A 247437-nucleotide genomic window follows, 5' to 3' on the forward strand; every position below is an offset into this window, starting at 1 on the left:
GATACAAATCTTCGTAGGGGAATTTGGCGAAAACATTCACCGCAACACTTCGAACAATTTCAGATATAGCCACATGAATCGATGGCTGTAATTCAGTCCAAACGTCACTCCAATTTTCATTCAAGAATGTATTCAAATTATCTCCCAATGTTTTGTCACCATGGAATAAATTTGTAAGTTTTATTTGAACTCTGTTGAGATTAAATAATTTTAAATTAATTAATTTTCTTCCAAAGTCTCTTGATTAAAATTCAAACTTACGATTGTGGTTCAAGAAGAATTTTCAATTTATCAATGCCCAAGTAAGTCTTGTCACCTTGAGCCTTCAAGCTTGGCTTAAATTTAACCGATAATTTAGGTTTGATAATAGTTATGTCAGCATCTCCATCACCTTGAATTGGAAGGATTAATATGCGACCGTCAGCTGTGTATTTGCCGCGTAATGTCAATTTTGGAAAACTGCCATATAATTCAAATTTGCTTGTTTTTGGATCTGCTGTAAAGCCACTAGAAGGAATATATACAAAATTTAAAAAATATTTCATTTTAGAAAGACTTTTAATTATTGTACTTACACCATTTTTTCAATATTAACATTTGACAATCCACCGACTAATACATCCTTGAAGTGCAATTTAAAACTTAAAGACCCCGATCTGCCATCAGTGATATCGAACTTATTGAGTGCAAAAGGTTCGAGAACTGGGAAACCGGCTGCCGGATAGCCTACCTTTGAGAATTTCTGTATTAGATGAACTGATGATAGACGTATGCACTCTGTATCTCCAGCTTTACACTGTTCAATATCGGGGGCTAAATATTAAAAAATAAAAAATAAAGTTCAGTTTAATTTTAAGATCTAGGTCGGTTATAGGAAAAGGTTAGAACCAATAAGATATCAAATAAATATGAAAAATATCAAAATGTTTTCAGTTAATCAAATTTCAAAATTTCGGCAAACTTTCCAAAGTTGTAGAAAGAAGTGAGGCAGAGGCACTATACCTACACAGCGATCAAAAAAATATTTTAAAGGATTTTTCTTAATAACGAATTCAGGGAGATCAAAATCAAGACGATCCAACAACTAAAACAGAAGGTACATACAGTACTGGACAAAATAAAGTACGCATTTAAGGACGTACAATTAAATTTGAAATGAAAATCAAATGTAAAATGTATGCAAATTAGTTGTCTGTTCACATTTTTGGTGGATTTTTGTTGTAAAATGACTTGATTAAAAAGGAGCCGTAAATCGCCAAGTTCAAAATGAAAAGAGCCAAAATCCGATAAATCGAAAATCAAATTTAAAGGAGCGAGTTAAAAGTTCAAGAAGCCAGTTTGGCGATAAATAGCCGGCATCGGCGTATTTTTTGGAAATTCTAGATGTTTGATTTTATTGGACTTTCAAACCAAAGGGCATCGTCGCACAATGGGACCAAACGACCAAAACCATCTCAAAATTGGTTTTAACAAATGTGATCATTTAAAAAAAGTAATGATTGTTTAACATAATAGACATGTGCGCCATTATGATAGCATACATCGTTTTTAATATATTTTGGATAAAAGTACTTAAAATGAGTCTCGAACCTTACATTTCAATTTTTATTGTTTTTCGTCCAATTTTATATAACAGTTTAAACTTAGTTTTCTTAGAAGTTTGTGAAGAAACCTTATAAGTGTTGTATATCAATAAAAAGGTTAGAATCTCTACTTTCTAAATCCGTTATTTGTTTTTGAATGTACTTTAAATTGATTGCTTAGAAAAAATAACAATTAATGGGAAGTAATTTGGACAACTTTAATTTTCAATTGTAGATTTCTCCTTTGCCGACGACTGCCGATGTCGAGTTATGAATGAATTTAGAATCTCATTTTACTCAAAATTAAGGAATAGAAATAAAATTTTGCGCATATTTGCGCCATTTTGATTTACGGTCAAAAATGTATAAAATACAAATTTTCCAAAAATTGTTGCAAATCTTTTTTTTACTGTCATCTACAGGATGTCTCAAAATTAATGATTCAAATGAAATATTCTGATAGGCTATTTAAAGGGCTCTTAAAATTTGGTAACTTGTTATCCCAAATATTTACGGTTTTCGATTAAATGCACTTCTTGTGAAATTTCGAAAAATTCCTACTTTAAAACAGTATTTTGCTTCCGCTGTTCATAATTTATTTTTGTTTTTTTTTTTACAAATATGTCCCTTAATATTTTAATAATTTACAATTAAGAACAATTGACAAATAAAAAAAAAATTATTTCGCTACAAATTAGTTTAAACAAAAGCCTATGTTTTTTATTGTTTTTTTTTTTTACTCTGAAAAACCTTGTTTTGTTGAATTCAAATTAAAGTATCTTTCATCCTAACTTCAATTTCCGAATTTTGTATACTTTTTTTGAAAACTTTGATAACTAGGCAAGTTTTAAAAATGATAAACCAGTTTCAAAATGTACAATTTATTTTTTAGGGTGTTGCTTTAAAATAAAAGTAAGAAATTGAGTTTCATTAAAACTGCTAACTAATTTGTAGCGATATGGCGAACAAAATAAATAATGTTTTGATTAAATAATTGGTTCTTATTTACCAATGTTTCAGTGAACGTTTGTAAAAACAAAAATCAATTATGAACAGGGGAAGTAATATACTGTTTCAAAGTAGGAATTTTTCGAAATTTCACAAGTAGTGCATTTAATCGAAAATGGTAAGAATTTGAGATATGTATTTTAAATTATTACTTTTGGGATCCCCTATAAAGGGAATTCAAAACGAGCTTGACCATCTGAACGGATTTCAAGTCCCATTTTCTGCCGCAAATCAAAATCTGCAGATTTGATTTTATTTAATTTCATCCCATTTTTTCAAACTATTATTTTTTTACGCTATTTTAATTCTTATCTCAAGCTTTTGTTTTATTTAAAAAGCCTTCTCTATATAAAATATAAATCATTTTCATATTCTATTTCGTTTTAATACTTTTTTCCTCTTCATCCCTTTTTTTTTGTTTGAGTTTTATAAAATACACAATAATTTTGATTTTATTAAGAAAGTGGTTAATTTAGTCTCTACGTTTTTGGATACTTATCCCTTTCACATTTTTTCTTTCTTTTCTTACTTATAAAATAAATTCTACCTACAATGAATTTTATATATCATCTTTCATTCGTATGCTTTTTTGAATTAATAATTAATTTTTGCTTTCTTATCAGTAAATATTATATATAGGATAACTTCACTTATATTTAACACAAATTACAACGACTTAAAATATAATTTTGTATATGAATTAAGCCATTAATTGATGAATTTGAGCTTTTTTTCATAATTTCTGTTTTTGAAAATGTTATAATAAATACATACATAATTTTTTTAGTTCTGATTTTTATTCCATGTTGAAGCATATACATTGTAGTATATTTGTGCCAAATTTCAAACAAAAATATTAAGAAAAAAAAAAGTTATGGAATTTTGAGATGATTTACATCGTTTGGTCCCATAGTGCGTGCGTCGGTGTGTGAAATTGCTTTCTTAGCATGCTTCTTTAAGTCTTTTACAGATATTTTTGTTAGAAATGTTTAGTCTTGTATTCTCTACTACTTTTCGGATTTTTCTTAACTTTTTTGAGAATTCGACAATCTTTAAATTGATTTGTTTTTTGTTTTTTCCCAAAACCGACCTTAATTTAGCAGAAAAATGGAAAAGTGGATTAACTAAAGCAAATTAACCAATAACTAATTTGAACAGCTCCGATTTCAATAATTTTGATACCAAACAAAATTGTTACCACTAAGTTGAAAATTGTCCACTTGTTACTTTTTTTTTTTAAATTTAAAACGTTTTCTCTATTCAAACTTTTTGATATTATTTTAAAAGTGATTCAGTACAAATATTTGCAAGGTCTCAGCTACGAAAAAAATAAATTCTAAAATTTGAAGGATTCCTCTAGGATTATACGTTTTTAAAATTTTTTTTCTCAAAGATATTTTTGAAAATACCTACTTAAAAACATGAAACTTAAAAAAAATATCTTTTGAGACATAAAAACCTTAAAAAAAGCATAGAACTGAGTGACTTATGCCAGTGAAAAAAATCGATAATCCATTTATGGATATCATGCATACATGTTTTCCAAAGAAAAAGAATTTTTATAGCTTACTCAGCTCACAAATACCTTCTTAAACCTTCAATTTTATCATGCGATTTGAAATCAGTCCGAAAGGTTTTTTAAACTTTTTCAAAAATGTTCGAATTTATGAAGAAAACAAATATAAAATGCCCGACTGGGTCTCATGTAAATACTTGATCTTATTATAAAAATGCTAAGAATGTTAAAGCTGTTAATCTAAACAATCACATTCAGTTTTAATTTAATATTACTATTAGAAATGTAAGAAAAAATATACAAAATTTTGTTTTGAAATTACGATAACATTAGTATGGATATTTATTAGATTTTTGTCCACTTAAAGTCAAATATGCTCTATTTAATAAAAATAAATATCATACTATCCAAAGTTAAAACAATTTATACTTAGACATAAGTTCGACAGCTATTAGATAACTACAGAAATGGTTTTTGAACACATTTTCTAAATTTAAGCAGTTGTTTAAAGTTAAACAACGTTTATTAGTATTAGCCCAGATATTTAATTTTATTATTGTTTAAGAATTTTTTTTTCGCTAAAATCGGTTGAGTCGCTTCTGAGGAAGTGCAAATACAGATCTGTGAAAAGTACCCATAATAAAGGTTCAAAAATAAATATATTTTGTGTAACTTTAAGCTTTTAAACAACATCAATATAAAAACTCAAAATTATTTAAAAAAAACTGGATACTAATTTTTTTGAAAATTTTAGCTTAATGTGGGCTAATAAATGATTACAAATTATTCTTTGAAGAAATATTTTAGGTTGAATTTATGTTTAACTTGATTCTGTAGGCTAGATTTGATAAGAAATTTTGAATTTGTTATCAAATAATTAAAAATTTTTATATTTTGAAATTTCGATAATTTGAAACGTCTTTTTCAAGACTTCGAATTTTTTGAATTTTTGAAATATTTAAAACTATAACCAAGCAAAGAAAAACCAACCAAAGCTAGAAGTTCTTAAGATTGAATTCTTAAGATTAAAAGACAAAATATTCTGTAAGTATAGAAAATTAGATTTTTAGCATTAATCACGATTTTTTTAAATTTTCTAAATAATTAGCCCTGAAGAAGACTGTAAACACAGTCGAAACGTCGGAGTAAAAGGTAATCAAAAATTAAACAAGACCTCAAGCCCACTTAGGATTGTATTTAAATTCTATAAAAAAGGTCACGAAGATAGGAATAATACTAAAGTATCATTATAAAATATAAAAATTCAAAATTAATTTTTGAAAAAAAGAAATTAAAGGATATTTCATTGAATCTTTTGAAAAAAGTTTTGCATGCATTATTTTTCAATATAGTTCTTTAAAACAATAATTATTCAGAAATATCGTTAGAATTGTATGTGTTTAAAACACGCATAGAATATTAAACTATACCTACCTACATTTGAAATCGGTTGATTTCGGTTGAAAAAATTAACTACATTTGTTGATGTTTTTTTTTTCTTATAACTTTTGAAATATTGAAGTTATAAACAATTTAAATGTCATACAAATATTGCAAGTAATTTGAAACCAAATTTTACTTATACACTTTTAACACAATTTGAATCGTGTTTTTTTTTTAATTCACGGTCTTTATAATCTATGGTTCTAATCATTTTCCATATAGAGTGAGAACTGAACACTTTTTAGGTGAAAATAAATTTCTAATCCCGCTACTTTTCGTAAAACAGAATTCAATGTTTTCCAGACTGAGTTACTATTAACGAAAACATGCCATCATGAGAAATCCGTTAATTTTGAAATATGTTCAAATAAAAGCAGGTCTTAAAAAAGTTTTTTTTAATGTACTATGAAGAGTTATTTAGGATTTAATTTTGCTTTCATAAAAGACTTACGAAAACAGTGTGTTCCTATTGTGAGCACCAAACACAGCAATGTTGAAACAAACACATTTCGCGAAACCATTATGTTGTTTTTTTTTTTTATATTAATTTAAATAAACAGTATAGAACACAAATTTAATTATATAAAAATAAGCTCGATGTACAGGGGTGGCTTAAGAGAATTTTCCGAACTCCACTCCTAAAGTCGACTCTAAACCTTTCAAGTTCAATATACAAACTGTTGAAATCATCTTACATTACATGCGAATTTATAAAATTTCACACCATCACGCATACTCTCGCACCTAAAAGGAAAATAAATTAATTATATTCTCATATATAAAAAATATACATTCGATCTCCTAATCATATAATTATTTCCTTATGCTGGCAAATATCCAAATAATACAAACAAAAAAAAAAAAAGAAAGAAGATGACGAACAAGAACAAACAATAATATCAACAGAAAAGTGCGAAGAAAAAAAATATACAAAAAAAAAATCAAGCCGGGTTATTGCTGTTTTCTCAAGGTAGTCAAGATTCAAGAACTCACCTGGCCAAGCTATAGACACTGGCTGAAACGTGATTGCCAAAACAGTAAATAAGAAAAAAAGTTAGTTGACGTCAAAATAGCAAATGATTTAATTTTGTATTTAATTTAATGTAAAGTTGAAAGTGATTTCAGTTGGATTAGGGGGTGTTTTTTTTTTTTTTATTGTTAAGAGTTAAGGAGCTGTTGGCAGTTTTGGTATTTTGTACTGTTAAGGGGGGAAATCCCTCTGGAAGACAGCTTTTTCAATATTTTTTTTTTTGGAAAACCGAAAGCATTTGTTGAAATTTGGAAAAGTATATGATATTATTGACATTATGAAGTATTGATACAATTTTTTTGAAGTAAAAAAAAAAACAAAATGGCGGCTCTACAGCTCTTTGAAGTTGACGCCTCGCGTTTGCGCCGTGCAATGTCCTGGTCCAGAAAACTATTTATGATCAAAAACGAATTTTTTTTCCAATAAAATATATTTATACGCATTTTATGAACCTAAATTTAGTAAAAACAAATCTAAAATAAAAATTAGAGACAAAAAAAAAACGAAAATACACAATTTTTTGTATAAAGAAATTGTTAAAAAAAATATTTATTGTAATTATTTTATTGAACTTTTAGGTTCATGCAACGGCCAATTATTTAACGAGTAATTTGTCATATATTTCAAATCGATAGCTTCAATAGCTTTTGAGTTACGTTGCACGGCGCGGAAAAAAACGCGTTTCGAAAAAAATGCGTTTAAAGTTTACGTTTTCGTACTGTGGTAGGTTCGGAGCGCATGGGATTCGGGACTATCTAGGGACTTTTTAGGCTTCATTTAAGGCTAAGACCACTGAAAATAGTTTCTTCGGTTGATAAATGAATTTATTAGACAAAAAAAAAAAAAATAATTCAAATATAAAAAAATTCCAGAGGGATTTGCCCCCTTAATTTAAAGTCATCGAGCAAAAGAAATTTTCAATTTGGAAGTAAAAGATAACATTAAAAAGTCACCAATATTGTCTTTCAGTTCTTTAGAGACCTTACGGGTAAAAAAAATGTCCCTGTAGTTCAAGGTGATTTCGAAAGGAGCGTCTGCGCTTAAGACGCACACAAAGAAAACAACAAAAAATATTTCCCAAAAAATTATGATAGAATAATTCTAACTCTTCTTCCCATCGTTAGAGCAGTCTCCTTCTCCTCTCATTCCAAAAATGATAGTACAAGAAGCTGAAAGAAGAAATCATAAATTCATTTCAGTCTGAAAAAAATTAAGGTCCATGAATCTACATACGGGAAATTTAAGAACTATCGCTTTATCATTTTCTGTTTACTTTAATACATCTTGACGAAGTTATAGGAGGAAACCAATGTACCTATATTCTTTTTAAATAGCTTTACACTTTCCTGTATAGTCAGAGCGTCATTTTTAAATTTATCGTATGTATTTTCATTGACCCTTTTTATTCAACATGAACTGAATTCATGATTCTTGTATTTTGTCATTGGATCTCGCAAGCAGACGGACTTCTGTGAAACTTCTTGGACCACGGTTTTAAAATGAGGGGAGACTGTTCTAACGTAAGGAAGAAGAGGTAGACTGCTGTCAGAATTTATTGGGATATAGTTTTTTTCTTTCTTGGCAATCATATGTATGTCATGTATGTACGCTTAGCTCTATTTAATAGTTATACAAAGAAACGACACTGACTGTTTCTAGCGCCAATAGTTATAATTTTTCGGCAATCAGATTAACTAACAAATCCCCGGAGGGAATGAAGCTTGTGCTAGATAATTTTTGAAACACTTTTCTCTTCCGAAAAGTACTTAATTCTAAGAGGAATAGTGTTTTTTTTAGCGGTTACTTCTTACCCCTGTTACTTCTAATCCCGCTTACCACAAATCAAAATATATTTTTCTTTTTATTAAAAGGATGATACATTATGTATTTTTTCGTATGTGAGTGCAATCTAGTCACCTTCTCTGCGCTCTGCTCGCGAAACAGTTCATCTTACAGAAAAATGTGCTAGACATATGTTGTAGATAATTTCACCACCATTAATTTTTATACTACCTCTGATGACCTCCGATCAATAAGTCGCGAGATATTTGCGACAAAATTTTCTTGACCTTTTGACCCCTATAACTCTTAACGCGGACACGATATCAATGTCGATTTTTCACATCTTCATAACAAAGCCGTCATTAAGCTGTATACCAAAATTCAGCCCAGTAGGAATTTTTCCGCAGATTGGGCTTAAAAATGACTAAAATGACTGGGCTATTACACTCAATTAGAATCTAAAATTTAAAAATATTTCTTCATCCTCTGAAATTCAACTTATTTTCAAAATACATAATTACAAAAACAAAAAATAAACAAATACTAACTTAACACAGAACAAAACCAATACAAATAAAAAAAAAATAGTAAATATTAGGCGTGTTTTTTCTATTACTCAGTAGCTACTCACTTTTCATTTTATTCGCAAAACAATTATAGATTTTGTTACTTAGTAATCAAAAACTCCTTTTCAGGGTTCTTTTGGCTATCGAATACAGAATACTGTAAAGCGACTATAGCACCCTACTAATTCATAGCGGATTTTTTCCTGGTGTCACTTCTATATGTATAATAGTTCAATGGTGCTATACCAATTATAATTATAAGAGGGGTTTAAGTTTTTCTATAGAAAAAAAGTTACGCATACACCATAGGGACCCGTGACTCAAGGATAGGTTTTATAGAGCAAAATATTGCTAATTTGTGGCCTCTAACAGTCGCTCAGGTTATAAAAAATTATTAAATTGTGATTGCTTTGATGACCGTCGTCGGTCGTTGTGAAAAGGGTCATAAACATAAAACAAAGGTAATTTGTTTTTGGACCAAAATAATATTCGAAAAATGGATATTGGTTCCTTGAGAAACTTAAAACAATACAAATTTCGTGAGTATGTTCCGAGCCAATGGCAAATCGTGGTAATTATAATGTTTTAGAAGTCTACCAAACCCGTTATACCGAATGTTTTGAGGGAGTTTTTACCGACAAAAAGGAAAAGGTTTTCAATTCGTTTGTATTTTTTGTTTTTTACCCGAGTAAAAATAGAAATTGAATTTTTAAAGAAAAAAATCTTGAGCGCCGCACCACCGCTGCACCACCGCCATTTGCAGGAATTCTCGCCGCACCACGACTGCAGCACGTCCGCACTATTTCATTTTGTATGCAAAATTCGCCGCACCATGATACATAATTTTGGAATTTGGAAAATTAAAAAAAAAAAAAAAAAATACCGACGAGAAGGAGATTCGAACTCGAGCACTTTCAATTAGAAGTCCAACGCTTTAACCACTCGACCACCAAGTCATGTTAGCATGAACTGGCAAGTTGTTACTTAAGCCAAAATAACATTGAAGACGACTTAAACATTTGTATAAGTACCAGAATAGAATTTATTTCATACAAAATTAAATAGTGCGGACGTGCTGCAGTCGTGGTGCGGCGGTCGTGCACCGAATTTTTCATTCAAAATGAAATAGTGCGGACGTGCTGCAGTCATGGTGCGGCGGCGTTGGTACAGCGAATTTATTTCATATTTTTCATTTTTTCAAATCGAAACGGTGCGGACGTGCTGCAGCGGTGGTGCGGCGGTTTAGAAATTGTTGATCATAGTGCGGACGTGCTGCAGCGTAGGTGCGGCAGTCAAAAAGTGCTGCGGACGTGGTGCAGCGGTGGTGCGGCGGAATTCCATTTTTACTCGGGTAGTTTTTTTTTTTGTTACATCATAACTTTGGACTGAGTGAATCAATATTGATAATTCTTTTGGTATTGGAAAGCTGATGGCTGCAGTTCGTTCAGTTCTGGCCATATAAACTATTAGAAAACCAGAAGACAAAATTTCTTCAGTAGTTTTCTAAGATGTGTCTCAAGCTTTTGGCTTTAATTTTTATAGCGTATAGAAGAACTCTGTTACGGCCAGTTTTTTTTTTGTAAAAAATCAAAACATGTTTCATATAAATTAATAGTCAATAGCACCTTAACTTTGCCTTAATATAAATAAATATAAGAAGATTTCAGATGGGTGCTTCACGGAGAACTGTGACTTTTTTTGTGGTAAACAAAACTGATGGATGGAAGTTTACTCGAAATGCCTTTTTGTCATTGAAAATAATACAATTGGGACGGGATTTCTTGTGGTAGGTTCTATGGTGTGATAAACTCAAATAGGGAACAAGTTTAGTTTTTGTTTGTTAATCTTTCCATCAGTTATGTATGTGTATGTTCTGGTTTAACGATTTTCAGAATCAACTTAGAATCAACTTCTACGATCAAATTAGAATAACTTGAAAGTGGACTTCTTAATTCAGGCAGAGTGTAGATATTTATGCAAAAGTAAAATATGTTTAATTTCTTTTCTTAACTAAAATATCATTTCGAGTTTTTTTATTTGTTTTCACAAATTGTTATTTATAATATAATCTAAGTTAATTTAAATGAATTAAGAATTAAGCTTTTTTTTTTTTATTTATATTGTATTGCATTTGCATTGCAGTCTATTAGATTTAAATCATGATTGTGGTTGACGCGACACGTCGGAAACTTACGGCCTGGTACTGGAATTTTTTTTTGGAATACAAAATTACAAATTAGGGACAAGTTTAAAACTTGATTTTCTCATTATAGACTAGCCGAAAAAAACTTGTTCCGTTTGTCTGAAAGTATTTATAGGCATCTGCGATCCTTAGAACAGGGTTATTATCATCTTTTTTTTTGTGGTGAATAGACAAACTGGAATATCTAAATGAGAACGTGGTAAAAGCACAATAAGAGAAAAAATGTACGGTAGGAGTCTTAAAATTTAAAGAAAATGGCTAAGCATAAGTTTTTATATTTAGAATTGGAACTTGCATTAATTTAATAATTGAATAGATTATTTTTACTCCAGTTAAAAGGTTGGAAAAAATGCCTAACTTTGAGCGATCAGGCACTGACTGTTATTTGTTTTTCATGTATCGATAAGGGCTTATTTAAAAATCTTAAAACCACCTGATCATTCTTTCTTTTAAGCGGCATATGAGCCAGGCATTGCACTCTAAAAACTTTGTATCGGCCTATAATTAAGTCAGGTTTGGGTGCTAGTATGGGCACAGTCAGCCAAATAAATAGTCTGCTCGGTAGGAAATATTTTAGTTTGAAGGCAATTGTGTAGGAGAACACAACGCACTTTTATAAATTTTCTTTCTGATTAAGAGGTTGATTAAACTGTCGGCCGACAGAAAGCCTGTAGTGTTCGGGGATCTTAGAGCAGTCTTATCAAACAAAAGAAATTAAGTTCTACATTAACTTTATGTGACAGATTACGCAAAGAGGAAAAGTAGAGAATAAGACTTTATGTTCTATTTAACTATTCAAGTTTTGTTTTAACAAATGTCCTTTAGTTATCAACAGAATTTCGCTTTATAGAATCCCAAGTAAAATCCCGTCTTCTTTTGAAATCCCGTCTTCAAAACGATAATAACATCACCTATTGTAACTCAAAAAGGGCTGAGCCGATTTAAATGATCTATGTGTTGCTGGATTCGTCTTTCCGGCCGGTGAAAAAAAAGCCGAGATCAAAATTCGTCGTCATTTCAATTAAAGAAGGTCAAATAATGCTATGAGTTTCCACATTCGGCTTTTTTGGCATATTGAAATTTGTCAAAGTGAAATAACACCGAGTCCAAATTGAGTAATAAGGCCGAATGTTAAAAAAGTAAGAATAAAAGCAGATGTAGGGACATAATGCTCATGAAAATACATATCTGATGAGCCCAACAGTTGTACCTCGGCGAAATGCTTTTTGGCTTAAGGGCTCTAAAACTTTTAAACTGAATTTAACTTCAAACAGTCCACTAAAAATAAAAGGAGAATTATTCATTGTTTACGTTCTTACTTGCGATATAGGTACATATCAAGTTATGCATTCGTACAAAAAAAAAGTTGAGATAACATTTTTCCATGATATTACGATGGTAGAGAATGCCAAAAAAGTGGGCCCCGGAAGTCCGTCTGTCTGTATAAGGAGCCTGAACGGATGAACCGATTGACTTCAAATTTGGTATGTTGCATTTTTTGGAGACTGTCCAGACGGGTTTTTGGAATAATTTTTTTGTACCAAAAATAACGGTACTTGTCATATACCTACCGATTTATGTAAAGTTGAAATTTCCCAAAAACAGCTCAAACGATTTTGTTTAAAAAATTTAAATGGAAGATTTAAGACAAGGTCTATCTTTTAATGAAAAAAATTTTGTTTGAAAATCATTACACTGTGCAAGTTTTTTCAAACAAAAATTTTGAGACAAGTGTGCTGTTGACTGTTCCCTCATATTTCGGACCTGAGAAATCGATTGGCATCATTAGTTTTTCCATTTATCGGTACGACTTCGGACAAAATTTTTTTCGGAAGTTTTTTTCAATAATTTTAAGCATTTTGCCCGGTTAAAAGTCATTTTTCTTGTTTATATTGCTATTTAATCGATTCAAAAGTTATTTATTACCACAGCATAAAACAAATATACAATTTTATGCAATTTATTTAACAATTTAGCAAGTTTTTGTTGAAAAAATTCAAAAAATTGGATTTTTTTGCATTGTTATCGTTTTACATATTATGTTTTAGTGGAGTAACTAAAGCAAATTACAGATCCAATTTTGATAATTTCTGTTCTTAAACGTCGGCAATGAAAAATACTTTAAAATCCATGTGTTAAAAATTGCCGGTGGTGCCAGTGGCGTACGTTGAGTCGCCGGGGCCCCCGGGGTAAGACTAAATTTTGGGGTCCCTTTGATATTTGGGGGCCCCTTAGTTACAAAAAAAATTACGTATACGCCATACGTTTTTTTTTTGTATGGCCTATTTATTTTTAGGTTTATTTTAATGTTTTAATATGTTTGTAATGCACTTTGCAATACTTACTTAAAATGTCTCTCATAAAAGTAGTAAACACTTGTACTAGGGGCCCCCAAAATTAAATATTTAGAGACCCCTAAAATAAAAATTTTTTAGCTAAAAATTGATAGTTCTTGGGGCCTCTGTTCTGAAGTAATAAAAACATATTTTATTTTCCATCATCAGACATAATTTTTTTTTATTTTGGGGCCTTTGAAAAATTATTTTTAGAGCCTCAAAATTAAGTGCTTAGGGGCCCCTAAAATATAATATAATTTTTTGGAGCCAAGAATTAATAGGTATTGGGGCTTCTGTTCTGAAGTAATATTCGGAATGCCACCAATAACGTAATGTTTTTATTTTGGGCCCTGATGTATTTATGTTGGGGCCCCTGAATTTATATTTAATTTTCCATTTTTGATTGTTTTGAACTACTTTTGAGGATCCTCAAGTAATATTTTTGTATTATTTGTGGTGGCAAAGATTTTTCAAGTAATATTTTTTGGGGCCCTAAGATAAAATTATAATTTTTCTTTTAAAAAAGCAGTTTATTTTTTTGGGGCCCCTGGGGTAACCTTTTTTTAAAATCAATATACATATATTGTGTGGCTACCAATGCATTATACATTACACTGAATGACATAATTTGTCTCCCTGGTTACTTCGTAACTCAATTTATGGTAACAGTTTCCTTCTCTGCATTGTCTCCAGTGGGGACCCTGGGGTCGTTCGGGGGCCCCGGGGCACCGCCCCGCTTGCCCCAAGCAAGGGAGTGTACGCCCCTGGGTGTTGCTTTTTTGTTTTTTTTTTAAACTAAAAATAAATTTTTTTCAAAGCTTTTTTTTTTTAATTTCATAAATAAAATGATGTATAAGGATTATTTAGATTATTTATAGAAAAAAAAAATGTATGGGAGTGAAGGATAAGATTAAATCGTTTAGTAGAAGCAATTTTCTCAGAAATCGGCTTCAAATTTAAAAAAAAATGTATTAAAACACAACGGCAACACATTCGTTACTAAGATAAACATTTTCACAAATCCAGTAGTTTATGCTGGTAGTTAATAACGTTTGAGCAGAAAAAATAGCAATATAAACAAGAAAAATGACTTTAAACAGGGCAAAATTCTTTAAATTATTGAAAAAAACTTCCAAAAAAAATTTTGTTCGAAGTCGTACCGATAAATGGAAAAACTAATGATGCCAATCGATTTCTCAGGTCCGAAATAGGGGGAAAAAGTCAACAGCGCATTTGTCAAGATTTCGACTTGCACAGTGTTATTAACGGTAACTGCCATAGAACCGTTTTTTTTTTTAAATCCGATATTCTCCGAAACGGCTTATTCGATTTCAACGAAACTTTTTGTGAAGAAGCACTTATATAACTCAAATATAGGCCAAAAATAAAATTTAAAAAAAAATTATTTTGGATTACCTAAAAAAAAAAATTTAAAATTTTTTTTTGAAAAATAAAATTTTCAAAAACGGGATAATGTATTTTTTTGAAATTTTGTTTTCAGATGCTGATTAGTAATTTCTACAAAATGGCATACCAATTTTATTTTAAAACTTTTTTTCCAAAAAATTATTTATACAAAATTAGATTTTGAAATTTTTTTTTCTAAAAATGCATGGAGGGCAATTTGATTTCAGATTTTGTTTTATTTTTTTTTAAATGAATTTTATGTTACACAATATACATAGTTACCTACATTTCTCAAATTTCTATATAAAAAGAATTAAAAATTTAAGCAGCTTGAACTCTAAGAGCAAGTTCGTACGACCCAGTCGTGCATTTTATTTTTCTTCGCCAGGGAAAAAACACTAATTATTTTTAATTTTTAAAAGAGATTTAAGACCCCAATTCACTAAGGAACATAATCCGTATTAGTGGTTATAAAAAAAACTTGTAATAGGTACTGAAATAAGAAGTTTTTGATGTTAAGCGATTGACATTTTTTACATAGCTAAGTAAAAGCCTTAGTAACCGCACTGATTTAAACTAAGATATTAAATGTTCATGCAACTGTTTAAGCAAAGTCAAATAAGCCGAAAAGAAAATTTAACCTGGCAATCAATGCTAATAGGCTAAAACTTTTATGAATATCTTTGTTTGGATGTTCTATAACTAACCTACCAGTAGATTCATAAGATTAAAAGAAAAATTTTTGACATCTTTTGTTAAACATATGAATTATTCACAGATAAAGCGGTAACGGAGAAGACGCGTACAAGTCTTTTCTGTTACCGTCTTTGTCTGTTAATAACACTGGTCAACAAGGTTTTTGTTACAGACACCAAGATATACTTTTCTATAGGTTTTTTGGGTGCTGAGTTCGAATCCGAAGTCAGAACAATTTTACCACATCACGTTTTTGAGATAATCCCGTTAGAAAATCGAAAATGCCGCTTTTTACCAGTTTTCGAGATTATTTCTTAGCTTTTGGTTATTTGTTTTAAATAAATTTGTAACGGTTTCTAATAGAACTAAATCTTGTCTTTCTAAATCCGTTTAAATCTTTTGAAAATCTCTTATCTTGTGTCTAAGAAATAATCTCGAAAACTGGTAAAAAGCGGCATTTTCGATTTTTTAACGGGATTATCTCAAAAACGTGATGTGATAGAATTTTTTTGACTTCGGATTTGAGCTCAGCACACCAAAATCCTATAGAAAAGTATAGCTTGGTTTCTGTAACAAAAAAAAAGTTTAATTTTGTTGACCAGTGTAATTTTATTAACTATTTTGAATTAGTTTTTCTTGAAACTTCTAGAACTTCAACTTTATCATGAGCCCTTAAGACATACCAAGTTTCAAGAAAAAAGATTGCTTCTTCAACGAAATAAGCTAAATAATAAGCGTGAAAATGTCCTAAAAATGCAAATGGAATGGCCGATCTACAAAAAGAATAAAAACAGGACGAAACGACAACCAAAAGAAAGTTATAGCCTTTGTTAATGTATCGTCTTGTGTCTCCTGTATTAATCTGTATATATCTTCAGTTAAATTTTTAAATGAAGCATGAATATTTTATTGGTCATGGACAACAATATCTAAAATATTTCATAAAAATCTTAAAGCTAATAGGTTAAAAATGTGTTTTTTTTTATTAAGGAGTGCTTAGTGCACGAACTGCGTGCGAAAAGTTTCAAAAGCATTGGTGAACAAAATGTTACAACTGTAAAATTCGGAACAAATGCTCCTTTTTATATCAAAACAAGGATTTAAAAGATTTTATAAAAACATCTTGAGTGAAATGGTAATTTTTTCGACATATCGAGCGCGACAGATTTTTAAAGCAACCAGGCACTAAACGTCCCGAAGTACTCACTGTCAAAATTTATGATGCTCAAGTCGATGACTGAAAAAATACATCTGCATTCCCAATCAAATACGATTTTTTGTGAAAATATTATTTTATATTTTACATTAATACTAAAAATAAAATTTTAATTGCATAAGATTTTCAAATATTTAATGTCACTCCTAAATCCAAATTATTTTAAAATTCATTCCTAATTAAAATTTGATCTATTAAACGTGTTTGCTGAGTGGTTTTCTGCAGCGACGACGCTCGCACTTCACGTCAAGCATAAGAGCACGCTTTTTCCATAGCTTACCCAAGCTGGTTTTCTATCTGATAAACAGATAGCAAAACCAATGTTACCAGTTTTATGTCGTTCAAAATAGCTATTTTGATTGAAAGTGGTAATTATGCGACGTATATAAGTCCAATTAAAATTACACTAAAAACATAAATTACTTTTTGTATTGTTCATAGTTCAAGTTCCTATGAGAGATTTTTACTCAATTTAATGTAAAGCTTAAGCCGTCTTAAATGCGTACGCGTCTAAAATATTATTATGTATATTAATTAACATAAATTCCACGCGGCCAATGATGATTAAAATGTTAAGTAGCTATTTTATTTCACGTCATGGATCAGGTCTTTGATTCTATGAATTTTTTAAGTACACTCTTAAAAATTCCTTAACGTCATATTCAACTGGTTTGGATTTTGGTTGAATTTCATGTTTTGTGAACAAAAAAAAAAAAAAAAAAAAAAAACATCTTCTGGATTGATGCTATAATCTAGCTAAACTTTATTATTTGATAAGTCATTTGAATATATTATGGATGGAGTGTGAGTTGTTGTATATTGAAGAGAATCATTTTGTGTAGTTTGTCACGGTTTTTATTTTTTGTTTATTATTGATTAGCATCATTTGCGTGTAAGAAGTTGTGCGAACAATTTCTGTGAATTACGACTTACGATGAAAATATAATAATTTAATTATTCTAATTGAACTTATAAATAGGCAGTTCTCATGCATTTGCGAAATTTTAGTCCCATGCTTTTACTCTATGCATTTTGTTTTGATACTGTTTGAAAAATCAAACGTGATGTTATTACAAGAACATTTTGAAGCCTAGTACAGTAAAGTTCGAAAGATAGAAAAGCGTTCTACTAGGAACCTCTCTTTAAAACATCATACTTGCAATGTAAATGTATTGAAACATTAGTTCAAGCAATAAAAAAAAGTATAAATTTTAATTTTATTTAATTTTTTAATAAATGAACATCTTCTGTAGAAAAATCAACAAACAGTTAAATAGGCACTCGCTTCCGACTAAAATTAACATACATAGTGTTAAAATGAAAGTGCATTAACTTTTGTTTAAATATTTACTCATTACATCTGTTCCATTTTAGTAAGAACTTTATTTAAAAATTTATAAACCAACAATGTTTGATGTCATATTGAATTTATCAGATTACAAATAAATTTTGAAGTTTTTTTAAAATTTATTTTGTTTATTAAGTAACTTGTAAATAAAATTGTCTAGTCATTACATTAGTATGTAAAATACCTGTTATTTTGAGGTATATTGTTTACGCTAACTTTAGCCTTAACGCAAAAGACTGTAAAAATACAAATATGTATGTTAGGGTGGGTCAAAAAAAAAATCGTTTTTTTTTTTATTTGGTACCTCGAAAACTCGATTGCTAGACATCTCTAGAATATACTCACCAAATATGAGCTCTTAATGGGAAGGTCCTCCGCTTTTCAATTTTCCATTTTTACATCAAGCTTCTACTAAAAAAAAAATATTTTTTATATTAATTGAATTTTTAGCCAATTTTTTTTACATATTCTTGGTGAGTATATTCTAGAGGTGTCTAGCAATCGAGTTTTCGAAGTACCAAATCAAAAAAAAACGAATTTCCATATTTTTTACCCACCCTAAAGTATGTACAAAACGAACATAAACGAAATAATAATACATTTATGAATTTTGTATCTAATTTCGTGAAAATGAAAAAGAGGAAAATATTTGCAAATATTCTTCTATAGAGAATTAAAATTTGTTTAAACAACTTTTTAAGTGAATTTCCAGCTGGATTTCGAATGGGCTATTCGACAATAGATCACATTTTCACACATGGGGCATGACCCACGTGGGTCATGCCCCATGTGGGTCATGCCCCATGTGGGTCATGCCCCATGTGGGTCATGCCCCATGTGGGTCATGTCCCATGTGGGTCATGCCCCATGTGGGTCATGCCCCATATGGGTCATGTCCCATGTGGGTCATGCCCCATGTGGGTCATGCCCCATTTGGGTCATGCCCCATGTTGGTCATGCCCCATGTGGGTCATGCCCCATATGGGTCATGCCCCATATGGGTCATGCCCCATGTGGGTCATGCCCCATGTGGGTCATGCCTACGGTGACCATATTTCTGGAAGCGAAACCCGGGACATATACAAAATTCGTTGGATCGTTTTGAAAATATTGATTTTTCAAAAAAAAAAGTTTAAATTTTTTTAGATGAGTTTTCATAATTTTGCCTTATTTTGATATCAAGATTTCCTAAACGATTTTATGGGAGCGTTTTTGTTGCAATCATTTAAGTCGTTTACAAAATCAGAAATCTAGAAAATGGTTTTATAATAATGTCTGTTAATAACTTCTATAAATATATTTTTTTAATCAAAATCGGGAGACCTGTTTTTTAACATTTTAATTTTATTTTAAATTATTTTTAAATTGTATGTTCTTAAACACAATTTTTAACATTTCCTTAAAAGTTTTGAAACTTATCTGGGTTCTTTACTCTTCCATATGTTTTTCTTTATTCGAAAACATTTTACCTGGTGTAGCAACCTGACAAACAGAAGCTGAAATAATTGACGAACATTTAAAAAAAAACTCAGCCTAGTCTAGAGGCGAAACGAAAATTTTCATACAAAACCAGTACACAATTTTGCTTTTCGTTGCACAGTACGCAGCATAGGTAACGAAATTATTACCTGTGCTAGAATATATGGTGATTTTTCAATCGTTTGTCACTGAGAAAAATTTTCGTTTTTAGGCTGAATGCTTTATCCGAAAAATTAGAAACATTTTAATTTACAACCGCTGTTTTCTTGTTTTCCGTAAGTATTTAAAATATTGAACACAAAAATCAGAGAATGTCCAAATACGGGGCAATCACGGGACAAATTATAAAATACGGGACACTTATACGTCCCGGGTTTCTTAAATAAAAACCCGGGACATGCTGTAGAATAACGGAACAGTCCCGGGTAAACCGGGACGGATGGTCACCGTAGTCATGCCCCATGTGGGTCATGCCCCATATGGGTCATGCTCTATGTGGGTCATACCCCATGTGGGTCATGCCCCATATGGGTCATGCCCAATGTGGGTCATGCCCCATGTGGGTCATGCCCCATGTGGTTTCGAACCTATCACGTTTTGTAGAGCTAGTCGCACTGATTACGAAACGGTATTTAAAAAGTCCCTAACACCTCCAAAATCTGGAGTTAGGGACAACAAAATCTAGCTTCGTCAAATTTGTACCTATTTTTAATTTTCTTACAGTTTCTATATAGGAGATAAATATACCTTTTCAACAATGTATAAAACATGTGGGTCATGCCCCATGTGGGTCATGCCCCATATGGGTCATGCCCCATGTGGGTCATGCCCCAAGTGGGTCATGCCCCATGTGGGTCATGCCCCATGTGGGTCATGCCCCATGTGGGTCATGCCCCATGTGGGTCATGCCCCATGTGGGTCATGCCAGATGTGGGTCATGCCCCATGTGGATCATGCCCCATGTGGGTCATGCCCCATATGGGTCATGCCCCATGTGGGTCATGCCCCATGTGGGTCATGCCTCATGTGGGTCATGCCCCATGTGGTTCATGCTCCATGTGGGTCATGCCCCATATGGGTCATACCCCATGTGGGTCATGCCCCATGTGGGTCATGCCTCATGTGGGTCATGCCCCATGTGGTTCATGCTCCATGTGGGTCATGCCCCATATGGGTCATACCTACGGTGACCATCCGTCCCGGTTTACCCGGGACTGTCCCGTATTTCTACAGCTTGTCCCGGGTTTTTATTTAAGAAACCCGGGACGTATAAGTGTCCCGTATTTTGTAATTTGTCCCGTGATTGTCCCGTATTTGCACATTCTCTGATTTTTGTATTCAATATTTTAAATATTTTGTGTACAGAAAACAAGAAAGCAGTGGTTGGAAATTAATTTTTTTAAATAATTTTTTTTATAAAGCATTAATCCTATTACGCTGCTGAAGCAAAATGAATTTTTGAAGCAAAACGAATTTTTCTAAGTCTAAAAAGTCGAAAAACTTTTGGATCAAGAAAAATAGCCTAGACAAATAAATAGGAGTGCCAAACGATTGAGAATTCTCCAAATATTGTAGCACAAGTAAGAATTTCGTTGTCAAAGCTGTGAATTTACTGTGCAACGAAAAGCAAAATTTTCGTTTACGATTTCGTTGTGCAGGTTTTATATGAAAATTTTCGTTTCGCCTCTAGACTAGGCTTTACAATTTTTTCGTCAATTAATTAGTTCCAGCTTGTATACCTAAATAAACAATATGGAAGAGTAAAGAACCCAGATAAGTTTCAAAACTCTTAAGAATAGGTATGTTAAAAGTTGAAAAATAAAATAAAAATGTTAAAAAACGGCTCTCCCGATTTTGATAGAAGTTATTAACAGTACATAATTATCTATAAAACCGTTTTCTTGATTTCGTAAACGACTTAAATGATTTCAGCAATAATGCTCCCATAAAATAGTTTAGGAAATCTTGAATAAGGAAAAGCTATAAAAACTCATTTAAAAAAATTTAAATTTTTTTTTGGAAAAATCAATATTTTCAAAACTATCCAACGAATTTTTTTATTTGTCCCGGGTTTTGCTTCCAGAAATATGGTCACCGTAGTCATACCCCATGTGGGTCATGCCCCATGTGGGTCATGCCCCATGTGGGTCATGCCCCACGTGGGTCATGCCCCATGTTTTTCATGCCCCATGTGGGTCATGCCCCATATGGGTCATGCCCTATGTGGGTCATTCCCCATGTGGGTCATGCTCCATGTGGGTCATGCCCCACGTGGTTCATTTGAATTGCACCATAAGGGGCACGTCCCACGTGGGTCATGCCCCATGTGGGTCATGCCCCATGTGGGCCATGCCCCATGTGGGTCATGCCCCATGTGGGTCATGCCCCATGTGGGTCATTCCCCATGTGGGTCATGCCCCATGTGGGTCATGCCCCATGTGGGTCATGCCCCATGTGGGTCATGCCCCATGTGGGTCATGCCCCACGTGGGTCATGCCCCATGTTTTTCATGCCCCATGTGGGTCATGCCCCATATGGGTCATGCCCTATGTGGGTCATTCCCCATGTGGGTCATGCTCCATGTGGGTCATGCCCCACGTGGTTCATTTGAATTGCACCATAAGGGGCACGTCCCACGTGGGTCATGCCCCATGTGGGTCATGCCCCATGTGGGCCATGCCCCATGTGGGTCATGCCCCATGTGGGTCATGCCCCATGTGGGTCATTCCCCATGTGGGTCATGCCCCATGTGGGTCATGCCCCATGTGGGTCATGCCCCATGTGGGTCATGCCCCATGTGGGTCATGCCCCATGTGGGTCATGCCCCATATGGGTCATGCCCCATGTGGGTCATGCCCCACGTGGGGCATTTGAAATGCCCCATAAGGGGCATGTCCCACGTGGGTCTTGGTCCATGTGGGTCATACCCCATGTGGGTCATGCCCCATGAGGGTCATGCCCATTTGAAATGCTTCATGTGGGTCTTGCCGCATAAGGGTCATGCCCCATGTGGGTCATGCCCCATATGGGTCATGCCCCATGTGGGTCATGCCCCACGTGGGGCATTTGAAATGCCCTATAAGGGGCATGTCCCACGTGGGTCATGCCCTATGTGGGTCATGCCCCATATGGGTCATGCCCTATGTGGGTCATGCCATATGTGGGTCAGGCCAAACTTGGGGCATTTGAAATGCCCCATAAGGGGCAAGTCCCACGTGGGTCATGCCCCATGTGGGTCTTGCCCCATGTGGGTCTTGCCCCATGTGGGTCATCCCCCATATGGGTCATGCCCCATGTGGGTCATGCCCCATGTGGGTCATGCCCCACGTGGGGCACTTGAAATGCCCCATAAGGGGCATGTCCCACGTGGGTCATGCCCCATGTGGGTCATGCTCCTTGTGGGTCATGCCCCACGTGGGTCATGCCCCATGTGGGTCATGCCCCATGTATGTAATGCCCCATGTATGTAATGCCCCATGTATGTAATGCCCCATGTATGTAATGCCCACGTGGGGCATTCGAAAAGCCCCACATGGGGCATGGCCCACGTGGGTCATGCCCCATGTGGGTCATTCCCCATGTGGGCCATGCCCCATGTGGGTCATGCCCCATGTGGGTCATGCCCCATGTGGGTCATTCCCCATGTGGGTCATGCCCCATGTGGGTCATGCCCCATGTGGGTCATGCCCCATGTGGGTCATGCCCCATGTGGGTCATGCCCCATATGGGTCATGTCCCACATGGGGCATTTGAAATGCCCCATAAGGGGCATGTCCCACGTGGGTCATGGTCCATGTGGGTCATGCCCCATATGGGTCATGTCCCACATGGGGCATTTGAAATGCCCCATAAGGGGCATGTCCCACGTGGGTCATGGTCCATGTGGGTCATACCCCATGTGGGTCATGCCCCATGAGGGTCATGCCCATTTGAAATGCTTCATGTGGGTCTTGCCGCATAAGGGTCATGCCCCATGTGGGTCATGCCCCATATGGGTCATGCCCCATGTGGGTCATGTGGGTCATGCCCCACGTGGCATGGGACATGCCCCATAAGGGGCATGTCCCACGTGGGTCATGCCCCATGTGGGTCTTGCCCCATGTGGGTCTTGCCCCATGTGGGTCATGCCCCACGTGGGGCATTTGAAATGTCCCACGTGGGGCATTTGAAATGCCCTATAAGGGGCATGTCCCACGTGGGTCATGCCCCATGTGGGGCATTTGAAATGCCCCATAAGGGGTATGTCCCACGTGGGTCATGGCCCATGTGGGTCATGCCCGATAAGGGTCATGCCCCATGTGCGTCATGCGTCATGCCCCATGTGGGTCATGCCGCATGTGGGTCATGCCCCATATGGGTCATGCCCCATGTGGGTCATGTCCCATGTGGGTCATGCCCCATGTGGGTCATGCCCCATGTGGGTCATGCCCCATGTGGGTAATGCCCCATGTGGGTCATCCCCATGTGGGTCAGGCCAAGCGTGGGGCATTTGAAATGCCCTATAAGGGGCATGTCCCAAGTGGGTCATGCCCCATGTGGGTCATGCCCCATGTGGGTCATGTCCCATGTGGTTCATCCCCCATGTGGGTCATGCCCCATGTGGGTCATGCCCCATGTGGGTCATGCCCCAAGTGGGGCACTTGAAATGCCCCATAAGCTGCATGTCCCACGTGGGTCATGCCCCATGTGGTTCATCCCCCATATGGGTCATGCCCCATGTGGGTCATGCCCCATGTGGGTCATGCCCCATAAGGGGCATGTCCCACGTGGGTCATGCCCCATGTGGGTCATGCCCCATAAGGGGCATGTCCCACGTGGGTCATGCCCCATGTGGGTCATGCCCCTTGTGGGTCATGCCCCACGTGGGTCATGCCCCTTGTGGGTCATGCCCCACGTGGGTCATGCCCCATGTGGGTCATGCCCCATGTATGTAATGCCCCATGTATGTAATGCCCACGTGGGGCATTCGAAAAGCCCCATGAGGGGCATGTCCCACGTGGGTCATGCCCCATGTGGGTCATGCCCCATGTGGTTCATCCCCCATGTGGGTCATGCCCCATGTGGGTCATGCCCCATGTGGGTCATGCCCCATGTGGGTCATGCCCCATGTGGGTCATGCCCCATGTGGGTTATGCCCCATGTGGGTCATGCCCCATGTGGGTCATGCCCCATGTGGGTCATGCTCCATGTGGGTCATGCCCCATGTGGTTCATCCCCCATGTGGGGCATTTGAAATGCCCCATAAGGGGCATATCCTACGTGGGGCATGGGGCATGACCCACATGGGGCATTTGAAATGCCCCATAAAAGGCATGACCCACATGGGGCATGACCCACGTGGGGCATTTGAAATGCCCCATAAGGGGCATATCCTAAGTGGGGCATGGGGCATGACCCACGTGGGGCACTTGAAATGCCCCATAAGGGGCATGTCCCACGTGGGTCATGCCCCATGTGGTTCATGCCCCATGTGGGTCATGCCCCACGTGGGGCATTTGAAATGCCCCATAAGGGGCATATCCTAAGTGGGGCATGACCCACGTGGGACATGCCCCTTACTGGGCATTTCAAATGGGCATGACCCACATGGGGCATGACCCACTTGGTTCATGACCCACGTGGGACATGCCCCTTACTGGGCATTTCAAATGGGCATGACCCACATGGGGCATGACCCACTTGGTTCATGCCCCATGTGGTTCATGCCCCATGTGGGTCATGCCCCACGTGGGGCATTTGAAATGCCCCATAAGGGGCATATCCTAAGTGGGGCATGACCCACGTGGGACATGCCCCTTACTGGGCATTTCAAATGGGCATGACCCACATGGGGCATGACCCACTTGGTTCATGACCCACGTGGGACATGCCCCTTATGTAGGGTTGCCATGCGTCCGGGTTTTCCCGGACATGTACTCTTTTTTGGCTGTGTGGGGGACGTCCGGGATAGTTTCTATCAATTGTCCGGGATTGTACTCTTTTCTAGCCTTTAAGTATCTCACTTCTTGTATGCTACTCTTAATTCATTCAGCCCTGATTTTTCAATCGTCAGTTAGACTATCATAGGAATAAATGTCAATATAAAAAAAAACTTTTATTCCTAGGAATAAGCTCTAACTGAGGTTTATCTGACTATTGAAAAATTGGCCCTTATTATTCAAAAAACGAATCGAGTTCATTAAAAGCGAGGCGATTTTATTTTGGTTTATTATCTGCTCAATTCTGTTTTGTATTCTGTCTCATCAATATAATCAAAACTCAAAAATATAGAATATGGAAAAATTTTAAACGATAAAGGAAAATCTAAAGCCACTTAAGTAAGTTGCTAAGTCAAAAAGACCATTTCTTAACTTAGTAACTTACTAAAAATTCTATTTGCATTTAACTAAATCGTTTAAAAATTTGCGCAATTGCTTTTCAATGGAATTTAAAATTTTTTTTTAACTGAAACTGCATTGCAACTTTTGTAGTATTATAGCTCAAATTTTTATTATAATACTATACCAAGATGGCCAAACTTTGTTTCAGAGTTTTTTATTTAATTTTTTATAAAAAAAAAATAATTTAAATAAGAAAAAAGTGCTACGGGAACAAGGGTTAAAAATGTGATTTTTAGTTAAATTTTATTAGGATTGTTCGTTTTTCTTTTATAAAATTATGAATTTTTTTTGTCCTAGTTTTGTACTCTTTTTTTTGTCCTTATTTGTCCGGGAAAGTCCGGGATTTTGCATCTCGATTACTAGTTTCGTCAAAATATATCTGGCAACCCTACCCTTATGGGGCATTTCAAATGGGGCATAACCCACATGGGGCATGACCCACATGGGGCATGACCCATATGGGGCATGACCCAAATGGGGCATGACCCACATGGGGCATGACCCACATGGGGCATGACCCTCATGGGGAATGACCCACATGGGGCATGATCCCACGTGGGTTATGCCCCATGTGGGTCATGCACCATGTGGGTCATGCCCCACGTGGGGCATTTGAAATGCCCCATAAGGGGCATGTCCTATGTGGGTCATGCCCCATGTGGGTCATGCCTCATGTGGGCCATGCCCCATGTGGGTCATGCCCCATGTGGGTCATGCCCCATGTGGGTTATGCAATTTTTGTGCAATTTGTCCGAATGCTAACTCAAATCTGAAAGTGTAAGCAGAGATGTACTCTATCATGACAATGATACACTTGGAGGCTTTATCAGTTCCTCTGTAAAGACGATAAGAAAAAAATGTTTTTTTGGATAGTGTAGGTTGGGGTTCGAGCCCAGACCTCTGGTGTCATAGTCCATCGCATTTACAATAATTCTGATTGAGAGAAAAGTAAAGCAGCCCAAGTCAAATTGCCAATAATGACAATGATCAGGCAGATGAATTTGCCACATGATGAATGGTTATATTTAGTGCAAGCCAAAAAACCTTCATGTAAAACTGTTTTTAACACATTTCAAATATTATTTTTTTTAATGTTTAATAAAATTAATCAATATAAAATTCATCATAATCAAGTCCTTTTAAAACTTCACTAAACAATAGTTTTACAATATCTGAATAACCTTCATTAATACCGCTTTCCAATTCGTTCCAAACATCTCTCCAATTGTCATTAACTACTTTCATAAGTTCTTCACTTAATACTTTGTTCCCATTAAATAAGTTTTCCAATTGTATGTTCATTCTGAAATAAAATCAAAAATTTAATAAAAAAATTAAAAACTCAAATATAAATTCAACTCACGATTCGACGTCGTTTTGAACTTTCAATTTCGAAATAGTTAATCTTTGCTTTCCATCCTCCTCCTTATTTATAGCAAACTTCACTTTAATACCGCTTTTATAATTTTTCATTTTAATATCTGCAATTCCACTGCCAACAATTGGTAGCAGCAAAATACGTCCGTTTGCTTCATAATGACCATAAATTCTCAATTCCGGAGTAATCGCATAAACTTCGAATTTAGATTTTTTCGGATCCTTTTCGAATCCAACTACTTTGGTAATGTTTGTTTTTGAGAGTCCCGAGATATCGAGATCGGTGAATCTGAAATTCAAATTCAATGGATTGTTGCCATCTTTTCGAGCAATTACCATCTGATCCAGATGAACGGGTTCGATTTTTCGCAATCCAAGTTCCTCATTTCCATTTGGGTATTTGTGTAAAATTTCAGTGGTTGTTTTTGCTATGCAAACTAAATCGGCAGTACGACATTTTTTAACATCCGCAGCTGTAATATTAAATGTCTTTATTAAGGGATAGTTTAAAATTTTTGTAAGCTTACGGATTCCAGCGAAACACTCTTGAAAGGTGAACAACGTTAAAATAAAAGTTAATATGAAGAAATTCATATTTCATATAAGTATCTGGATTTCTTCCACAAAAAATATATAAGTTTAAACTATTGAATCTATAAGGCAGTTAACTCTTATTCAAAATATAGCTTTGATACTAAAGAGGCTCTTAGCAATTGTTCTTGGTTTTATATTGAAGTAATTTTGTTAAAAAAGCATAAAAAGTTTGAACTTTGCTTCTAACAATTATAAAATTTTACTTTTTTTCTTACTAACAATCGCTTAGTGTTGGTTTTTAGGAAGAAGGGTCATTAAAATATAAAAAAAGGTTTTTTGTTAACTCAGTTTTATGTATAATTTAGATTAAGTGTTTACGTCATATGTTTTTATGTGCAAACGGATGGATGACGGGAATGGTGGCAATAATAGTTACAGGAATGTCGTTTAAAACATAACTTTTGCGTACACGAGGAATTCTCTTATTGATGTCTCACTCGATGAATTAATGGCTTTGGAGAAAACTTAAAAATATTAATTTTTTGTTTCGGCAAGGGATTTCCCTTGTATTTCTTGTATAATGGAAAATTAAATTTACTGGCCCCAGAAAAACTAAATAGATTTTTAAATGCCAAATAAAAATATAAAACATTTCTAACCTTATTTTAATTGGGGATCTTCTGAGGGCCCCAAAAAATAAATAAAGTGTTTGAGACTAAGAGACATTATGTTCAGTATGCACTAGGCTGGGTCACAAATGCATGGATACATTTTTTTTTGCTGATTTTTTTTAGGTGCTAAACTGTCAATAGAACAACAATATAAAGTTTGGTTATAATCAGACTTTATCTTCTGCCTCCGGTTGCCCAGCCAAGTTCTCTATGAACTTTGGTCCTACACCCTTAGAAAACAACTCAAGCCGCTTTCTAATCATTCTAACTTTTGTTTCAATAATGTCAAACATTTCAAACTCGTTTTATTTGTTAACATAGTCCAAATCAAGCTCCTCAAAAACTTTCAGCTACGTAGGATTAGTAGTTTCTGAGAAAAAGGCTTTCAAAAATCGCAAAAAGAGTAGCTGATTTACTCACTAACATACTAACTAACAAATGATAAAAATTATGGCAAACTTCTAGTTTTCATAGAAACTTGTTATGGTCATGGATCTTGAAGTACATACAAAGAAAAAAATCGAAAAATTTAGATTTTACATTCAGGGGGCGTGGTAACCGCCCATTTTGGTAGAATTAATATCAATTATTAAAAAGTATACTTCTGAATACCCTAAAATCTTGAAACTTGGTAGAATTGTAGTTAATGCAAAGGAAACATATTCAAACTTCAGATTTTCTGCCTTGGAGGCGTGGTATCCCCTTAAAAATAATAAAAGAAACCTATAATGTTTCATAAATTAATGAACAAGTCTTAGAAAAATGTAGTTTTGGTTTTTTTTTATTTTATCAAAAATGACAAAACATTTTTGCATCCGGTTTTTTTTGTTTTTGCTTGAAAACAAATAAAAGCATTGAATTTTGAAAACTTAAATAGTACTTAATCACATAAAATTTTGAAAATAAAAATAGTTCGCAAATTTAAAATTTTTTTTTCAAAATTTTGATTTTGAAAATTAATTTTTCAAAAACTGTTTTATAAAAGAGGTTTATTTGAAAGCAAAATAAAAAAGAAATTTTGGGCTCAACAAAAAGTTATAACATGTTGTTGTAGGTATAACGGTTGATTTTTAATAATATTTTTTCCTAATTAAATCATTTTTTTTAGAAAATTGCCCCTCTTGGCTAAACGGGGGCGAATAACAGTTGTAGGTTCGATCCCCAGTGGCTGCCTGTTCTTTTTTTTTTAATTTGCGCATTCAAGAAATTAATGTGATTTGTCACCTTAATTTAAGGTGGAAGTCATCTTAGGAAAACACCATGCAAAAATCCGCTTAATTTAAGGTGGGATCCGCTTTATTTTATGTGTTTTTTTTCTACGTGTATGAGCAAAAATTTAAAATTCGTTCTTCAAATGCAAAAAACAACATCTTTAGTGAACTTGACCACAAAAAAAAAACTTTGTATGACAAAAAACTGTGTTACTATTTAAGAAATTCCCAGTCAAAATAGGATTTGTAAATAATCTCTCCTAAGAATAAGGTAAAGCAAAAGCATATAATATGCAAAGCTTTCAAGTGCATAAAATCAATTTTATTTAAACTAAAAAGAAACACATATAGGAAGGAAGAGAATAGTATTTTTTTATTACTACCTATGTTGTTTCTAAGCCGCTGATATACTTTTTTTTGCAACAAGTTTCTTCCTGAGTCGATACAATTTGTAGAGTTTAATTTTACGAATAACCTTGTCCCCCTTAATATCAAATGGATATAAATATTTGAGGGAGACACTGTGTCAAATAAATTAGCAATTGAATTTCCCCAAAGTAACCCCTTGAATTTTCGGCTTTCTAAAAATAATCTCATACAAAGTAAAGGAATCCCTGATTTAAACGCTTAAAATAAACGTGCTTTAAAACCCTTTCCAACCCAAGCTATGAAAATCAATATTAAAAAATGTTTTTTCAGTATCATCGTGTCAAAAACATCACAACTAAGAAATATGAATAGCAAAAAGCTATTTTCTAAAATAATAAATAGCAAAAATAAATGTGTTACTCTCTTGTTGCATGTAAGTAACGTGCACTGCCTACGACCACCAAAAAAAGTCGGACAACTGGGAAAATAATTTTTTATAGAACAATAATGTTTGCTACTTCTTCTAAGCCAAAAAACAAAACACTTTCTGGATTAACATTTTTTATATTTTTTTTTTCAAAATTATGATCATATATAAAAAAAAATTTTTTTGCAAAAAAAAAAGAAAAAAATGTGAATTTCAGTCCCTTTTTCGATAAACAAAAATTAAAGGTATGATATTTGATTATTGTAATAATCCAGTAACTAGGCATTATTACACTGGTTAACAAGGGTTCTGTTGCCGGAACAAAAATATACTTTTCTGAAGGTTTTTGGTGTGCTGAACTCGAATCCGAAGTCAAAAAAATTCTAGCAGCTCCCGTTTTTGAGATATTACCGTTAGAAAATGCAAAAAAAAACGTTTTTTTGAGTTTTTCGGACCTTATTCTATTGTATAAGGAAAATTGTTTGAGCATATTTAGTAACGGTTTCTATAAGAACTATTTCCCATCTTTCGATACCTGTTTAAATCTTTTCAATATCTTATGTATTGCCCGAGATATCTTAAACTGAAGTCAGTGGGTTTGGCTTCATATATCATAAAGAAGATAATGACATTATAAAATTTTTAAAAATATCAAACAACTGAGGATATCTCGGGAAGTAAAAAAGATATCGGAGAGATTTAAACAGATTTAAAAAGGTGGTAAATAGTTCTTATAAAAACCGTTACTAAATATGCTCAAACAATTTTCCTTATATAAAAGAATAAGGTCCGAAGTGCTGCACTTTCTAACGGTAATATCTCAAAAACGGGAGCTGCTAGAATTTTTTTGACTTCGGATTCAAGTTCAGCACACCGAAAACCTTCAGAAAAGTATATTTTTGTTCCGGCAACAAAAAAAAAGTTTAATTTTGTAAACCAGTGTTATCTTTCAATTAAGCCATCGAAACCTAAACAAATATTTAATGGTATATTTTTTACGAATTTTTAAAAATATGTTACATGAGAGTAACGCTGGGTCCGAAAGGGTTAAATTTCGTCAATTCATATTAATTCTGTTCCCAAAGAAATTTTTTGAACTAATAATTTTAATGAGAGATCATTTTAAAAACCCATACAAAGAATATAGGAAAAACAAAATTGGTCATCGGCAACAGATCTCCTCCGATATTTTCTGGTAATTTTGAAGATTTTTTCTGACGACGTTATCACGTAAAATCATCGTCCGTAAACCGGCTTTACAGACAACCTCTTTTTCTTTGACAGAACACTCGTTAGCATTTTTGATGTCGATTTTTGGGAACTTGGACAATTTTTCGTTTCATTTCAGCTTCTTTCATGGCTTAACCTTCAGATAACAACGTACTTTTTGGTTGTCCTAGGATTAAATTAAAAAAATATATTTTTAGGTATAATACAAATTATATTTATTTAATCACAACACTTCATGTTAATAGGGTTTAACAGAATCAGAAAATAGACAATTCATTAAAAAAAAAAATAATTGTCAAAAAAACAAAGAAAGAAAAATCAATTCTGCGGTGGTATAGCACCCCTGTTGTCATCGGAAGGTTATTAAAACAAAAAACTAAGCTCTGAAGAACCCTGTTTTGTTGAATTCAAATTTTAATATATTGCGATCTAACTGCAACTTTGGGAACTTTTATACTTTTTTGAAAACTACAATAACAGGGCAACTTTTTAAAATAATAATTCTCACACCGTACAAATTTTTTTAACGGTGTTGCTCTCAAAAAAAGTAAGAAACGGATTTTTTATAAAACTTGAAATTGTTAGTTAATTTGCAGCGAAATGGCGTATGGAATAAAAAATATTTTGATTAATTAATTGTTCCTAATTATTTGGCAATGTTTTTGAAAAAGAATTTAAAAAAACAAAAATCAATAACGGGTGCAGGAAGCAAAATACTGTTTGCAAAGTTGGGATTTTTCGAAATTTCACAAGAATTGCATTAAATCGAAAACCGTAAGGATTTGGGATGAACAAGTTACCAAATTCTGAGAGCCCTTAAAGCAGAAACACAATCACGCTTTGCCAGACGCGTCATCGCGTTATGTTGAGAAATCCTCAAAGCGCGCTTCTGTCACTTTGACTTCGAACAGCTGATTGAAACAAAAAATCTGCTGTCAAATAAAAAAAAACCAGTCACTCACAAAATTATTGGGCCAGGTCTTTATCTTGATTTAATTGTGGAAAAATTAAAAAGGAAATTAATGTGTTTAAAAAATGCATAGAAATTTGTTTATTCTTTAATCCTATAGTTATAAAAACAAAACCAATCAAAATAAATTGTTTTTAACAATAAAACTCAGTCTACAACATCATTAAATTATTTTTGTTTTTAATACGTAAATTGTTTTGATTTAAAATATCTCGATGTCGTTTTTTTTGTGCAAAATCTATATAGAGAAATTAAAAAACACACCTAGGTTTGCAATAATTTATTTTTTTACTTGCTCTATAGGGCAAGTATTGGTTTCGTGTCGAAAAAAAAAATTGAGATTTTAATCAATACCAACATTACGATGATGGAGAATTCCGAAAAAGTGGGTCCCGCAATTCCGTTCGTGCGTCTGTGCGTCCATCTGTACACATTTCCACAGCCTAAACGGGTGGATGGATTTTCTTCAAATTTGGTACAGATGATTTTTATGGAATTCTGAAAGTTGGTTTTTTTTTGTTTTTTTATATCTCGTCTAGAACGTATACCTCCCATACAAAATAATACGATATTACGAATTTCTCGAAAACGGCTCTAACGATTTTGATTAAACTTTGTATACGTAATATTTAAAGCAGTGGCAATAAAACTGCATTTTTATTTTTTCTCAAAAAAAGTCAAATAACAAAAAAAATTTTTTTTTTCATTTAACAAAATGTTGCCCTAAATGTCGGCTCTTCCCCAATATCAATTTTTTTAAATTTAGATCCAGCTTTTAAAATCTACAGGTAGACTAACATAAAAGTGCTTTGAACTGCAAGAGCAAGTACGTGCGACTCCAGTCGTGCATTTTATTTTATTCGCATTTGGCGCAATAATAATGTGGGTGACTGTAACTATGTCTGATAAATGTCTGGTTGAAAAAAGGTATTACATAGAAATTTTTATTTTTTTACATATATATACATTTTTGGAAACATAAACCATATATGGGTTAGTATGCAGCAAGGTGATTTCCAGCAAAAAATTAATAACCCATATATGGTTTAGTATGCATTCAAGGTATGTTTTGTAAAATATGTTTTTATTACAATGGACTTTTCTTATTCATGGAATTTATTCAAACTCTTTCTTTTATCATTGTAGCAGAAGAACACATTCCATATTCTACACATTGTGTACGTCTTCAGTCCGCAAATTTGACATATTGGCGTTTTTTTTGCCAGTCAGGGATATGGTCGATGTTTCCAGTTGGCACTGAATTCAACGACTTTTGCCCTTGGTGGTTGTGAGTTAATTGAAGTTTCGGGATAAGATAGGGATGGACTTCCGTGACTTGTATAATCCCCTCCCCTTTGTTTTGTTCCATCTCTGCTTTGATCACCTGTCAAAGTTGAAGGTCGTCCTCTTTTTCGTGACATTGTAGGTTTTAAAGATTTGCATATAAGTGCTCGGAGATGGCTTGTTTGATGTTAAAAAGAGCCAGAATCTGAAGCTAGATTATCATCACTTTGAAACCCATCACGAGTTATAGCATTTACACACTTATTTTTTCTATAGAAAGTCTTCGACTTCATTTTACAAAAAAAATAAAAATCGTACAAAAATCAGTAATGTATTTTGTAAACGCATGATAACCCATATATGGTGTTTTGAAAAAAATGCCAAAAAAAGACAAAAATTATTATAAAAACAAAAAACAAATTTCGTAAACATACATATAAAAGTATAATAAATACATACGAAACTTATTTTTAATTGGATGCAACTTACTTGTTTATTATAAAAAAAAACATCGGAAAAGTACATACTTTTATTCACTGATTTGCACTTTACACATGCTCTTGAAACAATGAGTTTATTTCAGAATCACGACTCTCTTACTGATAATAAAAACCAATTTATTATACAAAAATAGACGTAGTTTTATTATAGTTTCTTCTTTTTGACATTTGTTTAGTTTAGTTTATTTTCATCAATTTGAGAATATCTCTTTTAGATTACATTAAGTTAAAATAATAATAATATAGAAGATTACAGTAAAGAAATAAAAAATATATACAGATACATAATAAATAGCAAACAATTAAAATATCAAAATAAAAAAACAAAAATAAAATATAACAAATAACTAATTTAACATTAATATCGACATAAGATTCTTTTTAAACGTATCTCTAGAGCATTGCATACAAATGTCAATGAGATCAATAACAACATTGGTTTCTCTGATGCAACGATTAATTGGTTCATTTCTTCCATAATTATACCTTGAAAAGGTCTCCGTGAGGTGAAAACCTACACGAAGGCTCCTGCAAGGAAAGTAAAAGTTAATTCGCTCGAGTAAATAGGGACAGCTAATGTGGCTATTGATTAAATCTTTTACCAACATAATTGAAAAATATCTCCTTCTGATCTCAAGCGATTGCATACCAAAGAGCAGACATCTAACATTATATTGGGGCTTTACAATATTCCAATTTAATTTATAAAAACAGTATCTAGTAAAACTTTTTTGAATTCTTTCAATCCTATGCGAATGAGAATCATAGTATGGATTCCAAACCACGCAACAGTACTTCAGAGTTGACCTAACAAAGGCTATATAAAGAGATCTAAGTACAAAAGAATCCGAGAACTCTTTAGTGTTTCTTTTCAAAAATCCCAACATCTTATACGCTTTGTTTACCATATAATCAAAGTGATAAGTAAATGAGAACCGCTGATCTAAAATTATTCCCAAATCTTTTTTTTGACACACTTTTTCTAATATAATATTATTTATAGCATAGTCATATTCAAATGGAACGTTTTTTCTTGTACATATAAAGGTTTGACATTTAGAGACATTCAAAAAAAGAAGATTATTACTGCACCATAACGCTAGACTAGATAAATCATCTTGCAACAAGTAACAATCTATTGGAGATTTTATAGTTTTGAATATTTTGATATCGTCGGCATATAATAAGCAATTGGAAAACTCAAAGATGTCTGGAATATCATTAATGAAGAGGTTGAACAATAAAGGACCGATATGGCTGCCTTGAGGCACACCCGAGGTTACTTTTATAGATTTTGAAACAGATTCATTTACCCTTACAAACTGGATCCGATTAGTGAGATAGGAACACATCCAATTCAAAAATGCGGAATGGAAACCAAGCTTGGACAGTTTGTATATCAGGATTTCATGATTGACCCTATCGAATGCTTTGGCAAAATCTGTAAAAACGATATCGGTCTGAAGCCCATTTTCAAATCCCCTGAGCACTGAATCACATAAGATAATGAGATTTGTTGACGTAGATCTCCCCGACACAAAACCATGTTGATAATCACAGATGAGTTGTTTGGTGATAGAATTTAGTTTAACACATACAATTTTTTCAAATGTTTTAGGAATAATGGACAGTTTACATATCGGACGATAGTTAATAATTTTTTGTTTTGGTCCAGATTTGAAAATCGGAGTTATGTAAGATGTTTTCCACTCATCTATAAATTGACCTGTTCTTAAAGATGTATTGAAAATGAACCATAAGGGCAGCGCAAGGGATGTTGCACATTTACGAATGACCTTAGGAGATATGGAATCTGGGCCTACACCTTTATTTTCATCAATCTCATTCAACGCTTCTAATACTTCTGATAAACTTAACTGAATAATCCCTAAATCAACCACGTTAGTGGGAGAAAAATCAGGCAGCTTAATAGGAGCAGAAGCTGAATAAACCGATTCGAAATAATCAGCGAAAAGATTGCATATGGTTGGCAAATCACTAGATATCGTACCGGAAAACTCCATACAATTTGGTATTCCAGTCGATTTTCTTTTGGAGTTGATAAAATTCCAAAAACTCTTGCTATCTTTTTTGACTTTAGATTCAGCAGTTGTTACAAATTTATCATATAAAAATTTATTCAAAACATCAAACGATTTTTGAATTTTTAGATAGCTCTGACTGTGTATTAAGTTATTCGGATCTTTCTTATACCGTTTATATGCCTTATTTTTCATATTTTTAAGATTACACAGCCTATTGTTGAACCATGGTGGGTTGGAATTCTTTTTGCTAATTTTCTTAGGAATAAAAATGTCAGATGCCTGTTTCAGGTAAGATTTAAAAGTCATAAACGCTTGAGTCAGATCTTGACTCTTTAGAATAATTTCCCATGGTATAGAGCTTAAATAAGCATTCATTGCATCAAAGTTACCATGCTTGTAATCGTAAAACTTTAAATTTTCTTTACTAGTTGGTATATAAACTAAGATCTTACACTCTATTAGTAGGCAAAAATGATGCTGTGAATTTTCAACTGCAGGACAGTCAACTTTATCGATTTTTGCTTCTAATTCATTATCAACGAATACTAAATCCAATATACGATTTAATAAGTTTGGTATATTATTAAGTTGCAATAAGTTAAACTGACTATAAAAATCAATTACTAAACTTTCAATTTCAGTGTTTACATCAGAAGGAATTAAACATTTTTCATCAGCATCAAATTTCCAATTTACATTTCCAATATTGTAATCTCCTAGACAAATAAAATGATCACTAGAATTCATGGATGATAACAAAGACCGACAATTTTCCAAATGAAAGTTATATAAATCTAAGGGGCTTCCAGGTGGGATGTAGCTTGCAGAGATATATAAGTTTAGATTTTTTCTTATGTTTACTTTAACAATTATTTGATCAATATCATAAAAGTTTTCAATATTTTGATTCGATAACAACTCGATTTGATTAGATATAAAACTGGCCCGAACGGCAATAATAATCCCACCACCCCGATTACAACCAGTTTTTAATGAACAACGGTCTTTTCGATAAATGGCATATTGATTACAATCGAATAACTCTGTAGTGAGGTGACTATCATTAAGCCAGGTTTCAACTAATACTATTATTTGATAATCATGCGAAGCAAAATACAAATACAAATCATTTAATTTAGTTCTTACTCCACCAGCATTTTGATAATATATACCGAGTGATCTATTACTCTGTACATCAACATTAGCATCAACATCAACAGCAACATCAACAGCAACATCAGCAACAACAGCATAATCAGCATCAACAGCATCATCGGCATCAACAGCAATAACATCATAATTAACAAGAGAGTTGTCTTTATTGGCAACAATAATAGCATCAGCAGCAGGAACATCAGAGACAATATTATCAACATCAGAATTATTGACATTTACATCAACAGCAACAACAACATCAACAGCATCGGCAACAACAACATCAGCAGCAACATCAGCATCGGAAATATTTGTTAATTCATGAGCTAACTCTTTATATGAACTTCCGGTGGCGCATCGTTTTTTGGTCTATAATTAAACGGGCGAATGCGAATCCCCTTGGGCCAGAGCTCAGAGTTAAAAATCGACTTAGCATATTCCAATGGAGTACCAATTTTAAAATTAACGAATTTTAACTTATCCTCGTCACAATTGTCCATAACTAACTTATAACAATGGAAAAAGGATGCATCGATTTGGGTTTTCGATTGAATAAAAGATGTAATGTTTTCGGTTGTTGTTTCCTTCCTGAAACTGGATATATGAAACCATCTCATTCTACAGAAAACATTTTTTCTAAGATCATTCTCATCCATATTTAAACCAGCCTTGAAAATGTTACTCATAGCCTGAGGTACAAAAGGTGATTTAGGCTTAGGTAATTTATCATCTAGTCTACAACCATCAACAGCATTGATTTCTTCAGAGCCATCATCATCCACACACACACGCTCAGAATCAGCAGTTTCTTTATTTAAATGCTGATCCACTCCACTCTCAGTACCTGTTTCCTCACGGATTTCGTTATTTACACCCGCATCCACAGTCTTATTAGCAATAACAAAATTGACGGCTTTCGAATCAGAATTCATTACTAGATCATCTCTGTGAATTATAAGAGAGGAAGAATTAATTCCATTCAACGCAACAGAGCTTGCAGCATCGTTGTCATCGTCGTCGTCGTTTATTAGCACGATAGCTTCTTCTTTATGCTCCTCATGTGTAGAGTGAGAGGCAATTGGCGAAGAGGAATGTGCATTGAGTTGTTGTTGCATATTTTTATTTTCGGTAAGTATTATTAGAGGCTTATTGTTGTTTTTCGAGTTGGACGAAGTGGAGGCTGGGGAGGATTGGGGAGTGTTCTTTGTACTCCTAGTCGAGATCGAGAGGCGATTAGGTGTTAAAGAAGAATGAGACTTATTGGTAGTTAATGTTGATTTTGAAAGCGGCAAATTCGCTTTTGGAAGTCGTTGACCTTTCGTAGACATTCGCACATCTCTGCTTACATCTAAGTTCTTATTATCTATTTTGTTTTTCTTTGCAGTATTTACATTGCGAGAACTTATTTGTTGGGTTTTAGAACTATGTAAGAGCGCGACACAGTCATTAAGCTTATTGAACAAGGATTGTATATCAATTTTGCAACAATTAACACATTTCCAGAACATGGTTGAGCTAGATTTTAAGATTTTAATTTCATTATTTGCTAGCAGAGTGCATTTTAAGTGAAATGGGGTACCGCATATACCGCACAAAAGAGATTCACTATTGTTTAGCAAAACAGCACACTTTCCGCATACAGAACTCATTGTTGGCAAGGGTTGAGTTAAATTGTACTTTGTAAAATTACATTCATTTAAGCAAATAAAATAGGCAAGCAAATAAGATCGAGAGAGAGTCAAGGAAACACGTCCGCACAGCTCGAAGTTCGATTACGGTGCAATATAACGGAAATAAATCGATATGAAATCGATAAACCATATATGGGTTGGTATGCGGTAGAGGGTTAAGATCCCCTATCAGCATACTTCGTTTGATCCAATACTTTTGGGACACCCTGTATATTTTCAATTCAATTGCTTTACTTCATTCTGTCTTCATTAAAAAACTACATAGCAGACAGCCAATTTTTTTTCAAATGCCAAAACTTCCACCTGTCTGATATACTTTTCATCACTGCATCAAACACCCAACAAATAATCCTAATTGAATAATTATCATCCAGTCATGCTACCGGAATCTACCATCTAAAATTTACGACAGCCAATTTAATGGTTGAAAACATGAAAACTTTTGTAATTGAATAACTTTGCCTGGCTTACCTGCTTTATTATCAATCAATAAATACCATCGGAGTAGAAACTTTACCATGGCATGACGAACGATGACTCAACAAGTTAGTATAGTTATTTTTAGACCAAGTTTAAGCAGACAAAGGCACACGATTTTTGAAACTAATGAACCCATAATAAATTGGCGGCGGGCTCTTCCACAACCACATAAATAATAACAAAACTTTAACGACCCTAGGTCACGATTTTATGCTAATAAAATCATTATCAACAGGTGAATATGTCTGAAGCCAATTCACCAATTCATTGGTAAGGGCATGGTCACCACCTGTTGGTACCTTGGTAATGAACTCAATTTCAATGTCAAGGAAAATACAAAAAAAATGTTTACAAAACAGTGGTGACACACGTGACGAAAAGATAGAGTCACCGGCTTCCGTCGTCGGCGTTGTGTCACGCCAATGAAATGTTTGTTTTGATTTTTTCCATTTATTTATTTTTATTTTGATTTTGGTTGCATAGCAAAATTATGTTTTGTTTGTTGCGATTAAATAAAATTGTCTCTGATGGTGATTTTGTCATCGATAAAATATTTGTTCCGATTCTTGTCTTTCATTCGTATGAAGTCCTTTTCCGTGTACTGTACTGTGTTTTAAGGACTGTAATACTGTAAGTTGAGTTACATAAGTTTTCTTTTGGTAAGTGAAAAATTTTCAAATATCTTGAATTTTCAAGGAAATATCAGTAAAAAACTGAAGAAATAATAAAACTTATCCAAAATGGAACCTTCGACAAGTGGCGAAGGAGCTACAGGACCAGGTCCTGATGCTCGACTTGAATTCATGGGTTCTTACGTAATCAAGTCTCTGAAACTGAAACCCGAAAAATGGACAAGGGTCATCACTGTGGAAGAACACAAGGGTGTTATTAAAGAATTTCTAGATCGTCCAGTTCCAGTAGTCTTAGTTATTATTTTAACACAAGCTGCACAATTAGTTCCATCGACAACATTTCCATTATCTCAGTTAAAAAGCAAAGGTGTCTACTTTATTAAAAAACAACCATTACCAGTGCCGAAGGAAGATTGTGAGCATTTCATTATTGTTGGTGACCTAGCCACACGGACAATTGATCAATTGTCTGCATTGGTTGAAGAAGTATTGGTACCATTATTATCGAATGAAGACAATTACAAGTCGTGGCCAGATATGGTTGCGCAAGATGTTCAAAAACATGTACACAGTTTGAAAAGTACTGTACATCAAGTTAAAGGTCAGGTTAGTGGTGAAACTATACTTGCAATGCCAGTTGGTGTGGAGAAGATCGTTAAGGCAGCTAAAGAATTAATGGATACGCAAAAGTGTAGTTTTGACTTGTATTTGAAAAGTGCTATTGAAGGAGTTGTTATTAAATGGGCTACACAAATTCATGATGTTATTAAGGAGAGTCCGTCGAATGCTTTTCTGAATAATCAAAATCCAACACCACATGCTGGTAAGTATCTATAACTAACTACTTTCTTACGTCAATACTCAAGAGATACAAAAATAAATTAATTTAATTTAAGCTTATTTCTTATTATTTTTAAAGAGAAAATCTTCTTAAAATTGAGTGAAAAGTTAATTTTTCCCTCAGGCACTAGAACAAAAATAGCGATCAATATTTCGTCGGCGTAAAGACAAATTGTTCTAAATCCACTTTTTATCGAAAATGAGTTAATGATGCAGTTGATCTTTCCGAATTTGAAAACCTTTTTTGTCAAAAAAAAAAAATCATTCCGCAGATAATAAAATTTAAAGGGACATAGAACAATGAAAATGAGCCCGAGCATTCTTGATTGCTCTAAGTCCCATCATATTTTGTTCTAAGTCCACTTTTTATTTAATTAAAAAACGTACTTGTATAGGAATTGTTCTATGTCCAATTAATAATAAAAATAGTATGCAATACTAGTGAGGTAAACTTGTATAAGAACAAACTTGAGAAAAGAACAAACTTTATACAAAACATAACTTGAATGGCAAACGAGCAGAAAATTGTCACTTTAAACCAATTTGAAACTTAAAAATCGTCCCCTTTAAAATTTGCTTTTTGTGACTTAGAACAATTTTGCTTTACGGATGAAAACGGTGCAGGGAACTAAGTCCACGTGAACTAAGTCAACTGAAGGACTTCGTTCTCATTGGGAACGAAATCCACTTTAGTAAAGTGGTTTTCTTTCCCATTCAAGGTGGGATTGAATTCCACTCTCTAATGGGAACCTAGTACACACTCAAAAAAATTAAAAGAGAATTAATTTCAACAACGAATAAATAACGAAAGTAATCAAATAAGCGTGATTTTTCGTAAAAGTACTTTTTAGTACAAAAAAAAAAAAAAAAAAAAAACGCGCAGGGGCATAAGTCCCGATTTTTTTTCCGGAATTTATGTCCCACTTTACTAGAATCCAATTCGGGACTTAGGTATGTCCCTCACTACTGAGACATAAGTCCAAAAAAAAAAACAAATTCGGGACTCATTTCCCACATGTATTTTTTTTTTTTTTGAATTTTTGCTTATAAGTAGGTACCTAAAGAGACAAGTAATATGAATACTTAATGGTTATTCGAAATTGCATCGTGACAAAATAAGATCATGGAAAGTGAAAGTCTTTTCGAAAATATTTTTGATATTATGTATTCTTTTTGAGTTGATGACAGGGTGAAGCGGAAAAACTTTTGTTCACATGAGAATCTATTTAATTTGTACAAATAGATTCTCATGTGAACAAAAGTTTTTTCGTTTCCCATTTGCCAAATTATAACACTTCACTAACATACAAACATTTGAGTCTGCCTGGCGATCTAACATTATCTAAGCAGAGGAACGAACTTGCGTGAGCGGTCCACTTAAGATATTTAAAGTCGCCAATGTCGGCGTCTTTTTAACTAACCGAAACCTTGCCTGGCTCGCATCACGGGTTCTCAGTACTTTAAATCTCTTTTAGGGTCCTCTGTCCCGCTCACGTAACTTCGTTGCTCCGCTTAGGGTATGTAAAGTCGCCAGGAAGGCGCTAACAACAACACTTTTTTAACTAAACTGTGCCTTTTCCCGTGGATCTTAATTCCAAATTAAATGGAACTTACATCCACGGGAGTTAGTTCCGTGGGTGTTACACTCTTTTCAGTTTCTTGAAAAATGAATTTCGAAATGAACTGCTGATTTTCAAGATTCTGTAACACGTCAAATTAAAAACTCGCGACTCTTTTTCTTCTTATTTAACTTCTTCTTGGTGAAATGGAAATTAAGTTAACATTCAGAGGGAACGAAAACCACGCGTTTTTTCCGGAATTAGATTCCCACCTAGCATGGGAACTTACTCCACTTTAATAAAGTGGGTTTCGTTCCCACTTTGTGGGAGCTAAATACCTCAGTGGACTTAGTTCCCGTGGACTTAGTTCCCCGCACAGATGAAAACCATAGAGAAATCTTAATGTTTTTGTTCTATTTTATATGGTCTATTTTTCTCTATTTACCTTTTTATTGCAATCTAATTATGGTTTAGCAAATCTGAGAGCCATGAAAAATCTGAAAGTATATAATTTTGCCAATCAGTAAATGTAAACAAAAATTTTAAGTACTGTAATATGTACTCGTATATCTACCTAAATAAAAGGGGAAATAAGATGGTCACTGTGGCGTATGTGTAACTTTTTATATAGAAAAAAATTATCCAAAAATTAATTGACCTGATGCAGCACTTAAGGGCCACTTTCGGACGCGTTTCGGTCCGAAAACGGTATTTGAACGGTTTTGGACGTGTTTTCAATGATTAGGAACAATTAATAATAATAATAATATGATTGTAATAATAATTTCTTACTTTTACTTGGAGCAACACCTTAAAAAAATTGTATGGTTTGCCAGTGGTTTTCCTCGAAAATAGAGACTTTTGTTTGAAAAGAATTAAACGAACAACAGGTTCAATTCTTTTAAACAAAAGCCTCTATTTTTGTACCACACGAAATGAGTTGGAATGGACTTGTGCTGTTTTTCCCCTGCACCCCTTCAATTATTCTTGCTCAAGAAATAAAATTTAAGAAAATAATTTTAGTAACATATATTTCATTCCCACAGAAATCGCTTTTTGGAATAATCGCTTGAAGAATCTTTCGTTTATATTTGAACAACTTCGAAATGAAAGAATTCGTTCAATGGCTCTTATATTGGAACATTCACAAAGTGCATATTTTCCATGTTTTCAAACACTATTTAAAAATGTCGTTACAGGTTAATTAATTGAGTTTTCTAATAATATTATATGTAAATGTAATTATTTAAAATATAAATTAAGCTTTGGCTGAAGCAAAAGACATCACTTTGTATTTAACACCACTTAAAAAGCAACTTGTTCAATTGGAAGAAATTGACTTCGCAGAAGCAAAACCGTTACTTATTCCGTTAATGCACGTAGTTTGTAATTTATGGGGAAGATCCAGATACTATTGTCATTCTTCAAAAATAACTGTTCTACTTAAACAAATGTGCAATCTTATTATATATCAAGTAAGTTTGTCTTACTTTGAAGGATCTTGAAACTTCTAAATGAACAAATATAAATGTATGTCTTTTTCAGGCAAAACGTTTCTTAGATCCTTCATCAATTTTCCACACTGATATTGAAGAAGCCATGCAACGTTTAACACTATCAATTCAAATTTTAAAATTCTTTCGAGAACTATTCGATTATTATAGAGAAAATTTGGCAAGTTATTTCACCGAAGAAGATCGTGCTCCGATACTCTGGACATTTCATCCCAATTCAGTATTTAAACGATTCAATGCTTTTCTTGAACGTTTAACAACTATTCAGTGGTACGTAGCATTCAATAATTTTGATTTGTATATTTTTGAAAATCTTTTCTATTTAAGGTTTTTCTTCACGGTTATGGAATTTCTAAAATTAGAAAAAGTCGAAATTGGTGGCTTAAGAGGTCGTCAACTCAGTGCACGTATTGTAGCCGTCTATGTAGAATTCAATCAATACTTTACAGCATTTGCTTCGAAAAGCTACGATGTCCTTGATCCTGATGACCATGAGTTCGATGTGGATTTTGAAAATTTTCAAGCAAGAATTTTGGAACTCGATATGAAACTAGCAGCTATTTTATGTCAGGCTTTTGATGACTGCTATAATTTGGAAAGCATTTTTAAAGTAAAACTTGAATATTTATAACAGTTTTTTTCATAGTAAATTTTTTTTCTTGAAGCTTATTAGCATTGTTGGAAGTGTATTGGATCGTCCAAAAATAAAAGAAGAATTCACACAGAGATATGCTCAAATTGTTCGTATGCTCGATGAAGAATTGACAATTTGTGAAGGAATATTTAGCAATCAGATGGTCCTGAAAGAACAAAATATATTTCTCTATCCGGACTATAATTTTCCACCAACTTCTGCATTCATTCGTTGGTGTGGTCAACTTGCAAATAGAATTACGCCACCTGTTAATAGTTTTCAGGCATTGCAGCATCCGTAAGTTGGAATCAACTTACTCTAATGTGTGAATTTATAATAGTTATCACAGTTCATTTCTACTTGAGAAAATATTTTAGGACACTTAAGTTCTTTTAGTTTTGATGGCCCAAACTGTTATAACTGTTATGAATGGATGCGTTTTTTAACATTTATAACAGTTGTAACAGTTTATTTGAGGCTTGAACCATTGTGTGAATTTATAACAGTTATAACAGTTCATTTCTATTTGAGAAAATATTTTGGGACACTTAAGTTCTTTTAGTTTTGATGGCCCAAACTGTTGTAACTGTTATAAATGGATGCGTTTTTTAACATTTATAACAGTTGTAACAGTTTATTTGAGGCTTGAAAAGTTCAATAGGCTTCAATCGACTTGAGGAAACGAGACTTTAGGGGACTTAAGTACTTTTTGTTTTGATAAGCTCAAACTGTTATAACTCTTCTAAATGGTTATGTTTTTTTACGTTTATAACAGTTGTAACAGTTCAATGCTATTTGAAGTTTGAAAAGATCAATTGACTTCAGTTGAATTTAGAAAAGACTTTGGGAGGCTTTGTTACTCTTCAATTTGACTCCAAACTGTTATAACAGTTATAAATGGATACGTTTTTTTAAACATTTGAGTCAGTTATAACAGTTTATTGCTATTTGAAGCTTGCAAAGTTCAATGGACCTCAGTCGTCTTGAGAAAAGACTGGGAAATTTAAGTACTCTTATTTACTTAGTTTTGGTGACCGCAAAATCTTATAACTATTATAAATGGAATGTTTTTTAAACATTTATTACAGTTATAACAGTTTATTGCTATTTGAAGCTTGAGTTGTTCAATGGGATAAGATGACTTGAGAAATGAATTTGGTAGACTCTTAGTTTTGATGACCCCAAACTGTTATAACTGTTTAAATAGATATTCTTTTTTTAAACATACATTTTTCAATCTTAATTTTACAGAGTAACAACTACCGAAGAAGCTTTGGCTATAATCGAGCGATATCAGCAGCTCATGGAGAAACTAGCAACATGTAAATCATCTGTCTTTCAAGAATGGAGTGAACAAATACCAGAACAAATTGAAAAGAATTTAGAAAATTCATTAATTGCTCGAAATCCCACCAATAACATGCTTATCCTAAATTTCAGTCCAACTTTATTCTCTATCTTGCGAGAGGTGCATTACCTTAAACAAATGGAAATTGAAGGAATTCCAGAAGTTGCTACTGAATTTGCTGAAAAGAATGAAATCTATCGAACGTACACTTTGAATTTGGAAAAAACTATTGATTGGTACAATGCAATTCAATTGAATAGTTCACCGGTAGAATTGATATTGATTCAGAAGGAAGTGGAACAAATCGATGCACTTGTCATTACTGGAGTTGAGGAACTTGTATGGAATTCCGAAAATATAACAGAATACCTTCAGAGACTTCGGGAGCCAGTTGCTGCATTACAAAATCGCATGAATCACACTCAAGGTAATCTTACTCAGATTCATCACATAATGTCGGCTTGGGCTAAGGTGCCACTATTTGAACGCAAGGACTCTAAAAAGGATACAGTATTGTGTTTGGATGAACGATCGGACCGAACAACAAAGCGTTATGCAGAAATCCGGGCAGCTTCCAAGCAAATTCATGAGCTGCTTGAGGATAATATGATCCAGTTTAATATGAAAGATCGACAGGATGATCAAATGTGGATTGATTATGTGTCGTTTGTGGATAACATTGTTTATGAGAACATTTTGAAGACAGTAGGTGTAAGTGTTGGGTATTTGGCAGAAAACATTGACATTGAAAATGGCTACGCTCCATTGTTTGAATCGCGGCTTGAACTGGTCGAACCTGATTTGAAGTTCGTTCCATCGCTGGAACCCGAAGATCCACATGGTTTCAATAGCATGCTGATTGAGCTTATGCGAGATATCCTTAAGATGGCGAATCTTATACAGCGGCTTAAAAAGAGCGATAAGAAAACTTATGGGGAGCTGGTGAGCCTGAACCAGGATATCATAGACATGCGCCGGGAGATCTTAAACGGTGTTGACAAGGTTATGGAGGAAGCTTCTGAGTTTTGTCATCGTTTTGAAAGGTATTCGTATCTCTGGCTAGAAGATCGAGAAGAATGTATGTCACTATTCTTGGAATATGGACGAGTATTGGATCCCGATGAGGTTGATATGATCATGGCCAAGGACCCATCTGCACCGGAAGTTACGGCCCCAACTATCGAAGCCTTTCGTGAGCAGATTGATAATTACGAATCACTTTTTACAGAAATTGAAGCCATCTCACCGTTCCAAGTGTTCAATTCTTGGTTTCAGGTCGATGTGAGACCATTTAGACAAGCTCTGCTCAATACTGTTTGTAAATGGGGCAATATGTTCAAGGAGCATCTTGTAGATCGTGTAACAAATAATTTGATGGATTTGAGTAATTTTATTCGCAAAGCCGATGAAGGACTTTTGCAAACTGTCAAAGAAGGAGATTATAATGGATTGGTTGGTATAATGGCATACTTGATGCAGGTAAAAGAACGAGCAGAAAATACAGATGAAATGTTTGAACCTATGCAAGAAACAATTCAACTGCTGAAATACTATGATATGGATATTCCAGAAGAAGTTAATGTTTTGCTACAAGAATTACCTGAGCAATGGGCAAATACTAAAAAAATTGCTAGTACAGTTAAACAACAAGTTGCACCACTTCAAGCTACAGAAGTTGTTTGTATTCGCAATAAAATTGGTTCATTTGAAACACATATTGCATTCTTTCGAGAAGTTTTTAAGCATTATGAATTCTTTAAATTTGATTGTCATGAACCGTATTTATTGGCCGATCGAGTTAATGATGATATGTTCAGGTTGGAAACTATTATGCGTGGGATACAAGAGTCAGGGGGATTGTTTGAGGTTAACATACCAGAGTTTAAAGTGCTGAAGCAGTGTCGAAAGGAACTAAGGATGTTGAAGGTACGTACATGAGTGATTTCTTCTATAGTACCACAGGTAAAATAGTACAAAAAATCAGGAAATAAAAAAAAAATGTTTACCTTTATGAAACTTGGCAAGAAGTTTGTTTTTGGGATAAGAACCAAGGATAAAAAAGTCTATACAAAATTGGGTGAAAGGCTGTTTTTTTGCGGAAAAGAGTGAGCAGGAATAAAAAGTTTTCATAAAAAAAATTTAGGTGGAAGGGTGTTTTTTTCGAAGAGACAGTAAAATCTGTAATTGATCCCAAAAAGTCAATGATTCATTTTTTTTTTTGTTTCGATGTCAAATTGAATGTTAATATTTAAGTTCTTAGACATTATAGGTATACGAATCATTGGCTTTTTGGGACCAATTACAGATTTTACTGTCTCTTCGAAATAAACACCCTTTCATCAAAATTTTTTTTATGAAAACTCTTTATTCTTGCTTTCTATCCCAAAATCAATGTTTTTACCAAATTTCATTAGGGTGACCCATTATTTTTGTTTTCACTCAAAGAAACCTGTTAACCATGATATTTTTATAGACACTTAAGATTCTTGTTTCTTATCTTAAAAGTAATTGCTAAATTTCAATAGGGTACCACTAACATTTCACATTCACATTCACATTACACATTTTCAAATATACCCATATTTTCTTTACTTCTAAAAAAAACACCCTTTCACATAAAAAAAATGTATAGACTTACATAATTCGTAATTCCCATTGGATAGAGAATATATTTAATGAATTTCGTAAGGGTAACATTTATACCATTGATTTTATCGGACTTATCGCGGATTTTTCCCTATTTCCCAAAAAAAACACCCTTTAACCTAAAATATTTGTATAGACTGTTCGGGTTCTTGGTTTCTGTTATAAATGAAACATTTTTACCAAATTTCATTGGTGTAACAATTTTTTCCTAGTTTTTGTGGTATTAATTCCGAATTTCATCATTTAAAAAAAAAAACACCCTTTCACTCAAAATAATTTTGTACACTTTATAGATTCTTAATTCTTATACCAACCAAAACATTTACACCAAGTTTTAAAAATTAATAAAATAACCGAGATAAATTTTTTTTTCTTAAGAAATCTGACTTTTTTTTAGGTAATTTTTCCATATTATTTAAGTTTTTGTATTCTGAAAGGTTCTGAAAGAGTTCAAAACTTGAATAATATGGAAAAATTACCTCATACAAAAGTGGGATTTCTTAAGAAAAAAAAATTTATCTCGGTTATTTATGGAATATTCCCAACAATGTTATACCATTTTGAAAAGAGAATTGAACACACCAACTTTTAAGGCAACTTGCCGAAACATTGTAGTGCATTTTTTTTACACTACGGCTCATTGAATTAGAGTCATGTAAAATTTTTCAGTACTAAGTTGGGTAAAAAAGTAATATTTTCTTTAAAACTGATACAGCTGAGTTAAAATTTTTGAATGCATTTGATAGAAGGGTTATTCAAGGTTCCGTAACAAAAGAAAAAAATGAGAAAAATTAAGATTTGTAGTCACGGCACATGAAAAACCGTCACAGGGTGACCATTTTTTCGACTTTTTTCAAATGCCCATAACTCCCAAAATATATGGCTGCGATTTTTTTTTTATTATTTTTCTGATAACTGTCACCACCTACCCTATCTACCGTTTTCGTTTCGACGTTAACTTTTGGGACACCCTGTATATAATATTCCTCTATCTATTAAAGAAAAAATAAAAGAAAAGATAAAAATAAAAAACGATGAAAATCGGATAAAAACAGCAAAAAAAACATGTTTTCTAAAAACTTATTTTTCTCCGTATTCAGTCAAATCTCTTTTAACTATTCCAATTTTTATGTATGCGCATTGATTAGTCCTAAAAAGCTAAAAATCGAAAACTACCCAAAAATACCCCTAAAAAAGTAGGTATTTTTCAAAAATTCATATTTCGAAACGCAGAGTGTTGGAAAAAAATCCGTATCAGACGCCTAATTTTTTTCCTTCTTCTTTCACCTGGCACCTTTAGAATTGTCAAAAAAAAAATTCCCCTACCCATAATCAACATTTTTTCATACCCACAACACCTGATCAACGTTCAAACAAAACGTTATAGCGGAGTTCTAAAATTTTTTAAATTTTTTTCTTAAATGCAGTTATCCTTAAATCAGTCTCCTCTATCTATGGCAAAAAGAATCAACTCTCTTATCATGGGCACATATTTATGTTATATCAAAGCACCAACCGAGTAGGTAAACTTCAACCCAACATATTAATAATCTCAATTCAACTCCAAGTTCATCCAAGTTATTTTTGGTTCTTAATTTGTTTGTTCATGCGTATAGCATACCTTAACCCTAACTTGATCTTCAAAAAATTAATTCTTAAAATATCAAATCTTCATCTTAACTTCTAACGGTAAATTCGTGGAAGACCCTCTTTGCCTTTAAGATAAAAATAGACTTTCAACCTTTATGAATTAAAATATCATATTCCCTCTTTTGCGGAATTCTATATATACTCCTCTTAACACACCAAAACATATCATATTCTTCAAGATTATAAAAAAAAAAATTAAAATTCCTCCTTCCATTTCAGCAACTTTGGGACTACGTATACATCGTTCAAACTTGCATTGAAGATTGGAAAACCACACCATGGCGCAAGGTCGATGTCGAGAATATGGATATTGAATGTAAAAAATTCGCAAAAGATATCCGTCTACTGGATAAAGAAATGCGCACCTGGGATACCTTCCTCAAACTCGAATCATGCGTGAAAAATATGCTTACATCGTTGCGAGCTGTTGGTGAACTTCAGAATCCAGCGATTCGTGAAAGGCATTGGGATCAGTTAATGTCATCAACAAAGGTCATACTTTCATTTTTAATTATTCTTATTAAACTTGTGGCTATCTTATTTTGTTTCTCTCTATACAACATTTTAAATACTCTCGTATCGCTGTAAATGACATGCTGAATCCATCGCGTTTTATGCACACTTCTTGATATGAAACTAGGGTGTCTCGTTGAAGGAAATATAATTCATTTCCTGCAACTAGCGCACTCAATATCATTGTGTACAGTCACAATCAGTTTTTTGGTTTCTTTAGTTTCTTTTCCTGTTTGTTTCGTTTTTTTTTGTAAATACGTTTCATTACAGAATTTAGCAGCCTTACCGAAGGATATCACCGTAAGTAAATGTACCAAAAAAGTTAAGAGCAAATTAGTAGCGGTTCATACATATATTTTTATGTAAAGTAGATTGCACTGTGTTTTTTTTTACTTTTGGTAGAATGACAACTTATCTTAAACTCAGTCTCACAGACATGTTTGTTCTCCATGGATTTATAGGTTAAATTCATTATGGACAAGGAAACAACTTTAGCCGAACTTTTAGGCTTGAACTTGCACGAATGCGAAGAGGAAGTTAAGAATATCGTTGATAAGGCTGTCAAGGAAATGTCAATGGAAAAGGTTTTACGTGATTTGAACACAACATGGTCAGCCATGGAATTCGACCATGAACTTCATCCACGAACTGGATGTAATCTGTTAAAAGCATCCGAAGAGCTTATTGAAACTTTAGAAGATAATCAAGTTTGCCTACAAAATCTGATCACTTCAAAGTATATTGCCCATTTCTTGGAGGAAGTATCAACTTGGCAGAATAAGCTAATGATTGCTGATCAAGTTATCACTGTGTGGTTTGAGGTCCAACGAACATGGACTCATTTAGAAAGTATATTCATGAGTTCTGAAGATATTCGTAAACAATTGCCAGTCGATTCGGATCGTTTCGATCGCATAGATTCTGAATTTCGAATTTTAATGAGTGAAATGTCGATAACATCGAATGTGGTAATTTCAACTAATCGAACTGGTCTAATTGAACGTTTGGAAACTCTGCAAAGGGAGCTTACACTTTGCGAAAAAGCTTTAGCGGAATATCTGGAAACAAAACGACTAGCGTTTCCAAGGTTTTATTTTGTTTCTTCGGCAGATCTTTTGGATGTTTTAAGTAATGGAATCCAACCGGATATGGTAACCAAACATCTAACAAAGCTTTTCGACTCTATTGCAAAGCTTAGATTCAATAAGAACGAGTCAAATGAGAGCGTTTCTGCGTCAGGAATGATAGCAAAAGATGGTGAATATGTTGAATTTAGTGAAATAGCAAACGTCCGAGGTCCTGTCGAAGTCTGGTTAAATCGTATTCAAGACGCAATGCGAGCATCACTTCGTCACTATATAACCGAATCAGTTGTAGCTTATGAAGAAAAACAACGTGAACAATGGCTTTTCGATTATCCAGCACAAGTTTCGCTATGTGTGTCACAAATTTGGTGGTCAACAGAGGTAAATATTGCTTTTGGTCGGCTAGAGGAAGGGTATGACAACGCAATCAAGGACTATTACAAAAAACAAATAACACAATTAAGCCTTTTGATTACATTGCTCCTTGGTGAGCTGACCAAAGGTGATCGTCAGAAAATTATGACCATTTGTACAATTGATGTACATTCTCGCGATGTGGTGAGTAAGATGATTCAGGCGAAAGTAGATGCTGGGTCAGCATTTATGTGGCAATCACAGCTGCGACATCGTTATGATGATCAAGAGAAGTCTTGTATGGCTAATATTTGTGATGCTGAATTTCATTATTGTCATGAGTATCTTGGTAATACACCTCGATTGGTGATCACGCCGTTAACAGATCGTTGTTATATAACTTTGACACAAAGTCTTCACTTGGTTATGGGTGGGGGACCGGCTGGACCAGCTGGTACTGGAAAAACTGAAACTACTAAAGATTTGGGAAGAGCTCTTGGTATTATGGTTTATGTCTTCAATTGTTCCGAACAAATGGATTATCAATCGTGTGGAAATATTTACAAAGGTTTAGCTCAAACTGGAGCTTGGGGATGTTTTGACGAGTTCAATCGGATAACAGTCGAGGTGTTGTCAGTGGTAGCGGTTCAAGTGAAGTCGGTTCAAGATGCCATTCGTGATCAAAAAGAAAAGTTCAATTTTATGGGCGAGATAATATCGTGTGTTCCGACAGTGGGAATATTTATCACAATGAATCCGGGTTATGCAGGTCGTACTGAGCTGCCGGAAAATCTTAAGGCACTTTTTCGACCATGTGCAATGGTGGTTCCGGATTTTGAGCTGATTTGTGAAATTATGTTGGTAGCTGAGGGTTTTCAAGATGCAAGAGTATTGGCAAGAAAATTCATCACACTTTATACGCTTTGCAAGGAATTGCTCTCGAAACAAGATCATTACGATTGGGGTCTGAGAGCTATTAAATCGGTTTTAGTTGTTGCTGGTTCTCTCAAGGTAAAGTTAAGTCAATGGGATCGCTCAGGAAACATTAGGGACTTATTTTACTCATTTTACTCAAGTCAAAATCTGTGGCACTCGAGGACTACCGTGGTAAAACAATGCAATAGTTGTTTTTTATCAACTTATGAAATTATATATTTATTTATTTTTGCATTTTTTTTTTTTCTTTGATATTAAGTCAAGTTTTTTCTTTTGAGATTAATACAAGTTACAATTAATATCAAAGGAAAAAGTGGTTGTCTGTAAAATCGGTTTAGGGACGATAATTTTACGCGAAAAAGTCATAATTTATAATCTTTATAAAAAAACCGAAAAAAGTTAATTAAAATTAACTAAATTAAAAATTAGAATTTCTCATTATGTCAATTTTTTTATATACAAAATTATACAAACAAAATTATATTTATTCTTATATTCTAAAGAATTAAACCCTCACTAAAGCATATACTTATGTTTTTTTTCACATGACAACCTATAATAAATTTTATATCACCTGAAAGCTCTTTACTTCAGCTTTCCGTATTCAATTCAATCATGTTTGTACGATATCTAGAAAAAAAGTTGGAATTTTTTTTAATGCAATACATTTTCATCAAAAAAATTAAAAAAAAAACTAACTTTTTTTTCTTTCATTTCGATTTGGTCAATTTTTTTATTTGACAACTTATAATAAATTTTATATTATTGGAAAGCCTTAAACATATCTGTACGACACCTACAAAAAAAATTAAATTTTTTTTAAAGAAAACCATGTTAAAATTAACGCGCTCAAAGCCCGCCATAAAATCTATGCAATAGCTTAAAAAAGCAAGCGAGATTTTTCTTGATTTTTTTCAGTCAAGTCCAATAAAAGTGCCTATTGTACATGAATTTGAAAGATTTTATTTAACAGCTAATCAATAATAGAACTTGACTAACTTTTAAGTCCCTAACGATTCTGAACATGTCCAATATTTCTTAAAAATGCTGTTTTTGACATTTTGTACTTCTTACAGAGAGGTGATCCCGGTCGGCCTGAAGAAGAAGTTCTGATGCGAGCTCTTCGTGATTTCAATATTCCAAAAGTTATCACCGATGACATGCCGGTATTTATGGGACTCATCGGTGATCTCTTTCCTGCTCTAGATGTCCCCCGTAAACGAGATCAAGATTTTGAAAAAACAGTCAAACAAGCTGCCTCTGATTTATTACTCCAACCCGAAGATAATTTTATTCTAAAAGTCGTTCAACTAGAAGAACTTCTTGAAGTTCGTCATTCAGTATTTATTGTGGGAAATGCTGGAACGGGAAAAACTGAAGTGTGGAAGACTCTTCTTCGGACATATCAAAACATCCAAAGGAAACCAATATTTAACGACCTTAACCCGAAAGCTGTGACAAATGATGAGCTTTTTGGGATTATAAATCCAGCAACACGGGAGTGGAAAGATGGCCTTTTATCGGTGATCATGAGGGATCAAGCTAATATTACCACTGATCAGCCTAAATGGATTATTTTGGACGGTGATATCGATCCAATGTGGATTGAAAGTTTGAACACTGTTATGGACGATAATAAGGTTCTAACATTGGCTAGTAATGAACGTATAGCATTGACACCGTCAATGAGACTTTTATTTGAAATCTCGAATTTGAGGACTGCAACACCGGCTACAGTATCAAGAGCTGGAATTTTGTATATCAATCCTCAAGATTTAGGATGGAATCCGTATGTGAAATTCGAATCCCATTCAAAAAGCCCACTAAAAACTCTGTTTTTTTTTTTTAGATACGTAACAAGTTGGGTAGAGACTCGAAAAGTTCCAATCGAGAAATCAAATCTTGTAATGTTATTCGACAAGTACATACCAGCAGCATTAGAAACCATACGAACTCGTTTCAAAAAGATCACCCCAATCGCTGAGATGGCACACATACAGATGCTATGTCATCTGTTAGATTGCCTATTGACGCCCTCGAACACACCGGCCGACTGTCCAAAAGAATGGCACGAACTATATTTTGTTTTTGCTTGTATCTGGGCATTCGGTTCGGCTATGTTCCAGGATCAAGCTATCGACTATCGTGTCGAATTCAGTAAATGGTGGGTGAATGAGTTCAAAACGGTCAAGTTTCCTCAAGGTAAGTTATTATTTCAAAAGTTCCAAAACAATTTTCACAAATGGAGAACTTTTGGAGAACATTTTTTTTTTTTTTTTTTCTAACAAATCTCTTTTTTGAGCATACTTTTAGGTGGCACAGTATTTGATTACTTCTTAGATGCTGAAACAAAACAATTTCTACCATGGACCGAAAAAGTACCTAAATTCGAACTCGATTCAGATCTTCCGCTTCAGGCGGTTCTTGTTCATACATCCGAGTCGATTCGGGTGCGATTCTTTCTTGAATTGCTAATGGAGAAAAAACATCCTGTAATGTTGGTCGGTACGGCTGGTTGTGGCAAAACAGTGCTACTCAATGAAAAACTTCAAAATTTATCCGAAAACTATGCCGTGGCTAATATTCCATTCAATTTTTATACAACATCAGAAATGCTACAAAAAATACTTGAAAAACCTTTAGAAAAAAAGGCAGGACGAAACTTTGGTCCTCCTGGCAATAAGACACTAATCTATTTCATTGACGACATGAATATGCCAGAAGTTGATTGCTATGGCACTGTTCAACCTCACACAATTATTAGACAACATTTGGACTATGGCCATTGGTATGATCGTAATAAGCTTTCGCTGAAAGATATTCATAGCTGTCAGTATGTGGCTTGTATGAATCCGACTTCGGGAAGTTTTACCATCAATCCGAGATTGCAAAGACATTTTTGTGTATTCGCTATGAGTTTTCCAAATGTGGATTCGATTAGTGTGATATATTCATCGATATTGTCACAGCATTTTATTAATGCTGAACAAAAATTTAGTCCAACTGTAATGCGTTTGACGCCAAATATTGTTGCAGCTACGATCGCACTGCATAATAAATCATCGCAGATATTTCTACCGACAGCTATTAAATCGCATTATATTTTTAATCTACGTGATATAAGCAATGTGTTTCAGGTAGGTCGGGAGGTTTGAAGTTTCGTATTTGCATGTGCTGTGCCTTAGTGATCTATGCTTTATATTTTTGTTGTTTCACGTTTATCTTAAGGATTTTTGGATGTGTTAAATGTTTCTTGTCTTTAATGTTCTTATTTGATTTGATTAGTTTTTGAAAATTGTATTGTTAGTCCGCATCACTAAGAAAATGTATAAGACCCCTACTAGTGAAATCTGTCATCTTGAATTGCTTAATGATCAATGAAAATGTATGATCAAAGAAATGTGAATTCCTGGAAATTTTTTCAAGCCTTTTTCTTCAAATTCATCAGCTTCTTAATACGATACGAAATGTCATTAAACAGTGAGATCTGATTTAAGGAATTATGCTCTCGGTTTAAATTAATTCACTAGGTCAAGTTCAATGTGCAGGGACGCATCGGCAAGTTTTTTGTATGTGCATTTTTAAGAATAATTGTATTACTACATGAGGAAATTTTCCCTTGTGCTAACCTTCCACAATATTAACTACAAATAAATTTTTTTTTAAAATAAGCAAAGTAACGCGAGCACGGCTCTGCTTGCTTACTTTCTTCATTCACAGTCCAGGATGGACGAATAATAATATTTGTTGATAAGATTTTATAAATTTTCATAAAAAAAAAATCATTCATCATTGATTTAAAAACTTTTTAGAAAGAACTTTATTATGGAAAAATAACTATTTTTTGGAAAATTTTTCCATTCTGAAACTTTTGATTTTTACTTGCGATGAAGGTAATAATAATAATACTAATAGCATTAAGCAATTTCAGGATTCGTTAAAAAAATCTACCTCGAGATGACAATCAGACATAACATAACGATGATAGAGAATAACAAATAACCAAAATAAATAAAATGCACTACTGGGTCGCACGAACTTGCTCTTAGAGTTCAAGTTGCTTAAGTTTTTAAGACTTTTTATATAGAAACTTGGGAAATGTAGGTATATATAAAAAAAAAACAAATACAAAAAAATAAAATTCATTTTTCAAAAAAATAAAACAATATCTGAAATCAAATCGCCCCACAAAATAAGTACGCAGTTTTATTTGATATATTAAGGTGCATTTTTAGAAAAAAATTTTCAAAATCGTTAGAGCCGTTTTTAAAAAACTAATTTTTTATAAATAATTTTTTGAAAAAAAAGTTTTAAAATAAAATTGGTTTTGTAGAAATCACTTATCAACATCTAAAAACAAAATTTCAAAAAAATTCAATGTCCCGTTTTCGAAAATTTGATTTTTCAAAAAAAAATTTCAAAATCCAAAAATTATTTTTTTCAAAATTGTATTTTTGGTTTATTTAAAGTATACAGGGTGTCCCACAGTCACCGCCCCAAATGAAAACCATGGATTCCTGAGGTCATTTTAAGTCGAAAGACTTAAGAGGTAATTTTCTCGTTTTTGTCCCGTTTTCGAGTTACCACGGTTTTTATGATTTTTGCTCTCTTGTCCTTTAACTGGCCTTATCTTTGCCAAACTACGTTTGATTTGAAAATTTTTTTTCAACCAATCAAGAATTTATTACAGTTTAAGTTTGTCTCAAAACTTTTTTCTCTGCGGACAACCGTTTTTCCACAATTTTGCATCAAACACAATTTTCTTCGTTTTTTAAGTTGTTTTTTACACTTTCATATCATTTAAGTCAAAAAAAACACGTTAATGAGTATTAATTTTTTGTGCTTTTTATTAAAGCCCAGTTTATTTTCATAAAAAAAATAAATTTTATTTCATAAAAAAGGCTACTGAAAGTAATTAAAAAAAATAAACAAACTGAGTGAATTAAAAAAAAAATTATTTTTAAATAAAAATTAATTTAAATGAATTAAAAACTTTTTCTCAGCTGTTGTGGTTAAGAAAAGAACAAATAGATAAAGCTCAGAAAAAGTTCATTTAAATTAATTTTGTACTTAAAAATTATTTTGTTTTTTAATTCACTCAGTTTGTTTATTTTTTTTAATTACTTTCAGTAGCCTTTTTTATAAAATAAAACTTCACAGGCACCCCTTAATGCGATTCTAAACTCAATGTGATAAGATGTGTACTAAAAAGTACTAAATGAAAAAACTTTCATTTTTGAGAAAAATAGCTTATATGAACAAAAGTTTTCTTTATAAACGAATTCGAAGTAGTCTAGTGAGTAAGGCGGTTGCCTTTTACTCTACCGGCCTAGGGTCGAATCCGGGTGAAGTTTTAAGATTGTTTATTTTTTTTAATTGTGTTTTTTATTTTGTTTATTATTTTTCACAAAACTATTGGGTTGTGATAAATAATTTATCATGTGAAAAGATTTAGACATTTGTTTTATTTTTTTCACAAATCAAGAATCCAATTTATTATGAAAACGTGATAAGACTTATCACTTCACATTTTCACAGATCGGGGATTGACCCCCTGGAGAGCCTCCAAAAAAATGCTACATACCAAGTTTGAAGTCAATCGGTCCATCCGTTCAGGCTGTAGCTCCTTATACAGACAGACAGACTGACAGACAGACGGACAGATGGACTTCCGGGACCCACTTTTTTGGCATTGTCTACCATCGTAATGTCATGGAAAAATGTTATCTCAACTTTTTTTTTGTACGAATGCATAACTTGATATACAGGGTGTCCCAAAAGTAATGGATCAAACGAAATATGCTAATAGCCCAACCTTGGGGCTCTCAGAATTTGGTAGCTTGTTCATCCCAAATCCTTACGGTTTTCGATTTAATGCAGTTTTTGTGAAATTTTTACAATTTTTTCATTAAAACATTGCCTAATAATAAGAAATAAATAATTTATCAAAATATTTTTTATTTCTTACGCCATTTTGCTGCAAATTAATTAACAGTTCCATGTTTTATAAAAACTCAATTTCCTACTTTTATTTCAGAGCAACACCCTGAAAAAATTTTGTATGGTCTGACACAGGTTTATTATTTTGAAAACTTGGCGTGTTATTGCAGTTTTCAAAAACGTATAAAAATTTCCAAAGTTGAAATTAGAACGAAAGATATTACAATTTGAATGCAAAAAAACAAAGGTTTTCAGAGCAAAATAACAAATTATTCTGAGAGCCCCAAGGTTGGCCTATCAGCATATTTCGTTTGATCCATTACTTTTGGGACACCCTGTATAGTACCTATATCGCAAGTAAAAATTTAACTTTTTCAAAAACGGTTCTTACGATTTTGATTAATTTTCTGTTAGGTGTTATTTTGAAAAAAAATATTTTGTTTAACGGTTTTCAACGGCACCTGCGATAAAAACTTTTTTACATCTGATTCTCTTAAATGACGAAGCCGATTTGAATGGACCTTTTTTATACAGAAGTATTTAAAATTTTATAAAACTCAAAAACGACACACTTTAAAGTATTTAAATTTTTTGAAACTAACACATTTTTTTGAAACTTTAATCATTAAAGCAGGTACCGGCGACCCAGTCGTGAGTTTTTTTTTAAATGCATACACTGGTTACAAAATTATACTTTTTTTTTGTTGCCCATTAAAGCAGATCTGAAAAAGTGGAAAATAGTTCTTATAAAAACCGTTACTAAATATGCTCAAACAATTTTCCTTATATAAAAGAATAAGGCAAGAAGCTCTGCATTTTCTAACGGTAATATTTCTTTTGACTTCGGATTCGAGTTCAGCACACCGAAAACCTTAAGAAAAGTATATTTTTACTATTCCTTGAATCATTTTACAATACCTAAATTTTATAAATTAAAAAAAAAATGTATCCAACTTGAGTTAGTTTGATCGAGTCAAAATTTTATTCATATTTGATGTTGTGGAAGATGAACAGAAAATGAACTAAATTTTGAAAATTTTTTTCTTGACCACAAAAATTATAGAGTACCCTCATCGTTATACCAGTTAGCAGTTATATTTTCCTAAAATTAGTTTCTAGAGAAACAGTTTGCGAATGGGTTGCATAGCGACATTCTGTCAAGTCACGTTTGCAAGTCACGGGTTGCCACGTTTTAAAGTTAATTTTTTGAATTGACTACGCCACCCTATGTGGTAAGTGTTATAGGTATAAAAAAAAATATTGTGTTAGAGAAAATTAAATTTAAAAATTTGAATGTTCAGGATTTTTATAAATTTGAAATTTTAATAGGATAAACAGAGGTGAATTTAGAAAAAGATCAAAAAGCTATTTTCTTAACAAAAAGTGGTAGAAACAAGATTGATATTGGAATCGATAGATGTTATGAATATATGAAAGTCAGAGTTTACAAAAAATTACAACTCAAGATATGGACGTTTAAAAGTCAAAATAGTGAAGTTCGATGTTTGAGTAATAATTCACCAAAAATCAGCATGATAGGTATTTGAAATAATTTGTATGTTATTAGAGACCAAACATAAAATAACTTGACACGTAACTGCCAAATTTTCGATTTAACTTTTTTTTTTGGCTTCTGTATTTTTATTTTTTGTAAAATTACAGATTTTTACATTCCAATACACTGTTTAAAGAAAAACAAAAAAAAAAAACTAAATTAGAAAGTATTTTTTCTCGTGACCTATTAGGTTTTGTAGGGCATATTGAATTATATAAAAACTGCAAAATGTTTTTCAATATACCTACCCCCCAAAATCTGGGTTTAGGGGAAAACGGTTTTTAAGATATTCAAGTTCTGGAAATACTGTACAATTTTAACTCTAGGAAATCACCCAAAATTTTTAACTACTAGGTTTGAAAGAATTGGTTAAGACTGTCGGAGGAGATACATCCAAACAGAGTTGGGGAGTAATCATTACATTTGTAATTAATCACTAATTAATTACAATATAATTACTCCACTAGTAATTGCATTGTAATCGAATTACTTTCCCATTACAAAGGAAATGTAATTCGAAATGCAATTACAATTATATTACCGTGTAATTTTATTGTAATTAAAAAGATGAAATTACAAAGGTAATTACATTGTAATTAAAATTGTAATTTTAAAGTAATTATATTGTAAAAACAAAATAAAACCAAAATCTAAACCTTCAACATTTCAAAGAAAAACTATGCCACATGTAAAGGGTGGACCGACAGGGATGAGAGTTGTACCCAAATGTAGGTTAGAGTCCCCGCTACCTTAGGGCATCAAAAATTTTGTATTCATTTTTTTTTTTTTTTTTTAATTCCCAGATATAGCCGTTGGAAGTTAGGGGCGCGAAAAAGCTTCTGGGAGCTGAACGCTTTGACCTAGAGACATGGGGGGGTGCCATATGAAAGGTTATATTCTCAGCTACCCGATGGTGGTATAATCCGGTTTTTAAATTTTTTTTTCAAAATTCTGAGAAAATTGCTTTTGAAAGTTGGGGTAAAATTTTTTTTCGAAAAATCCCCGAACCTTTGAACGCTCCTCGAAACTAAGCCGCTTTAGAGCAATTTTTGGGAGTGATGCCAAATGATAGCTTGTGTCATGGGCCTACGCTTTGCACATTGTCAGATTTTTAAAAAATCATCTTCCATGTTAAACCGTCACATCATGCCTATTTTTTCAGAATCGGGCTTATTTTTTTTTTTTTACTTTTAAGTTCTCCCGGTTTGAGAACGCGTGGACCTACAGGTATGGGAGTTGTACCCAAATGTAAGTTAGAGTCCCCGCCACCTTTGGGCATCAATAAATTTTTTTTTCATTTTTTTCAAAATTCTGAGATATAGCCAAGTTGCATGTGTCAAGTTTCATGTGGCAAGTTACATGTGGCTAGTTTCATGTAGCAAGTGGCATGTAGCAAGTTGCAAAGCCATTGTTCCTGAAGTACAACACAATACTTCAATCGTCGCTCCCATTGAAAGGCTTTTTCATTTGCGGGCATAATAAATGCCCCGCGGTGAAATAAGTTATCGGACACAAACTTTGAAAAGTTTGTTTTGCTTACAGCAATAATAAATTACCAGTAATTTTATTGTAACTTTTCGTGTAATAAGATAATAGTTGTGTTTTATTATTCTTGTGATCCAGATCAAATCAAATTGTTTTCATTTCCCTTACAAAAAAAAGCAGGATATTGCTTTGTTATTGTAAAGCTAACAAATAAAATGATCTGATCTGGATCACGGGAATAATAAAACACAGCTAATATTAATTAATTTATTGCATGATTTTGTTTCGTTTGAATAAAATAAAATGTTTAATTTAATTTTGAAATTAATTTCAGAGTTTCAATTACAATATAATTACTTTCAAATTCCAAAATATTTAATTACAATGCAATTACTTTTGTAATTTCATAATGAAATTACAATAAAATTACACGGTAATTTAATTGTAATTGCATTTCGAATTACATTTCCATTGTAATGGGAAAGTAATTTGATTACAATGCAATTACCCTGTATTTACAAGTAATGTAATTAACGATTCGATTACCCAACTCTGCATCCAAACACACCAGCAGTCCAGCAAGTAAAAATATTAAACAGAGTTCAACAAACAATCTTTATTGGGGATTTACTAAACTTTTTTCATCCTTAAAAAATAAGTTGTACAACGTTCTCTCTTTGCCGTTAAGCAGCTTTGCGAAGGTAAAATGTAGCTTCCGTTTTGCCTTATAGATACAAAAATTTAGATCTAGTGTCAGGCATAAGAGTTAGTTCTTGAACCATGATTTTTTTTCCTTCGTTGTTAGATATTGACAAAGGTTGTTAAATATATTTTTCCCTATGTGTTTTATTAGAAAAATGTATAAGGACAGCTTTGTTCATCATCTGTTTTGAGAACATTTGTGATTTTCTTCAGACTCCACTTCACTTTCTTTTGTAAATATTTTATATGAAATCGCAGGATCACTAAGTGCAATCTCTTTCAAAGACCTTATACATTTTAGAAAAACACCTGCATGCTGCATGAAGTGTCACACAAAAAGGTTTCGTCGAATAAAAATAACATTCAAACATTTTGCTTATCCATGAATTAATTTTTCCTTTAACAGGGTCTTTTGTTTAGCACATCTGAATGCCTTACATGCCCGACAGATCTAATAAGACTCTGGCAACATGAAACACAACGTGTCTACGGTGACAAACTCATCGATGACAAGGACATTGATAGCTTCTCGAAAATGCAACACGATATTATTAAGAAATCCTTTGAAGAACTTGACGAAACTGTTATATTCGAGAAACCAAATATCTATTGCCACTTTGCTGGAGGAATTGGTGAACCTAAGTACATGCCCATAACAGCATGGACTGAGCTTCATAAACTCCTTCAGGAAGCTATGTCGTCATATAATGATTTAGTAGCTGCAATGAATTTGGTACTCTTTGAAGATGCAATGATGCATGTTTGCAGGTAATGAATGTGAATTATGAGGTTTTGAACTTAAAGTTTGAAAATATTTCTATAGAATAAACCGAATTCTGGAATCACCTAGAGGAAGTGCACTTCTTGTTGGTGTTGGAGGAAGTGGAAAACAATCTTTAGCAAGATTGGCTGCTTTTATATCTACTCTCGAAGTTACTCAAATTCAATTGAAGAAAGGCTATGGAGTGAATGATCTTAGGGTTTGTAGACTTTTGAACCTGTGTCCAGTCATTTTAATTATTTATTTCTTCTCATTTGTCTTTAAGACTGAATTTGCTGGACTTTATCTGAAGGCGGGGCTTAAAAACGTCGGAATAATGTTCCTCATGACCGATGCACAAATTCCAAACGAAAACTTCTTAGTTCTCATTAACGATATGTTAGCAACTGGAGAAATTCCAGAATTATTCCCCGATGACGAAATAGAAAACATTATAGCTGGAGTGCGAAACGAAGTTAAAGGAGCCGGAATGGTTGATAATCGTGATAATTGCTGGAAGTTCTTTATTGATCGCGTTCGAAAGCAGTTGAAAGTTGTTTTATGCTTTTCACCAGTTGGATCGACTTTGCGGGTTAGGGCTCGAAAATTCCCCGCAATAATTAATTCAACATTTATAAATTGGTTCCATGAATGGCCGCAAGAGGCTCTCATATCGGTAGCTATGAATTTCCTCCAGCAGACCGAAGTTTTACCAGAAAATCATAGAGATTCTGTGGCTAAGTTTATGGCATACGTTCACACTTCTGTTAACAGTATGTCCAAGTTATACCTACAGAACGAAAGACGTTTCAATTATACGACACCTAAAAGCTACCTTGAACAAATAAGTCTTTATACAAAGCTTCTCAATAACAAACACCAGGATTTGCGGGGTAAAATTTTGCGCTTGGAAAATGGTCTCGATAAGCTACGAAGTACTGCTGATCAAGTAGCTGATTTGAAAGTCAAACTTGCTGTTCAAGAAGTTGAACTTAAGGAAAAAAATGATGCTGCTGATGCTCTTATCCAGATAGTTGGTGTAGAAACCGAAAAAGTACAAACTGAAAAAGCTGTAGCCGACGAAGAAGAAATGAAGGTAGCTATGATAGCCGATGAAGTAACGAAAAAACAAAAGGATTGCGAAGAGGATTTATTGAAAGCTGAACCAGCTCTATTGGCTGCTCAAGAAGCTTTGAATACTTTGAACAAAGCTAATTTGACAGAGTTGAAATCTTTTGGATCACCACCAGGAGCTGTGACTAATGTAACAGCTGCTGTTATGGTTCTTTTAGCTCCGAATGGTAAAATTCCAAAAGATCGAACATGGAAAGCAGCTAAAATTGCAATGGCTAAAGTTGATGCATTCCTTGATGGACTTATAACATACGATAAGGAGAATATTCATCCGGAAATTATCAAGGCCATACAACCGTATTTGAAGGATGCTGAATTTGAGCCAGAGTTTGTAAGATCTAAGTCGGGTGCTGCTGCAGGATTATGCGCTTGGGTTATTAATATAATCAAGTTTTATGAAGTTTACTGTGATGTGGAGCCAAAAAGAAAGGCACTGGCAGCAGCAAATGCGGAACTTGCAGCGGCGCAAGAAAAACTTGCCGGTATTAAGAGGAAAGTTACGGTGAGTAATTTCATTGGAAATCGGTATAGCTACACTATGTGAAGTTGGCACCCCAAAATTCTAATATTTTTTTCAATCCTGCCTGGTTTGATTGCCCAAGGTTATCTCAGGATAGCATAAGATTTTTTTCGTTAGTCCACCCTAAAATTATAACGGAATTATTTTTTTTTTTTTTCATCTCAAAATTCACAAAAAAACTAATTTTTTATTCAGTGTAAAAATTGTTCGTTTGCCCAACGTTAGTCCAAGATTGCCCAACTTTTTTTCTTTATTTCACTATTTTTTCACAAGATACAACAAAAAACTTTTTTCACATCAGAAACCGAAAAAATAATGATTTTTTTTTTCCTGCAAAAAAATCGTTACTTTAAAACCGTGGTTTTTTTTTTAACCCAAAGTAAGCCCAGGATAACACAACTTTTATTTTCGCTTTCCTACGCTTAGTTTTAAAATTATAGAAGTATTAGATTTTATTCACCACAAAAAAAGTACGCATACACCACAGTGACCTTTTCAATTTATAATTTAGAAAAATTAAATCACTGGTATTTGCCTTGCTCCTCAAATGCTACCGATATTAGAGCCTTGATTGAATGCAGTCTATATAAAATTCCTGTTAAGAAGCTTACGTTGATTTGTTTCATTTCACCATAAAAACCACAACATACAAATATTTTTTCAAGTGTAAAAATCAATGATTTTTTGGTTTGCCATATAAGCATCTAGAAAAGCTACATGTTTATAGTAAAATCTATTCAAACATTTATCAAAAGTAATAATTTTCTTTTTATAGAACTTTTTAGACCTTTCTTAACTTATCTTGATAATTCCAACAAATTTTTTCGTTAGCCCACCCTTAGTTCAAAAATTATAACAAAAATCTTTAAAAATCAAATTTTTTTTTTTTTCAGTGTTAAAATTTTCCCTTTTTCAATTTTTTTCAATTAACCGTGTTAATACCAACAAATTACATCACTTTTTTTCGTTAGCCCACCCTTAGTTCAAAAATTATGACAAAAAAAAAACTTGTTTCAAATTACCTATGTCTTAAAAATCATAGCCGAGTAAATTGACTAAAACTTTTGTGTCAATTTTTGAAAAGTGGCAGTTTTTTGGGTGAATTCAGAAGCTTTTCGGAAGAAAAAGTAGTTCACTAAAGAAATTATATTTTCCTGCACCATAAGAATTTATCGTTGCGGATTTTCAGTGTTTTGCATTTACTCCAAGTAGAGTTCATATTCAAAATTCTCATTTTTCCAAAGCAACAATATTTTAGAAAACCCAGAGCTTTTGGTTTGATTGAGTATCAAGTTTGCAAGAGAATTCCATGAGAAACAAAGTACGAACTTTTATGTTCATTTTGTATAGATTTTATTATAATTATACGTTCAGAAATTGCGAAAAGCAAGTTTAATGAAGCTTTTATTTCCAACATCAATCCATGAAAAATTGAAAATAGTATTTGCTAAGAATTGTACAGAAATTAAAATAAAATCTTTAATTTACATTTATCTAAACTTATTCTTTTGTATTTAATAACATTAGTCCCTTGAGGAACAATTGGCCAAACTGACAGCCGATTTCGAGCAAGCTACAGCCGATAAGTTACGTTGTCAACAAGAAGCAGATGCCACCCAAGCAACCATTCAGCTAGCCAACCGTTTAGTTGGAGGACTTGCAAGTGAAAATGTACGCTGGGCTGAAGCTGTTAATAAGTAAAACCACAAGAACCCTAGTTAGGAATTACTATATCTAAATTAAATTTTTCCTTCCAGTTTTGTGAAACAAGGCATTACTCTACCCGGAGACATCCTACTTATAACTGCATTCATTTCCTACGTTGGCTGCTTTACCAAACAATTTCGTATAGACTTGATGACAAAAATGTGGCAACCCTATTTGAAAAATATTGATCCTCCCATTCCGACAACAGAAAATCTTGATCCTTTGAGTCTCCTTACCGATGACACAACCATTGCAATTTGGACAAATGAAGGTCTACCAAGTGATCGAATGTCAATGGAGAATGCAACAATTCTATCAAATTCTGATCGATGGCCTTTGATGATTGATCCCCAGTTGCAAGGTGTCAAATGGATTAAGCAAAAATATGGAGATTTATTAAAAGTTATTCGTATGGGACATCGTGGTTATTTGGATATTATTGAAAAGGCTATTGTTAAAGGTAGTACAGTCTTGATTGAAAATATAGATGAACAACTTGATCCGGTCTTAGATCCGTTGTTAGGAAGAGCTTTGATCAAAAAGGGAAAGTAAGGATGTTTGAATTCATGACAGCTAAATGCTTAATAAAAATTATTAATTTTCCAGAGCTATAAAGATTGGTGACAAAGAAATGGAATATAGCTCCAATTTCCGGTTAATATTGCATACTAAATTGGCCAATCCACATTACAAGCCTGAAATGCAAGCTCAATCTACGTTGATCAATTTTACTGTGACTCGAGATGGCCTTGAAGATCAATTGTTAGCCGAAGTTGTCAAAGCCGAGAGACCTGATTTGGAAGAGCTGAAAGCCGAGTTAACCAAACAACAAAATGACTTCAAAATTATGCTCAAAGAACTTGAAGATGACCTCCTTTCAAGGCTTTCATCAGCTGGAGCAAATATTTTGGGAGACACTGCTTTAGTTGAAAATTTAGAAACTACAAAGAGCACAGCTTCGGAAATTGAAAGAAAGGTACACATTTCTAGAGAAAGGTTTAAGACTTGACACGACTTAACATTTGTTATTTCAAGGTGGCTGAAGCTAAAATAACATCACAAGAAATCGACAAGGCCAGAGAGTACTATAGACCAGCTGCAGCTAGAGCTAGCCTTTTATACTTTATTTTAAATGACCTCAACACTATAAATCCTATTTATCAATTTTCATTAAAAGTAAGGTTTGGATTGGATGTGTTTTTCACAGTTAATTCAACTTTTTTATATGCAGGCCTTCAGTGTCGTTTTTCAAAAGGCTATTGCTAAAGCTGAGCCAGCTGATACAGTTGCAGGCAGAGTTACCAATCTTATTGATTGTATTTCCTATTCGGTCTTTCAATACACTTCGCGAGGATTATTCGAATGTGATAAACTAATTTTTGCATCTCAAATGACTTTCCAGGTTTGAAAGACTTAAAAGTCGAGCTATTGGAATGATTATCCTTTTTGTTTTTAGATCTTGTTGATGAGCGAAGAAGTTACCTCAACAGAACTGGATTTCCTTTTGCGATTTCCCATTAAACCTCATGTTACAAGTCCTGTTGATTTTTTGTCAAATCAATCTTGGGGAGGTATTTGTAGTCTTGCTTCAAAGGACGAATTCCGTAACTTAGATCGTGATATAGAAACATCATCAAAACGATGGAAGAAACTAGTTGAGTCTGAAATTCCAGAGAAAGAAAAGTTCCCCCAAGAATGGAAGAATAAAACAGCTCTTCAAAGACTTTGCATGATAAGAGCTTTGAGGCCAGATCGAATGACATATGCTTTGGCGTAAGTGTTCTCTCTCAAAAATTAACATTCATAATTCTCTCTTTTTTATCAGCGATTTCATTGAAGAAAAGCTTGGTTCAAAATACGTCGAAAATCGAACAGTAGAATTCTCAAAATCATATGAAGAAGCAAGTCCATCAACACCGATCTTCTTTATTTTATCGCCTGGTGTTAATCCTTTAAAAGATGTTGAAGCTCTAGGAAAGCAATTAGGCTTTACAATGGACGATGGTAATTTTCATAATGTATCACTTGGTCAAGGTCAGGAGGTTATAGCTGAAGCTGCAATGGATGAAGCAGCTAAAAATGGACATTGGGTAGTTTTGCAAAATATTCATTTAGTTCGAAAATGGCTGCCAGCGCTAGAAAAAAAATTGGAACACTATGCTGAGGGATCACATCCAAATTATAGAGTTTTTCTGAGTGCTGAGCCTGCAAGTTCGGCTGCTGCACATATTATACCACAGGTAAGTGAGAGGTGAAAGTTGAGATACTATAACGATTTCTGCAAAATTGACGAGTTCTGGACAGCAATATCTTCGAAGTCATTAGGCCCACAGAGATTATTTTAAGTTTCAGTTAAGGGCTTTTAAGTAAGAACTTCAGATCAAAGTCGCGAAGTAAGTTTTAGTTTAAGGAGTTCACAGTACACGCCTTTGCATTAAGGTACAAAAATTGCAAATCTATTTTATTTTTTATTTTCGAAAAAAAAATCAAGGTTAACCCCTTGCCGACAAAAAATTCCATTTTGAAAATTTTCATCCAAATCCATCGAGTGTTATATCAATTAAAAGGTCTTTTTAAGCTCTATTCATAACTGAAACGCAAAAGTTTTTTTGAGGTCTGGTTGCTGAGTTATGTGCAATCAAATTATTGCTTTTCTTACTTTCGGAGGAAGATATCTTCGGATCAAAGTCTCGAAATAAGTTTTGGGTTAGGAATATAAGTTCACAGTGAACAGGATTATACCTTGAGGTCCAAAAAATAAAATATTATTTTTTTTTTGGATTTTCGAAGAAAATCAAGGTTAACCCCTTGCCGAAAAAAATCTATTTTGAAAAATTTCATCCAAATGCATCGAGTGATATGTCTATTCATAACTGAAACCCAAAAGTTTTTTTGAGGTCTGGTTGCTGAGTTATGTGCAATCGAAATATTGCTTTTCTTACATTCGGAGGAAGATATCTTCGGATCAAAGTCTCGAAATAAGTTTTGGTTTAGGAATATGAGTTTACAGAGAACAGGATCATACCTTAAGGTCTAGAAAATAAAAATTTATTTTTTTTGGATTTTCGACAACAAAAATCAAGGTTAACCCCTTGCCGACAAAAAATTCCATTTTGAAAATTTTCATCCAAATCCATCGAGTGTTATATCAATTAAAAGGTCTTTTTAAGCTCTATTCATAACTGAAACGCAAAAGTTTTTTTGAGGTCTGGTTGCTGAGTTATGTGCAATCAAATTATTGCTTTTCTTACTTTCGGAGGAAGATATCTTCGGATCAAAGTCTCGAAATAAGTTTTGGTTTAGGAATATGAGTTCACAGTGTCCAGAAAATAAAAATTTATTTTTTTGGATTTTCGAAAAAAAATCAAGGTTAACCCCTTGCCGACAAAAAAATCCATTTTGAAAAATTTCATCCAAATCCATCGAGTAATATATCAATTAAAAGGTCTTTTTAAGCTCTATTCATAACTGAAACCCTAAAGTTTTTTTGAGGTCTGGTTGCTGAGTTATGTGCAATCGAAATATTGCTTTTCTTACATTCGGAGGAAGATATCTTCGGATCAAAATCTCGAAATAAGTTTTGGGTTAGGAATATGAGTTCACAGTGAACAAGCCTATACTTTAATGTCCAAAAAATAAAAATTTATTTTTTTTGGATTTTCGAAAAAAATCAAGGTTAACCAATTGCCGAAAAAATTCCATTTTAAAAAATTTCATCCAAATCCATCGAGTGATATATCAATTAATAGGTCTTTTTAAGCTCTATTCTTAACTGAAACCCAAAAGTTTTTTTGAGGTCTGGTTGCTGAGTTATGTGCAATCGAAATATTGCTTTTCTTACATTCGGAGGAAGATATCTTCGGATCAAAGTCTGGGAATAAGTTTTGGGTTAGGAATATGAGTTCACAGTGAACAAGCCTATACCTTAATGTCCAAAAAATAAAAATTTATTTTTTTTGGATTTTTGAAAAAAAATCAAGGTTAACCCCTTGCCGAAAAAAAATCAATTTCAAAAAATTTCATCCAAATCCATCGAGTGATATATTAATTAAAAGGTCTTTTTAAGCTCTATTCATAACTGAAACCCAAAAGTTTCTTTGAGGTCTGGTTGCTGAGTTATGTGCAATCGAAATATTGCTTTTCTTACATTCGGTTTAGGAATATGAGTGAACACAGTGAACAGGATTATACCTTAAGGTCCAGAAAATAAAAATTTATTTTTTTGGATTTTCGAAAAAAAATCAAGGTTAACCCCTTGTCGAAAAAAATCCATTTTAAAAAATTTCATCAAAATCCATCGAGTAATATATCAAATAAAAGGTCTTTTTAAGCTCTATTCATAACTGAAACCCAAAAGTTTTTTTGAGGTCTGGTTGCTGAGTTATGTGCAATCAAATTATTGCTTTTCTTACATTCGGAGGAAGATATCTTCGGATCAAAGTCTCGAAATAAGTTTTGGTTTAGGAATATGAGTTCACAGTGAACAGGATTATACCATAAGGTCCAGAAAATAAAAATTTATTTTTTTTGGATTTTTGAAAAAAAATCAAGGTTAACCCCTTGCCGAAAAAAAATCAATTTTAAAAAATTTCATCCAAATCCATCGAGTGATATATTAATTAAAAGGTCTTTTTAAGCTCTATTCATAACTGAAACCCAAAAGTTTCTTTGAGGTCTGGTTGCTGAGTTATGTGCAATCGAAATATTGCTTTTCTTACATTCGGAGCAAGATATCTTCGGATCAAAGTCTCGAAATAAGTTTTGGGTTAGGAATATGAGTTCACAGTGAACAGGATTATACCTTGAGGTCCAAAAAATAAAATATTATTTTTTTTTGGATTTTCGAAGAAAATCAAGGTTAACCCCTTGCCGAAAAAAATCTATTTTGAAAAATTTCATCCAAATGCATCGAGTGATATGTCTATTCATAACTGAAACCCAAAAGTTTTTTTGAGGTCTGGTTGCTGAGTTATGTGCAATCGAAATATTGCTTTTCTTACATTCGGAGGAAGATATCTTCGGATCAAAGTCTCGAAATAAGTTTTGGTTTAGGAATATGAGTTCACAGTGTCCAGAAAATAAAAATTTATTTTTTTTTGGATTTTCGAAACAAAATCAAGGTTAACCCCTTGCCGACAAAAAATTCCATTTTGAAAATTTTCATCCAAATCCATCGAGTGATATATTAATTAAAAGGTCTTTTTAAGCTCTATTCATAACTGAAACCCAAAAGTTTCTTTGAGGTCTGGTTGCTGAGTTATGTGCAATCGAAATATTGCTTTTCTTACATTCGGAGCAAGATATCTTCGGATCAAAGTCTCGAAATAAGTTTTGGTTTAGGAATATGAGTTCACAGTGTCCAGAAAATAAAAATTTATTTTTTTTTGGATTTTCGAAACAAAATCAAGGTTAACCCCTTGCCGACAAAAAAATCCATTTTGAAAAATTTCATCCAAATCCATCGAGTAATATATCAATTAAAAGGTCTTTTTAAGCTCTATTCATAACTGAAACGCAAAAGTTTTTTTGAGGTCTGGTTGCTGAGTTATGTGCAATCAAATTATTGCTTTTCTTACTTTCGGAGGAAGATATCTTCGGATCAAAGTCTCGAAATAAGTTTTGGTTTAGGAATATGAGTTCACAGTGAAGAGACCTATACCTTAAGGTCCAAAAAATAAAAATCTATTTTTTTTTGGATTTTCGAAAAAAATCAAGGTTAACCCCTTGCCGACAAAAAATTCCATTTTGAAAATTTTCATCCAAATCCATCGAGTGCTATATCAATTAAAAGGTCTTTTTAAGCTCTATTCATAACTGAAACGCAAAAGTTTTTTTGAGGTCTGGTTGCTGAGTTATGTGCAATCAAATTATTGCTTTTCTTACTTTCGGAGGAAGATATCTTCGGATCAAAGTCTCGAAATAAGTTTTGGTTTAGGAATATGAGTTCACAGTGAAGAGACCTATACCTTAAGGTCCAAAAAATAAAAATCTATTTTTTTTTGGATTTTCGAAAAAAATCAAGGTTAACCCCTTGCCGACAAAAAATTCCATTTTGAAAATTTTCATCCAAATCCATCGAGTGTTATATCAATTAAAAGGTCTTTTTAAGCTCTATTCATAACTGAAACGCAAAAGTTTTTTTTGAGGTCTGGTTGCTGAGTTATGTGCAATCGAAATATTGCTTTTCTTACATTCGGAGGAAGATATCTTCGGATCAAAGTCTCGAAATAAGTTTTGGTTTAGGAATATGAGTTTACAGAGAACAGAGGCTTATACCTTAAGGTCTAGAAAATAAAAATTTATTTTTTTTGGATTTTCGACAAAAAAAATCAAGGTTAACCCCTTGCCGACAAAAAATTCCATTTTGAAAATTTTCATCCAAATCCATCGAGTGCTATATCAATTAAAAGGTCTTTTTAAGCTCTATTCATAACTGAAACGCAAAAGTTTTTTTGAGGTCTGGTTGCTGAGTTATGTGCAATCAAATTATTGCTTTTCTTACTTTCGGAGGAAGATATCTTCGGATCAAAGTCTCGAAATAAGTTTTGGTTTAGGAATATGAGTTCACAGTGAAGAGACCTATACCTTAAGGTCCAAAAAATAAAAATCTATTTTTTTTTGGATTTTCGAAAAAAATCAAGGTTAACCCCTTGCCGACAAAAAATTCCATTTTGAAAATTTTCATCCAAATCCATCGAGTGTTATATCAATTAAAAGGTCTTTTTAAGCTCTATTCATAACTGAAACGCAAAAGTTTTTTTTGAGGTCTGGTTGCTGAGTTATGTGCAATCGAAATATTGCTTTTCTTACATTCGGAGGAAGATATCTTCGGATCAAAGTCTCGAAATAAGTTTTGGTTTAGGAATATGAGTTTACAGAGAACAGAGGCTTATACCTTAAGGTCTAGAAAATAAAAATTTATTTTTTTTGGATTTTCGACAAAAAAAATCAAGGTTAACCCCTTGCCGACAAAAAATTCCATTTTGAAAATTTTCATCCAAATCCATAGAGTGTTATATCAATTAAAAGGTCTTTTTAAGCTCTATTCATAACTGAAACGCAAAAGTTTTTTTTGAGGTCTGGTTGCTGAGTTATGTGCAATCGAAATATTGCTTTTCTTACATTCGGAGGAAGATATCTTCGGATCAAAGTCTCGAAATAAGTTTTGGTTTAGGAATATGAGTTCACAGTGTCCAGAAAATAAAAATTTATTTTTTTTTGGATTTTCGAAACAAAATCAAGGTTAACCCCTTGCCGAAAAAAAAATCCATTTTGAAAAATTTCATCCAAATCCATCGATTGATATATCAATTAAAAGATCTTTTTAAGCTCTATTCATATATGAAAACCAAAGTTTCTTGGAGGTCTGGTTTCTGGTAGCTGAGTTATGTGCAATAAATATATTTTTTTCTTTTAACTTTCGGAAGCACTTACGAGAAATAAATCTTTCTTAACAAAAATTTACATTGACAAAACTTTTTCACATTTAAAATTCCATAAAAATAACTTTTTGTCCACAGGGTATTCTTGAATCCTCAATTAAAATAACAAACGAACCTCCAACTGGAATGATGGCAAATCTACACAAAGCATTGGATAACTTTACTCAAGAAACACTCGAAATGTCCTCCAAAGAAGCTGAATTCAAAGCAATCCTATTCTCGCTTTGTTATTTCCATGCAGTTGTAGCTGAACGTCGTAAATTCGGACCACAAGGCTGGAACAAAATCTATCCATTTAACGTTGGTGATTTGAACATAAGTGTTTCCGTTCTCTATAACTATCTTGAAGGAAATGCAAAAGTTCCATGGGAAGATCTACGATATCTATTTGGAGAAATTATGTATGGCGGTCATATTACCGATGATTGGGATCGTCGTCTTTGTATAAATTATCTTGAAGAATACATGCAACCCGATTTAGTTGATGGTGAATTATTTTTGGCACCAGCTTTTCCAGCTCCACCAAATACTGATTATGCTGGATATCATGGGTATATTGATGAAAATATGCCAGCTGAATCGCCATATCTCTATGGTTTGCATCCAAATGCTGAAATTGGGTTTCTAACAATGCGAGCTGAGACTGTATTTCGAACTGTATTCGAAATGCAACCGCGTGATGCAGGATCAAGCGGTGGTGCGACTGTGACTCGTGAGGATAAAGTCAAACAGATTGTTGATGAGATTTTGGAGAAACTTCCCGAAGAATTTAATATGATGGAAATAATGAATAAAGTTGAAGAAAGGACACCTTATGTTATTGTAGCTTTTCAGGAGTGCGAACGAATGAATTATCTAACAAGCGAAATGAAACGAAGTCTTAAGGAACTTGATTTGGGGTTAAAGGTTGTCTTAAACCAGTTTTAAATTTTAGGCCTTTTTTTTCAAATATTGTTCTTAAAGGGTGAACTGACAATAACATCGGATATGGAAGAATTAGAGAATGCCTTGTTCTTAGATCAGGTTCCATCGGTCTGGACATTACGTGCTTATCCTTCTTTGCTCGGTTTGACTTCGTGGTTTGTGGATTTGTTACTAAGATTGAGAGAATTGGAAACATGGTCAACTGATTTTGTGGTAATTAAATAATAAAAATATTGATTGAAGTTAATTAATTCATTTTTTGCAAGCTCCCTTCCTGTGTTTGGTTAGCTGGTTTCTTTAATCCTCAATCTTTGCTTACGGCTATTATGCAAAGTACAGCAAGACGGAATGAATTACCGCTGGATAAAATGTGTCTTCAGTGTGATGTCACGAAGAAACAGAAGGAAGATTTCACGTAAGTTTATTGCGTCTTTAGTACTTAGTACTAAGTTAGTACCTATTTTTAGTACTTTTTTTTATTATGGGTAAGTTTCAACGGTGATTTTCTTCAAATGATCTGCATGCCCTTACAAAATCTTGAATTAATTACTCACGAACAGTATTTTTACTTATACTGACAAACATAGCTTTTACGTTTGTCCAGTTCATTAATAATTCTAATGCTCTCAATTTGTTTATGGCTCATTCATTGGATTTATTTTATTTGCATTTATTTATTTGATTTTTTTAGAACGGCACCTCGAGAAGGCGCCTACGTTCATGGATTATTTATGGAAGGCGCCAGATGGGATATTCAATCAGGCATCATTATGGAATCACGACTCAAGGAGCTCTATCCACCGTTGCCTGTAATAAATATTCGGGTAAGAATAATTCTATTAGAAATTCAGCATAAAACTTCCGAAATTAACTAACAAAAAAAAAAATTGGAATTTCAAATATTTTTTTATTTGAAATTTATTTGAATTTGGAACACGAATATAAATGTGTTTCATTTTTTGAAGTATATGTTTGTGTATTGCATATGGTTATAATATTTTTTTTATTTTCTTCTTAGGCCATAACACAAGATAAACAGGATTTGCGAAATATGTATGAGTGTCCGTTATATAAAACACGAACAAGAGGACCAACTTATGTTTGGACATTTAATTTGAAGACCAAAGACAAACCAGGCAAATGGACTTTAGCTGGTGTTGGATTACTTTTGCAAACTTAAAGCACCTTTGTTATATACTTTACTACATATTTCGAATTTAAACCTTAAGCACACATAGATTTTGATTGTGTCAGTCATGAAGTCATGTAACAAGCATTACAGTCTCAACACATTTAAATAGTTCTTAGTTCTTACCTATTTAGGACAAACATTATGTATACGTAAAAACCTTGAAAGGTTCAATTGAAATTTTTAAATTTAAAATTTTTGTAGTCGCAACAAATCTGCACTTTAAAATTCATTGTTAGGTTAACGATACAGTCATGAACCCTAAAAAGTTGCAATAAAATCCAATACAAGAAAATTTTTTAAATTCAAAATGAAATAATTTCAAAAATCAACGACTTACAGTCACACTAACTTTGGTTACAAAAATATGCGTCGAAAAATTTTATATACATATGTAGATATAACGTTGTTTTGAATAACTTTAGGTTGCTATTAAAAAATACGTCACATTGTTAAAAATCTTCTAGCCAACATTATTACCCAAACTTTTTAAACAATAAATAAACACAACATCTCTTTTTACTGTGATGATATTTTCCTATAATTATGCAGCTTTTTTGAAGAAATAACATAAAAGTTCTGCTATTTTAGGAGTAAGAAAATTTTTCTATAGGTACGTACATATTTCAAGCCAAATATTGATAGTCAAGAACAACTTACTCCTAATTAATTAATTGTAACAATCATATTGTAGAAGCAATCTAACGTCGAAGTTCACTGTGTTTTAGTCAAATGTAAGAAAAAGAGCAAGTTTCCTTCTATTGGAAAGAGCAATTGTTCATATATGGGCGACCCAGCAATTTGTACCACCCACAAATTTTCATTCGATAGAGAATTGGGTGAATATCATAACCCTGATTTTTCGCAGTCGTGAAATTCACCTTATGGTCGAAAGACAAAAAAAAGGATTAATACATTTTTTATTTATAGCGATACAAAAAAAAAAGTTGTACAGCAGAGTTGTAGAGAATTTTAAGGTGAACAATCTTTTTTCGGAAAGTTTTTTCTTAATTTTTATACCTAAAAAAGTGCTCAAAACTTAAAAATTTTATTTTCAAGTTTTTTTTTGCTTAAAACTTTTTTAATATTCAGAATATAATGGAAAAAGTGTTCTTAACATATCAAAACTTAAAATCAAATCAAACAATTAAACATAAAAAAATCAAAAAAAAATGTTTTCAATTTTTTTTTTTTCAAAATATTACAATTTTTCAATATTGATTGATCCTTTCTATATAAGATAAGGCTGAAATTTCAACAGTATGATACCAATAGGATGTAGAACCAAACAAGGGGGTGGCCTGAAGACTTTTCGAAAATTTTTTTTATCTTTTTTTTTTGTTTTATGTGTTGACTTAATGACACTGAGACTTTTCTATTCCTTTTCTTGGTCGTTTTTGAAATAGTACTTCCGAATCTAAAAGCAAATACATTCCTAGTCGTTAGTTTACATTCAAGGGAATCACCAAAAAAAACAGAGGCAAGATCCCCTTTTTCCATTACATGGTTGCGTCATGATTGTTATCTTGAGTTCGATTTTTACTTGCGATATAGGTACTATAGGGCAAGTTTAGGATTCGTAAAAAAAATCGAACTCGAGATAACAATTTTACATGACATTACGATGATGGAGAATGCCAAAAAAGTGGGTCCGGCAATTCTGTCTGTCTGTCTGTCTGTCTGTCTGTCTGTCTGTCTGTCTGTCTGTCTGTCTGTCTGTCTGTCTGTCTGTCTGTCTGTCTGTCTGTCTGTCTGTCTGTCTGTCTGTCTGTCTGTCTGTCTGTCTGTCTGTCTGTCTGTCTGTCTGTCTGTCTGTCTGTCTGTCTGTCTGTCTGTCTGTCTGTCTGTCTGTCTGTCTGTCTGTCTGTCTGTCTGTCTGTCTGTCTGTCTGTCTGTCTGTCTGTCTGTCTGTCTGTCTGTCTGTCTGTCTGTCTGTCTGTCTGTCTGTCTGTCTGTCTGTCTGTCTGTCTGTCTGTCTGTCTGTCTGTCTGTCTGTCTGTCTGTCTGTCTGTCTGTCTGTCTGTCTGTCTGTCTGTCTGTCTGTCTGTCTGTCTGTCTGTCTGTCTGTCTGTCTGTCTGTCTGTCTGTCTGTCTGTCTGTCTGTCTGTCTGTCTGTCTGTCTGTCTGTCTGTCTGTCTGTCTGTCTGTCTGTCTGTCTGTCTGTCTGTCTGTCTGTCTGTCTGTCTGTCTGTCTGTCTGTCTGTCTGTCTGTCTGTCTGTCTGTCTGTCTGTCTGTCTGTCTGTCTGTCTGTCTGTCTGTCTGTCTGTCTGTCTGTCTGTCTGTCTGTCTGTCTGTCTGTCTGTCTGTCTGTCTGTCTGTCTGTCTGTCTGTCTGTCTGTCTGTCTGTCTGTCTGTCTGTCTGTCTGTCTGTCTGTCTGTCTGTCTGTCTGTCTGTCTGTCTGTCTGTCTGTCTGTCTGTCTGTCTGTCTGTCTGTCTGTCTGTCTGTCTGTCTGTCTGTCTGTCTGTCTGTCTGTCTGTCTGTCTGTCTGTCTGTCTGTCTGTCTGTCTGTCTGTCTGTCTGTCTGTCTGTCTGTCTGTCTGTCTGTCTGTCTGTCTGTCTGTCTGTCTGTCTGTCTGTCTGTCTGTCTGTCTGTCTGTCTGTCTGTCTGTCTGTCTGTCTGTCTGTCTGTCTGTCTGTCTGTCTGTCTGTCTGTCTGTCTGTCTGTCTGTCTGTCTGTCTGTCTGTCTGTCTGTCTGTCTGTCTGTCTGTCTGTCTGTCTGTCTGTCTGTCTGTCTGTCTGTCTGTCTGTCTGTCTGTCTGTCTGTCTGTCTGTCTGTCTGTCTGTCTGTCTGTCTGTCTGTCTGTCTGTCTGTCTGTCTGTCTGTCTGTCTGTCTGTCTGTATGTACCTCGAGCTAGAGCCTAAACCAATGGAGTGATTTTGTTCAAACTTGGTAGTTAACAGTTTTCGGCGATTCCCTAGAGGACAAATTGAAATTTTTTTTTTTAGGACCAAAACAAACGGTACTTGTCATATAACGGAAATAGACAAATTAATTTTTTTCAAAAACGGCTCTAACGATTTTGATTAAAAATTTTGTGTATAGTATTGCACATAAGAGCCAACTTTTGAAATAAAAAAAATATTTTTTGTACCGTTATTTACGATACCTGTCATAGAACGGTTTTTTTGATTTATGAATATCTCGTACAAGACTTACCTGATTTCAACGAAAATTTTTATACAAAAACGTTTAGGTAAGAATAATATTAAAATTTTAGAAAATTTTCAAAAAACACATTTTTGGATTTTTAAAAAATATTTCAAATATTTTTTTTGAAAAATCAATTTTTTGAAAACGGGTGTCTGAAAAATTTTGAAATTTCGTTTTAATGTGTAAATTAGTTATTTCTTCAAAATGGCATACTAACTTTTTTTTTGAAAAATGTTAGAAAATTTTTATATATAAAAAATTATTTTTTTCAAAAACCGCTCTACCGATTTTCGAAATTTTTTTTCTAAAAATTCCTTTTCATACTAGGAATAAAATGTCATACTTGGTTTTTTGTAAAAGATCATTTAAAACTGTGTTTAGTTTATTACAAAAACAGATTTTTTTTTTATTTTTTTTTTTTAATTTCTTAAAAATATCAAATTTTAAAGTTTTCCCTAATTTTCTTGAACAAAAAGCTTTAAAATTAGAGTAACTTTGAGCATAAGAGCAAGTACGTGCGACCCCAGTCGTGTATTTTATTTTTTTACAAATCCTTAAAGTAAAAAAAAAAAAAAAAACACAAAAATCAAATATATATATCTTTAAAGGTAGGTACATATATTTTGGTGAACTCCTCAAAAGTTCCTTATAGAAAATAGTTACCGCGTCTTTATTTATTCAAGCTAAAATGAAAGTAGGTATCGATTTCTTGACTTATTGTTCAAAAGGTAAGCACTATCGAAAAGTATAACATGTTATAAAACTTGTAAATTTACTACAAAATATTTATGTAGGTAGGGCGTTCATTGTTTAGGTTTTTTCGAGAATCAATTTTCTAAGTGGTAAAACTGAATTTAAATAATAAAAAGAGGTTGTCTGTAAAGCCGGTTTACGGACGATGATTTTACGTGATAACGTCGTCAGAAAACAGGTTGTGTGCTTTTGTTTAACATGAGTCAATTGAAGCGTTTACTTTTTTCAAACAATCATAATTTACAAGAAAAAGCTAAAAAAAAAATACCTTTTTTATTTTCTCATTATTATAATTTTTTTTTATTTTAAAAGCTTACAAAAAAAAGAGTGTGTGTACACATGTACACGCGACTGAAGTTATACTTCTCATTCAGTATACATAATGTAAATGAATTTCATTTGATATTTTTAATTTCTATTATGAAGTAATTAATCCACACTTAGTTTTTTTTACATTTTTATCAAGTGAACAATAAATTAATTCTTTCATCCTCCTTGCGTCCATGTAGTTTCAATTTATTCTGTGAAATTTACTCATGTTGTGCGGTTCAGAACGTACGGTATATGGTTAACGAAAGTAAATGAATTGCGCATAAAATGTGCGATATGGTAATTTTTGAGAATTGTGTGTGCTTCAGCACTAGTAGTAGCAATATGGAACTTGCAGGGTTGCTACAAAGCTCAAAAGTTAGCTGAGCTCAGCTCACAGCTCAGCTCAAATTTTGAGCTACCTCACTTTTGAGCCATACCATAGCAAATTTTTTTTTTCGAAAAATCCCCGAATCTTTGAACCCTCCTGGAAGCTAAACCACTTGAGAGCAATTTTTGGGAGTGATGCCAAATGATAGCTTGTGTCATGGGCCTACGCTTTGCACATTATCAGATTTTTAAAAAATCGCCTTCCATGTTAAACCGCCACATCATGCCTATTTTATCAGAATCGTGCCTAATTTTTTTTTACTTTTAAGTTCTCCCGGTTTGAGAACGCGTGGACCTACAGGGATGGGAGTTGTACCCAAATGTAGGTTAGAGTCCCCGCTACCTTTTGGCATCAAACATTTTTTTTTCATTTTCTTCAAAATTCCGCGATATAGGCGTTCGAACGCTTTGACCTAGAGACAGGGGAGTGGTGCCATATGAAAGCTTATATTCTCAGCTACCCGAAGTGGCATAATCCGGTTTTTCGATTTTTTTCAAAATTCCGAGAAAATGGCGTTTGAAAGTAAGGGTAAAATTTTTTTTCGAAAAATCCCCGAATCTTTGAACGCTCCTGGAAGCTAAACCGTTTGAGAGCAATTTTTGGGAGTGATGCCAAATGATAGCTTGTGTCATGGGCCTACGCTTTGCACATTATCAGATTTTTAAAAAATCGCCTTCCATGTTAAACCGCCACATCATGCCTATTTTATCAGAATCGTGCCTAATTTTTTTTTACTTTTAAGTTCTCCCGGTTTGAGAACGCGTGGACCTACAGGGATGGGAGTTGTACCCAAATGTAGGTTAGAGTCCCCGCTACCTTTTGGCATCAAAAATTTTTTTTTCATTTTCTTCAAAATTCCGCGATATAGGCGTTGGAACGCTTTGATCTAGAGACAGGGGAGTGGTGCCATATGAAAGCTTATATTCTCAGCTACCCGATAGTGGTATAATCCGGTTTTTCGATTTTTTTCAAAATTCCGAGAAAATGGCGTTTGAAAGTAAGGGTAAAATTTTTTTTCGAAAAATCCCCGAATCTTTGAACGCTCCTGGAAGCTAAACCGTTTGAGAGCAATTTTTGGGAGTGATGCCAAATGATAGCTTGTGTCATGGGCCTACGCTTTGCAAATTATCAGATTTTTAAAAAATCGCCTTCCATGTTAAACCGCCACATCATGCCTATTTTATCAGAATCGTGATTAATTTTTTTTTACTTTTAAGTTCTCCCCGTTTGAGAACGCGTGGACCTACAGGGATGGGAGTTGTACCCAAATGTAGGTTAGAGTCCTCGCTACCTTTTGGCATCAAAATTTTTTTTTTTCATTTTCTTCAAAATTCCGAGATATAGGCGTTGGAAGTTGGGGGCGTTCACTTTCAACTCAGCTCACTTTCAGCTCAGCTAAAATGAGCTGAGCTATGGTACCTAGCTCAAAAGTGAGCTAGATCAAATTTGAGCTGAGCTGTGAGCTGAGCTGAAATGTGAGCTTTTTGCAACCCTGGCAACTTGCCACATGGAAATTACCACATGCAACTTGTCACATGCAACTTCCCACATGCAGCTTGCCACATGCAACTTGCCACACGCAACTTGCCACATACAACTTGCCACATGCAACTTGCCACATGCAACTTGCCACACTCAACTTGCCACATGCAACTTACCACACGCAACTTGCCACATGCAGCTTGCCACATACAACTTGCCACATGCAACTTGCCACACACAACTTGCCACACGCAACTTGCCACATGAAACATGTAACTTGCAACGTGTTGTGTGTTTTATGTTTGCCGTACTGCGGCGTACTGCATTTTTAAATACTAAAGTACTGCCTACTCTAAAGGTGAAACGACATCCCTGCTACCCAGGGTGATCGCGTCATAATCCCTTTGACATTCTTGTCAAAAAGTAAATTTTCATACCCACCCTCCCATAAGAAGTATAACTTCAAAAAATTATGCAATTTAAAAGCCAAGTATTTCTTCTTAAGAATAAAACCATTTTTAAATTTTTACAATGCGCAAAAAGTATAAAAATAATTTATTGAAAACAATCATTTTCATCAAAAAAAGCAAAGAAAACATGAATTTTTATCTTCTCACGTCATTAATTCCATTTTTTTCCCTAACAACCTATACAAAATTTTATACCATCTGAAAGCTTATTGTCTTAGCTCAAAATATATTTATCGATCAGGTCTATGAGACATCTACAAAAAGAGCTAGAATTTTTTTAACTCGATCAAATTTCATTAAAAAAAGCAAAAAAAAACATTTATTTTTATGTTCTCAGGCTATGGAATCAATTTTTTTGTTTGACAACCTATAAAAAATATATACCATGTGAAAGCTTATTATTTCACCTTTTATAGACGTATCAATCTCATTTCAAAGATGCCTACAAGAGCAGTTAGAATTTTTTAAAGTCAACCATGTCGAATTTCCAGACTGAGATTACGGTACTTCCCACACTGGTGGCTGTTCGGGGGGCAACAGATCTCCACTGGTGTTTTGAGGTTTTTCGCAAGTTTCTTGATTTAACATTGTGTAGCTTGTAGTTAGTCTACCGTTATGTGTGATATACCAAATGAAAGGTAATTGTATCAGGATGCTCATAAAAGTTTAATAAAATTTTTATCAGCTTTTGGTCAAAAGTTATAACCTGTTGAATTATAAAATTTTATTTTACCGTTATCTCAAAATTGTGTTTACGAAAATGATTGAAATTCGCACACATATAGTCGTAGTCATGGTCTATCATTACTCCATATATATTCCTGTATTTATTAAAGAAAAAAAGATAAAAATAAAAAACGATGAAAATCGGTTAAAAACGGTAAAAAAAAACGTGTTTTTTAAAAACTTGTTTCTTCCGTTTTTCAGTCAAAACTCACTAAACGATTCCAATTTGCACATGTATGCATAAAGCCAAAACCTATAAGTTTGAGATTTTTTGAACGCTCAAAAAAAAAGCTAAAAATCAAAAATTACCCAAAAATACCCCTAAAAAACAAGGTGTTTTTCAAAAATTCATATTTCGAAACGCAGAGTGTTGGAAAAAAATCCGTATCAGACGCCTAATTTTTTTTTCCCTCATCTTTCACCTGGCATCTTTAGAATTGCAAAAAAATTTCCTTTACCCAAAATCATCATTTTGTCATAGCCCCAACACGTATACAACGTTCAAACAAAACGTTATAGCTTAGTTTCAAATTTTTTTAGAATTTTTTCTTAAATGCAGTTATTCTTTAATTAGTCTCATCTATCTATAGCAATTCTTTACGACTTTGCGTTTAGATTTTAGCCCAAATTTCATCTTTCTGTTTTACCCCTATTAAAAGACGGAATTTTTAAAAATCCTTCATTTGGATTAAGCCTTAGGTTATTATCTTTCAAATAAGCTATAGAAGATTTTTGTATCTCTAATAGTTTATTTTTAATTTTTAATTGAAATTTTTTGCCGCACTGCGAAAGTGCGAGAGTGTAACGTTAGAAAATGGCGTCACTTTTTTGTGGTGGCTGCCATGGTTCATCGATTTATAAGACGTTATCACGTCAAAAATAAATCCCATAATTTTTTCAGATTTTTATTTTGACACTAGATGGCGCCCCAAGAGGGTTAAAGTTTTTTTCTCATTTGAAATAGGTATGTGTTGACCTAGGAGGCATGCCTTGACTAAACACCTGGTCCTAGAAAAATGATTTATACCTTTTTGAAAACCTGAACCTCATCAGAAAATTTTGATTTAAGTCTATATCTAAAAAAATGACCTCATAAGACAACACATACCTATTTCAAATGAGAAAAAATTTTAACCCTCTTGGGGCGCCATCTAGTGTCAAAATAAAAATCTGAAAAAATTAGAGGATTTTTTTTTATTATTTAGAAACACTTTGTCCACTTAGGAACTTGATTAAAAAATAACGAACGCCCTAATATACATATATTTTTTTTCTATCTCTGATTGATGATTTAGGAAAAAAAACTGTCGAAAATTTCGGTATTTATATAATGCAAAAACCGCAAATGTTACCAACAAACATTTTTATATAAAGTTTATACATCATCAAATTTTCAATAAAAAAAATATAATTTTATTCTTACACAGATAGTTATAATATATAATTTAAAAACCAAACATTTCAAAAGCTTTAAACACTTTAATATTAAAGTAATTAATATATTATTATTAGTGGTCATTAAAAATATTTTGTGGCCAGTTTTTTTTTTCAGTTATACATGATTTTGCTACTTTTAAAAACTTTAAAAAAAAAATTAAACGTTGAAAATTTAGGATTCTAAGGGTAAATTTGATTGAATGGTTTTAAACCCGTGCTAAGATTATTTGGCATTCTATATAAAATTATCTAAGATCTCACATCACCCAATAAACCAGAAGTTTTAGAATTTTTCATTTAACCGATTTTTTTTTTAATACGATAAATTTTATGCATGCATTAAATTGATCTTTCAAAAATAATTTATTAAATTATTAAAATTACTTATTTAAATGTATAAGTTTAACTTATTTCTCAAAATTTAATTATACATCTTAAATAATTATTTAATAATAATGTATACTCGTTTCCACATGACTGACACAAAAATATATTTTCTTATCTATATTATTGTTATTTATCATTAATTGTTATTTAAAACACTATTTAAAAAAAAATAAAAGCCTTATCTAGATACATAATTTGAATTTCACCGAAACCCTTTATTTTTTAATCCTCCCATTAATATTTTGCAGATAAGCCTAAGGTCAGGCGGCTCGCCGTTGATCATCATATCGCATTCCATTCAAAAAAATTCCTGGGAATAGCTATCTTCCACTCTAACAGTATGGGCAAATGTTGATCGCGTCTTTTTTTTTTTTTGTTGTCCAAAGAAGTAAAGATCTTCAAACGACTGACGCGGGCGGCAGCATTGCCGATATGTTGAACGTGTTTTCAAATAAATGTCTTAATGATCAAAATCAATGATCTCATAAAAAAAAAGAGAAACATTTTAAAATATCTAACGCAATCCGCATTTAACAGCAAAAAAGCATCTCTCAATGACGTACATAAAAATGTACAAGACCGGACGGGACAGTAGGAGTAGGTAGGTACCTATTAGTGTGGATGGCAAGATTCAATGAGAGAAAGTCGCCTGTTATTGATTTTCATTCAAAGAAAAACAAAATATAAAAATAATGTACATGGGTAATAAACGACAATAACAACAACAACAACAACAACTACTTTACAAACTACAAAAAAAAAAAATGCAACAAATACATCAACGTCATAAAGTGTTTAATTTGTCGTAAATCATTTTTTATCACCAAAGAATCTCTAACTATGGCAAAAGATACATTTTCTCCTCTTCACTGTTTATAAATAATTCATTGAGATACAATTATTATCAATTTCATATCTCATCCGATCTCTGAATACTTGGAATCGATCTTGTCGTTTTTGTACACTCTGAATCACTTGATTTGGTTCGTGTTTTTTTATTTGCTAACTTGGCCCCAAGAATTTGTTTCCAATAAATGTCAATTCAATGAATTGTTTTCGAAGAATTATTGTTTTTTGATAAATTTTCGATAAATCATTCAAAGATGTTGCATTCGATGAATTGTTATTCGAAAAATTGTTATTGGAAGAATTCTTATTCGAAGAATTGTATTTCGAAAAATTGTTATTCGAAGAAGTGTTATTCGAAAAATTGCTATTCGAAAAATTGTTACTGGTAGAATTGTTATTTGAAGAATTTTTATTCGAAGAATTGTTATTCGAAGAAGTAAATTGTTGTTTTCAATTAATTTTGTTCAAAGAATTGTAATTCGAAGAATTGTTTCGATACATTTTTGGTGACAATTTTTAACGCAGCTTCGAAAACAATTCTTCGAACTACGAATCTTTAAAGACATTTCATTAAAAAAAAAATAATTCTTCGAAAAACACTTCTTCGAATGACAATTCATCGATGGGGATACTTTAGACACCTAGTTTTTTTGAAGCCACGAGAAACTCGCAACACGCACGGTGCGGTGAACAAATGGCAAACAAAAAACTTTTCATTCGAAGAATTGTTATTTATAGAACTGTTTTCTAAGAATTGTTTTTTTTATGAATAGGCTAATTAGAAGATTTTCATTCATTGATTTTCCAGATTATTGAAGTAACTATTTTTTATTAACTACAAAATTTAATTAATTTTATGATTTCGAATATTAACTCATTCATATGACACAGAGTGTATGTATGTACAGTGTCCAAAGTATCTATAAGATATGTACATAATGTACGATCGGCCGTTGTACATCGATCGTGCTGGTGCTCGCGTTCGTTGTGACTCCTACTTTTATATTTTATTTTTGTTTTTTTTTTGTTTTATTTCTGTCTCAAATTCAAATTCAATACAACACTCATCTATCTCTCCATGTAGATACAGTCCTCTTATCTGGATGTGTAAAAACGTCAAATTACTAGTGGTCGCCGAGCATGAGACAAAAAATATCTATATAAAATTAGGTACCTATCGCTTATTGACGCTGAGATATTTTTGAGTCCAAACTAAAAGGCAGCCACCGCAGCATCTATACGGTTCACCCATCCATATCTTCTTCGCTTCTGGCCATTTATTTTCGCATACAATATTTTTTTTATTATTTTTATTTTTTTTTATAAAAGAGGACACTAAAATCAAATTTTGCGCTGAGCAAACTAAAAATCGAAGAACAAAGTAAAAAAAAAAAACTAAAAACAAAAAAAAAAATATTAAAACGATCGCGAATTTTTAGAGTCTTTTGCGGCGAAACTATCTTTTCTGTCCAGTTGAATTGAGTGAGTGCATGTTTGAGGCTTAAATATTTTTTGGACGCCGCGCCACTTTTGCCAAAAGATAATGTTGTTCTTGTGAAAACTGTTTTGGATGAGATCGGTTCGTTGGCGGTATAACACATCTCAAAGCAGGATACCTACATCATCTTCTTCTCTTTTTTTTTTTTTTTTGCATAAAATCGTTTGGATATCGGGATTCTATCGATCCGTGAGATAACTTAGTGTTTGGCAAATTTTGAAAATAAATTGATTCGTTATTCGGCGTTTAGCGAAAGTGGTTGTGGTCAGAACGATTTGCCTTATCCAAAAAAAAAAAAGAAAGAAAAAAACGTCGGAATTTTTAAGTGAAGAGTATTGTTCTATCCACGTGATCTTTGTTGGCGTATTTCCTCTAATTAAAGTGAAAATAAATAAAATTCAATTGATTGGAAAATTATAATTAATTTTTCCTGTTTTATTTGAAACACACAATTGTTGTTGACTTTTGTAGTTCATTTTCATTTTTTTTTTTTTTTTTTAATTGTTTGCTGATTTTCACGGGATTAAACCAAAATGAAGTTGATCGGCGTTTTATTTGCACGTAAGTATTAACAGATTAATATTTTTTGTATGGGTTTTGGTTTTGGCGCCATATTGCAAGCAAAAAGATATTTTTGCCATCTTTCGTTTACGATATTTCTCTTGCATTCTCAATTTTAAATTAAAAAAATATTTCAAATAAAACGCTTTGTCGATAGTAAAGGGAATGGAAATTTCTATCGGTTAATTTACATTAACTTTTATAAACTTTTTTGTATGTCTCTATTATCTGTTGAAAATTTTCGATAGCTTCTATTGCTTTGAAAATTGGATTTTATGGATAAGTTTTTGGGAAATATTTTTACAAGCCTCAATGACTATAAGCTTTCCATATCGTCCATTGTCTTTTTAGATGGTTCTGAACGCAAAAAGTAGTGAAATTTAAAAAAAAAAAACCTTAATTTTCAAAATCAGCAATTAAATTCGTTGTTAGATTAAAGTTTAACACAAAAAACACTGATTCCCAACCAAGTTCTAAGATTTCTTCTTAAAGATACTTTTTTAATTTATTCGAAACTTTCCAAATTAACAAATTAAAATTAAAAACCAAATCCTAGAACATGGTTCCCTTTAAGAAATAAGTAAGGCCTTTTGTGCCAAACTTAATTTGGCAAATCATAAAAACTTTTATAAAAGTGAGAGTTTCAAGTTCCTAAGATTGCTTTGCCACATTTTTTTTCTATTGAAATGAACTGGTAGGTACTGAGTGACGAAATTTTCTCTTGCTCATCTTTGATTCAAAATGGAGCATCAAGATCTCCCGAATTGTCGAAAAATTTCAGTCTCGACAAAATTTATTAGGACCACAAACTCCAATTATTTTAAATTTCTTATAGGTACATATGTACCACAACTTTTTGGTATTGTTTTGATGAATATACGTTCCAGTGTGCCGAACAGCAAAAAAACTTTTTTTTTTTTAAGTCACACATTTAAATGAAAAATTGTTAATAAATGAGCGTGCATCTGTTCGCTTGTGCTCCATCTGTACATTGAACTACGACCTAAACGGCTTATAGAATTGACATTAAATTTGGTGTACCTACCTTATTTTTAAGCATTTTCCGATTACAAATATATACCGGAAATATTATTTTCTCGAAAACGGTTTTATGTTTCCGAATTTTTGAAGAAAAAACAACTGTTATAAATGTCGGTTCTTTCTGTAAAGGATTTTGGATCATTTGAATTTCCAAGCTTGTATGGGAAAAATAAAATTTTCAAATAAACGTTGGGCCACCCCCTAGTTTGGTTCCACATTCTATTGGTATCATACTGTTGAATTTTCAGCCTCCTATCTTATATAGAAGGGGTGCTGATCGCTATTGAAAAATTGTATTTTTATGAAAAAAAAAGTAAAAAAAAAATATTTTTTTTTAAATTTTAAGTTAAAAATTGCTTGAAAGTTGTGGTTGTTATACTTATTCTGAAAAAAATATCGAAATAATAATTTTTGGAACCACACTTCCAAGTAAATTTCGTCAACAGGTGGTACACAGACATTTTATTTGCATTTATTAATTATTTCTCACTTTTTTCGAAACCAAATTTTATTTGTTTCATTAAAACAAGTGAAAAAAAAATGAAGATTATTTACAAAACCTAAAAATTGAACTGTTACTAGCACCCTCTTGCGGTTAAGATAGTTAATTGAAATTTCACAACGTTAATGTTGTAGATAAGTGGAACAAACTTAGGGGGTGACCCGACCAAAAATCGAAAAAAAAATATTTCTTGGGCCACACTAGCTGTACGGTGTACCTATTTTATTCATTTGAATGTGTGATTTATACAAACGACTGGAAACCATCCAGGAACACGTCATACAAAAATTGGTTCATTGGAATCTAACTCCATGAAACAATTTCATAATTTATCTAAATGTTATATTTTAGGATATTTTATCTAAAATGATGATAAACACCAAATAATAAGTCAAATAAGACTTGATTTCATTGTTCCATACTCAGAGCAAAAAATTGTTAATATCGGGATAACTATTTGATATATGTAGTTTATTTGTGACTATTTTAATAGTCGATTGAAGTATTCTCCAAAATTACTATTAAATAGTCAATTTTAACAAAATAACTGTTTTAGCCTTGATTTTTCATTAAATGTCAATATATTGAAAAATTGGCTCTTAATAGCACTGGTCTGCAAGGAAATCCTCCTTTAAATAAAACTATACTTTTGTAAAGGATTTTAATATGCTGATTCCGAATCCGAAGTCAGAATTGATCTAGCACGTCACGTTTTCCCGTTAGAAAATCTCAAAAACCCATTTTTTTTTTTGCTGTTTTCGAAGAAATATTTTGGCATAATGTAATATTTTCAACTAAAATTGTTACGGTTTATAAAAGAACTTATTTTTTTCTTTCAAATTCAGTTTCAATCTTCTCAATATCTCATTTCTTCTCCGAGATATCTTAATTTAAGTAAGTTTAGTAGGTTTGGCATATCTTATCATAAAAAAAACTGATCTCTAAAAATTAATATATCTTTCTAACTAGAACAAAAATATACTTTTCTAATGGACTTTAGTGTGCTGATTTTGAATCCGAACTCCGAACGAAATGTCGGTCAGCTCTGGTTTGTGAGATATAGTAGTTTTTATTTAGATTTTCTATAAGAAAAAACTTGATTTTGTGATACTTTAATGAGAATATCTTAAAATTCTCACGTGATAGAATTTTTTTGACTTCGGATTCTAACTCAGCACATCAAAAACTATAAGAAAAGTATACTTTTGTTTCTAGGAGAAACAAATCTGAAGCTTTACAAGGCAGTCTATCGAATGGTTTATTACAAATAAGATATTTCTAAATACATAGATAAACAGTATATAAAATTACAAAACACGTAAAAATTTTGTTTAATGTATTTTATTATGGTTTTCTTTACATATTTGACTTTTTAAATATAATGGGCGTTGATATTTTACATTTTCTATAATAAAGGTGTTTTTGTTCATGTTGGATTTACTAAAAAGTAAAGGATTTCAATATTTCAGCTTTTTTTATAAATCAGTATTTTAAAATATGAGTAAATATTAATGTAAAAGGACATATTTGGTGTCAATCGATAGGCCATATTACGAGGAATAAGTCCTCCAAATTTGAGCTCAATGCTACAAATAGTTTTAATTTTGCACGAGTTCAAATAAATCTAAAAGGTTTATTTTTTAGAAACTACCCACATTTTTAAAAAATCATTTTTACAAAAATGGTACCTGATAGAATTTTTCAGAAACCAGATTTAGATTCAGGAAAGTCTAATCTTTCATAATATCAAAAAATTATTTGAAGGAGAAAAAAGAAGTTAAATTTTGCAGACCAGTGTAGTTAAAATTGACTATCTAATAGTTTATTCAGAGAATACTTCGATTGACTTTTAAAATAGTCACAAACAACCATTTTTAACTACACGGTGTAACACTCAAAATATACGCGGGCGGAGACCTATCAGGTTTTGTAGAGCTAGTCGCACTGAATGCGAAACGGTATTTGAAAATCCCCTAACACCCCCAAAATCTGGAGTTACGGGCAAAAAACGGTTTTTTGGACCTTCACCCATTGAAAAAATTCTAGCTTCGACAATTTTTTACCCATTTTCGATTTTACAGTTTCTGATAGAAGATAAATATACCTTTTTAACAATGTATAAAACATGTAACTCGGTTAAACCACTTAGAATTTATAAGATGTCAAAGTTCAAAAATTCAATTTTTTTTGTCATTTGCCCAACTTCGGCATCAATTTAAAGTATATGTTTTCAAAACAACATGCTATTTAAAAAATATATTCTAAAACTATATCTATTTCCCAATTAATCGAGGTATTTTTTATGAAAATCACTTCAAAATTGGCTTAGAAAAAAAATTTTTCGATTTCAACCCAGATACAGAAATTCGAACTTTTAGGTATAGAACAAAAATGTTGTTTCTTCACGTAGTAGGATAAGTTGGGCGCCAAGTTTTGACGAAGGGTTTTTGTAGAGGAGCTCAATACAAACATTTTTTTCTTTGGGAGGGGGGTCTATCTCTCCCCATTTAGGTGGGAGGGGCATTTTTCTAAAAAAAAATTATCAAAATAAAAAAAAATTATTAAAAAACAACGGCAACACTTACAGTAATAAATGATACCATTTCCAAAGGGCAAAATTGTGCATTTGATTCTAATTTTTAAATCAATATAATATAACCAATAGTTTTTGAAATAATCGATTTCAAAGTTAAAAATAGGTGAAAAAAAATTTTTAAAACTCATTTTATACTATTTTTGTCCAGACTGTGAATTTTAGTAAAAAAAATTTCTCACACAGAAAACTGCCTCAATTGATTCCTTATCGAACCGTGAAAACTATATGTTTCTATGTCTTCTAGTTTTCGGGAAAATTGAAAAATTATTTTATCAGATTTTTCTTTTTTCAAAATATTTTTTGTTTTTATTTGTTTTTATTTTTCAATTTTCTCAAAAACTAGAAGACATAGAAACATATAGTTTTCACTGTTCGGTAAGGAATTAATTGAGGCAGTTTTCTGTCTAAGTAATATATTTACTAAAATTCACAGTCTGGACAAAAATAGTATAAAATGAGTTTAAAAAAAATTTTTTTCCCCTATTTTTAACTTTGAAATCGATTATTTCAAAAACTATTGGTAATATTATATTGATTTAAAAATTAGAATTAAATGCACAATTTTGCCCTTTGGAAATGGTATCGTTTATTACTGTAAGTGTTGCCGTTGTTTTTTAATAATTTTTTTTTATTTTGATAATTTTTTTTTAGAAAAATGCCCCTCCCACCTAAATGGGGGGAGATAGACCCCCCTTTCAAAGAAAAAAATGTTTGTATTGACCTCCTTTACAAAAACCTTTCATCAAAACTAGGCGCCCAACTTATCCTACTACGTGCCGAAACAACATTTTTGTTCTATTCCTAAAAGTTCGAATTTCTGTATCTGGGTTGAAATCGAAAATTTTTTTTTTCTAAGCCAATTTTGAAGTGATTTTCATAAAAAATACCTCGAATAATTGGGAAATAGATATAGTTTTAGAATATATTTTTTAAATAGCATGTTGTTTTGAAAACATATACTTTAAATTGATGCCGAAGTTGGGCAAATGACAAAAAAAATTGAATTTTTGAACTTTGACATCTTATAAATTCTAAGTGGTTTAACCGAGTTACATGTTTTATACATTGTTAAAAAGGTATATTTATCTTCTATCAGAAACTGTAAAAAAATCGAAAATGGGTAAAAAATTGTCGAAGCTAGAATTTTTTCAATGGGTGAAGGTTCAAAAAACCGTTTTTTGCCCGTAACTCCAGATTTTGGGGGTGTTAGGGGATTTTCAAATACCGTTTCGTATTCAGTGCGACTAGCTCTACAAAACCTGATAGGTCTCCGCCCGCGTATATTTTAAAACCTCATTTTTGTAACACCGTGCTATTTAAAATAGATATCCCGATTTTAACTATTTTTTCTCAGAGGTACATAGGTAGGACCAATTTCGTTAAGAAAAAATCATTTTTTGTTTACATGACAGAAACTCTAGGACATGAGTAATTTTTTTCATACAAATTCTTTGATTTTGAAAAAGCGTCATGAATCATGATATACCTATTTATTGTAATACATAAAATATTCGGACACTTTGATATAAAAATAATACTGCAAAAATCTATAATCAAAATTTATCGAAATTCGCACTCGTGTCGTGCGTGAGCAAAGCGTGATGCCAATTCAGTGCGACATGATGCGGCAAAAGATAAATCACACACGATTCATTCAATTTGTCTGTATCATAAACAAAAATATGCGACGATAAAAACATAATTCTCTCAGAGAATCCTTGTATCTGTTCATTAACATTTCTATACATCTTATACTGATCAAAAGATACATGTGTATCTATTTATTTATGTGGCCGTCTAAAAATCGCAAAAGATAAATCAATATGACATGACCAGACCATTATAACTTTTTGATGTTTCATCTTCATCGTTGTCTGTCATAGCTCATAGGACATGTCACTTTATTGAACATATCCGATAGCGATTGGCTGTCGTCCAAAACGTACACGAATTTTAGTAATTTGACGTCTGGGGCTTTTTTTTTCTTTCTTTGATTTGGGTGACGGACGGTTCAACAGCCAGTCGCTGACAGAATTATGTGATTCAATTTCGCACATTTCCAAATCATGTTAGTAAATGCGAAATTGTGAACTCTCATCCTCGTACACAATTTTGTGCTATTTTAGGCCAAATTTTCGCCAAGGAATACATAGAACTTTACGTATGGATGTTGGAATAATTTATGTGATATATTTTAGGAAACCTTTAAAAAAAGAATTAAAAATAAGGAGGATAATCGAAAAACATTTTATTCGAAAATAAAGAAATAATAATTTGTTTAGTAGAATCCAAGGATCTAATAAGTTTGAGGTTAAAAACTCAAACAAACAAAACAAAAACGAATAGTGGTTCACAGGTAGTTAAGCAATGGACACCGTTACCGTTATTCACGTTGTTTATTGATACATTTTATTTGAATGAAATCATCATTGTTTTTATAAAACCAATCAAACATGCACACAAACACGTACAATTTCTTCAAATAACAAAATCTTTGTTATCAATATTTATAGTGACGGTTTGTCTAGAGTGCTTATCAATGAAATGTGGGAATTACGTCGATCCATGAATTTTTCAACAAATGTGTGATCTCCCTTTTACACAAAATAGACAAAAAAAAAAAAAAGTCTGATAATGAATAAGTAATTATAGAAATGATGTATTGCATTAATGAGACCAAGCGTTTAATAAGATTTTCCACACTTAAGTTGTATGTCATTCACAAAGCATATTAATCGAAAATAATAACTCATCATGTAGTATCTGAGGGGGGGTAATGAAATCAACTTTGTTATCAGTTATCACTTTGTTTATTAAAACGCAACATGAATTTGCGTCCAATAGAATTATTGTTATGAGAAAAATACACATTACTCGTGCGTAATGCAAAGATTGAGAGCACGTTCACGTGTGAAATTACTTGACCTACAGCCACAAGTCAAATAGACGGTGATCCTTGAAAATTTTCCATTCATTTTTATTATTTAAGGCACAAATTGTTAACTAATAGTATTTAATACTTTTTTTAATCATTCATTGTTTATTTTTTTTTTTTTTATTTTTAAAGCATATGCTTACTACGCATTTTGTAGCTTACATACGATAGAAGTTACTCCTTTGAATAATTACATAAAGAAGTGTTACTTTATAGTTTAAATTAAATTTTCGGCAATCAGGAATATGTATCATGGCCAGATTGCATGAACAAAAATTTTCTAGCTTGACCAACCGTCTTCTTCTTCCTTACTCTTGCATATATACTGTTTAAGAAAAAGGCAATCAAAAATAGAGCACGTATACGCCACAGTCCACGTTGGAATAATGTGAATTACAATTTTGTCCTTGATAATTAGAATTCAATGAAATAAAAACGTGACTTATAAGCCAGCTTATCTTATAAATAATATGTAGTTAGAAATGTACTAGAGTTGAATTACATTAATGAGGTATATTTTTGTATTTTAGCACATATTCTATGAAAAACAAACGGAATTAGCTGATTTTTTTTTCTCAAATATAAGTATGCCGGCGAAATTTAAAAAAAAAAAAAAAAACAGAATTTTGAAAAACCAGAATTTTTAATTCAGAAATTTGACCCACTCCTTCTTGTCATCAGTGTTGAAATGAACAGAAAAACAAAATTAATTACAAAAAAAATCAAAGCTTAAAAGCCTAGTAAATTCGGCTTATTTTCAAAATATTACAAATACAAAAAATAAATCAATACAAATGCAACACTAAACAATACAAATAAACAACATCGGCGAATTTTAAAATCTTCAAAATCGGAGCTGTTCGTTCCGGTTCCCTAATAACACGGTGTAACACTCAAAATATACGCGGGCGGAGACCTATCACGTTTTGTAGAGCTAGTCGCACTGATTACGAAACGGTATTTAAAAAGTCCCTAACACCCCCAAAATCTGGAGTTAGGGGCAAAAAACGGTTTTTTTTACCTTCACCCATTGAAAAAAATCCAGCTTCATCAAATTTTTACCCATTTTCGATTTTTTTACAGTTTCTTCTAGTTTTTGAGAAAATTGAAAAATTATTTTATCAGATTTTTCTTTTTTCAAAATATTTTTTGTTTTAATTTTTCAATTTTCTCAAAAACTAGAAGGCATAGAAACATAAATAGTTTTCACTGTTCGATAAGGAATCAATTAAGGCAGTTTTCTGTGTGAGTAATTTTTTTTATTAAAATTCACAGTCTGGACAAAAATAGTATAAAATGAGTTTTTAAAAATTTAGTTTCGCCTATTTTTAACTTTGAAATCGATTTTTTCAAAAACTATTGGTTATAATATATTGATTTAAAAATTAAAATTAAATGTACAATTTTGCCTTTCGGAAATGGTATCATTTATTACTGTAAGTGTTGCCGTTGTTTTTTAATAATTTTTTTTTATTTTGATAATTTTTTTTTAGAAAACTGCCCTCCCAAAGAAAAAAATAATTGTATTGAACTCCTCTACAAAATCCTGTTATCAAATCTTGGCTACGTGCCAAAACAACATTTTTGTTCTAGGGGCAATTTCTGTATCTGGGTTGAAATCGTAAAATTTTTTTTTCTAAGATAATTTTAAACTGATTTTCATAAAAAATACCTCGTTTGATTTGGAAATAAATATTATTTTAGAATATTATTTTTCAAACAGCATGTTGTTGTGAAAATATATATGTACTTTAATTTGATGTCGAAGTTGGAAAAATGACGAAAAAAAATGGAATTTTTGAACTTTGACAGCTTATAAATTCTAGGTGGTTTAACCGAGTTACATGTTTTATACATTGTTGAAAAGGTATATTTATCTCCTATTAGAAACTGTAAATGGGTAAAAATTTGACGAAGCTAGATGTTTTTCAATGGGTGAAGGTCAAAAAAACCGTTTTTTGCCCCTAACTCCGTGTTAGGGACTTTTTAAATACCGTTTCGTTGATTTAAGATTTATTTTGTTGAAAAATATCTATATATAATATTTGGTAAGTAAAAGTTTCCTACGTATAATAACCAAGTTCTGGAGCTAGTCAAAAACCATGAAAAATCAGCAAAATTACCAGTTTTTCAAAAATTGTTTTTAATTCAGGGATAATTAATACGTAATTTTTTAATATTTATTCAAAAATTACTATTCTTAAGCTTTGAAATTCCGTTTCAAACAGAAAGATATCTGTTTGAAGGAGGAAAACAAATTTTTTTTTTGTGAATCCGGTTGGTACAAGGGTGGGTCAAAAAGTTCGCGGAATAGCAGGGAAAAGGGATGAAATTCAACACATTTTTATTATTTCCTCACAATATATTCTCTCTTAAGTCAGATGTATTCTTAGCATTGGTAGAAAAGCTAATAAATACGGTGCAAAGATTTTTTTGTGTCAAGCTCTTTTAAAAAAGTTAGAAATTCCCGACTTCAGCGGTAAGTTTTATTCTTCGGAGTTCTTTTCTCAATTTTGGGGATAAAATACAATCTGAGTTTTGAGTTGGGTAATTCAATACCGAGCCCACATGTCTGTAAGACAGCCGTCACAAAAAATGTAAAACCTTTTCTCGCAAAACCAGACACCCTTTTATCCACTTTTCTCTTCTTTTTACTTGCTCTATAGGGCAAGTATTGGTTTCGTGTCGAAAAAAAAAATTGAGGTTTTAATCAAAACCAACATTACGATGATGGAGAATTCCGAAAAAGTGGGTCTCGCAATTCCGTCCGTGCGTCTGTGCGTCTGTGCGGTTGTGCGGTTGTGCGTCCATCTGTACACATTTCCACAGCCTAAACGGGTGGACGGATTTTCTTCAAATTTGGTACAGATGATTTTTATGGAATTCTGAAAGTTGGTTTTTTTTTGTTTTTTTTCTATCTCGTATAGAACGTATACCTCCCATACAAAAAAATACGATATTGCAAATTTCTCGAAAACGGCTTTAACGATTTTGATTAAACTTTGTATACGTAATATTTAAAGCAGTGGCAATAAAACTGCATTTTTATTTTTTCTCAAAAAAGTCAAATAACAAAAAAAAATTTTTTCATTTTACAAAATTTTGCCCTAAATGTCGGCTCTTCCCCAATATCTTTTTTTTTTTTAATTTAGAGGCAGCTTTTAAAATCTACAAGTAGACTAACATAAAAGTGCTTTGAACTGCAAGAGCAAGTACGTGCGACCCCAGTCGTGCATTTTATTTTCTTTGATGGCTTCTTTTCTACTTATGCAGAAATGGTTTTGTAGTAATTACATTTACATCACTGTTTTTCCAAGGGAAGGGTCCCTTTACCTAAGCAATTTACATCCCTTCAAAATAATTGTATCCATTCACTATTTTGTCTTTTCTATTCACTTGCTAATAACGCATTTTATCAAATTTGGTATAATTTCTCAAATGAATGCCCAAACAATGTTAAATAAAAAAACTTAATGACTTCTCTAACTCCTTCATTTCGCGAAATTTTTGGAAAGTTGCTCTTTAAGGAAAGTTGACTTTTTTCTTTGTCTTTTCTCCAAATTTCAAAAACGGTAGCGTTTATTATGTAAAAAACGAACATCAACGTATGTAGATCATTATGCCTCACTAGGCCGTGAGTGAACTGGGTTAAAAATATTTAGCCGAGAATACATTTGTGACACTATTGACATTGAGGTGTAAAGATAAATTTTCAGCTGTCAAAAATTTAGCCTGCTCTATGTGAATTGGGATACATTTTTGATGTATAGCTTAATAATTTGCTGGGCTGCAAAACCAAAGTATTAATGATGTTAAAAATTTTTATAAATCTTTAAAATATACAAACTTCCATGATGCGTTGTCCTGTGAATTTTATTTTTGTGTTACCATTCACTAACAATTTTTTCATCATCAATAAAGTGAAATATATAAAAAAAAAATATTAATTTAATTTTCCCTAAAACATACTTATACATACAGGGTGTCCGGTAGAAAATGGATAAGCCTAAAATGGCTGATAGGTGCACTTTTGACTGTTCTGAAACCGAATAGAAAAAGTTTCTATCGCAACCAGTTTAGAAAATATTAGCTTTTTTTCGTTCAGTGTACTTTAAATTTCATCATCTTACGTTTTCTTTAACCACAACCACGAATGAATGAATTTTATAAATTTCTTATTTTTATAATTTTCTACAATAAACTGGCTCACTACATAAGAAGTTAAAAGTTTTTACAACTGTTGCATCTTTTCTTTAAAAAAAATTGAAATTAGTTTTTCGATGCTAAATGTAAAAAAAAATATTTTATGAAAATTTTCAAACACCTGTGGTATAAAAAAGATCCATAGGAACGTAGGTGGCCAACTTTTTTAAAAATATGCGCGTCCAAAGGGGATTGCAGAATGGGAAAAGTTTTTATCAAATCTAGAGTTACTAGCAAGTTATTGGTACCAAAGTGCAAAAAAAGCCTATTAATTTAATAAATTATTTCAACTGTAAAATCTTAAGTTTTTCACATTGCTGCCACAAATGCATGGATTCCATCAGTTTTTTTAATCAGTCATATTTGACAATAATTCTTCTTACACATAACTACTAAAAAAAGTGTTATAACCGTTGAACAATGGCTATAAAAAAATAATTTAACTTTTTTTTTAATGCAAAGTAGAACAAAAATATTTGTTTGCTAATTCGCTAATAACCAGTTTAAAAGATAAAATAAGAAGTGGCTCACAATATTAACTGTAAATTAAATTGCATCTAACAAATATTGGATGTTTTTCGTAGCCCAATAACATTGGGAATTGAAAAAAAATTCGAAAACATTGCAACATTTTCGATGAGTTTCGATGCATTGGGCCAACTGGACCAAAGATCTCAATTTTTCTTTAAAACGAGATCATTAAGAAGTCAAAACTCAAAACAAGCTGTCCCGATGCACAATTGTATGCCCATTAGGGTGGGTCAAAAAAATCGAAATTCTTTTTTTTGAATTGGTACTCCGAAAAATCGATTGCTAGACCCCTCTAGAATATACACACCAAATATGAGCTCTTTATATTAATGGGAAGGTCCTCCGCTTTGCAATTTTCCATTTTTACATCAAGCTTCTACTAAAAAAAAATAATTTTTTTATTAATTGACTTTTTAGCAAATTTCTTTTCATATTCTTGTAGGAAATTGAACGCTCTACAAAAAAGGCCTTATACACTTTTTTCGTTTATCTAACCGTTGAATAGATATTTGAGGTCCAAAAATCGAGAAAATCTTTAAAAATTCGTTTTTTGTTCTTAATTTTGTAACAAATTGAAAAATTATAATGATCAAACGCGCAAGACATATTCTTGTTGAAAATTGATTGCTCCACAAAAAAGGTCTTATTAACTTTTTTCATTAATCTAACCATTCTAAAGATATTCGAGGTCAAAGTTTAAAAAAAATATAAAAATATTTTATATTTTTAAAAAATTTCTAATTCACTGAAACCTCATTATTTTCAAATTAGCAAGATATATTCTTGAAGGGGCTTAAACGTTCTACAAAAAATTCCTTGGAATGAAATTGATTGCTTTAACCGTTTAGAAGATATTCGTATCCAAACCAATGCTCACTGATTTCAATAGTTTTCTTATGACCCGTATGCATTGCGATTTGGATACGAATATCTTCTAAACGGTTAAAGCAATCAATTTCATTCCAAGGAATTTTTTGTAGAACGTTTAAGCCCCTTCAAGAATATATCTTGCTAATTTGAAAATAATGAGGTTTCAGTGAATTAGAAATTTTTTAAAAATATAAAATATTTTTATATTTTTTTTAAACTTTGACCTCGAATATCTTTAGAATGGTTAGATTAATGAAAAAAGTTAATAAGACCTTTTTTGTGGAGCAATCAATTTTCAACAAGAATATGTCTTGCGCGTTTGATCATTATAATTTTTCAATTTGTTACAAAATTAAGAACAAAAAACGAATTTTTAAAGATTTTCTCGATTTTTGGACCTCAAATATCTATTCAACGGTTAGATAAACGAAAAAAGTGTATAAAGCCTTTTTTGTAGAGCGTTCAATTTCCTACAAGAATATGAAAAGAAATTTGCTAAAAAGTCAATTAATAAAAAAATTATTTTTTTTTATTAGAAGCTTGATGTAAAAATGGAAAATTGCAAAGCGGAGGACCTTCCCATTAATATAAAGAGCTCATATTTGGTGTGTATATTCTAGAGGGGTCTAGCAATCGATTTTTCGGAGTACCAAATCAAAAAAAAAAATTTCGATTTTTTTGACCCACCCTAATGCCCATGCTTAAACTGAGCAAACAAATACTTTTTTTTCTACTTTGCATTAAAAAAAAGTTAAATTATTTTTTTTATAGCCATTGTTTAACGGTTATAACGCTTTTTTTAGTAGTTATGTGTAAGAAAAATTATTGTAAAATTTGACTGATTACAAAAACTGATGGAATCCATGCATTTGTGGCAGCAATGTGAAAAACTTAAGATTTTACAGTTGAAATAATTTATTAAATTAATAGGCTTTTTTTGCACTTTGGTACCAATAACTTGCCAATAACTCTAGATTTGATAAAAACTTTTACCATTTTGCAATCCCCTTTGGACGCGCATATTTTTAAAAAAGTTGGCCACCTACGTTCCTATGGATCTTTTTTATACCACAGGTGTTTGAAAATTTTCATAAAATATTTTTTTTTACATTTTGCATCGAAAAACTAATTTCAATTTTTTTTAAAAGAAAAGATGCAACAGTTTTAAAAACTTTTAACTTCTTATGTAGTGATCCAATTATTGTAGAAAATTATAAAAATAAGAAATTTATAAAATTCATTCATTCGTGGTTGTGGTTAAAGAAAACGTAAGATGATGAAATTTAAAGTACACTGAACGAAAAAAAGCTAATATTTTCTAAACTGGTTGCGATAGAAACTTTTTCTATTCGGTTTCAGAACAGTCAAAAGTGCACCTATCAGCCATTTTAGGCTTATCCATTTTCTACCGGACACCCTGTATACTCTTTCAATTTTCATTCATTGTTTTCAGTTCTTGATTACTTATTTTAAAAAATGCACAAAACCTTCTGTCAAAAATTTATCCAGAACGAATTTTAAAATAATTTGATCTTCTTCGTCGTCGGCTATAGGTCTGATTTGAATATATAGTTAACCTATTTCTCTGTCGACGGACGTTCGATTGCGGTTACAATCTTCTTCAGGACTCAATACTTCTATTACACGGTGTAACACTCAAAATATACGCGGGCGGAGACCTATCAGGTTTTGTAGAGCTAGTCGCACTGAATACGAAACGGTATTTGAAAATCCCCTAACACCCCCAAAATCTGAAGTTACGGGCAAAAAACGGTTTTTTGGACCTTCACCCATTGAAAAAATTCTAGCTTCGACAATTTTTTACCCATTTTCGATTTTTTTTACAGTTTCTGATAGAAGATAAATATACCTTTTCAACAATGTATAAAACATGTAACTCGGTTAAACCACTTAGAATTTATAAGCTGTCGAAGTTCAAAAATTCCATTTTTTTCTTCATTTGCCCAACTTCGGCATCAATTTAAAGTATATGTTTTCAAAACAACATGCTATTTAAAAAATATATTCATAAACAATATCTATTTCCCAATCAATCGAGGTATTTTTTATGAAAATCACTCCAAAATTGGATGAGAAAAAAATTTTTTTCGATTTCAACCCAGATACAGAAATTCGAACTTTTAGGTATAGAACAAAAATGTTGTTTCGGCACGTAGTAGGATAACCTGGGCGCCAGGATTTGATAACGGGTTTTTGTAGAGGAGCTCAATACAAACATTTTTCTTTGAAAGGGGGGTCTATCTCCCCCCGTTTAGGTGGGAGGGGCAGTTTTCTAAAAAAAAATTACAAAAATAAAAAAAAAATTATTAAAAAACAACGGCATCGCTTACAGTAATAAATGATACCATTTCCAAAAGGCAAAATTGTACATTTAATTTTAATTTTTAAATCAATATATTATAATCAATAGTTTTTGAAATAATCGATTTCAAAGTTAAAAATAGGCGAAAAAAAATTTTTAAAAACTCATTTAATACTATTTTTGTCCAGACCGTGAATTTTAATAAAAAAAATTTTAACACACAAAACTGCCTCAATTGATTCCTTATCGAACAGTGAAAACTATATGTTTCTATGTCTTCTAGTTTTCGAGAAAATTGAAAAATAAAAACAAATAAAAACAAAAAATATTTTGAAAAGAGAAAAATCTGATAAAATACTTTTTCAATTTTCTCAAAAACTAGAAGACATAGAAACATATAGTTTTCACTGTTCGATAAGGAATCAATTGAGGCAGTTTTCTGTGTAAGTAATTTGTTTACTAAAATTCACAGTCTGGACAAAAATAGTATTAAATGAGTTTTAAAAAAAATTTTTTCGCCTATTTTTAACTTTGAAATCGATTATTTCAAAAACTATTGGTTATATTATATTGATTTAAAAATAAGAATCAAATGTACAATTTTTCCTTTCGGAAATGGTATCATTTATCACTGTAAGTGTTGCCGTTGTTTTTTAATAATTTTTTTTTATTTTGATAATTTTTTTTTAGAAAACTGCCCCTCCCACCTAAACGGGGGGAGATAGACCCCCCTTCCAAAGAAAAAAAATGTTTGTATTGAGCTCCTCTACAAAAATCCGTTATCAAATCTTGGCGCCCAGGTTATCCTACTACGTGCCGAAACAACATTTTTGTTCTATACCTAAAAGAAAATGGGTAAAAAATTGTCGAAGCTAGAATTTTTTCAATGGGTGAAGGTCCAAAAAACCGTTTTTTGCCCGTAACTTCCAGATTTTGGGTTTGTTAGGGGATTTTCAAATACCGTTTCGTAATCAGTGCAACTAGCTCTACAAAACCTGATAGGTCTCCGCATGCGTATATTTTGAAACCTCATTTTTGTAACACCGTGTTATATATAAAATTTATACTTATCTTAAGATTTGTATGCTAATGGTTTTCTTTCAACTCTTGTGTGATTTTGAGCAAACAGAAAACCAATACAAAGAAATCAAACAAGAGTTAAAAGAAAACCATTAGAATAAAAACCTTAAGATAGTATAAATTTTTAATTTAATAGCAATTTTTAGAAATATTTTTCTTAGAGTCCTGAAATAGATTGTAATCACAATCGAAACGTCGACAGAGAACTACAAAGATGAACTATATATTCAAATCAGACCTATAGCCGACAAAGTAGATCAAATTAATTTAATAAAGAAAGGTCACGAAATAAGGAAGAATTTGAACGAATTTTATCATTTCTTTTTCTATACATTACCTAAATCTGTTTTATTTGAAATCCATGGAAGGAACCGATTCTGACAAGGGCCTAGACTTGTATTCAGCCGTCGTACAATGAAAATTGAAAGCGTATGCTACGGCCAAAAAACTGATAATGCCCATTCGAAACATTGAGACAGCACAATGAAAATGTTCAAAAAAAAAACTTAGTTTTTTTTTTTATTTTTTTTTCGGTTCTAAATTATGTGTTTAAGATCATCCATATATTATAAGATTGATAGAGGAAGAAAAAGTCAAAACTATTCTTGCAAAGAAATGCAAACTACGAGTCTCTACGACTATGTGCTTTAACAGTCCGATTCCGCCCCATAGTCACAACTTGTCACAAAAAGAATAAATCCTTTTTTTAGATTGTAGTGAGTTTTGACCTGCTCTATAGGAGATCACAATTTTGAGAATTTTTGTGACTCTCACAAGTTGTGACTGTGGCGGAAAATCGGGCTTTAAATCTATTCATATCTGTTTTCTATTTTGTATATCTGAAAGATAAAATGCCCATTATTTTAATAAATTTTTGTTCTACTTTCAGTGTCGCTGCTTTCCTTAACGATGTCACATTCCCTGTCCACTGAGGAAAAATGTGTCCTGAATTGTGACATCAAATCCTATTTGCCAGTATGCGGCACGGACGATGAGGGTGAAACAAGGACCTTCAATAACCTATGTATTTTGAAAACGGAAAATTGCTTACGTAATTTAAGTAAGGGCACTTATTTACGATATTTTTTGTCAAACTGTATACTAATTTTCATCATTTAAATTACTTTTTTTAGGTTTCCAAAAAACCGCTGATGGTCCGTGCCCCTAGAATGAGGCAGAATGATTGGAATTTAAATTATAATTAATATGTATTTATATTTTGACCTAAAGATTTAATTTTAAATCTAAGCGTAGTCATGACCTAGGGCAATGTATACAACGCGTTTCATCATCATCATCACCATCATCATTCTCTTCGATTAACAGCGGTTCCAGGAGCAGACAACAAAAACTAATATAAAAATTATATATCTCAATAGTGATGCCATATATTGTTCGATTGGCAGCAATTTAAATTCAAACAAAACAACAACAAAAAATCCTTACTTGATTCGTCATCTATCTATAGTTATAGCAATGTATACAGAGCCAATTTACGTGGTATTTGTGTGATATTCTTAAGTTTGATCAATCATGAATGTAGATTTGCATAATATACGTTTTATTTTTGTATATTTAATGAATACTTATTAGAAAATATAAAGAGACAACGAAAAGAATAAAAAACAAAATAACAAATAACAAAAGAAATCAAAAATACAACAACTTGGTAAACAATTAAATTGATTTTTGTTTACTATATTATTGAGATGGTGTCAAAGGAAAATTACTTAGACATCAGATGGGTTTAATGGACTGAAGGTCAAAAGGTAAGGTCTTATGCAAGAATTTTTGTTACGTTTTTTAGAACAGAGAAAGCTGGAATAAAAATGTTGGTTGGAGATATTTTATTGGAAACATAGGAATGTGAAAAAATGAAGTCATTAGAGGGAAAGACACTTCGCCTACGGAAACAAAATTGTTTTAACGGGTAAACACGAATGTTTTTTTCGATTAAAAAAAAAAATGAATTTTCTAAGTGTTTTTTTTTTTTTAACTTCAAAGTGATTTTGGTGAAAAATTTTGATATGGACATCGATAATCAAGGTATGAATGGTATTCTTAAAAAAAAAATTAATTATATATGCAACTCTATTTTTTCATACGGAGGGATTGAAGTTCACACTAAAAAAAATTTGCACTTTTTTCGTTGTTTTTTTTTAACATTAGTGTTTTTAAAATAGCGCAACACTCCACAACATTGCCTATATATTATTGAACTGCTGGATATGTAGAACAAACTTGCATTTCAGAATTGCGGAAAATTGCACCCCGAAAATAAAGACCCCTTGAAAAAAAACTCCTCAAAAGCGACCCTTACTTATAGATTTTTATAAACATTATTAGAAAATTTCTCCAGGGATACCTTTAAAAATATGTAAAAAAAAAAATAGTGTTTCAAAAGAATCGGTGCATTAGTTTTGAAGTTATGAGGGGCACCGGCTTTGAAAACATTAGTTGTGGGGAGAGCGATTTAAAGTTAAGAACTCTGTACTAAAACTTTCGTAAGCGAAGTATTAAAATACACATAATTTGGCTCCAATAGACCTACAATTTAAACACAATATTCTTGAGATATAAAAAAAATTTAATGCAAATAAAAAAAAATGGGTTTCCCGGGGAAAAAGTATGTTTCAGTTTTTTTTTGTTATTCTTTTAGAACTTTAATATTTATTAGAATGAAGATTTAAGTATTTAACTAAAAACTACTAGGTCATTAAATAATGGTATAAATATGTCCATGATATTGCAAAATTGTATACAAAATCAATTAAAAAACGTAAACATTTTTTTTTCTAAATTTTCAGCCCTATTTATAAACTCGTCATAGAGAGTGCATAGCATTATGTACTCTTTATAATGTCTTTAAACAAAAAATTGTGATTTATAATATTTATGCAACGTTTAATAGAGGTTGTATAAGCTAAACGCGTTTTCAGGTTGTTTAGAGCCTGAATAAGAATATATTTTGCTCAAATGTCAGTTGAACATCACATCATTGTCACAAAAAAAAAACACAACAATGATTTGTATAATTTTTATTGACGAATTTAGTTTTCCTCTTTCTTTCTTTATTTCATAATCGAAGTGAACAATTTGTAATGAACTAAAATAATAAATAATAAATTGTGTTTTTTAGAGATTTTTTCCTGATATGAATTCTTTACGAGAACTTTTGCCCGCAGTAGCCAAATGTGTGTTTTCATTTTTCATCTTTCTCTTTTTAAGACTTCTGTTTTTTTTTACACAGAAATGATTAATGTATAATATTTTTTAATTGTCAACAAAAAACAAATGAGAAATCGTATTTTCATTTAGAATTTTTCTTCCTTCAATATGACGAGAACTTTTGCTCACGTTTTTGTTTTTGTTTATTTTCGAATCAGATGTAGTTATTTTATCGACAGATGGAGTTGTTTGTCGTTATAAAAAGTACTTATTTTGCTTTTTTAGTACTTATTTGGACACAAACCTAGCATAATTATAATGGCTAAGAAAATGTTTTAATAAATAGAAATATATGTAACGTCGCATAGAGGCTACGTAAAACTTTATGCATTGTATAACTATGCAGCCCTTTAGAGCTGTTTAGCGAAATCTAATAAATAAGGCTGTTTATCTTTAAAACTCAATTTCTCAAAAACTATTTAATGAAACAACTTAAGTCAAAAAATAAAATAAGGAATAGATTAGGTACCTACTAACTTCAATAAAGCACAGGATTGTACATGCATTTTATTATTTTTTATATTTTTTTTTCTCCCGGCTAATCAGGAGGTAAGTAGGTAAGCACTTAAGTGGCTTTTACTGTAACAAGAAAATGAAAATTTTTCCTTCCGAATAACTTTTTTGTCATTTGGTACCTATTTGATGTGGAAAATGTGCCAAAATATTTTTGGCCAGGTATCGCACTGTGCGTCGTTAAAATTCGCTGCTTGTCAGTCAGTCGTCATTTTATTTCTAACTGTTATTGCTGATTTTTTTTGCCAATCCGTCCCTTGTGCCCCACCCCTGATTACACAGGCTCACAAAAAGTGTTCTATAGTTTTGACCATTTTTTTGTGGGAGGGTGTTATGATTATTAGACCAGTGCCGAAGCCTTCAAAAACATTAAAAAGTAAGAAAAAAAAAAAACCATGTGTGCAATTCACACGTGGTAGAAGTGAAACCTTAAAAATTATTTTTCTTGCATAAAATAAAAATCGAAAAAAATTTACCTTTTTTTATTCTACACCTTTTAATCCATATCTTTTATATGACAACCTTATAAATTAAAAAATAATAAATTTTAAATCATCTGAAAGCTTATTATTTCACCTTTTATTTGACTTTTCAATCATGTTTCTACCATACCTACAAAAAAGTAAGAATTTTTTAAAGTCAACCATCTCGAAATTTAAAACTGAGATTACTTTACTTCCTACACTGGTGGCTGGTCATCGGCAACAGATCTCCACAGGTGTTTTGAGGTATTTTTCAATTTTTTCAATTTAAGATTGTGTAACTTGTAGAGCACGTACCGTTATGTGTGATATATGAAATAAAAGATTATTTTATCAGCATGCGCATTAAAGTTAAATCAAATTTGTATGTGCACTAGATCAAAAGATATAACGTGGGTAGGAAAAGAACATTTTTTTACCGTTATCTCAGAATTTTGAATATGAAATTAAATGAAATTTTGTACAATTATAATTTATTTAATTACCTATCTACAGTACAAATTTTATTTATCTATCTATTTAAACAAAAAAGTCATAACAAGTTGAAGTCGTGTCGCGTTTTCGTTTCATCTTGTTTCAAATCACTACGATACTAAAGAAGTTTTCACTTCAAAAATCATAGTAGGATGAAACCTATTGGAAAAGGAGGTGAATATGAAAAAAATTAAAGGAAAAATAAATTACGGGCGAGCCGAGTTCGGGAATTGGGTGGGTTGAGTTTTTAATGGTAAAAAATGGTATATCTCGATTTCCGGCAAAACTACAAGTTCTATGGAAAAAAGTTGTATGGCAAAGTTGTAGGTAATAAAAAGATCTACAACTTATGCATTAACAATTTTTTCACATAACCTCAAAATTTATATGAAAAATTCAAAAAAAAACCGAGTTTTTATTTTTATCTTTTTCAAAATGATGTTTTTTTTATTATTACAGCCCTATTCTGCTATCCATCGGGGGGAAAAATCGCTAAATATTCACCAATTACCATTCTGCTATTCATCGGGGGGAATCCAAACTCACGTCGGTAATATCGGTAATGTTGTTCAGTATTCCACTAATCACGTGAATGAACTTGCTCCATACATTTGCAATCCGCATAAAAAATGTTGCGGATCTGTCACTTTTGTTTGTAAAAATAAATTCACCATCGTTGAAATTAAGCAAAATGCCACTTTTCATAAATTTTTAATTATTTCTTAACATTTAATCGGCTGCTTTTATTTTTTCTATGCAAATAAACACAAACAAAAAAATTTTTTTTCCTTTCAATTTACTTCGTCGCCATTTTTTTTTTAATTTGACGTTCACCTGGACGTCAAATTGAGGGATGATAATGCAGTTTACCCGATGGATAGCAGGATGGCAAGGTAGAGTTAAAGTGAACCGAATGTGTGAATCGGATCTGAGATTCACGGGAACAGCAGAATAGGGCTGTTAGGCTCATAAACAATCAGATAAAAACATTGAATTTTTCAATCAAGAATAATTTATTCTACAGAATAACAAAAAAAAATTGTCAAATTCAAAAATATTTAAAATTAAACGTCATTTTTATTCATGATTGTTTTTTTTTTTTTCTTGTATTCCACTGTATTTTTTTTTTTTTTTTTTCAAAATTCTTTCAAAACAGCTTTGACAACAACTGACACAATATTTTTGTTGAGATTATTCTTTAGAATAATTTTTATTCGTCTCTGAAAGAAGCAGATAGTTTTATTCTAAGGAATAAGCTATATCTGCTTGTTGAAAAATTGATTTTTTCTCTATCCTTAGGAATAAGTACTAAATGACTATTTAACTGACTATTGAAAAATTGGCCCTTAAAATATTAATTTTTAAACCTTATTTTGACTTAGGGCCAATTTTTCAATAGTCAGTTAAAGATAGAGAAAAAATCAATTTTTCAACAGGCAGATATAGCTTATTCCTAAGAATAAATATATCTGCTTCTTTCAGAGACGAATAAAATTATTCTAAGGAATAATCTCAATAAAAATATTGTGTCAGTTGTCAAAGCTGTTTTTAAAGAATTTTGAAAAAAATACAGTGGAAAAGAAGAAAACAAAAACAATCATGAATAAAAATGACGTTTAATTTTAAATATTTTTGAATTTGACAATTTTTTTTTGTTATTCTGTAGAATAAATTATTCTTGATTGAAAAATTCAATGTTTTTATCTGATTGTTTATGAGCCTAATAACTTTATTCGTCGAACAGTTAACTGACTGTTTATTAGAAGATTGAAAAATTGGCTCTTAATATCAAAAAAAACACCCTACTTTTCAATAGAAAATGTACGTGTCAAAATATCATTTTTTTTTCAAAAAAATCGGTCTGTAATTTGTTCGTTAAAATCTCTTCTTTCTGATGGTGTAAACATAAATTTACATTAGTACATATTCCATAGTACCATAGTACATATTCTCGGAAAATGCAAACAATAAAAAAAGCTTAAGTTCGAAAAAAAAATTTTATGATTTATTAACAATTTTGGCCTATTTATTAAAATTAACAATTTAATTACTCAAAAACCATTGATAAATCTATTTCGAATTTAAGCTTTTTTCATTTTTTGCATTTTCCGAGAATATGTACTATGGTATACTAATGTAAATTTATGTTTACACCATCAGAAAGAAGAGATTTTAACGAACAAATTACCCACCGATTTTTGTAAAAAAAAAACTGATATTTTGACACGTGAATTTTCGATTGAAAATTAGGGTGTTTTTTTTTCATATTAAGTCAAAATAAGGTTAAAAAATTAATATTTTATAAATTACTGTGTATTTGAGACAAGGTAGGTTTTCATCAAATTTCGTAGAAAAAAACATCTTTTTTAAAAAGATAAAAATAAAAAAACCAAAAATAATAATAATAATTTTTATCATATTCACCTCCTTTTCCAATGGGTTTCATCCTACTATGATTTTTTTTGGTTTCAAAAATTATCGACCCTGGTCTATATGGACTAAGTCACTACTAAAAAAATAAATTGATATAGTTTTTTTCGTGAAATAATGCAAAAAGTTACCACTTTCAATATTAAGGGCACATTTAAAGGTGTGGTAAACATTTCTGGTTTTTTAGACTGAATAATTTTATATTTTTTTATTTATTTATTTATTTAATCAAGCTAGAATTCACTTTTTTATTTTCAAGAATTATATAAAAGAACTTTAGTGAATGCAAAAAATGCCCGGGAATTATGCATAACACCCAATTAATCACTTTTCCACAGCATATATAAAACGAGGAGATCAATTTTTTGTGTATACGGAGATAATTTCTAAATTCAACTTTGTTAATCCTTTCAAGAACTAAAATTCTTAAGTGAAGCTCCTTTGAATTATGAGCCCAATAACAATTTAGGTAAAGGATTTTGGTATGATATAAAATATAAACACAAAATAAAAATACATTTACATTTATGTATTATTTGTTCACAGAAATTAGTTTTGCGTTAAATACACTGTGGCGTATACGTAACATAAAAAAAGTATTTTAAATTTCTTGAAAAAATACTTATGTAAGTACTTGATTTTTAGAAAGTATTATAAAACGAAATTTTTCAATATGTTTAACGGAATATGATCTTAATCCATTTTTCTATACCTAGAAAGGTAAAAAAAAACATCTTTTTAATATCAATTTTAAATGAAAAGTACATTTCGTCGGATGAATGCAGGCAAGCCTAAGTTGCAATTTCAAAATTATTCAGGAGATCAATTCAAACTGTGTGTGCTCAACTGCACGTAGAAACACAGTCATCACACATAGGCGCAGAACGCAATTGGATTTCTTCTCTTAGAGTTAAAGTTGCTTTAATTTTTAAGAAATTTAATTTTTATAGAAATTTGGAAAAAAAAAATTCGTTTTTTTTTTTAATAAAATAAAATCTGAAATCAAATTGCCCTCCAAAACAAGTATGCAGTTTGGATTGATATGTTAAGATGCATTTTTAGAAAAAAAAATTTCAAAATCGTTAGAGCCGTTTTTTAAAAAACTAATTTTTTATAAATAATTTTTTGGAAAAAATGTTTTAAAATAAAATTGGTATGCCATTTTGTAGAAATAACTAATCAACATCTAAAAACAAAATTTAAAAAAAATTCAATGTCCCGTTTTCGAAATTTTTTTTTCAAAAAAGAATTTTCAAAATTTTTTTAAAAATCCAAAAATTATTTTTTTGGAAATTTGTTTTTGGTTTATATTTAAATTCTATTAATGCTTCCTCACAAAAAGTTTCGTTAAAATCGAATAAGCAGTTTCGGAGACAATCGGATTTGAAAAAAACGGTTTTATGGCAGGTACCGTTAATAATGATTTTCCAAAAGAAAATTTTTCATTAGAAGATAGACCATAGCTTCAAACTAACATTTGAATTTTTTAAACAAAATCGTTGGAGCCGTTTTTGAGATATTTCAATTTTACTAAAATCGGTATATGACAAGTACCGTTATTTTTGGTCCAAAAAAATTAATTATAAAAATCCCTCTGGAGAGTCGCCAAATAACGCTACATACCAAGTATGACATTAATCGGTCCATCCGTTTAGGCTGTAGCTCCTTATACAGACAGACAGACTGACAGACAGACAGACAGACAGACGGACTTCCGGGACCCACTTTTTTAGCATTCTCTACCATCGTAATGTCATGGAAAAATGTTATCTCAACTTTTTTTTTTTTACGAATGCATAACTTGATATATAGTACCTATATATCGCAAGTAAAAAGGAAATTTTTTACATAGGCTAGTTCTGTATTCATGCGACGATATATCAACAGGCCTTTAAAGGGCTTGGTGAGGAGATTTTTAATACAATAGGATCATGTACGGCTTTGAAAAAATGTTATGGCGTCGATTATTATTTTTCACTTTAGGTATATAGTTTTGAAAATTGTAGACACGCCAATTTTTACATTTTTTATTTCTCTTACTATTATTAAACCAGAAATAAATGTTATCTCTAACCAACGGCCATACAATTTTATTTAATTACAATTATAAGTTGGGTCAGAACCCAATTTTTGAAAAATCGTAAATCACATTTTTGCGATTCAAAAAATACTTTTTACCGACTTCCAAAAAGGAGGAGGTATTCGATTCGTCTGTATTTTTTTTTTATGTTTGTTACCTCATAACTTTGGACTAACTAAGTGAACCCATTTTGATAATTCTTTTTGTATTGGAAAGCTGCTGCCTGCAGTGTCCCATTTCAATTTCGTCCAGTTATGACTATAGAAACTATGAGAAAAACCATAAAACCCAGTTTTGATCCATGGAAGTCGGTTTTGTTTTTTTGATAGAAATGATTATTAAGATTCTAAAAAATCGATCAGATTTTCGATAAAGAATTTAAATCTAATTTTATTTTATAAATCATAAAACTCATCTGAAATTGGAAAAAAAACCACAAATTAAGTAAATAAAAAATGTTATAAAAACTACAAGTTCTTTACTTTTTCTAGGCTGGATGGTTCAAAAAACCATATTGCTTTGCTATTTTGCGTAATCAATAGGTAATAATTTTCACTATATGTACATTATGTATATGCTTCGATTGATATCAAAACGTATTAAATTGCATATACTTTCCAAATTGTTTGTGAGTTTTTATTTATATATTATTTAAAAAATAAATTGATGAATTGTAAGTTCTTAAAAGTGGTTTTGATGTTGTGTGTTTTTTTTTTCAGTTGTATACAGCACTGTTCTAAAAATAGGAAAATGATCATTATTTCTATAGCTTCTATCAACTAGCATTAGTTATCGTTAACTGATAAAGTTATTGAAGAGTTCAAGTTAATCTGTGCTCAGCTCCAAATTGTCATATGTACTTAAATTTTGAATTGAAATTTTTTCTTATCAGACGGTCGATTTAAGTTCAATCAACAACAACCATAAGCCTATTAAGTAAACTTGTTCGTTCAAAGATTATGTTTTATTCAATAAAACTATATTTAAACTAATTTTTGTTCTATTTTTAGCAATCATTTAAAATTTACTCAATTAAAATTTTAAAACTGATATAGAGCTCATGTCTCACTTTAAGATTATTCCCAAAATTGTGTGGTCTTTCAAGAAAGATACAGTCATTCCCAATAATATAGGAACACTCCCTATTTTAAATAGTGTTTCTATTAGTATTTTATGTATGCTTCTACAAATAAGTTAAAACACTTCTTATTTGCCAGAAATATTAAACATTTCCTTTTTTGTATCATTCCAGGTCATCCTCTTCGTTTGTTTAGTAAAATCAATTAAAATAAAAGCGATTTATTATAAATCGATTGTGACAAAATAAATTTGATACGTTTTACCTTTTCAAATAATATAGAAACAAAGACGAAATAAACATATTTCATAGTCATTTTAAGCCTTGAAATACAGTAAAATGTAGGTACTCATCTGTAAACAAAATTTTGTACACAATATTTAATTAAATTTGTTTATTTTTCTTATTTACAATATAACTTTTCACTTTGCTATTTTTATTCTTTGGTCTGCAAACTTTTACCATGATGTTTAAAACTACCCGTATGATCCAAGTCATCATAAAATATATGATCTTGTACAAACTCATCTCTATGATAAATATTGTGAAAACCTTTAACAGCTTGGCCACTTCTTCGATATTTATTTTCTTTAAAACTCTTTCTATCAACACTTATAGAATCCGGATTTTTAGTTGCTGTTTCATGTACTTCCTTGTCATAAGTTTTAACAAGATCCCAGAATGGTTGCTTCGATTGTTTGAAAATTGGTTGTTTTCTTCCATAAATAATGGCACAGCTTGGCATTGGCTTTTTCGTACTTTGCGATTGAACTGCACTGCGTGGACATTTCAATATTAGACTTCCGGTCAATTTTGTTGTATCACAGCCAAGTGAGTTTAATACAGCAATTTTTGGCAAACTAAAATATGAAACCGTATTGTCTTCAATTACAATTGACTTTGTCGGTTGTAGATAATGAAGAAATCCAATGAAAAGTTGAACGATCAATAAAGGAAACATCTTAGGAGTTTTGGCCTCAAGTGAATAAAATGGTGGTATACTAACTTTAAATGTCTGCAACATACTGAAATTTCAAAAGTCATAAAATTCAATTATATAGACACCAATTTGCTGCTTGATTGAAGACGGAAGTTAAGTGGTTTGCAACTTTGATTTTGTCACTCAAGAAAACCATGATTTAATTTCAATTATTAAAATTTACTGTCTGCACTCTAGGGAGAGCATTGCAAAAATTGAATGCACGACTAAGTTTCACATACAGACAGTATACATAGCTCTTAAAGTTCAAGTTTCTTGGCATATTGATCGGTTTTACTTTTAAGATTCGTAGTTTTGTAATCAAAAAATTTTTATTTATGAAAAGTGGTTTTATTAATGAAATGCATACAACATGAGATTAAAGTTAAATGTATTGCAGTGACTTTCGATTCTTTTGGTTCTTCATGCTATGGATTTAACTGAACACTTTAACTCACGTACTATACAAATAATGGTCACAATTTTTGTTCAATAGACCAGTGCCGATGCCTTCAAAAACATTAAAAAGTACAAAAAAATCATAGTAGGATGAAACCCATTGGAAAAGGAGGTGAATATGATGAAAATTAAAGGAAAAATAAATTACGGGCGAGCCGAGTTCGGGAAGTGGGTGGGTTGAGTTTTTAATGGTAAAAAATGGTATAACTCGATTTCCGGCAAAACTATAAGTCCTATAGAAAAAAGTTGTATGACAAAGTTGTAGGTAATAAAAAGATCTACAACTTTTGTATCAACAATTTTTTCACATAACCTTAAAATTTATGTGAAAAATTAAAAAAACCGAGTTTTTGGTTTTTTATTTTTATCTTTTTCAAAAACAAAAATTTTTCTACGAAATTTGGTGAAAATTTACCTTATTATGTCCCAAATACACTGTAATTTATTTGATTTAAAATTTTAATTTGTTCACCTTATTTTGACTTAATACCAAAAAATCATCCTAATTTTCAATCGAAAATTCACGTGTCAAAATATCAGCTTTTTTCAAAAAATCGGTGGGCATTTCGTTTGTTAAAATGTCTATTTTCTGATGGTGTAAAAAAAATTTACATTTGTATACTATAGAACATGTTTTAGTAAAATGCAAAAAATGAAAAAAAGCTGGAATTCGAAAATTTTTTTTTTATCATTGCTTATAATTTTGGCCTATTTTTTTCAAATTTACACTTTAATTACTCAAAAAACGTAGGATTTCATGTAATATTGATTAATGTTACGGTTTTTGAGTAATTTAAATGTAAATTTTAATAAATAGTCCAAAATTTTAAATAATGATAAAAAAATTTTCGAATTCAAGCTTTTTGCTTTTAATCAGAACATGTACTATGGTATACTAATATAAATTTTTGTTTTTGAAAAAGATAAAAATAAAAAAAAAAAAAACTCGGTTTTTTGAATTTTTCACATAAATTTTGAGGTTATGTGAAAAAATTGTTGATACAAAAGTTGTAGATCTTTTTATTACCTACAACTTTGTCATACAACTTTTTTCTATAGGACTTGTAGTTTTGCCGGAAATCGAGATATACCATTTTTTAACATTAAAAACTCAACCCACCCACTTCCCGAACTCGACTCGCCCGTAATTTATTTTTCTTTTAATTTTCATCATATTCACCTAATTTTCCAATGGGTTTCATTCTACTATGATTTTTGTTGGTTTCAAAAATTATCGACCCTGGTCTACTAGTGCGAAGTTAAAAAATTAATGAATTATTTACTCAACTTTTAAGATTTTCTCTATAAAAATAAGAAAAAATCTATGTGGAAAAACCTTTTCAATTGTTGAATTTAATAAAATGTCTTAATAAAACACCTCATTTAGACAATCTGTTATTTTAAGGGGGTACTATTTTTCAATATTAGTTTACGTTTGTATTTTAATCGTAGGAAGTTTGTTTCTATTTTCAATGTTTAAACTTAAACGGTCACTGTGGTGTATGTGTAATATTTTTTTTTATAGTATTTTGTTTAACAGAAAATGTTCTTTTGCTAAACAAATAATGAAACCAGTTAACCTTTGTGAACGATTTTCCGTGCATTAACATTATTTAGTTGTCAATTGAAGTTTTACATAATGTAAAGCTCCCATTTGTGGAGTATTAAAATTGACAAAGCATTGTTAAATGTTTAAGATTTATAATAGAAAAGCCTTTAAATAGTAATTACGTGTAGTATTCTTTCTACAAAAATGTCTAACATCGCTGAATCTGTTTTCAAAAGTGCCTAGTCTCTGATTTTTCTTAATTTAGTTGGCATTTAAACGAATGCATTATCACAAATTTATTCTTTTAACCTTTAAAAAATAAATCGAATAATATGAAATATCTTTTATTCATATGCAAGCATTTGCCCCCAACGACCTCAATTTTGCATACCTACTCCATCAATGAATCCGCCAGCAAATTTCGATCCCGTAATTGTAACGTATTTCCACATTCTCTGACTTTTGTATTCAAAATTTTACGAGTAATTACTTTTTACGAAAAACAAGAAAACTGTGGTTGGAAAATAAAAGTTTTTCTAATTTTTCGAATAAAAGCATTAAGCTATGATTACACGGTCAACGAAATCGGTCAACGCGTTGACTCTCTGACGTAAAAATGACGTCACAATCTGTCCCAAGAGTGTCACGTTGTGTGATCGTCAACGAAAACTGTTGTCATTGCGTTGACGGGTACGATGACACTCGCGTTGACACACATTTTTGGGTCAACGCATTGACTATTTTCGATGACCGTGTAATCTCTCTGTCAATGCCATTGGGACGCGTTGACACGGTTTTAGCACTGGGTGTCATCGCAATGACCCTGTCCCAGCGTTGACGCGGCAGAATTTAATACCGTGTCATCGTTTTAGAATGACATTGTTTTTTGTATAGAAATGTGATGAAAGTTGGATTGGGAAATTTTTTTGTAGGACGATTCTTGGAATGGTGTACCGTTTTGGAGGGAGGGGGGTTCTCATTTCACCTTTTTGTTTTTTTTTTTTACAAAAAAAACTTTTTGGTATGGCCATGGCATCCATGTTGGATGCAAAAATTTTTTTTTTTACAAAAAACCAAAAACCATTTGTATATTCTAAGCTACATTTTAAGACCATAACCATTAACATTGGGTGCGGCGTTCCTATGCTATAAGCGTTTGAAGGTGGCCATGTTGATTTTTTTTCGATTTTTTTTTAAATCAAATGTAGAAACTTTTTTATTTTTTTTTCTAATTTTTCGACACAAATTTAGTAATTTTAAATTTGTATTCGTTCAACAATCTTATCAGAATTCATTTAAGACTTTTATCTTAAAAATGCATTGCGTATATCTCGAAATATTTACATTTCAATGCAACTATGTCAAACATATTTCCCTTTAATTTTTCGATGAGGGCTTTTTTCAAATCTCATTTTCTCCGCTTTATTTTTTACAAATATTTTTTGAAAATTTAAATTTTTGCTTTGTGTCAAACAGTGTGATCAACAAAGTTTTGCGAGTCAACGCGTTGACACTGCTAAGTAAACGTCACGTTGACACACCTGCGCGTCAACGTTATTTAGGACAACATTGACGCAATAGTGTCAATCGTGTGATAGTCAATGTTTTATGCATTGACACTGTGAACGTTGACGGTGAGATGACAGAGAGAATATGGATTTTTTCTTGACGTCAGAGAGTCAACGCGTTGACCGATTTCGTTGACCGTGTAATCATAGCTTTAGTTTTTAAAAAATTTTTGTCAATCATTTAGTTCCTCCAGCTTGTGTTTGTGAGGTTGAAACACTACACCAGAAAATTTTTTTTTTATAATTTACAACATATGAAAGAGGAAAAAACACAGCTTATTTTCAAAACGTTTAAGGACCTATTAAAAGTTGAATTAAATATTACAAAATTTCAAAATCATTTAAAATTAAATTAAAATGTTAAAAAACAGCTCTCACAATTTTTATTAAAAAAATATTTTTTTTTAAGTTATTAATAGGTAGTACCTATTATAAAACCGGTTTTCTTGATTTCTGACCTCCTCGTACACGGCTTAAACTTAAATGATTTCAACGAAAATGTTCCCATAAAATGGTTTAAGAAATCTTGATATCAAAATTAGGAAAAATTATGAAAACTCATCTTATTATTAATATTTTTTTATGAAAAACCAATATTTTCAAAACGGTCCAACGAATTTTTTATTTGTATCGGGTTTCGCTCCTAGAAATATGGTCACCGTTAATATAATGGACAAAATTTCATAGTTTTTTTTTTTTAAATCAGTTAACTATAGTTTTTTGCTGTGTCATGATGAATTCATATACACATTTTTATTTATATAACAAAATTGAAGCTGTTTACCATAAATTAACCTCAAAATATTAATCCACAAAAAAATATTGATACATCAATCACATACCATAAAGACGATCAGATTTTTGTTAATACATCAAATTATTTTATTTATCAAAAAAGAAAAATCTTTCCACATCATAACATTTTTTAGAGTTTTTGTTTACAATATTTACATTTTGTGTACAATTTTGCATGCAATTTTGAAAGTGCTTATTTCCTTCTTTGGTTCCGAAGTGACACTTTTACACTTTTAATTTTATCAATTCAATTTGATATTTTTCTATAAACTCTCAGTTTAGAAAAAAAAAATAAATTTATTTTAAATACCCAAATTTAAGCAAAAACTTTGTGATGTAAACAGAAAAATCACAATTAAATTTTTCAAAGACCTTAAAATGAAATTGTTGAAATAGATATTTCAAAATATATAAAAAAAAAAAAATATTTAATATAATAAATTCATGTGCATATCACAAAAATCAAATAACAGAGATAAATTTTTTGGTTAGATTTCACTGATATCTTTTTGAAAATAAATCTTATATGAAATAGGAATTCAAAACAAAAATGATTTCTTTTTTGAAAATAAATCTTCATATGAAATTAAAAACAAAAATGATGTTAATTTTATATATGTATAAAGTAGTTAAGAATTAAATTTTAATTTTCAAACATTTCACAGCCAATAATACTACTTTTTTTTTGAGAAAATAATTAACCTAGTCTTTTCATTATATCATCGTTATTCATCAAAATTGTAAACAATTTTAAAGAAACCCTTTTCCAATATAAATTTACATTTATGGATTTTTGGTCTCCAGGGCCTGACCCTCAGAATTTGTGGAATGCATTGGAACAACGTATTAAGTGTGTGAACATTTAAGTCACTAGAAAATTGTCACAATGTTGACCTTTTTGGTCAATATTTTTCTTTTAAAAAATCAGTTTTGTTCACATATTGTAAGAAATTTTGGAGAAAATTTTGTATGGAAGCTTAAACTTAGCGAGATCTAAATTCAAGACTTACATGCCTCCGAAAAACTTCGAAAATCTAAGAGCCGTTTATGAGACTTTATGGAGCTTTGTCTCATTCTATTTCAAAATTTCTTAAACATATGTACCTATAAGGAACTAAAAAAATTCTGCCTTATCATAAATTCCATTCGTATCGGAAATTTGCCATGAATTCTGTAGTAAGTTCAAGTTTTTAATTCTTCTTCTTCTCTAAGGATCGGTTTCTTACATTTGTTTTTTTTTTTTTTTTTGTTTTAATGAAAATGGATGATATGAAAAAGATGGTTAAAATAATAAAAAGATATTTTTACCAAACGTATTTCTAAACGATATAAATTTTTCAGTGAATTCCGTACCGTTATTGGTCAATTTTTATACAACAAGCTAAAGAGATACATAGTTGTACACTTGTGACTTTTTCAAAATTATTTTTTTTTACGAAATTTGATAGTAAAATTTTGTTAAGAATGCATTTTAGAAAAAAAAAGTCAATTGACATGCAATATGCAAATTATAGTTTTAGTGACTAATTTTGAAATAGGATTACTTTCATTCCCCATACATTTATGTATAATTTGATTTTACGTTTTTTTTTTACTTTTTTAAGGTGTGTACACAAAATTAAATAAAAATATATTTAAAAGGGTGACGTGACATAAGAGAAAGTAAAAAAAAAAATGCTTCAGTTAACTTTATTAGTTTATTAATTAAATCGTGAATTAAATGCTTAGCTCTATGGAACCATAAACATCATTTTCAAAATGACAAAACATTTATCTGGTTGAAAATATTTATTGCATTGGGCTTTTGTCACTTTTTTAAAGAGCTGAAAATAGTCAAACTCAAAAATTATTAAACCCTTATGTCATGGCACCGTTTTAAACATTGAAGGTATTGATATTTTTTTTTTTGTTTAAGTAAATTATTGTACAAAGTGCAAAAAATGAAGATAAGCCGGTAATTGCTAACTTATCTCATAACTATCTGAATCAGTATCGTTCAATAGTGGCTATGCATCATCTTGCACATCCATTCTGAAAAGAAAAATTAATAAATATATTATTTAAAATTGTTAAATTATTTTTGAGAATCAATGTTAGTTATGAAGCAAAAATCATAGCATTTATTAAAACATTCTACATCTACACACATTAACAGCAAAATTCATTAATTCAAGATAAGTTGTTAAATAATAAATACATACCACAATTATTTAGCTAACTCGGAACTATCATGCTAAGATAAATAGGTACAAAATAATTTTATTTCAGCTTCGAATCCTAATTAAAACATTTTTATTTTTATTTTTTTTTTAATTACTTGTTTCTTTACTAACATTGAAGGAATTTTATCATCCCACTCCCACCAACTTTTTTTAACCCTTTCGAACCGAAGCTATGAAAATCAATATTAAAAAATGTTTTTTCGGTATTATCGGGTCAAAAACATCACAACTAAGAAATATGAAAAGCAAAAAGTTATTTTCCAAAATAATAAATAGCAAAACTAATGTGTTTTTCTCATGTTGCATGTAAGTAACATGCACTGCCTATGACCACCAAAAAAAGTCGGAGAACTGAGAAAATAACTTTTAATGAAACTATAATGTATGCTACTTCTTCTAAGCAAAAAAACGAAACTCTTTCTGCATTAACATTTTTTATATCTTTTTTTCAAAATTATGACCATATATAAAAAAAATGTGAATTTCAGTCTCTTTCTCGATAAAAAAAAATTAAAGGTATGATATTTGACTAACTTTTTGTAATAATCCAGTAACTAGGCATAATTATCTTTCAATTAAGCCATTGTTACCTAAAAAATTGTTTAATTTAATATTTTTTACGAATTTTTAAAAAAATGTTACATGAGAGTAACGCTGGGTCCGAAAGGGTTAAGCAATTTTATTCATTTCAATTTTCAGTGCACACGAACATGAAAAAGAAGTTCTGTTAATTCTACTCTAAGGCTATCACTTTCAATTTTTGTTTAAGCGCTATAATTTCCATACACAGAGATTTAATAATGCCATAATAATAGTTAAATAAAACAAAACCTATAAATAAGTATGGGTACCAGAAATAAAGTCAAGTATACCAGAAGTAAAGTTATCCCTGCGTTATTTTCTCTCTGTGTACTCACAATTAACCTATAAACATACATACTAGCTAAATAGAGAGAGTATTTAAGATTCTGAAAGATCTCTCAACGCTTTGAAAGAACCCTTCATTGAACTGAGTATTTTCAAGTGTAATTTAAAAAATGTGTCTGAAAAAACAATACAAAATCTGCCCTACCGAGGTATTCGTCGGTAATAAAAATCATGCTTCGAGACATGCTTCGGACAAGCAAAAACCCTTCGATTCGTATGAAATCGGACGAATTATTGCTCTAACGGATACCTCGCTAGGGTCAAAATTAGTGATATTCTTCGTTTCTTTTATTTCTTAATCTGTTTTGTTGTTTACATTTTTTGACTAACATAAAACAAACAGCAGAAAATTTTGTCCAAAAACCTTTTGGATACCTACTTTTGTAAAAAAAAAAATTTTCTAAGAAGACTTCATCCTCATTCCATAAAATTTGACAAATTTTAAATTTGTATCCAAAAAGACTCCAAACAAACCTTTCATTTCATCGACTTGCAATGTAATAAAATTAACGAAAAAAAAGTGTTTGTACCCACATTCTTTTTAATATTTGATTTCCGATAACTTAAGGTAGCTCTGCACCACTTACTAACCAGACCTGTACGAGTAAGGCCTATTTACACCTAATTTACTCTTCTGAATGATGGCCATGAAAGTGTTTGACTTAGGGTGTTTTCATAAACGTCGGAAATCTGCGCCAGTCCAATCGTCTTTCTGCTTTGCTGCATTAATGAACACACCAATTCTGCAGAATGTTTGCAGGCCTGCGTTGGTACAATTTTCAGCAGTCACTGAGTGTTCATAAATGTCAGAAAAAAAATATAAAAAATTACCACAGAATGAGTTTTGTTTAAGCAAAAAAATATTTCTTTTTCAGTTCCCGAAAGTATTGTTTTTAATACCACGAAAAATTTGTAAACCGTGTTACATTAGGGTGGCTACAAAAAAAATACTTTCTTCTAAAAAAAAAAATAATAAAAACACCGAGTGGTTCACATTTAAAACAAATTATCTATGGAAACAAAATTTTTAATTAGGGTGTTCAAGAAAGTTTTTTGTGCGTTTGAAAAAAAAAATGATTTTTAGTGCACAGAAAGTTTGTTAAGTGCGTTTTTGCTATAGTAATATTAAATTCATGCCAAATTACATTATATTTCATAAACCATGTTTTACAAACTTTCTCTGCAGTGAAAAATATTTTTTTTTTGTAATTAATTAAAAAAAAAATTTGAACCACCCTAATGGAAATTTTTTTTTCTTCGATAATTTGGTCAAAACAATATCCACGTTGATTTTTTTGGAATTCTTCAAGCAACTGTAGAAGATAACATTTTTTAGAGCCACCCTAATACGAAAAAAATTAATATAAACACATTATCTCAAAAAACACGATTTCGAAATTTTCTGTGTCATTAAAATTTATGTTTGCTTTTCATTTTTTTTAACAATATTTACATTAATTAACAAAAAAAAAATCGAATCAAGAGTCAAATAAATTTCTTCTTGAGTTCTGCAGCAATAAAATTTTGGCTGCGCAATCTGCCCGATGTTGACGACATACTGACGTTTATGAACAGCAGAACTGCAGTTGGACTAAGTTAGTCCGATCGCAGATCTGACTTTATGAACACGACTAACGCAGGCCTAAGTTAGGCAGACGTTTATGAAAACACCCTTACCTACGTTTCAGCTGATTTGTATTCTTCAATGTTAAAGGCTTTAGTTTAAACGATTTTAAGCCTTTTTGCCAACTTTATATTTAAATCTTTTTGGTTAGTTTTAATTTTTTTTCTTATTACCATTGGCAACCCTTTTGCCTACGTTTTGATAAGTTGTCAACTTTGTGTCTGTTTACAAAAGCCTTTATGGTACCTTTCTTTCAGACTTGTTTGTAATATTTTTTCTATTTGTTATGTTTGATGACACCTGGCAGCCCTTTGTCTCCACTTTGAAATCTACCAATGGGACTTTTCCACTTCTTTCTCATTGGTCAATCGGCACTGGTGAAGAAGTGAACGAACATTTTTTCCAATGCTAATTACAACAAAAAAGCTGTTTTTCAGGACAAAAAAACGTTTGTTTATATCCTCACCACTGCCATAGAGGGTGAAATTCTGCTTCGATACCAACTATACAAATTTATGAATTAATTTTTTGACCCTAGTTCTTATATTGAGTGAACTAGAAAGATATATCTTTCAAAACGAATATTTCGTATAAAAATTCAAACATTTTAAACAGAAATGGCCAAGTTCCAATTTTCGAGTGCGCAGTCCTCAACGAACAAAATGAAAAATTACTAGACTAAGAACCACATACAACATGGAATAAAGGAGTCTGATGATCGGATTGGCATCCGTAAAACAGTGCTGTAACTGTAGCCATATACACTTAGTGGTATCACCTTCAAGATGTTGTTGTTCAAAGATTATAATAAAGAATTGGCTTATTTGAATTGAAAAAAGTCTTATAACAGCAGAAGATAGGCTCTCAGAAAATCCATTTTTGCATCTTTTGTTTTACTGCATGTGTTTGAAATCCTTCAAAAACACAATTTGAAACCATATTTTATCAAAATATTGATGTCTTATCCTGCCGAGGCCCCGGGAATACAACAAATTTGTTTCTCTTAAACAAGTGAGACATAAAAAAAGGTCTCTTTAAGCTGTATTCATAACTGAAAACCAAAAGTTTTTTGAAGGGCTGGTTGCTGAATTATTAGCATCAGAACATTTTTTTTGTCTTACATTCAGAAGCAGATATCTAGTGAAAAAAGTCTCTAAACAAGTTTCAGTTTAAAGATATAAGTTAACAATGGTGCACATTTAGGTAAAAAAAAATTGTTATACATTTTTTTTGTTGGATTTTCAAAAAAAAATTCAAAATTTTATAAAAAAAAAACAAACATTTTAAAAAATTTCCTCCAAAGGAGATAGCTTAAAAATATATGGAGAAAAAACCCAGGATCGATACGAATGAGACCTACCATATTATTAGGCCCAAGCGAAAAAAATACAATTTTTCATGTTGCTGAATTTTTAAAGTTTTTATCGAAGTATCTAAAATTTTTTTGTCTCATTTACTTACACTTATTATAAAGGCACGGATTGACTTAAAAAAATTGGAAACATATAGTGAATAGCTCTGCTCGTCTGGTTTTCTACGAAAGAAAAAACTGCCCCAAATCTAAGAACATAACGTAACAACCAGACGATCAGAGCTTCTATATTTATACAAGATGGGACCTTTGCCATAAAATTAAGAATGTCACGTTATTTCTCGAAACAAAAATTTAAGTATTGGACCCGTCTGGAAATTTTCCGGTCATGATTTCAAATAGAAAACTTATTTTGGAGCTTATTCTCTTTTGCATGTTATATTATATAAAAATTTATGAATTCTTTAACTTTTTTTAAGTCAATCCGTATCTATGTACATTAGGGTGTCCGTTATTTCCCAAAGTGGTGTTTTCGGGGGTGACACCCCCCAGATCGAAAGTTTAGGGCCTAAATACGGGGAATTTAGCAAAAACAATTTTTTTGGAGGTCATTAACCCGTGCCTCTAGGGTCACACTTTCCCCATACAAATTTGTATGGGAAATTTTTAACTCATACATAAAATTTTTTTTCCCTCGAGTTAAATCATCTATTTTTAAAATGTTTGTTGATTCTGCTTGCAAAACAGTTTCTTTAAAAGATTACATTCAAAATTTCCCGGTAAAAAATGTTTTTATATTTATTTTATTTCGGTTTTTGAAATTATTAGCTGTTTTCGTGGTTTTTGCTTTCACCTATCACATAATTTTAAATGCAGTTTTATTGGTTTTCAATTCTTTTCAAATATTGCATTCAAAAATTTGTGTATAAATCAAAAATTTTAATTTTTTTAAATTTCTATTTGAAATTTTTGCCGTTTTTGATGTGTCAACCGACAATTTTAAGAAAGAAGGGAATGTTAACAAAAGTTTGTAGGTAATTACCTAGTCTTTTGGTCAAAAAAGACTTTTTGATGTGTTTTTTTTTTTTTTCTTTTTAATTTAAATAGGGTTGCCAATTTGTAGGCCTACATTCCGAATATTATTTTATTAATTTTTCACTATTTAGGCTTTTGTGTGACATTTCAAAAATTTTCTCATTTGATCATACTACAAAGATGTGTTATATGTCATCTTTTCTTTTAAAATAGGGTTGCCACCTAGAAGTTCCAATTTTAAAAGCGGTAACCCTACTTTTTCATTTTCTCTATCAACTTATCTTTCTTTTGACACCAATTTGAACCCGTAACCTCGTGAGCTTAGTAAGTCTACGGCCGTTTCTCCGAATGTTGCCTATTCTTACCCTACTCTACATTTATGTCTATAACTTTTTTCACACAGCGAATTGAAGTTTGTCGCCATACAAACAATTGATGTACGCAAAAATACCTTTTCAATGATATATGTTTCATCGTTATTGGTCTCAGGGCCAAAATTTCCATTGTCCTTTAAGATATTTAAAAAATCGCAACATGAAGCAAAAAATTGTATTTTTTTCTCTTGGGCCTAATAATATGGCAAGGTACTGTATATGGCTTGAAAGGGCATCAATAGTAGATAACAAATATGAAATTTTTTTCAAAAAACCATCCCCGGACCTTGCTGTGACGATTCTCATTTTGAAGCTATAAAATGTTTTTTTTTTCAGCCAAAACTTTCTTCCGATTGTCTTGGTTTTAGTTCTATGCGATGCAGCATCGAAAAATACCCTAAGATCATGTGCCATAAGCTAAGGTTGATTTTCAAATGACGCTGTAAGCTTGTTTTTGGTTAAAATGCACATGCCAGAGGTACCTACCTACTTGTTATTGTAACTAACTTTGGGACCAAATTTTTTTTATGTCTGTACCAAGAAACTGATTCACTTAAAATGTTCTCATACTAAAAGCGAACATTTAAAATGTACGACTTGTTTCATATGCCTTTCAGTTGAGCAATATTCAATTGTATGTTGAAAAGGACAAGTGAAGCCCACAGCCTTTTCAACTTTTAAAATCGAAATAATGAGTAAACAAATAATTTAAAAAAAAATGCTAGTACCTACTTAATTTTTTATGAACCTAAATCCCGGTCCGACGATCAAATGTAAGTGTCAAAACTTTTGGTGCTCACTATAATAATTATATTATATCCAATCCATTCCTAGCTTTAAAATTCAGAGAACAAGTAACTAGTATACATTCTCAAGCTCTACCCGCAGTTGGATTTGTAAATTCCATATTCAGTGTGAATAATTTTACCAAATTTTCCAAAAAAAAAAACAGTTGGTGAATTTTGTCGGCCCACAGCTAAGGCCCATTTCACACATAGCCGGGAACCGGGTAAACGGATAGCCGGTTGCTAGATACACGTTCTTAAGGGCGCTTTCACACGATTAAATTGAAAGCGGTTCCCGGCTAAGTGTGAAATGGGCCAAAAGGTATACAAGTTTGAAAGAGGGAATTTTTGAATGTTTTATGTTTGGCTCTACTTAAGAGGGGAAATCCCTCTGGAAGACGGGTTTTTCAAGAATTTTTTTTTTTTGAAAAACTGAAAGCATTAATTAAAGTTTGGAAAAATACATGATATTATTGACAATTTTTTTGAAGCAATAAAAAACAAAATGGCGGCTCTACAGCCGTTTAAAGTTGATGCCTCGCGTTTTCGCCGTGCAATGCCCAGGTCCAGTTAATTATTTATAATCAAAAGAGAAATTTTTTTCCATTAAAATATATTTATACGCATTGCATGAACCTAAATTTAGCAAAAACAAGTGTAAAATAAAAATTATAGACCAAAAAAACGAAAAAACACAATGTTTTTTTATAAACAAATTGTTAAAAAAAATATTTATTGTGAAAATTCAATTGAACTTTAAGGTTCATGCAATGACCAATGAGTTAACGAGTAATTTGCACTTTATTTCAAGTCGATAGCTTCATTAGTTTTTGAGTTACGTTGCACGGCGCGGAAAAAAACGTGTTTTGAGAAAAATTCGTTTAAAGTTTTCATTTTTGTAGTGTGGTAGGCTCTAAACGCATGGGTTACAGGACTATCTGGGGACTTTTGAGGCTTCATTTAAGGCTAAGACCACTAAAATAGTTTCATCGGGTGATAAATGATTTTTTAGGCAAACAATTAATGATGCAAAAATAAAAAAATTCCAGAGGGTTTTCCCCCCTTAACTTAATAGCAGAATTGACTGTGAGTTTTATATTTTATAATCGTATAGAAAAGTTATGTGGATTGGATACATATTAGGTTTCATATTTACCTGTATAAAGTGGTTAAGTCAAATTAAAATTTTCTTTTTTATTTAATTTCATTTAAAAAAAAATATGATACAAAATTTTCGTCTTTCATTTATTGTTTTAAAATAAAAAGATAGATACAAAGCTTAAAAGTGCAAAATGAATTGATGGTTTAGATCTAATTTAAATTTATCGATCAAAGATCGATAAAAAGATGAATACAGTCAACTCTCCCTAAATCGAACTTCCTCTAAGTCGACTTAGAGGGAGTCGAGTGTACTTCTTTTTAACTGGCTGTATTTACTTTTAATAAAGTATAAACCTTTACGAAAAAAAAGCGGTTAAACCAATTTTTGTATTAGCTATGATTATGAATTTAGTTAAAAAATGAAATATTTATGAAATAAATTAATGCAACTAGAAAAAAAACAACATCTAAATTTTTGGAAATGCAGAATAACTAAAAAAAATAGTAATTTTACATACAAATACATATAAATAAATGGGACAAAATAAAAAACATATCCATGCTTACACATTGGCAAATAATAAAAAAAAAAAACAAGGCAACAAAAATTATTGAAATTTTTTATTCTATTTTTTTGTTTGTTTTTTAAATTTTGTTACTAAATTTTAAATATTATGTAGAAACTATAAAAATAAATACAATAACAAAACTTAAATCTACTATTATACACGATAAGGCATTCATTTTTTTAAAGTCAAACATTTGTATAACATTAATCGACTAATTGTTGATCCTGACAGTACGTTTGTTTTTGAAGAATTCATATTTTTTTTAGTAATTTATTGCACCGTTGCAGTTGAGTAAGTCTTTTTTTCAAAAAAAATTAATAAATAATTTATAGTTGCGTCCATTCATCGTTTGGTGGGATATCCGGTCATTTCGGCGCTATAAACCGTAAGTTCGCTGTTACTGTTAGTGGCACGTATGGATGAAGTCGACCAGATCAATAGAATATGCAGGAGAACATAGAGTGGTAAGTAGGCGTCCGTTATGTATTATAGCTACGTAAATTGTACGAAATGCTATACAGAACACACAAACACAACATTGAGAGGAGACGATGACATACATATGTGAAAATGAAACACAAAGAATAATTTTTTTTTTTTGGTTTGTAAATTTTGTTGTATAATTAATTTTGGTATAAAATGTTTTGAATATTAAAGCTAGTTTTAACAAAAAACAGAAAAAAATCCAAAGAGAGATTAAAAAACACCCTTCACACACAACCGAAAAAAACGTATTCACCGCAAAGTATGTATAGCGATTAACATGTATTACATTTTGTTTTTTTTTTTTAATGTAGGATATAATGCACTCTTAAACTCTTATGTTAACAAATTTCCTTATTTGATATATTTTTTGTTTATTATTTACAAGACATTTAAAAAAAAGTCATTTATTTTTTTGTTTAAATTAGTCACAACATTTGGGAAATTGAAATTCGTTAAAAGGCTTAACAATTATTAACAAAAATGAATAATTTTTTTTTAAGCAAATAGTTCTACAATGATAAATAAAATAAAGTGTGAAGCATATACTAGGATGGTTCCATCTAGTATATTTAAATAAAAATGTTATTTTAAGCTTATAATTGCACTCTTATCTACGATATGCCTATTTTTGTAGGAACACCACTGTTAAAAATAAAATAAAAAAGTTTGAAAGGAAAATATTAAATCAAAATTGGAACAAGCAACAATTTTTACAGCACAGAAATATTAAAGACTGACACAAAGACTACACAGTTAAACATAGAAATGGACTTACCTTGCGTACGGCGAACTGACTCCATTCATTGAAAATCCGTCTTGTGATGGAAGTACCAGTCTTTTAACCCACTGTAAATAAAAATAAATAATATATGTATTAGGGTGGTCTGTAAATGTTTTTTTTTTTTTCCGAAATTCCACGGTGGATGAACAGAAATTACATAGTTCAAAATAGCGAAATACAAATTCACAAATTTTTGCGGATTTTTATTTCAATGCGAACAAATGTTTGACATGAAAATTTCACGTTGAATCCGGGAGAGGAAGGAAGCCTTTTAAAAATCAAAAAAAAAAAAAAATGGGGAAATTGTTCTCAACATTTCCAGCCGGATGGCGGCTATCCAACTGCGATTTCCGGATAAGAACCACCCTAATTAAATCGTCAGTTGTAAGAACGGAATAAGTCCACTTTTTATCGAAATTGACTTTTTGATGCAAATGTTATCTTTAGGCATAGACACATCTTCTTAGTTGAAAAAAAAAAACAAAAAAATTATTTTGGGTGTCGAAGTTACAGGGCTTTAAAAATTTTATAAGTTTTAAGAACAGAATAAATCCAGGATTGGAAGGATTATGTCTTAACTAAGGAGTTCACGGTTTTTTATTGCATAAAACGTTGATTGGGTTATAAGAGAAGATAAAACCGCGGAGTGCTATTAAATAAGAGGGTCGAAATTGAAGATAGGGGTATAAAAGAGAATCAAATTTAATATCGGAAAAATGTTTTTTAAAAATTGAAAAAAAAATTCCATAAACAGTAACAAAAAAAACATGAAAAAGTCAAGAAAAGTGATTTTTTGCTTTTTTAACGGTATTTTTTTTTTCAGGCTGAGATAGTCATATGCCTTGCTCTAAATAAAAACAGAAGATTAAATTTCCTTCAAAATACTGGGCTCAAAAAGTTTTTTCATTAAAAAATTAACCGAAGAATGACCATGCGAACCTACCTTTATTTTCTCGTTTTTTATTTTACTCAAGTAAAAAACAGACCACAACAAAAATTTTTGTTTTACTATGTATAACACTTTTTTGTTTTGATTACTCAAACTTTATCAATAGTTAATTAATTGCTATCATGAAAACTTTTGTTTTAAATAAATTATATGTTTATTTCATTCAAAATTTGGCTTTTAGGTGAAATTTCAAACCGTAAGTTGTAAGAACGGAATAAGTCCAACGTTTTTAAACCGTTATACTTGTCTACCGGAAACCGATAGAAATAAAATTTTTACCTCATTCGACTCTAATTCACATAATCTTTATTTTATCTGAAGGTCAAACATCTAAAAACAGTTAAATATAGAAGCTATCAGTTTTATGCGTTTTCCCAACAATTTTGCAAACTTACGGTTCAATTATATACATACATATGTATTAAATAAAACAAAGTCGTGTTAGTTACATCATTTGAAACTCAAGGACGACTAGACCGATTTATGTAAAAGTTGATTTTTTGGATTAGTATCAATGCATTTCTTTATCTAATACGGTCTAATACGGTCAATACCGAGTACTAATAAAGACACAAAAATACTAAGCTGTAGAAATATCAAATTGGTACCGAGTTCTGCTTAGGACTGGGTACTAGTTAGGACCTACAAGTCGGCAGCTTTGTGGCTTAGATACTTGAACCACAGCAAGGGAATTCATTCTTTTTAAGAGATATTGCAGAAGTTTTTTTGCTTGAAATAAGTGATTAGTGCGTTTTGGGTATTGTTATGATCTAAGTTTAAGCGAATAAGACTTGTTGACAATCTTCTTATTGTTTGTTTATGAATTTTCTTGATAGGATTTATCGAATTTCTTTCCTTATTATCTTCTTCTACGTACTATTTCTAAGCACAGCCTTGTGAAATCAGAAGAAATGCTCGGATACTAACTTTTACTTAGGACCAAGTACTAGTACTAGTAACCGGCATAGCTAGATCGGGTACTAACCTGGGCTAATACTTAAAAAAAAAATTACTTAGTTTTTTAATTAAATGTATTAGATTGTGACACATACATACAAAATGTACAGTTGGACACGAAAATGTGATGAAGCTATGAAGCAATGCTTTTTATTGTTCTTTCACCGTATAAACTTTTAATTCTGTAGAAAATTAGTTTCTTTTAAATTGATAAAAAAAAAACATAAAAAGGGTTAATTTTGTTAACAGGAAAAAGAAACGATGTGGACTGCGTCGATAGTGATTGTTGAAGTTACGGAAATCAACAAAATCGTCAAAACGATAACGGTTTGGCGATAATCACATTACAAATTGACCCCCAAGGTTTCTGATGCAAATGCTATTTGCTCCATTTCATATATGAAAACAAGTACATAACAATTTTGCTTTACGCCGACGATATAGATGTATATTAGAAAATGTAGAAATGTATATTTTAACGGTTTATAGAAATCTGCCAAAGTTTTTCTTATATCATCTACAAATCTACAATTACAGAAAAACTATGTTGGCGAACGAATCAAGTCCAAATTTGGAGGTGAAATTTAACATACAAATATTTTGGTGGATTTAGACATAAAAAGACTAATCCTCTAATGATCCTCTAATAATCTTTAAAAAATAAACAATACACAGAAATAATAAAATGCTTACCGTGCTGTCGTTGAGTCTCTGGCTGCCCATGCACGCCGACATGTGTATCACAAGATAAATATTAAACAACAAATACAACACCGAAAATATACCTGAAATTAATTAAAATTAATTATGAATCGCTTTTAAAAAATGTAACAACAAAATTAAACTTACAAATCAATACAAACAACAAGTTGTCTAGATCGGCTCCACGAACTTGATCGATAACAAAATATAAATTGATTGCTATTACCACTATAGTGAGAATAATCGAAAATATTTTATTTGCCCTAAAAATTGGAAAACAAAAAATTAAATATATGTTTTTTTTTAAACTCTTCATTTACAACTTACAATCCATTTACAAAGTCTCCCATAATAGCAACAGAAGAAGTAAAGGCAACCGTTGGTATCACAGCAAATGGCAGCTGCAACATCATTACCGCATTCAAAATATCATTCATGCCAGTGAGATCTTCGATTTTACTAAAGAAGGCCACACAGAAAGTCGGTACAATGGCAATAAAACGAGTAACAAAAACTCTCTTCCAACGAGGCCATTGCAAGTTTAGGAATCCTTCCATACAAAACTGACCAGCATAGGTTCCAGTCATTGTTGAACTCTGACCTGCAGCCAAAATACCCACTGCCCAGATAATCATGGCAGCTGCTCCAAATGTACAACCCAAAAACAGACCAGCTTTGTACAAATCTGCATTAACAATTGCTGTTCCATTTACGTCATCAACAAATGAATGCTGGGCATCTGGATACATTGTTTGGTTAACACAAACATCAAGCTAATTGAAAAGGATTTCGTTTAAACCAAATATACAAATTAGAGAAAGCTGATCAATTGTCTTACCACTTCTTCATTGGTTTTTCCATATAGACCATGAGCGAATACGGCTACAACAAATACATTGATGACCAATGATACAAGAAGAGCAACTGTTGCCTCTACGAAGAAATAGAAATTTGCTTCACGAACTTTGTTTGACTTGGTGCGATCAACATCACGAGACTGCAAAAAAAAATATTTTTTGAATTATTCCAATTAAATTTGACATGTTGATGTTAACTTACCTTAACCAAAGCTGAATGCAGGTACAAGTTGTGTGGCATGATAACAGCTCCAACAACTCCAACTGCCTGAAGGAACACTTTCGAATCGCAGTCACTACACCAAGGGATAAACATTCCCTTTAAAACTTCAAGTTGGTCTGGTTTTGAGACAACGTACTAGAATAAAAAATTATTTGATTTTTGTTAAAAAATATTTAAAACATTTTTCTGTACAGTTTTTTTAATTATTAAAAATTTATCGCTAACAGTCGTCAAAAGAAAATCTGAAACTTCAGATTTTTTATGACTCAAAATTAATGCGGAGTTACAATACACTAAACTTTTATCTATTGTTATAAAGAGTGCAAGTGGAAGCTCTGAAATCGGCCATCTGTACGATTATTAAAAATGAAGCGCTAGTTAAGAGAAAATCAATTACGAAAATGGGGAACGCTACACTGATACAACTTGGAGTAAGGATTTCTACTCATAACAGTTTAACTGATTAGTCTTTAGTAGGTTAGGGTTAGGTTAGGTAAATAGGGCCTATTGGTCCATTGTGATCCCTTTTATTTTAAAATCGCATTGATGTTCCTAGACTGTTTTATAGGTTTACAAAGACTGGCTCATTTACGAACCATCCTGTAGTTTTAATGAATTTTCTCTCTAGCCTGCGCTAGATCATCTAGTTCTCCCACGAACCTATTTCCGAAGTAATGGAGTCAGTTTGCTTGGAGGTTTCGACATTCGCAGAGCAGGTGTTTAATGGACTCTATTTCCTCTACATCTTGACAGCTCCTGCAGAAATCAGGTGCAAATACGCCCATTCTAATAGCGATTGTACCAATGGCACAATGACCCGTTAGTACACCTATCAAGACTCTAATATTCTTTTTGCTCAGGGATAAAATATACCGAGTTTCTTTTTCATTGATTTTAGGCCATAAACTTCTAGAGATAATACAATCGTCCCTAGTTTTCCAGGTGTTATTGATTTGTTCTTTAGTCATTAGGTCTAATTTTCTTCCCTTTAACTTTTAGTCTGTAGTAAATATTTACAGAAGAAAATATTCTAAGATCCCACAGCAAATTTTAAGAAAGGAGGTAAAATGAATATGCCAATGAATTAATTTGAATTGTTTTTTATTTTTCCAGAAGGAAAAGGTAGATGTTATAGTTTCTTAATTTGAATTGTGTCGTTTTAGTTGTTAAATTTACAAAAAACAATAACACTAGTTTAAAAGGTTTTTGTTGCCGAAACCTAAGTAAACCTTCCCAAATCGAAATCGAATCCGAAATCGGAAAAAATTAATTAGCTCCAGTTTTTGTAATACTCCCGTTATAAAATTAAAAAAAAAAAACGTTATTATCTCTTTTTTGATATACATATAAGCCCAGCACCCTTACTTCTCTTTCTTTTTCTGTGTTCTAAACTCAGACATAAAATCCTTCAAAGATTGAGCTAGTTTCAAAAAAATTTCACGGGAATATCTTAAAGCCCTGTTGCGATGGAATTCCGAGCCCAGATTCGTACCCAAAACCTTTATAAAGCGCCTTTACTTATTTTAATCAGGACACTTTTTCAGACAGAACCTCAACGGTGAACGAGGCAACTCGTAAAGATTTACTTAAGTTTTCAGTGTTACGAGAAGAAACTGTTAAAACTGAAAAAAAAATGGGCCATATTCAGAGACTGTCTAAGCTGTTTCTAAGAAAGACTGGAGTTTATCCTATTTAAATAACATTGGATAAACCCTAGCCTAAGATAAACTGGAGTCTAAAAACGACTATGAATATGCCCCAATTGGTCAGTACGTGACTATCTAAAGATATAACTTTATGGTGGAAATTTTCAAACAGGCAGTTGCTGGCGGATGAAAGTTCTCTTTTTGTATTCGAAAGCAAGATCCTACTTATGATGACGTGAAAAATGACGTGCCACTGGACAAAAAGGAACGCATTTAATATTTGAAAATTGGTGGGACACGTAGATGTAATGGAGACGCTCCAGACAGTAAAGTCTTCAACACCATGACAAAGGGTAAAGGAAGCAAGAGGCTTAATCTATGATTGAGGTTAGGTTGAAAATGATCCTCAACGATTCGAGATGGGAAATTGTAGACGGCTAGCTGGAGTTCACCATGAAAAAGTCCTTGATCATTAGAAGACCATAGTAGATTGTTTGTCATATAAAGTTTGATAAGTTTATGTATCATATATGTACTTGGTGTTATACTATCTACAAACTTTTGTATGGCAAATAAAAATGGAAGTTTCTTATGAAAATATTAAAATTAAAATATTATTCAATAAACAATGATAATTTAGATTTAATATTTAATCAGAAATAATCATTATTCATTCAAATATAAAAAAAATTATATACACTAAGGTAAGTCACTACATAAATTTAAAAAAAATCATACTCAATGTCGGATGGTTTGCAATTCATTGCTTTTGCAAACGACTTTCAACTGATAAAATTCTAGACATCGCATCACATTGACTAACTTAAATTACAAATACAATACATTTGCGGAAACAATTTCACACAGCTGATATCAATTCGCTAGGTCGCAATAATATTGTCTCAACAAAAAAAAAAAATATCCCCGGTTTAATTTTATTTCAAGGTCTTTATATAATTGTTCATTCTAACAATACATTGTACTACACTGCTACCTACTCATTTGGGGGAGGGGGTACATTAGTAAAAGTAAGAAAAAAAAAATCACCTTTTTGTGTAGAGTTTAATTTACATAGCTTGAATATAATAAAACTTATAATTGTAATTACCTCATAGCTAAATGTCACAGCCATCACAGTGATAAGCAATCCAAATAGCAATTCAAGCTTTCTCAGGCCATATTTATCCAAGAATAAAAACGTAAACGTGTCAATAATTGTGATGAGTGTTCCACCCCACAATGGTATACTGAAAGGGAAATTTCGAGTGTCATTAAAATAAGCTTTTGTGTGCAAGTCCAACAATGATCAAAAAAAGACTTACACTTTATTTGATAACAGGTATATCGCAATTGCTGTGCCAATGACCTCTTGCATATCAGAACCAATGATCGCTATTTCTATCATAATCCATAGAATGAAACGAGGAAGTTTTTTATACTGTCTGTAGCACATTTCTGCCAAATGTAAACCAGTCACCACTCCTAATCTGTGAAAGAAATAGAAACACTTAATAAGTACATAATTTGAAAAAGAAATCTAGTAGAAATTACCTGGCTGACAATCGCTGCATGAGTAACCCCAGGATTGTGGCTGCGAAGAGAACCCATAGAATTTTATACTTGGCCGCTGCACCACTCTGAAGATCAGACTCAATGTTACCCGGGTCCAGGTATGCAATGGACATAAGGAACCCTGGACCTGTAAACGCCCATAATTTTCTAAAGCTAAATCCGACCTAGAAAAAAAAAATATGAACCATTTCAAAATCAATTGCATGATTTTCAAAAAAAAAAAAAAAACTTACATTTTCAATTTCGGGTATCACAATTTTTTCATCGCTAAAATATGCCTGTCTTGCTGATTTCAAATGTGTTTCTTCATTTGGGGCATTTTGTGGGTCATTACTGTAGGCAATGGTTGATGGCGCTCTTTGCTGTGCTGAATATGATGAGAAATCACTTGCATTGTTTGCATCTCCCCGCCCTGTTTGGATTGTATCACCATTATCATCGTAGCCAGCATTCGTTGCCATATTCTGAACACAGAAAAAAATAAAATAAAAATATGAAAAAAAGAACAATTGCGGTCGAGAGTGAATTATATTCTTTATTATAATTTGCTTCACACTGATAGCAAACAAGAAAAATTATAGAGACGAGACAATGTTTTAGTATTTCCGTCGTTTTAAGTAAGCATCATTAGAACGTTTTATGAGTATGTAGGTTTTCAATGTCAATAACAAAGAGATGGAACAAAATTATTATAAAGAAATTAAATAAAAAACACAATTTCGATAAGAATTTTTGTTGATTTAAAATAAGGGCTCTCTCATTGTGATAGTAGCTTACTTTGTAGTTATAGAAATATTTATATGATTCATTGATGCAATGGAATTGGAAACCATTTTTGTTGTTTTTAGTTTACTTTAGTTGATTGTTTGTACTCAATTTTATCATGTACTCATATTTTATCTTCATTCTGAAGTCGAAATACAGAACAAAGCAACAACAATAAGAAAAATATGCTTTTGTTTAAACAGCAGGTGACTTTTTCTTAATTTAAACTATGTCAATACAGCTTGTTTCAGAGAATAGAGGGTAATCTGGAGATAAATGTTTGAAAACTGATAGGAGGAAATTGCTTTAACTCCGTCTCACTGAACTTGTGTACTTCAAAGATAATAATGGTTTCGTAAAAAGACTTTGTATTAGTTTTTGGACGCTAATTTTGTATACGTTTTTATAATAAAATTTTAAAATTTCTGTGGGATTCCGCAAAAAAAAACAATTTTTTTTGTGCTGTGGTCAAAAGGCATTTTGTATTATACTTAATAGCTGTTTTCGAACTCTTTTAAATGAAGAATATAATGTTCAAATCTTTTCTTAAGCAAAAGTGTGTCTTATATTCTAAACCCATTTTCGACGTAATGCGAGAAAAGGTGATACATATCAGATTTTTTTTCGAGTGCACAAGGGTCCCGTTGAAACAGAGTCCGAGAAATATATCGTCTTAACAAGGTTAGGGCTGAACAACATCATGTCAATGTTCAAATCAAATCCCTCAATTCGATTTCGATAGTGGTATTGAATGTATTTTGAACCTGTTCTTTTTTTCATTTGTACTTTGGATGGCAAATCTACTCTTTTTCGAAGTGTAAGCAGTATAGTGATAGTCAGTATAGGGCGGCTGTAGTTCATTTGGTCAAGTATTTTACTATAACCGTATGATTTAAATGTCCATTTTCATTTTATAAATATGTACATATGTATGTAGGTACTGTATTTTTTTTTTGTCAAGAATTTGCCTACACACTGATGATCTGTAGGTGAGTATAGGGCATACAAGTAACGCGGATTATATTTGGGCGAAAGCAGAAGTATTCAATTTTTACCGAATGTAGATTTTTCCAACTCGGTTGAATGGCGGCAAAGAGGCCTAACTACCTAACTGCAAGTATGGAAACATACGAAATTTGGAATTTAAATGAAACTAATGTTGACCAGCGCCAAAAATTGTAAATGTACAACAAAATTGTTGGTATTCAATCGATTACACTGGTTAACAAAATTATTTTTTTTTGTTGCAGAAACAAAATTATACTTTTCTGAAGGTTTTCAGTGCGCTGAACTCGAATCCGAAGTCCAAAAAAATTAATCAGCTCCCGTTTTTTAAATATTACCGTTAGAAAATGCAGTACTTCGGACCTTATTCTTTTATATGAGGAAAATTGTTTGAGCATATTTAGTAACGGTTTTTATAAGAACTATTTTCCACCTTTTTAAATCTGTTTAAGTCTTTTCGATATCTTTTTTACTACCCTAGATATTCTCAGTTTTTTGGTATTATAATACAATTTAATATGGTCATTATTTCCTTTATGATATACAGTGGTGGTAAAATAATTAGAAACATCCTCCTTTGCTCACAAAATGTTATTTTTTTCTCACTATAAATACAAAATATTTAACAAATTTTGTTGGAAATATAATTAGAAACACTGAGGAAAAATTACTAAGAAATATCCTGTTTTTGATTTTTAGCATTTACATTTGCCAAACTTGTTCAATTAATTAAACGTACAATTAATAAAAAGGACTGTCACCAACTAGTTTCTATTAGTTGGTTAATGTGGTTGCAGTCCTCGAAAAATGCCACATGTTCCAAAAAAGAGTGTGTGTACACATGTACACGCGACTGAAGTTATACTTCTCATTCAGTATATGTAAATGAATTTCAGTGATAGTTGAGCTGAGCTGTTGGGTGAGCTAAGGTAAAGTGAGCTGAGCTGTGATGGGTGAGAGGATACATTGATTTTTATTTGGAAAGTATAATGAAATATGAAGATATTTTAAACTTTTATAAAACACCATAGCTTAAGATGTTTGGTTCTAGTTATTAATGGAATTATTTTAACACATTGATATTTTTATAAATAAAACAGATAATTTTTCGTGATCTTTTCTCTTGGTTTTTTTAATAGTAAATATATTTCTATTTTTTTAGTAAAATATTTCATTTTTTATCATATAAAAAAATTCCGGTACAATCCGGTTTTTCGACTTTTTTCAAAATTCCTAGAAAATCGCTTTTGAAAGTTGGGGTAAAATTTTTTTTCGAAAAATCCCCGAATCTTTGAACGCTCCTGGACCGTTTGAGAGCAATTTTTGGGAGTGATGCCAAATGATAGCTTGCGTCAAGGGCCTACGCTTTGCACATTGTCAGATTTTTAAAAAATCGCCTTCCATGCTAAACCGCCACATCATGCCTATTTTTTCAGAATCGTGCCCATTTTTTTTTTACTTTTAAGTTCTCTCGGTTTGAGAACGCGTGGACCTACAGGCATGAGAGTTGTACCCAAATGTAGGTTAGAGTCCCCGCTACCTTTTTTTCATTTTCTTCAAAATTCCGAGATATAGGCGTTGGAAGTTGGGGCGCTCACTTTCAGCTCAGCTCAAATGAGCTAAGCTATGGTACCTAGCTCAAATTTGAGCTGAGCTGTGAGCTGAGCTGAAATGTGAGCTTTTTGCAACCCTGGCAACTTGCCACATGGAAATTACCACATGCAACTTGCCACATACAACTTGCCACATGCAACTTGCCACATGAAACATGTAACTTGCAACGTGTTGTGTGCTTTATGTTTGCCGTACTGCAGCGTACTGCATTTTTAAATACTATAGTACTGCCTACTCTAAAGGTGAAACGACAGCCCTGCTACCCAGGGTGATCGCGTCATAATCCCTTTGACATTCTTGTCAAAAAGTAAATTTTCATACCCACCCTCCCATAAGAAGTATAACTTCAAAAAATAATAAAACGTCCTTAACAATATTTCTGACACACCAACCCCTTATATTATAGAAAAAGAAGGTGCAATAAAGAGGAGATCCTTAGTAAAACATCAAGCTCTTCAAATACCTCTGTTAAAAATAATTTCTAATATTTTTTATTCATATTAAGAACATACAAACATTTTGAAAAGAAAGAGCGTGTTTCTAATTATTTTTCCACCACTGTATGAACCAAACCCACTTACTTCATTTTAAGATATCTCGAGCAATACAAAAGATATTGAAAAAATTTAAACAGGTATCGAAAGATGGAAAACAGTTCTTATAGAAACCGTTACTACATCCTTATCAAAAGAATAATAAGGTCCGAAAAACTAAAAAAAAAACGTTTTTTTGCATTTTCTAACGGTAATATCTCAAAAACGGGAGCTGATTAGTTGTTCTGGCAGAAAAGTATATTTTTATTTCGGCAACAAAACCCTTGTAAACTAGTGTTATGGATGGAAGAGCTAGTAAAAATGCTTGTCTATTTATTGGTGTTCATAAATTAAAACCTACATTTGGGCGAAACAAATGCTGTAGGTGAGGTAGCACAGTATGTAGTTTACTAGCCTCTGAAACTCCCTTGTTCTCGTTTAATACTAAAGTATGATGGAAAAAGTTTTTCAATCAAAATAAAAAATTACTACACTAAGCACCACAAAAAAAAATGCAATAAAGGATACTATATTCGATTAGGGGCTCCAGTTTTTTAAGGGCGGAAAATGAGTTGAGATCATAGAAAATACTATTTCGCTAGTGAAGGTCAGGAATGATTCATTCACAGAATTTTAAATAATTTAACCGAGAACTTGAGACTGCATAATTAAAAGTAGAACATATAAAATTAAATTAAAAAAAAAAAAATTACTTGAAATGCGACGATGTTATTATGTATTGTAATGGTAAAATATTGAATTGCTTATTTCATTGTTTTCTTTTTATTTAAAAATAAATTTTATGTCACGACTAAGTGCTTATGAAATTTTCAAAAAAAAAACCCCTAGCTCAATTAAGTGCACAAGTGTATAAATATAAAAAGCATAAGTTGGAATTTCCAATTAAAAAAAAAAAACATATTGACATTTGCTCCCAATAGGCTCTATCTCTAAATGTGTTCATTCAAGAAGCATAACCTTTCTTCAAATAGAATTTGATTTGCTCATCAGATCAACTTCTTCAAAACGTAAACTGAAAACCCCAAATTATGATTTCTGTTGACTCAGATAGTGTTTTTTTGCAATATAAACCTATCGAGAACATTTTTTATTTAAGTCTTTTGCAAGAATATCCAAAATAATGATAAGAATCAGATAAAACAATCAGAAACTAGTATTTACTTGCATGACGGTAAGAACCTATTATAATCGCAAAAAGTAAATGACACACGTGGCTCGCCAAATATTAATTTATTCCAGATATTTTAGCTTCGAACATTTTCGGGTTTCTTATCACATTTTTCATTTATTTGTTTTTAAGACTTTGATTACAATCTTTTTTCGGGCTCATTTGAATATACGACCCAGCTTTGTTGACTTAATTAACACAAACAGAAAAAAAAAATGAAAATACATATAGTAAATTATTAAAACTTTCGTATAATTTAAGATATATAATTTAAGTTGTTTGAATTTTTGGTACATTTCTTTATCATTAAAACAAACAATAGAAACAATATTGGAGTTGAGTCAAATTTGGCTCGGTTTGTTTTTAATTAACTAAAAATTCGTTTTTATTTCATATATCCCGATTCTCCTCTTGCTAAAAATATAAAAACAAAATGACTAAAATAGCTAAAACAATACAATGCAATAAACAAATTAGTTAAAAACAGGAAATACATAATCGAAATTTAGCTTATGTGCTGCAATCTTCAAAGGAAATGATAATGTTTTATGATTAGATTAATGGATTAAAAGTATACGAAGATCAGAGGAAATCTACATTTAAAAAAAATAGAACAATGGATGTGTTGGTGTTGCCATGTTCAAAGAAGAGATTCTCAAAACCTCTACGAAATGGCAATATTATACAACGTTTCAATACGACCTCGAAGTAAAAAGAAAGGTAGTCCTTAAAACTTCTGGTACAAACAAATGCAAAAATTCCAGCTTTCAGTTGGTCTCAGAAATGGAACAATACAAAACCAGCAAGCTTTCCTTCGGTTTTTGAGGTCAACCCGGCGAACCACTCAGGCGGATCACTATTTTGAATCAGATACGTGGAAAAGTTATGATCGCTTCGACATCGAGTTTTACTCTTGGTTTTTAGGGCCTTCGAAAGTCAATTTCATGAGCACGAAAAATTATAGTTCGTTGGGGAATATAATTTTGGCGAATGAAACCACATAAAAAGAAAAACGTTGTCCATCAAATAGTCAGCATTTAAAATCCCTTTTCTTTATCAATTAGACAAAGATGTTAAAGTGCAATTTAATTAATATTTAGTTGCAAAAATAGTTTTGCATTTGCAAAAATTGTCTTATTGTAGAAAACAAATGCAATTTACTTTCAAATACAGGGTGTCCAAAAAGTAGTGGACAAGACTAAAAGTGATGGGAAAGCCTTAACGACATTGGCTCAAAAAGTGAAAAAGTGAAAGTGAAAAACTTTGGACTGAGTGAACCAAATTTGATAATTCTTTTAGTATTGGAAAGCTGGTGCTTGCAGTGTGGTCCCATTTCAATTTCGGCTATAAAAACTATTACAAAAACCATACAAAAAATATTTTCACTTTTGCAAAAAGTGGCCAATGAATTTAAAGCTTCATAGAATTTACTAACTTGTCTATTTTGAGTTTAAAAGTTTCTCGCATCGGGTAAATGCATTCCTTGTAAAATATAAAAAAAAAACTCTACTTATTAAACAAATGTCAAACCTGTTAAGAAAACGAAAAAGGGCTCTTGAGAATTGAAGGCTTTGTCTTGCACAAGCAGTTTCATTTTTGTGCACTTTTCTCTTCTTTTTTCTATTATAACCTCTTTTATACTTATGCACCAGTATAATAGTATCCACCGATTATATTGGCTTATTTTAATAATCGATTTGCTTATTCCGTTCGGTAGCACAAAAACTTAAAGCCATGGTTTCTTCGGAGAGAATTATCTTCAATTTAACCTCTGCCTTATTTAAACGAACAATGCCATTTATACACCAATATTTTTCCAAGCCAAGAGTACCTCTAAACAATTATTGACATCCCTTCAAAATACTTTGCGAACTTTTTATCTCTCGAATTCACTTGATAACTTAACGAATGATCAATGAATAAATGAACCGTTTTTAACCAAACTTGGCACAATTTTCTCTGATGAATATCCAAATAACATGAGTTAAACAAATGTGCTCCATGGCTTCTCTAACTCCTTCATTCTCTGAATTTTTTGACCCACCCTCGTATAAATTTTAATAATAAAATGGTATTTTCAATTTGTATTTATAATTCGAATTCGACTAGTTCATATGTTTGCACTTCGCGGTCCTTTTTATAGATTTTAATACGAACGACACGTCTCGAGTATTTGACAAAAAACGACAAAACAGCATAAGGGTACATAGTATTACAATATCATACAATTGCGAAATTCAAAAGTTACACTTAAAAAATAAAGCTTTCTTATACATATTTAACCCATCGTTTAATTGAGTTCACTTCGACTAGGAAGACTGATGTTTTTTGTTTGAAGATTTATGTAAATAATATTGCCGGAAAATACTAATTACAAAACATGGATTATTTTATGAAAGCAGAATATAATAATATCAGAAGATAATAAGGAAATATAGCTTTTAATAAAGTAAAAAAAAAAAAAAAAACACTTTCCTTCTTAACTTAAACTTTGTACGTACCTACTCTGTTCTAAAATAAAAATGAATTTATTTTCAAAAACATTCTACCCTTGAATTGTCGCTATGATTAGTATAAAATTATTTTTAAAAAAGAAATAAACTTTCCAGTTGTTAACTGAATATTTAATTTTAATTTGATATGTCAATCAATGCCTTTGTGTCAAAAAAAAAAATAAAATAAATGACAAAGGTTTTAATAATACAAAATTACATACATTTTTGTTCGGATTTTTAATAACTGTCAGCCCAGAGTCAATTAATCTTATCTATTAGAAATATTTTGAATTTTTTGTTTTAAATTAAAATATACACTAAGCCGGCGACCGACACTTTCAAATGAAATGCAAAAACATACTACCACAATACCACCCAACTGAGAAGCGTGTACCCCCAGAACCTACGATAACACGAACCATAAGTATTTAAGTTGTAGACTTAGTCATATCGTATCACAAAAGAAATAAGATACATGAATGTGCATAGAGAGTAGATATCCAATTTTAACACTCATACGTACGATCTTTAGGGAATTACCGCTAATCTTGGTAGGCAACCAGTGTTGCCACAACATAATGAGAGATAAATTAAAATATTATATAAATATTGTACTTTGATACTTGAAAAAATTGCATGTGATGTGCATGTCAAAGAGAAGTTGTTTTAGTGTTTGGAATGTTTAAGAGAAACAAAATAACAATATGTACTTATGCTTTGTTACAATTCACACATACAAAATTTCAAGAGTAAGAAATATCTTTTAACATACTATTTTTTTTTTTTGTTTAGCAAGAAAGGACAAAGGCTCTAAACTCCACCTACATTCCATAAGCAAAATTTAATCAAATCAAGTTGAATTGCAGTATGCAATGAAAAAACTATAGGTAGTTTAGGAAAACTTTAACTATGGACTTTTCTCTGTATTGCATTAAGAGTATAAATTATTGCAACATTATTTAAGTGCGAATGCATCGTTCAAACTATGAAGGATAAATTGAATTGTATTTTCATTTTAACTTAATATACATGTATATACATGTATGTAGGTGCTCAATTCAATTTTCAATTTTGTTTTTATTGAACTTGTTATTTACAATTGACTTAAAATTAACTTATGTCTAAGATTCATTGATAGATACAAAATTTTGTTGGCACAGAGGGGGCCTAACCTTATACAATGACTAAGTTATAAAATATAAATAAATATTATACATGGATAAACTTAATTTAAAGTCTGCTGACTAGGTTGTCCTCGGGGTGTTCAGACCCGGATGTCCAGTTGTGGGGTTGGTTGAGTTGGGTTGGTTTGGTTGGCGTTAGCCACGGTAGTAAGCCGACTGGGTGTCGGCGTAAAAGTTAACTTCTTCGTTGTCCATTGAAATTATGTTCTCAGCCAGTATATCCAAAGCGCAAAGGTACTTAGGTTCCGGATGTCGTTGTTGGGCTGTCATTCTTGGTATAGGGTAAGTTTAGCATATGTACAACAAATCGAACTCGTTATAACATTCAAACAAATGACATTACGATGATGGAGAATGCCAAAAGAGTGGCTTACGCAATTCTTATTGTCTGTCTGTCTGCCCGTTTGTATGTAGATAGAGCTACAGCCTAAACTTCTAGAGCGATTTTCTTCAAACTTGATGGTACACAGTTTCGGGTCATTCGCTAGGGGACATATGAATTTTTTTAGGACAAAAACGGTACCAAAGTGAAATAGAAAAGTTAATTTTTTTTTTTTTCAAAAATGGTTCTTACGGTTTTGATTAAAGTTGTGTAGTAATTATTTAGTACATATTACACATAGGAGTCAACTTTTGAAAAAAAAAAAAAATATTTTTTGTACCATTATTAACAGTACCTGCCATAGAACGGTTTTTTTGATTTATGAATTTCTCGTAAGCGTCATAGGCAATTTCAAATTTTAATACAGAACATTTTTTTTTTTTAATTTTTAAAAATTTTCAATAAACACATTTTTGGATTTAAAAAAAAATACATCAACATTTTTTTTTGAAAAATCAATACTTGGGAGATTTATGATCCCCTCAACATCGAGATCATAACAGCGCAGAATAAAAGGAAGAAGAAGAAGCAGCTTAATAAACCAACATTTTGGAGTATTTTTATGAATTTGAAGTTGAATTTGTGAGTTGAAGATTTATAAATTTAAGTTTTTTTATTCTGCCTTATATACGAATGCCAAAGTTCAAAAGCGAACCCCGAAACCTTGTACCTAATACATTTTTTCATACATTCAAACTGTTAAATCTGTTGAAATGATTTAAGTTCTAACAATTTTTTAACATTTTTGAAAAAAATTTGGTGTATGTCATGTTAAAAATAAATTAATAATCTTTTAAAAACGAGATTTAAAAAAAAATTCACCAAAATATTACCAAAAATTGATTTTTCAAAAAACTTTAATATTTTTAAAAAACCTAAAACTGAATTTTTTGAAAATTTCATAAAATTTTTCATATTCGGTTACTTCAACGCTTCTGTATGAAAACTTTCGTTTAAAACAGATGGTCGTTTAAGAGAAATTTAGAAATAAAAAGTAAAAATTAATATGTTTGTACAACCTCATCAAACATTTTTACTTTAAGGCTATATCTAAAAAATATACCTATTTCGAATGAGAAAAAACTTTAACCCTTTTGAGGCGTCATCTAGCGTCAAAATTAAAATCTAAAAATATTGCGGGATTTTTTTTTTTTGTTATTTTGAAATAGTTTTTCCACTTAGGAACTTGGTTCTCAAAAAATCATTAAATAACGAGCGCCCTAATTTACCTATCTGGCACAAAAATGGCATGTTCTGTTTATAATTTTTGATTTTCGAAACCGTTAAGCTGGCAATGCCTTTCGTATCGAAAAGATATTTGCAATTTAAACGATAAAAAAGTACAAAAATAGTTAAGAACATTATAAAAAATAAACGTAAAATACAATTCTACGGGAAATACATGAACGGGTAATTACCCTCGAAGCATCTATTATTAGCATCCCTTCTGTGGTACGAGTAGAATTGTATATAAATAAAAATAACTATAGAACTGTTGATAAAAAAAAAACACACTAACGCCGTTGTAAAATTTTATCATCGTAGACGACGTGATGCAAACAAGAAATAATAGTCAGACATTCGACATTGAGGACGCATCAAATCAACACCTTTACTTGAAGGCCTGAAGGTTATTTAAAAGGGAATCAGATTTCAGATTTACGTTTTCAGTTATTTTATCATTTCATTTCTGCAACTGTAACTGTGTCGATTTGATTAATGATTTAGGTTTGGGGATAAGATGATAAAACAACAAAAGCGATGTCCTAAATAAGAAGTAATATTATGAAACGTGTTACGGATTGTTAAATACTTTTATGTCGATTATCAAAATTTTGATTATGTGCTATGGTGACCATTTGATCTTTTTTTTTAATAAAAAATACTACTTCTTTTGATTATCGTACTTTTTTCAAAGCATGTCCTCAATTTTTAACTTATTTTCCGATGAACTAGAGACTTAAAACTTTAGATATTGCTCAAAACTGGATATTATAAAACATATTAACAAGTTTCCAAACAATCTTAAATTCTTACATTCGATCTTAGTCACTTTCCGATTATAAATAATAAAGTATAAATTTGCAATTTCCTCTTTTGCAGTGAATTTCAAACTTATTTGCTTTTCATTTGCAGTAAGGGTTAAATTTTAGAAGCTTATAGACTTGGCCAAGTCTTGATAAATAGCGCAAGCCACTTTATAGCGAGCAAACGAACAAACACTCAAGCGAATAAAAAACTCTCTTAAAATTTTAAACACAAATATGGTCACCCTAAAGAAGATGTAATGCATTTTACTTTGTTTGCATGTTCTCAACGTTGTAAATAAATTCGTTTACCTACATTGGCCTTTAATTGCTTTCTCAGGAAAACCACAGAATAATAATCGTGAACGCGAATCGTGACACATGGCATTATTAACTTTTTTTTAATTATTTGTATATATTTTATTACAACTTTAATGATTTTATGTCAAAATAGAAGATGTATAACACTCTGGAAATCATAAGACGGAATTAATACATTTTTTTCGAATAAAATTGAAAGATTGAATTTTTTAGAATCGTTAGTAGCATGGTGAAGAGCAATTTAAAGGAAACGCAACCCAAAACCATAAAAAAAACATTAATTCCAAAATGACAATATTACCTCAAAGTTTGAGATGCGAACAAGAAACCTTTTTACGATACAGGTGAAAGTCACAATAGAGTCGATGTGACATATTATCACAATGACCCCAATTTTTGTTTAAAGTCTATTAAACGTTTCGCTGAGACGCTGACAGCCATTTTAATCTAAAAAGCTAATAGGTGCATTCACATTCGTATAGGATAGGCTATATATTCTACAGTCACAACTTGTGACAGTCACACAAATTTTCAAAGTTGTCATCTCCTATGCAGCAGATAACAACTCACAACAACTTAACGAAGAATAAATTCTTTTTGTGATTCTCACAACTTGTGACAGTCACACAAATTTTCAAAGTTGTGATCTCCTATGCAGCAGATAACAACTCACAACAACTTAACGAAGAATAAATTCTTTTTGTGATTCTCACAACTTGTGACAGTCACAAAAATTCTCAAAGTTGTGATCCTCTATGCAGCAATCAATCAAACAAAAAATTAAATCAATAATAAAAGATAATGTGCATTAATAAAAGAGCATTGGAAATCATAGTTGTACACTTTCATGGTATCCATCTTTACTCTTTTACACTTTTGAATTTGATGTTAAGCACCATGAGCCTGCAAAGTTAAACATATTTAAATGTCAGACAGTGGTTACTTAGATAATCGGCTAAGACCACTTAAGAGTAACCCGTGCTATAGGTTTTCTGTTGTTAGAATATTAATACCATAAACAAACCTAGCAAAAGAGCTTTTATTCATTAAAGAATTCCTCTAAGATCTCAGAATTAAAATTGGTGTTTACCTCCAGAACTTCATTTCTTATCGTTTAAAAATGTGGCTTCAAGTTTATGACTCATTTTCGATTACTTTGTTGCACTTTAATTAAATTTAAAAAAAAAGTGAGATCTTAATTAAGATTGTTTAGTATTGGTAAAGTGCACATTGACGGAAGTTAACTTTAAGTTTACTCACGTTAATGTGTGAATTCACATGTTAACCACAAAATTGGCTGTAAATAATTGATTTACAAGCATATGAACCATTAAATAAATTTAACCGTTGGTTGCCATAAACTTTGACAAAAGTGAAATATATTTTTTCACTAAAACGTTACAATATTCTTTGTATATAATATTTCCACGAAACATTAAAATAAGTAAAGTTAAAACATTATTTATTTCAACGTGACATTATATCTTTTGGGAAAAAACTGAGTAAAATATGGTCACGTTTTTTCTTAAGAGAAAAATTATCATTATATTTTGTCAGTATCTATATTAATATACATATTTACTTTTCACTTCATAACATTATTATTAGCACAGTAATTGCAGGCGTTTTTCTTTGTAAAATTATTGATGAGTAATGAAGTAACGACTATTAAAGACTTTGTAGAAATATTCATGTTTTTTTTTTATTATTGTAAGATAAATACATATCTAAGCAATAATAAAATCAGTAAGTAACTGCCATACGACAAGAACTACGAAAAAGAGACCCAATATTCTTCTGTGTTTAACATTTCTTTATTAAACAAAGCTTGTTAAAGATCAAATTGTCAATTTATTCATCAATCAACAACTGAAAGTTACTACATATGTATTCAATAGTCAAATTTTCATTTTTTTTTTTTTTTTTTTCTAAGCAAAACTGTATTTTGTTCCTCGTATTCCAATGGTTAATATATATAAACATATTAATTTTGTCTCAACAAACTTAGGTTAGAGAAAACGTGATATCAACTTTTGATATTCACATCTTCTTGGACAGTAAAGTCACCATCAAATCCATTGAATTCGACTACACAAAATCTTAAACTTCCCTTATTGTCGATTATCTCTTTTCGAGATGGCGCGGCAGTTTAAAACATTCACCTCTTTTGGGTGTCGAATCACAGAGACATTCATCGAAATTGTATAACTAGTGAACTCGCTAAAATGTATCATCCTTACCAATCCTTTTTGGTGAGGAAGTTTGCATACCTATCCCTATTTGTAAACTTTGGTTCACCAAGATTTTCACTTGTATGGACACAAAAAATTGTGGTCAGCTTTAAATCAAAAACGCTCGAAAAATGTGTTATCTCTGAACAGACTGTGCATTACCTCACTAATGGGTGTCATAACAGGACAATGGCTTATCAGCATGTACGCTCTGTAACTTGGCGTATCCACTAACGATCTCTGCAAAAGCTGTATGGATGAGAAGGAAGAGGAAACGAGTTCTCATGTAGGGTCAATGTGGGTAAATGTAAACAATTTCATGTCTTTTTTTTCTTTTGACTTTAGATTTTAATATGTTTTAACGGAACAACTTGAATGGTACCTTCAAATGCAAATATGAAATGATGGCAATTCTTCTCTATAAATATGAACAAATATTTCGCAAATTGTTTAAATAACTGTCAAATATGGCATGTTTACAAATACCCCACCATGTTTGTGTTTTTTTACAAATTCGGGGTAAAAGTAAACGGTGGTTTAAAATTTAGAATTTCCTCTTTATCATATGGATAACGACTTGAAAAACGTTCAAGATGGTATTTGACAAAAACTTTTTCAAATTCCAATAAAAGTTTTTGTTTTCTTCCTTTGATTCTTTATATAGGCACCCAATATGCATCCTGAGCAGCTCTGAACGTCATATTTTTTTTTTTTTTTTACCTCAAAGACCAATTTTGCAACATCATACACTGAAAATGATGGTGTTGGTACTTTAAAATGTGACTCCGCGCCACTTTACCAATAGTAATTGACTAAAAATACTTTATTTTTATTAAAACCAATAATTTCAGCAAAAATATATGTTTATATTTACCCCCAGAATACGTTGTTTACATTTACCCATTATGAAAAATATTCTGGGGTAAATGTAAACACATGCAAATCGACATAAATGTTCTGTATTTTAAAATTTGCTTGTTTCATATAGAATCTACATTAAAATTAAAAACTAAAAAGTATATGCAAATTATACTGACTTAATTGAATCTGCAAAAATATTTAATTTTTCTGCAAGACTAACGACTTGTTTGACACTTTAAAAAATTATCTTTCACGGAAAATACGCTCGTCGAATGAATTCTCTCTTGACAGCAATGAGCTTGACGTATAAGTTAAAAGATACATGCGTCCGCGATTTGTACTTATGTATGCATCAAAGAGATTTAACTGAAGCTTGTTATGAGCCATGTTCTCATTTACCCCTGTTTACATTTACCCACATTGACCCTATTATTGCAATGAACCCAGTGGTTTAGTCATAACCGACATAAAAAGTCTTTTCCGCTTCATTAAAAGCTCTAAATTGTTCGACGTGTAGGAAAATTCATCGATTCTAGATTTGTGACCTCACAGTAACCTAACAATTTATTCTTAATGGCAAAATAAACATAATTCCTTTTGAAAATACCCATTCTTTAGGTTGATTTGATCTGGCACATTGTGTGACCTTAAATTTTTGTAAGATTTTTTTTGGCGACTGGATTTTGTTTCAAAAATGAAAAGCTTCATGAGCTGTTAAAGAGTAAATCCAAATCATTTTTAATGAATTAAATCTTTGTATGAAACAAAAACTACTAGTATGCTAAAAAGTCAAAATTTGCTATTTAATAAATAACTCCTTCTTCTTCCTTTTTCTCGGCACTGTTATGATCTCGATGTCGAGGGGATCATAACTATCCCACCTATCTTCACACTAGTGATCCGCCTGTGGGGTTCACCGGGTTGATCTCAGAAATCGGCGGCAAGCCTCCCGGTTTTATATTGTTCCATTTCTAAGGCCAACTGAATGCTGGTGTTTTTGCATTTGCTTGTACCAAGAGTTTTTAGGCCTACCTTTCTTTTTATTTCGTGTGGGAACGTTATTTGATAAATAACTTAAATTATTTAATATTTTTCATCTTATCTGCTTAGCAATGACAATGAGTACTGAATTATTTATAATCATATTGTTATAAATAAAAACGGTTCTAAGCTTTAATATCATTTTTTCTATTTATACCAAAAAAAAAGCAGTGCCCTGCAATTAGCAAGTGCAACTTCTGTAAAAAAAAGTTTTAAAATTAGTCAAGAACCTTAAACCTTAAATATACAATATTATTAGGTATAACACAGATAAAATTTAAGTGGCACGTTTGATTATATTGTTTGGTTCGATTTTATCACCAATACAAAATTATTATGTACTGCACTCTATAAAGTATGTTAAACTATTCAGATTTCTTTTAATTACAAAAAATAAACTTGAAATGAAAACAATGTTAACTGGTATACAGAAAAATTTTGATGATAAGTCATTCAGGTAATCAGGTACGTTGACTTTTTATCGGTATTGTTAAATAAATTTTATAGATTACACAAAATATAAATTAAAATGTGAAATATAACGAAAACTGGTATAAATGTTTGTATCTTCCTTTATAATTTAGTTTATTAACCTTATAAAAGTCAAACAAAAATGTAATTAGGATGCACAAAAAACGCTTTCATAAAATGAAATTTTTTAATTATACATATGTATTTTGTTTTATTTATATAAATCCGGAAAAAAAACTTTAAGGTCAGATCCTTAGTAAGAAAATGGGGGGACATTCAGTATTCTTCACAGTCGATTGTGGATGTATCATACAAGATGAAAAATAAAAACCCTTTGCAGACACTGCTTTCCCCCATTTTACTTACAGCTTTAACTAAAAGCCATTAAAAAGCATTTAATGGATCATAGGCTAAACGCATTAAACCCAAAATATGTATAAAAACCGACATGAATTTTGAAATATGATATTTCATACGATAACCTTGTTTACTGTGACAAAGCATTATGCATGACAATTTAAGGTTTTGTTTTTAATAAACAAGGAATAAATAAAAACATACGATTAGATATGTGCAGTGTACATGTTTAAAAGGTTTCAAATTGAAAAAAAAAAAAAATGTACCAGATTGATAACTGTCTTTAGCGTTGCAACATTTTCATTCAATAGGTTACTAAGCGTGTAAGCTTATCACCAAAAACTGTCGGTGGTTGTAAAAAAAAAGCTAAACCCTTTTATCAAAATTTGTCATCAAGTTATATAAAGTTGAGACATTTGACATCTGTATTAAATAAATAAAAAGACTCGATGGCTTTTGATGTATTCCGTCTAACATAAATACAGTAACCGAAATAATTAAAAATACAGTGATTCTAAAACGTGGAGGTTAAGATACTAACGTTATGATAAAATATTATTACAAAAAAACAATATTTTTAGATTCTCTCATCAAATACAAATTAATTTTCCATTTCTTTCAATAAATAAGTGCAAAGGGTGTGAAATAACTATAAAGGCACTGATTTTTTCTTAAAATATTTTTATTTAGTTGTAAAGTTTTTGCAAAGGTGGATTTAATGAAAATTTATAAAACTCCGTCATATAACTGAATGGAACCAACATTGAAAATACTTAATTATTTATTGAGCTATAATTCCCGCAATTTGACAGTGGAGGAAATGGTAATTTTTGCAGCACATAAGGAAAGTGGTTTATCAACCGAATTTCCAGATTTTTAATTTTCAAATGTTTGCCGTTTTCAATCCGGGTAACAATTTGCTACCGGAAAACAAATAATATTCTCCAAAAAAAAAGTCCAACGGAAATCAGAACAACCGTTTTCAATCCGTACGGATTTAATTTTCGTTTCCGTTTTCAAATTCGAACGAATATTATAACAGCCGTGTAAGTCACAATTTCAAAAATTTTCAGTAGAGCGATTTCAAAACTTAAACTGTTAACTCTCATGCAACTTTATGTCGTGCAATTAAAACTTTGAACAACTGCACGAAAAAAAACACGGTTATCACACAGGAACGCGCAGAATTCATCTGGCTTTCTTGTCATAAATTAAAACGAAAATTCAAAATTTTGGACTTAGACTAGTCCTATCTTTTATCTACTATCGAAATAATGTAGTTCAAACCTATAGTAAATTTTTTGAGATATTCAATTTGGTTAAGTCGTGGTTATAAAATATGTTTACCAAATTCTTAAAAAAATAAGAAAAGAAATTTGAAAAATGTTAAAAATGCGAAGATTTTAATTTTGTCGTATATAAATTACCGAAGCTCTGAACTCTCTTCATCAGAAAGTTTATACATATTTAGTTAAAAGGCAGATATGTAAACCAACATAAAAACTTTCAACTTATTTAAATATTACATATTTGTATCTAGTTATCTACTTCAAATCTTTAAATCTATAGGAAGATATTAAAGAAGTGTCGAAATTATTTAAATTTAATCATTAAATTAAGAAAAAAACGTAAAATCTAGCTTGGCAACTTTTATTTTCATCTCATAATTGAGTTTACTGCACTTTTTTCAATTAACAGGCGTATCTCCCGCCAGATAGAAGATGGCTCCTTCATTTATGTTCACTGTACCTACATTTTAAGTATGCGGGCAATACTAATACATATCTACTAGAAAAAAAAACTTCGCAATTAATTAATCAAAAAATGTTTGTCACTCTGATTGACAACTTTAATATAATCTTGCAACATACAAAATGCCTAAATCCTCATTAAGACTAATCAATTACATATATGTATGTATATAAAAAAAATATTATTAATTTATGATGAAACTTTAATGTGTTGATGAAATTATTAAGTTTTTTTTTGTTGTTGTTGTTTGTTCAAATTCAACAAAAATGCAATTAATATTTTCATACAACTTTAGCTTAACTGAATATTATAGAACTTGTCTACCCCAAATACCATCTAAGTAATTTTTCAATTTAATTCCCAGCTTCATTGCTCCTTATCTGAGAACGCGCAAATTTTTGTTTTTGCCACATTAACCTTCTAACTGCCTTCACATCACAGCAAGGGGACGACCACAACAAAAACTGATAGTGCCTCTGCCTAGCTTATGTAGAAAACACATACAGTGCCGTTAGAAAAATTTTGGTCAAACATTTTATCGGGATCAGTTCTTGGAATTTAGGAACGCTACGGGTTTTTTGCACTAGGTAGAAACATGTCGTTCAAACACTGTTTGTATGTTGATGTTATTATTAATAAGAGCTGCATTTGGTTCGTGATAGCAGTCCAATACGAACCGAAGTGATTTAAGAAAAATCAGTTCGGAACATAAAGCCAAGCTCATGAAAGCTGGACTTAGAGCACCCAAGCCGGTACTGAAGCCGAATTTTCAAAAAGAGTCAGAAAAAACCATTGCTCTGGGCTCAGGAACAACTAAATTAGACTCAAGACATGTGGAACAATGTCTTCTTATCCGACGAATCGAAATTCAAGCTACATGTTGGTGATGGGAGGATCCTTGCGCGAAGAGAACCGAAACAAAGACTAAGTTCTGATTGCATTTTACTAATGTCCCCCAAAACTGAAGGTGTGGGGATGCTTCTCTGGAGATGAAAAAGGAAGAATGGTCTTTCTAAAATCCAAAGACACTGCAAAAGTTTAACTTCGAGTCCTGGAATATGTATTAGAGCCCACGGTGCTAAAGCTTTTTGGGGACACTTGCAGATTAATTTTCCAATAGGACAATGCTCCCTGTCATACAGCGTCGTAAATTGTTATTTATTTATTTATTTATTTTTAATATGACTAACTAATATTAATCTTTAAAATAAGCTAAGACTTTTATGATTAAAAATAATATTTGCATTTTTTTTTTATTTCTAAGGTTAAAAAGTAATTCCAAGAAAATAATAATATGAATACTAAGAGGCCTTGATTGGCCTCCGTTTTTGAGATATTACCGTTATAAAATGCTAAAAAACGTCATTTTGGCGGTTTTCGAGCTACTGTTTTTATGTGGGGTAATTCAAAAACTGTTTAAATTTTCCCGATATCTCTTTAATTGCTCGAGATATCTTAAATTTCAGTTAATAAGATAAGGAGAAACTAAACTTAATCACAAGAACCAAAATATACTTTTCTGAAGGTTTTTGGGTTGCTTAACTCGAATCCGCATTCAGAAAAATTCTATTAGCTTCCGTTCTTGAAATATAAGCGTTATAAAAAACAACCTTTTTTTGCATTTCATAACGGTAATATTTCAAGAACGGAGGCCAATAGAATTTTTCTGATTGCGGATTCGAGTTCAGCAACCCAAAAACCTTTAGAAAAGTACATTTTGGTTCTTATGGCAAAAAAAGTTTAATTTGGTTGGTCAGTGCTGTTTCAGCACACAGAGATAGTAATTCAATGTCAAAAAACGACTTTATTTCCAAAACAGCCTATTGAACACCAATTGTTTTTTCCAAAATGGCCTATACAAAATGTTCTTTCCAATAAGGCCTCTTCAGTATAAAAAATATCAATATGGCGTATGATAAAACGCCACATTACGATGATGGAGGAGTTATAAAAGTAGTTTTGGTCATTACTTCCGTCCGTCCATCTGTACACCGTGCTAGGACCTTAACAGTCTAGCGATTTTAATTAAATTTTGTGTACTTAAGGGTTTTAGTAAATAATATTAAGAATCTGTGTTTTTAGTTTTTCTCAAAAATTTGGATAATGGAAATGGCGTTGTAGTTTTTTTTGTGAAAATTGACTTATTTTTTAGCTTATTTTAATTCAATTTCATTTATAAAAATGAATTTTTGTTTCTTGTTATAAACTAAAATACTGATATTGATAAAGGTATATTTACAAAAAATTTTAAAAAAAATCGTGATTTTAACTGAAAAAGAAGATTTTTTTAATAGTTTTACTTCCAAAAGAAGACATAATTCAATTATACTTCCAAAAGCAGATATACCGACTCTTTAATAAGGAATTTACAATATAAAGACTTAAGATATATTTATTTTGAAAACTTTAATTTTATTAAAATTTCGTATAGAATAAATTTGTAGAAGATTATTTTGCTCTATATCTTCTGTATTACGAAGTAAAGGTTTTTGGCACCCCAAAACTGGACATCCGGGTCTGAACACCCCGAGGACAACCTAGTCAGCAGACTTTTTAAATTAAGTTTATCCATGTATAATATTTATCTATATTTTATAACTTAGTCATTGTATAAGGTTAGGCCCCTTCTGTGCCAACAAAATTTTATATCAACCAATGTATCTTAGAAATAAGTTAATTTTAAGTCAATTGTAAATAACAAGTTCAATAAAATAAATTGAATTGAATTGACATTTAAAGGTTTTTGGCATTTTACTCAAAACTACCTTCAGGTCAGATAGCTGGTTTTGGAAATCACCTCCTAAATTTTTTATAATCATAAAAGTTAAATCAATTTCCATTGATTTAAAAAATAAATGGTTTTATGACAGGTACCGTTAATAATGATTTTCAAAAAAGTTTTTTTTTTATTAAAAGGTAGACTTTGAATTTTTTAACAAAATCGTTGGAGCTGTTTTTGAGAAATTTCAAATTTACTAAAATCGGTATATGACAAGTACCTACCGTTATATTTGGTTAAACAAAAATTAATTTTAAAAACCCCTCTGGAGAGTCTCCAAAAACTCTACAAACCAAATTTGACATTAATCGGTCCATCCGTTTAAGCTGTAGCTTCGTTTACAGACAGACAAGCTGACAAACAGACAGACAAGCTGACAGACAGACAGACGGACTTCCGGGATCCACTTTTTTGACGTTCTCTATCATCGTAATGTCATGTCTGATAGATAATCACTTCTTGCTCCCGTGACCATGATTGAAAAATTTCAAAATTTTTATTGTATTATAAGACAATTTGAAACATTAACGGCCGATTTCTTCACAGAGTCCTAGCACTAGTACCGGTCCTAGTCCTAAAGTTAGTACTCAAATCGGTATCAACTCATTTCTTCACTCAGGTACTAAGCCTTAGAACTGTCAATTTAGGACCGAGTACTAGTTAGGACTCGGTACTAGCTAGCTCCTCAAAATCAGCTAGGACCTGGTTATTATACCAATCGTTAGGACTCAAATCGGTACCAAATGATTTCTTCACCAAAGTCCTAAGCCTTAGTACTGTCAAATTGGTACCGAGTATTAGTTAGGACTCGGTATTTGTTAGGACCTCGAAATCGGTAGTCTAGCGCTTAGTACTTGACTCAAAGCAATGAATTTCATTCATTTCATTTAATTTTTTTAATTTCTTGGGTGTTGTTTCGTGCTTTTTTGTTGATTTTGATGAAATAAATGATTTTTTAAATTTACCAAGAACACCTGAAATGAGAAATGCAATACCAGAACGTGAAGAATGAACAAAAGAACACTTGTGGCTGAAAAAGTAACAAAAATGTATATCGAACTTTTTAAAAGTGAAAACCAAGTCAAAATAGAGGGGATTTGCGTAGACACTCTGCATTTGCATTTCTCGACGCCCGACAATGCTGGAAACCATTTACGATTAAAGTTGTACTCATATGTACTTGGAAAAAAGTAACCTGCGACTACTCAAAGTATGATCTTTCGAGTTAATTTTTTGGGTGCAACAATTTTTGAACCACAGTATCACAGATGGATGTCCGACATTAATCTTCTAGTTTCGAACACAAAATAATATGTTTGTTCCATTAACAATAGTTTTGGAGGCTATGTGCAAGCTCGTCTACAAGTAATGTTAAAATAATGCGATTTTCACCGATGCCTTATATGAGACATAACACACAACAAAAAAAGAAATGCGCCTTAAAAAAACTGTTATTTTTATTGAAATATGTAAAATTACACATCTATATGCAAACTGTCTATGTTATTTCTTTATGTGATTATTCTTCCTATAGGCGACTGGTGGTTCATCCGTTGCTAGTCCAGATTATTGAAATCCCTCGTCATTGTTGGTGATCTGGTTATTAGCTTTGCCAATTTTAATTAGATCAAAACATTCCATTTTTGATTGTCACATTTCTTGATTGAACTTTATTTTCTTTTCTTGTTGGGTCTTTTTAAGCTTTATTATAATTTTTTTGTAAATATTTTCTCAATGGTCATATCATTAATTTAACGTTTTATGTCTATTAGTACAGGAAAGTTAGTAAAAAAACAAGCATATTGTGGAACGAAATATAGGACGGCTGAATTTTTCAAATCTTAAAGAGGGACATTAGAAAAGCTTAAGTCCGGGTTTTCGGGACACCACCCCCCTGGCCAAATCCGCCATTTTGGAAAACGCGAATCGCTCTATATTTCAAAACTATTTATCCTAGAGAAATGGTTGTCAGAATAAAGTTCCTGGAAATTTAATTATCTTTTTCTTTGTAATACATTATTTTTCTGAGCGGGCAATAGTTTTGAGGTTATGTTGTTTTAATTTATTTTTTTTTTCGGTTTTTTAAGATTTTATCATTTCCGGTAATAGTAACATAATTTTATATACAGTACAAGTTATAGACCATCAAATTTCCAATAATTTGGTATATTTTTGAAAGTCATGCGATGTATGAGTCGAAAGTTATTGATCTGAAAACTATAGTCTAAGTACAGGAAAGTTAGTAAATAAAACAGGCATTTTGTGAAACGAAATATAGGAAGGCTGATTTTTTCAAATCTGAAAGAGGAGTATTAGAAAAGCTTAAGTCCTGGTTCTCGGGACGCCAAGCACCTGGCGAAATCCGCCATTTTGAAAAACGTGAATTGGTCTATATCTGCTACATTATTTACTTGACCGAATAGGTTACTTAACCAAAGTTGTAGGTAGTATAAATATCTTTGTACATTCACTGTTTTTCAGCGAAGACAACACTTTTGAGGTTATGTTGTTTTTTTTTTTTAATTTTTTTATTTTTCTCAGTCTCTATGATAGAAACATAATTTTTAGCATCATAAAAGTTGGATGTTTGACTTAAAACAAAATATGTGTACCACAATATTTTACGGTTTACCATAACCCACCTTAATAACTAACTTCCTCTCATATCATATGTTTCTTGTTCTTACATTACGTACACGATTTAGTATTTTAGGTATAAACCTTATGCAAAAACATTTTAACTAGTATATTTTTAGAAAATATTAAAATTCCGTATCTTTGGTTTGAAAAATCATATAATCTTCAAAAGTATATCAAATTAATGGAATATTGATGTTCTACAACTTTAATAATGCTAAAAAGTTTTCTATCATAGAGACTGAGAAAAATTAAAAACACCGAAAAAATAAAAAATTAAACAACATAACCTTATTGTCCTCGCAGAAAAACAGTGAATGCACAAGAAAAGATATTTATATTACCTACAACTTTGGTTAAGTAACTTATTCGGTCAAGTCAATAGTTTAGTAGATATACACCAATTCACGTTTTTCAAAATGGCGGATTTCGCCATGGGGTTGGTGTCCCGAGAACCAGGACTTAAGCTTTTCTAATACCCTTATTTCAAATTTAAAAAAATCAGCCTTCCTATATTTCGTTTCACAAAATGCCTGTTTTATTTACTAACTTTCCTGTACTTAGACTATAGTTTTCAGATCAATAACTTTCGACTCATACATCGCATGACTTTCAAAAATATACCAAATTATTGGAAATTTGATGGTCTATAACTTGTACTGTATATACAATTATGTTACTATTACCGGGAATGATAAAATCTTAAGAAACCGAAAAAAAATAAATTAAAGCAACATAACCTCGAAACTATTGCCCGCTCAGAAAAATAATGTATTACAAAGAAAAAGATAATTAAATTTCCAGGAACTTTGGTCTGACAACCATTTCTCTAGGATAAATAGTTTTGGAAATATAGAGCGATTCGCGTTTTCCAAAATGGCGGATTTCACCAGGTTGGTGGCGTCCCGAAAACCAGGACTTAAGCTTTCCTAATGTCCTTCTTTCAGATTTGAAAAATTCAGCCGTCCTATATTTCGTTCCACGAAAAAGTCTATCTTTCCTGTACTATATTTGTTTTGTTTTATTTGTTGAAATATCAAAATAAAATAATTTAAAACATCAAAATATTGTCAAAATGACAGTTAGACCAGTTTTATACGAATTAATTCTTAGGACCGCGTTGTGAACTTAGATCAGGTCCTATAAATGTGAAGAAATGCTCAGGTCCTAACTTTTCCTTAGGACCGAGTACTAGTGCTAGGACCTGGTCTAGCTAGACCGGGTACTAAGCTGGCTTAGTACTCATGTGAAGAAACTGGCCGTAAGAAACACATTTGACAAAATTCGGAAAAAAAATTACAAAAAAAAAGTTTTACCAACATTTTCGAACAGCACTGTACCACAGCACATACATAAATTTAAATTGATAACCTGTTCATCCCAAATAAAAAAAAATGCCACTCTTGCACAAAATGAGGCATTAATCAATTGAATCTTATTGATCAATAAGATCATTAAAATAATAGAAAAATATCTGATTTGGAAAGAAATCCGTAAAAGGCTTTGCTAACTACTGCTTTGCGAGTCAAAGTATAGTCAGTCAGTGGTCAATAACCTGCGACCTGTATTCGTGTCCCCAAACATGCCCCCTGCAGAAAACTAACTAACCAAACAACCAACAACAACAATCGTCAATCATGAAAGACTCAGCTAGCAGCTAGCGAATAATAAAAATACATTTTTACACATGTTGCAGAATCATAGGTCAGGTAGAGAAGCAGTAAATGGAACCACATTTTTTTGAAGGTTTTTATAGATTTGGAAGCAAGGTGGTTTGCCTTGAATTAAAGAGCCAACTTGAGAGAAGAGATTCGATCATGCAATAGACAGGTTAACAAGTGCGAAATTTATAATGCACATGTTAGAGCTGTTATTTACAACTACAAACTCATTTACGCATTTAGCGTATTTTGAAAAAAATAATTCACGTCAACAAAAATGAACAAAGGTAAATATAAATAAAACGTTTTTTTTGTCGAAAACAACAAAAAAAAAAAATTAAAAACACACAAAAAAATGGAAATGCATATTTTTGACAGATAAATTCCAGAGAAATAAATATACATCATTCCTTCCACTTCTTTTTTATCTCTTTCGCACTTACATATGAGAATTTAGCAAACACAAATCGATTCTTCCGATTGATGGAAAAAGAAAAATGATAACGGGGAAATTATGAACTTTTTGTTGAGATGGAAAATCTCGTATAAATTTTAAACAAAAAAGAACAACCGAAACTTATTGAATCACAATATGCGAATAAATTTTGTAAGATTCTTTGTTTTTTTTTTTTAATCTTTTTATAATAAATTCACTCCACCATTATCTAATCCTAAAAAAAAAACGGCGAGACGACGACAAAAATATTTTCACTTTGTACTTGTACACGCCTGTCCGTTCACTAGAAGTGGCAGCTTCACAATGCAAGAGTTTTGTGTGTACTCAGCTGTTCATATATTCATTCCAGGCATATGCATCTCACTCGCACACATAATTTGTGAACTATTCACAATAAAGTTGTAAGTTTTTTATGATAAGCACATTTTAAAAAATGTGCATTGATTTTATTTTTATTAATTTTTATAACAAGATTTTAATTTGTTAATTGTTATCTTTTGGTATCAATTTATTGATTTTAATAGGTTTTTATATAGACCAGTGCCGATGCCTTCAAAAACATTAAAAAGTACAAAAAAATCATAGTAGGAAGAAACCCATTGGAAAAGGAGGGGAATATGATAAGAATGAAAGGAAAAATAAATTACGGGCGAGCCGAGTTCGGGAAGTGGGTGGGTTGAGTTTTTAATGGTAAAAAATGGTATATCTCGATTTCCGGCAAAACTACAAATCCTATAGAAAAAAGTTGTATGGCAAAGTTGTAGGTAATAAAAAGATCTACAACTTTTGTATCAACAATTTTTTCACATAACCTCAAAATTTATGTGAAAAATTCAAAAAACCGAGTTTTTGGTTTTTTATTTTTATCTTTTTCAAAAACAAAAATTTTTTTACGAAATTTGGCGAAAACTTACCTTATTATGTTCCAAATACACTGTAATTTATTTGCTTTAAAATATTAATTTGTTCACCTTATTTTGACTTTATACCAAAAAAACACCCTAATTTTCAATCGAAAATTCACGTGTCAAAATATCAGCTTTTTTCAAAAAGTCGGTGGGCATTTCGTTCTTTAAAATGTCTATTTTCTGATGGTGTAAAAAAAATTTTACATTAGTCTACTATAGACCATGTTCTAGTAAAATTCAAAAAATGAAAAAAGCTTGAATTCGAAAAAAAATTTTTATCATTGTTTACAATTTTGGCCTATTTATTCAAATTTACACTTTAATTACTCAAAAAACGTAAGATTTCATGTAACATTGATTAATCTTACGTTTTTTGAGTAATTAAAGTGTAAATTTGAATAAATAGGCCAAAATTGTAAACAATGATAAAAAATTTTTTTCGAATTCAAGCTTTTTTCATTTTTTGAATTTTACTAGAACATTGTCTATAGTATACTAATGTCAAATTTTTTTTACACCATCAGAAAATAGACATTTTAACGAACGAAATGCCCACCGACTTTTTGAAAAAAGCTGATATTTTGACACGTGAATTTTCGATTGAAAATTAGGGTGTTTTTTTGGTATAAAGTCAAAATAAGGTGAACAAATTAATATTTTAAAGCAAATAAATTACAGTGTATTTGGAACATAATAAGGTAAGTTTTCGCCAAATTTCGTAAAAAAATTTTTGTTTTTGAAAAAGATAAAAATAAAAAACCAAAAACTCGGTTTTTTGAATTTTTCACATAAATTTTGAGGTTATGTGAAAAAATTGTTGATACAAAAGTTGTAGATCTTTTTATTACCTACAACTTTGCCATACAACTTTTTTCTATAGGATTTGTAGTTTTGCCGGAAATCGAGATATACCATTTTTTACCATTAAAAACTCAACCCACCCACTTCCCGAACTCGGCTCGCCCGTAATTTATTTTTCCTTTCATTCTTATCATATTCCCCTCCTTTTCCAATGGGTTTCATTCTACTATGATTTTTTTTGGTTTCAAAAATTATCGACCCTGGTCTAATAAGGTATTATCGAATATATAAAATCTTTTTAATTTGTACGAAAACGTGATCGAAAAAACGTTAGAGGCAATCAAAAGAATGAGTCTCAATAAAAATGTTTTATGATAACTCTTGTTAGTAGGGAGTTCTTCCAATAGATACCTAAAATGTAATTTTTTTAAATTACTGATAACGATGAGCTCGTTAACAAACTTACAAAGGACGAATAGTCATTGGATTATAATTACTGGAATTTTAATTAATACCCTTCAGAATTCTAGAGACTCGCATTGAAATGATTTCTTTTATTTTGATGAGATAAAATGGGTTTTAAAGTCATTCAAACACATTTTATCGCCAGTGATAAAAGTCACTGAACTACCTACATATTTATAATGATAGAGAAGTTGTTGTGCAAAATCTAAGATTTTGTTGTTTTATTATGAAACAATGTATGCGGTAGCGGTACGGGTTAAGCCTGGTACGCAGCTCGAGATAAATTTTAGCTCCCATACAAATTATCGAAAAATGTATTAGCCGAGCTAAATTGGATCCCATACAAATTATCGATAACTTGTATGGGAATTTTATCTCGCCTAAAATTTAGCTCGATCTGCGTATTATAGCGTTTTCGCTATAATACGCGTACCAGGCTTTAAGCCTGGTACGCAGCTCGCGCTAAATTTTAGCTCCCATACTCCCATACTAAAATGGATCCCATACAAATTATCGATAACTTGTATGGGAATTTTATCTCGGCTAAATTTTAGCGCGAGCAGCGTACCAGGCTTTACAATAAAAAATTATTCTTTTACTATGGATGCTCATTTGGAAGGAATAAAATACGTACTTACATGATGAAAACATTAATCGCGTGCACTATTGAGCATGCAATTAGAGAGGGTTCACTAGGGTGTATACGTAACTTTTTTTTGTAAATTTCATTTCTAATCTATCAATTAAAATTATGTTTAGTTATGTTTTTGTTTAGAGTTTAGATATTTCAATCAATAAAAGGGTAAGAAGAAGTGGTAGTGGACATCTATTTGCATATCGTGGGCGTAGAGTTCGATGTCAAATATTGTTTTTTTTTTCGTCCAATCCAACACTCAAAAGACAACTTTCGAATCTTCCTAGATCTATAAAACGAAAAACTTTGTTATTACTATGAGTTTTTTTTTTTAATTGGCATAGTAAAATACAAAATAATAATAATAATTATCATAATTAGTAACTACTTGAAAACACAAGTAGTAATCAAAAAATAGAAAAGGGGTAGGTATGTAGCCTATGTGAGTTTCTAAAGATAAAAATTTCAAGAGACCCACGCTTATCAGGGCACGCAATCCTTATCTTAAGCTCACTCAGACATTCAGCAAGGCCGGCGATGACACACAAATGCTTTAAATGAGTGGTTATGACAACGGTTCAACTATGTCATTTTTTATCACAAACATTTATTTAACTTAGGGGTATATTTCTATCAACATCACATAACAGTTATTCTAAGATTGTTTTTTAAATATTCAAATACATGTACGTTATTGGTTAAATGATAAGATTTATTTTATCAACTCTAGGTAGGTACAAGGTGCGGATTTATCTCAAGTGGAATTTTTGTAGGTTTTCTATTTAAAAGGAATCACACTACCTAAATTATTTGTATTCATATATATTTTTTGATATTTTATTGGAAATTAGATTTATCGTCAGCCCAGAATAGAAGTTGGATCTCGAAAATCATATTTGACATTTTGATGTATAAAACGATAGGAAGCGGCATAAGCATGAATGGGCAAAAATTATAAATTTTTAAGAAGGTTTTCAATCTTAATCACTGTCGTTATATTCTTTTTATAATTTTCGCAAATTTTATTTTGAATTCAATCCTAAGTGGGCTTGAGGTCAAGACCTCAACCCCACTTATTATTGAATTTGAATTCCAAAAAAGGTCAAAAAGATAGGAATTATTAATTTTATTTTGAATTAGCACCGCAAGTTTAGGAAAATGTGAGAGGTTTTAAAGAAGAAATATCTATCGCAGTATAATTTATCGATGTTTTATTTAAGGACATATTGAAAATTAAGTCAGTATAATGTATAATGATAGAGGCTTAAAACTTAGGCAATATTTTTGTATTTATTGAGAAACCCTATGCGAATCGAAATTCAAAAATGTTAAAAACTCCATAAAGATATTGGACAGCCTAAACGTACATGATTTCCATCAAAAATCGCCATTAATTATTTATTTTGTATGTGACACTTTTTTATTGAAAAATTTTAACGGTTAATGCAAATCATTATATTCAGGAAATCAGACCAGTTGATTTTTTTTTTTCAAATAAGATGTAGCACAAATGGTTCGGTTTAGAATATGTAAAAAAGCATAACTTCAGGTAAGGAAAAGCAATACTTGCCATAAATCAATGAAAATTCAAATCCACAGCAAATCTGTAGATTCAAATTGTTCCAATGCATTTATCTAAACTCAATTTTAGGGGAAAAAAATGTGAACCACAGCAAGTTTTTGTTGTTGCGACTCTGGTTTAGATTTTACTGACCCAATGATCCAAAATTACTGAAGCATTTTACAACATTCAAAAAAGGTGATGGTTTGTGGCATTTAATTGCTGACATTACTTTACTGATAGCAAAAAACGAGCGTACGTAGATAAACCTAGTTCTCAGCAGTTTTAACTTTTATTTTTGTTTTGCTTTTTACTGATCACTATAACTGGCCTCTTACTTGGTATTCGATACTAGAGTTCTTATCGTTGTGTACGATGTTAGCTTATCACGGTATTCCAAAAACCATAGGAGATTAAATCGTGTACCATGACATCGATAAAAAATAATAGCAGCAAGTCACTCCCACCATTTCATCAAATCAAGAAGCTAAAAAAATTCAGAACTAACAAAACAAACTAAAAACTTGCGAACGACACAGTTATCCTGACAGCAAAACTTATGAAAATATTTATAGAAGATGTGTATTGGTCTTAACGAATTATGCTGAAACACCAACTGAAGGTTTTCCACTAAAGAATCATCTAATAAAAAAAAAAAAAAATTTTTCCTGAAAATACTTATCGTGGAATTTTTTTTTTTTTGAAGAGAACTTTTTCATAATTTGAATTCATAAATTGCCGCAAGTAAGTTTTTGGGGAAAAGTTGTTTGTTTAAAAATCTTCTTTGTTTTTAATCTTTTTTTGTATGTTTTGGAATTCCGTCTCAGTCTTTCATCTTTAAAAAAGTTTCGTAGTTTAACTTTTTTTTTTATTTTAGGTTTTCAGGCTTTTTTGAATTCGAATTTCCAGATTCTGTCCGACACCATTTTTTTACAAGATATTAATGAAAATACACTCTTATTTATTTAATAAAACATGTATTTGCAGTTATTAAATAAAAATACAATAATATTTGTCACATAATTAACCAGTTCAAGTTTTAGACATCTAAAACGGTCATTTCTGTAAATTGGTATATGAACAAAATTTTTAAATTCCATCAATTCAGAGGAAATTTTTTTTGCCATCTCTAAGAAACCTGAACTGGCTTAGTAAAAAAATTTAAGAAATTTTCAACTTACATGCATTTAATAGTAGAATTAAAATTGTATGAACTAGAATGATTTTTTTCTCTATATTTATCAAAGGACACGAAGTAAAAAAATTTAAAAAAAGTTACAATAAACAAAAAATATAAAAAAAAGTTAAACAAAAAAATAAAATGTTATCACTTTTAAAACTCTTCGCTCTTACAAACTTTACACGTTTCTAGAGCACAAATACTGTTATCTTATCTAAATTTCAACAAAGTCTTTAATTTTTTCTAGCAGTTAATAGAGTTTTTTTTTTTCAGTTTGATGGAAGAATATGTTAATGTTTTTTGCAATAAAATTTAATAAGTAGTCTATGTCTCTTGTTGTTCAATTAATTGCACATAGTTAGCAGGGAACAAGCCGTGCCGATTCTTGCACATACCACGCCACCATCCTTCGTCAATCTGCGGAAAATTTTAATTTAATTAGTAAATTGAGAAAAAACAACTCAAAATTACTCACCATTTCAATGTGCGTTATGATATCATCAGGATCAAATGATATCTCATCATCGTCAGCTGCTTGATAGTCGTAGAGAGCAGTTGCCTTTATTCCAGTATCTTCGATGTAGTCAAGGTTGTCGGTGTTTGCATAAATTGATTCAACATTTTGTGCTTGGTGAGTATCAGTCAATTGAGCTTCTTCTTGATTTTGATAAATGGGTTCACTTATCGGTTGAACTTTTTCAACCTTCTCAGTTTGGACTTTTACTTCTTCATTAGCAATGATTGGCTGCTGGGCAAGTGGAGCTTTAGCTGGAGTTATATCAGGAACAACTTCAGGAACAACCTCTTTAACTCGTTCAACTTCTTTCTGAACTTCGACTGCAGGAATAAGGTCCGGTTGTACAGAAACTGGCTCTGGTGCATCTCGCGGTATAACAATTGGTTCCTTTCGCGGAGCAGGTTTATCGTCTGTTGGAGACTGCATCTTGTTAAATGCGTTAATTGCACTTCCAATTCCACCTGTACGTCCTGTTGTTATAGAAGTCGATCGAACCATTGGACGAGCTTCCTCAGATGCTTGTCGTGGTGTATTCTCAACTACTGTTTGCTTGGAAGCTTCCTCGCGATCTTTACGATCTTTTTCTTCACGTATCTTTTTCTGTTCGTCTGATCTCTTGCGAGTTTCTTCCTCGGAATTTTTAGCAAGATTTTCGAATTTCGCTCGAAGATTTGATGGTTTGGCTCCTTCAATGTTTGGCTTAACTTTTGTATAGGATGTTCCGATTTTGTTATTTTTATCGTCGTCAAAGCCTAGAGCTGATTTGTCCATACGATCTTTTTGAACTCCAAATTTTCCACCAAATCCCTGAATAATAATCAATTTTAAACAAACAAATGACACAATTAACTAATATAATATGAAAGTTACTTACAACTTTATGGTCCAGTTGGCTTTCATGCTTTTGAGGTTTTTCTATATGATCCCATCCAACAGCTGATTTATCTTTTCGATCTTCTTGAACACCAAACTTTCCTCCAAAGCCCTTCGAATAATCTGAAATTGTTTATTTTTAAGTAAAAATCTCTCAATTAAAAAAAAAACTAAATCGCCAGGCCAAAATTGAAAATCATCCAAAATATGTTGGAGATGCGAAAAACGGCTGGAGGAACCAAGTCAATCAAACATAAAAAATGATCCCCCAGACTCATCAACAACATCAATGTTTCCCCATTAAATTCACCAAGTCAGTAAGTTAATGTTAATCCAAACAAAGATCTGTCGATTATAACCGACGACAATCGCAATATCGATATATCATTTTGTCGACCGCCGAATGGCTCTTGTCAATTGTCGATCGACAATCGTAATAAGTACTAATGTCTGATTGTATTAAGCAAAGAAATTGCTTTAAATTTTGTTTGCGCAATGAATTTTCGATTGCGAAAACTTTGAGAATGTTGCTGAACCCCTCTAGGGATTAGGTATAGGTATAAATGTATTAAATGTTCAAAGAGGGCCGAGAAAACGTTTATCACACAGAATGTAAAGGACAACCAAACTCATCAACTGATAAGCAATACCTCAATGAAAACAAAGAACTGATGCTGGGATATCATTGATTGATAGTTTTAAAGTGAAGACCATTTGTGTTTGAGAAAAATTAAATCTCATTTGGAACCAGAAACTCGTAATTTTTTTTCAAAAAATACATCATTTCCATTTATTGCCAAATATCTTTCTCAAACTACCCATATATGCCTCACACTATGCAACTTCCATTACCCATTTGCTAAGCTTAAGAGACCCATATTTTGTATGCTATTTTCTCAATAAATAGATGAAGTCAAACAAGATAAATACAAGGTTCGTTTTGGTCATAATGGTTCGAATTATCTGCGGTTTGAACCAAAGCTCCATCATCTCCATGACACGAAATGCTAGATTTCGCCGTCCAAGAAATGTAATCGTCTCGACTTTTCTTTTCTACCTTTTTGAGACGCTGTTTGTTGACACGGTTTACTATTTGGCATACATAGGTTCGAAGAAACTCAGTCCCGTACTCAACACCTCGTTTGTGGTAAGTGTTGTTTGCATGGATTTAAAAAACTCTTTTTTGTCCAGAAATATCTTTAAAGTTTATAAAGGCTTTTCTTCAAAAGACTTTGTAAGAGAACAGTTTTTTGACCACCTGCTAGCCTGCAAAACTTCTAGTGACGATCAATGGACAATACTTACAAAACAAACCCTATTTGACGGTAAAAACACAAGCCAAGGGTTATGGCTGCGATATTTAAAAACCAAAATACCTTTTGGCTACCTTACCTTGGAACAAGTGCGAGGAGAATGGAAACTTGTAGTCCTCTGTCGACTACCAAGCATTCGACAGATACTGATGTTTCGTGAATTCATCGTTTTTTGTATTAAAAAAAAATTCAATCTCAAAGGGGACACCTGACCGATTATAAGATGTAAGCTCAGGAAGCGATGATGAGACAGGCGCGACCCTCTCACTAACTGAGTTATACATGCATGTCTCACTTGTTTCTGTCCATTACTACTTTTATCCCCTACAGAATCAGGAGATTCTGTAAAAGCTAAAACTGGTCTGTTATTAATCGGTTGAAAAAATGAATGAATGCTTCTATTACGGGAGCCAAGTCACTGGTAGATGCGGCAACTGTTGACCTTAACTCCTATTTTGCCTTTCCAAAAAAAAAAAACGAAAAAACGTGAGAGTGCAAAAAGGTGCAGGTACCAAGCCTGATACATTAGACTGATTCAAATTTTTTTTTTTGTTCAAAGTAATGACGAAAAAAATTCTGTAAAAGTTTCAGCTCTTAATATTAACATTAAGTACTGCCGCATCGCAAAATTCTATTTCCCGTATGATTTACATGGGAAAGATTGTGTTTTTGAGTTTGGAATTTTATAACTTTTTAATGGTTCATCAAAAAGGATAAATTTAATCATTGAACGCTCTACAAAAAAGCTCTTATTAATTTTTTTTGATAAACCGCCCCGTTTCGAAGTTATTCAACTTTAAAATATTAAATGTAATTTTTTCTTCATTTTTTCATTTAGAATTTTTTGACAAATTAGAATTATTCATTTTTTCAACTAAAAATTATTTTCACCATTTTTTCGCGTCGATTGTTTTAAAATTTTAAAAAAGCAGTTTTGTATAGCGTTCAATTTCGTACAAGAAAATGATTAAATTTAGCCTTTTCGATGAACCATTAAAAAGTTATAAAATTCCAAACTCAAAAACACAATCTTTCTTATGTAAATCATATATAGCAAATAGAAATTTGGGTTGAAACTTTTACAGAATTTTGTTTTCGTCATTTCCTACAACATTTTTGGTATTAGGTACTTTGAACAAAAAATTTTTTTTTTGAATCAGTCTAATAATACATACCCAACATGAGAACGAAAACTGTTGTGTTTGATTGTTGGTTATTGGGTTATTGGAATTGGTTTTTATAGCTTTAATTAAAAATTACTTTTATGAAACTTGTTCAGAGGGGGACAAATGCACCCATTGCCTCCCCCTGGATCCGCGCCTGCTATTGATGGGTATGAATAAACCACCAGATAAAAGTAAAGGTCCCCATATATATGTGTTGATCTTTTTTTGTTGCGAAATAGATTCATTTTACACAAAGTATTAAAAAAAAAAAACAATATTTAAACACGGGTAGTATAGCAAAATATTGGTGCAAAGTAAGTGATTTTCAAATTTTGCAAGAACTGCGAGGTCATACACAGTCTCTTAGAGGAGCAGGTTATCCGTGAAACACACGCAGGAGTCGATTTCTGCATTAATAAGGAATTAATGGTCGTACAAATAAGATAGATAGATAGATCTTTATTTTCGTTATTTGATTTACATTTGGTAAGCTACCGCACAGTTTACATACAGAGATTTGATAATGTGTACATTTTTTTCTTTTTTACTGAATCAGTATTTAAATATTTCTGATTTAAGGATTTGTTTTTAAATAAATATTTGAAGGAAAATACAACAAAAAACCTTCAATTTGAAATAAGTCGTACAAATAAGTTTTAAAGGATATGCAAAAGATTCTGTAAAATCGTTATTACATGGTTTCCTGTGTGAAGCATATGGCAAATATGCGAAATTAATAAAAGTAAAGTAAGAGAACTCAGTAAAGCGGACAGGCGTCATCAGTGCGGATGGGGAACGTTATTGGTAATAACAATTGATGTTAAAGAAAAACCCTGCGAATATGCAAATGTTATAGCTAAATTACCTTCCCCACAAAAGTGTGTGTGTTTTGTTTAAAATTGTCGAGATAAACACTCACAAAAAGATTTAATGGTAGAGTATTTACTTTAATTCGATACATCTTTGGATTTATTTTTTGTGACTTAGTTCCCTTCAACTTTGAGCCCTCCATATGTATAACCCGAATACAACTATCCAACATATGAATAACCTAAAAAGTGTGTAGATTCCTGGTTCGCTAAAAAAAAAAACAATTTTTTCAACAAAAAATAAAGTTCATTGTATGAAATGCACTGTTCAATGAACTGAACAGAATTATTCAAAATAAAACTTCAAAGTCACAAAACCCGTTTATCTCCTCATAAATAAATACACCAAACATTCATTACCAGTTTCAAGTGCATTTTCTCTTTGCTGTTAGTTTTTTTTTTTTTTCTACCCCCTCTTATCAAAATCAATTTATTTCAATTTACAACACAAATATAGTTTATTTTTATACTTGTTCTTACCTTTTTGTGATTCATGTTTTTCCACTTTTTCAACATGATCCCATCCCAAAGCAGATTTATCAACACGATCCGATTGAACACCAAATTTGCCACCAAATCCAGTAGCATAATCTTTTTGTGAACTATGCTTCTCTGTTTTTTCATTGTAATCCCAATTCACAGCTGATTTATCAACTCGATCTGTCTGAACCCCAAATTTACCCCCAAAACCATCACTGTAGTCTTTTTGGGAAGCATGCTTCTCAACTTTCCCAACATAATCATGGCCCATAGCCGATTTGTCCATACGATCAGTTTGAACACCAAATTTCCCTCCATAGCCGTAGCCAGGATTCAATTCTTCTATTTCTTTCTTTTTTCGATCTTGATCAGACTTTTCTGTTTCTTCACGTAATTGTTGCATACTGTAAATAAGAATTATAGTTCATATCTTTTATATTAATGTTATTTATCTACTTTATTGATCCAGCAGTTCGACCACTGCCTTCAATGGTCTTTGAACCCCATCGTTGTTCTTGTTCGGTGACATCGTTTATAAAATCCGGATCGGTTTCCCAATCGTCGTCATTGTCGTTGCTTTGTTCATTTTGAATTTGATGACCAGCAGAAGCTTTCCACATAATGAATGAATGAAAGTTGTTATATTTACTTGTGTATCTTTTTTATTTCACTCAAAAAAAAAAAAAAAATTGATGATAAGCCTTGTAACAGGGATTAAGGGGAGTGGCATTCAACTTTTATTTGCAAGGTTTTTTATTTCTCGGATTGTAATCGTTTGTAATGTAGGTAAATCAGGTATATTCTTTCCAAATTTGAGGATATATTTTTAACTTGTTTGATGTTGAGAAATTGAGAAAATTTATGGAAAAAAACAATTTGAATAAAACTGTACGATGCTGAGAGAAGAAATGATTCACTTTTTTATGAAAAAAAAAATATTTCTTTGAATTTTACGATACGAACACAATGACAGATCATTGACACTTAAGTTTGACACAAATTTGGTGACAGCGGAAAAACGATTTTTATACTGAGTGCGTTCAGCTAAAGAAAAAGTGTTTAAATACCAACGTTCCGTTTACTAAGGCGGCGCTTACACCATTGAAATAAAGAACGGAAGTACGAAAAAACCACAGTACACATAATAAGGTAATATATTCCGAACGTTGTCAAAATTTGTTTGTCAAAAATTGGAACCAATCTGTCAGGTCGGCCTTTAATTTTTATATTTCAATCGCAGTAAACAGGAAATTTGTTTTTGTTTTAATTTATAAAATGTCATTTAAAAATATTATAAATTGAAAAATAACAAATTTTCTTCGTGTTTCATCGCGGAAAATGGTAAATAATTGTTTAAAAATTAGTGATGTGCGTGGTTTATCGGTTTTTGTGCGTTTTTCGTCAGTATTTTAAACAATTAAGAATTCGGTAGCTGACATTGGTCACCAAAGTGTCATGTTTTGACAATCTGGCGACCAATGTCAGTTCGGAATATATTACCTTTTTATGTGTACTGTGCGAAAAAACTAGATTTCATTAAGGCTTGGCCACACCGGAGGGTATGCGGTAGCGGTACGGGTAGCGGTAACGATATTTGTATGAAAAAAATTCCACATCTGAACGTTGATGTGTCAGTTTGGAATTTTTTTCATACAAGTACCGTTACCTCTACCCGTACCGCTACCGCATACCCTCCGGTGTGGCCAAGCCTTTAAGGCTTGGTCACACCGAAGGGTACATGCGGTGGCGGTACGGGTACTTGTATGAAAAAAAATTCCAAACTGACACATCAACGTTTAAAGGCTTGGCCACACCGGGGAGGTATGCTGCAGTGGTCCAGGTAATTGTGTGAAAAAAATTCCACACCTAAACGTTGACTCTCCAGTTTGGATTTGTTTTCATACAATTACCGGTACCACTACCGAATACCTACTTTCCACACTGAGCTAAATTTTAGCTCGTTCAGGCTTAAAGGCTTGGCCACATCGGAGGGTACGCGGTAGCGGTATGGGTAGAGGTAGCGGTACTTGTATGAACAAAATTTCAGACTGACATATCAACTTTCAGATGTGGAATTTTTTTTAGGTGTGGAACATTGTTCAATGTTCATGCAATTACCCGTATCACTACCGCATATACCCTTCGTTGTGCTCAAACCTTTAAGGCTAGACCACACCGGAGGGTATATGCGGTAGCGGTACGGGTAGCGGTGAGGGTACTTGTATGAAAAAAATTCCAAACTGACACATCAACGTTCAGGTGTGGAATTTTTTTAGTACAAATATCGTTACCGCTATACCGCATATACCCTCCGGTGTGGCCAAGCCTTTAAGGTTTAAGCCTAGTACGCTCCCATACTTGTATGAAAAAAAAATCCAAACTGACACATCAACGTTCAGATATAGATTTTTTTAAATACAACCCAACTAGCACAACAGCTTCTATAAATTGAAATCTCGTAGGTTCTACTTTGTATACAGCTTGTATTGAGCTTGCTTCAGAATTTAACTGCTTATAGAAGTTCGGACTTGTTTAACAACTTCTAATAAGTTGTTTAAATACTAATAAAGAAACTTAAACGAAAAAAACTTGTTTTTCTTACTAGCCTGTTTAATGAATTTATAGAAGCTTTACAGAAATTACCAAGTTTTGTATTTGATTTTTGGTTTTGATATTAAATAATCAAGCTCGGACACTTTTTGGTTTTGACATTGAATAATTTAGCTCGGACATTTTTTTTGCTATTTGAACTGATTAAGTTTTTGATTTCATTAATGAATATTGTAATGTTTTATTCCGGGTTCACAATAAAACTTATTTCGTTTATTTTAACTTCCACTTATCTTTCCGTTCAAATAAGAACACACTTTATTTCAAATCAATTTACTTTTATTATTCGCTCAAACAAACACACTTTTCAATCACTTTATTTACTACTAACAATTTCCAACACTTTATTTCACTTTGTACTGTACTCTTTCACATTCAAGATTAAACTGTGTCCGGTCGGTGTCCACGCTGCCCTTTTATACCTGAAATTCGGAATTCGAGAATGTCTTCGAAGGTTCTCGTCTTTGCTTCTCGAAGCTTCCTTTCCAAGAGGGGGCGCTTCATACTTCCAGTCCAGTGGGATATTTTGGGATATTCAGCAGTCGAGGAAATTTCTTTGGATGCGTTCAGAGGGTAGTTTCTTAATTACTAAAGGTCCGTTCACATTTCTACCTTTACTGTAGCAGGTAGTGTGTTCAGACTTTTATCTTAAAAGTAGTTCGTTCATCGTTACATTGCCCCCCTCTTAGGATTGTTCGTCCCGAACAACTCCATTGCTTCTTTCACCATTATAACGATGTAAACGGTCACAATGAACTACCTTTAATTTGCCTCTTACCCCTCTCTGTATACGGTAAACCACGTCGTTGATTCTGGTTATTACTGTGTAAGGGCCTTCCCAGTTTTGTTGTAGCTTCGGTGATAGTCCCTTTTGTCGGTGGGGATTGTAAAACCACACAAGTTCTCCTTCTTGAAACCCTGTTGCTGTCGCTCGCGCGTCATATCTTGTTTTCATCCTGTCACTAGACGCTTTTATATTTGTCCTTGTCCGTTGGTGAATGTCAGCCAGTGTTTCTTTCAGGTTATCAACATACTCATCTATTTCCTGTGGCTCATTTGGAACACATCCGAATTTTATCTCACTTGGCAGCCGTATTGTAGAACCAAAAAGGACTTCCGATGGTGTATGTCCAGTGGAACTATGTGTTGCACTTCTATAAGCCATCAAGAATAATGGAATATGTCGATCCCAGTCTCGTTGATTATCGTTGACTACTTTTGACAGGTTTTCTTTAAGTGTCCTGTTAAATCGCTCAACCATCCCATCAGATTGTGGATGAAGCGGTGTTGTTCGCGTCTTCTTGATGCCAAGGAGTGAGCAAACCTCTTGAAAAATCTTAGATTCGAAGTTCCTTCCTTGGTCGGAATGAAGTTCCATGGGTACTCCGAACCTGCTCACCCAATGAAAGACAATCTTATCCACAACTGTTTTGGTTTCCTGGTTTGGGATGGCAAATGCCTCAGGCCACTTGCTGAAGTAATCCATCACTACGAGGATATACCGGTTTCCTTTGTTGGTTTCGGGAAAAGGACCTGCCACGTCTATTGCAATCCTCTCAAAAGGTGTGCCCACATTGTACTGATGCATCTTGCTTTGCATTTTTCTAGCTGGTCCTTTGCTAGCGGCACAAGTATCACATTTTCGGCACCACTTTTCAACGTCTTCTCTCATACGTAACCAGTAGAATTGCTGGCGTACCTTTTCCAGCGTCTTGTTGATGCCTAAATGGCCTCCAGAAGTTCCCTCGTGCATCTCTCGGAGAACATCATTAACCTTTGACTGAGGTACGATTAGTTGCATTACATAAGATTTACCATCTGCGGATTCCCACTTACGCCTGAGTAACCCTTCTTGCACATGAAGTGAGTCCCATTGTGCCCAATATGCTTTGAGATTGGGGCTTCGGTCGGAGATGTCGGCCCATTCTGGTTTCTCTTCATGTTCCTTCCATGCAAGGATGGGTTCGATGTCCGAATCTTCCTGTTGGGCCATCCTGAGTTCTTCATTACTCCAGCCGCAAATGGGATCAGCTCTCGTTCTTCTTACAGCGACAACTTCCTTTTCCTCTAGCCGTGTGCAATGCTTGCAGTCTTGCTTGCACGGGCGCCGAGATAATGCGTCTGCATTTGAATGTAGCTTTCCTCTTCGATGTTGAATCTGACATTGATACGTCTGGAGTATCTCGATCCATCTTGCTACTTGACCCTCTGGATTTTTGAAGTTCAAAAGCCAATTTAGTGCACCATGATCTGTGCGAAGAAGGAACTTCTGTCCATAGATGTACTTATGGAAGTGCTTTGTTGCCAATACCAGAGCTAGAAGTTCCCTTCTGGTCACGCAATAGTTTCTTTCTTGTTTCGAGAGTACCTTGCTGAAATAGGCAACGACCTTTTCTTCTCCGTCATGAACTTGCGATAAAACAGCACCAACTCCAACATTACTTGCATCTGCGTCAATGATGAATTGTTTGCCTGGAGTCGGATAGGCCAACACAGGAGCTTCACATAACCGTAGCTTCAGTTCCTGAAAGCTTTTCTCACACTCACCTGACCATTTAAAGGGTTTACCCTTCTCCGTAAGCTGGTGCAAGCTTTTGGCGATTCTCGCAAAATCCTTCACGAACCGTCGATAGTACGTTGCCAGACCGAGGAAACTCCGAAGTTGATGCTTGTCCTGAGGGGTTGGCCAATTCTTCACAGTGTCAACTTTTTCTGGATCAGTCATTACTCCTTGGGATGAGATGATATGCCCCAAATATTTAACCTCGGTCTTGAAAAGTGCACATTTCTTTGGATTCAACTTAAGATGTGCTTCTCGTAGCCTCTGGAATACAGCCTTTAGGTTTTCACAATGGTCATTAAATGTTTTTCCGTAAACGATGACATCATCCAAATAGACTAGGCAAGATTTCCAGGTTAATCCATTCAAAACGCACTCCATCAAGCGCTCAAAAGTAGCTGGGGCATTACATAGCCCAAACGGCATGACATTAAACTGCCACAGACCATTTCCTGTGGAGAAAGCCGTCTTTTCCCGATCTTCTGGATGGATTTCTACCTGCCAGTAGCCACTCTTCAAATCCAACGTCGAAAACCATTGTGCTCCTTCCATTGCATCTAGAGTATCGCTGATTCTTGGCAGTGGGTAGCTGTCTTTCTTCGTCACATCATTCAGCCTGCGGTAGTCGACACAAAATCGAGTGCTTCCATCCTTCTTTTTGACGAGAACTACCGGTGATGCCCAAGGGCTTTTGGAATTTTCGATCAGCCCGTCTTTCTTCATTGTCGATATCATTTCTTCAACTTCACCTTGTTTGGCCAAGGGGAGACGTCTTGCTGGTTGACGAATCGGCCTAGCGTCTCCTGTATCGATTCGATGCTGCACCAGTTGTGTTCGGCCGTATTGCCCGCTGGGTGAAGAGAAGATATCAGCATATTCATGAAGAAGCCTTCCAGCAACACTAAGTTGATGTTGACTCAAGTTGTCTGATTTGAGAATTTGAGTTTTTAGTTTCTCCGAGTTCAAAGTCATCTGTGTGTCCACCTCGTTGATCTTAGTTATTGCGGCCACAGATTCACATTGTCCAACAACTTCTCCTTTCTTAAGCTTGATTGGGTACGGTTTGATGTTAAGTATCCGTACAGGCACCATGTTGTTCTTTGGTGCCACAAGAGTCTTCCCGATGATGATGTTTTCGGAACTCTGCTCAACTTCTGGTTCGACCATGAGGTATCGATGGCTTCCACAGTTCCCCTTTAACTTCGTCCACACAAAAACTTCTGAAGAAGGAGGCAAGCACATATCTTCTTTGATGACAGTTCTAATTGTTGTTGAATTTTCGTTGCCATAGACCATTGGGATCTCCACATTTCTGTATTTCAGGACTTGATTACCGATATCCAAAATGATTCCATGCTCCTTCATAAAGTCGATTCCAATGATGCACTCGTCACATATATCTGCCACCAAAAACACATGCGAAAACTCTAGTTCTGCCATACGGATCGTAAGACGAACTTCACCGTACACCCTTGCTGCTTCTCCTGTGGCGGTCTTCAGACGGTAGCTGTTGGTGTTATGTAGCCACGTCATCTTCACCAAGTCTCTTCGTACAATAGAGGCAGTGGCACCGGTGTCAATTGTAGCCACGTGTTGGTTGTTATTTATGGTTGCCTCTACTGTCAGACTTTTGTTGTCTCGTTTAGTCTGTGAGACTTGAATTGTGGTTCTGGGGCCATCGATACCAGAAACCAGCTTCTGCCCCTCGAAGTTGGTTCTTACTCGTTTCGAATGGGAATCAAGTTGAGGATGAGCGTTGGTTGTATCGCTTACCTGTTGTTGGGCAATATTCCTGTTTCCACAGTGTTGGCAAGCAGTTCTTCTTGGTGGCAATCTGCACTGCCGCTGGAGATGTCCGGTCTTGTTACAGTTCCAGCATCGAGCAGCTCCGTCTCGCTGGTTTCTTTGGAATACGAGTTTTTGACAAGAGCATTCCTCCACTCCAACTTCTCTTACCCGATGAACACCTTGAGAAGCCTGTTCTGCTGCTTCCATAGTTAGTGCGAACGCTAATGCTTCAGGAAGGGAACGTTTTCCAGCTGTTCGAATTGCTCGCTGAAGATTTATATCAGATACAGCACGTACAAAGGCTTCTGTCGCAAACTGATTGATAATGTCGTCTCCTGCTGTCGGATATGCCAGATGAGCCAACCTTTCAATATCTGCTTGAAGTTGTTGCAGAGTTTCTCCTCTTTTCTGGACTCTTGTATTCAGTTGGACGCGGAAGACTTCCTGCATATGGCCATCTCCAAAGCGTTTTTCAATGACCTGGACAAGAGCGTTAAAGTTACCATTCTTTTCTGGTGGTAACGTTTGTAACAACTCAGCAGCAGGACCTCTAAGAGCAAGAGTCAGCGCTATACATTTGTCTTCGTCATCCCAGCCATTTGTTGTGGCAGCTGCCTCAAACTGTTTCTTGTAGATCGACCAAGAACTTTGTCCATCAAAGGTTGGTGGATGCATTTCTTTCTTCTTTAAATACTCACCAGAATTTTCTCGCACCTTAATTTTTCGAACTTTGTCAAGTTCTTCGGTAAAACTTTGCATTTTAACTTCCATTCCTTTCAATTTGTCATCGAATTTTATTTCTACTTTCTCGAGTTTTTCTTCAACTTTCTCGAACTTTTCTTGAGATTGTTTTTCAACACCTTTGATGGAAGCATCAAGAGCAACGAACTTGTTCTCGATAGCATCAAGCTTACCTTCGATGAGGTTTTTCTGTTCATCCAGAAGGTTCTTTTGGGTTTCCAATTTTTCGAGAAGATTCTGTTGTTCACTCTTTTGTTCTGTTCGTTGCGCCTCGATTTTTTCTAGAACACTACTCTGTTGTTTTTCTATTTGTTCGAGAACATTCTTCTGTTCATCCTTTTGTTCTTTACGTTGTTGTTCCATTTGATCTTTCTGTTCTTCAAATTTTGCAAGGAGAACAGCCATCATGGATGATATATCGGAACTAGTACTTACTCGTTCTTCTATCATTTCAACTTCGAATTGAAATGTATCCAAATCTTCGTTTTTCTGGGTTAAATAATCCTGTAGACGAATAATGAGATCATTTTTCGATCCAGCAGTAGGAAGACCTCGCTTAGTTAATTCCGCCTTCAACTCAGTCAAACTTAACTGATTTAGTGTTTTACCCATTTTAACTTTTCAAAACGCGAGCACTTTCTTATTTCGAAATGTTTTACACTTTGTTTATTGTTAAAACACACGCGCACTTTTTATTTTATTCGCGAAATTATCTGATTCGCACAAATAAATAAGTTTTATTCCACTTTTCTGACACCAATGTAATGTTTTATTCCGGGTTCACAATAAAACTTATTTCGTTTATTTTAACTTCCACTTATCTTTCCGTTCAAATAAGAACACACTTTATTTCAAATCAATTTACTTTTATTATTCGCTCAAACAAACACACTTTTCAATCACTTTATTTACTACTAACAATTTCCAACACTTTATTTCACTTTGTACTGTACTCTTTCACATTCAAGATTAAACTGTGTCCGGTCGGTGTCCACGCTGCCCTTTTATACCTGAAATTCGGAATTCGAGAATGTCTTCGAAGGTTCTCGTCTTTGCTTCTCGAAGCTTCCTTTCCAAGAGGGGGCGCTTCATACTTCCAGTCCAGTGGGATATTTTGGGATATTCAGCAGTCGAGGGAATTTCTTTGGATGCGTTCAGAGGGTAGTTTCTTAATTACTAAAGGTCCGTTCACATTTCTACCTTTACTGTAGCAGGTAGTGTGTTCAGACTTTTATCTTAAAAGTAGTTCGTTCATCGTTACAATATACTAGGATGGCCGAGTGGGTAGAGTGGTGGACTACCACCAAGCAGATACGAAGTTCGATTCCTGGGTGTGGTAAAAAAATTATATACTTTTAAAATTATTATTAATAGATATACTAAAAACTAATGGAATGTTATATATAATATCAGATCAAAAGCTAAAATCCATGATTTAAAACCAGTTAAAAAAGAATTCTTTTTTGTTTTTGTAGTTTTTTTTTAATTTCGATAAGACATGTATTAAAGAGATATACAGGCTCTTCCGAAGCTATCTGTCAAATCTCAAAGTTTCGGTAGAGCTTCGGTAAAGCTTCGTTTAAGATCCTTATAGAGGGTCAAATTTGTATAACGTTCTCCTTTTTCCATGCCCAACAACTTTACTAAAGTTTAAAAGAAGCTGAAATGTAGCTTTTGTAGTACCTTAACCGAAGCTGAAATGTTAGTTGGGAAGTACCAGTACCGCTACCCAAACCGCTCGCCACGCATACTTCCAAGTGTGGTCATGCCTTAAACGACTGCTAAATTTGTTTACCACCCCAAAAGAAAAAAAAAAGAGTGTTGAATTTTGTATTAACAACTCAGTTTTGTATACTCAAACCCAGTATCCCTACTAACAAATTTTGCTTCTATAATGATTTACAGAAGCAACAATTGCATCTGTAAAGCTTTATAGAAGCAAAATTGTTTGTCGGGATACGCTGCTGATGCGAAACGAAATTTTTCGTCGGTTTCCCCGAGGACAACGAAATGCTCGCTAAATCTTGACGGAAAAATATTTACAAATCAAAAAACATAAATAACAAAAAACAAACACGCATCTCAGAAAAGCATGCAATGACTAAATGAACAACAAAAAAACTCAAATTAAGTCAAGCTAATCGGATATTTCAAATTTGTGAGATAAAATTCTATAATTTTCAGAATTATTTTTCCTATACAGCTCATTTCCACCGATAGAAAATTCTACGGTTTCTATGCAGAACGAAAAGTTGAACGAAATTTTTCGTTTACGATTTCGTTGTGTCATTTTTGTAAGGGCCAGTTGTACAAATATTTAATCCGTGGATCAGCAACTTTTATCTTCTGAAATCGGTAGCAAGGCTGAAGTTTAGCACTGGTTCAAGGTTCCTATATGTAGAAATAGCCACATCCATGCTTGAACCGAAGTTGACCCGCAGCTAATCCGCCGAAATCGGAGGGTTAAATTCCTGAACCAAGGCTGATCCACCTTTGTACATCTGGCACTAAGGGATTTTTCGTTTCGCATCAGCAGCGTACTCATGTTTCACCGTGTAAATCTACTTTCAACTCAAAATGAAACAAGTAATCTGTTGACACCTTAAGAAACTATTTGCATTTTGCCTTTTAACTGAATATTCTCTGTAAAATTTCGTATTTATTCTTATTTTGGACCTTATTTTCATTTAAAATTTATTTTTCAAACCATTTTTAATTTTTAAAAAGTATAATTTTTAATTTTCCCAAAGAAAAAACAAAAAAAAATTATTTGTATCCCAAATTCCACTTTTCATTTCATTCCTCATATTTCACCCAATTCAGTATCATTCCAACCGATTCAAAAACATTCACTGAAAACGAAACACCACTTCCGTCCGTCTGACTTTCTGATCGGCCATTTCTTTCCGTGCGGTTCTTAAACATGAGTGGTTTAAATAACAGGGTAAGTTGCGATTTTTTCATAGAAAAACTATGATAAATTGCATAAAAACTGGATAAAACTGTTTAAAAAATATAGCTTTATTGTGTTGTGAAAAAATAATGGAAAAATATTTACGTGTTTCGTGGAAAAATGATTGAAAAAACTACTCCTCTACACGCTATGAACAATCTTCTTGTGTGTTACACGTGCATAGAGTAAGAGCGAGTGTGGCTATAAATTTCCATGAAAAATTTCAACAAAATGTCAAAAGAGCTTTATAATTTTTTGAACAAAATTATTTTCATTGTGAAAAAGTGACACTATAATAATGTGAATTTTTCTTTGCAGACCGTTGTTATTGATGGTCGTGGCCATTTGGTCGGCCGATTGGCATCTGTATGTGCTAAATACCTGTTACAAGGCGGCAAAGTCGCTGTTGTACGATGCGAGGAGCTTAATCTCTCCGGACATTTCTACAGGAACAAGATAAAGTATCTGTCTTACCTACGCAAGAGGTGTAACATCAACCCCGCCCGCGGTCCCTTCCATTTCCGTGCCCCTTCAAGAATTTTCTACAAGGCTGTTAGAGGTAAGTTCTTCAGTCACTTTAGAAGCTAATTCATCTCTTTGATTGTGTTTATATGATGATTATTTTTATCTTACCTACATTATTTGATTGTAAACCATGAAACTAAACTATTCTGATATTCACATTGCTTTCATATACAATTTCTATTAAGGAATTTAGAGATTTCTAACATTTTTGTTTCTTTTCTTTCTTTGCAGGTATGTAATCGTTGTAAACCATTTGTTACTTTCCATTCCCCTTTACAATGATGTTAAACACATCTTACCTACATTATTTGAAAGAGCTATGTAACAAAAATCGAACTGAGAGTTTTTAAATTCATTCTTTCTTAAAATTCCAATCAAAAACCTTTTTTCTAACAACAAAAAAAATGAATTTTATTTCTAGGTATGGTACCACACAAAACAAAGCGTGGACAAGCTGCTTTGTCTCGTCTACGTGTCTTTGATGGTATTCCACCACCATACGACAAGAAGCGTCGCGTTTGTGTACCAATCGCTATGCGAGTGTTGACCCTCCGTTCTGACCGCAAATACTGCCAAGTCGGTCGTCTGTCCAGCGAAGTTGGATGGCATTATCAAGATGTTGTGAAGAGTTTGGAGAGGAAGCGCAAGGCTAAGTTGCGTGTCACACTTAAACACAACAGAATCATGAAGAAATTGACGGTGAAGGCACGCGAAAATATTGCAAAGGCAGCCGAACCCTTCAACAAGATCATTCAGTCTTATGGTTACGAATGTTAGTTTCGTAGTATGCCGTAAATGTACTGTTAATTTTTAAATATGGTAAATAAAAATTTGAAGAGATGGATTTTTCATATTTGGATTTGTTTTAGTTTTATTTTTTTTTGGATTCTAAAATATGTAATCACTTTAGAAAATCAACGACTTTAATTTATCAATAGGTGTGCCCCAATTGGTCTCGTTCAAGATTAATGGGGCTCAAATACCTACGATGTTTGAATTCCTATATAGGATGCTTTAGATTGTATTTTCAATTTGTTTCAAACGATGATGTTGGTCACAAAGCATTGCTTGATAATGAAGTTTTGTTTCATTCAAATTAGTACCTAGGGTAAAGGCACCAGTATCCGGACAGTGTTAGTATCCGGACACTGTGATATTTTTGCGATTAATAGGTAAATCATCCTAATAAATTCAAATATAACCACAAATATACTTTCTCTGATGTATTTCACATATAAATGCAAAGTTTCAAGCAGATAACCTGACGGGTTTAAGAGATATACTTCAGTTAAGTGTCCGACATCAAGGGTGAGGTTGTGAAAATGATTTTTTGTAAGAAAAAAATAGTGGAAGCATTTGAAAAAACTAAGAAAATTCAGACCTGTTTATTAATTTTATTATAAAAGGAAATTGTTAGTTTTCAGTAAATATGATACATTTTGATAATTAATTAAAAAAATAGTCAAAAAGTTTTTTTTAAACTATATTTTTTAGTGTCCGGATACCAAAACTGAAATTAAAGACTTTTTTTAGTTCACGGACACAGTGTCCGGATACTGAAAATATGAGGGAAAAGGAAAAATCGCTTTTTTAGGGTCTTAAAGTGTAGTTTGGGACATATTTTGGGTTTTAATGCAAGAGAATTGCATTTCTCTCAATGTTTCAGTATTCGGACAGGGTAACCTAAGTTAAAATATGTGTGTCCGGATACTGAAAAACTAGATTCAGTTTCCGGACACCCTTGTTTTTAATGCAATTTTAAGTGTTTTTTACTTTTAAACTTGCTATCTTATACGGAATGAATTAAAAAAACATCAAAGACCATAGAGGATACAAGGATTTATATAAATCCAATTCTAGCTTTGAGAGAAGCTGAAAACATTAGTAGGCAAGGAACAGCAGTTTTTAGACAAGAGAGCATTATAAAATAGTTTGAATAGCTCTAAAATTATTTAAAAAGTATTGACCAGGAACATATTTCCATTTATGACTAGAGTATGATATTAATTGGCGATGCAACCAGTTTTTGTCTCTACCCAAAGACTAGCTATCACGGAAAACTTTACTTCTGGTATATTTAATCATAATATAGTTAATTATATTAGAAATTAGTTAAATGTACCAGAAATAAAGTTAAATATACCAGAAGTTAAGTTATCCCTTCGTTATTTTCTCTGTGTAGCCTCCTTGGGCTGAGAAGCGAAACCTTTGTTGATTATGTTGCAAACTGCGGACACAAACGCTTGCTTGATAACAAAGTGGAACATCCTGTGATGGACATAAGTCACATTTAACACTAAAGTTGAGTGAATTTTGTTCCAAAAATCTAGTTTTTTTGTACGTATGGCCACCGAACAAAACTCACATCATGCTGTCAATGTTAGTGTCTTTAAACCCCCCTAATCTGTTTGAGAGATAACAATTCATGATTGGATTTAGTTGAAGCACTTCCAAACTGAATTTTTCACCAATTTTAAATGAAGCAATAATGAAAAATATGGATATGGTGGTAACAATGTGATGTTATTGAGGAATGAGGAACCCTAAATTTTGTTGTCACCTTCAGTAATTATGAATTCTGAAAAAATATTCGTTCCGTGCTTCAATCTATCTCCAAGCCTAACAATTTTGACAATTCCTTCGGTTCCGAACGAAGTTTCAATTTCATCCCAAGAACCTCGTTTCAACATATGTAAACGTACCTAAGTCCTTATTTATAATTTTTTTAACGAAAAGTTTACTAAGAAAAGTGGATTGTTACCCTTATGAGAACTAATTTTCGTTTGTTTTGTAGGTACCCAATAAAAAAAGTTCTTATAGGATTTTTTTTTAACTGAAATGAATTATGTATTAATTCTTTTAACAAATATAAGCTGTAAGTGTGTCCTTTTTGTTGATTGCTTAGTGATAACTCTTATTAAAAACTATTTTAACCTGTAAAAGTACCTACCAAACAGTTTTTTTTTCAACAATTAATTTTTTTAATAAATTTTTTTGTATATCAAAGTTATATGTTCATATTTTTTTCAAAAACAAAAGATGTTTTATTTCATAAAAAAGAAAAAAAGAACCATAAATTCATACAAAATCATCGTGAAATAAATTTGTCCGGAAACTAAATTTTGCGTCCGGACACTAGTGCAAATCGAACTTTTTTTATTATTTTTATTTTTAAATATTAAAATGTTTTATTTAAAAATTATGTGAATGTAACATTGTTACAAAAATGACAAACTTTAAGAAACTACCAAAATATTTGCTATAGCTTGAACAGCAATAAAACTATTCGACGTCAAAGTTCAAAAGTACCTTAACTGTCCGGATACTAGTGCCTTTACCCTACTCCGAAGTAGTACTTACATATGGTTCGGTTTTCAGCAGATAATCGACTGCAAAATTATCATTACAATACCAGCAGAATCCACAACTGTCTTCCATTACTTTAATGAACTGGCACATGTACATATGGACAATTTTTGGATTCTAAAATATTAACTTTAAGAGGCATCAACGACTTTAATCATCAGTAAGAGTTTCCCATTGGACGTCTCTTTCAAGATCGAAGGTGATCAAATAATGGTGTTTGAAGCCAAATGTATGAGGCCCTGGAGGCCCACAACGTTACTTGATACAATAAAATGTGATCGACAAAGTCGATTATCGGCAGCATCTAATTTGGTTCAATCGAAGGTTTTCATTGAAAAAATGCTCGATTGATTGAAAAATAGTTACTGTCACTAATTTGTAATTTCAATTTGTGTTTAACACTCATGTGGGGCTCTTTCTGTTCAAAGCAGTTCTTAATAAAATTGAAGTTTAATTTCATTTAAAATACCCGGACACGGGCAATTATTTTGAAGTACTCTGAAGTAGTTTGGTTTGGTTTTCGGCTGATCACCGAATGCAAAATCAGCATGGCAATACCCGAATCCACAATTTCGCAGTCAATCATCTGGCATACAAACTTATAATGTTCTTTCGAAATAAACTCCACTAGAAATCTTTTGAGCTATACCAAGAAATTTACATAGTTAGAGACATGAGTCATTTTCAAATGTAAAACACGTTCTCAGGGAGGAATGGCTTTAATAATTGTACTTTTAAAAAATTTTATCCTATCCTGGAAAAATAGTGCATTTTATTCTTCGAAAATGGGGTTGGCTGTGAATAAAGAAAGAACAAAGTACCTATACCTCTACTTTCCAGTTTATCTCGTTGGAGAATCAATCTATTTTCTTAAAACTCGGTGATACTAAAGGGCTCATCATAAAGTCAATCGGCCTTATCACGAATTCCAATCGTATCGGAAATTTTCTACGATTTCCGAAAAAAACAATCACAGAATTTATCCATGAGTCCTTAAGACTCACCAAATTTCAAGAAAAAGACTGATTCTTTAACGAGATAACTTGAGTCAAAATCTCCTCAAAGTTGAAATGGAATGGCCGACCTATGCTCTCATCGACAAGGGAAACTCAAAACCGAGTTCGAAAGTAAAAAAAGAAAACAAAAATAAAATCGCTCAAATCGACATTGATATGAGAGTAGGAAAATCTTATGGGTTCCTTTGAAAGAGCCAGCTTTCATTGTTCGATGGAGACAAGCTTCATCATTGAGCTATTCGGGGTTTATAGCTTTTTAAAGTAACTTTTTCGAGTCTTTTCAAATGAGGCAAACAAAAAACTTTAAAAAGGATTATTATACACTCCTGCTCAAATTTAACGCACATCATATTTATTTTACAGAAAATTCCTACTATTACTTTGTCTCACAGTATCGTGGTTATTTTCTCAAATAAGACAGGAGTGATCTTAAATTGAAGGTATGGAGTAAAATGTTTGTGGGGAAGATTTGGAGAGATATGCTGAAGTCTATCTGTCAACCCGCTAACCTTTTAGAGATGAGTCATACATTTTCATGAAGTAAACTCTGCTTTACAACACCTACGGAGTTAGTGAGCTCTCCTAGACCTACTTTAAGTACCCAAAAATACTTGACTGATATCCTCGAACACCATGCGGTTCCAATCACCAATAGATTTGGTCCACAGTTCAGTCTGATGCACGATAATTCATGCTAGAGTGGTTTGAAAATATCTTCAAGATTAAAATATGCCACCCTTGAATTGACCTCACAGATATTCGGATTTGAATTCAATAGAACATGTCTAGGAAATGTTGAAAAAAGTGCATTTGCGGCCGAAATCCACCTCCAAGCATTCTTGATCCACAGAAAATTGGAGTGAAAGAAAAGTTACAATAAAACCTTCAAATGTTAATTCGTGGAATGAATAGATGACTCCAAGTTGTCATAAGCGCTAGAGGAGACAATGCCAAGTATTGAATAAAATTATTGGAAAGAACTGTCAGGTGCTTCCATTTTTAAAAATTTTTTTTCTTAAAAAACAAAAATTATTTTAATATCAGTTTTCAGACCTTAAATTGCTAAATTTGGTTCATCTTTTTTTTGGTTGATAATACTGTTGCAGTTTAGCATTTTTCTGACTTGCTTAATAACAACCAAACACAAAAAAATACAACAAATAATTTAAAAGCCATTTTAAATAAGATGTAGGGGTATGACTAAAGAAGAAAAAAGTGTGCGTTAATTTTGAGCAGGAGTGTAGGAATATTAAAAAAAAAAAAAAAAAAAAACAATTTACAAAACTTTCAATGACATGATAAGCCGAGTCAAATTTTATTTAAAGTGGATGGTTCTGGTGTAACTGTCTTTAATAGCTAACTTAACTTGGAGTGCTGAATGCCAGTAACACAAAAAATACTTTTTGCTGAACAACATTATTTTCGTGTTTAGGTAGGTACTACCCCAAAAAACAGTTAAACCAGAACTATCCACTTTCAAGTTTGATTGAATGCTAATTTAAAAAAAAAATCACTTTAACATCAGAAACTCATAAAAGCCGAAAAAATTAATTTTTCTGATGCATTCTTGACATAATAAAACAAATTGGATATAAATTGTAAACAAAATCACTGTGGCGTATACGTGTTTTTCCCATCAATTGAAGAAAAAACGTACGATTTCTTAGGGGAATGTTTACGTAAAAAATTCAGAAAAACTGCGAAGCGGGCGAGGATTTCGCTAGTTTAGGATAAAATAAGGTCTAAAGTGCCATGTTTTTTTTTTAATGATGTTTGATTTTCGAGTACAAGTTCCTTGCAGCAATTATTTTATAAACAATTTTAAAAAGTGCTACTTTCTAACCTTGACATTTTATCCATATCTATCTATTGTCAAATTGTTCATAATTCTGACAACTAATAAAACTGAAATCAGTTGGTGTTGTTACTTTCATGGTCCGAGAGGTTTAAATTTTACTAAAATGGAATTTGAATCTAAAGTCATTATCATAACCGGAGCAAGCTCTGGTATTGGAGCCGCAACTGCTATCAGATTTGCCAAGCTTGGTGGGCTCCTTACACTTGTTGGACGAAACTTGGAGAAACTTAATGAAACAGCTGCCAAGTGTCTAGGAGCAAAAGGCGAACATCCACTTGTTGTGAAAGCTGATATCACAAATGAAGAAGATGTACGTCAGATAGTAGAACAAACTTTATCAAAGTATAGCAGAATAGATGTTTTAATCAATAATGCTGGTATTATTGAAAATGGCTCAATTGAAGATACAAGTCTCGAGCAATATGATCGGGTTATGGAGACGAATGTTCGTTCTCTTTATCAACTGACTATGTTGGCTGTTCCTCATTTGATAGAGAAAAAAGGTAATATCGTTAACCTTTCAAGTGTATGTGGATTGAGATCATTCCCTGGTGTGTTGGCATATAATATGTCAAAGTCGGCAGTTGATCAATTCAAAAAATGTGTCGCTCTGGAGCTGGCACCCAAGGGAGTTCGTGTTAATTCAGTCAATCCGGGAGTTATTGTCACAGAACTACACAAAAGAGGTGGCATGGACGAAGAGACTTATAAAAACTTCTTGGAAAAGTGTAAGCAGACTCATGCATTACAACGTCCAGGAAATGTTGACGAAGTAGCAGCTGCTATAACATTTTTAGCTAGCGATAGCGCAAGCTTTATAACAGGGGTAAATTTACCCGTTGATGGAGGACGTCATGCAATGTGCCCACGCTAATGAAATAGGATATTCGATGAATTCAAAAAATACTACAACATATTTTTGTATTAATTAAATTAATGAATACATTTTATTGATAATCAATTGACAATAATAAAGTATTTTGTTTACAAAACTCTGGAGTACAATTTAATTTTCGAACTAACATAAACTAGGTTTATCTATATCGAAGCGTTTTGCTTATTTTGAATCCTTTTCATTACAGGATGGTCGTTTTAATGATACCCTGTTGAAGGTTGAAAAGCTTATAAGTTAACCAAAACAATTTACTCTGTAATCCGCAACAGAAGTATATACTTTTGTTTATCCTTAGCAGGTGTTTGTTTAGCAGGTCTTGTTGTTTACCGTGTAAAATCTTTATAGCTGCGTCGCTTTGATTACAATTGAATCATTGATTTTCAAAACATGATAAGTCCATGATTTCAAATTTTTCAGGAGAAGAAAAAAACGTTCTATTTTCTTTTGTTAAGTGTAGCAAATGTATAAAAAATATATTTTGTAGAACTTTTACCTAGCTACAGAATATCGTTTGGTATTTACTCTTTGGACCGATTGTTTAAAAGATAAAAAATAAAAACGATTTTGGACTTATCATACTTTGAAAATAAACGAATGTGAAATTAGTTTTACAATGAATATACAATTTTTTTAAACCCTCAGTCTATCAAACAATTGCATTTGGGAATAGAATATAATGTTTCGAGTAGTTATTTTACTTGAAAGACGCTTTCAACTTAAGATTTTGAGTCAGTAGTCAGCTTCTCTATGTGTAGTCAATTACTCATAAAAAAGTTGCTGTTTATTTTCAAAAGATGATAAGTCCGGGACTTTTATGATGTTTTGACAGTAAACATTTTTTTCGCTTAGCTGTAAAATCGAATATAGACTGAGTAGATGCTTCATATTTTGAAGGCAGGTGTGGTTATCCCCCAAGAACATATTCAGTTAAAAAAACGAATTTTGAAAAAAAGTGGACTTATGTTTTGAAAATAAACGATTCATTTATCTACTGCTGAGAAAATAATTTCATGAGACAGTTACGTGCAGTAATTAATAAGGGTAAAGAGATATCATTTAAAAACGAACTTTTACTGAAAAACATTGTTATTTGCAAAAACATTTTTTTTAATGCTTTGCATTGAATTTTTTTTAATACAAAGATTTTATATTTGAAGTACAATTTCTTTTTAAACGATATTTCTATACCTCTATTTATTACTGCGATGAATGTATGTACTTGGATTTTGAAGCAAGCAAAAAATTAAACGGATGATTTAAATTTAAATAAAGGGTTTCTGGAATTTTTTTAGAGCCAAAAATAACGGTTTTCGAAAAAAAACTTATTTTTCTCAAAAACATTATAGATTTGGATAGTAAAAATTACATATATTTAAAATTAATTAAACTATTTGTTCCATTTTATGATATTGAACTTTATGGTAAACTGAACCTTTTTCAACGACACACAAAAATCAAATTTGGAAAACAAAAAATTTGTTTGGATAAAAAAAATGATTTTTTGTAATAAATTTTTTTTTGTATTCTTTTGTTTAGATGTTTAGATTATTTTTAAACATTTTAAAAAATCCGTCTTTATAGTAGAAGCCAAATTACATCACTCGTTTTGGGATCTAATCAATTAAAGAAGATGTTGAATCGGCTACTCCAACAGGTCACACAAAATGGAAAAAAGTGGGTCTCACAATTCCTTTAAAGATTTCACATGTTTACTTACTCGAACGCCAAGTGACAAAAGGCAATAAGTATGTCCATTTGGACCTTTGCTAAATATAAAATAAAATCTTTGACGATTCGTGTATTTGTAACTTCAATATTCTACTTCTCAAAGCTATCCCACTAAATTTTACAACTCATCTATAAAAATCAAAAATTAATACAAAAATTTACCAAAATAAAAACCGAATTTATTTATTGATCATAAAATAAGTCTAAATGCATGTTATGTATATTGCGAAAACATTCAGTACTAACTCTTAACGTGGACACATAGCATGACGACCTCCATCTACAGGCAAACTTATTCCAGTGGAAAAGCTAGCCAAATCACTGGCCAAGAAAGCAATAGCTTGAGCAACTTCATCAGCTGTACCTGGTCGCCCAAGAGCATGGGTAGTCTGTGAGTGCTTTAAAAACTTCTCATAAGTTTCCTGGTCCATTCCGCCACGCTTGTGCAAATTAGTCACAGTCACTCCAGGATTAACGCAATTACAACGAACACCCTTCGGCGCCAGTTCCAAAGCAACACATCTAGTAAATTGATCAACTCCTACTTTTGATATATTATAAGCTAAAACACCGGGAAACGAACGAATACCATTTACACTGGAAACATTGACAATGTTTCCCTTGGTTTTTACCAAATGTGGAACAGCCAACATAGTCAAATGGTATATTGATCTTATGTTTGTGTTCATAATGCGATCGTATTGTTCCATGCTAGTATTCTCAATTGTGCCAGTCTCAATAATGCCAGCATTATTAACCAAGACATCTAGTTTACCATACTTTTCTAGAGTAGCTGCAACTAGCTTCTCATTGTCAGCCTCTTTGGTGACATCGCCTGGCACAAGAAGTGGTTGATTATCAGCGGAACACTTTGTAGCAACTTCTTTTAAATTGTTAATATTCCGACCAGTTAGTACTAAGCTTGCGCCAAGTTTTGCAAATGTTTCAGCAGCTGCAGCTCCAATGCCAGAGCTTGCTCCGGTTATGAGAACAACTTTTCCAGCAAAGTTCATTTTTTGTATACTACACAAAAGGTAAACAATACAATTATGTAATAAGAGAATAGGAAAATAAAATAAGTTGTTTGATACCAACCAAATAAGTAAACGAAGCAGAAATAAAATAAAAAGTTCTAACCTCCAGTTGCACAAAGGTGAAATAAAAATTATAAATAATTGATATCAGACTTTTGTTATCATCGGCTAAAAGTGGCAAACAAAAAATAGACTGTCAAAATAACGTCGAAGCAGCAAGCAGGGATGATTGCAGAGCACATTTGAAAAATAAGTGCTACATTTCCACCATATATATTTTTTGAAGTTTTGAGAAAAGCACACGTTCAGATTAATCGTGGATTTACATACGACTGCACCTCCAAATCTGCATTGAAAGGGGACACAAAATTTAAGTTCAACTTTTTCGTTCGTTCACCTGAGTTTTGTTTATCTATGTACTATGTAGGTTATATCAAGTTATGCATTCGTAAACGAAAAAAGTTGAGATAACAATCAAACATGACATAACGATGATATAAATTGCGAAAAAAGAGGATTTCGAAAGTCCGTCTGTCTGTCAGGATGTTTGTTTGTCTGTATAAGAAGCTACAGGATAAACGGATGGGCCGATCCACTTCAAACTTGGTACGTAGCAGTACCTTTCCTTCCATCTGGGTTTTTTTTGCCTTTTTGGAATTAAATTGTTTGCACCAAAAATAACAGTACCTGTCATATACCAATTTTGAGAAAGTCTAATTTTCTCAAAAACGGCTCCTACGAAAAATTCAAGTAATAGTTTTAAACAAGTAGTAAACTCCTTCGTGGGCTTGAGGTCAATTTTGTTACTTATCTATCTGAAGCTTTCGTCGACGTTTCGGCTGTGATTACAACCTTTTTCAGGACTCTAGAAAGAAATCAGTTCTAAACAAGGTCTATCTTTGGTTTTTTTTTTTTGGTAATAGAACCGTTTTTTAAATTACGGGTTCCATTTAAATGATTTTTGTATGCAAAAAAAATTGTATACTTCAATATTACATAATACAGGGTGTCCCAAAAGTTAACGTAGAAACGAAAACGGTAGATAGGGTAGGTGGTGACAGTTATCAGAAAAATAATTAAAAAAAAAAAATCGCAGCCATATATTTTGTGAGTTATGGGCATTTGAAAAAAAGTCGAAAAAATGGTCACCCTGTGACGGTTTTTCATGTGCCGTGACTACAAATCTTAAGTTTTCTTATGTCGTTTTCCAAAATTACGGGAGTGAATCACTCCTTTTTCGTGCAATTTTGGAATTTGTTCACGAAGAATTTGACAAGTGGAGTGATTTGACGTTTGCTTTGCATGTGTTTGTAATACGAAATAATGAATAAAATAATAACACAATCTTTTAAATTCACTTTTAGTGATTTTTTACAATACTTTATTGAATTTTTTTGTAAATAAATATAATTTCCTTCACAAAAAAAAATTAAAACAACCACCCAACAATTTGACAAGCAGTACATGAAGTCAAATGTAGAAGTATTGGTAATCACTCCGTAACTCCCTCAAAATTTTGGGAGTGAAGAATTCACTCCAAAAATTCACTCCTTTTTTAATTTTGGAATTTGAAATCACTCCTTTTGGAGTGATTATATAGCTAGGAGTGTCACTCCTTGAATTTTGGAAAACGACATTATTTTTTTCTTTTGTTATGGAACCTTGAATAACCCTGCTACCAAATGCATTCAAAAATTTTAACTCAGCTGCATCAGTTTTAAAACAAAAATTACTTTTTTGCCCAACTAAGTACTAAAAAATTTTACATGGCTCTAATTCAATGAACCGTAGTGTAAAAAAAATACACTACGATGTTTCGGCACGTTACCTTAAAAGTGCGTGTGTTCAATTTTCTTTTCAAAAAGGTATAACATTGTTGAGAATATTCCATAAATAACCGAGATAAAATTTTTTTTCTTAAGAAATCAGACTTTTTTAATAGGTAATTTGTCCATATTTTTTAAGTTTTGTACCCTTTCAGAATACCTTTCAGAATACAAAAAATTTGAAAAAAGGACAATATATGGCAGCCCTATTCAAATAAATAGATACGAATACGGCCCTAGCGAGGTATCCGTGGGAGCGAAAATTTGTTCGATTTCATATGAATCGGAGAGTTACCTGTCGGAAGTACACCTCGAAGCTTAATTATTCGTATGAAATCGGAGAATTATCCGCTTTCGGGATTCTTAAGCAATAGCATACAAATGGAATTCGTGATAAGGCCGAAAAAAACATGAATAGAACAACTTACCTTTTAAGGACACAATTTTATAAAAAAAAATGATTCAATTCCTTGTAGATCTTTTCATGTTGCTGTGTATCACCAATTTAAGAACAACGTGTATTAAGTTATTTATTTAGATAGTAGGTATTTGATTTTATATTTCAGTGTTTTGTTTGTATCTCAAATAACTTTTTAATCTTATACATTTTGGTTTTGTTTTTTTTTGACATAGTAGAAAAATATTTTTAGCACTTTCACATCATTTCACTTTCATTCTTTAAACCACATCACTTTCGTAACGTAATTAGTCCATTGAATATTACTGCAGAGAGTTATAAATTCAATAATAATAGTTAAAAATATCTACAAAAACAGCTCAATTTTTTCTCAACTGGGCTCCGGTGGATTTATTCTATCGTTTTTTTCGTAACTTCTGAAAATCATTCAAATTGTCTTTCGTTGCCAATTAAACAGTTGCAGAAGGCTTTTGGATCATTCCCGACGTTTCTTGACGTCCAACCGAAAACTACACGAGTCACCGTTTAAGCAGTCTATGCAAAAAGATTATCCTTTTTGATTCAACGGAGAACTATTTTTCTAATAATTATTCCTCTACGTGAAAGTATATAAAAACATCGTATTTATTCCAACAGCAAACCTTTTGCCTTCATTTATTCCATTTCTGTATATAATTTTGGTTTGCTTTACTTGGCTCTCATTAAATTTTTGTTACAAAGATTTTTTTTTTGTATTTAAAAAAATATTATTTCTTACAAATTGTGTTTTTTTTTAAGTGATTAAATTTTTTATTAAGTGTGTTTGAGGAAAAATTAAATAATTTTCTCTAAAAGCAGAAAGAGAAACAAGTATCCCAATAAGTGTTGTAAAAGCAAAATTAAAAAAAATTGTTATGATATTATGCAGGCATCCTTTATTTTTCATAAATATTTCGGGCAAAGAATAATTGAATAGAGATTAAAATAAAATAGAGTAAAAAAATGAATTTTCAAGTATCTACTTGAACTGAACTGCAACACAATTTAAAATATTTATTTTTCAAGGGCGGATAAAGAACTATGAAAACAAGTTTTATTTTGTCTGATATTTTTTTCTTTGTGCATAAATAGGAATTAGCTTAAGTAAGTGAACATTTGTAAGTAGAACGATTGATTAATCCATCTGACAATGGATGTCCCTCGTAATAATTTATTTGAGGCTAAATAAAGGTTAAGAAAATTTATAGAATTAGTTTGTAAGGTTTTTCATAGTTTGAGAAATTTCGCTGGCAAGACAATTCCAAAAAAGATTTTTATCTTTTTTACAAAGCTATAAACAAAACTAACTGGATATTTTCAACCAATGCGTATGCTTGATATTATTTTTGAATGACTTTTCCTCATCACCAAGAAAGTATATTCGAGGGAATAGCCATTGCATTTCCTCCTTTGTCACATATGAGAAGCTTAAATCAAAATAATTGACTTAATCCCCCAACCATAACTTCTCCCTTCACCCTCAATTTATGAAATCAATTTAATTCAATTCCTATTGAACAGAGCGAAAAAGGATTAAGCGAGAAACCCCTTGATGGATGGCTTAACGAACACACATCATTTGAGCGCGACATAGTGAGCGAACGAATAAAATACTCATTCAAAAAACAATAAAATACTAATTTTATATAACATAACTCATTTCAGGTTTTTGAGATCTACAATCTTACATGAGTAAGATTTTTCAAGAAAGGAAGTCAAGTTTTTAAAATATGTATTTTTCTTCTTTTAAAATTAAAAAAGAGGACAATTTCGAGAAAAATTCCTTTAAAATTTGCACATGATATCTAATAAAAAAGGATATTTGTCTAATCTCTAATTATTTTGGCATTAATCTATTCAAATTGCTCACAATGTTATGCATACAAGAAAAACACTACTTGTGTAAACTCAAACATTTGAATCTACCGAAACTACCATCTTTAGATATTTAAACAGTTTTCAGGGTTTCTGATCTTAACTTCGGTTCTTTAATTTCGATTGTACAGCATATACATTTTGAATAAGAGTGCATTTTTAACTTTAGACAGTCAGTTTATCACTGAAAGTAGATCTACAACTTTGTTGCTTTGTTTTAGTTGGACAAGAACAGACAAATGGTTCTAGTATAATTGTATTAATTCTTTTTTTTTTATAGTTGGACAAGAATAAATTGATTTTCAGAAGCACCTATCATAATCTAATAAAACCAAACTGATATGAACGATTTTCAAAAATCATAGAAACACATACAACCCTTTTAACAAATAAATTCATTCCATATTATGTCCAGCAATAAAGTATCATTTTGGTATCCATCTTTCTTCATTTTTATAAAAAAAAAAAACTTATCAATCAATAAAATTAAAAATGTGTTCTTTAGAAAAATGTATACATTTTTCAATCTAAACCCTATTCATAGTAGATATATAAAGCAACAACTTCAGTTATAATGATTTATAATTGTATAGAGTTTTTTCCAGCGCACAAATTCGTTTGAATATGTAATTTTGAAATTTGTAACTGTGGTCTTCTTGTGAATGAGGCGTTTTTATTAGTTGATTTTTTTTTTGTAAGTTGTTTATTTTGGCTAACAGTGCTTTTTTTATGAAACTATGGAATATTAGAAAACAGAAACCAAAATCCAATATCAACAACAAGCCGACTTGTGACTCAGGACTAATTGGTGTCTAATACATGCGTGTGTATAATATAAGTATAAATTAATTAGAAACAATAATTTTAATATTAAACTAATACCTTATACTTTAGAGTAATTGGTTTTTTCTCACAATTTACATTATAATTATCAATATATATTTAGTAATATTAATGAGAAAATAAAAATTAAAGATTATCGAGTACTTTTTGTTTCGTATTATTATTTTTTTAATTGTTCAATGTTATACTGTTATTTTAAGTTTTCTCTTTGTTTGTCGCCGAAAATCTCATTGTATTGTTTTGTTTTTTATTTTTTTTTGGCGAAATAAATTATTAGTTTAATTATAACAAAAAAAAAATATTATAAACAATTGTATTTAAATTAATTATTAGACACGACAAGAAAAAAAACAAACGAAGTACTATTTTTGTTTCATTTTTTTGTTTCGATTTGTAAACTTAAGTGGAAAACAAATTTTAGAGAAAGTTAAACCCCGTTAACGACTTTAACTTCCTTGGCCATTGATAAGTTCATCACATATTTTAACAAGTTCCTCGTTTTCTCGGGTTTTTTGTTGTAATTGCTCGGTCATAGAGGCCCTCGAAATTTCTTCTTTTTTGAGAAGAGCTTTCAGTTTTGTTATCTCCATTGAGTGATTCTTTGTTAAGGATTCGAGTTTTTTATTCGCACTGAAATAAAAAAATTATATTATTATTTTTTTGGGACAAAATAGAAGGTATATAAAATATAACTTACATTTCTAATTGCTGCATGGCATGATTTTTCATCTTTTCGTACCGCTGTTCCTGTAACCTAAGGTTCTCCAGGTTTTGTCGTTTTTCAGCTAGTAATGCTTCTTCACTACTTTTAAGTTGAGCTGTCATTTCCTTGCTCTTTTCATATTTACTGTGGAACAAAAAACAGTCAATTAGAAAATTTCTTTACACTAAATTTGTTAAAGTATTAAACAAAATACAAAAAAAGTGAAAAAATTGCATTCCATTCCATTTTAAAATTGTTCGATACGTTCTGATTAATCTTTCAATAACACTGTAAAACACTCAAAACTTACTGGGATTGCGACTTATCACGTTTTGTAGGGTTTGTCGTACTTATTACGAAACGATGTGAAAATTTCGTGTAGGTATTACATTGACGATTAATCTGTTCTAAATTACCTGATTTACTACATCAATTATGTATTTGTATGGTTAAAATATGTATCAAAATCATCTTAAGGGTTAGAGTTTTAAATGTTTGTTAGGTGCTCGATACACTCATTTCATTTAATCATAAACAAAAAGAAAAATTGTCAAATGGAAAAATTTTAATTTGATCGTATACTTGTCATTGCAGTGTTTCGCCATTGTTCACGGATTTTCTGTCCAGGGTTCTACTACTTCCTGCAGAAACCTTAAACAGTTAAAACCTCAAGCAAAAAATCGGTTTCGTTTAACGAATAACAAACTATACGAAAAACCATAAATAATGTTTTCAGTTTCCAAAGTATTTTACAGTCAGATTTAGGACAGTTGAAAACTGTCATATAAAATCGTTTGCAAATTTCACAATCTGTTATTTTTACTTATAAGAGGAATAAGTCACCTATAAGAACCAGCCTAATTTACACCTTATTCTTGAGAAAAAAAATGGTACTAGAGAAGAGATTCAGGAGAAAAACATTAATGTTACCATTCTTCCGTAGTAGTCCGACTCGTGGCATATTCAAATATTTTTTTTATGTTTATAAGCTTTTTGTAAAAGAAGATATGAATGTTTTGCGAATGAAAGCAAATGGTTTAGATTCGAAATCGAAATAAATTCGCTGACATTCTGTAGATCATACTTGGTCTCAAAATCATTAATTTTTTTTGTACCACCCGTGTCGAAAAAAGACCTATTCTATTTTCAAAAATAATGAAGTTGATATATTTTTTTTTGCACATGTTATATAATTAACAAATTCTACTCTTGGTATTACGAAAGTCTAAGTAAATTTTAAATTATCGATCGAATTTATCCTACAAGTCTTCCACCCGTGACGATGGAATGCCCCGAATATATTTAATATATGTTTTTATATGGTATTATGTTCAAAGTCAGACCTGCCATAGTGAAGCAAAATTGTTGAAATAATTTAAATCAAGATTTAATTAAGTGTAGTCAATTTCGGAAGATAGAAAATCGATTGAAGATTTATGATGAAAATTAAAAAGCAATTCAGGTCTTCTTTATACGTTTTTTATAAAGAAGGGAAAAATTGCTTTTGAATAAGATAAAAGTATTTGTAAGGTAATATAATAGATAAAATTAAAAAATTTAATGATTCCACATAAAAATATTCCAAAAATAAAACCAATTAATAAATGTTAATTTCGTTAAATTAAACGTATACTTACACATGCAAATCTGAGAAAGTTGTTTCTAACGAGGTTAAGTGATGATAATTAGAATCTCGATCTGCTTTGACTTCTGTTAATTGTTTCTCATAATTTTGTAATATATGTTCTTTTTCTGATATAAGTTCTGCGATGGCCTTTTCATACGCTTCAATGACACCACTAAAAACAATCAATGAAAATAGAAACAAATTGTTATTAAAAAATATAACTTTCAACAAAAATAAATTACATACTTCATTTTGGCAATTGCTTTATCTTTTTCTGTTATCCTTTTGATTAAAGCTTCTTCACGTTGTTCAGCCTCCTTAAGTTTCTTTTCTATATCCTCTGTTTTAAGACTAAATAAAAAAAATAAATGGAAAATTTATTATTAAATCTTTGTGTAAGGATTAGAAACAAATTTATTGACTCACACTTCATTTTTGATCTTCTTCTCGAGTTCATCCATTTTAAAATTTTGTTTTATATCAGTTTGCGTGCTTTAAATTGGTAAGGAAAAGAATTATTATAATGTTTTTATATAATTTTATTGATTATACTTACTCAATTTCTTCAATGGATTTGCTATCGTTTTCAATTTTCATGTCCTGCATCACGTCGACACTCATTTTGACATTCTTCTGAAAACAAAAAAAAAAAAACAAAAAAAAAATAATAAGAATATTTATTAAATTTATTTTCAATTTGGAGTTAAAAGCTTGTTGCACTCAAAAAGTTTATGCATCCTTGCAATTTTTTGAATTCCTGAAACATACAAAAAACAAGACACAACGAAAAACAAAAAACACTTGTTCAAACGTAATAAAAAACAACATACATATAGTTGAAAGACTATAAAAGTATTCAGTATTTGAAGCTAGGAAAGTAGAATTTCAAGATCTATTCACTATAAACAAGACATTCTGCTTTTCAGTAGTCGGAATTATTCCAATTTAATGATAAAGCATTAGATGATAACAAATTGTTTTGGTAAATCTGCATCTACATTTATAACATTCAATTTTTAATGCGCAACAGGTAGATCATATAATTTTTTATTTCAAAAGAGAAAGGTTTAGTCGACAGTTTATTTTTCGAAGCCCATTTTAGATTTGTCTATCTATAAAGTCCTGTTTTATTATCAGTTTAAAACTGACAGTTTTTATGTAATGAGAGGTACAAATAAGAAAATAAGTTTTATCGCTTTAAACAAGGTACAATGATTAGGACGACAAAAAGTAAGACTAAGGTTAAATATGTAAAGTTACAGCTTCCACCAACTTATACAGAGTCATCTGCATAAATCTGCGATGATGGTGAAATTACAATTTTAATAAAAAAGTTTAAGGAGATAGTGCATTTGGAATGACTTGAATGCATTAAGAATGGTGGTGATATAGATTTTACTTTATTTCTGAATAAGTTGTTTAAAGTAAAACTTAGTAGCATATTCAATCTATTTCAGTGAAGTTATTGGTTAACAAACAAAAGAAAAAGTGGAATGATTATTAGTTCAAGAGCCAGTTGCGAAAAATCATAACATAATAAAGGAAAAAAAAAGTGAGAATAAATAACAGAATGAAAAGGAGCTGGTGAACCCAAACCAGGAGCTGGTGAATGCTTCGGAAAATCATCCTTGCCCTTCCAGGCAAATTGAAAACTTACAATTATTGTTTCATTTTTATTTTTTTTTATATTCATCTTATTTATATTTCGTCACCTTAATGCAGAACTAGTCTAAGTCCAAAATTTCAATTAAATTTTAATTTATGAGAAGAAAGCCAGTTAAATTCTGCTCGTGCCTGTGTGATAACCGTGTCTTTACGTTTTAATTGCACGACATAAACTTGCATAAGAGTAAACACATTTTTAAGTTTTAAAATCGCCCTCCTAAAGAGTTTTGAAATTTGGACTTAGTCTAGTTCTGCATTAAGGTGATGATTTAAACAAAATATTTTTTAGCTTTCATGACTTTCAGCAAAACTTTGGCGCAAAGCAGCGATGATATATTGTCGCTATAGATCGAATTCCTCGAAACCCAGAGCCAATGATGTATTCATATTGTAGACAAAAATGCCGATTTAATCAAAAGGACCCTAGAATCGATATTATTAGAGCTTCGCGTAATCACATCTATAGGCCGTCATAAATTTCATACTTTGTTTTTTTTTTTTCTCTCCTGAAAACTGGGCTTTCTAGGTTACGAGGAATTCGATCTAAAACGACGATATTAGTTTTTTTAAGATTACATTTTCGTCCTTAGGGCTCTTTCTTTCTGAACAATGAGATACAAATCATGAAGCTAAAGTTTTCTTTTGTTGTTTATAGAAAAAAAAATTTGCATTGCATGCGAACTAGGTAGGAAAGAAAAACCATTTTAAAACGTTTACAATAATGTAAACAATGTCGTAATATAGTGAAGCATTTTTTGCTGTTTATATGTGTATATTTTGAAAAAAAAAAAGTATTTAAAAGCAAAGCCACTCTTGCTGAAAGCAAACTTCTTTTATAAATTTAATTAAAATTGGGAGCATGATGTGTAGCGGATTTGTTTAATGACAATTTTAAACAAACGGTCCAAATAAAACGCAGCTTTATGTTTAGTTGTCTACAAACCTTCCCAAAACAACAAAAGAAACAGCATGGAAATCGGCTTACCCGTTCTTGAGAAACCTGCGCACAGTTCTGAAAACAAAATAGAAGACTTGGTTTGATGAAATTTAGAAAATAAAATGTTTCTCACTGCAAATATAGGTATTTTTAAGAACCTTGGTTAAATTTAGAAAGATAAAATTAAAATTGAACTTATTTAAGTGTCATCAAAATATATATATTTTTTGATTGGATTTGGTTTCATTTTCTGTTTGTCGTGTTTTAACGGTATTTACAAATAAAGGAAACAATTTTTAAAATCTTCCCCTCATATTATATTTCAAACGATCAAAAAATAAGTTAAACGTTCCTTAAGTTTTGGGTTATAAGTGCGAACTGAGGAATTCCGCGAGTAAAAATGTCACCTCAGACGTTCACTTGAAAAAACATGGACTTGAATGATGACTATGAATATGGATTTTACTTGAGGGACTACTATATTTGTTGATTGTTCTGATTTCTTGACTGAAAAAAATTCATAATAAATAGTTCGAGACTAGAAAAAATTAAAAAAACACTGTTTTGCATTTCGAACGATTTGTATAGTACGAATTCAAATTCAAAACGATAACCAACGTACTGAGTTTGTTGTTTATAGTCAGTCATCAATATAATCAAGTTTTGTCAACTCTCCGATCCGGTTTGTGAACAGCAGACACACTTCTAAGGTGATAGCTATGAAGGAAATGGAAACATGCAACCAACCATATTTATAGGGTTTCTCGAAAAAATTTAACAACAATGTATGCCTTTTATTTAGATCCTGAATGCATGGCTATTTAAGTAGGAACTAATTGGTTGCAAATTACCTCATTTCCAAAGTTTCTTTTTGGATTGGTAGCAAATCGAGTCATATCGTTAAAATAACATTAGACTTGCAAACATTTGCATTTTTCGATTACCTATAAATAAAACGAACTGCTACTTAGTTGAATAAGAAAAGAAAAACTATTGGAATCCTTCACAAGGTCATGTATAGATGTTTATAAGACTTCATACGGAAGATAATACAGTTAGTATAAACCCTCTTTAATTTTTATGTGAATGAGGTGAAAAGTTTTTTTTTTTTTTGTTTAATTGGGAAAAAGAAAGAAAAAGTATTAAGACAAAACGCCAATAAAAAAAAAACATCAAAAACATCTTTTTTTTTTTTAAGTGCTTAAAATTTTTTCTTTTATGCAAATGAGTTTCGAAATATTTTGATAAATTTTGAACTAAAAACGTGTTATTGGAAATGTCTTCTATGTTGGATATTCTTTTTCCAGTGGGTATAAAAAACTCAAACTAACTGCAAATTTCGTTCACTTGATGCCAAGTAATACCTTATGTTGACTAATCAAAAGCTAAACCAAAATTCTGAATTTATATGTATGCGTCAATAATGCATAATCAGCTTGAAATAAAAAAAATTAAGCACTTTCTGGACTAGATAGACGTGTTTGACCACTAGAAAATGCTTGCGACATATATCTTATCAAAGAAAATAAATTTTCAGTACATTAAATCAATTTTTTGTCAATGCACTACCAAATCTTAAACCAAATACATTTAGATGTATGCAGTATGCACAGTTTGAAACAATAGAAATTGTCTATATTTTGTATCTATCCAAACGTTGTTTTTTTATTTTTATTGAAAACGCTTGCACTTAGTAGTATTTCTAAATAATCAGTAGACGCATTATCCTAGTTGAAAACTAATCAATAACCTTTGTCTCTTCTCATAACAAACACAACTTGTGTTTTGTGTCTAATCTTATCAACACAAAATGCCTTTATCTATGCATTAAAACAAAAAAACAAACAAAAAACAATAAAATAAACATTAAAATGTAGTTTAGAATGACAAGTCTTACTTTTAAGCTCCTCGCTGTGATTTGTATGGGTTTCTGCTTTTGTTGTTGTTGTCTTCTCGGCTCAATTGCTGGTGGCTCTTCTGGCTTAGTTTGAGTTAACCCGTTCTCCAGTTGAAATGATCTATTACTATCATAAAAATGTTCTTCCTCTTCATTTGCTGGACTAAGGCGATTTTGAATGTTGAATTCCTGATGCTGCTGTTGATGTTGCTGCCTGTCACTTGACCACGACGATGCCGAAGAGGAAGCGGCGGCTGCAGATAAAGTTGATGATGATGATAATAGTGTGGAAGAACCTGCTTTCACCGGTAGATTAACAGGCACTGAATGACCCAATAGTGGGTCGAATCTTAATAGCAATGAACTTCGATCGCCTTCCACACCATTGCTATTGCCTTTGGTTAATAGAAAATCAAAATCTGATGGATTTAGGAAAACTAAAAGAAAAAAAAATATAAGAAAACGAAAAGTTTCTTTAGTTTATAACTTCATTGTTGTTGTTTTACTGTTTAATCGTATAAATTATTTATTTTCATAATTAATTGAACTATATATTTTTTTTTTACTTATTCTTTCTGCCGCCAAACAAAAACAAATCATATAAAAAGAACCAATTTCAACTTAAAAGAAAGATTAAAAACGAAGACTTTGAAAATAGGGAGGAGGAAGAAGAAATAAAAAAAAAAAAACAACATAACTATGACTAAGACGTGCGGTGTAAGCAATTGATTTCGTAGTTTTTTGCCCCCCACCGTACCTTAGCACTCTACACATCACTGACTCACTTGTGCCTTGCCCTCGTCTTCGTTTTCGTTGTCGTCGTTGTCGCAGCAGCAGCACTACTTTTGAAGGCTTCTTTAATTGAAACAGCAAATATATTGTATTGAAAACGATTACACTGGATTTCTTGAACAGATGGGTTTTGTTTTATGGAATTTGTCAAATTTCTTAGCATTGGAATGCATCAGTAATACACGAATTTGATGGAAATTTTTGTGAAAAACTATTCCACGACACGATATATGAATAAACTATGTGTCACACACACAAAACACAACTTGAAAGAAATTTAGAATGGTTTTTCTCCAGCCATATAGTAGCAAAGCCAGTAGAGTAGCAATAAAAGACACTCTCTCTTCGAATCAGTCTTCTCTCGACCAAACCGAACGACAACGTATGGAATTATTGAAATACAAAATACAAAAAAAAAAAAAAAATAATACACATTGGATTTCTCTGTCTGATTCTTGGCTGTGGGATGGATAGCACGTGGGAGAGTCGTCTCTTTCTGCCTGCGCATGAAAACTACGAATACGTACGTACGCAACGAGAAGAGGAGGAAAAGCACCCATTCTCCATTCAGCGTCAGCCCCCATTTCCGTGCCGTGCCATGCCATACATCAGCACACACTTTTCCACTAGTACTTTTGCACGAGCCACACACTAACCGAAGTCTGAACTGAACCGACGAAGTAGCAGCAGCAGCTTTGTCGTTGTCGTATTCAATTGCACACAAGACGACGTCATTGTTTTGTTATCATTTCAATCCACCACTGAACACAAATAATGTTCTCTGTGTATATCTCGGATGTCGCTCGCTACCGAAACAAAGTGTCCAATTCCAACGAAAAGATGTCACATTAAGCAGAACAAAAGCAAAGCATAACAACTCGAAGATATAAACTCGAATGAAACTGAGGCTGACTGAGTTGCTAATTACTTTGATTTAGTGCGTCTGGTTTTTCTTTTTTGTTGTCTTAATTAAGGGCGCGGTTTATTGATGCACTCAACAACAATTCAGCAGTAGGGACTGTCTATTAAGTCTATTGAACATTGGACAAAGTTGGTGAAATACAAGAATGGTGAAAATACTTTACCTTAGAATAAGGGTGCAAGATGAAATGCAAACAAAACAGAAAAAAATCTTTTTGATATTTTGGTTTGGTAGGTATTTTCGTCTAGGGTAACCTCTTTATTTTATAAGAGCGTTGATAAAATAAATAGTAACTTTATATTCGATAATTGTACAGGGCTATTTGTTATGGTTGTAATCATGTGAGGAAAACAAGATCAGGATAAATGCAAGCCTCTTATTAATTTAATTTTAATACAAAGTTTTTGGTTTTATATATTATGTTGTATGAAAAGTTCTAAAATGTTTGTATGCAATATTAAAAAAAAAAAAATAATATGTGTACATACTGTGATATTTAATAACAATATTTAATTTTTTAAGGGAGAAGACTTTTATTTTTTCAGATAAAATCAACAAAAACAAGGTTTAGGATGAATCGTCAGTTGTAAGAACAGAATAAATACATTTTTTTTTTTTTTTTGAAATTGACTTTTTGATGCAAATGTCATCATTTAAATTGAAAAACAAAAAAAAAAAAAAAACAAAAAAAAAAAACAAAAAATTATTTTGGGTGTCGAAGTTACAGGGGTTGAAAAATCTTATAAGTTTGAAGAATCCAGGATTTTTAGGTATTGATTATGTCGTGGGCACAAGGCCAAAACCACGAATCTGCAAAATTGTAGTTTTGAGAAAAATGGCTTCAAAGTTTTGGAAACACATGCAATCTTATGGAAACTCGTGCAACAATAAATGCTATTTTAGGCTTCTAGGCAACAGATGGAGGATTGGGATTGACGCAGTGAATAGAGGGACCGATAACAAGTAAAATGACACATTAAAGTCAAAATGTCCAAAAATGCAGATTCGCGGTATTGGCGTTGTGCCGACGATGTCTTATATTAAAGGACCTAAGTTGTTCACAGGTTTTAATTGCACAAAACGTTGAATCGGTTTTAAAAGAAGATAAAACCGCGAAGTGCTATTAAATGAAAGGGTGGAAATTGAAGATAGGGGTGCAAAAGCCCCCTGTTTGGCTTTCTCAATATATCTCGTAAGCATAATTTTGATATGAATGAACATGGTGGTAACACACACAAGTTGTTGTTGGTCATTCAAAAGCTTTAATTTTGATATATTGTATTCAATTTCTGCCTCATTCCACTCAAATCCTTATCTTTATTTTATCTGAAGGTCAAACATCTGAAAACAGATATATATAGAAACTATTCAGTTTTTTTTTTGTTTGCGTTTTCCCAATAATTAAGCCAAATGAGTTCATTCTGTTTTTACAACTTATTATTCTAATATAAGGGTAGGTTAAATTTGTATAGGACATGCCCCATTGACCTCACACCATGTTTTACTACCAGAGAAATGCTTTCTAAGCAAGTTCTTGACTGGCCATCGTCAAGTCCTGACCTAAACCTCATCGAACATTTATGGGAGGACCCAAATATGAAGATAATTATGCCAAAAATTTCAAATTTGGACATTTTGTTCGAAAGAGTGTTTGGCGTTTGATTCTTGTGATGAGATGACAAGACTTAATCGAGTCTGTGCAAAACCAAGGATTCCCAACCAAGTATTGCTTGTTTTGAAATATAAAACCGGAGTTTAAATATTGTTTGGTACGTTTTTCTTCTCGATTTTTTTTTAACGTTTCTAATTAGTTGTTTCAGTTTCATAGGTTGAAGTGAGCTCAAATCGATGTGCACTTTGAAAAATGGAGAAATGTAGTTGAAAAGTATCAAACAATTATTTAAAATTAAATATTAAACAAATTGAATATGAAAAAAATGATTAAGTAAATCAATGTTTCCTTACTACACAACGTCGTTTCTAATCAACGGCTGTACATATCTCTACACATTTTTATTAACGTCAGATTAGTAGTGTAATACTAATAAATTATTGCTAGATTAAAATAAAGACAGATAATTTGTACGTTTTTTTATGAAAAAAAAGATCTACCGAAAATGTTCTTAAATTATAATCGGAAGATGGCAACTCAGTTGAATGTACGATGTTTATGGTAGGTAGACAGGTATGCGAAAGTAAATTGTAAATTTAGGGAAATATTTAGATCGGAACAGGATTGCACAAATTTATAATAAACAAAAATCAAAATAACTATGTTTTCCTTTTTTTGGAAAAACTAAATCATTATACCTATGTATTTACATCGTAAAAAATAAATTATTGAAATTTACTTCTATAGGAACTTTAATTCAAAAAATTTAAGCAGAAATTTGGAAACCACAAAGACATAAACTATTCAATCAAATAAGAAAGAATAATGTTTTTCCGTTTATTTAAATTTTGTATGCAATATGTAAATGATGTTCTAAACATCCTTAACTTTAGTCATACATACTTACTGAACAAAATATTTTTCTAACGATTCTGTTTTATTTCAAAACATTTATACAGAGAAATGCATTTTGATGGTTTTTATACTGCATGTAAGTGGTAATGAGAAAAAATAATTTGAAATGAAAGGGGGCCAGGTTCTTCGATTACATGTTTGGAAATTGCAAAAAATTCATTTTATTTAAATAGAATTATGGGTAATAGGTTGAGGTAATAGCCGTAACCACTTTTAATGTTTAGTAGGCACTCTAAATAATTTGAATGATGTGGTATTATCCTGCTGCGGTTATTTTTGCAAACATCCCTTTCTTTTTCTGTTTAAATATATGTTAATACTGTTTGGTTTCCTTTATGAGTCAAATGTCAAGGTTATAAAAAGAACGTAAATATTTTGAAATAAAAAAAAATAATGGGGTAGGTACATACGAGGACAAAGGATATGATGACTGATTTAATATTAATAAATACGTCCATTTAAAGTGTGTTGTTTTTGTATTGTGTGCAGGGTATTTTAATAAGACAGTAACAAAGTCGGCATAGGGCTTAGTTCAACCAAAAAAAGTTGTTCGATCATTTTTTGTTCCTAATGTTGTCTGGTATGATTTCCACTATCAATTGATATTAGTAAATACTGGAATGTGGAGTTTTAAAATTTAATTATTAGAAAAACTAAGGAACATTTGATAAAAGCGCTCCAAAACACTTTAACACAGTGGCATACTGTGATTGTATGTACTTTCATTAATAAAAACGTTAATAGGTGGTACAATCTGTTCTAAGGTCAAGAAGAAATCACTGATAATGTCGATTTTTCGTATGGGTTCTATAAAGCAAGTTTAACCTATTTTAACTTAGTACAAAAAATAAACTAGTGGGCCAGTATATGGCTCAAATTTAAAAGACTTGATTCAATATAAGTTCAAGTGACCTCAACTCCAAAAATTAATAAAGCGTTTCGCCCAGGTACGACAGTGGGCTCATCAGTTAGATCTGTCGTACCCTTACTAAGACGCCTTATTTTGGTCGATGTTTACCGACACTATATAAAACTCACAGCATGAATATACTGTGAATTATAATATAAGGCGTCTTAGTAAGGGTACGACAGATCTAACTGATGAGCCCACTGTCGTACCTGGGCGAAACGCTTTATAAATTTTTTTTCAATCACTCCACTTAAAATAAAAATAATTTTAATAATTTTTTATTATTTTTGTTATTTTTTTCTTCGTTAAAAGACTTGATTTCAACAAAAACTAACTAATTTGTGATAACTAATTTAATGATATTTCTTTCAAGAAAGAATTGAAGGAGTAATAAACAATTTTTTGCAAATTAAGTTTCAGCTTTAAATTATAGTTAGATTTATAAGTACAATGGAACTAGACAACTTTCAATATAAAGAATAAATTTGATGATGTATTAGCTGTAGAAGTTTTGAAATGCGGTCATTTTCAAAATTTATACTGTTAAAAAAAATTTATTTGGTCTTAATGGAACTTGAATGCTTTCCATATTTTCCCTAAAGAAAGCCTTGGCTTAAGGCTTTGTGAACAAACAGGTTGTTCTAGAAACAAAAATGTTCTTTTTTTACACTGAGACTTTGAGTCACAAATTTTTATTTCCGTTAATTAATTATTAAGTCATTAGTTTTGCTAACCACTAATATTTTAAAATATACATTTCTATTTGGAATATCTTTGAGAAAAAAATAAATCAAATTCAGAGGATAAAATGTAGTAGACTGAGAGAGCCCACAGCGAATTTTTGGAGTGGAGGTATAATCAAAATGTGAGTATGCAGTTTTATAGCCTAATACGTTCTTATTACGAATTTAAAAGTCTGGCAGCTTTAAATCGCGGCTCTGTATGGTTTTCGGGAGGTTAAATATCGCGAGTTTTCTAAATAATGTGAGTTGGTTAAATTAACATAAATTCACATTCTGAATACTAGGATTGATGCTCTGTCATTTCCCCTAAGCTTAAATTTTTCAATCTCGGCGATGAGACAAATAGAACTCAAGATATAAGCTTTTAAAAATAACCATATCGGCTCTATTTTTGGAGAGCTCTGAGTTAAAAAAAAAAAAACAAGCAAAATTAAACAGAAAAGTCTCCAAAGCAAAGCCGCTTAAACACCTTATATCTTAAGTTCTATTGATCGCATCGTCAAGATTGATGTCTTCAGGCTTAGGTAAAATGACAGAGCATCAGTCCTTATACTTAGAATGTGAATTTGTGTTAATTTAGCCTTCTCACATTAATTGGAAAACTCACGATATTTAACCTCACAAAAACCATACAAGGCCGCGATTTAAAGCTGGCAGACTTTTGAATTCATTATTGGAACGCATAAGGCTATAAAACTGCATACTCACATTTTGGTTATACGTACACTCCTAAAATTTGCTGTGGGCTCTTAGACTATAGTTTTTTGCAGCATGTACAAGCAATTTGTAAAAAAAAATATTTTCTAATTATGTAGTTCGACATCAAAAGTACCCAAAAGAAATGCGTTTTTGACTTGTGACGTACCAATTAAAAGTAAGGTTTGGTTTAAAATCGATTTTTGTTGCAGAAAAGTGTAATTAAATTTTTTTTATTTAATTGATTAAACGAAAAAAAAAATAGAAAAATTAAATATAAAAATTAATATATAAATAAAAGTAAAAATAAAATAATAAAAACTTACTTCGATTTGACTGAAAATCTTCATCGGCGGCTAAATCAGATGGCTGGACATCTTTCTGTCCGGGAAAGCCCAAACATTTCGGTACCTTAAACATATCGTCGACTTCTGTTTGATAATTTGATGCACACTTTTCAACAAAAACATCCTTTTCATTTAAAGTATCGCATTTTTCCTTCTCGCTCAATGACTCACTAGACAGTGTGGATGGCAGAGCATCCGTCTGATAAGAGACAGTTTCATTAGGATTTGGTGATTTCATTTCCACGTCAACATCCATTGGTTCATAAGTAACCGTTTCATTGGCTACTTCTGGTACATTCTCCATTACAATAGTTTCATTATTTACTTGATTTAATTCACCTCCATTGAATGTCTGATCAAGTGCATTGGGCGATTTAATTTTGGGTGCACTAAATGTACTATCCATAGTATTTGTTTCATCGACAAATGTAGCGGTAGGGCTTAAATCTTTTAAATTTATTGTTACATTAGAAGGGTTATTTAAACCATTCACTTCTTTTGGATCATTAGTTTTTGTTTCTTTTGGACTTGTTGCTAAGATTTCTATAGTTTTATTGAATTCAGAACATTCATCTGTTTTCACCTCTGTGGATGTTTGGGATTTAATTTGTTCTTCATCAACTTTAGAAAAGTCAGAAGACAGATTTTCTTGGGTAGGAGAATGCGGAAATGAGCTTTTATCTCGTGTCGTTTTAACAGGAAACTGTAGGTTCAAACTAAGCTTATCAGATGGCGTTTCAGGTAAAGGTTGGTCGGGATTGAAATCATCGATCTGTAGAGACGATGGATGACAATCCAGTTCGAGAGTTAGGTTAGCTTCATTTTCACTTTTGTTTTCCGAAATTTCACCTGCATTTTCAACACTTAATTCTTGCACTGCTGGCGAAACAGAGCCTTCTTGTAAGGGCTCTGTTGATTTTTCATTCTCAGAATCAACAGTTCTAGACAGTATCTTTTCACTACAAACATCATCGACATGTTGAGAGGATGAGGAACCACTAAGTTCTTGTGTTATATTACATTGATTTTCACAATTTTTTTCCTCAATATTAACATCTTCCGAACCTTGAGTTAACGAAAAACTCAAAAGTTCTTGAGTTTCATTGGCTTCTTTTTGAGAGGAGTTGTTTGCAGAAAGTTCTTCTACAGTTTGTTCTACTTTGGCCCATGAAAGTACAATACTGTTATTGGTATTTGGTTCATTTATAATATCAGCTAAACTAACTGATTTATTTTGCAAAGCAAATGCTTTGTCTGCTTCTAGTGTAACATTATTGAAGTATTCTTTGTCAGTTCCTTCAATGGTTCGATTTAAATCTGAAGATACGCTTCTTTGCGAACGATTAAGATCTTCAATGGTAGTTGGGACTATTTGAAGTTCTTGACATTTTTCAAGATCATCATTGGTATTGTCACACGAATTGGCATCGACGTTTTCTATTAAATTTGCCACTGCTTCTGGTAACATGCAAGATGTTAAATCTAAATGAGCATTTTCTTCATTTTCGATGGGAGTCTGTTCGGATTTTGGACACACAGTAGGATCACCATCTTGAGAAATTATGATGCTTGGTTCAATTTTAGCATCGTCTGCCAGATTAAGAATGCCCAAATTTGAATTAGAATCTGTTGGTGTCATATCCAGTTGACCATCTAATTGTTCATTAATGTTTTCTAAACTATCAATATCCATTTCTGACACTGATGTAACTAGATCTTCCCATCCAAGAGATGGATCTGCAATAGATACTAAGTCTAAGGCACTTGTAAAACGATTCGATTCTTCGCTGGGGGAAAATGAGCGACATTCGACGTAGGTTTCATTGTCTGAGGATACATGACTACCCGATGATTCGGATTCAAGCGGTACTGATAGCGATTTAGATCGATTGAATTCATCTTTTTTTTTGTTTACAGTTTAAAATTAAAATAACCAAATTTAAGTTGAAGAAGAAATGAAGGAGAAAGCATAAAAAAATAAAATAAATAAAAAAATAAATTAAAGCTACTGCAACTAAAAATTGGCTTTCAGATTAAAAAAAAAAATTTTTTTTTGTGAAACTTACCAGGAGTTGAAACCCTAAGTACAGAGTCTAAATTTGCTGCGAGTGAGGAAACAAGACTGTCTTCGAGGGAAGACACTGATTGACCTGTAATTACAAAAAGCTTGTTTAGAACACAATAAAATTCTTTCTTAATATTATAGTGTCAAATTAAATTTTTTACAAATCTTACAAAATAAAAAAAAAGGAAAGAGAACGATTATTGATAAATCGAAAAATTTAGATCTTGAAAAAGCTTTTTTTAATATATTTTAAAGGCTACTTAAAATAGAGCGGGCTGCTACTGCAGTTTTACGCTTTACTCATCGAGCTAAAGACAAATTAAAATTGGAAGTGAAAGATGGCTATTAGTAGTTACCAAAATCACAGGTGTTCCATTCCGCATCCTGGCACGATTGGCTTGGTAAGGTGCATTTTGCATCTTAACGAAATAAAACAAATAAAAGCTGATAACATCTTCTTTACAAATACAAAGGTTTTTCGAGTGACAGCTTGGCAGTTTCGTCGCATTGACTCGGAAGAAATCTGAATTTTGAATTTTTTTCTTTTAGCTATATGAGATGCAAAATGCACTTTACCACACCAATCGTGCCAGAATGCAGACGGGAAGAACTGTGGTTTTAGTAACTACTTAAATAGTCATCTTTCACTTATAATTTGAATTTATCTTTATTTCGATGAGTACAGCGTTTCTGCAGTGGCCATCTAAACTAAAAGCTTTTTTTTATAGATTTTATTAAAAATTAATAAGTTTTCTGAGAAAAAAATACATAAAAAAGAAAAATAATGGTATATGGTACTTTAAGCTATGTATATCATTATTTTTGAACTAACAAAAATTAATTCTTTAAACCATTCTGCAGAGACGTCAAAAACTCCTACATACCAAGATTATTAGATATAAGTTATAGTTTTAAAAGTTTTTCAGTAACTAATACTCACCAACAATGTTGAATGGCTTTAAAATTCCAACAGGAAGATCAATTGAGACTGAGTCTATTGATGTTTCTTTACTACCTGGAAACGATAAAAATGAAGAGTATTATTATAAGCTGAGTAGTGAGTACAGAGTACAAACATATTATATGAGGATTGATAAAAAAAATCAACTATTGTTCCTTTCCAGAATAATCAAATTTACAGATTTTTAGCTTTCAAAACTTTTAAGTTTCAGATAAAGTAAAAAAGTATTGGTTTTACAACTCTTCAGTGCTGGTCTTTGCTTTAAGATGAATTATAATTTTATAAGAAATGTTAAGAAATATAAAAAGCATTATATTTTTTACCTTTAAACCAAGGATGAAATTAGTTTGGTCTCCAATTCCATATACTCGGAATGTTATAATAATATGTCACATATTTTGCGTCAAGTCAAACAATTTGGAACAACATTTTTTTTTCTTACATTCCACTGTGGGTAATGGTAATGACCATTTTTTTTTAATGAAACGCCTGTATTATGACTTTATATGATTTATTATTGCAAAATAATACATCATGTCAATTTTTAATTTTTTTTTTTTGAAGAAAAATAAAAAATAAAAAAAAAATGGTTAATGCCGGGAATCGAACCTGACTGTCAGTCGTGCACCTTACCGTTACCCTCTAGGTCAGTCTTTTATAATAATAGTGGCAATAAGGGAATCTCTTAGTTTTAGTTGAAATTTTTTTTCAATGTAGGGTCTTTTAAACTCGTATTACTCAAAAAGGGGAAAAAAGGGGAAAAACTGCGCTATTATTTCGAAAGGTAGGACAGTATTCTTCATTTGAGAACTTAAATTGTTGAAGGCACTCGAAGGTAAACCAACTTAATCTCCAATTTACTGAAAATTAAGGTAAATAAAAATGATTAAAATTGCTTTGCTTACGAGCCCCATTACAAGAAGCCTTAATGTTATTTAACAATATAATTTATGTTTTTAGGAATTATTAATCTTTCTCCTAATATAATTTAATATTGTTCACAATTTTTTAACATCCGTTATCACTATCCCAAGTTCACACCTTATAACTGCAGCGATAAACAATTGTACTTTTTTTATATATTGACTTTGAATGGCTATTAAGAAATGAAAAAAAGGTGTAACCGTCTAACTTTGGTTTGGTTTTGGTTTGAAGGGAGATTGTCGAATATTGTTTAATTTGCGTTTTAAAAAACTGACACTTACTTTTTTTATGCCAGTACCCACTGTGCTACGAAAGGAGATATTTTCGGATGAAAATCTCGAAACAAGTTTTGGTTTACAGATACGAGTTCACAATGAAAACGCCGATCTTTTTATGTAAAAAAAATAAAAAAATATTTTTTTCGTATTTTCGAGAAAAAATCAAGGTTAACCCCTTGCCTAAAAAGAATACATTTTCAAAAATTTCCTCCAAATCCATCGAATGAGACATCAAAAGAAAGGTCTTTTTAAGCTCTATGCATAGTTGAAAACCAAAAGTTACTTCGAGGTCTGGTTGCTGAATTATTTTCAATCAAGCGACATGGCACTTACGATGTTTTTTCTTCTTTTTAGACTTTTAGCAGACAATTGGGATGTGAATGTATATTTGAACAATTGTTAATTGCATTGAATACAATACAATTAAATTTTGTCCACAATTCAAAATTTAACTTGGCGCTTACAATTATTTGACGGGAAGGAGTCGATACGTCTTGTCGGTTCTTACCGTCAACCAATTTTTTTAAATTTCCTTATAATCTACAAATGTACAAATATAAAAGTACTTTCAACTACATGAGCAAGTACGTGCGACTCAGTCATGCGTTTTATTTTTTGAAGAAATGATTACAAAGTTCTGTAAGTAACTATTATGAGTTATATGCAAAAAAACAACAGATGTTTTTTTTCAAAGTCTTATAACTTGAAATAAAATGGACATATTTAAAACTTCTTCGTCAGAATTTGTTTTTACTTAAATTTTGATTTTTTTTGTATTTTGGTCTGAGATTGTGCATAAAAAAATAATTTTGGAAGAAAGCTTCAATGTTCTTAATTTGCAATAACGTCAGTTTCTAGTGAAGGGGGCGAAAGGAGATTAAATGAAGCCATATTATTGTTATGTCTTCAATGAAAAACAAAACCAAAAATCTGTTTAAGAGTTCCCGCACACTGTTTCTGTCGGTCAATAGTATGTCGGTATCAGCTGTTAAAATTGTTTGATGTGCTACACAATCGTCTGTCAAATATAATATTTACTACTACTGACTATTTAGATAGAGCAGTGTGCGTAAAATACGCCCATTGCGACCGAACTATTGGCTGATAGAAAGTTTGTAGTGTGTGAGCAAATCTCACACTTGACCAAAATGTAAATCGGTTTTATCCTTAAAAAAAATTCTTGTTTTTATAGAAGCACCGCGCAGGGTAAATTTGAATTTGTTGTTGTTTTTGAAAAACTATTACAAGATATTTAAGACAAGTTAAGGAATCTAAAATAACCAAATTATTTAGTGAGATATTTACCGGCCTACAACACTAGAAACTAGTGTACTTTTTGTGCTTATTAGAAATCTTAAATCAATACTAGAAGAATATTAATATTGAATGAAAGTTAATCAAGTTCTCTTACCTGCAAATCCAACGCTTCTTTTCTCAGATTTATTGCTAATATTTTCACTTAGAGATTCATTGCTGCTACGATTAAAACCAACATGGTTTGCTGCAGCACCAACTTGTTTAAAATCCTGTTGCTGTTTATTATTTGGTGTTGTTGCTTTTGTTGCCAATTGTTTTTGATTGCCGCCCGATAACGCTACACTCGTCTGTAAATATGTAATTAAAAATTAAAATAAATAAATAAACAAAAATAAAAACCACAGAATATTTTTTTACAAATGACTTCATGTACATAGGTTGTATTACAAAAAAAAAAAAAAATTGCTTGGCCCTTGAAAATACGATGTTAAAAAGAAAGCAATTAAAATTAATGTGCAACAAGCAAAGCATTTCTGCAACCAAAATTTATTAATAGTTCATCATCGTAATACACTTTAACATTGCATATTAATTTTTTTTAATTTTTTGTATTTCTTTCCATTTTATCATCTGCTCTGGTTATGAGAACATCATCACATTTTTCTCAATTAAACTGAAATTCTATTTTTCATCAACAAACAAGGTTAGTGTCAGAGAGAAAAACACTAGCTAATGTAGATACGAGTATATATTCAAAAAAAATATGCACACATTCGAATCTGAGTCCGAAACCCCAACAAAGACGAACAAACAGAAAAGCGGCATTAGAGAGAAAATTGTGTCGTGCGAATTTGTTAATGTGTGATTTTTGGCAACCGTTACTATACACTAATTCCACATTAATTATAAAAGCAAAGAGAAGACACAAAGAAATGAACCAGATGCCCGGCAATATTGCCCTTCGCCTTTGAGGTTCTGACAGTTAATGAGAACAAAAAAAAAAACAGAAAATGTTCATGTTTCACCTGATTTGTAAGATTGTCGTTGATCTGTACAAGGAGTTCTTCTATAGTTGCTTCTTGAGTTTGAGATTGTGCTGAAGAAGGAGTTGCAGTATTAACCGGCGATACTAGTACTGGTGTCTGCTCCATATCGTCTGAACTCGCAATGAGACTCTTTGGTCGTGCTATCAGTTTTGAAATGAAATTCATTACGGAATCGCACACTGAGTAAATCAAAAGCGATTGGGGCAATTGATTTGGTTGCGATTTCGATAGTGCCCCTGTCCCGTACGCGCGCGTTCGTTAGAAAGCACAAGTTTTTTTTTGTGTGTGAACTCGATTCTAATGTTTTGTTAGATCTTTTTTATTTATTTATATTTTGTTTTGTCTTTTTTTTTTGACAATAAGTTGACACAATGGGAATAAAATTCCAACGCTCGATTGAGTTTATTTGTTTACTAGACTTGAACGCAAAAGTCTACTATGCTTCCGATCATCGACCGATTTAATTTAATTTTCTTTTCCCACTGAAAAAGGAAAATAAGAAAACTCAAAATAGCATCTTGTGAGCATTTTATCTATGGCACGTTGTTGCTGGTGTTGCAGAGCAGTGAAGAGCAGAGAATAGAGAAATGAATACTAGACTATAGGTATACCTACTACAAAGGAGAGAGGCATCCGCCACCGATCTGTGGCGGCTCCAATTGTGGGGCGGGTGTTGCTTGCTGGTGGCGATTGTTTCAACGACGACGCACGATGATGGTCGACCTATAGGTGATGGTGGGAACGAGAGCTATGAAGAGTGTACTATGCAGCTTGTGTTTTTTTGTTTTTGTGAGCAATGAACAATCTCTATAAATAAATGGTTTTTTTTTTGTCTATTATATTCAAATATTAGAGGGGGAGAATTTTTTTGTTTCGAGTAAGGGTAGCGAACTTACATTTTCTTGTAAAAATGTCTATTTTATATTTTTGAAAAAAATTGTTCTTTTCCAAATACAAAAATAATCTTAGAGACAAGAAAAGTAAAATCCAAGACTAAGGCGCACGTATTTGCTTATTATTATGAGTTCAAATAGATTGGAATTTTAGGCAGATTTCTTTAAAGGAGTTCGTTGGAAAGTAAAATTTACTCCGAGTAATAATTATCTTGAAAAAATCTCATCTGAACTGTTTGGGTTTGACAGAACATTTGAGGTCCCAACATTCCTGTCGAAAAACAACAATTATTTTTGAGAATTAAAAAAAAAAAAGATGAGATGAAGCAAAAAGAAAAATTTAAGGTCTTTTCTTACTTTTTAGATCGATCTCAAGAAAATGTTCTGATGAGTAAAAGGCTTGATCTCATCTTTTTGCATATGACTCAGGAACAGTTGCGCTCGGAATGTTTTTTTTTTGGCACCTAAAAAACTTTCCCCAGAATTTTCAAAAGGTAGAATGCAAGACCAATCAACCTACTTATTATTATGATTGTGTTTTGTTTTCATTTTCCATTTTGAATTTGATTTTTTTTTATAAATGCAAAACTTGTCATTAAATATTTTCTATCGTTAGTAAAAAATAATAAAGAAGTGAATCCTTCTATTGAAGAACAAAAAAGCAAACATTAAATGCTGAAACAACCAAATTGTGACATTTAAGTATCTGCGGGAGAAATTATGATGAAGATTGATTGGACCACGAGTTAATGTATTTGTAGTAAACGGAAGTAATATTAAATTTGACAAAGTTGAGGCATGTAACTTGAAAATATGACTCACTTTTGTTGAAGGAAGTATCCTCTAAGATCTTCATGTTATCGCATGATATATGAAAGTAGTATACCTTGAATTTCAAAAATTAAATACAATTCAATAGTTTTTTTCTTTTTCCATATTATGATCTTGATATCGAGGGGATCATAACTCTCCCAAGCATTTGTGGTTCACCGTGTTGACCTAAGAAAAAGGCCGACAGTATCCCGATTCTGCATTGTTTCATATAATTGAGGCCAACTAACAGCTGGTGTTTCTCCATTTGTTATTTTTTAGCGTTTTGCTTTTAGGCTTATTTTTATTCTTCTTCAATATTTATTATTTTAAGAAAATACTTATATGCAATTTATTTATTTTCAATGTTTGAACACGCTACCTATTTCTAAGAAGATACAGTAATGACGATATTCCCCTAGCCTCTAACAATTTAAATGTTTGATATGTTAACTCTGTAACCAACCTTGGTTTCAAAACTAAAATTAATTTGTCTTGGAGAGAGCACATAAGTTTTATTGTAGAATATATGGAAATCTTAGGACTAGTTTTTTCAGAGTGGGGTTAAAGCTAACATTGAGTTACCTTACCGATTTTGATGAGTTAACTCGGACTTAACTGAAAAAAAAAATTTATAAAATAACATGAGTTCGTTGGGGCTATGTTTATTCATTCTCTTCTGAAAAACTCTGAGTTTACCAAGCACATAAAAACTGACCCTTAGAAAACTATAAATAGATGCTAATTTCAAACCTCAAGAAACACTTCGTATGATAAAAATTTTAATCTTTCCAATCATTTCCTCTTCTCAAGGTGTATATCCCAGCTAGATTCACTGTCGGAAAACAACTCCGCGTAGACGGCTTTCGTGTTGGAATACTATTAAGTACCAACTCATTTCTTCACCCAAGAGAAATCTGCCGGATTTATTAATTTTTTGGTTGCTGTTTCGCTTGTTAAGTGATTTTTTGGTAATTTTAATGATTTGAACGATTTTTAAAAATTTACCAAAATTACCAGAAATGAGGAATGCAATGCCGGAACCGGAAGAATATACAAGAGAACACTTTTTGGTGAAGAAGTACCAAAAAAGTTCGATCTTCCTAAAAGTGACAACCAAGATGGTCTTTACATTTCTCGGCCTGTGAACCATTTACACCCCAATAATACTTAATATGTCTACTGCATTAAGGTTAGCAATCCGTTTATACCTCGAGTACTTGTGTGACCTGTATTTCAGAATATCACACAATTCAGCATTCATAAATTAATTCTTGACTATTTAATTTCTTGATAAATGAATCGAATTTGTTTTGCTTGTTGGCTTCTTGTTACGTTTGACCACATTTGTTTTTAAATTTTTTTGATAGTCCTTTTATTATTTTCTACTTTTTGTCTTTCTTTATTTTGTTAAAATCTCTTCAATATGAAAATAAAGTGTTTCAAATATCAAAATAATTATTTTAAACATCAAAATATTGACAGAATGACAGTTAGACCAGTTTTATACGTATTAATTCTTAGGATTGCGTTGTGAACTTAGATCCAGTCCTATATATGCGAAGAAATGCTCGGGTCCTAACTTTTAATTAGGACCGAGTACTAGTGCTAGGACATGGTCTAGCTAGACCGGGTACTAAGCTGACTTAGGACTTATGTGAAGAAATTGGCCGTTAAATAATCTTAATTTATTTTAAATATTTTAATTTTATCTTTGATAATAATTACAATTTATTAATATTTAAATATTTAACCAAAGAAAATTTTCCCCACTCGATTTCAAACAATAAACATCGTTTTGATATAATAACATTTCGAAGATATGATCATGTATCTCCGTGTAATACAAACATTTTTAATTGCACTCTTCTTGAAGGTATGAATTTCAGAAATTGTAATTTTCGGCATGAAAAAATTCAGATCAGAAAAATAAATTGTTAAGATACTTAAACTCATCACGACACCATTAGATCTTGGATTTGATCTGATACTATTAGTATGCGGCGAAAATAAATTAAATTTCTCGATCTCTCGGATATTTTTTGGAGATAATAAAATTTCAAAACCAATTAGTCAGAACTTAACGTAAAAATGAAGGTTCCAGTTCCGGTGAGGATTTATTATTTTATGCGTTGAACAATATTCCATCGAGAAAAGATAACACAAAATGTGATTGCGCCAACGGAAGACCAACTTTTAAGAAGTTAATGTATTAAAAAAAATTGTGGAGCAGTAAAGTGCAAGTTACATGTAATTATTATCAAAAACATATTGAATTTTTCAGAACTGACCTGATTCCTTCAATAAATACTTCAAAGACTTGAAAAAAAAAAAAAATAGTGACGCAGTTTGTTTAATTTAAATTTAACATTTACAAGATGCAATATTCTATGACGCATTTCATATCTGATACATATTGAAAGAAAGACAAACCACTTGCAAAATAAATAATTTATAGATTTTATGTATGATCAAGTGGCCAAGAAATATACACTTTATTAGTCTTATGGTATTAGGCAATGTGTTGGCTTGATTATAAATTGTGTTAAAGGATTAATAACCCCTGTTGCGATTGTCGATTATAATCAAAAAATGAAAACGAGCGGTAAATTTCTTTGTATTGAGTATCGATTGTTCAATGTCGAAGATGTTTTGGTATATATGTTATGCATGCCCCAATCTTAGGTATACCAAATTTAACTTGTAATAATATAGGTTTTCCAATTGAGAACATTGAACATTTTCATCCTTGTGAGGTTAACAAATATGTAAAATTAAAATTATTAATTAAAAAATAAAATATATGTATGGTAACCAAAACTCCAAAGTCAGTTACGTTATAGCTAATTTTAGGTCGTTGTTCTCGTTCCAGTAAATTCATACATAGTCATTCTAAAAGAACAAATTTAAGTCTTAATTTTCGCTATTTGACCTTCCTTTTTCGGCGAAACGGATAAGTTGAAGTTGCAAGAATATTGCTGCCTGGTGAGTAAAAAAAAAAACGAATTCTTACTTATATTCGGGTCGTAGAATAGGCCCTAAACTTGCGCACAGAGGTGCTATTTGTTTCGATTTGTAATTTTTCTAAAAAAAAAAATACAAATAATTTAAATTTTTGTACAGATCTTTTACCTACCTAACAACCGAAGAAATGGAAGAAAGTATGCTAGGCTTCATGGTATCAAATATGTATCTAGAGTTCCTTGAGTTCTACTACCATATCTGTTATTATGTGGTAAACAACATTAAATGATCCTCCAGAATATAATTATTATTTTCAAAACTGTAAATTTGAACCTTATTTTTGTATCAACATTTCACTGGATAGACTTAGCGTATTTACTAGCATCTTCAAGTATGATATTTGTTATTCGGCTCTTTCAGGTTTTTCTCCATACTCTATTGCATACCAACAATTCGTTGCATATAAAAAGGAGGAAAGTAATTAGAAAGATTTTAGATTTTTTTATTTTAATTACATAATTAACACTTTCAATTCGAAATATAAAAGAAAAAATTTTAAAACTTGTAATGTGATTCGAAAATTTTTTATGGAGACTTTAAATAGAATGGAGAGTGAATGAATTGGAGCTTAACTTATTCACACACCATTTATGAAGTTACCTCTTAACCCTTTGCTTCCTAGTGGTTTCACCATGAAACCACCTATTAATTATTTTTTATTGCAATAACCAAAATTTGAAAATTATTGAATGAGCTAATGCATTATGAGTAGTACGACCAAAAAAAAGTTAATATCTGTATAAAAGTTAATATTTAGTTAAAAAATGCAGGATTTGTGAGGGTTTTATCAATTTTTCAAGTAGCCTTAAGCTTAGAGCTATAAAATTAAATAACGTTAACAAGGAAAGAGAATGATTATAATGGTTCTTAAATCTATGGAATATGCAAACATGTTTTTCACCAGAAAATTTTCTTTTCCAATCTAAATACTAGTTTAATAAGACTTTTTGGTAAAACAAATGGACTTCAACTTTTGTACTCTCAGCTCATAACATTCCTTATACATTGTTATTACTAGTTCAATCATTATTTTTTCGTTTTGTTGTGTAATTAGAAAATATCAAAACTTTTTCTCAAGATTTTTGTAATTTTTCATGAAAAAAATTTTAAAAAAAGTTACTCCGGGAACAAAGGGTTAAAATAGGTAGTTGTAAAATTTGTATAAGACTTGACTGATTTCTAATGGCATTTAAAATATAGTGGAGTGTGGCGACTAAAAATCTTCAAATCATCCACAACAAAGCTGATAGTTTATCTGTAGGTTTTTCGATTTTCTCAAAGTTGAGATTTTGTACTCACACTTACTGATTTATTTGTAAAAAATGTAAATTTCAAATTCGTTAAATTGTAACATTATGTCAACATAAACATTTTATTAACAATTGGATAAGTAACATGTCACATATCATTTATTTTTGTTTGCGTTTCTATTAAAACGCCTACTTTTCCGTAAATAAAAGTCGTTGATTGCAGTGATTAGAAGAACTTTGCAAGGCATAATGGAACGCACCCATAGTTATTTCTACCAATATATTTGATCTTATGGAAGACTAACACGATGACATTGTTATCAGTAAAAATCCAAAGATTTTAATATTAACATTTTTATGAAGTTACTTTTTATGGATAATAACAATAAATAAAAAAAAAATATAACAAGTGCCAAGTTTAATATCTTTTCAATGCGCTTTCAAGAAAAAACTAAAGACTACAGAAGTAGTCAATGATGACTCTTATGGCAGATATCTCAACCTCAATTGTAAACAAAAACTAAAAAAATTCACTGTTAAAAAATATATACAATTAAATTTACATTTTGTCCCTTTTTTTTTACTTTATTGTTAAAATATTTGTTTATTGAATTAATTTTGTTTTTCATTTTCATAAACTTGTGTTCATTAGTAAATTTTAAATTCGGCTCCGTGATTGCTCACATAAATAAGATTGTGAATAAATCAAAATTCAGTTGAAGTCCCTTCGCAATCAAACATTAAAACAACCCATTGAACTTTACAAGATTCAATCAGAAGAAAAAAACAAACAAATTTACTTCTTTACAGAAAATGACACAATATGATTCTATTTTTTTTTAATGCACAAAAAAACCAAATTCAAAGAGATCACAGTCACAAAGATAAAATTTAGTTAATTATAACGGGGATGTACCTTATTTCTACTGGCGTAATTTCCCATTATTCAACTTAAAAAATATCGTCCACAAAGATAAATATTTTTTTTTTTTAAATTTATTAATAATACTTTTTTATTATTTTTTAAAGGAATTGCACTGAAATATATTTTCACTTGCTGTGTCAATTTGCACCAGAAATCGGCAAAGAAAAGTTTTGACAAAACTGTATTGTGCTCCCTAATGGGGGGAGCACTTTTAACTTACCCCTCCTACTCCTCCATCTCCAGTCTTGCAGTTCAATAATAATACATGAGCCTCGTCTACAACGTCCATCGACACATTTGATGAGCACCGAGTAAAAATAACAAAAGAAATTAAAAAAAAAAGTCATAAATAAATCTAAAAGAAGCAAATCCACAACGGAACGCGGAACGTCATCCATCCACCACCACACCACCTATATTCGCATATTGGAGCGAAGAAAAATGATGATTCCATCGGTTCGGTAGTCAAAAAGACAAGCAGCTAAAGCAATAGAAATGGCATCAGGCCGGTACATAATTTGAATTTGTAATTAAAACTGAACAAAAAAGTAAAACAAAAACAAAAAAATAAATAAAATTTACTTGCTGCCTTTGATTATTATTATTGAAGAAGTTATTCGTTGAGGAAACTAAAACTGCGCGGAGCAGCAACACGTCATCCGGACGCGCGACCTACCAAACCAATTTGTACACAAAACGCACAAAATAATAACTCATAGAGCAGAGAGTGTGTTTTTTTGGAGGATTTTACTTTCATAATACAGTTTCATCAAATTGTTTGTTTTTTTTTTTTGCTGGGTGGTCTTTTTTTGATTTTGGTTTACTTTTCAAAAAGATGCAGTAAAATAACTTAAAAATATATCACGCATTATTTTTAATTTAAATAAACAAAAACAATCGATGAATTGGGGTGGAGACGTTTCTTCTACGGTTTGAATTTTGTTTTTATATTTTTTTCAATTCAAAGGGGTGTGACATAATAACACACCTTGTGGGCCACACCTCATAATTTTAAACCCCAAATTCGGGATGCAGTGTAGAAATAAAAACTAATAGCTTTATCAATTCGGGACATTATTATTTTGTGATAATAATAGTTATCGCATGAAATGAACTCAATTTAAAATTTCGTAAGCCAATAAGCAGAAGCCAAGAGCTTCAAGCGTGACTCAAGAGAGGAGGATTAATTAGTGAGCTTCCAAAATTTAATAAAGTGATAGACATTAAGCGTAACAAGAATTAACATTAAGCGTATGGAATTCCAAGTGAATTGTATTGTATTTTACCTTCACTAATTCGTTTAATTTGAAATTACTACGATTTGGATTTGATTTTAAATCCATCTCTGAACTGAGCTGAATTCCATAAGCCAGTTCATCTTAGTATTCTTAAAATTGGTCGACTGAGAGAGAACTAAATCAACTTTAGTAAATTGCTAGGTGGGAATCTAAAAATTTGCCCAAGTGAGAATCAATTTTGAGGTGTGAAAATAAAATTTGCGCGAATTAAAAAAAAAATATTATTAAAATCGTTGTTTTAAATTTTTTTACTGTAGTGTTAGTTGTACTTTTGCACTAACGCATAACGTTTTTTTTACGAGGGCCAAAAGAGTAATAAACTGAAATCTCATGGAGAGATATTATAATAAATCAATTTCGACTAAGATTTTGATTTTGAAAAGATATAATACCCGAAAATCAAATCGATACCAAAATACTAAAACAATTTATTTTTAGTTGATAGATAACTCAAAACAATCAAATCTCATTGTTAGCTTGATTCACGAACAAAGGTGAAGTCAAGATTTTACTATATAAACGCAGGTGACCCCTCTATTTTTACTATGATAATTACTTCGCTTCAGCGAATACTTAAGATATTTCTCAACTTGTGAAAAATCTCAATTTGAGTGAAGACTATGCATTCTTATACTTCATTATACATTATATACTACATTATATTTTTTTTTGTATGGTCGTTAAATTCTTAAAAATGAGAAAAACAAGAGAGGTTAGTACTTTAAATTTTGTTTATTTAATTAAAATTTTAAACCGATAATAAATATTTTTCATATTTTTAGATAAAAATAAAGAATTAACAACAACAGATGATAATGTACAACTCGATTGCGAGTACGTTCTTTTGTGGTACTCAGGTTTTATATACGAATTTTGTAAGAAGTGTGAAAATTTTAAGTTAATGTTACGGTCGCGAAACAATTTTTCTCCAACAGCTTTTGTTACATAAGAATTATTAAATAGAATGCACGATTGGGTCGCACGTACTTGCTCTTAAGCACTGTTGACATGAGAGCGACCAACGAATGAACGAACAAATGAAATTTAAAGTATTTTTAAAGTGAATTTTTTAACAAAAACTGTATTAAATTTTCAAAGAAAATTATAACTTTTCAATTTCTGAAATAAGAAAAATGTGAGAAAACCAATTTGTTTTTTCATATTGTAGTTCTTATGTTCTTTAACTGGCTTGCTGCTGTTTAATAGAGTTTCTATACAGAAAAATTACTTTAAAAATACATTTCATTTGTTCGTTCATTCGCTCGTTCGTTGGCCGCTCTCATGTGAACAGTGTTTTCTTTTTTGAAAAAAATATAGGAAGTAGAAACACATTACAAGACGTTGGAACAGTAGCTTAAAGAAAAATAGTTTATATACAAATTAAAAACAAAAAACGTATCCGCAGTACTTTTTTCTTTTTTATTTTAACATTGGTATTGTTGTTACAATCAATTCTATGATAATATTAAAGTTAGTATTCAACATTATTAAAATTAAGAAACAAACAACTATAGGTGCTCTATCCAAAAAAAAAAAAAAAAATTGTCGGTACAGGAAAGATAGGACATTTGCATATCACTCTAAGTCATGGCTTCTGAATAAGTCTATCAAAACAAAAAGCTTATTACACAGTCGACAGCACTGGATGAAGATGAAGAAGAAAGAGAGAAAGAAATAAGATTGAATAGAAAGGGGTTATAAAAAAAGGCATTCTTGGTTGAGAAGTCGAGAGCGAAGGTGGTAAAGATTTTGGAAAAATATAGTTATAAATAAAGCTTTGAGAATTTGTCTAAATATTGTTGGCTTTTGATTTAATTTAATTGATTTTGTTAAAGTTCAGAAGCGGGATAGGACCGATAATTCAGTTAAGTATTAGCAATATAATAGCAAACTCATTTGTATTGTTGTGCATTTGTATGTTCTAAGTGAAAACCATTGAGCGTTTTTCTTTATACAAAACTAAGTACATATTTGAATGGTGATGTTGAGGTGATTTTAAGCTGGCAAAATGTTGATTTAGGTGATGTTTTGTAAATGAAAAACAAAAAAAAAAAAAAAAAACATTCGATGAATGTTTTGATCTGTTAATATACCGTTAACATAAAAAAAACTAGAATATTTTCTATGTATTTTCGGTGTAAAAAAAGGCGGCTATACACATGTACAGTGCTGCTAAAAACATTCCGGATTTTTTTGTCATTTTCATCAATTGAAAATTTAAAACTTAAAACTGGAACCAAATATTGTTTTAATATTTTTTCTAGGTCGTTTATAAATCAGTTACGCAATTTTAACAAAAAATAAGGATCTTTAATACATACAAAAATTTAAAATATTTAGAAATGAAGTAGAGTCAGAATTTCGGCTGTGAAAAACTAACCGAATTTTTTAATGTTAGGGTTCAATATTAATATTTTGTTCAGTAACATTTGTTTTTGAAGACTGCTCGGCACCAAGGAGACTTGGAGTCGGCCAAATTAAATAAAATAGACAAGGAATATGCACCTAGTCATTTTTTAAAGCCACAAGTACGTTAGTTTCTGAGGTGTGCTTTCTTTTCACTAATCGTCACTTTAAGATAGCCCAAAAATTTTTAATCGGGTTCAAGTCGGATAATTGTTACTGCTATTCTAAGCCAGGAGTATTGTCTGGCCTAAACTACTGTTTTACGAGCTTTTAAGAATTTTTGGCATCATAACTTGCATGTAAAGACGTTTTTTTTTTGCTTTTACGGAGTCATTATCGACTCCAACATCTCTCTTTTCATTAAATGATCCATTATTCCGTTGATTTGGTGTACGGCCAGAGCCTGCAGTTGAAAAAAAAAACCCAAACCATCATTGATCCTCCGCTGTGTTCATGGTAGGGAGTATATTTTGTTGGTTTCAAACATGTGCATGTTTGAGCGCCTGGCTTCCATTTGACACTCGGAATAAAACAATTAAAAATTGCTTTTATCACTAAAAAGGATATTTTTCGGTTTTGTTATCCAGCAAAACAGATGATTTCTTCTAAATACAACCAGATAAAGTATTTTCATTTTAATATTTAAAGTGTTTCTTAAGATCCTTTCATTGCCTTCCTTTTTAGTCAATGCTTACTATTATGGCTATTTTGTGATGGGACCCATTAAAGTGATCTGATTCAACTGATTTTGTGCCTTTTTACTGTTTTTTGATATAATACTCACTTGAAGTTGCAATTTGCAACATCCTTAATGGATAACATTTTGTTTTATTTCGACTTGAAAGTGTTTTAAGACTTCGTAACGAATTGGATGTCTATAACGCGTTATTTTTAGTATTACATTTAATATTTTATACAATTCACAAAGCTAACAACTTTGTTCGTCTTTGCAAACAAAAATTTTACTGAAGTGATACTTAAAACCGTTAACTCAATACTGAGAATCGAAATCCTTGAAAAATCCGGTTAGTTTTTCACAGCCGAAATTCTAACTCTACTTCATTTTTAATTTTTTTAAATTTTTGTGTGTACTAAAGATCATAATTTTTTGTTGAAATTGCGTAACTGATATACAAACGACCTAGAAAAAATATTAAAACAATGTTTGGTTCCAGTTTTGAGTTATAAAATTTCCATTGATGAAAATGACAAAAAAATCCGGAATGTTTTTAGCAGCACTGTATATATGTGTCTTGCTTTAATTGGATGTGTTTGCATGGGTGGCCTGAGAAAAAAAAAAATAAATAAAGCGCATTGTGTTGATCATGGAATAAGTGAAACAACATGATGTGGTAGTACAATAAGTTGTTCGTCCTTCAATGCGTTTTCGGTTCACGAAAAAGTATGCGAGGAAAGGAAGAGTGTTTAAATTGTTGGTTTGATCTCCTTCAACTCATTGCGTTTTCGGTTTACGAAAAAGTACGAATATGGAATGGTGGATAAGAAAAAAAAATATGAAAATACCGTTTTAAAATTTTTGTCTCGTTTCTATTGTATACGATTTTGGTTTACGAAAGAGTATGCGAATAGGTATAAAATAGAGAAAAGGAAAAGAGAGTGAGGAAGAAGAGTTTTAAAATTGTCGGTTATGATCTCCTTCTACTCATTGCGTTTTCGGACTCCGAAAAAGTATATGAATATGAGGAGGTGAGAAAGAGAAAATGAAAGAACATAATTTATACTGCGAAGAAAATTTGGAATAAAATCGAATGGCATAAGAAAGAAGCGAATAAAAATAGTTAAAGTTAACATTTTGATTTGGTTTAAATGGAGTAATTCATTTACTTATCATTTACATGATTTAATAAACTGAAACTTTTGAAGGTAATGAAATTATAAAGGTGCCTTGACTATTGTATACTGAAATTTTGAGCATGAATTCACCTCAACACAATTCAAGTAATTCAGTAGGGCAAATGATACGAAATTTACTGTTCATGAAAATTGTTTTAAATTTGAAGGTTCAATGGAGAACATGACGGTAAAGCAGCTCCAGGATGAGCTCAAAAGCAGAAATCTTCCTGCGAGTGGGTCAAAACGTGTTCTGCTTAATAGAATACGCGAATATGATAGGAGCAATGTAGAGCCACAACAGAGAAGGAGCATGTTAAATGATTCACAAATCGAAAATCTTGCTGGCAATGTGAATCTTGATGGTTCAGTACTCTCATCCAGTACTACAATGATGACCGATGAAAATCTTCGGGCGAAAGAATGGGAGATTATAGAGCGGGAAAAAAAATTGTTAGCAAAGGAGAGACTCCTCATTACACAAGAACAGGAACTGGCCTCGAAACTGAAAAATTACGAAGCACGCACTGCAAATACCAACAACAGACAAAAAGTGTTGTGTAGTGTCAAAGAAATTGCGGATGCAATCCCACTATTTTCACCTGGTGATGTTAATTCTATGTCATCGGACGCATGGCTCAAAAGGGTGGAAGGTTTGTCAAAGTTATACGAATGGGACGAAAGAGCTTTACTTATGGCAGTGGCCTCGAAGATGCAAGGTCCAGCACGTCATTGGTGGGATTCAATGCAGGAAGTCTGTAGTTCATGGTGCCAACTAGCTAAAGGGCTGAAGAGTAATTTTCCTCATCAGACAAATGAAATTGACATACACCAACAACTAGTTAGAAAGGTTAAGAAGGCAAGCGAGACAATCGAGAATTATTGTTTCGAAATGAATATGTTGGGTAAACGAATCAATCTAGCCGATAAAACAATAATTCAATACATTCTAACAGGACTAAATGATTCTCAAATGAGCTCCAGCTTGGCAGCCAGCAGTTTTAAAGATATTGCGGAACGCAAGAGCTTCATTAACAGAATCAACATCCACACTGAAGCCAAGAACACCAGTCGAATACCGAAGCCCACCTTCAAACTATAGCAACCCAACATGGCAAACAAGACAGCCTGTTTCCCAACAAAATAACGTCACCTGCTACAATTGTAATCAGCAAGGTCATTACTCAAGACAATGCACCCAAATTAGAAAACGACCACTGATCGATAACAATATCCTCGGTCCAGATGCAAAAAGGAGCAACACCAATTATCGAGTTAACACTGTGTCAGCTGTTCTCCCACACGACCGATATCAGATTGAAGACATTCCATGTGCACCACGCACCCAAAAACCGTATTCGTCAGTTTGTGCCGCTGATAGAATGAAAAAATGGATCCAGCTGAACCCAGATCTCGACGAGGGCGTCGAGGACGTCAGGATGGACGATTCTATTACACAGTCGACAGCACTGGATGAAGATGAAGAAGAAAGAGAGAAAGAAATAAGATTGAATAGAAAGGGGTTATAAAAAAAGGCATTCTTGGTTGAGAAGTCGAGAGCGAAGGTGGTAAAGATTTTGGAAAAATATAGTTATAAATAAAGCTTTGAGAATTTGTCTAAATATTGTTGGCTTTTGATTTAATTTAATTGATTTTGTTAAAAGCTCACATAGCGATGCCGTATTATGCATAAAATGTTTCAAGTTTGAACAGCTTGTAGGTATAATTTCACAATTACAAATATTTAAAAGAAAACAAAAGAAAGGTTTATCTTCAGTAAATTTCCTGAAAGCCCATTGCGGTGCATGTTTAAAATGTCCACATTATCTCTTTTTCCAAAAAAAAAAGTCCACACGACTGCTTTTTTTTTTTTCTTTCTAAAAGCTGGAAAAAAGCATAAATTGTGAAAGCTTTCACAATATAGAAAACAATAGAAAAAGGAGTAGCTTTTGAAGGAAGTTTACCAAAGGTAACTCTTATATAATATTGTGAATACTTCTTCGATGATAGAGCATTCTGCCACCGATCGTGTTCAGATAGGTCATAGGGGATGTACGTGTAAAAAAATTTGTCCGTTTAAAATCATTCACATAGAGTATTCACTACCTTGTTTCTCTGATTAAGGAAAAAAAAAAAAAAACAAAAAAAAAAGGCCGAACCTTTTTTTTAAACTGTCTTTAAGGTCAAATCAAAAATGGCCCAACTATAATAGGCATGAGCTAACATTGGCTCACGTAAAAATGACATATGCAAGTGAGCGAAAACACACAATCCCATAAGGGTACGTTCAAAATTCGTTAAGCCGTGCGCTCTCTGTAAATTTCTCAGAATTTATTTTATTACATTAAAAAAGGATTTAAAAACGAAATTTTTTTCGCCTAAATGTGGAAAAAAGATCACCCTTCCATATGATTTTTGTTTGAGAAACGGCAACCCTCAGAATTTTTTGACATCTGTTAACCATGGCCATTTTTTATACCGGATTCGGAAGCAGCGACCCTGAAAATCCCTAAGTGCCCCTGAAAATAGAAAACGTGTGTGACGTTAGAAAGTCACACCCGTTACATCTTATTTGAAGATGCTCTCAGACAGCACAATAGTTAGAATACTTTATTAGAAACAATGAAACAAATTTAGTTCAAAAGTTAAATTAAGACAAATATTTCTTATTAATTCAAAATTTGGTACCATATTTCTTCCTAATTATATTAGGCGTCTTACAGCTTGTTTTCACTTGAGGTCAAATGAGATAATTTCACAAATTTCGAATGTCAAATCGTATGGGAAATTATTTAAATGGAAATTCGAACAGATCTAATTTGCGATATTATTTCATTTAGACTGCAGTGAAAACAGGCTATTAGTTGCATTGCCTTTAGAAGAAAATAAGTTGTCTTTTTTAGGAAATTAAGGCCCATTTTCTTCACTGTTGCTCAACTTGAAGCAAACTTGAGAGTTGGTGAACTTGAGAGTTGACTTCAATTAGAGAGTTCAAACACAAGTTGAACATTTGTTTTCTTCACTTTTTTTTCTCAACTCTCGAGTTTAGAAAACAGAAGTTGGCCAACTCTCAGTTTAAAAAAATATCCCTAGGATATTTGTGACAGTTTATATTTGAAAAGCAATGTATGTGTCATTTGAATGGAATCTTTGTGTTCAAAATGTCAGCTTTGTTTTAAAAATAATTAAAAATCTGTATTTAACATCGTTAAATTTTGTTTTTCGAGTGGTAAAATGATTTTTAAACAAATGAATTTATTTTAAAATGTGTGTGTGCCGCGTGACGTGTGATAGCAATCATTTTGAAGTAATATACAAAAATCGGAAGTAGAAACACATTACAAGACGTTGGAACAGTAGCTTAAAGAAAAATAGTTTATATACAAGTTAAAAACAAAAAACGTATCCGCAGTACTTTTTTCTTTTTTATTTTAACATTGGTATTGTTGTTACAATCAATTCTATGATAATATTAAAATTAGTAAGTAAGTAAGTAAGTAAGTAAGTAATTCATTTATTGGTTTGTTTCTTTAAATACTATTTACAAATTTTTACAATGAATTCTAAAGCTTTGGCTTTGCCGTCAGCTCGGTTGGCAAATTTAAACGATAATTAAAAAAAACATACATTTACATTATCAAAAAAGAAAAAAAGGCAAAAAGTAAATAAAAATGACTATAAATATTCAGTTACAAGTAGCATCCTATATTTTAAAACGTCTTTCAGAAAAAGATAGAGTTTCTTCCATGTACACATAGAATTGTTTAGCAGAGAGATTGTTTCTTGAAGTGTAAAAGTTCTCTTTCCAAAGAACGAAATTCGTTGTTGTGCAAATATTGGACAAACACTTATAAGGTGGAAGCAGACTTCTTTCGATTTAAGATTACACAGTGAACAAAATTGGTTGAAGCTGTTATTATATGGCGTTCCATTAAGTCCAAGAACTTCGCACCTCGTCTTAAATATTAAAGATATTTCTTTGTAAGTGAGCGCATCATTGAAATAATTTGCTTCCAAAAGGTTCAGCTTTAAAATTAGTATTCAACATTATTAAAATTAAGAAACAAACAACTATAGGTGCTCTGTCCAAAAAAAAAAAAAAAAAATTGTCGGTACAGGAAAGATAGGACATTTGCATATCACTCTAAGTCATGGCTTTTGAATAAGTCTATCAAAACAAAAAGCTCACATAGCGATGCCGTATTATGCATAAAATGTTTCAAGTTTGATCAGCTTGTAGGTATAATTTCACAATTACAAATATTTAAAAGAAAACAAAAGAAAGGTTTATCTTCAGTAAATTTCCTGAAGGCCCATTGCAGTGCATGTTTAAAATGTCCACATTAGCTGCGTTCCTTTGGAAATATTTATCTACTTTTTAGTACTTAAAACTACTTTGATCTACTTTGCTATACTGAAAAAGTAGTTCAAAGCAGCTTTAAGTACTAAAAAGTAGATAAATATTTCCAAAGGAACGCAGCTATTATCTCTTTTTCCAAAAAAAAGTCCACACGACTGCTTTTTTTTTTTTTTTTTTTTAAAGCTGGAAAAAAGCATAAATTCTGAAAGCTTTCACAATATAGAAAACAATAGAAAAAGGAGTAGCTTTTGAAGGAAGTTTACCAAAGGTAACTCTTATATAATATTGTGAATACTTCTTCGATGATAGAGCATTCTGCCACCGATCGTGTTCAGATAGGTCATAGGGGATGTACGTGTAAAAAAATGTGTCCGTTTAAAATCATTCACATAGGGTATTCACTACCTTGTTTCTCTGATTAAGGAAAAAAAAAAACAAAAAAAAAGACCGAACCTTTTTTTTTAAACTGTCTTTAAGGTCAAATCAAAAATGGCCCAACTATAATAGGCATGAGCTAACATTGGCTCACGTAAAAATGGCATATGCAAGTGAGCGAAAACACACAATCCCATAAGGGTACGTTCAAAATTCCTTAAGCCGTGCGCTCTCTGTAAATTTCTCAGAATTTATTTTATTATATTAAAAAAGGATTTAAAAACGAAATTTTTTTCGCCTAAATGTGGAAAAAAGATCACCCTTCCATATGATTTTTGTTTGAGAAACGGCAACCCTAAGAATTTTTTGACATCTGTTAACCATGGCCATTTTTTATACCGGATTCGGAAGCAGCGACCCCGAAAACCCCTAAGTGCCCCTGAAAATAGAAAACGTGTGTGACGTTAGAAAGTCACACCCGTTACATCTTATTTGAAGATGCTCTCAGACAGCACAATAGTTAGAATACTTTATTAGAAACAATGAAACAAATTTAGTTCAAAAGTTAAATTAAGACAAATATTTCTTATTAATTCAAAATTTGGTACCATATTTCTTCCTAATTATATTAGGCGTCTTACAGCTTGTTTTTACTAGAGGTCAAATGAGATAATTTCACAAATTTCGAATGTCAAATTGTATAATTGTATAAGTGAAGATAATAAAGTCAATAATAATATCAGATATAAAAAAATTAAAAGAAACGTAAAAACTTTGCGTTAAGTCAATTTTCCTAAATCCTGGCAAATCCTCCCCCTTCTACCCTACTTATGATCAAAAATGAAGCATCTTGTAATCCTGACATCAACGAGAAATCTCTGACATCATCCGTGACAACAAATGACCACTAAGTTGAAAAAAAGCGGTAGTTGTTCGTCCAGCACTTATAGAATATTCTGAATTTTTGACAATTTACAGGAAGTATGCATTTTAACAGCAGCTGAAATGAAGTTACTAGGTGTAGTAAATAGATTCTTCTTCTTCTTCCTTTTTCTCGGCGCTGTTATGATCTCGATGTCGAGGGGATCATAACTATCCCACGTTACTGCTTCACACTAGTGATCCGCTTGTGGGGTTCGCCGGGTTGACCTCAGAAATCGTCGGCAAGCCTCCCGGTTTTGTATTGTTCCATTTCTAAGGCCAACTGAATGCTGGTGTTTTTGCATTTGCTTGTACCAGGAGTTTTTAGGCCTACCTTTCTTATTATTTCGTGTTGGAACGTTGTATGATATTGCTTTTTTGACGGGGTTCTCAGGATCTCTCCTTTGAACATGGCAATCATAAACAAAAAATACCAAGACTGGAAAATTTCGTACGTCTTTCCCCCAAAAACCCTTTTGTGTACAGTGCTGTCTGTGAATATATGTGAAAGCCACCACGTTGGTAAATGACGTTAACACGCACACATTTATAGATTCACGACATTCACCACACATCCAACACGAACACAACGATAGGTTCACGACATTCACCACACCTCCCAGCTTGTAGGCAAACGTCAGTTGACCGCCGAGTTTCCAGTCTTGGTATTTTTTGTTTATGATGGCAATACCAACTGAGTCGGTCGTGTTCAATTTTTTGGTGTAGTAAATAGATTAAGAAGCAAAAAGATTTCACGTTATAAATAACGTCTTGAACAAAATGGACCACCGATTTAGCCGGTTCTATTGTCATATCATTCGAAGAAGAGTCTCTAAAAGGCAGTAGCATGCAAAGTTAAAACACAATCGCGTAAAAGCAAGCCCAAAAACTCCTAAAAAAAAAAAAAAAAAATACAACGAAACCTGCATTCATTTGATTTCAGACATGCAACAAAACCGAGAGAAATAAAGACGTTTTCTGAGGTCAACTTGTAAGGCTGTAAAGTGAGAAAGTTTATCAGAAGAACGATAGTAGGTATTTTTTTATAAAATCTATTAACACGTTACCTATAAGGTTTCCAATAATATCAACAACTTATTTAGGTTAGTGAGTCTCTTTAACTGGCTAGACACATCATATAAAAAATGTCCAACCCCTAATCGGTCAACTAAACACAAGGTAAATGAACCAACTTCCACCTAGTTTAAGCAAATAGCTATACAAAATCAAATCACACGCAAAACGACCTTAATAATTCCATCGTCATGAAACCTTATTGATACCTGAGACAAATAAGTCAGTTTTTAAACTAAATACCTTTGTCAGCAGCTATTATTGATTTATGCAAAATATAATTTAAATCGATTTTATCAAAAGACAATTCGACATGATTTTTATGATCACCACAAAACCATTTACAAAATCACCCTTTTTACAATGTATTTAAGATTTATTCTACATTTTAAATCCAATTAAAATGCGAATTGAGAACAGCTGATTGATGCAAGGTGACGGTATGGGCAAGTATTCTAGAGCTTTAAGAATAATAATAATATACAAATACAAACCTTGTCCAAAGGGAAGCTGCAGAGAAGAAGAATGCGAAGTGTAAAAAAGATTATCGATTTTGTTCACTTTTTTAACTGAATTTAAACAATGTTTTTTTGTAATTCAAATTTTGATTTTATAAACAAATACTTTGCGTGTGTATAAAAACACTTTAAATTTATTTATTCATAAAAATTGACAAAAAAAAATAAATTCGCAAATTATGTTTTTTTGACTTATTTTGATTTGAGAGACAGCTTTGGCATGAAAAATGTCCTTTGCTGTGGCTGGTACGTCTACTGTGTGGGAAATAATATGGCAAACCCAAAAGAGAGAAATGTCGTCGTAGTATTTTTTTGAAGGAAGGATCTCAACAGGGCGCATGGTCATTCTTTTATGAATTTGGCAGTTGTTTAAATAATGACAACTTTGCAGTTAAATATTCCGTTGGATAATTATAAACTTTGTTTTATAAATAAGACAAAAATTCGAACTTACAGTTTCATTGGAATTGATCTCTTTTAAAGCCGGTCGACCGAAATTTTCCTCTGAATCCATGTTATTTGCTATTTATTTATGAACTTTTGGTAACACAATAGATAGATGGTTTATTTTTAATAAAACTTTTGCCGCGCACACACACAATTTTTGTTTGAATATTTGATTAAAAATAAATTTGCAATTCCGATGCAAGCAAAAAATAAAGTTCCGTTGCATAAAAAAACAAATTCGATTTGGATTTGCAATAGCAAGTTTTGCCAACATAACGCGGAAAAAAAATTTCCCTCAAAGTGACATCTAGGCGGCAAAATGAAAATGACATGATTAATTTCCCTTTAGGTTGGAAGCGCATTTGATTAAAAACTAATTGAACATTTACATGAGTGAAAACTTGCAAGTAGTTTTGCGATTGTGTTAACAATAACAAAGATCTTCAAAAAAGTAGATTGTAAAAGAAAAAAAGTACACACATTACGCTAGTGACATACTCACGAAAAAGAGTATAACAAAATGTATTTGAAACTATTGGTCGTTTCAAATCAAAAGTCCCATGGAAAATTGAGCAAAAATAAAAAAAACTCATTCGCTTACTGGAAGGAAGCATTTATGAGGCAGCTGAACTTTTTCCAAAATTACGATAAAATAACGAAGAACAGTTCTTGATATCCCTATTTTAATTAATTGGTCTGTCTGTGAGATTCATTGGGTTAGCCTCAGAAAGCGGAGGCAAGTCTCCCGGGCTTGCATCACTCCATATCGGCGGGCAATACAAAAAAACATATACAATTATTTAATTATTTATCATTTGAAGGCAGTTGGGATAACTTTGCCGAAGATATTGTTATAGGACTAAGTGAAGATGGACCAGAAATGTCCAGTTTATATGATAGCAATTCATAACTTTTCACATCTTTTCATTTGTATAATTGGGCAGTAAATATCTTATTTTTATTTTTCAATTATTATTTATAATTAATAATAATTATTTATTATTCAATAATTATTTATTAAACAAATTCAGATTTTTCGTTTGTTTATTTTTTTTTTTCTCTAGAAATTCTTTCATTCAAACAAGCATGATTTCCCAACTAACATTTCAGCTTCGGTTAAGGTATTACAAAAGCTACATTTCAGCTTCTTTTAAACTTAAGTAAGGTTGTTGGGCATGGAAAAAGGAGAACGTTATACAAGTTTGACCCTCTATAAGAAGTTTAAACGAAGCTTTACCGAAGCTCTACCGAAGCTTTGAGATTTGAGACAAAAAAAAAAAAATTCTTTTTTAACTGGTTTTTATTTGATTTTTATCTTTAGACCTGAAATTATATATATTATTCCATTAGTTTTTAGTATATCTATTGATAATAATTTTAAAAGTATATAACTTTTTTTTTACCTCACCCAGGAATTGAACTTTGTACCTACTTGGTGGCAATCCGCCACTCAACCCACTCGGCCATCCTAGTATATTAATAAATGAAATCAAAAACTTAATCAGTTCAAATAGCAGAAAAATGTCAAAAAAAAATATATGAGCTAAATTATTCAATGTCAAAACCAAAAAGTGTCCGAGCTAGATTATTCAATATCACAACAAAAAATCAAATACTAAACTTGGTAATTTCTGTAAACCTTGTATAAATTCATTAAGCAGGCTTTTCCGAAAACAAGCTTTTTTCGTTTAAGTTTCTTTAACAGCATTTAAACAACTTATTAGAAGTTGTTAAACAAGTTCGAACTTCTATAAGCAATTAAATTCTGAAGCAAGCTGTATAAAAAGTAGTACCTGCGAGATCTCAATTTATAGAAGCTGTTGTGCTAGTTGGGTTGTTGTTATTTTTGAGTTGATTTGTAGCAATGAGCCAAAAAAATTGAGTTTTTTGTTTATTTGTTCTCAATTTTATTGGAAGGGAGAAAATAAACTCAGAGTCAGGACTTTTGATTTGAAACGACCAATATAACAATATAGGTCTATTTGGGTACTGCAGATCACGCTAACTTTTAGGTGACATTTTTGTTTTCTAATTTTCATCACATATTTCCCATGCGCTATATCTGTGGCTACAACCAATAGCCGCTTAAGTGAGTTAAGGCATAACTACAACGGCCACTTTTTGCGAAAAGTCAAAAAGTGAACATTTTCAAACTCATCTTGTGACAGTTTTTCCGAACACAAAATTAAAAATAATGATGTAGAAACCTTATTTTATTAGTATTTTCCAAAAACAAATAGTGCTGGAAGGAAAAAAAAAAATGTTTACTTTTGTAAATTTCCCACTTTTTCACTTTTTAGTTCATTGTAGTTAAGGCTTTAAGATAAATATTTTTCAGTGGTCTTATCTTATGATGCTTTCCAATTCAAAGTCTACATATATTCTTAATTTTTTAACCATACAAAAACGATAGATTAAAACCATCTACATCGAGTTAAGAAAAGATTAAGTTGTTTTTTAGACGGAAATGTGGTTTTTTGGTTAGATATGGGTTCTTAGCTGCAGCTGTGTAGCTAGAAAATGCAAAATAGAAAAAATCAAAAGAAAACAAAAATAATGAAATAAAATCTTTTTTTTTAAATCATAAATTCAACATCTTATATAACAACCTCTATAAGGTCTTTTTATAACATCCTCCGCAAGTAATCCGGTTTGTGTATAAGATAAACCCACTGCAGCAAGACTTCCATAAACTCATTTTAAGCTGTTTTTCACAAGCTGTTAGTTTGGGGATTACCTGTAAAGGAAAGTCCTATGATTTGTGTAAGACCTGTCTTTCTTGTTATGTAAGCCAAAAAATAGCTTGTATTGACCCTTATGAAAGCTAAATTGTTACTTGGGTTTACAGCTACTTTTTTTATTTTTTGTTGATAGTTTATGCCCAAAATATTTATTATTGTTATTTCCTTATAATTTGGCATAACGTCTTTCATATTTCATATTTTATAACTTGGAAATGAATGAAAACCCTGTTTAATAATTCACTCTTAGGTTCCCGCCTTTTTTGGCATATTCTAAGAAAACGAGTACATATTGATAATTACAAAAAAAGAATAAATAATAGTTTTATGCTATACGGAAAAAACTGCGAACTAAAGTTGATGCAACATTAGCTTTAAGGTGCCAATGATTGGGCAGTTTACCCTAGGTAATTTCTCCAACTTCAAAATTTTGCGGGGGATTAAAAAATGTTTTGTAGAGATTAAAATTGTAGAGATAAAATTTGTTTTTTCCAGATCTGCGTACTAGGCTTTAAGTGAGTTAAGGTAAATATTTTTCAGTGGTCTTATGATGCTTTCCAATTCAAAGTCTACATATTCTTAATTTTTTAACTATAAAAAAAAGATGGATTTAAAACCATCTACATCGAGTTAAGAAAAGATTGAGTTGTTTTTTAGGCGAAAATGTGGTTTTTTGGTTATGGGTTCTTAGCTGCAGCTGTATGTAGCTCTTGAAAGTTTTAGCCCATTGTAAAAATATGATTGTTGAAAGGTATAACTTATTTCGTTTAAGCTATACATATTTTGATGATGATGATGCTGTTTTAAAAGTTATAGGTCTTCCTCCCCAAGTAACAATTTAGCTTTCATAAGGGTCAATGCAAGCTATTTTTTGGCTTGCATTATAAGAAGGACAGGTCTTATACAAATCATTTTGGCGCATTTTACCGAAATTGCAAAGGACTTCCCGACAAACAATTTTGGTTCTATAAAGCTTTACAGATGCAATTGTTACTTCTGTAAAGCATTATAGAAGCAAAATTGTTAGTAGTGTTTCCTTCACAGGTAATCCACAAGTTAATAGCTTGGGACAAACATCTAAAAATGTCCTTACGGAGGTCTTCCCGCAGAGGGTTTATCTAATGCACAAACCGGATTACTTTCGTAGGATTTTATAATAAGGCCTTATAGAAGTTGTTATAAGATGTTGAATTTAAGCATACAAAAAAAGAACTTATTGAATTTTATTTCATTATTTTTAATTTATTTTGACTCTTTCTATTTTTCATTTTCTACTTTTTATTTTATTTTATTTTATTTTATTTTATTTTATTTTATTTTATTTTATTTTATTTTATTTTATTTTATTTTATTTTATTTTATTTTATTTTATTTTATTTTATTTTATTTTATTTTATTTAATTTTACTTTATTTTATTTTATTTTATTTTATTTTATTTTATTTTATTTTATTTTATTTTATTTTATTTTATTTTATTTTATTTTATTTTATTTTATTTTATTTTATTTTATTTTATTTTATTTTATTTTATTTTATTTTATTTTATTTTATTTTATTTTATTTTATTTATTTTTATTTTATTTTATTTTATTTTATTTTATTTTATTTCTTTTTATTTTTTCCTATTTTGTTTTTTCTCCTTTTTTGGAAATTCCACTGCTTTTTCTGTTGTTCTGATATAATGATTAGAATATTATTTTAATTGAAAAAGAACACATTTTTTTATTTTCACATGGCCCGGCCAGGAATCGATCCCACGTACCTCTGCATACCAAGCCAGCACCTTACCTTCATTTATTTTCTGCTCCTCATTTTTGCCCTTTTTCACTTCTTAATTTCATTGGTCACTTTTAGCAATTTTTTTTTCAAAAATTAATAAATTACTATTTTATATTAACGTAATCACTATTAACTATTTTTACCAACTTCCAAAAAGGAGGAGGTATTCAATTCGTCTGTATTTTTTTTTTATGTTTGTTACCTCATAACTTTGGACTGCGTCAACCAATTTTGATAATTCTTTTTGTATATTGGTAAGCTGGTGCCTGCAGTGTGGTCCCACTTCATTTTCGTTCAGTTTTGGCTATAGAAACTATAAGAAAAACTATAAAACCCAGTTTTGATCCATGGAAGTCAGATTTTTTTTTTTTTTTTTAAATATGATTATTATAGTCATTTTTAACTATTTTGTAACTACTTTCTGTTCAAAAATAGTTACCTATTCGCAAAATTTCATTGAATTACATAATGTGACTGAGAACAGTTACAAAATAACTAACTTTTTCTCTGAGTGTACAAAAAGATATATTTCTTTATGTTATAGCCTTTTTTAGCATTTGAATAGGGTTGCCGACTACTTGTCTGCATTGGCGAGGTGGCATCCGACATTTTTTAGATAGAAAAGATAGTATTATCTTTAATATGGTGTATGGTTTAGCTTTCAAGTGCATTAAAAGTTATACTGTTTTGTTCAAAGAAAATTTTTGTCAGTGTTGTTTTCATTTGAATGGGATTGCCACATTTGTAAAGTTACGTTCTTTATGTTATTTTGTTTTTCTATTTTGGCTTTAAAATTTTTTTTTTATCTGGCCAAACAACAAAGATATGAATGTATTAGTTATGTGACACTTTTTCCTTCAAAATAGGGTTGCCATATGGAAGTTCCCATTTTAGAAGTGGCAGCCCTATTTTTTTATTTTTAGTATCAACCTATCAACTTATCTTTCATTTAACACCAATTTTAACCTCTAACCTATTATGAGCTAAGTAACTCGACGGTCGCCGCTTGCTTGGACTATTA

The 247437-nt window shown here is 31.8% G+C and overlaps 10 protein-coding genes across 22 annotated transcripts in view; 4 read left to right on the top strand and 6 right to left on the bottom strand.

Moving 5' to 3' along the window:
* LOC129914818 (protein takeout-like) overlaps positions 1-6639 on the bottom strand; it is a 6776-nt gene extending 137 nt beyond the window's left edge. The window contains exons 1-5 of the mRNA XM_055994230.1: positions 6544-6639; positions 6002-6294; positions 576-813; positions 262-507; positions 1-191 (exon numbers count right to left, since the gene is read on the bottom strand). The exon at positions 1-191 is cut by the window's left edge and continues 137 nt beyond it. Coding sequence (XP_055850205.1) covers positions 1-191; positions 262-507; positions 576-813; positions 6002-6071 — 745 coding nt within the window. The 5' untranslated portion in view covers positions 6072-6294; positions 6544-6639. The remainder of the gene's footprint in view (positions 192-261; positions 508-575; positions 814-6001; positions 6295-6543) is intronic.
* A 20458-nt stretch (positions 6640-27097) lies between these two features.
* On the bottom strand, positions 27098-28036 carry LOC129915121 (protein takeout-like). The gene is made up of 3 exons (XM_055994584.1): positions 27898-28036; positions 27357-27843; positions 27098-27296 (listed from the first exon to the last, which is right to left on the bottom strand). Exons 1-3 carry the CDS (start codon positions 27962-27964, stop codon positions 27098-27100), a joined length of 753 nt encoding a protein of 250 aa, XP_055850559.1. The 5' UTR covers positions 27965-28036.
* A 12580-nt stretch (positions 28037-40616) lies between these two features.
* LOC129913941 (dynein beta chain, ciliary) lies at positions 40617-77094 on the top strand. Of its 2 annotated transcripts, XM_055992943.1 has the most exons (27): positions 40617-41392; positions 44015-44167; positions 44232-44443; positions 44514-45092; positions 45148-45413; positions 46368-48390; positions 50980-51252; positions 51544-51573; positions 51735-53723; positions 54725-55437; positions 55498-55850; positions 55962-56785; positions 63737-64098; positions 64154-64310; positions 64377-65726; positions 67272-67441; positions 67502-67999; positions 68058-68427; positions 68487-68627; positions 68683-68853; positions 68908-69224; positions 69277-69691; positions 74972-75799; positions 75857-76030; positions 76084-76232; positions 76509-76641; positions 76836-77094. In XM_055992943.1, exons 1-27 carry the CDS (start codon positions 40678-40680, stop codon positions 76995-76997), a joined length of 13527 nt encoding a protein of 4508 aa, XP_055848918.1. In that variant the 5' UTR covers positions 40617-40677; the 3' UTR covers positions 76998-77094. The 2 variants fall into 2 exon arrangements, with proteins under 2 accessions (XP_055848918.1, XP_055848919.1); XM_055992944.1 differs by lacking the exon at positions 51544-51573.
* An 11219-nt stretch (positions 77095-88313) lies between these two features.
* Positions 88314-106788, top strand: LOC129914789 (Kazal peptide Pr13a). Its single transcript, XM_055994184.1, has 3 exons — positions 88314-89025; positions 105996-106166; positions 106240-106788. The coding sequence occupies exons 1-3, from the start codon at positions 88998-89000 to the stop codon at positions 106272-106274; spliced, it is 234 nt and encodes a 77-aa protein (XP_055850159.1). The 5' UTR covers positions 88314-88997; the 3' UTR covers positions 106275-106788.
* Positions 106789-122628: 15840 nt separating this feature from the next.
* LOC129913295 (protein Malvolio) lies at positions 122629-164852 on the bottom strand. Of its 5 annotated transcripts, none has more exons than XM_055991888.1 (12): positions 164612-164852; positions 139097-139327; positions 138843-139027; positions 138614-138778; positions 138400-138538; positions 135625-135780; positions 135404-135562; positions 134893-135338; positions 134713-134828; positions 134557-134648; positions 131952-132022; positions 122629-122772 (listed from the first exon to the last, which is right to left on the bottom strand). In XM_055991888.1, exons 2-12 carry the CDS (start codon positions 139322-139324, stop codon positions 122748-122750), a joined length of 1782 nt encoding a protein of 593 aa, XP_055847863.1. In that variant the 5' UTR covers positions 139325-139327; positions 164612-164852; the 3' UTR covers positions 122629-122747. The 5 variants fall into 5 exon arrangements, with proteins under 5 accessions (XP_055847863.1, XP_055847861.1, XP_055847859.1 ...); XM_055991886.1 differs by lacking the exon at positions 122629-122772 and adding an exon at positions 130837-131203; XM_055991884.1 differs by lacking the exons at positions 122629-122772; positions 164612-164852 and adding exons at positions 130837-131090; positions 146686-146833.
* A 5122-nt stretch (positions 164853-169974) lies between these two features.
* Positions 169975-176361, bottom strand: LOC129915464 (src substrate cortactin). Its single transcript, XM_055995013.1, has 5 exons — positions 175849-176361; positions 175393-175796; positions 171566-171687; positions 170650-171498; positions 169975-170591 (listed from the first exon to the last, which is right to left on the bottom strand). Exons 1-5 carry the CDS (start codon positions 176010-176012, stop codon positions 170499-170501), a joined length of 1632 nt encoding a protein of 543 aa, XP_055850988.1. The 5' UTR covers positions 176013-176361; the 3' UTR covers positions 169975-170498.
* A 9538-nt stretch (positions 176362-185899) lies between these two features.
* Positions 185900-187428, top strand: LOC129916098 (60S ribosomal protein L13a). The gene is made up of 3 exons (XM_055995880.1): positions 185900-186035; positions 186363-186603; positions 186991-187428. Exons 1-3 carry the CDS (start codon positions 186015-186017, stop codon positions 187344-187346), a joined length of 618 nt encoding a protein of 205 aa, XP_055851855.1. The 5' UTR covers positions 185900-186014; the 3' UTR covers positions 187347-187428.
* Positions 187429-192823: 5395 nt separating this feature from the next.
* Positions 192824-193801, top strand: LOC129915868 (3-oxoacyl-[acyl-carrier-protein] reductase FabG-like). Its single transcript, XM_055995565.1, has one exon. It carries the CDS (start codon positions 192913-192915, stop codon positions 193681-193683), a length of 771 nt encoding a protein of 256 aa, XP_055851540.1. The 5' UTR covers positions 192824-192912; the 3' UTR covers positions 193684-193801.
* Positions 193802-195589: 1788 nt separating this feature from the next.
* On the bottom strand, positions 195590-196662 carry LOC129913042 (3-oxoacyl-[acyl-carrier-protein] reductase FabG-like). Its single transcript, XM_055991399.1, has 2 exons — positions 196528-196662; positions 195590-196455 (listed from the first exon to the last, which is right to left on the bottom strand). Exon 2 carries the CDS (start codon positions 196443-196445, stop codon positions 195681-195683), a length of 765 nt encoding a protein of 254 aa, XP_055847374.1. The 5' UTR covers positions 196446-196455; positions 196528-196662; the 3' UTR covers positions 195590-195680.
* Positions 196663-201587: 4925 nt separating this feature from the next.
* On the bottom strand, positions 201588-242123 carry LOC129913040 (transforming acidic coiled-coil-containing protein 1). Of its 8 annotated transcripts, none has more exons than XM_055991395.1 (13): positions 241903-242123; positions 220852-221044; positions 218218-218292; positions 217279-217362; positions 215192-217111; positions 208276-208712; positions 206427-206453; positions 204333-204409; positions 204203-204268; positions 204023-204127; positions 203787-203948; positions 202144-202293; positions 201588-202076 (listed from the first exon to the last, which is right to left on the bottom strand). In XM_055991395.1, exons 1-13 carry the CDS (start codon positions 241960-241962, stop codon positions 201893-201895), a joined length of 3540 nt encoding a protein of 1179 aa, XP_055847370.1. In that variant the 5' UTR covers positions 241963-242123; the 3' UTR covers positions 201588-201892. The 8 variants fall into 8 exon arrangements, with proteins under 8 accessions (XP_055847370.1, XP_055847369.1, XP_055847366.1 ...); XM_055991394.1 differs by lacking the exon at positions 241903-242123 and adding an exon at positions 228866-228966; XM_055991391.1 differs by lacking the exon at positions 241903-242123 and adding an exon at positions 221723-222444.
* Positions 242124-247437: the final 5314 nt, after the last annotated feature.

This window comes from Episyrphus balteatus, chromosome 3 (assembly GCF_945859705.1).
Source record: "Episyrphus balteatus chromosome 3, idEpiBalt1.1, whole genome shotgun sequence".
Lineage (NCBI taxonomy): Eukaryota > Metazoa > Arthropoda > Insecta > Diptera > Syrphidae > Episyrphus > Episyrphus balteatus.

Bases quoted from the DNA above. Each gene is read 5' to 3' on its own strand.
- LOC129915121 (XM_055994584.1), bottom strand. From the start codon at position 27,964: ATGAATTTCTTCATATTAACTTTTATTTTAACGTTGTTCACCTTTCAA. The intron at 27,844-27,897 runs GTAAGCTTACAA...TTAATATTACAG, and splicing joins AGAGTGTTTCGCTGGAATCC to CTGCGGATGTTAAAAAATGT. The intron at 27,297-27,356 runs GTGAGTTGAATT...ATTTTATTTCAG, and splicing joins GTTCAAAACGACGTCGAATC to AATGAACATACAATTGGAAA.
- LOC129913941 (XM_055992943.1), top strand. From the start codon at position 40,678: ATGGAACCTTCGACAAGTGGCGAAGGAGCTACAGGACCAGGTCCTGAT. The intron at 51,574-51,734 runs GTAAGTAAATGT...ATGGATTTATAG, and splicing joins CCTTACCGAAGGATATCACC to GTTAAATTCATTATGGACAA. The intron at 76,233-76,508 runs GTAAGTTTATTG...TGATTTTTTTAG, and splicing joins AAACAGAAGGAAGATTTCAC to AACGGCACCTCGAGAAGGCG.
- LOC129914789 (XM_055994184.1), top strand. From the start codon at position 88,998: ATGAAGTTGATCGGCGTTTTATTTGCAC. The intron at 89,026-105,995 runs GTAAGTATTAAC...TTCTACTTTCAG, and splicing joins GATCGGCGTTTTATTTGCAC to TGTCGCTGCTTTCCTTAACG. The intron at 106,167-106,239 runs GTAAGGGCACTT...TACTTTTTTTAG, and splicing joins AAATTGCTTACGTAATTTAA to GTTTCCAAAAAACCGCTGAT.
- LOC129913295 (XM_055991884.1), bottom strand. From the start codon at position 139,324: ATGGCAACGAATGCTGGCTACGATGATAATGGTGATACAATCCAAACA. The intron at 138,539-138,613 runs GTAAGTCTTTTT...TTTCCCTTTCAG, and splicing joins TACCTGTTATCAAATAAAGT to TATACCATTGTGGGGTGGAA. The intron at 132,023-134,556 runs GTAAGCATTTTA...TTTTATTTACAG, and splicing joins AGAGACTCAACGACAGCACG to TGGGTTAAAAGACTGGTACT.
- LOC129915464 (XM_055995013.1), bottom strand. From the start codon at position 176,012: ATGTGGAAAGCTTCTGCTGGTCATCAAATTCAAAATGAACAAAGCAAC. The intron at 171,688-175,392 runs GTAAGAACAAGT...AAACAATTTCAG, and splicing joins AAAACATGAATCACAAAAAG to ATTATTCGAAGGGCTTTGGA. The intron at 170,592-170,649 runs GTGAGTAATTTT...AATTTTCCGCAG, and splicing joins TCATAACGCACATTGAAATG to ATTGACGAAGGATGGTGGCG.
- LOC129916098 (XM_055995880.1), top strand. From the start codon at position 186,015: ATGAGTGGTTTAAATAACAGG. The intron at 186,036-186,362 runs GTAAGTTGCGAT...TTTTCTTTGCAG, and splicing joins TGAGTGGTTTAAATAACAGG to ACCGTTGTTATTGATGGTCG. The intron at 186,604-186,990 runs GTAAGTTCTTCA...TTTTATTTCTAG, and splicing joins TTTCTACAAGGCTGTTAGAG to GTATGGTACCACACAAAACA.
- LOC129915868 (XM_055995565.1), top strand. From the start codon at position 192,913: ATGGAATTTGAATCTAAAGTCATTATCATAACCGGAGCAAGCTCTGGT.
- LOC129913042 (XM_055991399.1), bottom strand. From the start codon at position 196,445: ATGAACTTTGCTGGAAAAGTTGTTCTCATAACCGGAGCAAGCTCTGGC.
- LOC129913040 (XM_055991391.1), bottom strand. From the start codon at position 221,908: ATGAATTTCATTTCAAAACTGATAGCACGACCAAAGAGTCTCATTGCG. The intron at 218,293-220,851 runs GTAAGAGAACTT...TATCGTTTCCAG, and splicing joins AAGAAGCGTTGGATTTGCAG to GTAGTAAAGAAACATCAATA. The intron at 204,410-206,426 runs GTAAGCCGATTT...TTTTGTTTTCAG, and splicing joins CGCAGGTTTCTCAAGAACGG to AAGAATGTCAAAATGAGTGT.